General features: G+C 41.7%; 18 protein-coding genes and 1 non-coding gene across 29 annotated transcripts; 8 read left to right on the top strand and 11 right to left on the bottom strand.

Annotated features, from left to right (window-relative positions):
- The first annotated feature begins 22718 nt into the window (after positions 1 to 22718).
- On the top strand, positions 22719 to 25196 carry glulb (glutamate-ammonia ligase (glutamine synthase) b). Its single transcript, XM_070908338.1, has 7 exons — positions 22719 to 22810; positions 23219 to 23402; positions 23511 to 23672; positions 23757 to 23903; positions 24011 to 24138; positions 24243 to 24442; positions 24550 to 25196. Exons 2-7 carry the CDS (start codon positions 23237 to 23239, stop codon positions 24866 to 24868), a joined length of 1122 nt encoding a protein of 373 aa, XP_070764439.1. The 5' UTR covers positions 22719 to 22810; positions 23219 to 23236; the 3' UTR covers positions 24869 to 25196.
- An 11132-nt stretch (positions 25197 to 36328) lies between these two features.
- On the top strand, positions 36329 to 37219 carry znf648 (zinc finger protein 648). Its single transcript, XM_070908863.1, has one exon. It carries the CDS (start codon positions 36329 to 36331, stop codon positions 37217 to 37219), a length of 891 nt encoding a protein of 296 aa, XP_070764964.1.
- A 3347-nt stretch (positions 37220 to 40566) lies between these two features.
- Positions 40567 to 50947, bottom strand: sec16b (SEC16 homolog B, endoplasmic reticulum export factor). Its single transcript, XM_070908864.1, is given in 24 exon segments — positions 40567 to 40583; positions 41624 to 41738; positions 41830 to 41922; positions 42010 to 42107; positions 42228 to 42269; positions 42379 to 42539; positions 42668 to 42827; positions 42983 to 43067; positions 44043 to 44156; positions 44295 to 44432; positions 44568 to 44673; positions 45210 to 45321; positions 45404 to 45521; positions 45616 to 45697; positions 47505 to 47602; positions 47900 to 48130; positions 48259 to 48397; positions 48603 to 48664; positions 48772 to 48923; positions 49004 to 49218; positions 49491 to 49593; positions 49696 to 49793; positions 50162 to 50443; positions 50907 to 50947. Coding segments are annotated over 24 exon segments (2862 nt in total).
- Positions 50948 to 52573: 1626 nt separating this feature from the next.
- On the top strand, positions 52574 to 54741 carry gadd45ab (growth arrest and DNA-damage-inducible, alpha, b). 2 transcript variants are annotated; one of them, XM_070908348.1, is made up of 4 exons: positions 52574 to 52699; positions 53258 to 53359; positions 53469 to 53676; positions 53909 to 54741. In XM_070908348.1, exons 1-4 carry the CDS (start codon positions 52650 to 52652, stop codon positions 54020 to 54022), a joined length of 474 nt encoding a protein of 157 aa, XP_070764449.1. In that variant the 5' UTR covers positions 52574 to 52649; the 3' UTR covers positions 54023 to 54741. The 2 variants fall into 2 exon arrangements, with proteins under 2 accessions (XP_070764449.1, XP_070764450.1); XM_070908349.1 differs by lacking the exon at positions 53258 to 53359 and having other exon boundaries at positions 52586 to 52699.
- Positions 54742 to 57354: 2613 nt separating this feature from the next.
- On the bottom strand, positions 57355 to 81968 carry gng12b (guanine nucleotide binding protein (G protein), gamma 12b). Of its 3 annotated transcripts, XM_070908463.1 has the most exons (4): positions 81878 to 81945; positions 76790 to 76855; positions 59364 to 59483; positions 57355 to 59265 (listed from the first exon to the last, which is right to left on the bottom strand). In XM_070908463.1, exons 3-4 carry the CDS (start codon positions 59454 to 59456, stop codon positions 59140 to 59142), a joined length of 219 nt encoding a protein of 72 aa, XP_070764564.1. In that variant the 5' UTR covers positions 59457 to 59483; positions 76790 to 76855; positions 81878 to 81945; the 3' UTR covers positions 57355 to 59139. The 3 variants fall into 3 exon arrangements, with proteins under 3 accessions (XP_070764564.1, XP_070764566.1, XP_070764565.1); XM_070908465.1 differs by lacking the exon at positions 76790 to 76855 and having other exon boundaries at positions 81878 to 81968; XM_070908464.1 differs by lacking the exons at positions 76790 to 76855; positions 81878 to 81945 and adding an exon at positions 68025 to 68063.
- Positions 81969 to 83287: 1319 nt separating this feature from the next.
- Positions 83288 to 86904, bottom strand: LOC139288066 (protein wntless homolog). The gene is made up of 12 exons (XM_070909313.1): positions 86799 to 86904; positions 86357 to 86620; positions 86132 to 86256; positions 85884 to 86039; positions 85654 to 85790; positions 84565 to 84733; positions 84379 to 84476; positions 84227 to 84290; positions 83986 to 84129; positions 83817 to 83900; positions 83537 to 83702; positions 83288 to 83388 (listed from the first exon to the last, which is right to left on the bottom strand). The coding sequence occupies exons 1-12, from the start codon at positions 86902 to 86904 to the stop codon at positions 83288 to 83290; spliced, it is 1614 nt and encodes a 537-aa protein (XP_070765414.1).
- A 236-nt stretch (positions 86905 to 87140) lies between these two features.
- On the bottom strand, positions 87141 to 89866 carry dr1 (down-regulator of transcription 1). Its single transcript, XM_070909190.1, has 3 exons — positions 89387 to 89866; positions 89109 to 89272; positions 87141 to 88384 (listed from the first exon to the last, which is right to left on the bottom strand). Exons 1-3 carry the CDS (start codon positions 89604 to 89606, stop codon positions 88238 to 88240), a joined length of 531 nt encoding a protein of 176 aa, XP_070765291.1. The 5' UTR covers positions 89607 to 89866; the 3' UTR covers positions 87141 to 88237.
- Positions 89867 to 90904: 1038 nt separating this feature from the next.
- Positions 90905 to 93271, bottom strand: LOC139287638 (retinol dehydrogenase 8). The gene is made up of 6 exons (XM_070908782.1): positions 93172 to 93271; positions 92573 to 92734; positions 92261 to 92440; positions 92087 to 92180; positions 91399 to 91582; positions 90905 to 91294 (listed from the first exon to the last, which is right to left on the bottom strand). The coding sequence occupies exons 1-6, from the start codon at positions 93266 to 93268 to the stop codon at positions 91058 to 91060; spliced, it is 954 nt and encodes a 317-aa protein (XP_070764883.1). The 5' UTR covers positions 93269 to 93271; the 3' UTR covers positions 90905 to 91057.
- A 332-nt stretch (positions 93272 to 93603) lies between these two features.
- Positions 93604 to 100398, bottom strand: scinla (scinderin like a). The gene is made up of 17 exons (XM_070908232.1): positions 100327 to 100398; positions 98994 to 99186; positions 98710 to 98864; positions 97988 to 98149; positions 97708 to 97857; positions 97453 to 97542; positions 97208 to 97340; positions 97038 to 97126; positions 96715 to 96930; positions 96493 to 96626; positions 95680 to 95770; positions 94995 to 95165; positions 94723 to 94897; positions 94517 to 94632; positions 94345 to 94422; positions 94177 to 94237; positions 93604 to 94096 (listed from the first exon to the last, which is right to left on the bottom strand). Exons 2-17 carry the CDS (start codon positions 99172 to 99174, stop codon positions 93927 to 93929), a joined length of 2172 nt encoding a protein of 723 aa, XP_070764333.1. The 5' UTR covers positions 99175 to 99186; positions 100327 to 100398; the 3' UTR covers positions 93604 to 93926.
- A 14272-nt stretch (positions 100399 to 114670) lies between these two features.
- dipk1ab (divergent protein kinase domain 1Ab) lies at positions 114671 to 121936 on the top strand. Of its 3 annotated transcripts, XM_070909202.1 has the most exons (5): positions 114671 to 114727; positions 120422 to 120556; positions 120667 to 120774; positions 120862 to 121038; positions 121124 to 121936. In XM_070909202.1, the coding sequence occupies exons 1-5, from the start codon at positions 114671 to 114673 to the stop codon at positions 121934 to 121936; spliced, it is 1290 nt and encodes a 429-aa protein (XP_070765303.1). The 3 variants fall into 3 exon arrangements, with proteins under 3 accessions (XP_070765303.1, XP_070765305.1, XP_070765304.1); XM_070909204.1 differs by lacking the exon at positions 120862 to 121038; XM_070909203.1 differs by lacking the exon at positions 120422 to 120556.
- Positions 121937 to 122490: 554 nt separating this feature from the next.
- Positions 122491 to 127514, bottom strand: LOC139287538 (large ribosomal subunit protein uL18). Its single transcript, XM_070908604.1, has 8 exons — positions 127443 to 127514; positions 126874 to 126943; positions 126665 to 126780; positions 126196 to 126330; positions 125692 to 125894; positions 123730 to 123907; positions 122963 to 123051; positions 122491 to 122650 (listed from the first exon to the last, which is right to left on the bottom strand). Exons 1-8 carry the CDS (start codon positions 127443 to 127445, stop codon positions 122551 to 122553), a joined length of 894 nt encoding a protein of 297 aa, XP_070764705.1. The 5' UTR covers positions 127446 to 127514; the 3' UTR covers positions 122491 to 122550.
- A 682-nt stretch (positions 127515 to 128196) lies between these two features.
- trnan-guu (transfer RNA asparagine (anticodon GUU)) lies at positions 128197 to 128270 on the top strand. The gene has a single exon. It is a non-coding gene; the product is annotated as a tRNA-Asn (tRNA).
- A 9432-nt stretch (positions 128271 to 137702) lies between these two features.
- evi5b (ecotropic viral integration site 5b) lies at positions 137703 to 161289 on the top strand. 6 transcript variants are annotated; one of them, XM_070908477.1, is made up of 19 exons: positions 137721 to 137932; positions 142434 to 142623; positions 144603 to 144827; positions 144949 to 145023; positions 145153 to 145278; positions 145396 to 145539; positions 146020 to 146109; positions 146386 to 146483; positions 147296 to 147356; positions 147456 to 147509; positions 148552 to 148584; positions 148870 to 148872; positions 149987 to 150118; positions 150209 to 150349; positions 150503 to 150661; positions 151029 to 151175; positions 151640 to 151735; positions 156716 to 156811; positions 159496 to 161289. In XM_070908477.1, the coding sequence occupies exons 1-19, from the start codon at positions 137781 to 137783 to the stop codon at positions 159775 to 159777; spliced, it is 2304 nt and encodes a 767-aa protein (XP_070764578.1). In that variant the 5' UTR covers positions 137721 to 137780; the 3' UTR covers positions 159778 to 161289. The 6 variants fall into 6 exon arrangements, with proteins under 6 accessions (XP_070764579.1, XP_070764578.1, XP_070764573.1 ...); XM_070908472.1 differs by lacking the exon at positions 148870 to 148872 and adding an exon at positions 148991 to 149143; XM_070908474.1 differs by lacking the exon at positions 148870 to 148872 and adding an exon at positions 148991 to 149140.
- A 3323-nt stretch (positions 161290 to 164612) lies between these two features.
- On the top strand, positions 164613 to 167263 carry gfi1ab (growth factor independent 1A transcription repressor b). Its single transcript, XM_070908479.1, has 6 exons — positions 164613 to 164757; positions 165300 to 165485; positions 165969 to 166345; positions 166464 to 166601; positions 166760 to 166925; positions 167085 to 167263. Exons 1-6 carry the CDS (start codon positions 164646 to 164648, stop codon positions 167261 to 167263), a joined length of 1158 nt encoding a protein of 385 aa, XP_070764580.1. The 5' UTR covers positions 164613 to 164645.
- A 15797-nt stretch (positions 167264 to 183060) lies between these two features.
- Positions 183061 to 188947, top strand: LOC139288114 (glomulin-like). Its single transcript, XM_070909373.1, has 18 exons — positions 183061 to 183102; positions 183463 to 183588; positions 184441 to 184551; positions 184628 to 184736; positions 184973 to 185222; positions 185509 to 185599; positions 185688 to 185854; positions 185968 to 186021; positions 186111 to 186141; positions 186246 to 186335; positions 186739 to 186780; positions 186878 to 186951; positions 187448 to 187532; positions 187699 to 187808; positions 188291 to 188333; positions 188426 to 188561; positions 188675 to 188769; positions 188852 to 188947. The coding sequence occupies exons 1-18, from the start codon at positions 183061 to 183063 to the stop codon at positions 188945 to 188947; spliced, it is 1752 nt and encodes a 583-aa protein (XP_070765474.1).
- Positions 188948 to 189209: 262 nt separating this feature from the next.
- Positions 189210 to 190605, bottom strand: LOC139288287 (protein SPO16 homolog). The gene is made up of 5 exons (XM_070909567.1): positions 190515 to 190605; positions 190201 to 190294; positions 189731 to 189902; positions 189463 to 189541; positions 189210 to 189349 (listed from the first exon to the last, which is right to left on the bottom strand). Exons 1-5 carry the CDS (start codon positions 190578 to 190580, stop codon positions 189242 to 189244), a joined length of 519 nt encoding a protein of 172 aa, XP_070765668.1. The 5' UTR covers positions 190581 to 190605; the 3' UTR covers positions 189210 to 189241.
- A 531-nt stretch (positions 190606 to 191136) lies between these two features.
- Positions 191137 to 213427, bottom strand: btbd8 (BTB domain containing 8). The gene is made up of 18 exons (XM_070909362.1): positions 213324 to 213427; positions 211467 to 211652; positions 209362 to 209486; positions 208876 to 208990; positions 207284 to 207373; positions 206525 to 206605; positions 206340 to 206436; positions 205118 to 205206; positions 203965 to 204067; positions 203307 to 203489; positions 203037 to 203207; positions 201159 to 201288; positions 200120 to 200181; positions 198991 to 199534; positions 198216 to 198303; positions 196464 to 196588; positions 194453 to 196378; positions 191137 to 192061 (listed from the first exon to the last, which is right to left on the bottom strand). The coding sequence occupies exons 1-18, from the start codon at positions 213425 to 213427 to the stop codon at positions 191562 to 191564; spliced, it is 4719 nt and encodes a 1572-aa protein (XP_070765463.1). The 3' UTR covers positions 191137 to 191561.
- A 3233-nt stretch (positions 213428 to 216660) lies between these two features.
- Positions 216661 to 225688, bottom strand: ephx4 (epoxide hydrolase 4). Its single transcript, XM_070909508.1, has 7 exons — positions 225446 to 225688; positions 223958 to 224043; positions 222409 to 222566; positions 220394 to 220522; positions 219929 to 220032; positions 218784 to 218932; positions 216661 to 216901 (listed from the first exon to the last, which is right to left on the bottom strand). Exons 1-7 carry the CDS (start codon positions 225686 to 225688, stop codon positions 216661 to 216663), a joined length of 1110 nt encoding a protein of 369 aa, XP_070765609.1.
- A 3021-nt stretch (positions 225689 to 228709) lies between these two features.
- On the bottom strand, positions 228710 to 237610 carry brdt (bromodomain, testis-specific). The gene is made up of 18 exons (XM_070908367.1): positions 237485 to 237610; positions 237060 to 237198; positions 236748 to 236869; positions 236031 to 236381; positions 235821 to 235949; positions 234515 to 234700; positions 234231 to 234412; positions 233821 to 234110; positions 233614 to 233727; positions 233381 to 233524; positions 231816 to 231871; positions 231532 to 231712; positions 230849 to 230919; positions 230316 to 230379; positions 230116 to 230222; positions 229296 to 229486; positions 228911 to 229142; positions 228710 to 228811 (listed from the first exon to the last, which is right to left on the bottom strand). Exons 1-18 carry the CDS (start codon positions 237593 to 237595, stop codon positions 228746 to 228748), a joined length of 2736 nt encoding a protein of 911 aa, XP_070764468.1. The 5' UTR covers positions 237596 to 237610; the 3' UTR covers positions 228710 to 228745.
- Between the last annotated feature and the right edge of the window lie 10456 nt (positions 237611 to 248066).

Here is a 248066-nt window from a genome sequence, read left to right on the forward strand (position 1 = left end):
GGTGCAGTGAGAAAATATGTGTTTTTGGAACATGGGTGAACCAACCTTTTAATTATTTAATTATGGAATTACTCCATATTGGATGATTCATGATTTACGTCAAATTCCAATGTTCAGTGACAAAGCAATAGTGCACCCTTTATTTCACGAGGTAGAAAGTTAGTTGTAGACCAGTGTGTAATGTGTCTAACTATTCTACAGGGGATTGGAGCGTGCGTCCCGTCACAGACCTTTAACTAACATTTTCCTTTTTACTAACCATAACCACAATCTTTTCCCTCAACTTTACCAAGTGCTTAAGTTTAGTTTAACCATAACCATATTATAGTTGCCATGTGCAGATATTATAGAGTGTGAATATTAAAAACGTTTTTAAAAAATCGAACAAAAAAACATTGTCATTGAATATATATATATATATATGTATATATATATATATAGGGTTTCAAAAAATTGCGTGCATGGTTTGAATAGCATTAAGGGTGTAGTTACCCAAACAAATGACTCTGGCTAAGTCAAGTTAGGTATATTGAAACTTTCAGAAATCATATTTACAAATTGTAAAATTGTAATCAAGGCTCTGTACAGACAGATTCTGATAACTTCAGGTCTTCTGACTCCAGAGATCTTAAAATCTGTTTCTCTATAGGAACAAAAGGCACTAGTCCACCAACTGCCCTAAAAATCAAAACATAATAATCATATTTATTCTAAAACTAACAAGAAACCAATGAAGGTACTTTGTAACAGGAGTAATGCAGTGAGTCTTCTCTTTCTTGTCTTGGTTGCCAAATAAGCTGCTGCATTTTTGGCTGATCTGCAGGTTATTCAAGGCTTTCTTGGGTAAACCAGAGCCTTGAAGTAATCAAGCCTGCCACTGGCACAAACATGCATTATCTGTTTGGGTGAAAGACAGGCTTGGGGCCTGATGTTGTCTGAGATTTGTGTGCAGATTGTCTTTCTGGATCTGCACGCCAATAAGTAAAATTCTCTGCAGACATTTTGGGAGCTGAGATTGTCAGCGCTGTTTATCAAGAGAGATGACATTGAAGAAGACATCTGAGTTCTGTGAAATATTTACCATAGTTTGAAACAAAAACGCCATATAATCAGTGACGATATGTGCGCATGGTGATAATAATTAACAAAGATTCAGTAATGCCTTCTGAGTGACTGTAGGTAGGAGGCTTGGCTGCTAGGCGCCTGTTGGCAACAAGAGAAACTTCCACACAACTTGGCACAGCTCCTTCAAGACCTCTGAAAACCCCTGGCAGTGCATGAGTCACACACACACGCACACACTTCATAAGGATAACTTCCACTTCAGCTGGTTAGGTGGACTGCCTGGTCTCTCTCTTTCTCTCTCACACTCTTATTTTCCCCCCATTTCACTCTTTCTTTTTTCTCACTGCCTATCTCACGGACATCCCCGGGGCACCAGTAGTTGTTAGTGTCTCGTAGAGGAGGTGGCGGTGGGGGCCGAGGAGCACCATGGTCTCATTACCTCCACACACTCACCCCGCAGCCCGCAGTGGGGGCCTGGGATGAGGGGTGGCGGCCGGAGCCTGATTCGTTTTGATGTTGCGCACATAACGAGGCTCCCTAGTGTTACTCCCCGTCCCCGGGCGGAGCCCCGAGGAGCCTGACACGTGTACGACGCCGTGGCTGCATGGACGCCTTGCCGCGGCGTCCCCAGCAAACCTCACAAAGGTCAGGGAGTAATGTCTGCTGAATTTTCTGTGTCCTTGGGGCTTTTCTCATTAGCAACCCGGAGTGGGTGGATCTCCAGCGTCAATCAAGCAACACTCTAAGGATCTCCCAGTAGGATGAAGAGAACAAAACCATGCTGCACTGTGTCTGTAACAGAGCAGACATAATACAGTTGGGACTCTTCTGCAACCAAACCTCAGGAAGTTGCAACTAACCCACATTCACATACACTTCCTCCCACCCCAATTCCCGACCACATGCATCGCACCGTCACACATATCCCACACTTAATCTCCACGGCTCGGCCTCAAGCCTGACAGTTGAGCTTGATAAGGTATCTGGTTTTCCATTATTGTGTCTGGGTTGATGGCTGAGAGTATGTACACATATACGGCTAACACTGAGCTGTGTCTGCCTCACTGGTGCTTCTAACTGGTAGAGCCTAATACCACCTGATTGCCAGCGCTCAGAGAGGCTTTGCTCCCAGTCTGCCACCCTCTCCTCTGCCTCCTCTCCCAGCTCTGCTGTTTGGTCTCTGGAATAATCTAATAGGCACATCACGCCTGAGATGTTTCGGCCTAATATTTCCTCTCAGAGGCAGCGCGGATGCGGCTGGGAGCCAACGGCGGCTGACTGTCTGTTAAAGTATTCAGTCATGACTCTGTGCTGGAAATTCAGATAGATTTTTTTTTTTAACATGTTTGAATTATGATCTGAAAATCTTACAGCAGCATCCAAAAAATAAATAAAATGACAGCACCACCATTTCTATAGTGCATATAGTAACCTACTGTTATCATTACTAATGCTACAGTGACTGTAACCACTGCTAATAATAAAAAAATTAATCAGAATATGTGATGATTAAAGGATCAGTTGCAAATTACAAAAAAACACTTTCTCACTTACCTCTAGTGGTATCTCGCCATGCAAGTAGTTATAGTTTTATTTACCACGGTTTTGATATATTAGTTATGACATGACCGAATACAGTGGAGGTCAATGTGATTTCATCTGTGGTGCTCACAGTACTGAAACTAAATATTTACAAAACTAAACTAAACTATGAATAATACAAAGAAAAAACACTGTTTTCAAAGAGACTATTTCTGCATGGCCGAGTACTTCAAGGGGTAATTTCATAATTTGGGTGAAGCGACATTACACAACTTTAATTATATAACATATATACTACAAAGCAACATAATACTCTTTCTTTCTTGAGGAAAGGCTTTTGCTACTGGTTGCATTAAAGGATAAGTCTGGTATTTTTCTTTCTCTTATTGACAACAAATCCTGTGAAAAGACAAAAACCAACAATGGACTGATCCTTCTAACAAGTGTCGTCTGTGTATCCAAAGCTTGGTATTCCTCTGTGCCACTGAGCTACATTATCGTCCGAACACTACTAAAAAACACATCAGTGAGTGACCTCTGTTGTGAAGAACATGTGGGCGCTAGTTAGAGTTACAAAGTGGCCCGTCTAATTTCTCTGTTTCTCACCTTTACTTCCTTTCGCCTGCTGTAATGCATGTGTCTCCAATATACCGACTTCAGCAGAACCATGATTGGCTCCTTTGTGCCCGTCCTATCAGATGAGAGTTTAAAAGGAGAAGTCTCCCTCAGCCTTCAAGACATTCATTCAGTCCTGCTCCTCTCCTCTCTGCTCTGCCAGGCCAACAGAATGAGAGGCTGCGGACGGACAGACGGACAGCGATGGGCAGGTGGAGGCGGGATGAAGCGCACTGAAGAGTTTCTTGCTGACCACTATCTGACACACACATGCAGCCTGGGGAAAGCAATCAGCACAGCAACCAATTCTTACTTTTCTCCTGCACCAGCATTTCACCACAGCAAATTTTATCTGCAGCTGATGCAGAGATATCCAAAGAGCAGAGGACACGGGAAGAGATTAGCAAAAATCTACAGCCGGGATCAAATCAGATTCTACCTTCACATTATGCACCGTATGAAAAACAACTGTACACTGCATACTGTAGGCTGTTTATTCCCCAGAGTCCAATTTCAACACACACAGCTCATTTTTAAAGTCAAACTGAGATTAGTTTTATTTATTTTTCTGCTGTGCAACGCCGCCTACATTAGTGCTCTCCAGCTGGCATGAGTTCTTGGCTTTGCGAGTAGAAACTAGTTAGCCCAGCTTGCTAATAGAGTTGGGACCGATCCAATCCAATATCGATATCAGATGTCGGACTGACATCACAGATTCCACAGTCTGATCTTTTGAATGAGTGAATTATAAATATATAATAATGCAATTTTAAGCCCATAGACAAAACGTTGTAGCACAAATTAATTAATTAAGTAGTAATTAAACAGTTCAACAAAGATATCCAGTAGTCCCCATATTTTTTTGACGCACAGGCAGAGCTTGTGCTGGACCATGAACCCGATCGTTGGTTGGTTCAGTATCAGTATTGGCAGATGAGAACGCTATGTGGGCTTGTTAAAAAACGGGGAACACATCTTGTATCTTGGGCTATGACGTTCTCCACTCAGTGGCACACCACGGTAGTCGACCGTGTGTCCCCTAGCAACGCTGGCTCTCAAATGTCAATCACCGCTGTGGGACCCAGACGCTTGGATTTTAGACACAGTTTCCACAAATGCGTTCAAAAAAACGGGCTTTGTCTTATTTTGAAAGATGGAAAAATATGCACAATAGCTGCAGTGTTACTACAGTGCTTATTTCTTTCCACAAAAAGAGAGGAGAATTTTGTTTCTTTAAAACAAGAACAAATCCAAAACCACTATTGTCTAATAAGCTTACTTAACGTTTCAGCCCTCTTTGCCCTGCTTGTGAATGAGAATATTTCTCTGTGTTTGCCTGTCCAGGCTGTACAGTACGTGTTGGCCTGCGTTTCCAGGCATTTCTGCAGCATTCTTAAACTGGCTTGCAATGTGCTCTGGGAGTGCTGGTCTGTTTTCTCTTACTCCAAAGCAGGAGATGGGGATCAGAGGGTGAAAAGTCAGAGGGAGGACAGCTTGACAGATAGAGCCGGGGTGGTGGAAGGGTCAGCGCTGGGAGGGCCATTTCCTTGCTGATTTTTATCCGTCTATTAACACAATACACCACCTGGCAGCTATAAACACACATGTATAAGAACATAGCGCATACACGCATGTTGTGCAAAATACATTGTAGGAAAAAAAAACAGGAATAGTTGAAAATAGAAAAAAGTCACGAACAGCCATGCCTGCAAAAATATGTTCCAGTATGGTCCTCACACAGCTCCATTCGAGGAACCGAGTCCCACATTAATCAAAATAACTTTGATGACAAACTTTGAAGGTAACTCTTTGTCCCAAGCAACCGTCTCTTTGATTGCATTTTCCTTTTTATTCTTCAGTTTAATCAGAGGAGCCTTTTCAATAGAGAATTCAATTACTCCACACACCTGAACACACAATGCTTTGGACCTCATTCAACACGGGTCATTGTTGGTTTAAGCATCAGCGTCTCTAATAGGAAATATTGATTCAAACTTCCTTGCCTTCTTTCTGTCCAGGCGCCGGCATGTATTCTGTGCTGAGGCTGAACAGATTCGAATCAAAAGTGAACGGGTGTTTATTTCATTTGGGCGTATTTCCCTGTAGACAAGCAACGCCTCTTTGCAGTTTATTGCTCTGATTATCATCCTGAAAAAGCAATTAGTATGAAATGATCCCTTCAATTCATTACTATTGGGAGAGAGATGAGGAATCTGGGCTGGAACACGCTAACCTTTCTATGCGGCTTGAATACCATTTGTAATAAAAACTGAAGCACCGAGAGCTGCTTCATGTTACACAGTTAATACTCTTGACAAAGGTAACCATGTTGTAGCAGCAGAGACTGTAAAAGAATCATAATGGCAAAAAAAAAATACTTAAAGGAATGAGTGCCCTTTGCAAGAGTGGTGGCACATTTCGCTAAAGGTCAACACGGTAGAGCAGAGGCCGAGAATAAACAGGAGCGCTCCATCCAGCTCTGGAAACAAGCAGCGTTCTCTGGACAGCACCTATTTCAGATTCAGCAGTCCAGCCAGAGCCAAGTGGAGTATATTCATCATGTCCAGGTCTAAAGCGAACAGCGTCTACAAACGACTCCTGCACGGATCACTTCATAAATCTACTAAAGCGCACTTAATGAAGGTCTACGATCCCGGCCACAGAGATTTACATACAAGTTATGACACTGCGGAAGGCTCCGAGTCGATGCCGTTATCTACTTTCATTTGGTTTTAGCTGGCGCGGAGGGCACTTTTTATCCAAGTCTCCACATGCCAAGTATATCAATTTCATATTACAGGCACGAGACACTCGCTGCAGGGCCACACCATAAAAACATTTCAATAGGCACTTACCTTTGTTGGATGTACTTCTATTTTACTCGCGCTTAAACATTACACTTCTTACGTTAACATATTCTGCGCACCCATTAATGTGCTGTAGGTTCAATTCTTGATGTAATATTCACGGAATGATATGTGACATCTATGTATTATCATATTATATCAAGTCTGCTTTAGGTTTCCATCAGTTCCTGTGTTTGTGTAAGAGCTGTTAGACTTCTCAGAAATATGAAACTATTAATTACTGGGGCTATTAATGGTCTAGGCTTGCAAGACGCAATTAACACTGCAAGGGCCTGATCCAGTCTCGGACCAGGAGGGCTGCGGAGTCTGAATCTGCACCAAAACCTTCATCAATAGATCATTTTTCGTCTCATTCCCCAGTCGTGAAGTGTCTCCAGAGTTTAAGTTCTCGCAGAACGTGAGTCACAGGTAGAATCAATACACAATCTAATCTCTGGCTACACTTACATGTGTAAGTGTGACAAAATGAAAGATGTGAACATTTTGTTCATTTGAACAGCACGGCATTACAGAGGTTATTTTATTTTGAATTCTGTGCTATTTCCTTCCACATTTGGAGTTCATGTTTTCTCCAGATGTTTGCGGTGTTTGATTAGTTGTACATGTGTACATTGGCTCGGTTGGAGATACTGATTCTTCATGCTTTAAGAATTGTTTTCAATCCACAATTTCATTTAATTTTAATTAAGCTAACAAAATCTCCATTCATCTGGTTGGTTAAATGAGCAAATGGCTGATGAAGCATTCTCACCTCGAGGTCCATTTAGTGGCAGTTCTGGAGGCTTTTATCACATCACGTGATCTTTATGAGCAGGTGTCGTCATAGAAATTACAGATGTTAAATCTTGTATTTGCAAAATTTAAGTTGACAACTGGGCAAACATGAACATCTGAAGAGCTGATGAAGATCATGTTATATGGACAAAAGCCCCAGAACAGCTACTAAATGGACGTTGAGTTGATTGAATAATGTTATGATGGTTGAGAATGAGTTTTGAAGCTCAATAGTATTCTACCTTTTCATTTTCTTTTCAAGTACAGTCTATTGGTACGTGCTGGTGTGTTCATTAGACTGTTACAAGGGTTACTATCACAGGCGCTCAGGATGAAAACATTTCAGCAAAGAAATCCCCACAGTTATTACTGAAGGTCTAGAGGGATCGAGATCAGTTGAAGATGATGCACAAACTGGTGTCCATAAAAAAAAAAAGGTATAGCTGAAGTAAAATCCAGGCAAAGAAATGAAAGTCATATATTTAGTATAAAACCTCCAGTATAGTGCTGAACATGAAACATAAAGTGCCTTTTGAATATGTAAGAGCCGATACTGAAAACATAGTCCTCATGGTGTGCCAAAACAAAAATATAAGTCCTGCATTTTTACCTGCGAGATTATCCCTTTTAGCACAGAGAGAATTACAGTGTCATGTTGGAGCCTCGCTCAGTGTTTTCCATCCAGGAATGGAGGTGCTCTGCAGAGCATGTATGCTTCACTGTGTCTGTGTGTGTCTTTGTGTGTGTGTGTGTGTGTGTGTGTGTGTGTCTACCTGCCTCCACCACTGAACCCATTGCAATGGGAGGGAGGAATCCGTGATCTCCCATCAAGCGCTCAGGAGAGCGCAGCCACGCAAGATTGATGACACCCTCCGGAAGAAACAAAAGATCTGCCGCCTGCGAGAACTGGCTTATGAGACCTGATAGACTCGTCTCTTAATAAACATCACTGATATGTCAGCCACGGCATGTTTCACCCGCAGCTGCGTCGTGGAGGGGTGCAGTGAGCGACTACACCCCTACTGTCACTCCACTCCGGCGCATGGCGGTTACATCCAGGCCAGACAGGGTGAAATACTAAACCCATTAATGTGAAGGTGGAGCTTTTTTCCTGGGAATTTCATGGGGATTTTGTCTTTACTTGCTACATCAATGGCAAAATATTTATTGTTTTTTTGCCCGCCTTAGCATGATCAACCGTTTTAATGGCGTATACAATGTAAAATACCCTGAATTGTGTCAGTGTTGCATGTGTACACACCAGTTCTCAATATCTTTGTGTTCACAGCAGATGGACTGCATTTTGAGAGGAAATAAAAAATACTGCATGTCATAGAGTATTTGCTGGTGAAATTGCCTATATGCGATAGTTTATGTTTTTCCAATAACACCTAAATGGCACACAGTCAATGCACAGTAATCAGTGACCTCTGTAGTATAATGTTTGCATTTTAATAAATGAGGCTTGAACAACGGCTGCTGCTTATAAACCCTGAATGAATGGAGTATTGACGGTGGACATCATTTCCACGGGGAAGAAGAGACTGAATGACATCTATACATACGTGAGCCGCTTTCCTCTCTGAACTCTGCCACATTTATACACCCTGCTGTTTACAATATTCTGTCTTTTCGCCATAAAAAAATGTTGTATCTGTCACAATTCTATCTCCCAGACCTTCCCTCAGCGCTGTATAATGCCTTGTTAAAGTCAGCCGTGTGTGAAATGGCGTTTTAAAATAAATGAAACCGAGCAGGAAAGTGAGGAGAGGGGGAATATTGCGATGTCAAGCTGACAGACAGGCAGTGAAAATGTAACAAGAGCTATCATCTTAAAGAAAACCGGATTAAATAAGAAACCTAGGGCCGTCGGTGCATCTCCAGGCCTGATATTGACATGTCGCCCGGCTAGGGCCATTTTTCATTGTCTCATCAAGACAAAGCATTATGGGAGATCAATCTCCCCCCTCTTTGCATCAGATAGGCACATCCAGTTTAAAGTGCTGGGTGTTGCTTTTATTATTCCTGGTAATCCACTGAATGTTTTAGGCACTGTAGCGAGAGCATCACTGTCACACTCTGGCACGCCAAGTGCAGGAAGCTTAATTTGAACCTGGAGGGATGTATAGAATCTGTTGTCACCGCGCAGCACCAAGGCCCAGTGTGATCTTAATCAATAAAACACTGCTGAAATCACTCTGTGTTCATTTTAGCCGTCACTTAATTCCAAAGAATTTAGTCCATTTAGGTAACACTTGCGGGAATCAAAGGCAAAAAGCAAGCTGATGCACACAAACCCTGCAAAAACAAATTTAAAAAATGACATTTTTCTCTCTGGCTTTGAGACTAGATTGGAAATTGTAGCCAACAGTAATGACGACATGAAATTATACATCGTGCCTTCAACCTCAGGAGCTTGTATATCTGTAGGGGTCGTTAATTTTAAAAGTCAACCGTTAACCTCCAGTGTAATGTGGAGTGAGCTAGGTATAAAAACAAACAGACAGAGACGCTCTCCATGCTACGCAGCAGCGGTAGAAGATAGAAATATCACAATAAAAATATGCTCAATTACAAGTGAAAGTCCTGCGATCCAAGCACTCATTATGAGGGACCCCTTTAAATGTATTTGGCTGGGCAGCTTAATGTCTAACAATGCATCATCATACGCTGATCACAGACTTTGTGAATCTGAAAAGTAACTCGTAACTACAGCCAGTGGACGGACGTAACTAATTACATTTACTCAACCTACTGTATTTGAGGTATTTGTCCATGTGCTTAATACTTCAACTCCACTACATTTTAGAGAGAAATACTGCACTTTTTACAGCTTTATTAACTAGTTTCTTTCCACATCAACATTACAAAACAGATGATGAGCTCATAAGATATGATGCACTTCAACTACACAACAGCATGTCAAATATTTACTACAACAGTAAAATGCTATGTACGCATTAATGCATCAGTAGTATTAAACCAATGATATAATATAGGGGCCATTTTTCTGCATTATGAGTACTTTTACTTTTGATTTTACTGATGATACTTACAGACTTGTGAGTGCCATTTTCACTTGTAATAGAGTATTCTTATAAGGCAGTATTGCTATTTTTACTTGAGTAAAGGATCTGATGACTTCCTCTGCTATCAAATACATGCAAGGGAGTGAAAAGCACAATATTTCTCTCTTAATTTTAGTAGAAGTAAAAAGTATATTATAATGTGAGCTTATATTATAAAATGGAAATACTCTTGTCAAGTAACTCATGGTAGTTAAGTACAATATTGAGTGAATACTCAGTTACTTACCACCCCTGACAGAGAGACAAACTAGACCCTGATGCATTATCCTATGTCTGGTTGGTTTATTACATGAGATTTACTTCTTTTTTTAAATTAGTATAAAGGCCAACACGCTGTGCAGTGAGTGTTCATAACCATAAAGTCTTCTTTTCTTGTTTCACTGAATAGTTTCATGTATAATTATAAAGGCTCTTTCCTCCATCTGAACACAAAACTAACTAAAACTAAAACTAACACCCCCCACCCCACCCCCTCTAGTGAGTTTGGACCTGATGGTTTTACCTCTACGGCCCCGCAGGGAGTTAGGTATGAAGCTCTGGCCTCGCCTGTTGATTGCACTTTGACCGATCATTTCCTTTAAGTGCTCCAGAATGTCACATACAAAAAGCATTCTTCATTCAGCGCCCAGCACCCAACATCCACCGTGATCAAAGAGACATGAGTGTGTTTGGCACTCTCCCACTCTCCCACAGAAACATAAGTCCTGAGTGTTTAGACTCCACTGTCTCCGGCTATATTCGGCCGCGTCAGAGCAAAACACACAAGGTCTCTCCACACAAATCAGAATATTAAATACAGACAATTTCCTTTTCTATGATATTAAAACCAAGAATATAGTACTGATGTTGTGAACCTTTGTACTCTGGCTCAGAGAGAACTTGATGTGTCCTTTTCGAGGAGAAAGTCAGACCCAGAGCTGTGTTTGTGAGGATTAAGATGTTTGACGACCGGGGCCCCCCTGACCGAGGCGGTTTCTGACCACAAATAAACATCAGCCTCAGCGGGTCCCTGTGCTCTGGCCTCTGCACGGTCAGCAACAGGAGCGCATCAATCACAGCTGGAGTGGGGGGCTCCCCAAGGCGGGCGCGCTGAAAAAAAGCCTCGGCCAGCTGCCGCCCCAACCCTTCACTCACACACACACACACACACACACACACATGCGCACAGGAGTACATAAACACACACACAGCTTAATCTCCCTCCACAACTTAACTCTGATAGACACCCCGTGGCCTGGCTGAGACATGGATGCTTCAGAGGCTGAACAAAGAAGGAACAATGAAATACACACTTAGAGTAAAAATGGGAATTTGCTGAGAGATCTCACTAGATTTCACCATTTTTAAACACGTTATCCATGTCAGTAGTCCTTAATGTTATTCACATATGTATTTAGCACAAGAAAGAAATACACAGATCAAGAGTATTATCAGCAAAATATACTCAAGGTATCACAACTACAAGTACTCTGATGTCTTTCAGAGGATTATATTATATTATATGTGATCATTAATACACGAATATGTACTGTATGTAAGTGACATTTTAATTTTGTAGCTGGTCAAGCTGGAGCTAATATTAACCAGTCAATATTGAACTAGGAAGCTCCATAAAGATGCATCATATTTCACAGATGATGACATGTTTTGCATGAACATTTTAATCCTTAAAGTAAGCAGTAAGTGTGGCTCTCAGGTAAATGTCGTGGGATAAAAAAAGTACGATTATTCCCCCTGACATGTAAAAGTAAAGAAAGTCACCAGTGTTACCAGCCTGCATCCTCTCTTGTCACAGGTAACGTTTTGGATTTCTCACTCTGTTTTTGGTAATAATTGCATGATGCTTTCGCTACACCTACCAAGGTGAAACTATATTAATGCAGTGATAATAATCCGCTGCTCGTGTGGCAGTCTCAGTCCTCTTTGCCGCAGGAAGCGCTATGAAATTATGCTGCTTGTAGTATTACACTGTGTGTGTGTGTGTGTGTGTGTGTGTGTGTCTTTCAAACAACACACATTTTCATGTTGGGGATTTGAGACTAAATGTGTAATAAAGTTAAGTTTGTGTGCAGCATCAGTCAGTTTATCTGGTATCAAAGCGCCTCTCGCCTGTGAAGCAGGTGTTTGTTTACTTTGTGCGTTTCACAGAGAGGATCTGATCATTGAAAGCGCTCCTCACTCCGCAGCCGCAGTTTGAGGTGGGTCCTCAACATTAAGGGACAGTTTATTGCATCCTGTGTATCATTGTTGCATGTTGTAATCAGGGTTGTTTACACTTGCAGGCTATTTGTCACATCATAGTTTATCTCTTTCTGAGTTTAATTGATATCATTCCACTGTTTTGGTTTGTTGTAACAAATCTTCTCCCTAATTCCTCGATTCTCCTCCCTCCCTGGTTAATATTGCCCCCTGCTGGAAAACAACTGGTGTTGCCATCTTTTGGCTCTGAACCTACAATACTGTGGTTGCGTCTCCACCGAGGGAGCAGGGTGAAGGTGGAGCTGCAAGTTCAAGTAACTTGTTTTGTCCAGCCGACAGTCCCAAAACCCACAATTTATAATCACATGACACGTCAGAAGCTGTAACGAGGGGATTGTTGAGAATTTAGCTTCAAAAATAACACAAACAAAACCTGATAGTTGCCAATTAATTTTCAACTAATCCATAAATCATCTGATCATTTCAGCTGTTGGTGAAAGCAAGTAATGTCACAATAGAGCACATTATTGTTTATTAACTTCTCAACTTCATATAACTAAAGATTTAGTTGAGGGGACACAAAGGACAACGAGAGACAAGCTTCTGATCAAATTCTTGTATTTTCCTTGTAATGAATTATTTCATGACATCAGTGCACAGTTGACATCCTGTTGCCTTGAAGCAAAACCTGCTAATCTCTCTCTTATGTCACATCTACCAACTCGGTCGTCTTTAACAAGCCTGTTTTCTCGTGGCAGTGGAGGAAGATCGTTTACTTAAGTCAAAATACCACACTGTAAAAAATACTCCATTACAAGTAAAACTCCTGCAAAATCTACTACTAAAAATCAAAAGTTGAAGTACTTATGCAGAAAAATGGCCGTAGCTGCCACTGAGAACACTGAGGTCATGATGTCCTCTGTATTTCTTCTGTACACTGTTGGAGGTTTTAGTGACCTACAGGGAGAATTTACACTTTACAATTATAATCTTACACATGGTGAGTATGTTACTGGCTGATTCAGTATATTTGATTATTTTTACATGAATAGATAAATAAAAATAAAAACATTTTGAAATCGGCATTTAGACCTTATTGTTGCGAAATTGTTATCTATTTCCAAAAGAGAATGAGAAAGTCAAACTGAGCATTGCTGGAAAAAGAGCATATTTTCTGCTTTTTAAAGATGTTCTGAGCTGAACTTTGCCTGTACAGTATGCTGTTGTAAATGTACTGGGGGGGAATAATGGTGCCAGCAAATGAATGTCTTCAGCAAACAGCAAAGCTTTATCATCAAAGTGCTGAATATTCATTTCCCGGGACGCAGCGTGAGCAAATTAAAACAGCTGACCTCATCTGTTGGATTGATTGATATCTGTCAAAAGTGTACAAGCAGCCAGACGGAGCAAAGATTCACCTGACGATGTGTTTAAAGCACCACTGACTGAGCAACCTCTGAAAAGTGCACATGCAGTATCATAACCCTTAAGAACATGTTGTGTTATGATGTTTGTATTTCCAAATCTCAGCCTGAGTTTGAAAGAGGCAAGTTTTCATGTGAGAAAACTCCACGTCGAACAAAGGCTGAGAATCCTGACCTAGATGTGTGTTAGTGCATGATTTGTGTTATAATTGAAAGCTGGTTAGGGATGCATTAATTAGTCAAGGGTTCTTTCCTCCTCTGCCATTTGCAGCCATTATGAACATTGCCTACACAAAGCTCTCCATGTAATTGATATTGTGAACAAAGATCATAAAATCTACCTAAATCAAATAAAAAATAGTTAATTGGCCGACTTATTACATTCCAGAGTCCATTATGAAGAATTACATTATATTCCTTTTCTGTGGGAGGTAATTGAATTTCTAATAGAACATTTCGTTTTTGAAATGACCTTTTTCAATTAAAGCTCTTTAATTGAAACTATATCTTTTTCAATCACTGGATGTCATTTAATTAAACTATATGAGATATATATAGGACACTCTGCTTCTCAAATTGTATTCATTTTTTGACATTTAGCACTTTTTCGGAATATTTGTGCCTTTGGCAAACTGACATCTGACAAAATAATATTCACATCAAACACGTCATTAAATTATTAACTGCAGGGATGTTACAGTAAATCTTCAGCTACATTATGATATATTTTAAAAAACTAATACTATTGTTGGTTTGTCACGAATTTAGACTTTATCAAAAAAATTTAAGTGAGGCTTTCCAATAAAAGTGAGTTTTAAAAAGTAAATATATAAGATGCCACAGATTTGGCTGGGCTAACATGCTAAGGCGTCCAAACCAGAGGGGTGTGGACCAAACAGTCCCTGTCACACACGGTGAGTGGTTGGGCATTGTTTCTGTTGTCCTCAGCTGAAAGAAGCATGTTTGCACCACCCAGAATACTTAGTTGTAAAATAAAACTCCTTTTATATCGGACGACAGACGGCCATGTTGAGATTGTAGAGGAGCTGTCGAGGAAATCGTACAGTTGAGCATCATCAGCATACACATGAAATATAATGTCGTGTTTGTGAAAAGGGACAAAAACCCAGATTAGAACATTTCACAAATACAATCGTTGCTCCAAAAAAGAATCGAAATGTTTTTTTATCTGAAATCTTATATCTGTTTAATCACCTAATACTTCATCAACAAGCTGCTATCTGGTTTTCAATATCAAACAATGAGCAGCCATCTTTCCAGGTTATTGTGTCTGTGTTGGCTGCCCGGTGTGTACGGATGAAATGTGATTTTATGGGAGAAAAACAAGAAGGCGCGGCGAGAAATCCATCAACCACAATAACATCTGACAAACAAAGCGCACACTTTGCCCAAATGTTGCGGCCCTGAAATGTTTTTTGTGTTGTTGCCTCACCTTTCGGCATTACGCTCCATCCCTGTCTGCTCTCTTTCTTGCAGCAGCTGCTGTTGCCCCCCCCTCCGTCCTCCCTCTTCTTCCCCCACCCCCTCAAAATCACCTTTTCTTTTCGAATCAAGTTCAACATCTGGAGGAGGAGGAAGTCCCCGAAACTGCTTTTGTTCTCTGCGTCAGAACAGATTTCAGACGGGCTGAGGCACGACTCCGGGCAGCTGCAGTGATTCGTCCTAAATAGGGTGAATTTCGACCGACTGAGGAGGACTTTTACACTCTCCATTTACAGAATTAGGATTTCTGCATCCGTATTTCCTCTAAACCGGAGCACATCCACATCCTGTTCCATGTTTTGGAATAGGTCACACTCATCCTACACAAAGCCTCTTTGTCATCTCATTAAAACATTCTCGTCCACACTCCCCTGACAAATACAGAAGTACAGAAAACTGAAAAGAGAAGATTTGACAGCAGAGAATCTTTAATGATATCAGCATAGGTACTGTAATCCAGTGGCATATTCAGACTCTATTCAATAAAAAGAAGCCAACAGTAGGGCCCACATTGGATTATGTCAACTTGAGACCTAAACTCAACTGTAAGCAGTGCAGATCTGTGACAGTATCTGACCAAAAGGGACTAATAACCAGGGGGATGAAAAACAAACAAACATGAGGGTTGCACAGTCGAGCACGATTGTTTGTTTCCAGTGTGTATCACCCCTCAGAACGCAGGGTGCCTTTACATGCAATGTGACAAGACTTCCTCTATTCTTAACTTCTGCCTCTGTGGCTGCTGGGGGTGGAGGGGAGAGGGGTCGGGGCATGGGGGTTGGAGGGGGATCGGCAGGGCTCCTGGCAGTGGCCTGACGGAGGAACGTCTGACACAGCCTCAGCCTCGCCGCTCCATGACTGTGTGCCTGCAAGACAGCATGCAGCCATCTGCTGGATCCCCCCCACCCCCCCTCTACCACCATCACCAACACACCCCAGACCCTCCTCCTCCACCCACCACCCCATCCGGATGCTGCTACAACCACTGACAACGCAACAAGCTAATTAGGAGATTTACTGTCCTAATTACACATGCACAGACGTGTTGCTGGAGATTTCTATTTGGGGCTCTGCTCTGCACACGATTTCCCCTCGATTAAAGGCAAATGTAGCATGTAAAACTGTGCGATTGTCTTTTACACCCCTGCGTGACGCTGATTCACAGTGACACTCGACAGACAGCTGGAATGGCTGAGGGCCACCTGACTTCTGAGGGCTGCGAGAAAGAGACGCGCCTCCAAGCCCCTGCAACCAAAGTGAGAAATGAGTTGTGCGCTGTGCTGAGGGGACGCTAGACTGGAGATAACACCCACAATCTATAGCATTCTGGTCTACTTTCCCTGTCAATTAAGAGACAGGCAGCAACACGACTACAAAGGCAACAACAAGCCTACAGTGTAGAACGCCCGCCCCAACACAAGCAGCCGTTTTCTTTGATCAAAGTCAGGTTTACTGAGGAGCTTTTTCAAAAGTTGCATTGAGCCCCAAAGCAGGAATAAAACGGGCATCAAGTTTATTCTCAAGAAACTGAAATGGCAGTGTTATTTTGAGAAACCTTCCCCTGAATCTTGTGCTATTAGATACTTTAGAATCTAAAGCTAATAGCTAATATTTGTGTTCACCTGAATTATCTAAAGTTTAGATAATTCAGGTGAACACAAAAATTAGCTATTATATTGCTTAACTCTGTGAAACAGCTTCCAAATGCAAATACATATACTGTACCTGCAAACCTATCTCAACTGCACATTTTGTGCCTTAAATTGCTGTAAATTGACATTTTATCATCTTACGTGGCAAACTTGCTTGTTAGCAGACAGCTGCCTATTTACAGCAACATTAGCATTAATTTGGGGTCACGCTCTCCTTTTAGCTCTGTTTTGATCTCCACCAACTCCTGAGAAAAATATCCGTCTCTTCAGCTGCTGAATGCTCCACTATGATCCCCAGCTGGTTGCTGACTTTGTCTGGTGGCTGTTTGTGCGGGGCAGGTAGTGTACGGTGGGTTTGTCAGAGCTTATTGCTGAAAACAGCTACCTGCTGCAGCTGGACACGATGAGCTAATGCTGAGGAAACTGAGATGAGTGAAAATCTTCTGTGGGTCTGTCACCATCATTGACATCTTTCACATTACACGCAGTTATTTGATCCACTGCTGATACGTACATACTCATTAGAGCAGCTGTAAATGCATGTTCTCTTGTAACTTTAGTGTCACACACAGTATTCTGTGAATCTGTACTCAGATGTTCACAAAAGATAGTTTTTCCTTTGTGGAAATTCTCTGTTGACATAATTAGTGCATTAATTTTATTCAGCTGCAGCCTCAGATTCTTTTCTACAGCAGCAAATCTTCTCTGCACATTTTTGCACCCCTTTTCACAGGCTTGCAAGGTTGATATACAACCACGGGCTTTGAGATTATCTCTGAACATAATTTCAACATTTCTATGACCTTTATATGAGCCCATACAAGATTAATGGTTCAGAACCAATCTAGAAAGCTAAAAAACCTTCAAACATTAAAGATTAAATTAGATTAGAAGATCGACATTAATGCCACTCTCATATCTGTCCGTTAAATCTTTTGTTTAGGGTAAAACAAAATATTAGTAAAGTATTGGTACAAGTATTTTTCACCTTTTCTCTCTTCATGCTAAGCTACACTAACCAGCTCCTGGCCGCAGCTTTAACAGACAGATAAGAGAGTGGTATTCATTTTCCTTTCTAAATGGAGGCAAAAACAACATTCAGTTGTGCCAAGTGCAGTCGGGATGACCCAGGGTATCTTCATCATGTGTGCAGTAATTCTACCTCTAACCAGAGCTAAGTGCACAGTCACTTAAACTCTGCAGTACCAGCACGCTGCCTGTAGCCTACCTTGCCGGCCTTATTGCTGGCAAAGGCCGAGCAGAGCGGCAGGAAAAAATGCCTGGAAGCCCGCAGGGCCTCTGAATATTAATGAACTTCTCCTCACGCGGGAATAGCAAGAGCATCTCCCTTTCCCTTTTTTTCCCCTTTATTATGCTCGTTTGTTTAATTAAAGCAGTGTGTTTTAGGGAAATTAGCCGCAGTCGACAGCCTCTGGGGTGGTTCCTCAGCAGAACGTGGTGGAGAAGCTTGGTGACATTGTTCAGACATTGCGTTGTTTTTAGCCTCAGTAGCTTATAATTTGATAATCTGATCATTTAGATATGTAGGAGACAATATAGGTAGTTACATGAAAGAAAACGACACTACATATTTTTTCTTTTACAATACATCTCGCATCTTGCAAGACACAATGCTGTAAAACAGTCGTGGAGCAAGCGGAGGATGTGTGGAGGAGAAATATAGTCCAGCTGCATAAAAACATGGCCTGAGGCGGCTTTTAAATTCAAGCGGCACAGTCCCTCATCATTAATAAGAGCGAGGTATCAGATAAGCTCATCTCTTCTGTAACAATAACAAGAGTAAACAGGACTTCCTTTGGCAAGAATCATCCGCGCGACTCTCTCTGTTAGGGCCTCCAATTTCTCCATACTTTATCCTTCCAGAATCCAATTCACTTCAAGGCTCGGCATAACGGAGACTGAGCTTCAGTTTGAACAGATAGCAGACATAGAGCTTTTTTTTTTTATTTCGAGCAATATAACACTGACAGGTTTGTGAAGAAGGCGACCATACTCGAATCCCTGTTTTAATTGCTTTTCAACAGCGGTAACAAAGGAGTCATTTAGACCACATACAATAGCATTCTCAGCTGGCCTGCCCCAGTTATTCCAGAAAGAAACTTTTAATTCAAAGTGCTGTGTAGATTAATTTTCTGATATGTTAAACATTGTTCCGCATACTAATTGACACCATTTTTTTTTTATTGTGCAAAGCAAAGTCTTTTCACGGAGGCATAATTAAAAGGGTTGGCGAGGCTTTTATGGCACACGTTAGAACGGAAATTAGCCAATTAGCATTTCTGTTTGAGGGGTGAAATGACCATCACTGCGCCTGGCTCTCTTTTATGTGTCCCACTTAATGGTCTTTTAAATCCCCTCCAAATATTTAGTATTCCAAGTCCAAAAAGAGAGAGACAGAAAGCAAATTACCAGGCCAATATATCTGTCCTCAAACATGAATCACCGTGAAACACAAGAAACAGAGAGGCAGTTTGTTTCTCCGTATTTGTCGATATGTTTAGGAAAAATGACCTTTTTGAATTCTTCTACAAATGACTAACTTATTCATCTTATTTCATCATTGCACATGTCACTGTAACACAAAAAGCATCCTGCTTGTTAAAAACAAATGTTCACCTTTTAGATCTACATTTAAACACCCATTGCCCTTTGAGGTAAGATTTATTATTATACGCAATCAAACAAGAAACCTTTGTAGCTGATGTTTTTGGCTTTCATCAGTCTTCAGAAGAGTAAGAATCCTGTTTGGATTATAGGTGGAGTTGTTGCGCCACCCTGTGGTGGAAATGAATAAATGAATGAACGCAAAGAAGGAAACCTTATTGAGCCTCATGCAGAAACTGAATACGGCTAAAATCATCAGTAAACAGACGATCTTAAAGCCCCACTCGACTCAAAACTGGATTTTTCTTCTTGTTACTTCACTTGTTTGATTGTCCAGCAGTTGAACTTTTGAAATGAAACTTATTCACAGATTATTCACTGAGGGAGAAGCAAATGTAATTTCAAGATTTTTCATCAAAGCAACTGAACTTTTTTTGGGGGGGGGGGGGGGGGGGGCATGTCCGAGCAAACTAATTATTGTTAATTAAAGCAGATTATTGTTACATCTTTAAAGTCAGACATCGTGTCAGTTTCTCTAAAGCGCTTCGCTTCATTATAGACTGATCTGGTGTCAAAGTCAGATGTGCTGCATGTGTGGGTGACAGATTCATGGAAAAACTTGAATGAATAAATTCAGACACACTTGGAGAATCAATGACAGAGTGCTGAAGCTATGCTGGGCCACTTTATGTCGGGTTTTTTTCTTTACTTTGTTGTGCCAAACATGTCAGTGCAGCCCTGTACAGGACCAGATTTATTGCACCTAATAATGATGCATAATGATGAAACTGTAATTATCTACATTCTAATGTTCTGATCGTATCAGCAACAACAAATATTACACATATTTGCATATTATCACTTTCTTCTCTATAGAAAGTGAATGTAGGAGGGACAAATATCTGTTGTGTGAAGAACGGTCTCCATTGACAGTCACTCATGAACATTACAATACGGCCTCAGTTTCGTCACCACATTCACAGAGGAAAAAACAAAATAGTATTTATTTGATATCAAATGAGCTGTGCAATTTAATTTGACGAGACTGAAAAGCAGAACTAAAACACATGCTAAAAACTAAACTATGGTCCGATATTTGTGCATTAACTACCATTATTGCAAACTCCTATAAATGGCTCAACAGCACACAAGGCAATGGAGCAATTTTCTGCTCTTCTACATTTTAGCCACTAGATGTCACTGTCTGACTACATCTCTGTTGTTGTTATGGATAACAATACTGACTTTCTGGTATAAGGACATGGAAAGGTTTTATAGTTTTAGTTGATTATTTAATTGATCATGTACCTTTGATTTGATTATGCATTTGGTGCATAATTAACAGCATGTGGCAATGTGATAAAATAGTTCTGGTGGTGAAATAACACTGGCCAGAGCTGAGTGATGGTCTCATCTTGTAGGAAGACTTGACTCTCTGTGACTTTACGCTGTAGGTCTGCATGGACCTGCAGCTCGTGTTAGACAAAATATAAAGACATGAACCCCTGTGAAATGCTCCGGAGGCTCCTGTCAAAGGGCCGGCAGCTGCAGTGAGGCCTCTGATCAACAAAAAGATCAACAGAAAGCGTAGGACACCCACCAAATATATATATGACTTAGTGGAGTTTAAGTAAGTGGCCTTTCTTTGCTTCCATAGCCTCGTGTCCTCAGCCTGTATCTGTGTCAACCTTGTCGTTCTCAGGTCGAGAACTACCGCTGAGCGCACCAGCTCTGTGATTTCAACACAACTGAGCTCAAACCAGCATTCTTGAGCTATAGATTAATCCCCACCGTTGCTGCGCAGGCAGACAAGTGAAGACACATTTTCATAAAGGCTCAGTGTTGATCGCTCAGATAGATGCCAGGCCTACTTGTGTTCACCAGCTTCAACATGGTCTAAGAGGACAAACTTGTTTTGGAGGAGCCAGTTTTCTGCTTACTGGCAGAAATGCCTTGATCTCAGCTACTCTTCACTAATCCTATTTGTAAACGTTTTTGTACAACTGCCAAATATAATGACAAGTTCATGACAACTAGAACTACCTGCTCAGGACTGGTACGTGTGGAACATGTGGTAAACATTCAGTGACCCACTGTGCCCTGAATAGATGAACCTGCACTGATGGTTCTCCCCTTATTTGTTCTGCGTTTCCCTTTCATTTGTTACTTATCTATATTCTATAGTACTATTTTTTACTTTTTGAGGTAGATATACTTTGTTAATTTATATTTCCACTTCCAAATGAAATTGTGTACTTTTTTCTTCACTGCATTTATTTGACAGTTGGTAGATACTTTGATTATAATTTAAAAATATGATACAAAATATATGATCAGCTTATAAAATAAGATGCGTTATTACTGAGCAACAGTATATAAAGAAGTTAAAATGAGCTCAACACAGCCACGACGTTAAAATGCTTCTTAGATGTTAATGAATCAGTAATAATCATCCAATTTTATAATATATATATCAATAATATGACACTGGTAGGGGCCAATTTGCATAATGATAACTTTTACTTTTGATGCTTTATGTACTTTTTGCAGAAAATACTTTTACTCAATGGTGGAAATGTACTCAAGTATTGTACTTTAGTACAATTTTCATTCATTCAATCTTCATTTCCCTTTTCTGCTACTTTATACTTCAACTCCACTAAGTCAGAGGCAAATATTGCACTTTGTACTATATCTTATAAAACATGATGCATTGTTGTAGATTAACATTATATATTATTGACATTACAGCTCAAACAGCTACAAAATGAAAATGCTGCTTACATTAATGAACCATAATCATACTATACCTTTTGCTTCTGTACTTTTATTTGAGATTTAAGATGTACTAATATTGACTTTTACTTGTAAAGAAGTATTTTCAGTTGTGGTATCACTCTTACCTAAGTGAATGATCTGAACACTGGCATAAAATGCAGTACAACATATACAATAGCATAGTACAGCAAGGGCATATCAAATATTGAATATTGCTTATTACTGAGTATCTGAACTTCTGAGAACAAACTGTACTGTTTATTATATTTAAGGGTGGGGTGTGGCGCCACTAGGGGGCGCACCGCTTGTTTACGTGTCACATTTTTAAATCCTGTTCGATTTGCTCTCCTTGTTCGTGTGTGTGTGTGTGTGTTTGTGTTTTCTGTTTTCATGCATCACACATGTTGGTGAAAGTTGAAAGTCTCTCCGAGGAGCTACTCTTATTTCTTTGTAATTCACCACAGCGACTAGTACCCCCCCCACCCCCTGCATCACGGACTGGTGGTCACGTGTTTTTGTTCGGCCAATCAGAGGCGGCGGAGATTCCTCAGCAGCGCTATAAATCCACCGTGGGAGCAGAGAGGGAAGCAGGAATGAAAAACAATAGAAGCCTCCACACTGACCACACATCTAGAGACTCTTTTAATCTCTTGATATTTTTCTACACTTAACAAACGGTAAGGGCTCTCAGACGGTTGCATGTTCAGGGACATCTGGGAAACTGAAGTTCTTTTTGGTTTTAACCTTGTTATTTGCATGATTAAATATTGACTTTACTCTAATGTAAATGTTGTGTATTGTAACTATGTGTTCATGTTATTTTGAACTGCTCCTGAGCTTTTATTCAGCAGCCATGTGAGCCAGAGCAACAGCTGATCAGACAGAATCACTGATGGTGCTGTTGTATAATTGCTCATAAAGTAGTTATTGTTATATTTAGCTTGACCTTTTTTTGTGTGCCAACTCTGTGTGACATCCTCTCAGGTTGTGTGTGTGTGTGTGTGTGTGTGTGCCGTTTCTCATGTGTGTTCAGATGTAGTGGCTCCACCGTGTGAAGCTTAACATCTGTCCTCTCCACTCTGTAGGTCCAGGGGGTCAAGAAAATGGCCACCTCAGCAAGTTCAAAACTGAACAAGGCTGTTAAACAGCAGTACATGGATCTCCCCCAGGGGGACATGGTCCAAGCCATGTACATCTGGATAGATGGGTCTGGCGAGGGAGTGCGCTGCAAGACCAGAACTTTGGATTTTGAACCCAAGACGATTGAGGGTAAGATCGGGCTCCTATATGATCAATACAAACATCCACAACTGCGTGGTTGAAGACATTTTTAAGACTTTGAAGTAGATTGATTTCAGTTGTTTTTTTCTGTGTCAGATCTTCCTGAGTGGAACTTTGATGGCTCCAGCACCTACCAGTCAGAGGGATCCAACAGCGACATGTTCCTGATCCCCGCCGCCATGTTCCGGGACCCGTTCAGAAAAGACCCCAACAAGCTGGTGCTCTGTGAGGTGCTCAAGTACAACCGCAAGCCAGCGGGTGAGCAGACAAGAACAAGCCGGAAAGTAGTCGCATTTATAAGCCGTCTCGTATTTCAGCTAATCCCCTTCGTTGTTCCAACAGAGACCAATCTGCGCAACACCTGTAAAAAGGTCATGGGCATGGTGGAGAATAACCACCCGTGGTTTGGCATGGAGCAGGAGTACACTCTCCTGGGCACGGACGGACATCCCTTCGGCTGGCCCTCCAACGGCTTCCCAGGTCCACAAGGTGATTATCGGGTTTTTAGCTTGTCTCATTGTTTATTGAAATCTAACATATTAGCAATCCTAAAGGACACCCGAGTGTTAACATTTAGTTTCTCTCCACCTGATTAGGGCCCTATTACTGCGGAGTGGGAGCAGACAAGGCGTATGGGCGAGACATAGTGGAGGCACACTACAGAGCCTGTCTGTACGCTGGGGTTCAGATCTGTGGAACCAATGCTGAAGTCATGCCAGCTCAGGTATTGTCCTGTTGTCTTTGTCCCACTTTCATGGCATTCTTAGGTAGTCAAATTGTGTAATACCCGATAATAATGTTAATAATGCTGTCTCTGTTGTGTTTCAGTGGGAGTTCCAGGTTGGGCCTTGTGAAGGAATCAACATGGGGGACCATCTGTGGGCTGCTCGCTTCATCCTTCACAGGGTGTGTGAGGATTTCGGAGTGGTGGTGTCCTTTGACCCCAAACCAATCCCTGGGAACTGGAACGGTGCCGGCTGCCACACCAACTTCAGCACAAAGGAAATGCGAGAGGACGGTGGACTGAAGTAAGAACGGGTTTTCATTGTTTCAGCGTATTGAATAATGGTCTGTGGTGTGAGTTTGAATTTTGCTTGGTTTTGAGCGTGTTCCTAATTCCCTCTTTTCTTCACAGAGTCATTGAGGAGTCGATCGAAAGGCTGGCGAAGAGACACAGGTATCACATCCGGGCCTACGATCCCAAAGGCGGGCTCGACAACGCCAGGCGCCTCACCGGTCGCCACGAAACTTCAAGCATCGACGAGTTCTCCGCCGGCGTGGCCAATCGTGGCGCCAGCATCCGCATCCCCCGCTCGGTCGGGCAGGACAAGAAGGGCTACTTCGAGGACCGCCGTCCGTCCGCCAACTGCGACCCTTACATCGTCACAGAGGCTCTGGTGCGCACGTGTTTACTCAAAGAAGAGGGAGAGGAGCCCACCGATTACAGCAAATGAACAGTCTAAGACCGAGTGTCATTACCAGTACTGTATATAGCCGTGTCTGTTTCAAGACTTAGTGGATTGATCTTTACCTTATTGAATTTTTTTACTTGACTGATGAAAGATTTAGGTACTTCTGTATTCTAAGCGCAGCAGGGGTTTTGCTGTAGATTTTGTAACTCTGACCCAAAGGATCCCAAAGGCATTTGAATGTTTTTAACAGTTTTGGCCTCTGTCACAGTGGTGTTTTTTATCATGTTGTGGATAGATAAGGTCATTATGTAAGCCAATCTACTTTTGTATGTTTTTTTTTAATAATGCATGTCTGTTTTGTGTGTTTTGTAATTGTCATTGCTAAATCTTTAATAAACAGCTAACATTTTTACTTCTGACTTGTGACCCCAGTTTAATCCCACACATATCCTGTTTTGACACAAACCGGTTTGTCAAATCCAGACTATCAGCTGACACAAATATCTGAAATGTGAACACTATTAAGGGAAAATCCACTGTAATCTTTATCAAATGGCGGTTAATTAGGACAAAGAGAACATCTACATCCTCCTACTTATTCAAACAGCTCAACAGACCGAGTGTCTGGCTTTGCTAGAAAATCAACATAATGTCATACCTTTCAAAGAGTTTCAACAGATTTATCATTTTCCTCATGAAGGCAGTGACTACACTCACGTGAGCACACTGACTTTGCTCATGTGTGCCGCAGGCCAAACCGAACATAGCGTGTGTAACTGTCTTTCTGGCATGTTGTTTTGACACGAGGCTCGATAACCTATGGGCTGGTTCTTAAAGTTTTCCAGGAAAGCAAAGACAGGATGGGGAGTTCCTTCCAAAATCTGTCAGGAGACCTGAGAACCCGCAGAGAGCGATGGCAGTTCATTTTGAGCAGTGTGCTGTATAACTCACCATAACTCACCACATCGCATTAGCTACTTTACGCAACTAATACAATTTAGTAATTAGAGTAAACATTTGTCCCAGTTACTTAAGAACAACTTAAAGTGATTTTTAAAAATTAATGCTGATTATTAACCACCATCACCACATTAAAAGGCACATGCAAAATGTACTGCCCACCCCTTTAAAACTCCTCACCATGTTGTTTTAATTGTAATGTACAGTCTGATTCAGTGTCGTCACTGCCTCCAGTTACATTCGATGATTTGAAAACAGGTTGACTGGAATAAAAACACAGTATGTTCTGAACTGATGAGGGTGAGTCAACCCTCAAATTCAGGCCAAACGTGTCTTCTTGCCAAAATCAGGGATCATTTGCTCCCTGAGAATCTAACAACAAGCGAACCCAACAATCATAAAGGGGTATAAGTTTTCTTTCCGTTGAATAAAAAAAAAGTTCCTCCACTTTAACAACATTTCTTTTCAACAACAGTTCATAAGTAATCATTTCTCAAATCATGCTGTAGTGTTTTAGTTGTTTGAATGTATTTTTCCAACCTTCCCTGCAGCCATCGGTGTCCATTTAGTTCACTCTAGCATGAAGAGTGAATTTGGTAATTCATCACAGGGAACATCTTGTCTGCTTTCATTATTCATAAGGCTGCATTCTTGTTGTAGGTTAACAGTAGTTATAGTTTTAAAAGCAGATTTTTTGAGACAAAAATAATGCAATTGACAGAGATGAAATCAGTTGTTCAAATTACTGCTAAAAACGAGTCATTGTCTTTGAGTGGCTTATCCTTTTCATTTAGGCATTTAGCCTAAATTTAACATGAGCAACCGTGTGTGTGTTTGAGAGTTTATTTTAGTCTAAGGGCCATGAACTGGGCTCACTGGTGTCAGTAAGGTGACAGTGACACTGTAGAGGCTCTCTTGTGTCTCACATTCTATCTTTTCAATAGCCACGTCTTTTCTGTGTCCTTGAGTGAGACATTGAACCTCTACTTTTATGCAAGAAGTCGGTGAAGGAAAGAGTTGTGATCTCAACAGGAAACAAGTATATATATATCATGTATATAGAGACGAACAGGAGCCAATGAGTAGAAAACAGACGCATAGGGAACAAAAGACAGGAGGATCCTTACATCTAAAAAGTATTTAGTGCTCTTTGGGAAAACGCTGTAATCTTGGGCGACATCAGTGTTAGTCTCATGCCATGCTTTACTCGTTGATCTGTACAGAGACCTTACGGTGATATGCTTTATTAAGCCTGGTGTAAAACATACCGAGACTGAGGTTTAGGAGGTAAACACCTTGGGTATAAAAGGAACCATGAATCTCAAGCCAGTCATCTAATCAATTTAGCGAGGATGTCGATGTGTTTGTTGCCTGAGGACAAATTTAGGGACTGCACACCAGTGGGTTGGGGACAGTTTGCCTTATAGGGACAAAATTGGTGACCCCAATTTGGTTTCACTGCTGGACTGGGGTGTGATTATGGTAGGTAGAGTAGTAGAGTAGTAATGCATGTAGATAGATGATGCTTTGTCATATGAATTCTAATAACTGGTCTGTGTTGTCAAATGACTTAAATGATTCCCACAAGCTAAGCTCAGACCACTCACAAGCAGACATATCAGACAGAATCACAGATATTTAGTCAGTGTAATATTTTGTCACTTTTTTAGCACCATGAGACAAAATAAGACGACATTTTTACTTTTACTACAAATAAACTCTATTATTGAGGCTGCCTGAAGAGGTGGACCTCCAATCAAAATGCCTTTTTTACGTGTATTATCCTGCATATTTACTGTTGCACAACGTATTTAAATGTCCCTATTCTAGTGAGGGAGCCCCTCCTCAGTTTCTCCTATGTTATCTGATCCCATTGTACTGTATGTACAGACGGGTGTAAAAGTGCGTGAATGGGCCACTTTGGCAACAATATGAGGATAAACGTTGATATTTCAGATAAGATAACATGGGCAGATAAACTGGACAAAGAGTACGTCTCATGAGGCAAGACATTACGCCTAGAGCCTCGTTTCCATGGCATCCGGAGTCTAAGCTCAGTCAATCTGGTGTGTGGAAGAGAGGCGGGGGCGAGGCCCCATACCAGGCTATTACATAACACCAGGCAGGTCAGGAATATGTATAGTGCACAGAACAAAGAACATAGTTTACAAACTGCATCTGTGGCTCCAGAAAAGTCAGTGTGGTATCACATATCAAGACACGCAACATAATCTCATTTTCCTCTTTACATCACGCAACACAAACTATTCATCATAACTAAAGAGGCATCTGAACTGCAGTTCAATCAGAGGCTCTTGACTTAATCAGATATCTTGAATCCAAACAGCAAATGAAGCACCATTCTTTCCTGCGTTAGCTCTAATCTCATCATATGACTTTTGCTTTGGAGGCCCTATAGCCGCAGCTAACACCGCTACCACTGGTGACAACAGACTGGCTGTGTTTTCTGTCCCACCCCTCCCCCCAGAGCCTCTTCTCCTGCGGTGGTGGGTTTGGGGACGTAGTGAAAACTGTCGCAGCCTGGCTGGCCTGATGGTTGGAAACTTGAGCAGCTGTGAAAGCAGAGCCGCACAGTGAGACGGAGAGGTTAGAGGACCCCGGATGGAGGAGCATGGAGATCAGACCACCACAAATTGTGATTAACGTCATCAGCATTTCAAACAAACACACGGCTGTCGCATGATTAGAGCTGTCCTCGCTGTCGTGATTAACTCTGACCTTACAGCTCGGATCTTATCTATGACTAGTAGAATGAATATAGTTACTTAAAATTCAATTCAGGTTACAACCACATTCTGCACAAAAAACTCAGTAATGTTTGGACAAGGAGATTCCTTGTGTGCTTGTGTGCGTGTCCTATTAACTTTGGCCGTCCTGCTGCACGTGCACCACAGCTGACCTGTTGATAAGAAACATGAGAGAGCCAGCATGCAAGTGACAGGCTCTCTCATGACTGAGAATAAGCTCAATGCATGTTAACATACAAAACATCATGTAAACAGGCAGAAATCTCCATTCATAGGATTTATGGGATAAATAAATGATCAGGTTTACATTTTAAATTGTCACAATATAAACCTGGGGATAGAAAAAATAACTCTTAAAAGAATAGTTCGTATATTTAACGAATACCCTTATTCACTAACACTCTCATGTCTGTAGGATAAACATAAAGCTACAGCCAAGAGGTGGTTAGCTTAGCTCAGCACAAAGGCTGGAAGCAAGGGGAAACAGCTGCTGGTTGCCCAGCAACCAAAGGTAACAAAACCTGCCAACAAGCACCCCTGTTATATCTCATTTGTTTAATCTGTACAAAAACCAAAGCGTAAAAATTACAATTTGCCGTTTTTGATGGGGGGGGGGGGGGGGGTTGTATGCATGACAATGAGGTATAAACACACCACACACCACATTGTCATTTTTACACCAACAAACGAGACACAACATGTTAATTACTGAGCTTTAGAAAGGCTGGTAAGTGGCTTTTGCTGCTTTTGGACAGGCTAGCTGTTTCGACCTATTTCCAAACTCTATGCTAAGCTATGCTAACTGGCTGCTGGCTGTAGCTCCATATTTAGCAGACAGACACGTGGTCTCAATCTTCTCATCCAACTCTCAATAAGGAATGTATTTGCAGCGTAAGATTAAGAGTCTAGTTCACTATGGGTAATCCAAAACGTTGCTATACCGCGTGGATTTCTATTTAATTAAGTCCCATGTGGTCATTACAATCACTACACTGTTTCATTCATTTTGCGTAAAGTGTATGTGATGGTTTCTACAAGAATGGGTTAGGGTTAGTTTCTGAATTTTTCTATATCATCTCTTTGCAAAAATACTGACTCTGGTGTAAACATTTCTGTTAATACCCACAGAGGAGCCGCTCTAAAGACGGGTGGTAGGTTTGGTGTATACAGTAATCTACACTGAAAGTCATTATAAACACAAGGAGTTGTAAACATGCGTCAAAAGCTTCACCTGTTTTTCTCCTCTGTGTTTGGCTGACAAGACCAGGCTAGACACTTCTTCCCCGAAAGTTGTTTTTTCTTACCCTGTTTTGCTGAGGTCGCTGGTGTCAAGTTGCTAATACACAGCTGGGACAAAAAGTTCTCTCTCTTTTTTTTTTCTATGAGCGTACACGTGCATGCTACATTATGTCCTTCAGAAAAATGTAAGACCTGCAACAAAATACTGAAAGACTTTGCCTCTGTGTTCTGCCTGCTTTTCATGAGCCTTTTGTAATGACCTCATATGACAAACAAGTATTTCCCTGCAAGACAAACTAATCAAGTTAACTATCTTTGTTTTTCTCACAGTTTATCTGAATATAATGAAACATATAGATTTGAGAAGTAACCCAGAAGCGAGATGTTTTCGTAATTGATTTGTTTACTTGGACTTTCTTTCCAGGCTGCTTCTTTCGTCGGTCTTCACGTTTTTTTTCACCTCCCCCACTGTCAAATCCCATCCTGCAGTTTTACAATCCCCCATCCTAAGACCTTCAGGAACCGTGAAGGCAACACCACCCCCATCCTCCAGCCACAAAGATAATGGAATTTCACAAAGGTCACAAAGTAAGCACAGGGGTGAGCAAAAAGCAGACAGAGCCGTGCCTCGTGGGCCTGACATAAATAGGATAACACAAAAACTCCCCAATCAGCAGTTCTGGGAAAATGTACCGTCGCCGCTGTAGGAATTACAAAAAACCCCAACATATTTTATAATATATGATGGATTTTGTTGAAAAAAAAAAAAAGTCTTAATCATGCTAATGTTTGTGCCATGCTCTGAGCTTCACTGGACCGCATGCTAACCTCAGCTAAGAGAAAACTAGCCTGGGACAAATGTAGGATGTTCCTGCCTTAAAGCATGAGGTCAGCTGAAGACAGCATGATTTAACGCTTCCAACTGGTCTAAATAAACAAAAAGATTAAAAATGTGATTTAAGCATCAACACGGTGGCGTAGCACGGTGCAGCATGTCCTCCTAGCTCACAATGTTTTGAAACTCAGCTGTGAACTATATTGAGTGTCAAAACACTGACAGTCAGCTGGGTGGAAATTGCGAAATACAGGGGGCAGTATTGGCCACTATATCAGGGAGTGCAGTACAGTTTGTGATGTAAACAAAATGGCTACCACATCACCAAAAATAGGTTGATACATACATATGGACTAACACTACACAACAGCTAAATCTAAGTTTCAGTATGGGCAGTTAACCAACAATCAAACTCTACCATAAAACATGGAGATGTTCCCACTAAATGGATTAGTTATAAGTGCTCTTGCAATTTACTGTAAGCCTTTAATGAAACTAAATCTGATGCCTTTGGACTATAACCCCGTCACATTTAAGTACTTGTCAAATTCAATTGCTGATGGCAGATAGAAATAACAAACAAAGGTGAATTTAATTCGTGCAAGTTCATTCTTGCCCTTAATAGGCTCAAATTTAGATTTGCTAAAAAGAAAGGTTGGGCAGTCATGAAGAGCGCAAAGAATGACAATACATGTAAACTGAGAGCCTACAGGTGTTATTGTAGCTGTAGGTATAACTGCCTTTTTAAAAGAATGAGGACAAAGAGTGCAGGGTTTATACTGGCAGCTTGGAACACACAGTTTTTAAGTCTCCTAATGCACTAAATTATGAACTGGTACCCTGGTGATGCGTGTTAGTGGCTTCATAAGATCAGAGTCCCATCAATTCTTTCACTCACTTCCACAGTTGTTGTAATTTATGACAAAAACAGCGAGAGAGAGCAGCAGGTGGCGCTTTGCCCATCAAGTAGGATCCCCCAGTTCAACATCCTGTGTTAGCAGACGCTTTCCACTACACTGAACCACTACACTCTACTACACAACCAGCACTCTGATCTCCTTGCAAAGACAACAACACTCACATTTCCTTCAAGGAAACAACGTCAATAATCTGATACAACTCCTTACTGGCATGTTCCTCTGCAGTGCTTTGGTACAACTGTTCCTTCCTACTATATTTAGATGGCACATTAGAGTTGTCAGTTCTGCGTGCCATTGACAGTTGTTAAGCTTGTCAGCCTTCTTCTTGACATTAACATACCGAACAAGTCATTATGGACATCAGGACACAAAAAGTTGACAATGTACCTAACTGTCTCTTTTTACAGTGTCTGATAAGACAACGTGGCAGAGAAAGTGGCTTGAGGCCTGATGCTTGTTGTCTGAGTAGATTAAGATAAACAGTGATTACCTGTGATTGCATCTGATAATCAAGACAACATCGACATTTAAATTCAGTTTGTCCCCCTCACCTCCCACTGTATCGGTCTGTCTTGTGTGTCATAAAGATGCTAAATCAACCCTGTGATCATTTTTGATCACAGTCAGTCAGTGTTTCTGTCACTTTGTCCACCTTGTGTGCTTCTTCTGGCCACAATGTGTTGCTATGAAGACATCAAGCAAATCATCCCATGTACACTTAAATGTGTGCAATAACACAAAGCAAACAAAATGTAATGTTGCTTTGAAATTAGGCTACAAAACCACAAGAAACATTTGGCAAAAAAGCCAAATCTACATAGGAAGAACATACTGTTATAGTGTAATGAAGTCGGTGGCCGGTAGGTTACAACTTATGCAACTGGATGCATAGTGAAGCAAATCCAACAATTTCCACAGCCGGAGAACAGAGGTCTGTGGAAAATTCCAAGACCGGTATGTTCTCAATTAAGGCGGGCTACTCCACCGTGAAATTCAAGACCCACTTCCAGAATGACTCTGCACTTTTTCTGCGCAGTGTGCCCATGTGTTGCGTATATATATCAATGAAATGTTCATTCGTGTCCAGCTTTCTAGCAAAGCATATTTAATTTCTTTATCCTTTCAGATCACATGTAAATCACACACATACTTCAGTTTGGATGAACAGACATACTGTAATAATGTAAAGCAACATGTTAAATGAATGGACAGCATTTGATTGAAGCTTGGACTTCTCAAATTCAAGCATGCATTTGTCTTCTCCTTTATTTTACTTTGAAGCGGTCATGAGGGGGAAAACACGTTCCTGGCCGGGGGTCTGGAAGAAACACAAACACCCAGTAAACTAACAAACCGCAATCTTTTTAATCCCCACAGGGATTTCCTGGGTGATGCTCCTTAAACTGGTTGTTAGTACAGCTTCAGTATCTGGGTTCATTTTTTACGTCACTACAAAAGACACTTACGTAACACCCACTGCAGCTTTGTTGTGACAGCTTCCAGTTGACAAACACAAAGACTCAGAGTCATGGACATTTGATGATTTTTTGTCACTTTAAATTATTAATGGACAAAGAGGTTTGCTTTCGGCAGCTTAAAGTAAGGTACAAAGTTTGAACTTGATGTGTCCTTTTGGAAACAACTTAATTCTTTGATTTTCACAAGTCATGACTTCAAATGGAGATGAAACTCCTTGAAAACTGGCAAACTGTGTTGTATAACACATAGCCCACATATGCACAAGGACACAGTTATATAACTATAACAAGATCTAATCAGAAAGGCTGGAGTTGCCAGTCATAATGTTGGCCTACAATTATTCCAGAGGTCATTGGCAATTTCGGCAACTCTCAACTGTGCTTTTTTTTGTTGTTATTCATAATATGCATTGTTTATTTGCATGGCATACTCCTAAATTAGGGTAGGGCATCTTCCAGGTACAGCCATTAGTTAACACAGCAGACATTGTTCAAAAAGCTTGCATTAGGAAATTTACCAGGATGTATGTGGTGTTGTTGTGTGGGAAACTGTACGCAGGAGAAACTCCACAGAGACTCAAACTTGATATGTGTAGACAACAAGGGGCATCTGAGTTTAAAACACAGCTTCGTAAAGGTGATTTGTAAAGTGTCCAATTTCAATCTGTTCTCCTGGGAAAATGCTCTTAGTGCAGACGAGCACAGTCCATTTAATTACGACATTAGCCTCACGAGAACCTCTCAGTTACTTAACACATGCAGGCTGCTCAAACCCTGTCTGTCTCTGCAGTGTACAAGAGAGGGCCTCTGTCTTGTCTGAAGAGAAACAGCTCGCTCTCTGCCTCTAGGCCAGTGATCACCACGCCAAGGAGTCTGTCCAACTAGTGACTCTCATTTCAGGAGAGAAGAAACATTATAGGAAATCCACGATTACCCAAAACTGCTGGCCTGTTCTTGACAATACAGGTAGTAGTACTAATGATTAAATATACCGCTTCCAACATAATTTTGACTGGTTCCCAAATCATCAATAGGAAAGGGATAGGAGGTCACCTACTGACAAAAAACTGAATTGCAACTTATTTATCATCTAAGAACAAGAGCTGCACACAGTCACACAAAATTGAAGCCATTCCCCATTTTGTTTTTTTTTTGTTTTTAAGCATAGGCCTATGGATACATACAATTAGCCTTCTTCAAAAAGTAGGGTACTTCCAAACAAAGAGCCTCTGTTTCCATGAAAAGAGGGGGGAAAAAGGGAGCTGGCACACATCCTTTTCTACTCTCTTTTCCAAAGGTTCAATTGAGAACATTCTGGTATTGTTTAGCCACACACATGTCCACAATGAGACATATTCTAAGATAAGATTTCCTCGGAGAATTTATTTTTTTCTTCTTTTATTTCTTTTTGTGGAGCCGGGGATTTTCCACAGTCTGCGGTTCATATGTTCGTGAAAACAACCGAGTAAACAGCGACATCTTGAAGTCATGACGAGAAAATACACATGAACTTAAAATAAAGGTGAAAGCTCCTGCATCTTTGCGGGGATCTGGAATGCATCATTAATGTGATACTGAATTTCATAACTGCTGTTGAATGTGCTGCGTTCACAAAGAGAGAGTAGTTCAACGGAAATGACGATTAAAGCCTGAATACGTGGGCATTTATTTAGTATTATAGGTTCCATACAGGATAAATCTGACGTTTGTTTCACTTAACTAAGCTCACTAACGAACGTGTGACCGCATAACCCTAATAGTTCATTAAAATATCAATACGCGGCCAACATGGCGGAAGAACAAACGTTTACATATTCTCAAAAACATGACAACAACGGCTTTCATCTTTAGTGTTTTAAACGTCGGTGACATCCGTTTTTATAAGCCTGCCGTCAGGAATACAAGAAACTCACACGGCTAACGTTAAGTATAAGTGACCTAAAAGTTAGCATAAAGGTTTGTCTGTCTTACTTTTGCTAACAAACGGTTAAAAATGTCTGTCTCTGGGCATCATAACGGGAATTTGAAGTTGTCCGCCTCTGATACTGACCGTGTAATTCACTCACTCAACAGGCTGTGTACTAACGGCTGGTAAATTAAGTAAATGAAAGGTAAGCCGAGCCAGGCCGTTAAGATGTCGTTGCTGTTGCTGACTAGCAGGATAGATGCTGACCCAGAGACGCCTGCTGCCAAACTCCGCCCGTTAACACCACTGGACATCTCCCATAGAGTTATACTAGACCCGGGGCTAGCATATCTCTGTGGCATCTCCTGGACCTGACCTGCTCGGAGGGGGAGACCGCAGGGTAAGCAGCTCAGTAAAACTTTTTAAAAGTTTTGAGGTTAAGATCCATGAGGTCGACTGAGTGCGGTTTATTTTATGGGGAGATAAGCAAAAGCTCTCGGGGGAACATGTGTTGAAGTTTGGGAGTTATGACTGCAAGGTGCAAGTTTATGTTAAGGCTATACCAAAGATATTCGGCTGTAAAGTAGGCCTGCATTGTGATAGTTATGCTATGAATTACATCAAGGTGAAGAATTTTATATGATGTTTTATATTCAGAAGGAAATGGAAGTTGTGTTAAAGACCCATTAGGCTTAGGCGAGGATGGTCATAGTATGTTCTGTGTGTTTTACTTTTCAGGTCTTTTTAAGGAGGCATTGCATCAGGAGTACCTTGAACAGCTTAAAACCCATGCAGATGATTTGTGACCATGGCTGATGAAATCTCCCCAAGGAGGTCTGACAAGCGAAGTAGAAGGACACATCATGAAAGGCTTTGTGTCGCTCCGTCTGTCTCAGACGGACAGATCATAACTAACACTCGCAATGTGAAGACCGACTCTGTACTCGGTGGTATTTGTGCAGGTGTGAACTCACTTTCAGAGAGCAGTGACGACGGAATCCTTTATCTGAACCCTCAAACACCAAACTGGTCTCTTGTGGAAAAGTTTGCTGAGCTTTTACCAGGTGAAGAAACAGGACTTAATGATGACCAAGACCACAGCAGTGGAGAATTGTTACAATGCACAAAATATGTTGAGAACAGCAAAATGTATGGATCTAATGAAGCGCTCTTGGATACTGTGCAAAAGAAGGAAAGGAACTGCTCTAAATACCTCAAAAGCCATAAGGTACAAAGTGATGCCTCAGTCAAACAGAGGGCGTCTAAGCTCAAAGAGCTAAATGTTGAGGAATATTCTCCAGGAGGAGGGGGGAATAAGATCAAAAAGAACTCAAAAAGAGTTAAGAAATCTCTTAAAAAGTGTGCAGACGACAAGATCCCTCGACTCCTGGTAGCGATGAAAAAACGCAATGGAGTTGACGCAGAACAGCGTCCTTTCAAGTGCACACACTGCCACTGGTCTTTTAAGAAGCTCTGCAACCTACAGAGTCACTTACAGACACACACTGGCCTCAAGCCTCATGTGTGTGATATATGTGGCAAGGCGTATTCTCATCAGGGCACGTTACAGCAGCACAAGCGTCTGCACACTGGTGAAAGGCCATACCACTGCCCCTTCTGTGTCAAGACCTATATCTGGTCCTCAGATTACCGCAAACACATCCGCACACACACTGGTGAAAAGCCCTACGTCTGTGACACTTGCAGCAAGGATTTCATTCGCTCCTCTGACCTGCGAAAGCATGAGCGGAGCATGCACACCAATGACAAGCCCTTCCCATGCACGCACTGTGGCAGGACCTTCAATAAACCCCTCTCCCTGAAGCGTCATGAGCGTAAGCACCTGGGGGAGAGGCCTTTCTCCTGCCCCGACTGTGGAAAAGCCTTTGCTCTGGCCAGTCGTATGGCAGAGCACCAGAAGATCCACACAGGGGTGCGCCCGTACGTCTGCTCCGTGTGCTCCAAGTGTTTCACAAAGTCCTCCAACTTGACCGAGCACGAGGCCATTCACAGCAGAGTGCGGCCCCACAAGTGTGCAGAGTGCGGCGTGGCGTTTGCCATGGCTTCCCGCCTCGTTCGTCACCAGTACATCCACAATAAAGAGAAACCCCACAGCTGCACAGGATGCAGCAAGAACTTTAGCCACCTAGCCACGTTGAAGCTTCACCAGGAGCAAACCTGTGGCGGGAGGATCTTTGTTTGTGTGGAGTGTGACAAATCTTTCCAGTGTGCCGCAAAGCTTGCTCAGCATATGCTGAACCACGAGGACAAGAATGAATCTGTTTAAAGACAGGTACTGCACTCAAATTGAAGTTAATTGTCATTTAGTCACTGCCCTGTTTTGTGAAGGACTCGTTGGAAATCAGTGCAACAAGAACGTGCGTAATATGGCCCAATTCCAACTGCCAGCTCCTGTTCACGCACGCTTTGAATTGCACTTTACAGGTTTATTGTTTTGTTGAATTTTGGAGGAGGCAAACCATTAAAATATGCCCAACCCCAGTAGTGGGACAACAATTGCCACCAGCACAGAATCGACACCGGAGCTGACAGCTTAATGTTGCGATGTTAAAGTGGCCACAGATGAATGGCTACCAATGATGTAGTAGCATGGGTCATTTTGAATCAGGAAGAAAATCAGGAAAAATCAAATCAAGAAGGGATGGCACTGAGCATGGCATTTCAGAAAGCCCATCACTTCCTCACCCTGAATTTATAGATCCACAGAGGTTTACATACCCAACTGTAGCATCAGTGACATTACCCAAACACACATGATGACAGCTTTGATAACCAGAAGCTGGAAACTTTATATTGTCCTGACAGACAACTTTCGGCCCATCAAATGCTTACCATACAAAAAAAAAGGTACGGCAACATCAATAATTACTTATTCTCAGGTGCTGGCTGTTGTACTGACTGGTGTTGCAGGCTGTTTTGAATGCTGCACTTTTTGACGCGCAAGCAGCAATAGCTGCAAAAAAAATGCTCTAACATGGTCAGTCATAACTTGGGAGGCAACTCCTGTGACACATTACTGTGACCACATTAATAGACCAGAAGAGTTTCTGGGTGTTTTGTGGACACTTCTCTGTGAAGTTAGTACACCTTTATCTTGTACTCATGGTGCTTTCTATTCATTATTGTGTTTGGCAGTACAGCTATTTCCATGCTGGCTGTTTTGTTTGACGTGTGGTTTTACAGTTTAGGTTCTGTAGTTTATTTTAATTTTAATCCTGAACATATCCGTTTCACATGACATTTTTAAGCAATGTGATAGCGGTGCAGAGGCAAGACTAGAAGCTGTGACTGCATAGGTGAGTGTTACTACAGCAGCTCCTGCTGTGTAATTAACTGAGATGAAAATCTATTAATACAGTATGTACACAGCATTACCCTGATATAAAGTGGGGCATTACCCCATATCCTTATACGTACATATAGAACTGTACGAACACTCAAAGAATTTGTAAGTCAAGTCTTTAAATGTCTGAATTTCAGTGTCCATGTAATGTCAGTTGTAAATCTATGGTTCTTTTTAATCATATTGCACAACAAGCATGTTTGGTTTGCAAGAGGGTCTGTCAAACTTGAGTATGTAGGTGCTCAAGCTCTAGTGGATAAAAGGGAAGCAACATTGCAAACCAGTAGTGTTAAAAATATATATATGTTTAAAGATTAATCTCAATAAAAGTTTGTTTTTTTTACCAAATGGTAATTTCAAAATGACATCTGCCCTTTTTATTTGAACAATAATGTTTGCTCTCTGATGAATCTTTTAAAACGCACATCAAATTTATGCCAAGTAGAAAGACATATTTGCCAAAAGAGGAACAGGCCTGTATCTTTAGTCAAGAATGTTTGTAGAGATGTTTTGGATGCCATTTGAAAGTACTTTTCATAAAGCGATCCATTCTGCACGTGTCTATGGTTTGACACGTTATTGGCAGCAGTGCCTCACATTCAGGCTGTCTGTGTGTGCTGAATTCCCGGCCAGTGTGTCCCACTCACACTTGGCAACTGCAGAGTAATGGTAAAAGGAGACAGCACCTGCCGTGTTGTCACTTGCTCTTAAGTGAGAGAGGGCTGTTTGGAATCACAGCTATTTCTTGGCAAGATTTATTCGTACTTTTATTTATTTATTTATACTTTAATTTTACTATTATCAGAGTGGTATGTCATAAAAAACAACCATATAAAGACTATGGATACACATTTTTAACATTTTATAACACAGAAATTACTCTGAGGCAGAATTGCACTGATAAACTGGTAATTAATACATTTCATGTGACGATACAGAGGTACAAAACAGCACTGACATGATACATAAAGCACAAAGCTATATGACAGAAGTAAAAAAAATCTAAATTACATCAAAACCAAAGGTGACAATTATAAAATGTGTTCCAAGAGTATATATTACTGTGATTTATACACATTTTAAGTAGCCTACACTAGCTTTGTCGTCACACACACACACATTTATATAATTGGGCTATTAATAAAGCCCTTCTCAGATGCAGCCATTGCAAATATCAGCACATAAACAGTTTGATCCTACAAGTGCCTTCTGGCTGGGGCTGTAGGGCGTGTTGGCCATTTGCCTGGCAGAGGTCTTTCCCAAACCCCCCTCCCCCTCCCACCACGTGGTATCAGCCATCTTGGCAGCAATGCAACATGAGAACACACTCTTCCTTTTTTTTTCCCCCCTGTATATGTCTTATATATAATTAAAACTAAAAGTATTCCACTTTACAGAAGTGAAAATAATCAAGATATTGTTCACATTGTGCCATAAGTTACTAGCCTGTCAAAGTCAGGCTGCAAACTCTGCTTACTCAGCTTGGAAGATTAAAGACGACATCTGTGAGGCTAATAATTGACCACAGCATTGGATTACATTTGGATCTCACTTATGGTTAAATGTATTTTTAATTATTTGTTAATTGTGTATAGACATGTTATCATAAAAAGATGACGCAGCGGGATTGATATTTAAATTTAGCTGATTCTCTTGCAGCATAGATAATCACTTATGGGTGATCTGAGGTGTGAGAGTCACGACATACTCAGTGGGCAGTTACGTAGACGGTCAAAGTTGCAGTTCCAAACTTTTTCCCCCATGCTAAAGCTCCAGGTCATATTCCTCATACATATACATAAATGGTTATTGGGGTCAATTAACATATCCCTTTCCCCAAATATGTTCTGCATCCACTGGTAATTTCCCTGCTGTCAGCTTTTAGGAAGCACACCTCAGCTGTTTTAGTCACTGCAATATGAGTTACTATGCCAGTTCATCCAGAGTATTTCTGTATCTAATGTGCAACATGATGGTGGGTGAGCTGTGGGGGTTTGAAAGGGCATTCTTAAAAAAGACGCGTGGGCGGTGGGGAGGGTATAGATCATATTGGTGTTCATCCCAGCTCAGGTGAAGCTCTCATTAGACATGAAGGCACTGTTAATGGTAGGTGGTGTGACATCGCCACTTTGGTTTTAGTGGTGATCCTACAAATACAAAAGATTTAAAAGTAATTACTGTGAATCCTTTAAAAAATCTTTAATATGTTACGTATATATACATGTATATGTTAAGTTACTTGATTTACCTGTGATACAGGCTAGTGGTTTCTACCCCAGCTGCTGGCCTATGAAGAAGACACGGATATTTAAAAAAGCTATCACATTTGAATAGTTTAATGAAGGTAAAATGTCATTAGAGCCAGCCAATGTTTTAAATTTCAGTACAAAAAAATGCAAGCTGCATATCATGACTGTGTTTCAGCCAGAATATGAAATTGGACACGCTGGCCAGCAAATGTGTTAATGGCAGCGACACAGAAGTGGCACAGCTCCTCTAGAAGGGTCAGTGTCCTCAGAAATCCCACATAAAATAAGAAGAATGTGGAACACGGCAACATATATGTGATAGTTGGATAGTTTAAATATCTAAACAGACTCCAGATTAATTATAATTTATGTAGTGAATACTTGGAAGGAATTGAATAATTATGTTGTTTGCAGTCGTGTGATTCAGATGACGCTTGAAATTCAGAATGAGGCAGGAAGTGAAAGGCAGAATGGACGAGATGGAGGAAAGCCTGTACCGTGCTAGTTGTCTCGTCCCAGTCAACGTGTGTGAAATCTGGAATCGCCAAATTCATTCTTAAATGATGGCTATGATGGTCCCAATGACCTTTGACCTTTGAGTCAAAAGTGTCACCAATTCAGAGTCAGACCAACTGTGAAATATGGTAACAATCTGCCCGTCTGTTGCCCAGTTATGGTGTTAAATAACGGCCAGTGTTTTTCAAGGACATTGTGATGTCACAGTGAAGTTAACCTTTGACCTTTTGGGTAAAAAAATGTCATCACTTCATTTCATCCCATTAAATATCGTCATGAAATATGGTCATCAATTATTGTATCTGTTATGGGCATAAACACGTTTGGTGAGGTCACAGTGGCCTTGACCTTCCAGGCGTTCCGGATATATCGCCTTCACGAGAATGGGGTCACCGTGACCTTGACCTTTGACCACCAAATTCTAATGAGTTCATCCATAATGAGTCCAAGGGGACATTTGTGCCAAATTTGAAGAAATTCCTTCTAGGCTTTCCTGAGATATCGCGTTCGGGACGGACGGACGAACCCAAAAAACATAATGTAAATAAAAATAATAATTCACCTGCTTTCCTTGAAAAAGGATTGATCCCAGTGGAGGACGGCTGGAATGGAATCATGCCTGGAGAGACAATTGCAGGCGGGGGAGGAGGACAGAAGCCAGTAGTAGGTGGTAGCTCCTAAGAAAACATGCAAAAACATATCTTACATCACCAAATGGAAAACTTGATTGTAACTGAACAGCACAATGTATGTATACTTGACTCTTACTGTCTGAGCTTCGCTTCCCTGCTTTGAACTCTCCTTCGGAACATCTTTGGGTTTTGATTTGAACCAACCACTAAACCATCCCGCCTTCGTGCTCTGCATAAAACACAGAGAAAATGACGCAAATGTCAAATGACAGTAATGTGGTTTAACGGGTGTCAATATGACAGGGGCTCCACCCACCTGCTCAGGAGGCTCGTTGGTCTGCTCGGAGGCCTCTAAACCTTGCGGGATGCTCTGCTGGCTTTGCCCCTACAGACAACAACAAACATCCAGGGGAACTTTTTGGAAAATAATTCAATTTTGGCAATGTATATCCAGAAAAAGATAAATGTGATGACATCAAACCAGGAGGTTGCCATCTTTGTGTTCCTTGGTTTTTTATCACAACAGAATATTACAAGCATTACTCACTGTGCCTGCTTCAGAGGACGACCAAGTCCCTGTAGGAGAAATGAAATCAAAATATTGCACACAAAGTAACTCCCCATAGCCGATAGTAAATATCTGAATAGAGAAAGGAATGAATGCTGCCTGACATAAGATTCTCACCCTCTGCGGCTGATGCCAGATTACTCAGAGGACAATGTGGCGAGACAGTTCTGACTTCAGCACTATCTGTGTTATGATAACTTAGGTCCTGGCTCATGGCCATGCTGGGCACTGGGGGAGCATAAACCATCATTACTGGCATTGGAGAATTGGCATGTGGCCTAGACAGAGCAACAGGGAGAGGACGATGACATAACGGGGTCTTTTAGGATTGGATATCACATGTGCAGTAAGAGTTTTCATCTTAACAGACGTGGACAAGGCATGTTGCTTGCTGCACATTTCGTACCAGTCCGGAGCTCCGCTAACGTCCCATGGCAACGCGGCCATTTCCTCCGTGTTTCCTTCAACTTGATGCTCACGGCTTTCTTGATCCTCAGTGCCTCTGTAATAAAGGAGTTCAGGCTCTGGGCTCTGGATGTCACGGCTCAGGTCATCCAAGTCAGAATCTGTAGAAATATAAAAATGAAAGCAACATTCTTAAGTATTCTTAAGAGTCTTCATTAGAAGGTGTACAAGAAAGCAGAGGCGGAAGACACTGCACTCTAGTGGAAAGCAGGCCACACAATGCATGTTTTGAAGTGAAGAGAGGACTAAAAATTACCTGAGCACACTTTGCTATCCTCGTAGGCCAAAACACTTCCCTCGGGAGGTGGCTGGTATGTTTCAGTACCGTCGTAACTCCCCATCTGAGTAAAATAGCAAATGAAGACATCAGTTACATAGATTTAGTATCTAAAAAAGACAAACTACTGCTGTTCTTAAGCACAGCACAACTTTGAGCAAAATGCTAATGTCAGCATGCTAATATGCTCACAAGGACAGTGTTAACATGGTGATGTTTGGCAGGTATAATGTTTACCATGCTCACCAATTTCGTTTAGTTTAGTATAGCTGAGGCTCATGGGAATGTCATTCGTTTGGCAGATTTTTTGGCCATAAACCCAAGTATTGAACAAATTAAAGCATTGGCCTGATGGTGGCGCTAGTTGAATGAATCTGTACAAAATGTCATGGCCATCCAACAGTTGTGGAAACATTTAACTCAAACCCCACAAATTTCAACTTCATGGTGGTGCTAGAGGAAAAGTCGAGGGATCACCAAAGTCATTAGGATATATAAAGTGAAAAATTAATGGCAATCAATCCAGTTGTTGTTGAGATATTTGGGTCGGTGCCAATGTGGAGGACCAACAGTCCAATGGTCCAAAAGACAGCATTGCCATCTCTAATGCCACTCAGCTAGCATGGATTGAAAAAAACAAGGTTTTTCTACGTATAAGAAAGCCATTTGAAAGTAAAATACATTTTCAAACAGACACTGAACGATAACATAACCTCCACTATTGCTTATTTTGAATGTGTATACAAAAACTACGCCATGAGTGCCTACATTTATTTCAAAGTAATACTGCCTATTAAGTAATGTTACCGAGTTGGGCAGAAATCTAACATGCCCTTACTACATACCAGACCAATATTGGCCCAATTCACGCGCTGTTGTGTGGGGGAAAAAAAGCAGCTTTGCTCCATCCAACTGGTTAAGATTATTGTCAAAATTGAATTTCTGATCAGCTTAAACAAAAAAAATGATGATATTTTTCCTTAATATTAGACATTCTTCTGAAATGAAAGCCTTGGAGAAGATGGTCTGGAGCACTCACCTGTAAACTGTGGTGCCTAGCACGGAGCTGTTTCAGCCAGTCGGGTTCCTGCCCGGCTCCGCTAACCCCTGCTTCACTGAACTGACCCTCAGAGTGTCTCAGCCTGTCTGACAGCTGCGGGAGAAAGGACACATACGTACAGTACATCTACTCAATTGATACCCACTCAATCAATTTGATTACTGCACTCAAATGTATAAGACATAATATTTATGTATAATAGGTATGTGTGTGTGGAGGATGTGTGAATACCTTAATAACCTCCCCAGTCAGCACAAAGAAAGGCCCCCTCTGTCTGAGGATCGCCTGTCCTACCACCTCACAGTAATGAAAGGCCTGAGATGCAAGCCCGCAGTCCAGCAGTCGGCTGGCATACAGGAGCTTGTACACCTGACCACAACGCAGCAATATTCAGCACCAAATGCCTCTTTGTCAGTTGTATTTAAACATGACTGCAAATGAGAATTGCATAGTTTATAAAACTGTTTGCAGAAAGCAGTGGTATCTGGCGTAAAGGGAAGCTACCTGAAAGGACGGTATTGAAAAGCTCTTGCCCCCAAGTGTCTGGCAGTACTCGTACAACTCAGTGCGCTGGATGGCAGGGTTTGTGGCAAAGTATTCAAAGGGCTGCCTAAAGGAGAGGAGAGGATAGCACACAGGTAATCTCAGCAAACACTACTCAGTAGCTAAAACAAACAAGAACGTTATAGATTAAAATGAATGGCATTGAAAGACATTTACCTCCTTGCCTATAGTGGTAATGGCAGATAATGATGCTTGCTGGCCCTGTTCCAGGCTTTTCACACTGCATATTCTTAGCGCTGGGCTAATTTAGCCCCGTTTCACACTGGCACCTGCCTGTTTAGTCGATTCTCAGGTGATAACCCTGCAAACTTGGGGCTAACTGCTAACTGGTTGGAATGTTTCAGGATCGTGTCAGTGTGAAAGCTTTCTTAGCCTGGGGCTAAGTGTAGTGTGAAAAGCCTGCCCAGAGTTAGCCCCAACTTTGCAGGGTTATCGCCTGAGAGTCAACTAAACAGGCAGGTGCCAGTGGGAAACAGGGCTAAGGATATGCAGTGTGAAAAGCCTATACATCTCCATCAAAATCATGACCACATAGGTGGCAATAAAACTCACGAATGGCATTAACGAGCAAGCACAGCTCACCTGTGGCTGCTGCCTAGAAGCACCAGTCTCTCTGCCTTCTGTGTGAACACACCAAAGGGAACACTGGCTGTCAGGTAGCACACATGGGCGGCATGTATGAGGCCTTTGGAGGCTGCACGGGGAAGAAACAACACAATCAGCTTGTATATCTGAGCAGAAACAACATTACAATCTGTCAGTCAACATGTCCATACCAAGAGTGTCTCCCATGGTGACGATAGCCTTCTGTTGGACGGCAGGATCTCCTGTCTCGTTGGCGAGCATAACAGCCAGATGGGGCCTCCAGTCTCCCCATTTTTCATTTCCACAGCACTGGGCAGAGAACATCACTATCAGAACTCTTATAAGATACAGACTGACATTTTTAGAATACAATAATGAAGACTTAACGTTCTGGATGTTTTACCATGGATACAGCAGGGATTCTCCCAGACAGCAGCTGAAAGAGAGTCTGGAGGGGGTCGCTGGCCGTTAGCTGGCCTGTAAACCTGCCAAAAGAGCCAGTTTTGTGTCATTTGCACGTCTTAACTGAGGATTTACTGCACACTAGCAGCCGAGCTACTGTGCTAAAGCAGAAGCCGTCACATTTAAAGAGCATCCCAGCTGCCACACTAACAAAATACAAATCAAAATCAGCCTGACTTTCAGTCAACCATCCCCCAGACATTCCTCTAGTGTCACTAGAGGACATATCTTGCTGTGGGACATACTGGTGATGCCAAAATAGTCTGTGAAAAAATGACTGGGTCACATGATAAATAGACCACAGAAACTGTAGTTAAGTCATATGGTACCAACATTTCTCCTTATTAAAGACAGAGCCCTCCCTCAGCACAGTTCTTCTGTTGACTCCTCTGTGACTGATGCAGAGAATAATAGGCATTAATTAAGTGTATTATATGCCAAACTATTTACACTCTCCAGGAAACTGTTAATGGTCTGTAAAGTACTGTCATAAGACTCCCCTCTGCAAATTATAAACAACTCAGGAGCCAAGGTAAACTCTGAAAAACAATGTAGGATGTAATGAGTTTTTGTGAGTTCACAGAAATAATTCATCTTTATTGCTTTTTTAATAATGAGTTTCCGTCTTTGACTAATTGACAAAGACATGTTAGAAATTGCACCAATAAACAAACTATATCATATCTATTGCCTCATGCATTTTTATTTTTTTGTATTTTGAAAATGGTTACAAACAGGAAGCCATGTTAAAGTGTTTCAGAGGTCTAACTTCTTGTTATCATAACTGTAATCACCTTCCACAAACTAACTAAATAAAGGACACAGAAATGTGGGAAAGCCACTGGACTTGTTGAATAGATTAGATGTCCTGTCATGTTCCTTGCCATATGCTACACAAGTCACAAGTATAAGCATCTACAGGTTTTCTTCCCTCAGTTATGTCTGCAGACAAATGCTATAGGAGTTCATAACTTCATTACTGAATTGTGTTAACATCTGTTCAGTGCGGGGAAATATTGATTGAAGGTGCAGTTATTCCCATAAAAATGTCAAATACAGATTTCCAACACATTTTGTAATTAACAGCCAAGTCTGCAAATCTGCGAGTCTACAGCCATGCTAACAGCTCTGAGGCTGTACTTAGGCACAGTGGAGCTTTGGGGTGATTGCTAACATGAGCATGCTAATATGCTCACAAGGACAGTGTTAACATGCTGATGATGTTCACCATTTTAGTTTAGCATGTTAGCATGCTAGCATTTGCCAATTAGCAAATGTCATTTGTTTTGCAGATATTTGGTAAAATTTTGATCTCACGATGGCGCTAAAAGAAAAGTCAGAGGATCACCAAATAGATTACAATTCATCCTGAGGGGAACATTAATGTCTGTACGAAATTTCATGGCGATCCATCCAACAGTTATCATGACATTTCATTCAAAACCACAAATGTCAACCTCGTGGCTCGAGAGGAAAAGTCAGCAGGTCACCAAATTTCATGGCAATCCATCCAATAGTTTAGTTCAGTCTGGACCAAAAGGGTGGACCAACAGACCAACTGACAGACTGGCATTGCCATCCACACAGCCGTACCACTAGCATGGCTACAGCAGCCTTCCTGGGGGGTTGACTGAAACTCTCACACACAGGACACTAAGGATAGACTCAAATTACAAGTGACAGAAATACTGGCAGCATTTCCTTGTAGCTGTAACATAAGTTTAAAGGCAGACCATAAGTATCTATGTTTAGTCAGAGCATTTCTTCACAAATTACCACTCGTGTGTAGTTGTATACTGCAGCTGTCTCAGATGACTTTGCCTTTCTCACCTGTTCAGCACAGTGGTATAGGACCTGTTGTCCATTTTGCTGGCCAGAAAAAGTGCGTGCCCCCACAGGCCGTTGCTCATAGCTAGCTCCAAGGCCTCCTGGAAACCACATGGAAAAGTGTGAGACAAACACTCCAGCACAGTATGACCTCCATGGCAACTAGTATGAAGATGAGAGGGGCACTGGACTAACCTTCCTTAGTGTACATAAAGTAGTTTTAACTGGCAATTAGCTGATAATACTTCTGTACTTTTTTACCCTTCTGGGTTTGAAATGCAGGACTTTTACTTGTAATGGAATATCTTTACATTGTGGTATCAGTACCTTCACTTAAATAAAGGAACTAAATAAATAATAAATCAGATGACTAGAGAGTTGGGAGAAAAGGTAGAAACCTTCTTTCTTCCAGCCAGCAGCAGTTGAGTGTAGCTCTGCAGGGCCTTCACAGAGGCCTCAGAGCTGAAGCTGCTCCAGTTTCCTGTGAGCAGGTCATCTCCTTTGCACGGTGGAGCTTCGGCAGTCGTGCCCTCGCCGAAGTCGATGAGCGTGGGAGCATCCGACTCCCAGCTTCCATCTGAATGGGAGCCCTGCATCAGCAGCTCTGCGATGTCTGAGCCAACTATTTGCTGAAACAATGGAGATTTAGTGATAACTGTATCAGGAAAAAAACCACGATCATTACTCAGATGGTCGTTTGATGCTACGCGAAACATATACTGTTTCCACATGTAATAAATAGACATGATCCACTTACTCCATTCTGTCTGCAGAGGAGTATCAGTAGATTCCACAAGAGGGCGGCAGAACTCTTGTCATGCAGCTTGTCACCTCTGATGCAGGCGCCTGCCCTCTGGTGGGCAAACTCTATAGCATCTACTTTGTGCAAATCCTCCCTTCAAAAACCATTGAAAATACAAATAACATATAAACATTGAATTTTTAATATAATCTTAATGGGGCTCACAAGACTAATTCCAGATTAACATTCAGCAGAATATATTCTGATGGTTGGGATAATGGTATCAATCCTTTTGTTAAGATGATTTAGTGGTGAGCATGTTCAGTTTCAGAATTGCACAACATATGACAAAGCAATACCTGGTTAAGGGCCCTGGGAAGTTCCTCATCTCCTGTTGTTCCTTTGTCTCACTCAGAATGACCTGTGCAGACGTAAAGACAAGTACAATCTTGCACTCAAATACAGTACTAGTGGCTAAAAAAAAGAAAATATAATAATGTTATCAACACAGGCGAGTGTTGAACCCACTTCCAGGCTGTGGATTTCCAGCTGATTGACTTTCTCCTGTGCGGACAAGCCTGGACTGACGCGTATCAGCTGGCCTGAGGGCCCAAAGCTGACGACCGCGTGAGGGATTGAGTACTTCAGAGGAGCGGACATCTGATGCACAGGTCCATGCTCTGAGGAGATGTTGAGCACAAAAGAACATGTGATGTGATGATGAGGACCTGAGAGGAAGCTGCTTGAGCTGTACACTCACCAGCATCAGAAGTGTGAACAGACTGCGGGACAGGCTCGCCGTGTTCAGCTCCGTTGATGTACTGACTCAGTTCGTAGCTGCTGGAGGATAAGCCAGAGTTTTTGGAACTTTCTAATGTCCCCAGGTAATAAGAGGAAACCTCTTCGTTGTCCCTGGAGGGATTATCCTCATAGTCATTGAGGTAATACTGGGAGTGGTCTCTCCCTCGGTCGTGCCTGAAAGAATTTAAACGATATATTGCACTTTCATAGAAACACATAACCTGTTTGCTGCTTTCTATTGCTGCTCCAACACATAATGTTCAGCTTCATCAGTATGTTAACTGTTTTTATTCTATAAAAAGCTTTTGTGAATACTTGACTTGTTTCTTCATGTTTTACCATTGCACCGCTGCCATTCTGCAAATCAAAATGCATCCGCTTTCTACACTCAGTTACAAATCAATAAAAGGGGTGGACTTTCATAGAAGTGGAATCTCACGGCTCACCTGTACTCCTCAGCGTAGGAGTTCCCCGAATATTCCTGCTTGTGTGTTCTGTCATGGTAATGGTCTGTTCTCCAGGAGTCTTGGGGACCCCACTGGCCAGCGTCTTAATGATCAGAGTAACATACAGGTGACATCTGATTTTGTTTTTACCGAGACATAGAGCGTAGTGCACTGCTAATAAGAGCGTTGTTCTGTATCACTGTACCTTGTCGTCCATGCTGTCCTCTATAGTAGTCATGGTCATGATAACCGTAGCTGTCTCTATAGTCCCAGTGGCTGTGCTGTGGATAGTCATACCCATGCCTGGAAATAAAGGACCTCTGGTTTCATCAATGCATTCATTCGTTTTCTTCACCTGTTATATATAATCTATCTATCTATAGCAATAAAATCTTTAAAAATTATTTTAAAATATGCACTGAACTGCAGGAAGGCAATGGGTGACCCACTTGATCCTGGGCTTTTGCACCACCATGCTGCCCCCAAATCAGGACACCAGACTATGAAGTGTCATAACTTTTGTGTTTGTCTTGCACTGCATGATTACATAAATTAAAATTAGTATTAATTCTTCTTAATATTTAGTTGCAGTCACTCCGGCACAATGTGTGTGAGATCATTCCGGATAACAACAAAGATCATTTATACAAAACTCCGATTATTGTACACACCTGGACTGGGGTCGTGGGTGTTCAAAACGAGCATGGCCATAAGGATACTGCTGAGTGTTGTAAGGATATGGCTCCGGTCTGGCAGGAGGACTCGTGAAATGAGCCCCAAAGCGGGCATCAGGATGAGCCCAGTGCCTGTCCCTCTCTCTGGGGTTTTGTGGTGGGTAGCTCTGGTCCCTGTCCTGGTGAGAATACCTGTAGTTGCCCGGCCTCTCTTTTGTTCTGTGGGGGTGATGGCCGGAGTCGGGCTGGGGGTGACCCCTGTGATCCATGATGATCCCTCTCCCGCAGGATCAGCCCACCTTAACACCTGAGGTATCCTTATTAATCCTTATTTCAAAGTAAAATCCACACAAAAAGAAATGTTTTGTTTGGGTTCTTATAGCTCACACATGCCAGACTCAGTCAAAGTGCACCCACGACTGCCACATCATTCCACAGGAAAGTCACAACATGAGCTGATAACAAGTCAGCATGATAACAAGAGGATAAAGTTCACAGAATATAGTGTTGTCACTGCACAGGATCCAGAGCCACAAAACGAGTGTAAATCATCCAGATGAGAGAAGAAAAACCTTTCAAAAGGATATTAAAGAAACATTAAATTGATACCAGTGAAGATATAAATGTGCATAATCCTTCATCTCCGCTGTGTTTGCATGATGTATCCCAGCCCGTGTCTTCTCAGGGAGCTGAGAGTAAACAGTGGAGCACGCCCTGAGGAGTTTGACAGCTGCAGTCCAACAAGGCTGGAAAAGAGGAAATCACGTCCATCTTCAGGTTCATTCCCGCGAAAAATAAGCAAACACTGTCAACATTTCCTGTGTCGTTTCGACATGACTAACCGTGTCCTCGGATTGTAACTTACATGTGTGGGGGGGGAGTACAAATTTGAAGTGTTGAGTCTTGCCACGTTGCCGGTGTAGGGAAGATGCAGAGGACCGTCACAGCCGGTTGTTTTAGAGCTGGCTGAGCTGGTCTCCGGTCGGTTTTAAGTGATGTTTCGGGCAGAAGCGGGTCATGGAAACTGATTCCTAGTCAGCGGTGACAACTTCGAGGCTGAACGTTTCTTGTAGTAAAAAAGCGTTTACGTTACATTCCCACTAGAGGCGCTCTTACTCAGTATACACTGTGGGATGAAGACTCAAGACCTTTCTTTCTAACAGTCTGTCTGTAGCTACACTTTTGTTCCTGTCAGATGTAAATTTATTGAACGTGTCTGAACTTCCATTTAGACCACTGTGACTGTAGTGTAGACAAAGCCTTTTTTTTTCTAATTCAAATGATGGTCTATTTGATGTACAGTGCACTATACGCTTATTCTCTATACATACTGTACATACATAACTCTCAGAGCTACTTTACATTACATTTATCCTGAACAATGTGGGTGTTCCAATTTATATATATTTAGTTCTGGATTGTCATGTGCCATAGAGGTCTTTCTGTCATAGTAGGAAAAGCTTAGGTGTTATTAATAACATTAATGATGGCTCAGTTCTATTCAAGTGTCCATGGCTGTGTGACCATGAAACTGAAGCAGCTAAATGGAATTTAGCTGTCTATGTATTTCATAAGTCATGTTCCACATCCACTTTTTAACTACTTACTTATGTTCTACAACTGAATGTATCGTGAATATTGTTTTGCTCTTTGTTTTCTTTTGCCTAAATTTGCTCTTTAAATGTTCCTTTTAAAAAATCTTTGTATTTTTTCTCTATTTTATTATGCACAGTCGAAGCATAGTGTCTATAGAGATGATAAATGTACTATATAATATATGTCTTTTAATCTTTGGATCTACATGCCACGATAATACATTTGGTGGAGTTAGAGACGTTAACTAATTCAAATCCTTTTTAATTTGTCTTTCTCCTAGTCCAAAGGAGTAATTATTTACATATGCATACACTTTGTCATAAGAGTTTGAAGAGAGAAGGATGCACAAAATAATTAATAACAATTTTATTTGATATGGAACTGCAAATATGTAGCAGACCTCTGATGTTGTTGACAATTACCTCCACTTTTAATATTTTGTACCTTTAATACTTGCACCATATTTAATATTCCATATTTCAGTTTCATATTGTTTGCAACCATTATCCTATCCTTTGTTGAATATATATTGTATTTTGAATATTTGATATTTTGCTTTGTCAAAGTAAACATTTCACTGCACCATGTAGTATAATATGAAATAAAACATTATTTTGTGATGGACTTACTGTGAGAAGCTGGTCCCCTGCGTCTTCCCAGCAGTAATTGCGTCTCACGGCCACAGGGTGTCGCTGTATCCACAAAGACAGGCTGAACATGAAATCTGTGTTTCCACGTGACCAATGGGACCGGTTTATGCAAATCAGTTGTGGTCGCAGAGGTTGTTACTACTGGAAGCGTTGGACTCACCGGGGCACACAGAGAGACTCTCAGCGCACAGAAGGAGCCAGATTCCGCTCTGGATATTATTGAACACCAAACCGCTCGGATGTGCAATATGACTTTTGAAGAAACAAGTGGAGATAATTCATCAGAAAGGTTAGCCTGCGTTGTTTTGCTAGCTTTGTGCACGTTTTGCATTCCTCTTGTCTTTAGTTGAAACTTTTATTTATAGCTACTTAGCGACTGGCACCAGAACCACTGCAAATGCCCAAACCCTGGGCTGTTTTACTTGTTTTACTTGTTTTACTTTGTATGTCAAGTGAGGTTTTCTCTCTCATACTGTCAGTTCTGACATCTGTCATTTAGCGATATGTGGTCTCATGTAACGCTACTGTAACGTCAGCTAACGTCAAGTCGGTCCGCTAACTAAAGCTTTAGCCTCAACGTTAGTTAAGCTAGTTGTTTTAGCTAGCTTTAGCGCTACGTGTTCGTCATTCAAAATGTTCATATTGTTATGTGTTGGTACACGTTGCAGTGTGTAAATATCAGACATGCAACGTTACATCATTAACGCTATCGTCCACCTCCATGTAAATAACATCACACTGGATAACTTGCGCACTAACAGTCAGCTAAGTTATCGCGTTGACTGTGTCCTTGTGTGTTTAGCTGGCTGATATTTTAATAAGTGTGTCAAATGTTGTGTCTCCTCAGGATGGAATCGGTGGCTAAAGCGTTAGAGGAGGTCCTGAGCTCGGCGTTGCCTCAGGGTTGCATCACTGTTGGAGTCTATGAGGCAGCAAAGTCACTAAATGCGTGAGTTAATAATAGTAATAATAATAATAATAAACTACTCTAATAAATGCACTGAGAGATGAATTTCCTTTGCCCTTTCCTCACAACTCTCTCTTGTTGCTTCTTTTAGGGATCCAGACAATGTGGTGTTGTGTCTGCTGGCCACAGATGATGAGGAGGACGTGGCTCTCCAGATTCACTTCACCTTGATCCAGGCTTTCTGCTGCGAGAACGACATCAACATCCTGCGCGTGAGCAACATGAGGCGTCTGGCAGAAATACTCGGAGGGGTGAAACCTGGAGGGGAACCCACGGACCTGCACTGCGTTCTAGTTACTGTAAGTGTCATCATTACTCTGTTTGCTGTAGTACTGCTGTGTACTTTGCTCGCCTCCCTTCAGGCTGTAAAGAGGGTTCTTTGGCTACTCACTGAGGCAGTGTACCAAGGCCATTGTCAGTACTTGCAAAGGAACTGTTGCTAGCAGCGGGTTGTGCAATCGGAGTAATTTCAGTCTGTTTGCACATTTCATAAATCAGCAGATGGTAACTGCTTTGCCCTCTCTCCTGCAGAATCCTCAGTCGTCGCTGTGGAAGGACCCCGCGCTGAGCAAAGTGAACAGATTCTGCAGAGACAGTCGCTGTTTGGATCAGTGGGTGCCTGTCATCAACCTGCCCGACCGATGATACTTCCTGGATTATTAATGTATTGTGTGCATTGGGGGAAAAAGTAACTGCACAAGGCCTGTGTTAATGTCTGTGTTGGACTCCTTTTTTGGAAAGTGCCCCGCAGAGAGAGACGGAGAGAGACGGGAGGGGCAGGAAGGAAAAAAAAAAAAAAACGAAGAGCGCAAGGAAGCGAAACGTTCCAACAAATTTACCAGGTCAGGGTGAACTCGTGTGCCAAGGAATGGTGACTCAGCAGTCTGCGTTCCAGGATTTCCAGCGTATGACTGCGCTTTTCTCTGCTGAGAAAGAAGCCCTTACAGGAAACTGAATCATGTGAGAGGACAAGCACACGTGGTTGGTGAGCACCAAACGCAGGACTCGGGAGAGGCAGACAGAGAGAGCCTCAGTTGACCAGACTCCAAGAACTGGACCACGCTGGGGCAGACCAGTCAGCAGAGCTCTCAGCTTGAAGGATTTCTCGTGAAAGTTCAACTAAATCTGAACATTTTCAACACATTTATTTAATAGCATTTAAGACTTTACACTTTGATAAATCAAAAGGGAAAGTTTTCACAGTTTATTATTATTATTATTATTATTAAGGGCAATGAAATGTTGAGACTTGTCCACTAACTGATGTTTTTATGTGTTTATTAATTTAATGAATGATATTTATTGTGCATAGTTCATGGAATTTTGCCTTGTTACGTTGAATGAAATAAATAACCAACAGTTCACAGGGTGGTTTGGCCTCCATGATTTCCAGCTACTGCAGGTTTAGCGCACTTGTAGGAAGTCACACGGTGACCTGAGGAACAGGACATGCCTCCCGTGTCAAGCTCAGCATGTCGCTTGAGTTTGGTACCGGCATGTCACTGAGCAGGTTTTAACCTTTTCTGCAGCTTGCCTCATGTTTTGTTTTTCTGTCAAAATGATCACCACCTTCTTACTTGAGCATGGAGTCCAAAACATTTGTTATTTACAACTTAAAATGGAAACCTGTTCTGGGCTAACGGGCATGAGATTCCCTGAAATCGGCTTTACTCCTACATGGGAACTCTAGCAAAATTTGACCTTCTGCACATTTTGAGGATTGAGTTGCATGGAGGGGAGGAGAATTCCCATTGTAGTATGAATCCATGAGTGGGATGGGGCTCGTCCTGACAGCTCATCCCTCGTCTGCATCTACGCAATCAGAGCTAAATTTACTGCTGAGTGGATTTAAAAATAGACGGGCAAGAAGGAAAAAAAACATGCGGAAGACCCATTTCAGAGAAGAGAAAACCAGAAATTATTGGTGCTTGCGCAGAGTGGGGAGGGACAAAGCCTTCTACACAGAGGGTCACAAGACAATGGATGTGTGAGTCAGGGCTATTCAGGTCTCCATTGCTAGAGCTGTACAGTACTTTAGCTTCATGGCAAAAAATAGCCCTGTGAATAGAGGCGTTCCCCCCTGAGCGCTGACAATAGTAGCACTTGTAATTAACGGGCAGCGTACGCACAGAGGCTGACCTGCTGCAGAGATGCTGGTGTGCAGCTGGGGTTAACTGTCCTCTCTGGTGGTCCTATCAGATGGTGGGTAGCAGATGGGGAGGAAAAAAAACTGGGTCAAAATGCAGGACTGACTGGAAGACTTGGAGAGGAGCGCGGGGGTGTGACAGAGCGGCCGGAGGGTTTGCGGTCGTGTTAAGTTGAACTGAAGTCAAAGGGTGCAGTTTGCAAATGTGACAAAATGTGCACAGAGGCCAAAACACGCAGATCTCCACTGATGTTAGAGTCGCTTCAGTTCCACCGTCAGTATCAGAACACTCTAGTTGCACTTTAACAATGACATTGAGGTTTTGCTGCCGTCTCTTCTTTAGGGAAGTTGGTAATCAGCAGAACTGAAACATTTTTAGTACCAAGTGCACATTGTGCTTCTAAATGAGACACAAAATATGACAAAAGTAAAGGTCTGACATTACATTTTTTCCATGTGGAACAATAATACCAGAAATACCTGAGCAGGATGAGCATAAAATGACACAACCTGCCTCGACCTCGACCAGAGCCACACAGGGAGCGGGCCACTAAAAGTAGGTGAGATATTGGAGATAGTGGATTATTGGCTTATCCTGGAGCTTCTCCACCGCACTGACAGGTAATACAATCACTGCAAACAACGCTGCGACAAAGCCCGTGCTATCCATCATCTGACTGGACTGAGGGTTACGTTGATGTGGGCCAACAAATATGGCCTGACCTGATTGTGGATGTAACATCACACCTGAGGTGACTGAGAGAGGAGTGGAGAGGGCTGCTCAGAAGAAGCAGGGATTATTGCATAACGTGGCCCAGGGGCACAGAAGAGCTTTCACTGAGAGCAAACAAGAATGTTTATGTGCTCCTGACCTGATAATAAAAAAAACCCATCCGGTTGTTTGAACACAACGACCTGTGCTTCCAACAAAGAAATTAAATTGGTTAATAGCAAGCCTCGTTAATGACTAATGGCACCAACGAGTGCAAATTAGGTCAGAGCAGTTTTGGCTGCTCTTTCTCAGTTTGGGCCATGAAGTGTCACCACCCTCAAAGTACTGACTCATGAATACCAGCAGAAAGCAAGCTGTGTGTAACAGCTTCATATAAACTATAATAGTATCTAGTTTCCCCCGTGCGAACACTTAAAGGAAGTTAAGCAACAGGGACTCTGAACACAACAGGGACTCTGAACACATCAGTGACGCTTAATGTAGCCGAGAACAAGACGAAACGGTGCTAACCTCTGGCCATGTGGGATTATCTGTCGTCATTGCATTTCACATTGGTCAAAAGCAATAATCTGCTAAATGCCTATGAGTTGCATTTATTAGAAGGATTATTTGATTTTGCTGGCCACATGGCAGCAGAACAAGCTGTAAACACATGGCTAACATGTTAGCAAAGACTTGCATAATCATCCGGCAGACGCGGAACAACGTATTCATTTGGGATAGTGTTTCTGTCCACCCGACGAATAAAAGTCAAATTCTCCTTTTTGCTCTGGTTTTGGTCTTCACAAATGTCTGAGATAGCTTGTTAGCTGTAAAATGTTCTATGTCCACCAGCTAGTTGCCAACTTTGTCTGGTATTTGACATTAAAGCAGGTCGTGTACAGTCAGTTTTCGGAGCTGTTCTTAATGAAAAGTGCTGTGGCTGATGAGAGCAGCAGGAATGAACCAAAACAGTAAAGTTGAGTGCCGTAAAAACCAAAACAATGAGCTGCGAGATGCTAACTGCTCCATAGAGCTGAGGGGAACGGCATAGTTGTGATTATACTCAATAGGTTTGTCACACAAATTCATAAAAAAAACTCAAAAATACCAAATACATCATTAACCAAAACAACACATTCAGTTTTAATTCAAAAAGTTGAATTAATGTTGCAAAACATAAATTCAAAGCCGAGGTTTGACTGAATCAGTACAATCCTATAAAGTACATTTAACAGTTAAAAGCAAGCACATACTGTGGTTCATGGAAATACATACTGTGCTACACTATTAATGGACATGTGAGATATATCTTAATGCAATGCATTATTGAATATGAGCCATTTTGAAATATGATGTCGTACACAGAGTATACTAAGATGTACTCCCTTCACCCAAGGGCCGTTCTTATTCACAGTAATAGACAACAGCACTTATGTGACTAAAAGGTAGTTCAGAGGTTGAAGCCGGATCACTTCATTATTAAGGCCCTGGTAAAATTGCAAAGTGAGTTTTGTACGAGCACGCAACACAAATGACATGACGTCACAGCTACACACTGCCAGCCATATGTTCTCACAATAAAATCAAAGTAAGTTTTAGAGCAGCTGTAAACATGGAATGTTTCAAACTCAAGAGTATAACAGTCATCTGGTGTTTACAGGTTTCAAAGTGCCTCAATAGTACAGTAATAAGCCTTGGCTCCGCAGACAGTAAACAGAAAACTGCTAGCAAAAGATACATATTTTGGGACATGGAAAGTCTAATAGTGACATGATATGATGGCACAGATTGGTCTCAAATCTTTTTTCAGCACCTAATGAATATTTGTGTACATAAGTGAAGGAATACCTCATGCAATACTATACATATCTATACAAGTTTCATTTTTTAGAGATACTTGGACCAAATAAATTTTTAAGGCAAATGCTAACGAAATGAGCAAAAAAGAGAGACCTCTAGACTGTTGTGTCAATAGAATTCACCTCCTCCCCTGGTATTATTTACATCTCATTCATCATATTTAATAGCTTTGCGTTGGATTTAAAAGAAGTAGGTGTGGAAAGTCGTATAACAGGAATGCAACTAGCTCGAAGGAAAGAAAATCCAGTCTACACTGTATGTGAACTATTTCAAATTCTAACGCTGGCAAAATAAATTCTCGATATCTTAAAAGTAAAAATCCAATCAACATTTAACTGAATAGTTTGTCTCTGGAAAGGCTGAATTATACATGTCAGGACAATGTGTCTGTGCTAAGAGAGTTGGGAACAATATGATCGCCATTGCTATTATTTCTGACTGTGACTAGAGGACTAAATATCAAGCAGGAGCGGTCCATCAGTTGCAACGGACCCCAACTGTTGCCATTTGCCTTCGTGTGATGGACAGCACAGTTTGCTCAACAGGATATCATTATCTTGGGTGCTCATTATCAGTAGCACGCAAACTACAACAACTGTTTCCTGAAGCAAGCTGGATGAAAGTAAGAGGTGAATCCTGAAACCCTAAATCTGATTGGAGCAACGATTGAGGGGGCTTGTTTATGCACACTGTGATAATTAGTCAGGAACTCTCCCGTCCTCCTAGTGGCTCCTTCTACATATTGTCAGATAACAGTGCAGAGATACAAAAGTCACCACTGAGCCTTCGTAACAAACTTTTTATCGTCTTTGTCAGAGCTAAAGTTTTGATCCGAGGCCACAGCTTCAGACTTATGCCTGTTCTTTGGTGTAACTGCTGTCTGACTGCAAGGCAGAGAGGCGTACATTCCTTGAACTGCAGCAGGCATGTGAAAAGGTTGAGGGGATACACTGGTCTTAAGATATGTTTTTAAGTGAACAGTATTACGAACAGCCTTTTTTCCACATAAGAATCAAAAGGTGGAAAAGTTCAGGTTTTGCCCTATAAAACAGTGCAAGGCTTTTTGTCCTTGAAAGGGTTCTCTGAAGCGGGGACGCCCATGAGCAGCGGGTCATTCTTGGCATGTTCTCCGCAGTAGCGCATCAGGTCTGATGAAGCCTTGGACACCTGCAAAGAGACCAGTCCACACACTGATCTACCTTGGCATACATAGCAGAAGTAGGACACTCAAGAGTGGCGGGAATGACAATGAATATAAAAGGCACCTTTATCCTCTCAATGCTGGCCTCTATCCTCAGCTGCTGCACCGTCCGCCTGGCCTGAGCTATGCTACTGGAGCTCTGCATTTTTGATGACATGGCAGTCTTTGGCAGCTGTGCTCAAACCTGAAAAAAAGAAATACACTTACTGTACTTACATTAATTAGAGACGCAGTTGGTATTTGCACAAAGGAAACCGACAAAGCCACAGTGTAATACATCTACTCAAGTTATTCCTGGCATCAAGATGTTCTGTGGAATGAAAGAAGCACAAAGGTCAGGCTGCGGCTAAACATACTGCTATCACTGTCTTTATTCAAAGTCAACAATAATTTTTATCCCATCAGCAAGTAAGTTAGTTTACTTAGAATGTATGTTGTCATTGGTAACTAGTACCTTTATTTAGATATCACAGTCTCTGTTTTTATCTAGTTTGAAAGCTGTTTGCAATTCATCCCAGTACCAGTTCTGCCAAGGTTAGTGGTAAATATAGGATATCTAAGGTTGAGTTATTATTGGAACAGTTACAAGATCGTTATGAGAGAAGACGTGAAGTAGTTTGGAAGCTTCACAGATGAATATCATGAGAAGATTAATTATTCTTTTGATAAGTTTAACTGCTTAAGTCCTAGGTTGGAGTAGAACCAGGGGCGTACAAAATTGTGTCATCAGCATAAAAAATGATGTTGAAGTACTGGTATCTATGTATAATAAAATAAATAAGTAAATAAATAGTTATGGTTCCCAGGGATAGACCTCTGAGGCGCACGATAATTGATAGCACGGAAGTTTGATTTGACACCAGCCACAACAGTCTCCCTGAATGTGACATCATGTAAAACCTATTAGACTGTAGCTTGTTGTGGAGGATTTTATGATTGACAGTATCACATGCGTTTGAGAGGTAAATACAGAGTAAAGCACAATATTACTTTTAGTCCAGTGTGGAAATCGCTGACACTGCTATTTCTGCAGCTGCAGGTGAAAACCAAATTGCTATGGTTGTAGTACATTCAGTGAGTCGTTAAGGGCACGTAGTTGTGAGTTAACCAAAGATTCTTTGGATTTTTGCCACAAGGGAAAGCTTAAAAATGGTAGACGCACGGCACTTTTACGTGTAACTTTTCCATGTATATTTCCAATTTAAAACTTTAACAAGACTAAGAATCTACAGCTGTGCTAGCAGCTCAGTGAGACACATTGCCACGGCGATGCTTTGAGCTAAATGCTATCAGCATGCTAACATGCTCACAATGACCATGCTAACATGCTGATGTTAAGCAGATACTGTTTACCATTGTTACCACCTTAGTTTGCCGTGTTAGCATGCAAATATTAGTTAATTAGCACTAAAGACAAAGTGCAAATGAATGTCACTAGTTTAGCAGGTATTTTGTCACAAACCACAGAATTGTAGTAGTATTGGTCAAAGTATTGGACAAATTTGACTTTGTGAAATTTGACTTTTTGAATCATCCTGTGGGGGACATGAACGTCTGTACCAAATTTTCAATCTAGTAGATTAAATTTTCACAGGATAAGTGAAAACTATGACCAGCTGGTGACACTAGAAAGTCAGGGGATCACTTAAGTCAGACAGATTCATCCTCTGAGTACCATGAATATGGTGACAACCTTTCACGGCAATCCATCCTATATTTGTTAGATATTTCAGTCTGGATCAAAATGATGGACAGACCGACAGCCTGACATTTCCATCCCTGGAACCATGCCAGTAGCATGGCTAATAAAAATGTAGATAATTAAAAAAGCAGCACTTAGTTTAATGAATGAGCAGCTTTGCACAAAATTGCAGACATAAGAATTGAAGTTACTGCACAAATGATGTCTGATGTCTACATGCAATTTCCCAGAAGTGACAGTTGACATAATCTGGAAATGACTCAATGTGCGTAAAAGCTGTGGCCCAACCTAACTGACTCTTGTTTCGCAATTCCCACTTCCAGGATATATTTGTTTGATTTTGACAGCTCATTACGTCATTCCCTGAACTACTTGTAGGACCGGCTGTACAGTTGCAGCTTGTGTTCTACACAAAGACAATTTCTTAAAGGAATCAGGAAAGAGGAACCGCCTCTAATGCAAGAAGAACACCGTGTACACGCCTTTGAGAATTTCTTTGTGTACAATTTTCTGGCACTGATAAATTGCAGCTCTCTTGTTCCTTGAACAAATAAAGAAAAACACACCAGAAAGTAGCTCTGTGGGACGGACAAAAATAATCTTTGACATGTGGCATGGTTAATGTTTGCTCTGTGCTTTGGTGCAGGATATTACAGAGGAGGGGGGACACGCTGTAACGGAAGTATGGACTACACAACCGACTAAAGGAGACAAGACCATGCATCCCTTTAATCCCCCCACCCACTCCCTTCCGCTTCCTCCGCAGGAAGCAGCATCACCAGTTACCCTCTAAAGTATAAATGATAAAATATGGGGTGGAGGTTTTAAAAATAGAAGCCAGTAACCAAGGAAACAGACGCATAGCTGCTGAGGGACTATTGAAGCTTTCCTAAAGAAAACAAGACATTAAAATCGCAATTGCAAATTTTTTTTTTTACTATCAGATGAAGCTATAGCTGCTTTCGTAGTTTTTGCTTTCTTGACCTATGCACTCATTGTTTCAGGGAACTTAACACTCAACACTCGTGCCTCTCCTGTCAACACAGCTTTAGTTTTTAAGCCCTCAGCTGCACCGGCCAGGCATGAGAGGACACAGGAAAACGGAGAGCTGCGTCACAGCGGGGCTGGTCCTCACCTCTCGACGTCTGCAGGAACGCCGTGTGACGCCAGCGGCTACTATAGGGCTACTATATAAGTTTGGAGGGAGGCACCAGAGGCGTAATTAACTGTAAAAGAGGTTTACAAGGCTAAGTGTTTTCTGTTTTACTGCTCCCATTGTTGAGTCTGGTTTTCACTCTTCATCTCCATCTCGTCACTTTGTTTGCTTATACGCTATTGCTACATTGCATTGAGCCCAAGAAACATGTAATCACACTGCAGCAGTCATAGAATTGGGGACTGCGGAGACTCTTCCCCTCAAGCCAGAAGTGCCAGATGTGGCACACCCTCCGCAGTAGTCAGTCTGGCAGAGGTGAACCAGTTTAGAACACAAACTTGCATCAGGATTGGTCCATCCCCCCGGTGTGGGCACACACAGACTCTGCTGTGCAGCTCTTCTCAAGGAGCCGTCTGATCCAGTGCTGAATTTCAAATAATCCTCTGTTTCTGAGCAGCATGGCGGCCAGCTTTACTGTAACCCTGCTGGTTCTGAGGGATTATAACATGCTTACAGACAATATCTGCTTTTCATGGGCCTCATCATCGTGAATAGTTCAATATTTTGGGAAATAGGCTTTCTTTATTCTTTATTTGGGTCCCCATTAGCTTCCACAAAGTGGTCACTAGTCTTGCTGAAGTCCACACAAAAACTACTAGATATGAAGAAACTGACAATCATAGCCTACAATGAAAAAAATAAACAAAATTGTCACAAATACGCAGCAACAAAAAATAAATAAATAAAAAGAATCAAAAAATTTTCAAAACTGCACCAACAGATGACCAGTGCACACAAGTATATACTAGTTTTTCAAAAAAGAAGTTATTCCAAATGACATTTAGCATGAATAACAGAAGACAACATTTTAATTTAACCTCCGCAGCTAGTCATGAAAATCGTTTCTGCATCTCACATCCACGAGTACGGAAAGGACTTATCTGACTGCTCTGTTCTGTGCAAGTTCTTTTTTAGATGTTTCTCAGCATCACTTGACCAAATGACAGTACTCCAGGTGTCACAGAACAAGTGACCTAAGCAACGTCAAAACACTTCCTTGAAATTGCCATGCCCTTTCCCATCATGGAGACAATGTAATCAGTCTAATCAGACCAGGAGAGTAAATTATCACCCGGTAATTTGGTTTTAATGACCTGTTTGTTCAACTGATATCCCATCTGCAGACAAACTGGGTGCAGTGGCATAAGCAAAAACTATCCTACTACTACCAAATACAACACATTTAGTACTAATTTGTCCGTTCTGTAGATTCTCTCTCAGCTCCACTAATGTTGGTGGAGCCCAGAACAAAGTTGAGTCATCAGCATACATAGCTTGCTGAGAATAAGATTCAATTCAATTCAATTCAATTTTATCTATATAGCGCCAAATCACAACAAAAGTCATCTCATAGATGAGGAGATTGATACCACTCTCATGTCTGTACACTAAACTTCAAACTACAGCCAGCAGCCGATTAGCTTATCTTAGCATAAAGACTGGCAGCAGGGGAAAATAGCTGGCCTGGCTCTGTCCAAAAGGTTAAAAAAAAAAACCTGCCTACCAGCAGCTCTGAAGCTCACTAATTCACACAAACACAAACAAACAAGTTGTAGTTTTACAGAGGGTTCTGAGCCAGGCTAGCTGTTTTCCCCTATTTCCAGTCTGCGAAGCTGAGCTAACGTCTTCAGGAGTGGAATCAATCTTCTCATCTAACTGCAAGAAAGCAAATAAGCACATTTCAAAAGATTTTGATTTATTGGTGTTTAATAAGTGAAAGCCGCTACTACAATATATGTGACCAACTCTTTCTACAGTGAACACCAATTAGATGCAAAATTGGAAGTTGCATAAGGACACAAGTTATCATTTTGGAATCAAAACCTCAGTCAAACAAATGCATGAGTGAAAAGAGTCATTCCAGTAAAACAAACACAAACAAGCAGGGAAATGTGTCACTGCAGGGTGTGTAATTCTTTGTATGGACTGAGCCTTTAAAGTACTTCTAGCCAGAAGAATGTCTGCAATGCCTGCAGCTGTGGTGTGCCTGTCTGCAACCAGCATGTGTACTTATGTGTGGTGAATGTAAACCTGTGGCACACTAAGAGCATTGATAAAAATGTATTTGAAGTCCTACAGTAGAGGGATGTCTTTGATGTGGCGGTGGGTGCTTTACACAGGTGGGCTCCCACAGTGCCAACAGAGAGGTTCTGCAGAGTTTATGTCAGCAGGTTGTTGCTGGTGAGTAACTCTACACAGTGCTGAGATCTGCTGCCTGAATAAATACACTAATAACTTAGTAACAGCGTGACAGGACTAAATGTGTAGTGAACAGTGGGACAATACTCATCCAGCTGGCACATGCATCTCTGTCATCTCTCATCCACAGATGGCTGACAGCTGTATTTTCTTAAATGACTAATCAATGAATCAACGCAATTTCTGGAGCTGAAACAATTAGTTGATTAATTAAAACGACAGAAAATGTATCAAGAACAATTTTGACTCATTTATTAAGCAAAAATAAAACGCGTTGACTGCTTCTAGGTTCTGCTTTTCTCTGTTTTATACAATTTTAAATGTCATATTTTCAGCTTTGGACTGTTTGTTGGACAAAACAAACAATGTGAAGACCTTCAGCTCTAGTAACTACTTCCTGATATTTTATAGACTAATTGATTCATCGATTAATTGAAAAAAATTACCGATTAAAGAACAGGTTCACATTTTTTCAAGTCTTTTAATTCTTCAAACAATACTCACGTGCCCACATGCATGTTGAACACTCCTTCTAAACTTCAGCCAAAGCTTGTTGACTTGGTTGGCTGAACATTAGACTGCATTTTTGCACAGAACAGGGACTGACCAGGAACAAATACAACACACAAAAACTATTTCAATGTAATGTTTAAAGAAATAAATGTTAGACCCTATAAATGCACTGAACGGAGCTCCACTATAATACATTATATCTGATATATCTCCTCACCAATGAACACATATTGGATTTATTACATTTATAGCGTAATAAAAGACCACACAAACAACCCAAGGTGCATTTTGCTCCCTGATTACAGAGGTGTTAGCCAGTGTCTGATAAACAGAAGGCAGGCTGAGAGCTCCAGCCTAACTGATTAGTTATCAGCTCTTCGGTTCCAAGAATGTTGGGCCATGGGACACTGAGCAGCTCCACTATCTGTCCGTTACACTGCTAAACTGCCTGGCAACAACACAGCCACAGGCTCTCGCTCCTGGACCAGGATCCATGGCCGCCTCCACAATAAGCTCCGAGGCTTTAGGGACATTTGAGAGGCACGGCGACAATGCAGACAGGCTATCAGCATTGTGCCACGCTCACGACCGCTATTGGGCATTGTGTAGAACAGAGGCACCGGGGCAGGAGTCCGGAGCTTTTACAAGTTTAACTGCGCCCTCATGAGCGCTAATCTCAGGCAGCCTGATGCTATCTGGGGGCCAGGCAGTCTAGTCAGGCGTGCAGAGGAAAGAGACAGAGGCCTCCCAGAGAGAGAAACAAACACACAGTTCTGAGTTAGGTGGAGACAAACTGTATGACTAGTGCTACAACAATCCAATCTGTGCATGAACATCATCGATTACAAGCTTTGATGGTGACAGATTCTTACAGGCGGCGTGGGTGCTGCCCAAAAAGCTTTTGAAGACCTAATGTGTGAAGTCAGCCGACATGAAAAGAAGCGCAGAGGACGTTTGGTGCTTGCGCCGCAGACCAAACCCGGAGATGAGGGTTCCATGCTGCTGAGTCATGCAGGCTGCGAGTTTCACCTGCCACACAGAGCTCTGCTGCAGCATGCAACACCTTAGCCTAGGGTGAGGTCAGCTGTGGGACAACAGATTCTCACTCCAGTTTCTGTCATCCTGTCCTTTTTCTTCCCACCTGGGCCCCATGTGCAGAAAAACAGGTTTCTTTGAGTGTGTGTGTGTGTGTGTCTGGTAACACAGCCTGCAGACTGTCGTGCCAGGCACTGGTCTTGTCAGGCCGTTTAAAAAGTTCAAAGCTTTGAGCACTGTGCTTCTTCTGATTCTGAAGTTCATATTCGTGCACACCCAGCAGAGAGGTACAGTGAATAACATCGTGGATTAGGGCTCTTCTTTGAAGTTTTGGCAACTTCTCTTTCATGCAGTTAGAAGTCAATGGGAGACAAGCAGCTAAAGAAAAAGCCTTGAACCAGGTGCCACTCTCCTCCACAACACATTATCGTGCATGGTAGATATGGCTTTGGGGAGATATTGCTTTGGTTTGATCACACAGAGAGGAGAAAAAAAAGCTGACACAAAAGGAAATGTCTGGAGCTAAATCTGGAAGGCCAGATGCCTCTATTAATAAAGAAATGCTGCCATGCAGATGAACGTGGGCGGAGGTTATCATGCTAACCTGTTGCATGCAGAGCACTCACTTTGAACAAGTGTAATAAAAAGAGGGTGTGGAAGGCGGCTCTCTAACCAGACCCTTTTCTTTATGTCATCATTTTTTAAAATTGTTTTTGTTATTTTAAAACAAAACAGACACTATAGCTCAATGACAACATGATAGTGTTGGTCGACCACTTTGGTCCAGACTGAAATGTCAAAATGGGATGGATTGCCATGAAATTTTGAACAGACCTTCATGGTCCCCAGCAGATGAATCCTAAAGTCTTTGATGGTCCTCTGACTGTTGTTCTAGCGCCACCAGCAGGTCACGGTTTTAAATTTCTCAACATCTCCCATGGACTGGCACAAACAGTCATGGTTCCACTGTATCCTAATTTTGTTACACAGGTTCATGTCCCCCCTCTGGATGAATTGTAATAACCTTGGTGATCTCACCACTTATGACTCATGACTAGCCATCGTCAGATAAAAAAAAAAAAAAGCCATTGCACAGCTATGCACAAGAAGGCTTAAAAAATATTGGAGCATCTTCGTGCCATTTACTGTCAATTTTAACTTCCTGGTATACAAACCGCCATAAGGGGCCCAAACTAAACTTTGGCTAAATGTATGGATGTTGGCATACACAACATTGTGCATCCTATATGGGTGAACAATTTGGCTCCTTCCAGATCCTTATTGAAAATATAAAAACTAGCGTGCAAAACTTTGGAACAGGGGGTTTGCAGTGTCTTTTTCCAGACTACATTATCTTCACTTAGATACTGGAAACACCTATTAACTCTGCGGTCATCACTACAAACTCTGTCTCAGCTCCGGTCTAAACGGCGCACACGGCTCCAAGAAGGAGCCCTCAGGGCACAGCTGAGTGCAACAGTTAATGAGCCCTTAGTCAGCCCTGTCTGCTCCCCGATCCGACGCCGTGGGAGCCGTCACGCCGCCTGTCTCTGCCTTATCTTGCTGTACACAGTCACTCAAAGACAATAGAGCCACACAGAGTGGCTCCACGAACAGAGAGAGCTTGAGAACCGCTTTTGTGGTTGGGTGTCAGGTAAAAAGTCGCAAATTTGATGGACACTGCATTGTATCCTATGCAAGTGAGTGAGTGTGTGTGTTGCAGTGTGTGCATGCCCTGTGTGCAAGGTGGGCCAGGCTGCTATTTCCTGCTGAGTGGGAGACATGAAAGATTTTCATGCTGCTGATATCTCTACACAAACGCACCAAGCTGTCTCCACCCTATCATGGGAGAAAAACTCCCACCAACTCCAACAAAAAAACAAAACAAAACCCGCTCTCAGCAGTTGACTGTATTCGTTGAAATCCCCCAAGGAGGGAAAAGTGAGCAGTGAGCCCACTCTCTCCCACCAATACTTCCTGGAGCCCGGGGCAGTCCTGGATCTGCATGGGTCTCCACGACAACTGAGCTTTGTCTAGACAGAAACCAATGCTCTACTCACCGGATAGGAATTCAGTAAACCCACAGTCCCTCATTCTCACACCACCTTTAGCCTGCCGCTCTCACAGGGCGCCAAACAACCAAGTGACGGCTCTCATTGTTACAATAACCCAGCATTTACACTCCGACCAAATGCACCACCCCGTCATTCATGAAAATAAAAAGAAATTGGTGCAAGAAACAAGGTGCATGAAAATCAGCCCTTTTGTACTTCTACTTCCTATGTGGGAATGTAAAACAGGGTGCAGAAAATTCCTCTCATTCCACCATCAACTGTAACACACGCCGATCACGTTCTGCTGGCTTCACATAAAGCATCAAAACCTGTAATATGGGATGCAGAGGGTGCAGCGTGAAGGGCATGGAGAACTGAATGACATGTTGATCTAAGAGGACGTTTTTTTCCCGACATGGTCCGTTGCTTAAGGATAAACATCAGCAGCTCTTCCTCGCCAGCCTTACAGTTACACATAAAGCTGACATTTTCATGCCATTCCTCCAAGGTTGCTCACACAGAGTCCTCTCACCTTTTCCCCACTTCCCCATACTCACGTGCCTAACTAACAGACACACACACACACACAGTCATTCACACATTCAGGCATCATTTTACATGCATGTTAAGGTTTCTCAGCATGGTACTGACTGCTGGGTGTAAAGTTTTCCTACAAATTCTAGTACTTTTACATGCGCCATTGCAGAAAAGCTGCAGAATAATAGATACTTTTTCATGCAGGGTTGGCTTTAAGCACCACAAACAAAATTTCATTCATCTGCATTGTATTAGGGTGGAGGCAGAAATCTCAAAAAACCTGGGCACAAAAAAAAAATTGATACTACAGATTTACACGATCCTCCTCAGCAGATTTAGTTTGCTCAGTTGTTGTGGAATTGGGATACAATTGAAAACACCAGGAGCTACTAAATGGACCCTCTGGTTCTGTCAACTGTTGCTTCTAAGGTCAAGAATGAACTTTCAGTCTCAATGTTTTATGTTATATTATTTATTTAATTCACACAGTATTGAACCCCTGAAAAAACACTAGAAGAAACTGAATAGAAAATGTTTGGCATGATTCAATTCAATTTAGGACACTCTGACATGCAATTTAAGTTGCATAGACTACACTGGTCTGCATCAAAATGGACCAAACCTCAACCAAATATTGATGATAGATTTGGTCAGCTACCCTCTCACATATGTTACGGTTGTGCAGCCGTCAACTCATTTCTGGCAAATAATATTTCATATTCAAATTTGAATTTTTAAAGGTTCTTGAAACATATGTTGAATGTTACACACTTTAAGCAAAGTTCAAAGTAACTTGCAGGATCTTCGGCTAAATCTGACTGGTTTTTGCCTTTTCTACCCTTATTGCTTTAAGAGTACTTCAATGGAAAACTATAAACTTTCTTGGTTTTGTGGATAAAAGACAAAAGAATTAACAAATTTCTTGACAGTTGAGAAAATCAGATATATCACAAGGGGCAATGCATGCCAGTTTCACACAACTAGCAACTGGTTATATTTAGATAAGATGGATGCAAACAAGACTAAAAAAACCACCTCTTACTGAATGGATCAGGACAGCTGTAAAAGGTTGCATGACAGATCACTTGAAGCATGCAAATACTGCATCAACAGAAAAAGAGACTGAATAAATAGAAAATGAAAGTGGTCTTGTGGTCTACGTAGTTGAGGGGAGGCTGATCTAATCAGCGCATGTCCAGCACTGAGGGGAGGTGGTGGCCGGTGATAGGGAGGCTTCTTCACTGCTGCCACCTGACCGCTTATCATGACCAACAAAAGACAGAGAGAGAGACAGAATAAGGGGAGGGCTGGGAAAGAAAACACAGCCCTCTGACCTCAGTAACAAGAATGACTACCCCCCCCCCCACACCCGTCTTCTCCTTCCTGTGAACTTTGGAGCACCCCAGAGCTGAGTGAGCACTAAACTTCACATAATGAGCAACCATGGGGGAGGTAGAGAAGAGGGCTGTGGAGTTAGACACCATGTCCAAAGTGTCCTTTTAGGAAGGCTCCACAAGTAGCTGTAGCTTTTGTCTCATGACATCTCCTGTCTAGAAGCCACCTGATTGCGAGCCTGCAGTCTTGACGCATTAGTAATCTGCCCTTCGGCCCAACACAAGTTTGCATACGTGGTGAGCTGAGCGATTCAGTGCAATGAAACAGGTATTATTAACTGAGAAAGAATCCCAAACATCCACCTCGCCCAGCTCTGCACAAGAGTTCCTGCAGACAAAGTGCACACTTTTAGAGGCAGCACACAGGGAATGTGATCTCCTGCTGAATGCAATCACTTGTTTCAGGATGATTTTTGGAAAAATGCATGACAATGTCACAATTGCCGGTACATATTTTTAATGGACACAACTGTGGATTTAGTTGTTTCTGCATTTTGCTGGAAGTTCAAGTTAAGCTGGTCTGAATAACAGCTGTAACCTCAGGTCACGTCACATCCAGCGAGATTGTATCACAAGGCTAAGATAACACTTAAGACAGAAATATTTTACCTCTTGAATGTATATCACAGCTACACCCATTCACACATTCAGTGCCTTGCTCAAGGATACTTCAACATGTGGACAGGGGGGAGCTGGTGATCAAACCCCCAACCTGCTCTACCTCCCGTGCAACAGTTCTAACCACTGCACCACCATGCTGCTCAAACCATGCCACATTATTGTTATATTCATATAACAATTAATATCATATATATACATTAATCATATCATGTTTTTTACTTGTTATGCTTTTACTTAAACCTGCAGTAACTGATTTTTGGCCACTTGGGGGCAGCAGAAACGTCTTAAACGCCTTTTAAGTTGATATCGCGAACTTTGTGAAATTTAACTTTGTGTTTCTGGCCACCTGATGAGTCCAAGTCCAATATTCACTGTCTTTTAGCTCTGTTTTTGGTCTCTACCAACTCCTGATGGAAATATCTGGCTCTTAGTAGCTACAGAATCATGCACAGCAGCTAGCCACTAACTTTGTCTGCCTTCATGGTGCTGAGCAGGTAGAGCACAGTGGCTTTTTAGAGCTTTTTTCGCTGAAAACTACTGCCTGCTAGGACTGAAATGATGCTAAGAGAGCAGTGAGAGTGAACCAGAGCAGTAAAGTTGCTGCCAGACAGCTAAACAATGAGCTGAAACTCACTATGCATCTCCACAAAGTCGAGGGGAGCTGCAAGGTCGGGTGATAATTCTCAGTAGGTTCATCACTACGCTACGAGTGACGCCTCTCATGTTGTCACATTGTCATTTGATACATTGTCATTATAAAAATCAATCATCAATTATCAGTTATAGCTGCTTTAAGTAAAATGAGTACTTCTTCTACCACTGGGGATCTATAAAGTTCCAGTTTTAGGAAATGGAAAATAAGAGTTTCTCATGCAGGGTGGGGAGCTTTCATCTTGTGACAAGGCAAAGTTGGGAGGACCCATCAGACTCTACATAACAACACAGTTCCTACTTAAGGTCAACGCATCATGGTGCAGCTCTGCAAAATGAGTATGTGTGTACGTTCAGTCTAGACTACTGTCCACCGTTAACAGGGTGTGACATTGTGGTGCAAGCGGGTATGTCCTCTCTAAAGTGCAGCCACTCGTGCACATCGGCACATTTTGCTCATGCATGCAGGATGCTCAGTAGCAGATGAGTGCCAACACGTGACGCTGACAGTTGTTATGACATGAAAAAAAAGAGGAAACAAATATACATTTGCAAAGCAGGAATGCTGCAAGTTAGAATCAAAAGGCCTGCAAGCATACCAAGTACCGCAATCCATGAAATCCCATCCCAGGATTTCTTGCAGGACTTCTTGAACTTGAATGTCAACCGCCACGTCTTCTGGCCGCCCCTGTCATTGTCTGGAGGTAAACCTCAACAGCTTTTCTCACGACAAAGCTGCCAGAACAGGGTTTGCCAGTGGAAAGTAAAGTGAAAGTAAACACGACACTTTTTAATGCACATTATCACGTTGCAGTAAATCATTTACAGTGAGAACATTTGTGCCGTCATGAGGTCACAAAGACCTATACAAGTCTGCTCCTTAATAAGGCATGCACGCACAGTTTAATAGCAATGTTAACCTGCTTATTACCTAAAAAGAGGAACTAATTTCTCTGCATTACCTCAGTCAACAATGACCAACATTATATGATATCCAAACCTAGTCTGGTGCAGAGAGTTCAAATGATGACTGAGCCTTTTTCAGTCATGCATTTTGGAGCATTATAATGCTGTATTCATTCAAAGCACCGACCAGGATCTCACAGGGAAAGTATGTGCGGGCCGGTTGCAGCGGTTTGTTTTCAGAACAGTGTAACTCCAATGGAACGCGGCTGCAAATGCCGAGCAGCATACCACCCTGTTTCGCCTCTAATGAACATCAATCAAAAGGCGCATTCTTACAGCGGCACAGACCACTGAGTGTATGCTCGCGAGGCAATGCAATTAAAAGAAACTTATTTCTGGACAGGAAAATATTTCCTTTGCCACTGTCTGGTGGAGGAAAATGTTTTAAAGAAAAAAAAATCAAAGCAGGAAAGAGCAGCTTGTAGAAAAGAATCCCAGGCATGTAACCAGTGGCTGGGCAGATTTTCTGGGCAGGGTGACATCCCGGCTGCCGCTTGGTGTTCCTCTCTTAACTGCCAGACCCTTATGTTTGTTAACTGGAGGCCGGCAGCAAAGATCAGGGTGGAATTCTTGTCTGGCAGACACGTGGCACAGGAGCGTCTCAAAGTGGACACAGATAAAGCAAGCTGTGCAGACTGTTTATTGTCAAGACCCTGTAGCCATGATCATGAGGGTTTTTTTTTAACAGCAGACATACGGTTGCTATGCAGAAGCATTTTCTTTGCATCAGTATGTAGAATGACGAATAAGAACTGGAGCAAGATTGTCTGAAGTCTGCAGCCATGCTAGCGCCTCTGTAACACTGTACTTTGGGGTAATTGCTAATTGTTCCCACTGTCAGCATGCTAACATGCCCACAAGGACAATGTTAACATGCTGAAAGTTTACAATGTTTTGTAAACCATTTTAGTTTAGTGTGTTAGCGTGCTAACATTTTCTAATTTATGCTAAATACAAAGCACAGCTGAGGTTGACGGGAATGTCTTTAGTTTTGCAGGTAATTGGTCAAAACCAAAGTATTAGACAAATTCAAACTTTGACCTGATGGTGGTGCTAGAGGAAAAGTCAGAGGATCACCAAAGTCATTAGGATCCACGGTTTGGGCCACATGAATATCTGCACAAAAATTACATCTTAATCCATCCAATAGTTGTTGAGATATTTCAGTCTGGATCAAAGTAGTGGTAGTGGACAGCGGAGACATGGTGCTAGCATGGCTAAAGACAACGTATATACATGAAATCCTCCGTGCAATTCCCTCCACAGACAGGGGGGAAGTCAGCACCTGGCAGGCAGTTGTGTGAAAATCCTGTCCATGGAAACGGGATCTGCAGTGACCTAGTTGTTGAGTGGGCTGATAATATGTCACAAGGAGGCAACAAGGAAGGGGGGGGGGGGGCATGGTGACTATACATCTGAAACTGCAGTAATAATTTGTACACACCAATGGTTTTGCGTAGGCACAATGTTGGCGGACATTCTGCTTTCGTCCCCCACAAAGCGCCACACAGGAAACTTTCCTGCGCTAATGAGCTACATAATACTACATTTTTTTGCGCTAATCTAAAGCATATGGTTTACATAGCAAATATCTTTCAAGGTGAACAAGAAAAAAAGTAGAATTCAGAGGCTGAGGGAGCCCCAGCTGCACACTAGTGATACTTTCTGTGCCCTGTGGCAAAAATGATGAGGCTGCTTGTCCTACTTCAAAGCCAACATGTGTCCACATTATAGCTGTGCAGATAGGACAGCTAATCTCAAGAGGTATCTGCGTGCATCCAGGGCACTTGGAGGCCACCCAGTGCACACCGATCCTGGTTTGGATTCCCAGAGTTAGAGGTGCACGCACATGAACGTAAATCTCTAGAAGTCTAAAGTTTATTTTCACAAGCAACACAGACTACATCGTGGCTCCTGAGAACAGAAGAAAGCTGCCAAGGACATCGAACATGAGAACCAAAAAGTCTTGAATGCATTCAGTTCTGTCTCTTACAGATCAAACAGGTTTTTTTCCTCTGCTTCCATGGAAAAATTGAAGCATGACATGTGTGGCGTGAGGGAAGCATACAGATTCACGTGCAGACATATGAGCTATTTCCATCAGTCTTAACATATGGTCACAGACGGAACCTGCACCCACCAAAAACATGGTCGTAGATGCAAGTCATCAGGGCCGATGATCAAATGAGTATTAACCACATTACTTCCTGCACAGGGAAGAGACACTCCTGCCTCTGCCTGTAGCTAACCAACATGAGTAGGAGTGTGTATGTGTGTGATGAGGTGGAAAGGGGGGGGGGTTGTTCAGGAAACGGACGTAGTGCAACCGAGCAGAAGGAAGGAAGCTGCCCATATATGAGCAGATGCTTATGAAACAGGATGGAGTACATGCCTGCAGAGGCCTGGGATCTCCCTTGGGGGCGACAATAATGCAGTAAATGTGTAAACCTCACACACATACACACACCCCGGCACACAAAAGCTCAAGTTGCACGGAGTCTTTCATTTTTCATTGAACTTTCATTCAACCTGACACTTCAGTTAGCATCCTACCTGAAGCTGTTATGTAATGATGACAATTAGGTGTCGGGAAGATTCTTTTTTTTTTTTTGCCACCAAACGCAAGCTACTGACCTGTGGTATCAGAGAGCAGGTTTCTGTTTCTGCCAGCTGTGCAGAATAATCCTGCAGCCGCTTAGCAACATGCAGTGTGCATGTCGACTGGGTCGCTCTTTCACTCTCACTTTCACATTCACAATTACAGGTGATGTCCACGCGATCAACCGTACCTTGTTGTCTCTGGGTAAACTACACCTTTAAAAATTGTCCCTTCCTCTGACCTAAAATTGATTGGATGAATTATTTTTTCTGTTCCTGCCATGTTAAGGGACTGACCGACTATTATTGACACTATATTTTACTCTGTTCAAACTATCTAATATTGATATGAGGTGTGATTCTTCTTGCCCTCATAAATCCCCACCCAATCTCCTTCATTACTTCCCCCCACAGAAAGAACATCATTGTGTTGTACTCAAGTATGTGCAGGATATCGCCTGCATGACTACAATGCAGCAACTGGCCTTTGTACTTTCAGCAACATGTACCGCCACAGTTTTTACACGTGAAATTCAGACAAAACGGCCAAAAGAAGCAGACATACATGATAAAGTAGCGTTGCTGGACTCTGCTCAAGAAATACATGACTCCCTTATTCACAGTTCTGCTGAGACCACAGAGAGACAAAGAAAGAGGTTTCTGGATACTATACCAAAGTCAGTGATTTGACCAACCAGATAGAATAGTAAGCAATGCACTACAGGGTTATCTTAAACCTGGGGGAATACAGATAATAGACTGCCCAACACTGCCATCATGTGGAGGAAACGTGTTAGAGCAGAACACGGCATCATCTGTTGAACACACTGACACTACAACAATACTTACATGTCAATATGCCTGCTGTACTGGTCATGCAGAGATCGATTAGAAAAGCGTCTTTGAAGTAAGTGACGGGGTGGAGATAGTCGTTCTGTGTCGAGGTTTCCCTACACAGTGTTTCCGTGCAGAGATGCAGTGGAGGTACAGTGACACAAAGAAAGAACTTTGGATACACTTGATTTGCGAGACTCACACTGCTGAGAATTAAGTTTTGCGTAGAACAAGATTGTTTTTGCCTCTCATCACTTACACTGAAATTATGTTAGTCAGGGATCTCTCCAGTCACCAATAACTCTTTCAGTCTACATAACGAGCATGTGGGTATTGAGAAAATGTGAATCCATCCTTTAAGGGGGAAAGGTACAAATTTTTTAATGAGTGGGTAATGTTCTAACCTTTAATGGAGATATCTGGCCAGCAGGTTTTTGCAGTGAAATATCTCTTTCATGCCTGATGAACACCAGTTAATCAAGCGTAAAAGCATTTCAAAGATAATTAAAAGAATGGAACATCCAGACTTTGGCCATGATCGGCATCCAGAGCATGAAAATAAATAAATAAATAAAAACAAGTAATATCTGATAACTACCCAATAGTCAGTTATGAAGCATCCACGTCATCACCAAGTAAAATATAGCATTGCACTTCCAAATAGTTGGAGGAAAGACGAATGGTCAATATCTGCGAAATTCAAAATTAGACTCCCTAATATAACGAGTCAGGAGTATACAGTTCCCATAATGCTACCAATAGCATATATTTATCAGACCCTCGCAGCCTAATAAATGCCCACATCTTTCAAACTCCACAGCTGACTAGTACTCCTCATGATTAGTAAACTACTACACAGATTAGAGTAGAAACATCCGCAGTTTATTGGCGGGTTATTTAGCCAGTATGATTTAATGTAATAGCCCTCTTGCTGCCATTTGAAAAAGCACTGTAAAGTCTGTTTGTATCACTAGAGGGCAGCACCTTAAAGGCAGTTAATAACATCTGACTGGCGATATGAAAGACTTCTGGGGTCTCTGATTAATTATGGATGGACTGGTGAAGCAATGCTTGTAACCTGATCCTTCTCTCAATTACAGTAAAGGCCGGGGACGCTGGCAGGCGAATGTTGACTCCAATGGGAGCCGGTCTACTGACAGAGACACTGACCTGTGTGTGGGAAAAGATCTCAAGGAGCATGTATTGGGTGTTCCCGTCTGCGTGAGCAGCATAAATCTGGAAAGAAAAGCACAGGAAATGTTGAAATTACTAACTAGCCGTGACGGCAAAGCAAACAGTCAAACTTGAATGGGTATTCAACACCAGAGACTTTTAGCTGGGGAGTGTCGGGGAAACAGAGGTGATCCGTCAGTGTTGAAGACGGTCATTTTTTAACCTCTTCAGAAACGCTGACAGATTTGTGTGACTATAGAAAATTGTTTATTTACTGGTTCTCTCAGCAGAGGGCAAAAAAAAAAACCCGTGAGAGCGTGAGCCCCCACAGCGTGATGAATGTCAGCCCACTGATCATTAAGGGAAAATGTTGAGTACTGGCATGCCAAATCTGTTGTGGGTGAAAATACTCCAGCCTCTGCTCCAATTGCATTCATTACAACATTCCAGTGAAACCAGTTAGATGGCCAGTCTGAGAATTCTCTGTGTCGCCATACACTTTCTGTAACAAGTGGAGGAGGGGTTTGGTGGTGTGAACAAGAGAGCAGACCGTCCAAAACACTGTTTACTTTCTTTTTACTGTTTACTTTCTTTCAGCAGTCACATACCTCCCTGATTTAAAGGCCTCACCATGCACTCTTATACATACAGTATATATAAATATATATATGTATTTAAATGAGAGTTTGTACAGGGCACTTCCCTGCAAAGATGAGTAATTAAAAACAAAAATCATTGAATTTAAAAAGCAGACTTTCTTGACCTCAGGAAGCCACGAGAGGTTGCTTGATATGCCAACTGGTAATTCTTTATACTGGATCTTCGATAGCAATGGTTGATCTGTTAAACGAACACTCTGTCAGTCTGTTATTGTACAATGCTGAAACCAAAGATGTTTTATTACCTGCTGTTTTCCAGTTGCTAAGCAACCTCTTACTTCCTCGTTTATGATTTACCGCACTGTCCAGTCTCAGTGCAGAGTGATGGCGGCAGCTAACGGGAACTAAACACCATAGAATAAAGACAATAAAATGTAGATGCTGCAGATACAACAACACATACAACCTGCAGTGTCGTCATGGTAACAACACCTCTCCTCTCCTCACACGGTGACAATATGAGTGTCATCAACAATTTCTGTTTTGCTTATTCACTAGCTTTTGAACTACAGCCTTATAGTTAGTATTCACTCCTTCATTCACTGCATTTATTTATTTAAATTTCATTCATTTAGAGGGACCTTTTGGAATCAAAAAACACGCTGAACCAATCAGTTGCCAGGAGGAGGGCCTGAAGAGAAAGATAATTAAATTTAATGACAATGGCTTTATTAGGAGGCTCATTCCCCTGATGCTGCACCAGGTGCACCACAGAGACCTGAAGGTGCTTTGTGTAATTGTGTCAGTTGAGCTGCATACCATGTGGGACTGAACGCAGCATGTGTCTATAAATATCTGGCTGCAGCAACATGACAGGTCACTAGCCGGTGACCTGGCTACTGTCAACGACATCCTGCCACGGGGACAGGAAGAGCAACAGAGAGGCAGTCACACTGTCTGATCAAATGAGACCAACTAGTGTCAGTCAATTCTCTGCCAAACCCACGTGGGAATATATACAGCAAAATCCTGTATGTGGCGTATACTTGTTGCCTCTCAACAGACTTTCAATCAGAGATGCATGACAAGAATAAAGGATCAACTTGCAGTCAGTGTGATTTCACCCATAGCTACAGCCAGGTTGCCTAGGCAGCACTGGGCTATTTGACATCAGTATCCCACCACCTCCATATTCTAGTTACTCGTGTCACACAGTCCTACTGTATGCACATTTACATGAACACTAACATTCTTGTTATGATCAGGTTTTTGGAGAATTCTGGCGCACAAACACAACATGCAAATTGAGTTAATTCTAAAGAAACCAGGATAACCAATCAAATAAACGGAGGCAAATAAGGCTTCTTACTTTTGAAGTGATGGATTTTTTACTTCCTCTAAAGACACACTCCTCAGCTTGGTTACCGTAGCAATAAAGCATTGCACTTGAGCTGAAAAGACAGGACACTAGCATAAAGCTGAAACTAGAGGTTATTTTCATTATCAGGTATTCTGTGGATCTTTTTTCCCCCAAATCATTGATTCATTTTTTAATGGAGAAAATGTCAAAAGAAAAAAAATGCCAGAAATTCCCACAATCTAAAGTGACATAAACAAAGCAACAGTTCATATTTCAGAAGCTGGAATCAGGTCAGTTAAAGCTTTTTGGTTTGATTAATGACTTAATGAAACCTACTGTTGATTACTTTTCTGTACATTGACTAATCACTTAACTGATGAATCTTTTGAGGACTACACTGGTTTAACGGTCTTAAAAAAACTCTCAAAAATCAAAAAGGAGCTGCTCTGCTCCAGCGACCTTTGAATGCTTGGTCATTGCCTGCTGGTCACCACACAAAATGTAGCTGGTTGTTCCATCCTGAATATGATTAAAGACATAACTGGGATACTAGTGTGCATGTAAACACACTAAACAAACAGAAACTGGAAAGCAGAATCTGTGAGGAAAAGCCAACATAACTCACGGGGTCCATTGTGAGAGCCTTCATCACTTGTTGATAAGCAGTTAACGCTTTGTGCTCTCAGCAGCCTCGTGTCTTTGTGCTCTCAGCAGCCCCCACCCGTACTCAGTGGCTTCATAATGCCTTCATCACTGTGATACGCTCCAGTGAGGAGGCCGAGAGAGCTCTGACGTGTGTCAAAGCAGCAGAAGCATATTTCACGCATTACTGAGGGCTAACGGGGCTCGAGGCCGACGTCGCTGCTGTGTTGACTAGCAGCATTCTCTGAAGGTCTTTGTGACGAGAGCTGTGACGCACAGGCCAGCTCCCCGGAGGCCGAGCGTGGAATTCGAGTTGAGGGATGGGGAGGGAGGGAGTGGGGGGGGGGGGACGCTCTCTCGAGATTAAACTGCACTAAGGTCTCTGCACCAGTGGCTGTGGTGTAACCAGGCAACGGCGGCCCACAACCCACGTCACCACCCAAAAGCCCACTCAGGTAGACTCACACTCGACTGCCAGAAGCCACGTTACTGAAGAGATGCATCTCCCAAAAACAGAAGAAATTAGAAATATTCTACTATGCCTTTAAAAACACTGATTCCTTTCTCTTTCAGGTCTGTTGGGCAGTTTAACAAGATTCACATTACAAGCCCTCATCATCAAATATCATTCTTGCTTGGTGCCACGATCATGATTTATACCTACTGGCAAGAGCAGATATTCAAGTAACCAAAGACTACAAGACTATAAATATAAGCATTTGCTGCACATAGCACAACAGTACTGACTAACTCGTAGCAACTCAACAGCACAGACTTGCTGCAGATGTGAGATAAAGCTAAAGTGTATTTTCCACGTTATGCAAAAAAAAAAAGTAGTAGTCTTCAAAAAGAAGTTAATTCACTGATTAAAAGTCTCTCTCAAGAAACATAACATTTTAATTCACATGGAGAGGGTACATGAGCTTCACTCCTTATTTATTTTGGTTTGTGCACGTGAACGAGGGATGGCTCGATACCACTTGTTCATGTCCAAATACTGCAACCTTTAGTGTCTGCCGATGCAGTCTTTTTCCCCTCTCTTAAAACACTAACTGACAACATCTAACAACTAACAACTCTACGTTATGAACGGAACACACAAGCAAGCTGCATTGGAAACAATATAAATACATATCCAAGTTCAAGCTGTAAAGTTTCTTTCACATATAACCTCTGGGGTTGATCAGTGTCTCATCAGTGTCCAGCGCTGCTGCCACACTTTAACATGATGATCTGATGAAGACGCTGCAGAGGCCTCACTCACAGTATCGGATCGGCACCTCCCAAACATAAACACAGGCTAACATCATTAAAGCATCATTATTATGATAATGTCATGGGTATGAAGTACAACCAGTTACCAACAACTACCTCAGAGGCTTTTCTTGGACGCCTCCAGTGAAAAAGCAGCACAAAACAGCACCGCAGTCAAAGCGAAGATAAAATGCTTGAATGAACAGAAGGTCAGCAGCTCAGGCTGAGAATCAGGTGGAAAGATGACTCTAATATTTAAACAATGAGCGGCATATTCCGCCAAAGTCCACATTGTAAAAATGTTTTTTTAAACATTAGTATTCGCCAGATATACAAGACTGCAGACACGACCAACCTGACCTTTCAACATTTTCCCTTTCTGGTTTCTGGACACCTGGATGGACGCCTACGTGCTTCATGTAGATGATAAAAACACCGCTGATGTCTTCCCCCTCATAGAAATGTTGGATGTACATCAGTGTCACAATGACAACAGGTAATAATCTGACAAATGGTGTCTCAACAAATCCAACAGTCATTTGGCCTATGAAATGTCCAACCAGTAGACCAAAAACCGCCCAATAACCAACTGATTTTCACATAAAACAAAGAGTCGTAGCAGTGACTTCTTGCATTTGGAGAGAAAACAGACCCAAAGAATGAATGAAAAATGACTTTATCGATCAAAATAGTTGCAAAAGTTGCAGTCAATTAGTCGTTTGAGCTCTGCATGTTTCCCAAGCCAACACCACCCACTTCGGGTGATTTTGTACTCCAGTAGACCAAACTACCAACTTAAATAAAGGAAATACTGAGGCCCTGACGTCCCGCTGTGTTCTCTAATATCCCATGTCTGACCTAAACTTTTGATTCCTTCCTGATTTATTGGGACATTGAGAATAATATCATTTATCTAGTATCGTATCTGTGAATATTGATCCTTGAGCTTCTCAGAAACACACTATCATGATATTACTGATATATATTCCTTCTTTATTCAAGACCACCTGCCACTCATGCTGCTTTGAAACACCTGTCTACCAACCAGCGCTAATGTACAGGATATAATCTGCCCATCACTTAAAGCTGACATATTGAAACTCTTCCAAATGAAACAAACACATTACATTCATTACACTTGCTTCCTGCGCATTACTGTCCACACACCGCTGCCATGTCATGTTACAGTCGCTGGAAGATTATTCATGTAATCTCTGTGCTGATACTCACCTGGCCTCTCGGATCCGACAGAGTTTTTGTTTTTTTTTATCATTCAAAGTCGAGCCATGAAATAACGCGGGCGGAGGTCGTTTAATTAAATAATTTTGAAAAAAAGTAGTCTATCTTTGTCGAATGAAAAGTTTCACGACACAGAAAATAAACACTGAGTCCTGTTGACGTGAAGTACAGACACAGAAGACAAGGAGGGCTGAGCTGAGCTGAGGGGCTGGGGCTCTCACTTCCCTGCTGTTTGGAGGATAACAGCGCCCTCTGTCGGTGTCATGGCATTTTACCATTGTATATACACTGACCACCACCACCCCCCAAAGGAAAAATGCCTACTTCTTTTGAAATGTCTGTATGTATATTTCATTATATTTGTGTAAAATTCTGAATAGACTATATCCTGTGGATATTGCAATGTATCAGACGATTTTTCCTCATATTTTAAGAACACAATTCTATGTCCTTATCATGATTTTCTTTTAATTTCATTATCATACATATATTTAATAGTCCAAGCAGCCTGGCTTAAATAAATAAATAAATACAACAAATACACAAGATAAGATTAGTTGTCTTCTTCACAGAAATGAATTAAATGCATGTATATTATATTTTATATATATATATATAAATATTCTTACACCCTTAAAATCAAGAGGGTTTCAGGCCCGACCCCACTTATGTTTAGGCCTAGATACAAAGCAAAGGCTTGTAGCCGGCATTTGACATCATATAAGATTCAAAAGATTTAGGGCTGCAGCTGACGCTCATTTCATTATCACTTCATCTGATGATGATGATGCAGTGGTGGGTGAAGTGTTCAGATCCTTTACTTAAGTACAACAAGGTAAAAAACAATCCAGCTCAAGTACAAATCCTGCATTCAAAATCCTGCGTAAGTAAAAGTAAGTATTATCAGCTCCAGTTAGTAAGTAGCCTGGTGGTTGTGCAGTAGGTCCCCTGTGACTGTTACTATAAATTAAATAATTAGATTGTTCATAGTATGTATCAGTGCATATATAAGATTTTACTGTTGCAGGTAGTCGAGGTGGAGCTAGTTTTACTCAGATTTAGGGGTCAAATCTGCATTATGAATCTGTAGGACGGTGTGTTAGCATACTCAGATTTAGGGGGCCCCAGGGCATTCAGTTGGTGCGCCCTACTTGTCACACAGCCCTGTGTAGTGCAGCTTCAGATTTTCTCACATGACATCTTCCTATAACTTTCATTTTCTCTATCATCTATGTTTCAAGCCATTTTCATTTCACGGCGATTTCGAAGTTACATTATTCTATCTTGACAGTCTACATTGTACAGAGTTAAAATGTGGTTAGAAAGTTTCAGAAACAACGACGACAGTATAATGAAATAACACAACAAAACAGGTTTTCTGAAGTACATCGAGCCTGGCAGTTACTCCTCAGCCACCTTCCCGCTGATCCTGTAGGCCTCTGTCGGCCCCTGCTCTCCACACGTCAGCTGGCACTCTTGGCTTTCCGGCTTCTCCAGCATATCTGTCCACAGTGAACATAATCGCAGACAAACAGCTGTTGCCACGGAACATGTCTGACGTGTTTACCAAGTAAATGTCTCTTTTCATTTGTTTGTTTTTTCCATTAGACAGAACTGGATTCTAACTACGGCAGTCGAAATGTCACAGACCTGCTTGCTGACTGTCTCCTGACTTGCTTCCGTTGTGCTTGTGGGAGGGGGCGTAGAGGAAGATAATGGTGAAAACATACAGGTTCCACATGCCGTATACCCCTGTGAGAAAAGCACTGTGGACTTGTAGGGTGTAGTCTCCCCAGTGCCAGTGGCCTTCACTGACCTGGTGGAAAATAAGGACATTTGGGATCATTTTTAAGAGCCCGTGCATGTCACAATAATAAATAATAACAGTAGTTACGACTTAGATGTTGGTCGTTAGAGGGGCGACACTCACTTGATTTAAGATGAAGAAGATGACAGTCATGGCTGCACATGCTAGAGTTACCAGCATCAGAAACTTGAACCTGAAGATTATACCCTGCAAGAAAAGTGGAGAATCTATTGTATAAACGTTTTAAACGTTTTTTATTTGTGATTCAGATATCAAATTAAACAAACGACACCTTATAACGCAGTCGCCTAGCCTGTGGCATTGCAGGAAGTTGCTGTATTTTCCCACCGATGTTCCTGAACACACAACGCACCATGCCGCACAGGGAGAGGAAGAACAGACAGACAGAAATACCTGCCACAATAATGAAGGTGACCTGTGATGACAGTCAAGGAAAAGGCCTGGATGACACAGAGAGACCCACATTCAATATCAGACTGTTTATAACACAGCATAAATATCTGAAAGGATACTGCCACCTTTCTCCCAGTGTCTGATGCCCAAACACTGTAGAAAGGGTTGGTCAAATGAACCCCCCTTTATAAGAAATATATTAAACCTTAATATTCAAAGAAAGATATAACCATAACACAATAGACCTCATCAAAAGCAGCCAAATCATTACCTTTCACTCAGGTCAAATATGAGGAGAATAGATGAGCCGAACACCACCAGCCCGACCTGCCACCAGTACGCTGAGAGACGATTCCTCTGACTTTGGTCCTAAAGGATTTTAATGTTGAAAGAAATTGCACAACTGGCGCAAAAGTACGGCGAACAGTACAGTCGAGGACAAGTAAAAGGCGCTGACCATGAGGTGTTCGCCACAGAAGATGATCCAGAAACAGAAGAGCGTGGAGTAGAAGATGCCCTGTTGAACATCTTCAAACAGCAGCACCCACGTCCACCCAAAGCCCAGGGAGAGCCACTCCATCGGCACGTTCAGGAACGTCATGGAGATACCCAGAGCCAAAATCACTCTGTGCAAGGCAAAGGCATACTATAATGACATCCATATGCTCTTAAAAGACAGGTAGCTTTCTGCTGCAGGCAGAGTATTGACCTGGTTCTATCCAGGCCAATCATGCACTTAAGACCAAGCACCTTTCATTTCCCCTGCTCTCCACGAGTCACCCTGAAGCCACTGTAAACCACTATATACCTCTCAAAGTATGACTGAAGGTTTACCTGTGGCTTTAAGTTCACACTGAGTGACCAAAAAGCCTGGGTTGCACTCAGTGTTTCAACTTAAAAGCAACAGAGCTGTGTTTTATAACTGAACTTAATGGAAGCCTAAAGTGTTCAAATAAATAAAAAACATAAGGGCAAAACATAACTAATAAATTGTGAACCAACTAATAATACAATAATTTAAGAATTTACTAAAACGTTTTATGGAGTTTTAAGTATGTTTTGATTTCATAATGGCATTTTTTCCAGTGACTTTTTTATTTAATTTCCATAATGTCACTTTTCATGGTTGTCACCAATCCCCGCCCCCTCAACTGTCAGCCAATCACATGGCCCCAGCCGCTCAGAAGGTAAAAAACTAGCTTTATAAAATACATTATGAAATAGACTACAAAGGACTTTTTACAAGGCAATTTGGATTTTTTTCTTTTTTTGGTAATTCCTTATTTACTTATTATAAATTTATCATCATCCTTATCCTGAGACAGACAAACCATTCATGCGCACAATCACACCTACAGGAAATTAAGAGTTATTTATCATAATGTGTAACTTATTTATTTAATATTGAACACTTTAGGGTTCCATATGTTTGTAATGCTAAAATATAGCATATACATCTTGATGTGGCTACACATTACTCGTGTTACTAAGGCAAAGCAGTTGGTTTGATATATACATTTAGCCATTCTTCCTTATTGGCTCATACTTTTCCAAAAGGACTGGAGGTCTTGCCATGAGGCCGATCCTGTGCCAGTACCAAACTGTTGCCACGATGATCCAGGGACTGAACACAGTCTTCATGCTGATCCACACTTTAGTGAAGCCTCCATTCTGGTGGATGCCCTGTTAAGGGGAGGGACAAAAATGAATACATTTTTTTGATTAATTGAATCAAAACATACAACGGAAGTTAAAAAGTATAACAATAAAACTCACCACTACATGGATGTCTTTTATTTCTCCGATGCCAACGTTCACCGTGTCATTCACCGGCAAGCGCAGGTTGATCAAAAAATATTTGTGGGCCACACTTCCCAGCTCCATGAATGGTATGGGGTCGCAGTGATAAAAGCGGCCTTCATTTTCATATGTCTGCAAAAGCATGTACTGTTACAGGTTACCAAGAAGAGACGCATTTGATCAGAATCGATTTGCACCTATTAAATGCAGTTACGCTGGTTTACCTTTGGGACAGCAAATATGCACCTGAGTGGCCTTTGCTCCACTGAGTGAGACGTTGTGGTCCACTCAGATGCCAAGTCGTCCCTGTATGCCAGGCCCGCATCAATAGTGATGATAACATCATCTTCTACACAGACAGGGACACGATTCAGTTTATTACATACCAACCACAATAACTAGAGTAGCTTGGACCTATATTGTTTAAAGTTCTGACAAAGACCCTTTACCAATCTGATTGATCATTTTGAATGCAATGTCCAGCTGCAGAACAGCCAGCATATACTGAAACCAGGGGCTCATCTCCTTGTCGGGAAGAGGTACGTGCACGGCAAAAACGATGTCGTTGGCGTCCAGCGTTTTAGCCAGTGGCTCATCGAAACTGTGGATCTGCTGGCACCGGTTTGACCCCCACGGGACGAGCCAGCCATATGCCCTGTGGCGATTGATGCATTTGGTGGCCAAGTAGCGAATGGCCCTGGTAGGACTAGGAGCTACGGCAAAGGGGAATAATCTGTCAGAGACGTGCGCTTTGAGTTATGTTCTTATCTTATGTATCTAGATGTTCTGGGAGAAGCTGGTTCAAAGAAACACAAACCATATGTAGGTTACACTTTCTAGAAATACTCTTACAACAATTAAATAAAGAAGTAATACAATCTAAATACTTACCGATTAATGCTCCAACCATGATGGAAAGGACTTGTAAAACAAGAATAAAGAAACCCAAGAAAACCAACTTCTTAGTGCTCATGTTCTCTATGATTGCTCCTGCCATTTTTTTTTTTTAAAAATTAGGAAAAGTGACACTCGAGACTACAAGCCTGTGCTCCCGATAGTCTAAGTGCTCCACTGCTGCTCGCACGCATCCGACTCTCCCAGGAGTCAGAAACCATCGTCAGAGTGAGTGCAGGGGGGGGGTGGGGGGAGGGTGCAACCATCACGTGTTTAGATTCAGCACAATAAAACAGTAATTTGGTGGTGTACGATTTAAAAAGAAAACCTAAAAAACAATTGTGTATAAAACATGATTCCTTTATTGCTTAAAGAATACAACTTTGTAGCATAGGCGAGTGAATGTGTCACAACTAGGTTACTTGTCTTTACACTGAGGATTTACCACAGTCACAATGCAAATGTTGGATACTGCACCCGAGGAAAAAGGGGAAATAACAAATTTAGCCTGGATATCAAAGCATCTTACAAAGTCAGAGGTTAATAATCCATAACATTGTTTACACTGACCTGGCGTCAGCAACGAGAATCACAGTAGCACCTACACCTTTAAAAAAAAAACACTTACTCTGGGCTGTTAGTATGCATGTCTGCTATCTTTGGTTCTAAGAGACAAAAATATTCAGTTTCTGAAAGGTGTGGCTAATTAGCAATACTGTGGGTGTTTCAAGGTAGACAGAAAAGGCAACATAAAGTATCCCAATGAGCTAAAATTTAACAAAATGTCCATTTCTGTACTTAGGAAAAAAAAAAAATCCAATATTCACAACCCCTCAAATGATCCTCTGTTGAACCAATATACCAAGGGGGGGGCCCTCTCTGTAAAAATGACCATCAATCCACAAGAAAGGAGAAATTGACTGCTCTGAAATTATTCTAGAGCAGTTCTCCTAAACCACCAAAACGTGATCTTGTACAACGGATAACATGAGGAAGCTATCTGGTGCAGTACCTGAAGGAGCGAACACTTGCAGCATTATCACCAAAATTCACTGACATATCCCAGGCAGCGTCTGCCTTCAGTGTGTCCACAACACATCCAGAAATCTACAAATTACTCACAACATAAGGTCAAGATGTAATTAAACAGAAGCAACTTGAAAAAAAAAAGGGGGGGAATTCATTAAAAACTTCATTAACAGCCTCTCAATCCAAAATCATTTTCAGGTACTGGTATCTGAACGTGTGGCTATCTTGAAATCCCTCCTTCATCTTTCTCTTCACTGTCCGTTCCAATGTGCATCATCCACGTTACACTGATGTATACCAGCGGTCAAACACGTCTCATGTCTCTGCCGACGACAGTACCGGGCGAGATTTTGTGTGCCAACGCCGTCCCAGGAGGGGATTCTGACAAGTTGAGCGGCGTCCTGGGATCACATGTCATCCTCTTCGTCTTCATCCTGAGAGGAGCCGGCCTGCTGGGCGGCGCTGGCAGACGCTGCCGCCATCTGTGCCTGCTGGGCGGCCTGCTGCATCTGTAGCCACTCCTGCTGGGCGAGCTCTGCCTGCTGCTGCCGCGCCTGCAGAAACACAGTCAAGCCAAAACAAGAGACATGAGGCAAGGGAAGGAGAACGAAGAGCTTGTTATGCAATTACAAAAGGACCGTGGTGGTGACATCTGATGTCAAATTGTTTAAAATCACAGCAAGACTCAAGGTTCAAGGATTTATGTGTCACATACTAATATTTCTCAAATATGTGTAGTGAATGGGGGGGTGGCGTGTAGTGTCCAATAATAACAATAATTATAATAACTTTAGAGTCATCTTCGTAACTTTAACCAAGTTTTCATGCTGCTGCTGTTTGTACACAAGGCTGTCATGTGTAACCTACAATGTTAACTTTTTTTGAAAGTTGTGTACAAGGGGTGACCATGCCTCTCACAGGGGGGGGAAAAAATCCCACAGCTTGAGAGATATTTTCTTTTATTCATCAGTAACACACACCAAGATTGCCTGGAGCGCAATCCCAATGTTATTGTGTGGCCACTGAATCATATTGCATTAAACAATACAGCATGCACAGTAAAATGGGGGTGCGCATTCACAACATCGACTGCTTGCTATTCATCTTATTCTTATACCTTTATATTTTTACATGCTTGCTGTCTGTCAGATTATATGTTATATGTTAAAAACAATGAAAATTCCTTGTAATGTATGTTACTTGGCAATAAACAGCTTCTGATTCTGAACACATTGAGAACTGTAGATTTGTAAGTAACTTGTATTTTTCAGATCATACCTTGGCGAACAATTCCTGTTGTTGCCTGAGGAGCTCTTCCTCCGGGATACCCAGGTTCTCCAGTCGCGAGCTGGCTTTCCTCCTCTTCAGAGCGACAGTTTTACACTCCTGCAGGACGTCTTTCACCTCAGTGATGTACGATGCGAAACCAAGGCTCTCAAGGGCTGCGGCGTGAAAACGAGAGGCGAAAGCGAAATAATTACTCTCTGTTGTTTAAAAATGCATGGCGTATTCCGGTGCACAAAACCAAAACAGAGCGAACGTGGACCGGGACTCACCGTTGATGACATGCTCAGGAGATATGGTCTTCTTGTCGGACTTGTTGCATATTTCATTGGCTTCTGAGGATATGAGGTGTATGAACTCTGTGCAGCAGTTTACCACGAGCTCCCTGGCGTCGTTAGCCACTCGTACGTTAGGGAGAGTTTCTTTAATCATCTTGTTGATAGCTGCTCTGGGGATGGTGAGGTCGTCGTCGTTTCCAGAGGAAGAAGCCATCGTGGCAGGCAAAAGACCACAAAAATAAGGAAAGAAAGCTCCGGTTCTTGACTTGAGTGGTGGGGGAAAAAAACGTAAGCAGACGGCGATAGGCGTTCTTGAGTCGATGGAGTTAACGTATACTGCCCGGGTCAAGACAACGTCAACATCAATTTAAATGTCATCAAGAAAAAAAAGACGTTTCCTCAAAGTTAGCCAGCTGGCTAGCTTGCTAACTAAGCTAATAGCGAATGTTACGTTTTAAAACAAACGAGGTGGAGTTTCTGCTGACCGCTGCTGTTACACGGGACGCAACAGGAAATGAAAGGTCCAACAAACGCTTAAGCACATATAAGATAAAACAAAAACGTTGATAATGAAGAAAAGATGCTTAGCTGGCTAGCTACCAAGCTAGCTAGTAGCCGCAGTCCCTGTCGCAAGCAAGCCGCAACCCAGAAGACAGGTGAAAGCGGAGTCTGAGAGCATGGCTAAAGCTAGGCTAACAATGAACTGCCCCTGCCATATGTAACTATATAGTTGGCTGGGTGGAGACGACGAGTAGAATAAAGTCGCCACAACACCGCAGGTTATTTTTCCTTGCATCGACCAAATGAGCTAAACATGCCAAACAATCTTAAACCTGCCGGCAGTTCATTTTCAATTTTTTGTATTCTGTGCAACATTAGCTTAAATCTGTCCGGATGCAACGTCAGACCGGATATGGTGTCAGAAAGAGGTGTCGGCAGTCGCCTAGCTAGTGTTTACCGCCATCTACTGTTCACATTGGGGAATGACATATATTTCTATTCTGTTCTATCCTATTTTATTCTATTGTTTTCTGTTCTCTGCCTACATGAATATAATAAATATAAATAAATGTATTTTATGGAAAAGTTTCTCAGTAAAACTATATGTGGTGTGAGGCTCAGAGCAAACAGCTGAATCCTAGATTAGGTAAATAGCCTACATAATCCAGTGTCCCAAACACAATATGTCACTAACACAAGTGGTTCACAGAGTAATACATATCTTTAAAGGATGGCTTCTACATGTTTAGAATGTCTTAAAAACAACAAGGCAGTATAACTATCTGAACTGTAAGAACGCTTCATCTGTTGCCTTGACTTTGTCGCTGCCCTTCGTAGTTTTGCTTACTACTTACATATTGTGTCATAGAGGGCTTGGAGGCTTAACGAGTTAAGGGAGTTATGGTAGTCCGTTGAATGTACCAGGGTGTGGTTTAAAACCTGCAGCAGGAGCTCACAGACACATGTCACAATTATTTATGGCTTTAATGTTTTTATTTTTTCACCGTAATCATTGTTTCAGCATTTTGTGAGAAAGAAGTCCTACAGCTAAAAATACAATTCAAATTAAATACAGGAAAATTACCGGAAACCTATACATGGATGAATGTATCTCCCCCAAAATAGTATAATACTAATAATAATAAAGATGAGACATGGACTCTATTAGTTGCTCTTGTCCTTTTCCAAGGTGAAGCTCTTCCGACTTCTCCAGCGCAGAAGTTTAAGGAAGTTCAGGCTGGCGTTGAAGACCTTGTCGTGTTCAAACACCATTTTGTAAAATGTGTCAATTGGGAGGTCACCGCTGGGGTCGGCATATTTGAGCGTGGTCATTGGGGTGTAAAGAGTGTTTGTCTGATGACGGAAAGGGGGGTTGTCCATGGTGATGATCTTGAGAGTATGCTAGGAGGACAAACACAGAACAAACGTAAACCATATGTGCGATAATGTATCTCAGCAGCAGTGCTTTAATGTCAGAACAATGTACGACGAGGTGACAAATGTACCTCTGCTACATCCTCAGCAGTCTGCCCGAAGGTCTCAAAGATTTGTTTGTAGTTCTTCAAGTAGATGTTCGTGAACATGTCAGCAGTCACTTTGTCAGCCTTGCTGAGGTCAGTCTTCAAGCCCTCATCGTAGACTTTACGCTCAAACTCTGTTATCACTGGGCCCGGCTCTATCAGGCTGATACTGAGGAAAGGAAAGAAGAGAAGGACAGTACAAACATAATCAAATCCCTCCCAATAGGAAACTGAAGAGCAGCATGCTAAAAGTTAAAAGGTAACTGAATGCTGCAGAGCCAATGTCACTTTTTAACATACTGTGATAGAAAATTTTGTGTTAAGTACATACCCCTACAACCCTGCAGAGCTATTCCCTTTAATACTTGGTGACTTAACAATGCTGTATTAGGAGTTGCCCCAGACCAAGGTGTGCTGTGGTTGTTTTTGCCATGACATATCTTGCATGGCATGTGGGTCTGTTGTGCAATATTGTGAGTTTGCAGATGTTTCAGACATAGACAAGTGCTGGTTTGCAGGCACTTTCATGTTAGCTCTGAAGGGGAATGTTGTTTCCCTTACTGATCCCAGCTTTGTTGAATCTTCCTGAGAAACCAGTGCAAAATGAAATGACTGAAAATGTTAAGGAGTCTGTGTGTTTTACAGATTCAGCATGAAATAATCAGTATCTTACTTGAGATTAAACCTCAGGGCTTGTACAGCTAAGCTTTCACAAAAGCCTTCCACTGCAAACTTGGATGCTGCGTAGACATCATTGAATAAAATCCCTGAAAAACACAGTGAGACACTTTTAAGACGGTCGCCATAAACCAATGCTCTCGCGATGAACAGATGCAACCGTCCTCACCCTGAATGCCCATGACACTGCTAATCACCACAATATGGCCTTTTTTCCTCCTCTTCATGTCAGGTAGGATTTCTTTCAGCAACCGCACAAGCCCAAAGAAGTTGGTGTCCATGACGGTCTTCATCTCGTCGATAGACTGACACTCGATGGGTCCAATCAGACCCATCCCTGCATTACTTACTGTGAGAGGAAGTCAAGCATGGCAACACATGTTATTAAGGCATGTACAGTACAATGTTATCAATTGGAAAAATATGCATGGATGCAGAACCAATACTTGCAGAATTGCAGAACCAAATGGCATGGGCTTACTAAGAATGTCCACCCTGCGCTCAGGCAGACTGTCCACGCAGGCTTTGATGGAGTCCTCGTCACATACGTCCAACTGTTTGATCTCCAAAGTCCTGCCCAAAGTCCGACCCGCTTCCTCGACCAGCGCCTCACCCTTACTTAGGTTCCTCATGGTGGCATAGACTGCAACAAACAAAAATGATTTAAAGCGGTGATTTTGTTTACTACTTGGATGCAGGTAAAGTTAAAGTCTACCAAGAGACATCAGACGCTTTCTCCTTATTTTGTGTTGAACATTTGTCCTGCCATTCTTAAAGGGCTAGCGCACTTATACCATCACAAATGAATAACTTACCCCCAGTGGCATCTGGCATTGCAGATAGTTTTGATTTTACAGATAACTTTGAATGTTGAGTCCCAAAAAGCATGATGTTCACTAATACTCCTAAAGTGCTTCTATCACTTTTTTGCAGCCACATAACCACTAATCAATAGTATTATTAAGTCACTTGTATTGCCACAATCACCATTATTATTCACCATTGCCAAAGTTTAGATTGTTTCAGTTTCAGAAATACGTGGAAATTTTAGACAAGCTCTTTAAAAGGTGGCAAATTTACCCATGAACCTTTTCTTCTCATCTTTTGCGATGCGTGCAGCCAAGGCGAGGCCAATCCCAGAGGAGCAGCCTGTGATGAGTACCACCTTCTGGGCCATTGTGCCTGGTTAGTGTTTGTCTTGCAGCTCGGGCAGCAGAGAATGAAGGAGAACAATAGAGGGGAGGCAATAGCCTGTACGTGGAGGCACTTTTAAAGCCCGCTCCTTAATCCACAGGTCTGCAACTCAGCAGAAGCCTTGTGCACATGGGCTGAAGATTACCAACAAACATGGCCTACACATGGTGCTCAGGCAGAGTGAGGATTTAGGATAATGATAACAAGTCTATTGTTGCAGTGAAGCATGAGATGTGAAAAAATATGGTCAAAGACTGGGCAGAGAAAGCACGTGTTCTTGTTAGAATAAAGAAAAGCAATCAGAAAAGATGATTTTCAAAAAAGGTCATACTTTTATTAAAATGCTGAATTTCACAATCTAAATTTGTCTTTGCAAACTGGGCTGTAAAAAGGTCATAAACAGAAATAAATGTGTGACGTTTAAAATGCCGGTATCTCATCTATGATATATACGTGAATTTTAAACATTTCCTTAATCTTACTTTAGACTTTGTCGTGTTATTTAAAAAAAAAAAAGCATGCTCAATGCATCTCCAAGCTGCTCTTCACACACACAGAACTTTGAACTTCACAATACAATACATGATAAGTAACGGATCTTTGCAGGTGTCTTGCAGAGGCTACTGCTGTCAGTTTTTCTACTAATGCTTTTTGATGCGGGCTTGCATGCACTGCAAAAGATCTTTGTCCCACATCGTGGGGTCCCAGGCATGGAACCAGCCGGTGAAGGAGGGTGGCTCCTCTCCCTGCTTAATGGTGCTGATGGGGATACCACGACGGCCAGAGGGGTCCGAATTCACATAGTCTTCGGCTGAAAGGAAAACAAGGATACATTTGTGACTTTGTTCTATGCGATTTCTCCTCATCTCTTAATATCTTTGTTCGTCGTACCAATCTTTTGTGATCCGGTTTTCTCCACCTCATTGGCATCCTTTCCGACCCAAACAAAGATCTGGTGGGAGAAGTAACCAAAAGGGATTTAGGGATGGGGCAGCAATAAAGAATTAGCTCTACAAGAACTGAGACTGAATCGTTTAATCAAAAGTGAAGGCAGCATACCTGATCCCCGGTGTCCAGAATCATGACATCGTCGGTTGCCAGATCCATCTGTGTGACCTCACCAGGCACCTCCTCCGCCTAAATATTGGGCAGTACACGTTTAGAAAGTGGCTATATACATAAAAAAAAAAAACTACATCCCCTTAGTGAATTAAAATAGATGAAAACTTACTATCAGCCTGCCAATCTTGTTTGAACAGCTGAACAGTCGTGGAGGCCTGACCATCTTTTGGAGAGTCTTGGAGGTCTGGTATTCCTTCTTCCCGCCCAGGGCTGACCAGAAACCAGCTGACGACAAGGAGAAAACCACAGTTTTCCACAGGAAATATTTTCCTCTGTTATCGTGCAGAGATCAAAGCTCTTTTTTCCGGCGCTCACCTGGCTCCTTGGTCTCCTCCACCACAGTGGCAGTTCCTCCAAGCAGGCCAGCAACGTACTTGGCTGCAGCCATCTCCTCGGGGGTTGCTCCCTTTCCCTTCCACAGGAACAGGGACTCAGGTGACTTCAGCACAAACACGTCGTTGGTGTTCAGAGAGGAGGCAGTGGGCTCCACCTGGGTCACAGAGACACAAGGAGAGGGAAGATTGTTGTGAATCGCTTCTTATAAAGCGTCAGTTTTATGCACATTCAATGCAATAAACGAGGCTGACCTCAACAGCCCGCGTGGCTTTGTTGGAGCTCTGGCGGATGTGGAAGAGCCGTGTGCTGCCGGGCTTGCTCTCGCCAGACTCACGGGATGTCCCACCCAGGTGGATGACCAAAGACTTCTCCTTAAACACACTCACAAGATGAGGGTGTTCTTGGCCCTGACTGACACGAACCTGCCGAGACACAGCAACAACAATTATGATGAACAACAAGTATGAGTACTGCACCCTATGCTTGAATGGAAGGAGTAAGTCACTAAAGGAATAGTTCAACATTTTGAGAAACACATTGATTTGCTGTCTTGCTGAGACTTAAATAAGAAGATTGGTATCACTCTCATGTCTGTCCGTTCAATATGAAGCTACGGCCAGCAGCCGATTATCTTAGCTTAGCATAAAGACTGGAAACAGGGGAAACGACTAACCTCGTTCTGTCCGAAGGTGACAAAATCCACCCACCAGCCACTCGCTACCAGCAAAGCTCACTAATTAACACCAGGTTAGCCGCCCCCCCGTTTCCAGTCTTTATGCAAAGCTAACCGGCTGCTGGCCGTAGCTTCGCACAGATTTGAGAGTGGTATCGATCCTCTCATCAACTCTCGTGAAGTAAACATATTTCCCAAGGTGTCAAACTATTCTATAACAGAAAGACCTGAATAATAGCATAGATTCACAGTAAATATCTTACCTGGGTAGCTACTCCACCCATGGAGTCGTCCAGGTTGACGGTGAGATAGGCTGAAGCAGCCAGTTCATCCTGAGTGCACTTCTGCCCCTGCCTAAAGACAGCAAAGCCGTCATGTATTCATAACTCATTCAAGCGTGAAGTAAGTCTGAAAAGCAACGCTGGTTTAATAATCAGGTTAAGTGATCAACCGCCCCAGACCCCCAGGGGCCCACAAAGCCCCAGGCTCACTGCATGTCAATTGGTTGTACATAATTTCTGTTTTGGTCAAAATGTTTCTGTCTGTCCAACACTTTGGTTTATGACTAAATACCTGCAAAACTAATGACATGCTAATGTTAGCATTTAGCTCAAAGCACTGCTGTGCTTAATTACAGCCTTACAGAGTCGCTAGCATAGCTGTAGACTAGCCTCTTTGGTGTCAACAAACCAATATATCATCAAGTGTTATTGGGGTTCAAGTCACTTCTTAATCCATCAAGATTTGTCTTGCTTGACTACAACTAAAACATTCTTATTGTGAAATAGTCACCCTTGCATTGTCTATAAATAGTGGGTCTCCTCTTTTCACAGTCCTTTAGTGTGAGTGTGTCGATTGCATTATAATTATCTTAATGATGCTTCTAGACAGCAAATTGATTTAGTTAAATGTAATATATAGACAGACTCAAGTTTTTTATGTTTATGTTTCTATTTATTGTGCTAACATGGTGCATATTCCTAAATAAAGGGGGGTCACTAGAGGCCCAACAACAACTTTATGCCCAGGGCCGGCCTAACAGGTAAATCCAGCCATGCTGAAAAGGTTGCACTCACCAGGTGTAGATGATATGCTTCTCTCTGCCTCCTGCGTTGTAGGAGTACAGCACCAGGTAACAGTCACCTCCAAAGAACTGTCCATAGGTGGATGGGTCCACAGAAACTTTTTCACCTCCTTCCACACGCCAAATCTACACACACCGACCATTGTTACATCTACACGTTGCTATTTGAAGAAATCAATATACAGCGCGAGCGTAGTTAGGCTAATGACCATACCTTGACTTTCCCAGAGCCATCATCCACCATGCCGTGCTGGGCAGCCATGGAGTTGTTGCTGTGGAGCATGGAGGCGTCGAAGGGAATCTGCTCCACCTGAGCGATGCGACCAATTGTGTAGGCCTTACTTGGGCCTGTGGTCTCATCCTTGTCCAACCAGTTGAAGAAGAACTGTTTGAACAGGGTGGTCTCACCCCCAGCTGGCATTACCTGGACCTGTTCATGTCAGAAATAGACAGAAGAGCAAGCATATTCATAAATAGGAAGACAAGATAGGAAGGATGAAGTTCTGGTAACAAACTTTCACTACATGGCCACAATACCTGAGTGTTTTCAGAGTAATTCTTGTCTTTGATGAACTTCTGTGCAGCAAAAGAAGCTGCTTTGCGCTCATCTGCATTTGCATTCTTCCCTGCAGTTTGGGGTGTGGCACAGTGGTTAGATAAGATGTTAATAGGATGTATAGAAAAGGATAGATGTCATGGTCTAATACCTTTCCAGATAAATATCTTATTGTCTCCTCCATTGTCCAAGATGTAACATTCACTCTGGGAAAGCATGTCTTGTTGGAATGGGTTTTTATCAGCCACCTTAGTTGCCTTCATGGAGCCAGTAGCATCAGAAATCTAGAAAGAAAACGAGAGGGTCAAAACACCTCCATTTACCACCTAAATCTCTGAAACTCCAACATTTATTCACAGGAATTCATTCAAAAGCTGAACATTTGTGCGTATTCACCAAATAGAGAGATGCCTGATTCTTGTTCGTCTTATCAGTGGATACATCATCACTGCTTTCCAATGGGAGTTCAGGCAGGGGTCCAAGCACCTATAAATAAACACGTGTACACAGATTGCAACATTACACGTATGTCCTTTCCAGCAGCCACATGAGCCAGATCAATCCTTTATCACAGCAACAGTCGCAAATGTTCCCAGATGTTTCCTGAATAAAACTGTTCAAATGTAAGTAAAAAACAAAACAAGTGCTCACTTTGATGACAGCTTCTGGCTCAGAGCCTTCATCGATCATTTCTATTTCAGCACGGCCCCTTCGCTCATTGTCGCGGATGTCATTGGCCAGCTCAGTGGTTTTCAGCCGCTCAAAGCGATTGCTTTTACTGCCAGACCAGTGGTAGATCATCTAGCATATCACAGAGAGGAGCAGGAGAAAAGAAGATGAAAACAAAGTCTTGATGAAACACTGCAACACTTGAGGCCTGTACTATTTCAGTCCATCATATTTTCAACATCTAGTCCCTCTTCCAGATCACCTTTCCCAAGTCAATGATGAAGCAGTCTCCTTTGTTGAAGCTGGCCCAGGACATGTCCACCTCCCTGGCTCTGATCCTATGACGACCTTTAACGTGCAGCAGGCGTTGGACATTTGTGTCATTGGTCACCACATGCTGGAAGCCTGAGGCTACTCCACCTTTCTTTGATAAGTAAAGTCAAGAAGAATGAAGCATTAGAACTGCTACATTAAACTACAACTGTATGCTATGTAGATTTCAAAGGATATCATCTCTATTCCTTCAAAGATGTCTTCTGACTTAAGAATATTAGTATTTCAGCTCCAAATGTAGGATACTAAAATGATAGTTTTATAGTCTGTTTTCCTGTGGCCCACTTCGTCTCATGAAATCTGCAGCCCTTTGATGTTTTGACATTAGAGAGCATGTTTCTGCTCGGCTTGTTTGCCGGTTCAAACTCTCCATGGAAACCTTCAGCGGAAAACCTGAGGGAGCGACCAACCACGACTCCAAACAGTTCCCAAAATAGCACTGTGACGAGTTCTACTTCCCATATAAACATACAACACTCAAACAACCCTTTTAGCTTAGGTCATTCCATTGGTTTCACTTGGAAGCTCAAGACTTGCTTTTGTTGTCTCGTACAAAGAGACAAATTCATCTCTCTTGGCTCCTGAAGGCAGAGGTGAAAAGATGTTTTAAATGATTTACCATGAAAACAACGTGCAGATATCATGTTTCACCTTGTATCTGATGCCAGACTTGAAATAGCCTAGAAAGTTGACTGACTCTCGGTTTTGAAACTCAACAAACTGTGTTGGAGTTCCACCCAGGAAGTCATCCATCTGCGTCATGAAGATGGCAGCAGCTCCCCTCTCATCAGTGGAAGCTTCTTCACCTGTGGTACAACAGATAATGGTAAAAAAAAAAAAAAAAAAGACTGAAAAAAGAATGACTGTTAACTAAAAGAGAGTATAGTCAGACAAATGAGAGGAATTTAATTCTACAATAAGCCAGAGTCCCATACCAAGCCACGAGTGAAGGAAATAAGAAGGAGGAGAGGTGGTGTAGAGCAGTATGTAAGAGTCTCCGGTGTAGAAGTTTCCATGGAGTGCTTTAGGGACAGGTTTCAAATCCATTTTCTCCACCCGCCACACCTGCAGGCCGGGGTTCTTCCCTGCAGTCTCGAACTCTTTGTGGTACACCATAGTGCTCAGATCCTGAGGGGAGATACATCTTCATTAACAAGTAACCCAACAGGTCACAACAAGAACAATAACTAACCTTAAAACACATCGGTTCATGGATTGTAAGAGTTTCGTACAGGGTTGAAAAGATGAGTTGATTAATCAATTTGATGACATCACCTTGGGCTTTAGTAAATTGCAACAGGTTTTTTTCTTTCTGATATTTTATAGACCAAACAATTACTCGATTATGACAATAATGGATTTTTGCAGCCCTAGTTTTGTACAGATTTGAATTCTGCCACTGAGACTCCACTGAGTCAGGTAACTGCTCTCGTCATGTTTGGATTAGATTGAAGAAAAACAGCCATAACTGAGTAAAAATAATAACTCTTCTTCTTTAGCTTTGATTTTGAGAATCTGAGGGAAATTAATGGTGCATATCACTAAAGCAGTTATACCATTTCATCAAAAGTGCATTTATGTTGCTTTATTCCATTTCCATGAAAAAAAGAACACAATATCCACCCTGTATTCACTCTGCAGTATTTGTTGCTTAACCTGTAAGACAGGTACCATGGGATTAATAGAAAAGCGGTGATATAAAGTGGTTATAAAACACCTGATGTACCAGGGAGTGTCCTCTGCATTTACTGACAAACAGCAATGCAAAGTGTTGATGTGGTATTTTGGGGCAGGAAAAGCCACTCCCCATTTCCAAAGACAAAAACCCTTGTGTCTTATTCTATACACTATGTAATTATTGCCCAGCGCAGTGTTGGGTGGAACATTGGGAAGAATAACACTGACACTGACAGACAATGTGAGTGTATACAGTATACCATGTACCAGAGGAAACAATTGTTTTACCGTGTTGTCATATTGATTTTAAAATGAATCATTCCCAGAGGAAAATAAAAAAAGTTTACTCATGCATTCTGTTTGTTTCCTGAATATGACTCATATTATACATTCAACATGCATTGTTAAAATGTCTCCGTGTAATGCATTGGCTGTTTTGCTTCCTTAGATTCAGGAATAATTATGACGAACAACTTTCTCAAAAGGTAAAATAAGCAATTGGTCTATAATTTCATAAATGCAATCTGAATAGCTACAGAGAGTTTTTTGATAGCATTCTATAGCATTTTGTAAAAAACAATTTTCTATTACCTGGTGAGGACAGAAGACAGAGGATGGGTGTGAAGAAGCTGAAACTGCTGCACTACTGCTCTTTCAGGTTTCCACCCAGGCTGTCTGCGCTCAGGTCTGCTATATAGCCTGGAGGAACATCCGCGTTCTGACAAAGAGGTGTGCCCAGCCTCCTCTTGACCCCACCCAGTCTGTTGGAGGACTGCACATCCTCCATGCAGCGACGAATCCTGGGCAAAATAACACGTAACTTTATGTTACAATGCTGGATTCAAAATAGAATTTCACAATTGATATGGTCCTTGTCTGAAAAAGAAAACTTTATTTCCATTGAAAAAGCCATGCCGCCTCACAAAAATTCAAACACATGCAAACTCTCTTTGGGCTTTTTATGCATTACAGACCTGACTGTCAGTGTAGGAAGTGGATGGGGCAACTTTTAAAGGAGATCAGAGCTAAATTATTAATGCAACTAAATCTGACTTGCACATGATATATCACACTGAAGATCAGTTAGAGTTATGTGTCAGCCTTAAAAGTCATTATCACATTTACTTGTCAGCTTTCCTGGCAACACTGAAGGGAGCTCACAGAGTTACAAAACAGCCAGAAAGGCCCACTTAAGTTGGTGGCCTAATTGCAGGCACAGAAGGAAGAAAAACTGCAGAAATATTTAGTGCGACAAGGAAAGCCATCTTCGATATCATTAGAACATGCAGTTATTTAATATACGGACAAAGTGCAAGACACTGGTCTTATCTGGTTGCATAGTTGATTTGGCAATTACACTGCTGTTGTTTTAGCATGTGAGTCCGTGGTGGGATTGTCAGGCACTGATCTATCAGCAGCTGGAGTTTGTGACCACTCCGACTCCCATATGGCAGCTTTACAGAAAGGGAAGGCACAAAAATCTCTCCTTTGAGCTCCGGCAGTCGCCTCAAGTTAGGGCTGGGTCCATCACACCTACTGTCAGAGCTGCATCAGCACATTCTGCCTCGTTGTGTAGTGTACTCACACGGCCATTTTCTGGGACATACCACAGTGCCTCCACAAGACTAAACACATTCACAAGTGCACGCACGCAGACACACACACAATCCTAACGTGGTGGCCAAACACAAAGGCTGCCAACTACAGGCTACTTGTTCTAACTTGAGTGGCACCAAAACACTCCTGTACTGTGCTGCTTTCATAACCAACAGGGCTGCAAGATTTCACACGAAGACATAAGCAGCCCTAAGCGTATGTGAAGCACATGGCACAATTACAAGTCTGATAACAGGGCTTCTTCCTGGTTGAACAGGGGATACATGCCGATACATGAACCACTGAGTCAAAATTACCTGCAGATGTGTCTCCTGAGTTTTAATTTCCTGCAGCAGCGCTTGTTCCAAAGCTCATGAAGAAGATCTTTTGCAGCCTTCAAAGGGATTTCGTGATTCATTGCTAATTTATCAGTTTAAGAGTTAGATAGGCATCTTCTAAATATGATTAAAGGAATAGTTTGACGTTTTGGCAAATGTGCTAATTTGCTTTCTCGCCATGAGTTAGATCAAGATTGGAAGATTGATACCACTTTCATGTCAAATATGAAGCTACAGCCTGCAGCCGGTTAGCTTATCTTGGCATAAAGACTGGCAAACAAGGCTATCTTGCTAATATGAGAGTTCAAGTCAAACAAATGATAAAAGTGTTAGAGGTGCTGGCAGGCTGATTTTTTTTTTTTCACCTTTGGACATAGCCAAGCTAGCAGTTTCCTCCTGCTTCTAGTCTAACTCAAGCTAAGATAACTATCCTGGCTGTAGTTTCATTGATAACATACAAATGTAAGAGTGGTATCAATCTTGTCATTTTTGGCAAGAAACCAAAAAAGGGTTTTCCCAAAATACTGAACTGTTGCTCTCAAGCAAAAATGTTTTCTCTATCACATTCATTTGTAGGTGGAAAAAACACCAGAGCTAGAGCTAGTAACTGCTCATGAAACCACTGGACTACACGTTCAGGTTTATTTGAAAGAGAAACAAAACAGCAAAAGGCAGCAAGTCTGCTTTTTATTATGTATTTAGATGAATTTTGTTAAGCAATATTCCTGGATTATCTGCAATCCCCCAATAGAGTCCCTGAATAACACCCTGCCCTTCATTTAACAAGGTTTACTTTTAATGTATATGGGATTTATCCAGGATACAAGGAAGGAGAGCAATAAACTGGAATACTGTGTAATGCTGCAAGGGCAAAGGTATTTGAGTTTCACCTGAAGAGTTCAGCTGAACTGCAGGTCAGGAGTGGGGGTCTCTCATGTGTAGGTGAGTGTGATGGACTTGCTCGGTATATTGAGGCATTTGCTGGTCCTGAGTGGATTTGTGATGCACAGTATTTGTGAAAGTATTTTTGACTAAGACAAAGACATTTGGCAAACATCACAAAGGGAATTGAGATATAAACATGCAGTACAGTGATAATAAATCCATTGCACGTTAAAGTATCAACTGTAAATGACTGACTGAGAAAGAGCAAGTGTGAGAAAATGACCCCTGAGGAGGTCATAGTGATGTCATCTCGGTTTGGGCCTGTAAACTACACATTTTCTACAAACTATTTGGATGGGAAATGGGCATTTACCAGGATTACCTGTAGGATTACCAGCAGGATCCAGCGTTGACCTACAGGAGCCAAAGGGCAACACACACCAGCAACGGATGATATGATGCATCATTGCAGGTCAATGAACCTCATTGCCAGACAAGAATGTCAGTATTGGCAGTGTTTACTTTTTTTTTTAGTTTTTTGATTTAAACATTATAACAAATCAATTATGATTACGGTCTGGTTTGGTAACTACAGACTAAACCACCATGCTAAGGTTGGGGACAGATTGTGGTTACCGTTAAACAGAAGGCGAATGTTAATTGCAGGTTGGATGCAAACTCCAGTCTTCTGAATGAAAATCTACAAGCCCATCCACCACCCCAGCATTCACACTCTTTACTTTCCACCTTGCTAAATAAAGAGCATTGGCATTGGTTGTAATTGTGAGTACTTCCTGTACTGGGTGGGGGTCAACGCAATACGATAGCCCACTGTCTTATTTCCTTGTGTTGACACGTGTTAAAGCTCCAAAAAAGCAGCAATTTTAGATTGGTCAGAGCCACATGTCTTTCGATTTTTGCAAATATAAATAGTGCTGTGAGTGCCAATGAAATTCCATTCACCTCCATTGTATTGAGGAAGCAGCAGATGTCAACTAAACAAAACAAGATGCAATATGTTTCTGTCCTGTCATATCAACTGTTAGAAACTTTAATGGAACTGTTTGATATAAGTATTTAAGCAATAACAAGGCTGTCATCACATCACATCATTTATTATCACGATGCCTGTCTCTGGACGTTTTGGTTTCAGTGAACATGGCAAAACTGTCACAACAAGCACATCTGTCATAGCTCTGGTAGACAATATGTTTATCTTGTGCTTACACAAACAATTCCAAACTGCTTATTGCACAACCTTACAGTGGGTTCATTATGTAACACAAACAAACACACAACAGTTCAGTTCAGTTCATAATGTTTGTAGCTATAACGTAGCTTGAATTTGCCACAATACCTAAAGGCAACCCTTCAAAAGTCTTCAACAGAGAACATTGTTATCAGTTCAAGAATTTTAAGATAGCAGATAGTTAGCTTAGCTTCACACAAAAGACTGGAAACAGGCAGACGTAGCAAGCCTGGCTCTGTCCAAAGGGGAAAAAAAGATTCACCTACCAGCACCTCTAAAGTGCATTAATCAACACTTTTTATCTTGTTTGTTTAATCCTTACAACATTGCTGTTTTATGGGGAGTTATGTGCTGGACTACTTCTTGGTCGGATGCAGTTACTTCCTGCAGTCTTTGCTGGGTGCCTGGCAACCTCATTGTGACGACAAGACACCAGGAAGTCAAGTAAGGAAGGTACCTTACCTTAGTTTGGATGGAGCCATGTTAGCTGTTTCCCCCTCTTTCCGGTCTGTACGCTACACTAAGCTAACATCTCTGGATGTAGCTTCAGTATTTACCGTACAGACATACCAGTAAGAGTGAAAACGATCTTTTCATCTAACTCTGCAAGAAAGCAATTAAGAATATTTCCCAAAATGTCAAACTTTTGCTTTAAGTGTGCTCTAGAGCAATCTCTCTACAACTACATAATAAAAACTTAATAAGTGGGAACAAACAATGATGCCTATGGGGAACCCTGAAATAGCTTGTGAAATGATGTGAGCAGTGACTGAATGCAAGCTGTTCATCAATGGACGTGACTCCTCCACAAAGATATGAAGCAAACTGCTGGAAACACTGATACAATACATCTAGTAAAAGCAACCATTGGATATTATTTTTGTCTCTTTGGCTTGGTGGTGGGTCCTTGATAAATTGATATATATAACTTACTGCATGACAAGTTCTTTATGTCTGTCACTATACAGAGTTACATTTTCCACTCCAAGTGTTCTCACTAATATAGTGTCTTTAGCCATTCTCAGTCAGAAATGTTGCAGATGAAGGCTCTTCAGGTCCTGATAGCTTCGTATTTAAAGGTGCATACACCATGTGTGACCACATGTGTAAAATGTTCTGGATTGCCAGCCTGGAGGTCAGGACCCTCTAAGGGGTCGCAAGATAAAACTAAGGGGTTGTGAGGTGATTATCATGACAGAAAATAAGAACATAAAACATGTCGCACAAATTATGTTTAGTTTTTCTGAAATTTTCTCTAATATTTTCTGAAAAACAGGATAGTTTCACCTTCAAATGAAACTATGAGGGAAAATCCTTGTTTGGTTGAAACTCATGAGCTCACAGACATGCACAACCAATATTATAAAGAGTACGGTCTAGACCTGCTCTATATGTAAAGCGTCATGAGATTACTTTTGTTGTGCTTTGTCGCCAGAGGTTGTGAATAGACACTGGTATACATTCTATAAAGTTGCACAATGTTTGTATGTCTGTGGGTATCTACATATGTATACTTGGGTATATATATACTGGGAAAAAAAACATTCAGTCTCTTGCTCAAGGACACTTCAATATGTGAACAGGGTGATGTGGGTATTGAACCGACAACGCTGTGATGAATGGATAGCCTTCTACTCCTGAGCCACATATGTTGTTGTGCCATATAAATACAGTTTGTTATTAGTGGTAAATTATTATTATCTCCCAAAAGCCATTAAATAATTGTTTTAAAAAAATGTAATGACAAAAGAGTTCCAAATAATACACATCTGCTTAAGGGGGGAAAAAAATTTATTGATGCCTGATATGTGGTTGTTTCATTTCCTGACTGCTCTCTGAGAAGTCTCTAGTGCCCCCTGCTGGTTCATTTGTTCCTCTATCTGTCTCAAAAACCATTTGACGATGAGAGCTAAACACAAAAAAAAAGCTATTTTAAGATGAGGATAAGATAACAGTGAGGATGTTCATGAATCTATCTGGATCATGGTGTGATTATAAATATTTGTGGCTCTTTCATCATCTTGTTTCTTCCCCAAATTATCACAAATCAGCTTCAGTTCACTTTTTGTCCCTCAGCGAAATACACAGACACATGAACGTTCATAATATAATATCCATAATATAATAATCAATAATAATGATACACATGAGAAGATATATGACTGCATCATTCAAAATCCAGATCCAGAAAAGTAAATCCAAGAACGCAGCTGCACATAATGAGCAGTCTTTGCCCTGTAATGGGGTTATAATAACAGTTACATGTCTAGGCAAGGGTCAGCGAATGAAATACCCCCCACCCCCCACCCCCGCAGCCTCACAGCATGTGACACCATGTGTAACAAGCCGTGCTAAATTAGGTGTGATCACATCTCAGCCACAGGGAAGTCACAAAATACAGCTTTCAGATGAGTCGCCACAGGGAAGTCACAAAATACAGCTTTCAGATGAGTCACCACAGGGAGCAGACAACAGGCTATTGATCCAAGAGGGCGTCGAAGAACACCGAAAGACACTTTTCTGTCATCTGGGAAAAGAGCATGAAACTGCGTTTTTCAGTTCTTCTTCAGATCTTCCTGTAACACACCATTTAATGTTCACATTCTTCTGACGATAAATGATCAAACAGTCCATTTAAAAGACAAGTTGGTACAGCTGTTTTTTCCTTACAAAGATATTAAAGTAAAATGATCTCTGTGCTGCATATATCACGCATATATTCTGTTGAGATATTGTAGATGTACATAAAAATTTAGCTGTTATTGAAACAGATACAACATGAGGCTAATTAGTTTGTAAGAATTTAATAACATCACGATGACTAATTAGTTGCAGGTCATAAAAGATAACATGTTATTATTGGCAGGGTTCATTTCATTAAAATTGGGTTCATGAAGCAATAACATGGAGATCCCCGGGGCTGCGGAGGGATATTGTCGTCTATGTCATCAATCATAGGGATATTTTCTTTTTGTGAATGAAAGAGCACACAGCAAACCAGAAAACAACATTTATGAGGGCTGCTCAGGATATATACTGCCTCTGAGACGAGCAATCTCCATGTTCCAGACTTGAAAAAGTCAAAGAACATCACAGAAATATGGAATACTGTATTAATTGTACAATTTAATGTAGTTTCAAAATATCTCTGTGGCTTTCCCAGTTGCAGGTGCTGGGCAAAAAAACTGACAAATTCAAAGTATGTCAACATTAAACCTTCAAAATTGTTTAATAAGAGCAGGACAACAATGGCCTCACTGCAGAGAAAGAGGGGAACAGAGTGAGGGCCAACACAGCAGCTCAGGTCTCTTTCTTCTACCATTTAACCAGTGCATGGGTGCATTCTTCTTGCACAGCTTCATTTGGCAGGATGCTGGACGTCATGTCAAGTATTCAGTCAGTATTTTGGAGCCTGAAAGGGTCAAAACCTTGTTTCAAATCAAAAGCAGCTCTGCAGAGCAGACGGTTCACCTGAGCCCCGCTGCCAGCTTCTCCATGGCAGCTTTGCGCTCTTCTGCCTTCTGCTGGGAGCGGCGCAAGACGTTCCTCAGCTCCTGAAGGTGGTCCAGCGTGCCCACCAGCTCCCCCTTCACTGTTTTCATCTGGCTCTCCAGCATCTGCGTGTGATGGAGGGAGTTCCTCCTGTGTCGCCGGCTGGAGCGCACTTTTTCCTCCAAGTCCTCCACTGCAACAAGCAACCAGAAAACACAAGTCGCACACTACAGCCACCAACAAGAGATTCAGGTGCACTTAAAATATGAAGTTAGAGTTTCGTTTGTGATACAGACCCATGTTCTCCTGGTAGCCCATTCTCTCTGGTCCAGACTCTGTCTTCTTGTCCATCAGGTTCTTGGTCTGCTGCAGCATCTTCTCCATCTTGACAAGTTCAGCAGCCTTAGTGTCGCTGTCTCTGCGCATTTTCAGCAACTCCTTCTCCCTCTGAGTGAGCTCGCTCATGTCGAGTGTTAAAAATCGAAACAGCACTACCTGCAACTTAACAACCCAACACTGAGGGACCTGCTGGGCAACAGCCAACACCCTCAATAAGCATAAGACACAAGGATGATGCCCCTAGACCTGATTTCAACATCCAATCATGTTCCACTCTGAAGCACAGACTTCTCTTCCTGCTGCTGCACCCCCATGAAACGCCGCGTTTGTTTGCAAATGAACTGTACTGCTGGTGATATTTGGCTTTTTATAGGCCATAATCTCAGCACATGTCTGGAAGTCATCTGAAAACAGTCGACTCTCAGTGCACACCATCACAATTGGCGAGTCATAAGACCTCACTGGCTTCACAAAGCCCTTGAGCAAACTTGGCGATTTCTTTGCTTACTCACGGGTGACGAAGCTCTCAGCAGAAGAGCAGAAGTTAGCCGGCTTGTCCCTTTGGAGGATTTTAAACAAATAAAATAAACTGTCTTTATTCAACATGAGCTAAACAACATGAAACCATATTAGCGACAACTGTTGCCGATTCATGACATTATATTGGTATGAGCGTGATACTTCGAGCACCTAAAAGAAAAATGTTATCTGGCAAACACAGGACAGTTCTCTGGTATGATAAATTTAAAAAACGCTAGGCTTGCTCTATCATTCATCTCGTACCAAGTAACAATAACAATGGCAGCTACAGAGCAGTGTCTCAACAACTGTTAAATACCAGTCAGTCAGGTGACACGTCAGAGACCTACTTGAAATGAAATGGAGACCTATTCAGCTCCATGTGAATGATCTTCGCGATAGTCATGTTTACTCCCCCCATGCCATGCAAACATTCATTTTCATTCATTTCTGCTGTGAGAAAAAGGAGGAAATGTATTCCTGGCTGTCCCAGGATCAGCACCTTGGACAGCAGTCGTGACACATAAAGGTGATCCACCTGAGCTGCAGAGGAGGCTGAAGCATGTTATAGGCTGTGCTCTGATCTATAGACAATCTTCAACCTTTAGCTGAACATTTTGGATGAGTAAAGTTTTGACTTCAGCGTAACCTGACTGTGATCCAGAGCCTCCAGATAAATAAAGTCACATCACCTGTGAAGGTAGTGTAGTTTTACCTCATCCCACTGACCAGCAAAATAGTTCATTGGTATATTAAAGCAAATGGACAGGATGTAGCCAGGAGAGCCAATAACTCCAGCCAGCACCCCTCGTCCAGATTCCTCATTCAGACCTTAAAGTTATAAGTGAACTGTAGTCTGCTGCACATTTAATGGCATTAGATAATAACCAATGAGCTGAATTATTGTAATGGCAGCACCCTTTATTAATGACTCAATGAGTTTCTAATGAGCCATTTAACTCTCATTTAAAGGTATAAAATGTAAAACGGCCTATGTTATGTATTTTGTTGAGTCGTATACTTTCATTATCCCAAATGTTTCCACTCAGCAGAGAGCACAATCTCCCCCATGAAACTGATTAGAAAACGTAGCACTCTGTAACTGGACATTGGACGTCCTCACAAACAGACCCCAGACAGTTCACACCTCCTCCACTCTAGTGCTCAACACCGGAGCCCCCCAGGACTGTGTGCTCAGCCTCCTCCTGTTCACGCTGTACACCCCCGACTGCAATCCCCGACATGGAGACAACTCTGTTGTGAAGTTTGCTGACGACACCACCATCATCGGCCGGATTACAAACAACAATGATGCTTCATATGGGGAGGTGATGCACAGAGAACAACCTACTGCTCAATGTCAGCAAAAATTGCTGTTTTGGTGGCTGGTTGTGTGCTGCAGTGGGAGGACAGGAGCAGCGGGGGGGGGGGGGGGGGGGGGGGGGGCATCACTAGCTGTGTGCTGCAATTATTAAGATTTACTGCACAAATACCAACAAAGAGCCATCACATACTGTGCAAGCTGGACACTTGAATCAGCTGCACCTAATGAAAAACCATGTTGCCGGTGCCCATCTGCTGTTTTCTCTTTCTTCAGCTCCTCCTCTCGTATGCACTGATATACACATCTCTCTGGTGTCAAGCAGAGCTAATCAGTAGCTACTGATTGCAGTGATTAGTCATACATGTAGGCTGATCCATGATAAATTACTTTCTAGTTTAATGAGTGATTCAAGTTGCAGGGCCATCCTCTTCGTTTTCAACTTCCTGTGCTATTATTACTTTGCCACATGTCCCTTCATGAAGGTCACTCACCTCCTGGGCTTTCTGTGGCTTCTTTCCTTGTTCCTGCAGCGTGACTAGCACTTTCTGTCTCTACCTCCTTCCTCCAGGCTGGCCACATGCAGAAACACAAACAAAATCACTTTTACGTTTAAAAAAACCTAAACCCACACCTTATGAAGCTGTGGATGCTATAATGTACAGCCAGCATCTGAGAATCAGGATCAGACAAGCAACAGTATCTTTACTGAGTAAAGCCACGTGTGATATGAACAGATTGGAGGCATCACAAGAAACATTATAACCTTCAGTTCCTAATCTGACACTTGAGACTGAAAGTGAACTGAACAACAATAAGATATTATTTTATCGACTATGTCATGAATGCAACAGTCACATTTCCACTTATTTTGAACAAGAACGTGTAATTTTAAAACAGAAAAGAAGAAAAAGTGTACTCAATGATATATTCTATTTCAGGACAGAAACACCTCTTCCTTCGGGGCATTCCAGTTTGAGGACCGACCCATAAAAGGCTGCTGTGTTAAAATGTGAGTGAATACATTTGATACACTTATCTACAATGAAGCGATTGTGTTTTGGAAATCCAAGGGCATGCACATGACAAAAAGAGAAAAACAAACGCATATAGCATTGTTGATCACATTTTGACCCTGATCCAGCAGCTCTGTGTCCACATGCCTGGTCGTGTTGCTGCCTCAGTGAGTCCTGCTGTGTTGTGGTGTGTTTGGGATTCTTCAGGCTCTCCGGAGCTTCAGTTTAGGTCTGTGGTTTCTCACCTCTGCTCTGCAGTACATCCACCTGGCCACCAGTCGAAGACTAGGACCAAAATCTCAGCTGGTCACATATTATACAAGTTATTTATCCCCCAAAAAAGAAGAATTATCTCAGATTTGCTGTTTAAGGTTATAGAACTATATCACAAGAATTCAGGTCAGGAGCAGATGGCAGAATTAATTATTAGCGTTTACCTAATCATGCCATGCTTTGCTGCCTAAATCTGCTCACAACAGTTCAATTCCTCACAATAGAGGAAAGAGAGTGGGACATATAAGGGTCACTCTAAATAGTATTTCGCTATCTCATTCTAGAGGCTCATCATGAAAACATTAGTCATCACATTTACATAAAACACACTCAAAGCGAAGCACACCATCTGTTTAGTGAGGACAGCATATTTCCTGCAATGCTGCTCCATAAATAAATGTGCCTTTCCATATGTGGCGTATAAAATATTTTGAGCGAACTCTCAACTTTTAAATCCTCAAGTCGGACTGGAAAACACTGAATGACTTTACACAAGTTTTAGAAACATGTCTGTCTCTGAGGAAGGATATCCTGCATGCTGAGTGAACCTGTATGACTTGTGTTAGACTGAGCGAGTGGACGGTGGTTTCATTGGAATAATTCAGGTTTAAATGCAACCGTATCATATTTACTGGTGAGCATTGTGTCGGTGCAATAGTAGAAGGTGCTTTCTCCATATAATTCACAGAAAGCAAGAGCATGATTTCATGGCATTAACTACATTTAACCAAGGCAGCACTCTTACACAATGTGAGTGTCTGATAGCATCAGAAAAAGATGGTTCACAAGAAGCAGGCTATGCTACAATAATCAGTCATGCCATTTGAAAAGATAAGGCAGGCAATATTCTAGATGTTTGTTGTTTTCAACAAATCCTGTCAAAAGACCAAAACCGACAACATGTTAGTCCATCCTGCAATACTTTGATTTTCCTACTCGGTCTGTAGCCCTTAGTCCAAACCCATTTGAAGGAGATGCAAATCATTAAAAATTTTAATTGTTTTAATTATATAACAGCTGGCCACTGTAGTTTTTAGCATACGTTACTCAAACAGGAGGGAGTAGTGCATTTGTAGGGGACTACTTTCAGCTGAACGGTGTATGTAGGATTACATTGTCTAATTTTCCCCTGGGGATCAATAAGGTATTTCTGATTCTGATTAACTCAAAATAAACCACAATATATGATGTTCATGGTAATGAAGGAACATGTCACGCAGTGACACAGTGTGGCTCATTCATGTGAACAACGGAGCTCTATGGCACAGACAAATGAGATATATTTGGCTTTGGATACACAAACTTGTTATTAGGATACATTCATTGTTGGTTTAATGGGATTTGTTGACAATACAGAATGTACTACACTGAACCTCTTCCCTCCTCTCTTGCGGTTAGAAGTCTCTCTCAGTCTGAAAAACCCTGATCCGACTAAATAGACAGGAATCACTGAACCACTGAAAAAGATTTGCCACTTCAGAACAGCCTTGGTGCGATGTCTCTTGCATCCTTAGTTCTTGACATTTTTCAGCGTGAACCCACTCACTCCCACACACTCTGACTATTCATGTATTTGTTACCCAGAGTGACTGAAGAAAGATGGATATGGCTGTCCATACATTGTAATACATGAGTGCCACCATGAGGGGGGAGGCTAACAACAGTTGTTTCTGTGCGAGTCTGTCTGCTCTCTCTCTCAACAAAGCAGGTTTAATAAAGCCATATTTCTCTTTTGGTTAATCATTCTCAGTTTTAGCATCAACCTCAAACATCAGCTGTCATAAACACCTGCCTCAGGACTGTCCTTACGATCCCTGCACAACAGGTACAAATTGTTCCAAATCAGGAATGTTGAAATGATTTCTGGTGGGCTGTGTGACAGACACATCCTGTCATTTGTTGCCTAGGCTACTCATTGGGTTTTGATGGATGCTAATGGAGCTACAAGCTAATGAGCAGGTGTGGGCTGCGAGGCTAAACAGGGATTATTGCTGTTAATGAAAGGTAAACTGAATTCAGGCATGGACATTTGAAATCTCTGCAGATGGTTTCCTGTGTTAATTAATCTGAAAGGCCATGTTTGTGGAGACGGCCCTCATTACATTAGATGTTGTGCGTAATTATCTATACTTATGCACCCAAAGAGGACTATGGGTGGACTATTCTCTGTGTACTCCAGTGGTGCCACTGCCTTCGTCTCTGCATCAGCAATGTTGCTGTTTGTTTGTTCTTATTTGGAAATAGATTTTTTTTTCTCTCTGCCCACTCAAAGTGCCTCAAGGTAATCAGCATTACATAATCGCAGGAAATACCTTATCTGCATCCAGTTTCTGTCCTCTAGGCTCCCACAAGTCCCCTCCAAACTCCTAAGCTCCTCTCCCGGCAAATCCAATATTCCAGCTTTGTTTCTGTCTTTTCTAATGTTCTCTCTAGAAACTATTTAGCGATGCAGCTATCACAGCTCTGTTATGCGGCATGAATTTTTCATTCTTTTGTAACTAAATTTGTCGTTTCTAACAGTGAAGATAAATTACGCTCGTGTTTTCACGCTTGGCAATACTTTTACTTGAAATACAATCACAGAAATTTAGACTGTCTGTTTCAATGGATGATAATGTGCATGCTGCAACATGCTCATGTGCTGCATTACTGAGTGCCCATTACCTTTTGTTGGTGCATTCCCTTGAGATGCAGCCTTACAGTGTTGTATCTCTTCATTTATAAGATGCAAGCAAGAGGTCTCACATCCCACAGCAGAGTCAAGAACAGAAGCCTTTTCAAATATAATAGAGTGAGAGTTTTAGAAATCTTACAAACTTTAGGTAGCGTTAGTCCTAAATTATAGACAGAGCTGTGAGACTTGTCCCTAAAGAACGCCTCAAAAGATCCATCTCATCTCCCACTTAGACTGCCTGAAATTACGTACTGTGAGTGACCCCTGTCACATTACATGTAGTCATTTGAGCCATTGTTCTGAAAATAATATGTCTTGGTGCAGCTTTAAGGAAGTGTTATGAAAAGTGTTTTGCTGTAAAGACTTTGGTTTTCAAACACGTTGACATGTAAAATGGTAAATGATTTAATGATTTAGGCCGGTGGTTCCCAACCTGGGGGTTCCGATCCCCATCAGGGGTCACCAAAGCTCTACACGGGGGGTCGTGAAGTCCTCTTGATTTTAAGGGTGTAAGAGTTTTTTTGTATATAAAATATAATATACATGCATTTAATTAATATCTGTGAAAAAGAAAACTACATTTAATTTTTTTAAAAGTATATCTTTATTTATATAAAGCCAGGCTGCTTGGACTATTAAAACGTGCGTATGATAGTGAAATTAAAAGAAAATCTTAATCCAGACATAGAATTGTGTTCCTATCGTCTGATACATTGCAATATTCACAGGAAATAGTCTATTTTTATTTCATACAAATTGCTAGTAATGGTAAAATAGGGGTCCCTTTGGGAGCCACTGATTTGTTTATTTATTTATTCATTTTTTTTGTTAACACGTGACAATTTGTCGTTTTCATACAGAGGCTAAAATTGAAAAAAAAAAAAAAATAACCTTAAAACATTAGCTTTTTTTTTTTAATTTCAAATGAACCTCAGAAGGTTGCAAACTGTCACCCATCCTCCTCCTGTAATTGGTCAAAACGCCCCAGAAGTGATCACCGTCGATATGAGCCTCACTTCGCTGCAGTCGGCGGCGGCGCAGCGTTCAGCCCGCCGCCTCGCTGCACCCAGACACGCTGCACGCATCCACGCTGCGTGCCGACAGGAATTGGTGATGTTTTACATTTGGAAAATTTCCAAGGGTTATCCCAATAGGCGTTGCCTGAATACCGTATGAAGTGTGCGCCGAATCTCTTCTCCTTCGGCAGCTTGTGTGAGATGTTCTGCATTTGCCATGGCGAGAGGTCTGTTTCCATGGGGGGGGTTCTTCAAAAAGCCTCTGTACATCCAGGTAAGCTTCTGGGAAATCCCTCTTCACTCTGGTGTAGCCTACAGTCCAATTGGGACTCTACCCCGGCTCTGTGTGTATGTATATCTGTGTAGATATAAGCGACGATGCGAGTGATTACTGTTACAGCCTACTTTATCGTTTGACCTTCATATTGCATGTGGATTGGCGGTAATTTGCAGGTATTACTGTATAGCTTTTTTTTCCAGACTGAATCATAAAGTCACTTGATGCTCGACAGGAATCAACCATCCTCCTGATCCCCGTTGCTGTGGCAACCACGTCCATGATACATCCAGCTGGCACAGTCATACATTCAAAAGAGGCTGTTTCTGAGGCTGCAAAAGTTTATTATCGCCTCACATTACACAAGTCATGTACTGCTTCCATAGTTCTTCCACGTTCAACATGCAAGCCATCGCAGAATAAGAAAGGCTCGTGCCTTGTGGACTGCTTTACCATCATCCACTTGGATTAAACATTGCCAGACGTTTCATGTCATGTAAAATCATATTAAATCATAGACCTGCATGTGATATTGTGCTTCCCTGGTTGTCATCTGGGAATATGCTGAAGAACATTATGTAACAGTCTGATGTGAGTGGAATTAGGTGAAGTCCACAGTGGCATTCCTCATAAGTAATATTAAACTCTGGCAGGGAAGCCCCTCAAGGACATGTGGAGGTCTCAAGAACCCACATTTATGATCCACTGCATTTAATCATGAACAGAAATTTGAGCACGCTCCCTGGCTGACTGAAGTGGTAAAAAAAAAAAAAAAAAATGTCTCCCTACATCATCAGACTATTCTAGCAGAATATTTTGCTAATTTTGGTTGAACATAGTCTCATCCTGGCTGCTGCAGCGTGCTCCATGCCCGTGCCCTTGCATGTTGGAGACGAAAACTGTCAAGTGCAGTGAATGGAGGGAGAAACAGCCAGTCTCAAGGGACAGCCACCAGCATCGTGCAGTTTTCTAGGCCACCTCAGCCTGCCAGTGACAACTTAAGAAGTGTCATTCAGCGTTCCTTGGAGAGAAGCTATTTCACTGAAATACAGAAACTGACAAGTCCTGTAAGTCGGAACTGTTGGTCTTGTTCATATGCAGATTATGTTTTGGGTTTGTTTTTCCTTTATATTTTTTACAATCAATTACAGACGTAGAAACGTTTTCCTGCACATGCTCATTTCCCTTAACAAGTGATAAAAAAAGATTTTGTCTCTTATGTCTTCATATCGTACCGCAGAGATGCTTCACACACACGGTTTAAAGGTAAAGTGTATAAAAGCATGCATTTGAAAACTTTAGTTTCCATCAGTCAAGCCGACATGGTGAGACTGATTTCATTACATCTGAAAATACAGTTATCAAAACAGTTTCTAATTTCCATTTAAAGTCTCATTGTTGTAATTTTTCACAGATGTATTCATACCATAGATTACATTCATTTTTTTTTTAGAAAAAGCCATCAGCAATGGTGGCAAAAGGAAGGATGCTAGTTAAACATTTCTCCTCAATGGAGCATTTTATTGTGGGCTAATTCAGAAACTATGATGATGTCAAGTATGATTCTCTGTAGACTCCTGGTCGTAAATGAGTTGCACACAGTTGCTACAGAAACACTGGCATGCACTCCACATCAGGGACACAGCAGCACAAGACATAGAGAGAGAGAGAGAGACAGCACTGTAGCTGCAGCTGTGTGTAAAGCAATCAATGACTTGTGTATGAAAATTAAATTAAAATTTGGTCTGCATCCAATTTGACTGATTTCCGTAGTGATTTAATGAGCTTAATAAATATAAGCTATCACCTATAAACTCAGCTGATGTTGTTGTTGTTGTTGTTGACCTAATTTGTGTTGGAGATAAATCTTCAGCTGCCCCACAAGGATACTTCGCACATTACAGCTCATGACTTGGTTGGTTCAGATATTGGGGGGGGGGGGGGGGGGGGCGGTTTCCCCTGACAGGCAGCTGCAGGAATAACACGTGCCTGCCATTTATTGTGTGTGTGTGTGTGTGTATTGTTCGTGCCATGTTCTTGGTGGTAGATTGTCAGATTCACAACATCATGACAGAGAGAGCAACTGCTGATAAAGTAATATTCAAGTGTGTTAATGGCGCAGTATTGAGTCAGCATGGAAATGTGTGCTTTGTGTGTGTGTTTGGTGGGGGGGGGGGTTGCCTGCTGTCTGGACTGTGATGAGTCAGATCTTTGTGGTGTCTGTGCAGACAGTGTGGCATCCTTTTTTCCTGCAGATAGTCTGTGACAAGTGGAGAGGCATGCTGGGACTGTTACAGGCGCGTAGCCCTCTAAGGTGGTCCTTTCTTTCAACATTGAATCAGGATCGCTCTTTATGCACATTCTGAATGGCTGTTTTTCTTACATTTGTCAGGGACATGAGGTAAACGCTTCATAAATATGTCCTGCCGTTCGACCCTCCAGCCCTCTCCATCTTTTGTTTCTGTTTTCATGTCTTTTCCCCACTCTGCACAGCAGCCCATTAACCGGCAACCTCTGAGGGATAGCTTTATAACCATACATAATGGATGACTGGTGTGCAGGCTGCGAAGTGTCAGAACAGCATTGTGATCAGCTTTAATCTCCTCTCCGCCTCAGTAGTTCTGCATCAGGTCCCACTTTGTAGCCGACTGATTCTGTGTATGACATTTCACAGGACTTTCAGGGTTACTAACATGGCTTGTGGGTGGCTGTAGAGGAAAGTTAAACCAGATAAAGACGGACCGTTTCTCTTTTCCGCCCACCTCAGCATATGGCCACAGTTCCCAGTCAGTCTCTAATTAATAGCTGTCACAGCAGCCACAATCAATATCGCCTCATTAGCCATGTTTGTGTAACTCTCTCCCTTCACAAAGGGTCAATACACAATCCCGGAGATAGAAATGTACCGGCCAGAGTTGAAATGAAAGCCACAAACTATCGATTAGAAAAAGGCCAACCATACATTTGTTTCCCCCCGTAGAGTGTTATTTCCATAATGCTTTTGCTGTTGATGCATTTCACCTACGGAAAGATCGATGGGAGGTACACCCAGCACTTACTTGTGTGGTCACTGCTGTTAAATGTGCTGTCGGCCCGCATGGTCAGATTTGTAAATAAACCTATCGATAATTAAAGCAGCAGAAATCATATTTAAATAGCACAGGTTAAATAGCTTGTCATTGATAATTGGATCATTGTCTGTTTCTGTGGGGTGTTTGTAAGATGATTTGTGAGTACACAACACAGGCATCTGTCAATGGGACTTTAACAGCAAAATCAGCAGTCAGAAAGTCATTATTGAGGAGACTGTAACACAACATGTTTGGTTTTTGTAGATGTGCAATTAAGACCGTAAACCAGAAAACACACAGGAGATACTGAGATCATGAGTCCCCCCCAGTGCAACTCAAATAAAATTCTTCCTTAATTTAACTGTTAAATCATATTTTCTGTGAATTATATTCTCTTTAAATTCTGTTTCCAAGCCTTCTCCACACTGCCAGAACATAATTGCAGAGGAGAAATACAAAATCCCTTTACTTTACTTTACATTTCAATTCATATAATTTTATTGCCCTGAACAGTTCAATTTAAAGCTGCACTAATCAATATTTTTACATTAACAATGGATCGTATCACTATGTGAAATGTGAAGGGAGTCGCTCGTAGTGATGAACCTACAGAGAATTATTTCATGACTGCAGTTCCTCTCAGCTCTATGGAACGTTTTAGCGTCTCTCAGCTCGTTGTTTTGGTTTTATGGCCCCCAAATTCACTGTTTTGATTGAGTCTTACCGCTCTCATCAGTGTTGTTTCAGCCACAGCATGCTGAAAACAGCTGCCAGCTGCCCAGCACCTTGTCTGACTCACTGGATGTAGGTTGTTGGGATAAGTCTGACTATTTCAGTAGGAATTCTCCTCCCCTTACGCTATCTGCGTCTTACCTTTTTGCAAGGGCACCGTCACTGTATCCTGGGCTTACCGCCACACAACTCCGAATGTTGCTCCATATCTGCTGGATGTGTCAAATTCTTAGAAGTAAAAAACAACATGACCTCTGTGTCTTCACTGGTAGCTTCTGTCCTGGTAGAGACTGTATACTATACTGCTCAAAACAAGATCATATAGACTGACATGAGATTAAAGGCCACTGCATGGAGAGAAATTGGATTAGAGTGACACATAGAGGCTGTCTGAAAGCTTGATTTCTGCATTATCTGTGGTGTCAAAAGCAAGAAAATGGATGGAAGATCCATTTAGAAACAGATACAAATACAAATGTAATCCCTTTTTCAATTCTGAAAAATAAACCTCACGTCTTGTGCTTCTAAATTGGCTTTTTTGATTAGGTTGAGTGTATGGGGAAAGAGCAGAGTGGAGCTATTTTCTGTTCGACTGTAAAGTTGGGTCAAAAAGATCCCAGAGGAAGACGGAGCGCAGAGTGTTACAGAGAGAAGGGGGAGGGAGATCGGGAGACTTATGCCAGTAAAGAAAATTGGAACTGAAAGGGGCAGAGGGGGGAAGCAGGGGGAGTCCATCACTGTCAAGCACTGAGTGCAAAAAGCACTAATAGACGGGAAAATAGGACTGCTAAAAAGTCTGTTATGTTTTCACTAATGTTCTGCAATTGGAGGAATACCATTATGGCTCCGAGCAGACTGTATTTATCAGCTGGGGAATTAGAAAGAAAGTCCAAAGACAAGGTAATGAGTCTGGAGTCGCCCTAAATGTCCCACTGTTGTGGTGCCAGAGCGCAAACAGCATTTACTGTTAATTACGGAGCACCTATTTAGAAGCAATTGCATTAGTTGTGATACAACTCAGTTTGGAGCAAATTTGTAGTCTACTTTCAGGCCTATTCCCTTACTCACAGGCCAAATGACTTTATTATGAACATAAATGAAACGACTATCTCCTTTGATGCCACATTGGCATTGAGATATCAGCAAATATAGAGAATTCACTGTGTTAGTATCGGTTACAGCTACACAGAGCTGAATGTTAGCATTTTCAGATCCATTATTTTCCCATGCTTTTCTTTTCAGCTTGGCCTTTACAGCTGCACTTACTAATGTTTTTATATTATATAACAATGGGTCAAATGAGTGTGTATGACTCAGTGACGAACCCACAAAGAATTATCACCTGACTCTGCAGTTCTCCTCAGCTCTATGGAGCATTTTAGCTTCTTTCGGCTCGTTGTTTTGGTTTTTACAGCCCTGCAACTTCACTGTTGTAGTGCAGTTTCACTCCTCTCATCAGTGTTGTTTCAGGCAGCTGTTTTCTCTGATAAAAATCGACTGCACAGCACCAAACAGCAGGCGGACACAGTTAGCGACTAGCTGGTGAACACAGTGGAGGATTTAGCAGCTTAAGTTCCAGATATTTTTTTCTCAGGAGTTGGTGGAGTGCCAAACAGAGCAATAAGGAGTCAGAACGTTATACTGGACTTACTTTTGTTGGGTGGCCAGAGACAAGACTCGTGCCTGCTGGATGTATAAATAGGCAGTTCGCCATAGCTACTTAATACGTCAACATTAGTATTACTGCAGTGATTCTATCTAAAAAGTGTGTGGGACCACAAATGTGGTACTTTATCGCTTCTAATAGAATAGTCAGGTTAATGCAAAGGTCAGTGCTTTGCTAGAAAAAGTAAAATACAATTTTCACTGTAATTAATGTTTCCAACAGGCCAGATTTTCCTACCTACACATGAAGTACCTGTTCTTCTCCTGGCTGGCAGTGTTCGTGGGGAGCTGGATCGTGTATGTCGAGTATTCGTCCTACACAGAGCTGTGTCGTGGGCACGACTGCAAAAACTCAATAGTGAGTATTTTATTTCTCATATTATATACATCAGACGTTGTCCTATATTCTTAACCCCCTGATAATGTGTTCATATTCCAGATCACCAGTATTTCTGTTGTATTTTTCAGTGTGACAAATACAGAAAAGGGGTCATCGACGGCTCGGCCTGCAGCAGCCTGTGTGAGAAAGACACACTTTACCTGAGCAAGTGCTTCACTGCCAAACCCAACAGCCAGGTCAGTCTTTTTGTTTTAATAAATCCAACACTCTCCTCCAGTCAGCTGCACCTCAGGCCTTTCTCCTTCTCCTCCTATTTATTTTAGGTGTACTCTGGGAGCTGGGGAGACCTGGAGGGGATCATTAAGTGTCAGATGGAGGAGGCTCCTCACTATGATTTGGGAAGTGAGATGGAACACAGGAAGGAGGCTGCGGCCTTCAACAAGCCCACCAAGGGGACCTCTGTGGAAAAGTTCAGAGAGATGATCCAAAACCACCTGAAGGTCAGGAAGCCCTCATTAAACACCAGATAAACTCCAATCCAACATCGAGTCTAACTAAAGCTTTGTCTTAAAACTCTCTTTCCAGGCTAAAGTGGGGGATCAGGCCAACCTGGCAGACCTGGCAACCCAAGTATTATCTATAACAGATGCCAATAAGGACGGTCATATCTCACTGCCTGAGGCTCGCTCCACGTGGGCTCTGCTACAGCTCAATGAATTCCTGTTGGCATTAGTCCTGCAAGACAAGGGGCACACACCTAAGCTACTGGGCTTCTGTGGAGACCTGTATGTGATGGAGAAGGTGCCACATTCTCCCCTGTACGGCATCAGTCTACCCTGGATCATCGAGGTGTGGATTCCCGCTGGTCTGCGCCGTAGCATGGACCAGTGGTTCACCCCCTCCTGGCCACACAAGGCCAAGATCTCCATCGGACTGCTGGAACTGGTCGAGGACATTTTCCACGGCACTTTCGGCAGCTTCCTCATGTGCGACGCAAGCGCCACCAGTTTTGGCTACAACGACCGCCATGACCTGAAGGTGATGGACGCGAGGTACATTGTCCCAGAAGCCATCTTCCAAGAAGACATTAGACAGCAGCGCTGCGATGTGGACGAGGATTGTCTCTATGGTGCGGACTGCCTCACTTCCTGCGACCTCACCAAGCACCGCTGCACTCCCGAGGTCACCAGGCCAAACTTGGCCAAAGCCTGTGAGGCCCTCAAGGACTATATTCTGAGAGGTGCCCCATCCGACGTGAGCGAGGAGCTCGAGAAGCAGCTGTACGCTTGCATTGCACTGAAAGGTTCAGCGGAACAGATGGAGATTGAGCACTCTCTCATTCTGAACAATCTCAAGACTTTGCTATGGAAGAAAATCTCGCACACAAAAGACTCCTAATAAATAAGCAAGCATTGCACAGAGGCACAAAGACCAATTCCTGTCCCTTTTTAAATAAGATACTGGTCTTTTCACTGTGGATAAACAATTCCCCTTGTATGTATGACTGATGCATTTTATCCCGAAGCAGTTGTCATGGAATGTCACTTTCATATTAAATCATGTAATAAGTAAACTTCATTAATATACTTGAGAAAAATGAGCAAGTTTAATTTTTTTTTTTTAAACCGTGACAAGTAACTGTTTAAGCCTGAATAGTGAGTGCTGGGTTAACCCTTTGCAGTGCACCTTGTTGATGAGCTCTTCAAGTTTAAGTCACCTTTATTCCTGACAAAGGACCAGGAACCGTTACCACACTCAAAAGACAACTTATGTAAAGTTAGCAGTGAATAGTTTTTTTATGACTAGCAAATGAGCCTTTAAGCCAGGGTGGTGAAGTTACATCAAACTACCCTTTAGAAAATACAAATCCCCAAATAAAAGAGGGGATCAAGAGGCTGACATTGCTAATAAAAGGATATGTTTAGTGAAATATGACAAAGTAAACAAGAGGATTTGACTTTTCCATAGATTTATTTGAACAAAATCCTTTTGGTCTGGAGCAGACCAACACCTCAATCTGAAGCCTCCTGTTCCTGAGCCCGGAGGAAGCTGGCCTTCTTCTGGGCAACACGGTCTTTCCTCTGGGCCAGAGAGAGCTTGGCACGGTTCCACCTAGGTCACAAAAACAAGCACAATTGGCATTTGTAGTTTTTCTATATATGTAGAGTTGCTGTGTAAGACTAGGTCAAAGAGACAGGTGGTCATTTTTTGTCTTTTTTTTTTTTTTTTTAACCCTTCAGTTGTGTCAACTGGCCTAACTGGCTTTCCAAATGGTACTACACTATGTCCACATACATCACCATATTCCCTCTGAACAGTCAGAGCTCACAGACTGCATGAATATAACCTAAACCTCCAGTGAATATTTTACTCCAACTTTTAACAAACTTAGAATAAAAATTAAACAAAAAAAAAAAGTCTCACCTCTTCTTCTTGACTTCTTTGGGGGGCTTCTTTTCATGGACTGGGTTCTCCCGAATGGTGGCATGAGCCTTTTTGTACATTTCCTCAATCTGAAAGAAAGAGTACCGGTCAAACTCCAGGGTACAATTTATTATTCACTCACATTAAAACAGTGTTTAGCACAGCGAAGACATTAGATGTTTTTGCAGATAAGCTTTTCAATGTCATCTTAGCCTATAGTCATGTTTCTCCTCACACCATTCCTTTTATCAATTCCATTAAATCATCATACATGTGAAGATGCTGTTCCTCATGTTGGACAGTTAACGCAAATTTGAACACATGAAATCCCATCTGACTGGAAAATGTTGGGTAAATGTTCTGCCTTTTAAGTAGTGATTAATAAGACGTGACTTACTGTGATTAATCAGTAGATTCGTGAACCATCTAGTCTACAAGTTATTAGCAATCTGTAAGAGGCTACTCTGATCCTGACAACAGCCACAGTTGTGCAAGGCAAGATGCAGCATCTATGACTGGACCAAATTCAGATAAATGATTAGGGGCTTGAGTGAAAGGATGTGATCAATGCACCATGACCCTGAGATCTCATGAGGAAATACTAATGGCCTTGTGTGAAATTTGCCACTAATGATAGTTAGAAGCTCTTAGCTCATACATTCACACAAGGGCAAATCTAAAAACATGACAAATATCAAGGGGTCCTGGCTGCCACAAAGTAATACCAAGTAGAAAAGGCAATTTAACAATGCACAAAGAGGACTTGCCGAATCAGGGGTGACTCCATTCTTGATGAAACGAGAGAACTGCTTCTTGTAAGCGTCCTCATCCTCCTCCATCAGGTAGCTCATATACTCAGACACGTTGATGCCCATGATGTGCTTCCTGTGGACCTCAGCGTTGAACTCCTTGCTCTCTGGGTCGTACCCAGGGAAGCGCTTGGTGCTGGGAAAGAAAAAAAAAAAGTGTACAATGTCAATCCCCAGCAGGTCCAGTGAAACAGGACAATATTCAAAATCATTAAAAAGAATCTCCTGACATTATGTCAAGGCATAATGAACACAGCACTGCATTGCATTATGGCATGTACAATTCATCTTATAAATTATTAAAACAGTTTTACATTAGGTTCTACACAAGTCTCATTCACACCTGTATTACTAAAACATCTCATGCTCTTTGCGTTCTCATTGGTATTGTCATCTGTATTGCATCCACACTGACTGAATGTCAGTATATGAAAATATAGGTCAGCAGTCAAACAGTACAGACTGCATTTAAGACTATAAACTCAATATCCAGACTACCTGCATATGTGGCCAAGCAGAGCCACTACATGGCAACTGAAATGCATACTGTTTTCAGGTACAGATTGTATTTTAAGGCTAGGTGGAAACAGGATGTTCCAACTACTGAAAACTGAGATGACTATATGGAAAAAAAAAAAACAAGTATCCAGAAATACAATTATAAGAGTTTTGTTTCATGTTTTTGTATCATTTCTTGCCATTTTATGTCACACATCCTCAACAGATTTGCTCTTTGATCTGTAAACTGCCAGTATACAAAATCAGATCTGTGTTTAAGTGCTACACCAGACATTTACTTCATTGTAAATGGCACATATAGGTAGGTATAGGTCTGCATTTTTTAAAAATCCAACTAAACTTGTCTCCCAACAGCCACCGCTAGAAGACACATCGGACAGGATGCAGCAGCTGATGAATCCAGAATTTACCGCCCTCTTAATGTGACAAGCAATTCAACAGGTGACTTTCAGCCCGAGCTCTCAACCTGCTGTGGACCCATTCATGAAGCCCTCCCTCTTCAGTCCGTCTCTGCAGACAGGACTTTATCGTCAATATTGTTAAATTACTCCCATCCCTAATAGCAATGCTCAGGTGGGGGGAGGGGGGGGGGGGGGGGTTGTAGAGGAGGGTTGTTCGACATGATAGACCATCGTCGTGGTTTTGACCCCGTTGCTGTGTCTGTATGAATGAGGTATAAGCTAATGAACTGATTTCAGGCATTTACCGCAATTTCTTGATGGAAGATATTCAATGCAAAAAGAAAAAGTGTTTTTAAAAAAAATGAAACCAACCATAACTCAATATCTGACTATGCAGTCTCAGCACATGCCCTGAATTACATTCACATCACCTTTGGTAGATAACACAAACTTAAGTTTCATTCGCCCACACTACAATTCTAAAAACAAACCATACTGTCTCAGCATCATATCCACGAGTTCAGTAATGACAGGTTGTCTGCACACTCAAACAAGCTTATTAAACAATAGTCTGCATGGAGACACCTTTTTCACGAATGACATTTTGACTTATTTGGAAAAGCACAGGTGTTACTAACATTAGCGATGGCGTTGTTTCATTCAAGAGTCTAAATGGAATCCAGCCATCATTAATGTTATTGTTAACGCCTGTTTTTTCCTGTTGTGGCATGCCTCACCAGAAGAACAACGCACCCAGAAACACTCGATTTCTATCATGCAAGATGTAAACACTTGTGTGTATTTATCATTTACAGACTTGAATTCAGGCAAGTTCTAGACATTTTAGGTGTCACTTTAAAAAAAAAAAAGACGTGCATCATTTCTTCACCACATGAAGCAAAACTCATTCTGGAACAATATTTTTCTTCACATATCCCACATTGCCAAGCACACCATTTCATCAAGTCTAACACGTGTGAAAGGAAGTGGGACAGGTTACCTGTGTGGGATGGACAGGCCTCCGTCCACAGCCCCCTTCAGGGCACCGAACACCTTGTTGCCTGTGGTGGTTCTAGCAAGCCCAGCATCCAGGTAGCAGGTGAAAGCGCCTGGCTGACCATCAATGCTCTCAACGTTGAACTCATCGCCCGTCACCTCCACCTGGCCTTCGTACACTTTATCCAGGCCAAACTTGTTCAGCAGCTGAGGACAGAAAGAGAAGCAACGTTTATCAGATTCAAGAACATCTGCTTCAGCAGCCAACAACTTTCATTTAGTTTCTAAAGTTTATCCATGAAAACCACATTTTCTTGTTCGTGTGGCCAATTATTTGATTTCACAACAACCCAATTAGAGCAGAGAACGCATCTCATCTTGAAAAAGTTACCCTGGATTGAACAAAGGGCATTCGCCATAAACTGATTTTTTTTCATGAGCAGGAAATAAACTGTTGGGGTCCAACATGAGGTTGAGGACCACTATGTACAAGCAAGTCAATACGTACTCTGCGAGCCAGCAGCAGACCAGTGCAGTAGGCTGCTGCGTAGTTCGTCAAGCCCACGGAGATTCCGTATTTTGGCAGCTCGTGTGAGTAGGCCGCACACACGATCATATCGCCCTCAATCTTGGCATAGGCGATCTGCGACACAATCACAAAAATAGCATGAAATCCCAACACGTTCATATCACCGACTATAGACGTGGTCTGGAAAAATCTTGACATGTTCTTTACAATGAAATACCGTCTTGTGTAGAAGTCCAGAGTGGTGTCGGCATGATATGACCAACACATCCTGATTCGACGATGTTTAAGTTAGTCAGAAAAGGCTATTTACGCTTGTTATCATAGATTTATGGAGGTTACAATCAAAGTGGAGTATCACCGTCCATATATACGTAATTCAAAGATGGTGACAGGTAAACTGAGCCCCGTCTCGTTGGCTATAACCAGGGCAATCTCAGTGTACGCTCACCTGGCAGACGATGTCCCTGTTGGAGAAGCGGACAATCATCCGGTACTTGGGGGTGTTGTACTTGTTCTTATCTTGTACAACCAGGCGCTTGCGAGCAAAGAAGTCAGTCTTTCCCTCTGGAAGGGAACACACACGCTTCAGTTACTTTCAAATGACACTCAAAACAACCCAAATAATAATAATAAGATAACTGTCACAGGGTGCCTTACCTCTCCTCCTCCTGAACTTAACCTGGTACCTCTTGAAGTAGGCCTTGTTCTTCACCACTTTAACAAAACCCTGCAAGATGACACGCACCAGTTCAGAATCACAGACTGAACATTTAAAGCAACAACATCCCACTCAAACTTAAGTTTCCTGTGTCCATAGTAGTTGGGCTGTCACTGTCATCGGGTAACGTTGGCCCCGGCTAACATTAGCAAGCCGAACCAATGGAAATGAACCAGGAGTTAGCACATTGGCTACGCAGTGTTGACGATAAGCAAACAGGCTAATGGATAGCTGTATAAAATAGAAATTCAGGAGATGTGAACTTACAGACTCACTGGTCACATACTAATAAAAATAAATCAGTAACGTAGTTTACGGACAACAGGAAGCAGTGGGCTTGTGAAGGTGGCCATTAGGCCACGTTTAGGCAGACCCGGGTAGGCATTAACAGGACTTCATCTAACTTCATCTGAACATCAGCAGCATGTTTTTAAACATCTGACTCCACACAGCACAAGATGCATGTCTTAGGTATGCATGTAGGCACATATTGGGACGAATTACCAACCATTTTGCAGTCTTTTTGTCTCCTTATGAAGGAGCCCGGAGCCAAAGACTGGGGCTTGACTCCGCTGCACTGGAAAAAGGAAGATTGCGATGCGCATGCTCTGTAAATACCGTGTCACAGGATGAGCCGCAGAGCCGCCATGCTGCAGAGGATTTACCACTCTGCCCCCTACCGAGCTGGGGCGGCCATTTACCCAAACACCAGCCATCTGTCATCTTTCTTCTAACGAGGAGAAAATGATTCAGATCTGGCCATGGTGTCTCTTTATTCTTCTTCTCATTTTTCATTCTTCAGCACATTTAGAACATGTATTCAGCGTTTGTATTCCGTCCTATTGTTATAAAATCTCCTTTTATTAACTTTTTCATACATAAATAATAGGGGCAGAATGTGTGGGGAGTTCCCAACCCCTCATCTTCCACGTGCTTATTCATAACTTAAATCAACTTTAAACTGGTCACTACCGTCCTGAACATTTATTTCAGCTTTTTCAATACCTTTTTGCATAAATTATTCTTTCAAGTGTTTTTTGTTCTGAGTTATGAGATTAATTGATACGTATATAACCCTGCCACTCACATTGAAAGGAATTCAGTGATCGATGTTATACTCTTTATAAGTATGAGAGTTATGAGTAGTAGGCCCTTTTTATGAGAGATATCACAGTAAAAAACAAAAAAGAGTAATTAATCAAAATGAATGATGGCTGGATTCTATTTAGCTGTTTCAGGGTCCTGGTATTGCTTTGCAACATGTCTCTGTGGCGCAATCGGCCAGCGCGCTCGGCTGTTAACCGAGAGGATGGTGGTTCGAGCCCACCCAGGGACGAGCCATTGTTATTTGTCTAATTTCCCCCTGGGCATCAATAAAGCATTTCTGAATGTGTATTATACTGGCACTAGTAGGCACTGTTGCACGGTGTCCTTGAGCAAGACACTGAACCGTAAGTTGTTTCCAATGGAGACCAGCACCTTGCACTGTCAGTGTGTGAGACTTGGGAACCGTGCAGGTTGAGAAGTGCTATGTAAGTGATCAAGTTATATGTAAATTAAACTTATTTCTCACAGAGCTGCATTTATTACACCTTCCCAGACATTTTTATTTGTCAGATCAGGAAAAGCACATGTGGAACTAATGATCCGCTCAAATGGAGCTTGTGCGGTTGTATTTTCAACATGGGAGGTCAAGTACACAATATGCGTTGCGTTCAAGTGGTCTAAGTCGTGAGAATGCTGTTTTTGATGGTTAATAATTTTGTGTTTTTCTACATTTCAGTGTCACAATATGGAACAATAGAATTTGTTGCAATGATGTGGATACAATCCTCCACCATGGTACACTAATCCAGCAAGTTAAATACCTGACATTGTTACAAAAATCATGTGAAAATTCAATATCGCCATTAAACAATCCCAGTCATTGATTTGCTATATTGCCTACAAATAGCCTAATATACAGGGATATTAAAGGGATGGTAACCATGGTATAAATGGTATGACAAAATCTCTGACAGTTGACAAATGTATATTCTCTCACAGTATATATCGTCATATCACCCAACTGTGTTTTCTTTTCTTTTCTTCCAACTGTTCATGGTCCTTCTGCTGCTGCTCCTTCTTTTGCAGCTTTTTCACACACTAACTTTCAGCTCCTAGCACATCTTCAGCAGAAAATGCACTCTCTGGAATTGATTATAAATGCATCGAGTTTGGTATCCAGACATCTCTTTGATCGGTCCCTTCATTTGAAAAACAGAATTCCTAGTCAGAATTGAATGCACAAAGCCTTTAGGTCAATACCTAAATGAGTTGCAGATTAATTCATTTCAGTAAGTTATGATGCACTTCGTTGTTACATTCTGCAATCTTTCTTGTTTTACGTATATAGACGGCTTCAATATAAACCTTGTATCTCATACTTAAGTGTTGTGTTTTTCCCATCAAGAGTAAAGATCAGTTCACACAGTCACAAAAACATATACTACTAATAGTGGTATCTGGCAGATAGTTTCATTGGTGATTTTAAAAGATAGTATCTACCACTAAGTCTTCTGACGTCACCGCTGATGTCTGAGGATAACATGTAGTAAATTGTCAACAGCAGGGTCTGTGGATTGTGGATACAGTTTTTCCAAATGTAATTTTTCAATGCTGCGAGCACCACAAAGAGATTCTATTCACCTCCATTGTAACGGGTGGTGGCGGGTCTCAGTGTGCGATCTCCCTTTGCAAATAAACTAGCTGCACGGCAACATATTAATAATGATAAATGGGAAAATGTGTTGGGTTTTTTTGTCATTTAGGTGAACCCACCCTTTTAAATCAGGTTATGGAACATATTTCAAATGAGATGAATTTAGAAAATTATGCTTTTCCCATATAAAAATCAGTCAGGTATTACCAATCCAGAAATCATCCAGAAAATGTGTTATTAATCAGCAGGGATTAAAAGGTGCATACAGTCGAATATTATCTGAGGATACGGGTGTGACTGAAAACACCTCCAGCATAATCATTATTAACTGTCAAGTTTAAACCTGATGCACCTGCCACATAATGGTTTTGGCCTTTGCTAGATACTCTAACACGGATCATCAAGCTAACTTGTTCCTTTCTAGTGATAATATTTTGCTGCATTTATATTCTTTTAGGGATTTCTTCTCAAACTACCTCCTTACTGAGAATTACTATTTCACTGTGTGTTCATAGCTGTCTAATGATCATTTATGGCGTAGTGACAGTGTATCACATTCAGTGGCCTACAGTATCCATGGTTTGCCTAGCCTACAACGTCAGCTGCTTTCCAGCTACTTCTATAAGCAGAGGAGTGTCCAACAACCAACAAAAGACATGCGTCACTGCTGCTCTCATGTAAAACCTGAAAAGTAGCATTTATGACTGTTTGGTATGTGAATCGAGGCAGTCTGCTTTGTCACATTTTCATCGAAGCACTTTTGCTCTGATGCGGTTACTTCATCATGAGTTTCTATTGACTCTGAGCTCTGTGAACCTATCAAACGTTAGCGAAGCTGCTTCTAGTTGGTTTCTAGTTCATTATAGGTAATTTACCCTTATTTTTTGTCTTATATTTCTTTAGTTTTATTGTTTTATTTTGTGAGGACTATCCACAAAGTAAAAACAGAGTTTTCATGAATGGATTAATGGTATTTTTCTGATTCTACTATGATGACGACATGCCTTAACTGAGAGAGCACTGAAACAGTGTTCGAACCTCCAGTCTGGTCAAACAGCGGTGTTCATTTCTCTCAGCAATGAACTTCAGGTAAGTTACAGAGGATCAGATATTGATCAGATAAGAACTACGAAGTTAGAGCTACAGGAGGCTTGAGACTCTTTCCTTTGACTTAAGCACACATAACGTGCTGAGCCAAAACACAACGAGATGGTGCATTGTAAGAACTTCTGTAAAAATGTCTGAATAGGTAAAGCTGTACTTTTGAATACCCACATCTCTATAGCATAGAATAAATATACGTATCCATCTAATCAACATACCATCCATTCATTCCACAAAATGTAAAACTGTACCACGGTGAAAAGCCTGCAGGTTAAGAGGTCACTTTAGTTTTGTTTGTACGACTTAAGTTCTGAGCTGCTGAAAGGTCCATTTCATGCCAATAGGTTAAGCAGGGCAGTGTAGGTAAATATTGTTCCAGTTAGTGTTAAGAACTGGTGGGAGCTTGAGCTGTCAAGATGTGCTGTGGCCATGACTGAAATAATGTAATGTAACGGGACATGCTGATATGCCCCCTTGACAGCCCCAATGACATAATGCCAATCAGTCCTCTCCAAGGATGGAAAGTGTTTGTAAAGTGTGCTTCACTGCCAATAAATCTGTTTTGACTGAACTGGGGTTTTGAGGTCGGTAGGCTACTAGTTTTTGAAAGGGAAGTATTACAGAGTAGCCTACAGTGACGCTCTTATGGTCCAACCATGACTCACATTAGATCGCTAACTTTTTCATCACAAGACAAATTGTGTGATATAATCAATACCACATTTACATACACACACATTTATTGAGTGTTAGAAAAGTTTTCAGGACTTCAGCTATTGAGAAGTTAGTTTGCAACAACAGTAATTTGAGATAACTAATACACACCTTCTACTTCTCCACTTTTTTGTTGTTTATTTATTTTGAGAATTTTCCTTTTTTCTGAATGAATTATAAGAAATAGTAAAACGTGTTTGCAGTGGAGTTTCTCACCGCGAACACTAGGTGGTAGTGTTGTCTCAGGTTTGAGCTGAGGGCGCATGCTCTGTGCGATGTAAACATTTGGTAGGCCGCCGCCGTCTGTCTGAGCTCCGCAGACATTTGTGTACACGTATTATACGGCTGCAAGGGCTGGACCGGGGAGTCTATGGGAACTAGCTAACTTAACGCTGGCTAGCTTTCAAGTGGAGACCTAGCTATGCTAACTTGGAGAATATAGCTAATGTACTCTGGTAAAGTTGTCGAAAAGCAGTCTTTTTCTTGTAATAGTAGGACTACACTTTCGTGCATGGGAAGCAGACGACGTTTGCTGCGGCTGGTTAAAAACGCTTCAAGGTAAAGGATGTCCTTCTGTTTTTTTCGGGCTCTGTCTAATTACTGGAGTGGATACTAAGTCATAAAACGGGTGCTAATTATCGCTGTGTCTGTCCAAATGAGTGGTATGACATTGGATTTAGGAAATACACGGTGTCAGTGTTGAACTTTTGCATTTGGCTAATCGCAATATTAGCTTTTTAATCACTTTTTTGTCAGTTCTGTCACTGAATGTTCAGTGTTGGAAAAAGTAGTTATTTGACTCGCCAAGGACACCAGCTATCGCCTGGAGACAACATATTTATTATGCAAAATATTTATTATATTTATTGGTGGATGAGATTATTTTTTTCCCTCTTGTAATTAACTTATGGATGTAACTATTTAACCCTACTGTAGCCTCATCGAGCTGCCTGGAAGAAAACACTGTTGCATTTGATGCTACATCTCCATTTCAGCTCACAACACCAGCGAGCCATAAAAGGAATAGAGACTTCTCCTGTGTCTGTTGGACCGGGTCCTCTGTTCGCTGCCTGTAAAGCAAAATGTTTTTGATAAGTGAGAGAGAGCATGATGTGCAGCCGAGCCAGTGTGGCTGTGGATATCTTCAACTCAAACTGCGGAGAAGTGACTTATAAGTTGCAACAACAGCGCAGCTCTGTGCCCAGAGATGCAGTGGACCATAAACCCACCAGTTTAACACCTCTTTAAAAACAGCGCGTTGATGTTGATACTGGGAAAATTGGATGTGGACCATTAAGGCGTACCACCACCAACCACGATTGATTCAATTCAGTCTTTGCGAGGAATGGGACTTTTCATAGGCTAACATTATTGTTGCTCCTGTAGAAGCAACATAGTGTTCTCGCTGATCTAAATCCTCTTTATATTACTAGATTGCTCCCCTAAAACAAAGCCTCATATGTTAGGAGCTCAGAAGTGTAAAACCTTATTGTGCTGTGACTTATAACTAGAGTCAATGGATATAGGTGATGGAGTAGAAAATGTCACAAATTCACAAGTAAAATATTAGTGCTTCTAAATGTGTTTAGCTCATCATTTGACTGAATGTATTCAGTTTCAGTACACATCTGCCAAGTCATAATGTTAATTATTTTACACTCTAAGTGTAAAGTGTGTTTCCTTGGTGGTCATGGCCAGATGCTCCTGAACAGCTCTTCCCCTTTTTTTTTTTCTTTTCTTGCATCTGTGAGACTAGAGAAAGCCAAGTCAGAGGATCTGCTTGTCAGTACTTGTTGCAGTTGCGACAGAAAAGCTTCAGAAGCTTTACTCTGAGCCCCTGCCTCAGTATAGACACCGAGGAGCATACAGTACATTAGGGAGTTCACTTATAATACATCTTTTGGGACTAAGAAGGGAGCAGAGGATATGCATGCATTTATTTTATGCTTTGTATTTGCGTTTCAGTTGTATTATTTTTCGAATTACAAGCGTAAAAAGTTTCAGTGAGAATGAATGAACAGAAAATAGCGAAGAAACTTTTCAGGTAATACCACACATGTATGTAGACAGTGGAGTAGTTGGTGTTTTAGATTAACTAAAGCACAGTCACTCCCACAGAATCGACTAGCCAAGGCCAAGATGTATGTGATGGCGTTAAAGATTGAAACATTTAGTTTCCTACACTGCTATATTGCAGCGCAGGTTTTGCGGGGCCAAGTGTAAACTATTAGCCAGTAGTCGAAGTTCTCATTATGTGGCTGCATAATAGCCTTCAGCGAGACCTGTTGAAATGCTGATTGTACACTGGGAAAGTCTGAGCTTCACTCTGTGTGTGTGTGTGTGTGTGTGTGTGTGTGTGTGTGTGTGTGTGAGAAGTGAAAGGCCTTTCTATCTCAGTGTGAGTGTGTTTTTGTAAGCCAGGCCTGTGTTTTAATACCCTCACACACACACACGGGACAGCATTTCCCCCAAGATAGCCATGCGGTCTCCTGCTGGGCCAGACAATTTTGTTCTTATTCACTGCCTAGAATTGGCATGTGATGAAAGACAAGTAAAACAGAGAAAGGCAAGATAAGTTAGTCTTAATTTTCCCACCTCAGATGATGACTGTAAAAACCTTATAGACTGAATCTTGTAGTTTTGCATTTATTCTAGCTTAAGACTTTGTGCCAGTCTTTTTGCCTGGTACAGCTCTGAGAGGTGTCTGATTGGTGTTGTGTGCATTTTGAATTAAGAGAAAGGACATGCCTCTCTATTCTGCCTTTGGTTTTTCTCAGTTCCCCAATCGTCTTGAAGTTGTTTCACTGAGGCTTTCTTCTTTGCCTTGCTGTGGGTTTCATTAGCTATGCGCATTGCATCACAGGGCCCCTTTGAGTTCTCTGGCAAACAAAAGCAGAAACAATCTGTGTATCCAGGATTTATAGGGAAGCCTTGCTTCAGTTGGCTGGGCTTGCTGTAAGGAATGTCTTCCAAGGCCACCTGGACGTTGGCATCTCTCAAAGCGTGGCCTTTCCCTGTCCTGACTGAGTTGATCAAATTTTAGGTCTGCTCATATTTTGCTCCCTGAATGCAGCATTCAGGTTGTTTTTAGTCTGCTGCATTAAGGCGCACGGGGATTTGTTTTTTTCAGGGTTTTATAAATCAGGATATCAATTAGTGAGGTTAATCCTTAATCAGACCTAATAAATAGCACACATAAACAAGGCAGGGTCCATGCCGAACTTCCCTTGCGTCCACGTGGTGTTTAGTGTACATGGTCATCTTCTCTCTCCTCGGTTAGTTCTGCATGGCGTCCCACATTGGGAGTCGGTCTGTGAAGAAAGCTCTTGCCCTCCTTACATACTCTTCTTTGCTTTCAAAGAGAAACAGTACAGACACAATGCTATCCTGGCTGGGTGGTGTAAAAGGAAACACTCATGTAAGATACAAATTGGGGAGTGCAATTTTTCAGCATCAGCATTTTTTGTGAATTTTCCTATATTTGTAATATTGCTGATTCTTTTCACACAATATATTCATTCATTTTTGATATCCTTTTAATAAGGGTTGTAGTCGTTGATGAGTAAGACCGTCACCTGCGATTTTTCTTTTTTTCTTTTCAAAAATATGCAGTAAAATACAATACACAATACAATTACAGTGTTCTAATGGTAAACAATTGTTATTCTGCCCAGCCAAAAGCTCACTGCTTTGGCTTCTTTTGAAGTCTTGTGTTGAACAAGAAAATAGTTTTAGTAGATTAATAGTAGATTAGCAAAACTTTTTTTAAATTTTAAATCGACTGTACACACCGCGTTGGTGACGTGTCATTGTATCCATGCTGATTTAATGTAGGATCTACATGATGAGGAACTGTTGTTTCAGCTGTGTCATATTGTGGATCAAGGTCAGTGAATATGCCCCCCCCCCCCCCCCACACACACACACAGTGACAGCTCAGGAACAGGGCGTTGTTAGGAAAACAGTAAAAGTTTGGTGACCAACTTCCTGTTTCTCACCATTTCAAAATAGACTTGGCACAGGCAGCAAAACCTAGAGACCCCTGAGGTAGACTGTGTAATGTAATATATAGCCTAATATATATCTTCTAATATGTGTCATAACCACTGGGCCACCATGATGCCCTGTAGACTGTAACTGTACATTTTGAAAAGCATAGACCATTTATTTTTTTCTGTTGACTTTTCATACACACATTTGTCGAAACAAAATTTAAAGGAAATTGAAACATAAAAATAAAAAAACCATCATCATCCAAAACACGACTTCCTGGCCTTTTGGCTTGAGGAGGGTCTCAAACATACAGGATTTCTTGCAAATGTGTGTCAAGTTTTAATGCTTTGAACGTAAAGCTAAATGTAATGAGAAGAAAATATGGATCAAGACTACAGAGGATTATATATCTGCCTGTATGGGGGGAAAAAAGCCATTGTTAAAGTATTGAACTTGATGATAATATAAGCTATAATAAAACAGTTCTCTTGTGTTTTTTCAGATCTACTAGTTGAGATTTTAGCCAGCATTTGCTTTCAATCATTAGTGTTCAAAACACAATAACCTCACATTATTTCATAATCATTATTCATTGCATTTAAAGATAATCAGCATTGGCAATGTTGAAGTCTATCTCTGTGTTGTAACAGTAAAGTCGCTCAGTGTTTCCTTCTGTGTGCAGGCGGGTGAAATAAAGCTTAGCTAGCATATCTTCAGTCTGTACTGTAGCACATTCCTGTCACCACATTTACCACAATCTTTTCCTCCACCTCCTTTGTTTTTCTCTCCTTCTCCTTTATGTCTCTGTCCGTCTGTAGACCTGATACTCGCAGAGAAATGACTCACCGTTTCATGCAGAGTAAGATTTGTGAAATGATTGGTTTCCTGCCGAGTGGCAGTATCCAGACTTCCTGCTGGGGTGAAACCAAAGGCCAGAATAATTCTTTTTTTTTTTTCTCAGGTGTGAGGTGAATTTCAGAGTGCAGCGTCCCACTTCCTGTTGTGCACTGACTTCAGCAGGAGACTCAAAGGATTCCTATCTCTCATGGAGCACTTTGACCCCTCCTGACAGTGTGATCAGCATATGACTACAAGGCAGTGTGTCATTAAATCGGTCGAAGGTTCAGAAGAGTGGATTACCCTCAGGATAGAACGTGTTACTGACATTTATATTTGATAGATTTTTGCCTTTTGTTTGCTTAATGAATACAAACTGGATTTCCTTATGGAGTATGTTAGCTGCTGAAAACCAATGATTCTGGATTGTTTGGAATAGCAGGTAGGAATGTGTAAAAGATTCTCTGCATTCAGTTTTTAGGCTGTTAGTAGGTGGGGTTGTTTTTGACTTGGCCTTATTTAGAAACAAAAAAATCCATCATTATTATGCAACAGGTACTCACATCCTCTCTGTAGTCCCTCTTCTGGATGATAGTGGATTGGCCATTGTTGAGCACTGAGCCCAGTACTTACAAGTAGTCATTTTTCATGTTTTGGTCAGTAGTATACAATGATATGTAAAACTTACATGACTGCGTGTGTCAATTATCAAGTGTAGGTTATTGTAACATTGTGACACAGTGCTCTGTGATTGATTGTGGTGTCTGGTAGTGTTGTGGCCTGTTGTGCACAACAAGCTCTTCCTCAATAAAACTGAAATATTACACGTGATAGAAAACACTGCACTGCACTTCTGCAGAGCATTGGTTAAAGTCACAGCTAAAGAAGTGTGTCGATCAAATAGGATAAAAATCTGCTTTACTTTATTTAAATGAAGTGAATTGACAGAATAAAAAGTTCATGACTGTTGATTGTCATTCAATCCCTAATCAAAACACTTTTACTGGAAAACGAGTGAGCCATTTAAAGGATTGATTGTGGTATTAGAAATGGACACATTCGTTAGCCAATGCTGAGATTGAAAACGAAGCAGCCGTATTGATCCAGCCAATATAGACTGCAGGATCTATGCTCCTGGTGCAGCTCTAACAAAACTGATAATGTGGCACTAAAAGGTGTTGGCATGTATGTGTTCAGCAGCTGCAAGATAAAAATGGTGGAAGTTCAGTCAGGAATTAGATGCTTAAATAAATATTGAATTAATTGTAAACCTAATTTGACGGGGAAAGAGGTTAAGAAGTTGTCTAATTCATGTCAGACTGTGCCATGTGAAGAGGGTGGTGCCAAACGTCAAGAATCAAGTTTTATTACTGAGATGTTGTTACCTAATTAAGAGGTATTCTCCATCCTCCGCAGGTGGCGACAGACAAAGTTGCTGGTAAGCTGAGTTCTACTCTCTCATGGGTGAAGAACTCGGTGTCCCACACGGTCAGTCAGATGGCTAGCCAGGTGGCCACGCCCACGTCCCTGCAGACCACTGCCACCTCCTCCTCTACGTCTCTGTCCTCGCCTGCCCTCTCACCGTCCTCACCGGCGCAGCTCAGTCCTGACGATGTGGAGCTGCTTGCCAAGCTAGAGGAGCAGAACAGGTAAGCAGTCTGCCTCTTAAGCTTCTCCTGCCCATCAACTAAACAGTTTTGGGTTTGAGGTTGAGGTGTGGTAGAGGGGAGACTTTCTCCAAGAGCCAGTTGGATACCATGTGTACTGTAGTTACACAAGGATGGAGAATACGCTTATCCACTTTTAACTTAAGAAGGTAATGTTATGCGCGCTCCTGAGTGCCGAGCCTCTCTTCAGCTCCATGTTCAGCTTCCCTACAGCGCAAACAGTGCGCTTCGAAATGGAGTCCGCTAACATCAACAAACGACCGGCACCCACCAAAATCCAACACAAAGTCCACGTAGCTTGCTTGCTAACACTGACGAATTACTTGCTAGCTAACAAAGCAAAATACTCCCAGGCACACATGTGCAGCCCCATAGGGTGGTGTTCACAAGCGTTAATCATTTAAAGGAAATGTTTTTTATTTTTCTAAGTAGACTGCACACCCTGCAGCTTATAGAAAGGGAGTGGAAGAGAAAGGATAAAATAATCACATCTCTAATAGGATTTACAGGAACCTCATACTGATTCTTAAGGTGCCAATTTGATATGCATTGTGATTTTGAGTAATTTGTTGTATTGATTTCGGGTCACTTTTGATATAATGAACTATGCAGAGTGGAGGGTTACTGATATTTGGAAAGGATATCCTATAGAATTTAACCCAGCTTAGTCTGTACTGTGTCTCTTGGCCATCCATGACAGGGTTTACAAAGCTGCTGTAGTTTTACTCCAGGATCCTGTTCCAAGAAGAGGGTTTACTGAGTTATCTGAAGTTTGAGGTGTTTTCTGGTTTTCCTTATGCAGCCTGCCTCTCAGAACCGGAACCAGAACTTGTTGGAGTTCAGTTGTATCAGAGTCTTGTCCAAAAATCTAAAGCATGCTTAGTTGTAGAGCTCCTTTTATTTTTGCGGTTGTCATGCAACTCTGTGCTATATATATCTTACTACTACTAATAGAAGGATGATTATTGGTCAACAATAGCCACACATTGAACAGTAAAAGTTTTTGTAAGTTAAGATGGCTCCTGTGTGCTGTCCCTGAGGTGCTTATTGTTCACTTTAGATTAAAGTAGTTAGAGGGTGACGCAACACCCCTCTTTTGCCAACTCTGTGAATTCTTCACCCGTTGTGACTCTCACCCATGGCTAGTGCACTCGGCGTCTGCATGGAAACCAAGTGTGCAGTTCAGAGTTCGGGATTGTGTCACAGTTAACTCCAGTGAAGAAGACGGCAAAGCTCTGTTGAATGCAGAGGCCGGTGACTCATCAGTACGCCCACAACAGCTACTGCCGCAGAATGCCAAGTGACACTTGTTGTGATACATTTCCTCATTAGAGGAGATCAAAACGAACCACGGAAATGTTTTCTTTTTCTCCCTGATGTCCTCTATGGAGCTCTGAGCAGACGCCCATCTGGTGAACAGAAGTCATAGTGTCAAGGGGCTCATAGTTCATCTGCCCTTTGACCCCTGCATCCACCCCGATGCACAGCTGGGCCCTTTCATAAGACACATGTCTCTGCTGCCACGCTTTGCTTCCGACTGACAATGCAGTCTTCTTTCTACACGACCCTGTAGCAACATACAGATATACCTACCAAACAAGCAAATCTTATCATTTTGTTATCAAGGTGTTTACAAGACAGGTGCAGCAACAGGTATTCGTGCGTAATGTTCGAGACACTGTGATGCATCCCGCACTTGCTTACCAAGTGTTTGTGTGTTTGGTGAGGCCTTTGTACCCTACAGAGCAGATAAAAGGCATGAGCGTTGGTTCAGTAGCGTCACACAGACGAGGAAGCCCCATGCTGACTGCTACAATCTGTAAATCAGACATGCTATTGCTCCAGAATAAGAAGAAACCAGAGACACGAGGAGTACATCATGAGTTTATCTTGGTAAGGTGTACAGTATTTTAGGCTTGTTTTCCTGCTATAATGAACTGCATATTGAAGTCATGACGTTGTATCACTCACACACATTTTTTCAAGAATCTACATCTGATTGTTTGGCTTTTTGTCCTAATAATGTTGTTAAAAATGTTCTTTTAATCACTACAAATATTTCTTGACCAAAGTGATTTTTATTTTGTAGTTTTTTCTTGTATTTGTAAAGCTTCAGACTTGAGTTGTGTTGTATTTGACTACTGGTGAATTATTAGCAGAGGTGCAAGCACGTTCAGGTTCATGTGTAACACAGCCTACCACTGCGGTGTGTATAACAGTTTGTGGGCTAGCTGAAAAGCTTGAAAAACTGGTAATTCCTGCCAAATTCTAGCTGTAAGATGTTCCTTTTTATCCACTTTTTTAGCTCCACATCAGAGCCGAATACAAGTGAAGAAGCTCTTTTGCAGGCTGGTCTTTCTGGCCCTCCGCCTCGCTCCCTCCCACACGACCCAAATGTGGCTGTAACCCTAGCCGTTCTCGGAACACCCTCGGTGACGTCGCAGGCTCCAGCGGAGAGGCCCAGGCCTTTTTCCGAGATCAGGTGTCTGAGCCTTTTGTGTGTCTGTCATGAGCTCCTGGGTGCCGCGCAGGTCGGGAGTCGCGGCGTCTTTACTCTGGACGCTGATCCTTGATCAGGTCACTCTGTCAGTAACTCCAAACTGAAAAGAATGACACAGTGCAAGATTAACCTAACCCAGCAATGCGCTTCAAATGCTGACCATGGATGAAATACACATAATGAGTCAGGAAATATTTTTCTGACCTCCAGTGGATTCATTGTTGCTTTTATAACAGACCTGGTAAATCTTTTTCTGCCACTTAAAGCTGTTGCCAGTAGAATTTAAACGAGTGCCAACCGTCTTCCATTTAGTGTTTTACATCCCTTTTATACAGTCATTCAATGTGAGTGTGTAAGAGAGTTGTTTGTTAACCTGAGAGTTATTGTGAGAGCATTTTTGGGGCTTACATTAATTGAGAATGAACTTAAATTCGCTGGATAATTAGGCCAGCTCTTTCATAGTTTTACCAGTGATGGTGTCTGGGCAATTCATGAATCCGTGATCAGGCTGTGATAGTCATTCACTGTGATGCAGTGGGTTATTTTACATAAAGCTGTAACACATCAGTGCAAAGTGGCTCTTTGAATAAGCTCTCCATTTTTAGCACTGCCCTAGAAATGTGGGCAGCTTTGGTTTTAACACTGGTGTTAATGTGGTTTGCCTGAATCACAGCTTACACATTATCTGGCACTGATTGTGGATTTAGCAGAATTTGAGGACTCGTATTCGCACCCCTCCAATCTTCCAGCACATCCATGTATGTCTGGTGGTGTATATGTAGTATACTTTTGCATTTTTTCTTTTTCAAATGATTTGGCTAAATATCTTCAGTAGGGTTAAGGTCTGGAGATTGGAGAGGGGAAAGCAATGCAATCTGTACTACTTGCTCTTGTTTGGATATCAACCAGACTTGGCACAACCTTGGTGTGTAATTGTTTTCTGGGAAAATAACTTTTTTTACTTAAAAGATTAAACCATGTGGATTGTCCTTACTTACTGTGTAGCTGATTCGGTACCAACTCCAAGATAAGAGAAAAACTGCTGCACCTGAATATTTCCACTTGCATGTTTTGACTGTAATTCTTTTCAAGTTTTGCATTACATGTTAGCTTACTGCAACCGTAAAGTTCAGAATTTGATTTGTCTGTAAACATTACTGTCTTTTTGGCACTTGGAACTTGTTTTGTCATTGAAAGTTTCTTGGAAAAAGCTGCTTTGCTACTAAGGCTTTTTTTGTATTTTATGCTAATTTTGCTGTTGTTGGACAATTGACAATATAGAGACGGGCAGGAAACATGGGGAAAGAAGGGGATAGGACACGCAACAACGATCCCCTGCCAAAATCAAACCAGGGATAGTTATATGGTCACCTGGACGCCTCAACTAGGACTCTATTTTTTTAAGATAAATATCCTTTATTGGATAGTGATAGCTTGAAGAGTGACAGGTGGGAGAGAGAGAGGATGACATGCAGCAAAGCAGGACTCTTTTTGCTGAGATGGCTTTGCATCTGAGAGTCACATGCTTGTTTCATAAAGATGTTAGTTTGACATACGTTTCTTCAGAATGTGCGGTCTGCCTGCTCTTGCATTTGTTGAATATGACATATTTATACTCGTACTGACATTTCCAAGCACCAACAGGGACAATAATACAACAATATATTAATTTAGTCAGTATCTTGTAGTTGGTGAAAGCCTACAACACTTGGCACTTTGGAGCATACACGTGTTACTCAAGCAAAAGCTAAAAAAAAGACGTTCAGATCAATTTTACTACATTTTTGCAAGGGATCTAAATATTTTTGTCAGTTCTTAACAATGTATTTTTGAATAGTGTCAGTTGAGAAGAGACATTTGAATTTGGTTTTTGATAAGTGATTCAAGCAAACATTTCTTGGTAGTGGACTTAACTGTAAAACTATGTTGTTGTGTCAGTACTACACAGTGTTAACAGTACTCTCACTTTTATCTTCACGACAGGCTGCTGGAGACAGACAGCAAGTCGCTGCGCTCAATGAATGGCTCTAGGCGAAACAGTGGCTCCTCCCTGGTGTCCAGCTCCTCCGCCTCCTCCAACCTCTCCCACCTGGAGGAGGACTCGTGGATTCTGTGGGGGCGAATCGTCAATGAGTGGGAAGAGGTGCGCAAGAAGAAGGAGAAGCAGCTTAAGGTGAGACTAGTGCACACGACTACCTGTGTAGAGACCGCAGAGTCTCGTGCCGACCTGCTTAACAGCTTACTGGAACACGACTGCATTAAGAGCTTACTGAGACACATTTAACCCATCTGTTGAAGACCAGGTTAAGGCAATCGTGCCTCTGGGATTTTATAAATGTACTCTTTAGACATTCATTTCTGTCTGCATTGAATGATCCAGCTCCCAAAGAAAGAGACAGGAGCTCCAATAGTACTGTTTCTGGATGGAAGTGGCTTGATAAGAAAGTTTAAATATAGGCTACACAGTCTCTTTCGGAGTACACAGGCATTTGTACCAAGCTCTGGCCTGAATGCTACAACAGCCCTGTATCTGTTTGAATGTTTACTTGCTCCAGAAATCACTTCTAAGGCTATCTTTGTCCTTGTTGACCCTGCGGTGTTGTCCTTGAACTTGTTATTTTAGTTCTTGACATCTGAAGCTAATTTTAGGTTCCTTGTTTCTACGGTAACCCTATGCCCAGTCACTGTCAATGGCAGTTTGTTTTAAACTGGAAATTTGTGTCAATGCAGTGAATCAGCGAGGGGACCTGTAGTTTCCTAATGTTCAACTGAATGGTGCAACTGCAAAAGTTTGAAGGTGTGATTGATTGTGGAACGCCCCTCAAACCATACCTTGATGATTCATGCGCTATAACAGGGAGCATGCTGTTGGTCATTGTTGAGCTCAGCACCCATAATCATGCCTCTCTCATAGTCAGTCTCACTTAAAGCCCATTTTCTGTAATCCGTTCACATGCGAAAACAAGTTTGTGCATGGAGTTGCTGTTGCATGAACCTGTTGATGAAGCCACACACATGCAGATGGGACAGCTTCTGCAGGGTTTCTGGGGTTTTTTTTGTTTTTGTTTTTTTGCCTCTGCGTGTGTAAATGGGGAAGTGTTGCGAAGGACCTGTGAACATGCATGGGTGTTGTTATGTAATTTAACAGAAGTAGTAATGACCAGATGGTTGCAGCTACCCTGGGATATTAATCATAACTGCTGAGGCCTCCACAAAATTGATGTTTTCTTCCCCTTCCTCTGTTGCATGAAGGAAGGAACCTTGACTTTTCTGTCCTTGTCAGCAAAACCCCTGATGTGCCCATGTTTTTAATACTATACAGTTCATCTAGACCCACTACTGCTGAAGAGAATTTTATTTTTTTTTTAGTGGAAATCAAGTTAAATGTAAATGCTATGCTAAAATGTTGAAATCTTTCCTGCACATCCATACCAAATAAGGACAAAAGCACTTTGAAATCATGACATCTATGTTGGAGCCTGTCACCCAGCAGTAGTGGGAAAAGAAAAGGCTGGTTAGTGCCTCAGAAAGCAGCGTCAGACTCAGTCAAGATATGAGACGCCGCATTGTTCCTGTACAAAGCTTGGTTTGTCTTGTCTAACCTCTGAGAGGGGAGAGGGATCCCCTACTGAAAGCCTGTGTGGGTGGACCTCTGCTCCAGATGCACCCTGGACTGACCAGATGCGCGCACACACACACACACACACACACACACACAGACACACACAGACACACACAGACACACACAGACACACACACACACACACACACACACACACACACACACTCACACACACACACACAGCAGTCCAGTGTTCTCTGTCAGCACAGGAAATTGCTTAAATCAAATTGTATCAGAAGTAATATATGGAAACAAATCACCCCTCAAAGTGCATCTCTGACAAGATTATATTTGGCAGTGAAAATCATATTATTTCAAAAATAGATAGTAGAGCACAAAGTATGCCTGTGGCTGTCTGTATCCTGTTGTAAGAAATGCAAGTGTCGGTTATTTTCCTCCATAGAAAGCCAATGTTTTTTCTTACACAAAAATGAACAAACAACAGTCCCCAATTGCCCTTTTAAATCCCTCATTAATGTCTTCAGCTAGATCAATTTCACACAGTATCTGCTCTTTTCTTTTCCCCCCAGGATCTTGTCAGAAAAGGGATTCCCCACCACTTCCGGGCAATAGTGTGGCAGCTGTTGTGCAGCGCCCAGAATATGCCCATCAAGGATCAGTACTCGGAGCTCCTGAAGATGACGTCGCCCTGCGAGAAGCTGATTCGTAGGGACATCGCCCGCACTTACCCTGAACACGAGTTCTTCAAAGAGAAAGACAGCTTGGGCCAGGAAGTGCTCTTCAATGTCATGAAGGTAAGTCTCTGTTTGAGTAACGCAGATAAACTGATGATTCTGTGTACAGATTACAACAAATCCACAATGAAAAGTGTGTGTGTGTGTGACCATCACTGAAAACTAATCACTGTTACCTCAGGCATATTCTCTGGTTGACCGTGAAGTTGGCTATTGTCAAGGGAGTGCGTTCATTGTAGGACTGCTACTCATGCAGGTAAGCATCGCATCTTCACCACTCATGCACACAAACACACCGATTCACCAGCTTCCAGCAAATAGTTTGATGTGTTTTACTGAACAACAGACAGATACGAGGTCTGATTTCCTGCTGTTCTTTCTCCAGATGCCAGAAGAGGAGGCTTTTTGTGTGTTTGTGAAGTTGATGCAAGACTACAGATTGCGAGAGCTCTTCAAACCCAGTATGGCTGAGCTGGGGCTCTGCATGTACCAGTTTGAGTTTATGATCCAGGTAGACGCTCCATACTTGGTAGTAAGACTGCGACGAGGGGTGATGACAGTCATGTCAAAATGTAGTCCTCTACAGTGGTTATGGTGTGAATCCATATGATTTTTTTCCGCCTCGCAGGAGCAACTCCCAGAGCTGCACATGCATTTCCAGGCTCAGAGCTTTCACACCTCCATGTACGCCTCCTCCTGGTTTCTGACCATCTTCCTCACCTCCTTCCCTCTGCCCGTCGCCACAAGGATCTTTGACATCTTCATGTGTGAGGTCAGTTAAAAGGAGCTGTTTTAATGATATCCTCTTACTTTCACTTGATTCTAATGTTTTTGATCTAATTGTTGAGCATTATCCTGTCACTGAGGCTAATGGCTTCAGACGCGCTGTCTTAAATGCTGATGTGAAAGCTAAAAACAACTAACAACTAAGAACAGTAAACCCTTTCATTAATGCCAAGTATGTTCACAGAAAAGATGTTAGGTTAACTTCTCTTCTGGCGCTTTAAGAATGACTACATATAAAATACAAATTCAGTGACGTTAACTGTCATGGAAAGGTTATCCATTGGCGCCACCTGTTGGAGAAAACAGGAACACTACAGCCCACATTAAATAGTTGCTCTGAGTTGTTTCATCATTCCCTTGAGACACCTTTTTTATTCTCAGTCCTCTGAAAAACCCACTGATCATATTTGTTTTTTGCCTTTTAAAACATGACTCCTCAGTGATTTCTGGTGATCTCTGTCTTCAGGGTCTGGAGATAGTTTTCCGCGTGGGACTGGCCATCCTTCAGATGAACCAGACTGAGCTCATCCAGCTCGACATGGAGGGAATGTTACAGGTACATCAACATAACCTCCACATAACTCGTCATTCAAGCAGCTTCGATTTCTGGTGCAAAAATGTGCAGCACCCTCAGGGGAGGAACCTCCACCACACCCAGATAATTGATACACGTGTCCTCCCGACTTAAACCTGCCGTTTGATGTAGAGCTCTGAGGTCAAAGAAACACCTGACTAAGACATCAGGGTGCATAGTTGTTTGAAAGTAGCTGGTTTTTGGGTGCGTGTGGCACTTATCCTGCCTCTGTTTCCTTGCTGTCCTTACTCCATCCAGCACTTTCAGAAGGTCATCCCACACCAGCTCGACAGTGGACCAGATAAGGTCATCCAGGCTGCTTATCAAGTTAAATACAACGCCAAGAAGATGAAAAAGTAAGCAGCTCAGTTCATCAACACACACCGACCACTCCTTTTGTTGATTGCATGCGTTTTTACACAAGACCCCGTAAATGTACACATGCTGGAAGGCCCATCTCGCTGCAGCTCATGAATCTTTATCGTTCAATTCAACGAATTGTTCTGCAGCCTCTGCTGATTTTGTGATGTCGAAAATTTGTATTTGAGACTCATAAGATTTTAGCCTACTTGGCTTTGTGGTATTTTTCAGACACTGTAATTCTTAAGTAAGGCTACAAAACCAAAAAACATTGTGTTTGTTATCTTATTATTATTTCTAATTTTCAATGTTTAGAATATTTTTTGTTAGGTAACATTTTATTTTATAGATCTGTAATTTCCTAATAATTTTCTAGGTAGTTTACCAGAAATTTGATACTGATTTATATGGAAAATAATTCCTATTTTGAATCTGATTCTTCATATGTGTTGATTTCTTTTTTTTTTATTATCTTTTTATTGGAATATACAGAGGTCCGTACAAACAATGTGATCAAGAATAATAACACTGAGTAACAATATAGGATACAGAAGCAAATAAGGACCAATGAAATAAATATAATTACTTAAAACTTTTTCTGTTTGCCTGAAGACATATTTCACATTTCGGTAAGCCTCTCTGGGTTTAATTAAATAATCAATTGAACATTGAATATCTCAAACATATTGACAGGCGTGGAAAACAAGTTTGCAGATTTTAACTTTTTCTTTGGTCCTGCTTACCCCAGCCTACACAAGACAAGCTTTATTATGTGTTACGTTATATTCTTCTGTGACATTTCTTTCAGGTTAGAGAAAGATTACACTACAATCAAAACTAAAGAGATGGAGGAGCAGGTGGAGATAAAGGTGCGTGGAGATTGTCGAGTGTTGTGAACGTCCTGAAGGCTCCACCATGTGTATTTTGTTTCATGTGTTTGGTTTTTTTTGTCACGTCTTGCTCTGCAGAGGCTGCGGACAGAGAACAGGCTCCTGAAGCAGAGGATAGACACGCTGGAGAAAGTGAGTGCATCAGTGTTTGTCGCAGGTGCTCCGCCACCAGGCAAACCAATCAGACTCCACTTCCTGCTTATCAACATTACATTAACCCATTCAGCTGTGTATGCTCATACATCATGCATCCCCTGCTAATGATGGAGTCTCGCCTTTCACTAACTGGGGCTGTGTTAGTGGAAAGTCCAACCATCACTGGTTGACTGGTACAGCGTGGTGAATTGTCTGATTGTAGATAAAGATATTATCAGAAACAGAAGCCAGATTTGGACCTTGAGTTGTCTTGTTGTCATGGGGACAACATTTGTAAAATTTCACCAGACACCACGAACTGAAGCAGAGGCCGTAACAAGCCTGTTTGGAAGGTGAAAGTTGCTGCTTGATGCTGTTCAAGTCGATACGGAGCACTGCATGCCGAGTTGCACTGTTTGTATCACTCTGCACCTTTTTTGTGTCTCCTTTGAATGGGCACTACTGCTGCCAGGTAAAGGCACCATGCATGAGGTCTGCCACGGATAGCGAGGGGGTCCGCTACGCCGCGTTTGCCCGCGGGGAGGAACACTGCGGTCTAAATCGAGTCCGTTATTTAAAACCAGCTCGAGGCTGCTTCTCCGTCACGTAACTCCCCGGGACCTTTTTTAACTCACTAACTCAAACTGTTCAAAAGCTCGGCTGAACCACATCAAAACCCAGACCTTCTGTTCTCTTAACGCCGTTATTGTGCTGAACTATACTTCACTCTCTCCTATAGCTAGAGCTGTCCTGTGCTTCTTCCTGTCTGAAACCTGTCACCGTGTTATCAGCACCGCCTCATTTTTCACTTTGTTGCCAGCTTATTTGCACCTTTTTTTCACCACACCTGCATGCAATGTTCCTTTTCTGCCCCTGAATGTGAACACTATTCCACATCAGTCTGTAAACAAATATTTCTGGAGGGGAAATGAACATTGCATTTCTTCTCTAAAACAATCAATTGTTCTTTTGTGTGCTTTTAAACTGTCCTCTGGATTGTCTCTCTCTGCTGTCTCTTGTTGATATTTCTGTTTTGTAGGAAAGTGCTTCCTTGGCAGATAGATTGATCCAGGTATACTCCTTATTTTCTCTTTACCCTCAATACTTACGTTGCACCTTCCTTCTTCCATCTCTCTCTTTTAGCATTGCATGCTTATGATTAGCACAGTGAAGGACAGTAATGCTGCAGAATCTAATAACTCTTGATGATTCTCTGAATTAAGAACTAAACCAGATTATGATCACTGATTACAGTGTTAAATACGTGCATGAAATACCACATTGTGAGAGAATCACAAATCATGCTGAAGAAAGCTAAATTAATATCTAAATCACACGTTGCTAGAGCTAAAACAAGCATGTCCTTAGAAAACCCCAATCCCTCATCTTCACTTCTGATTTGCCCATCCCATTCCGCCCTCTCGTTTCACTTCTTGCCGTGCTCACCTCCACCCCTCCTCGGTTGGTTATGTCCCAAGGGACAAGTGACTCGAGCTCAGGAGGCAGAGGAGAACTACCTGGTCAAGCGGGAACTGGCCACGGTCAAACAGCAGAGCGACGAGGCCAGTGCTCAGCTGGAGCAGGCCAAGAAAACCATCAGGCAGCTCCAGCGGCAGCAGCAGCCACACGCGGTAAGGAGGGCCACAGAGTCCCCAGCGGACTCCCATCCTGCCCAGTCTGTGACACGAGCCGTGACATTGAGACTGGGATGTTTGCCAGATCAGTTTGTGTTGTGCAATACTGAAACCTCGGGCTGACCATTTCATAGATTATGCGGTGTGCTAGAAGTGACCTGGGCCAGTAAAAATGTGTTTCACTAGAGTTCAGATGTGACAAGGTTATCTGCCCCCGCCCAGTTGGCACATATTGCCTAGCAACAAAATCCAAGCAGTGGCAGAGCAAAGCTTTTCTCACTTTGCACATCGGCTTCGGGTAATGATCTGTTTTGGCATGCATGAATTCAAATTGGGACACGGAGTACTACACAGCTCAGCCACCATTTACAGTCTTCTGCATTCTCAGAAATGCATTCCTGAATGTGTAAGCAGCTGCCTCACAGGTTGGTGGATTCCACACGTGGCACCCCGTTCACAGAATCCTCTCGTCGCATATCTATTCACCTAACGTCCTTAATTATTGATGGTTGGATTCCAGATGATAATGTGCCGGCATTACAGTGTTTTACATAATTTGCTTCACAATGAGCAGGCGTGAATGATTTATGTGAAAGTGAAACTGGTTGATGTCGGCTGAAATTAAGGTTGAATTCTTTGCAGTGGAGTGTGAAGAGGAAAAAAAAAAATCTAATATTAGCTGATCCTATTTAATGGACTAGAATTATTTTCTGACCCTGGTTTACATTACTGGAGGTTGAATATTTTAATCTTCATTAAATGCCAACATTGAGGACACGCAGGCATCGACGTTTGCAGCTCTGCTTTGCTGCCTGTGTTCACTCACATGTCCTGTTGTAGAAGGGAGCCCCTCGGTACTCTGAGGAGTCCGTCCTGCAGCTGGAGAGGGAGCTTGTGCAGGCCCGACTGAAGGAGGCAGAGTCACAGTGTGCTCTCAAGGAGATGCAAGACAAGATCCTGGATATGGAAAAGGTGCCTCAGGCAACATACAGTATTATTAGATGACTATGTCCCTGTGCCACCTATTTTTACAGTTTTAAAATTCTTACACACCTTCCTTAGAGGAACACGTCGCTGCCAGATGACACCAACGTGGCGCGTCTTCAAGAGGAGCTGATAGGGGTGAAGCTGAGAGAGGCGGAGGCTCTGACCGGCCTGAAGGAGCTGAGGCAGCAAGTCAGAGACCTGGAAGAGCACTGGCAGGTGAGCACCAACATTTCAGCACACAGGACAATTTGATCAGTGCTTTAGCTTTGTTTTTTCATAGTGCAAAATGCCAGTGTGTGTCTGTCTGAAATGGAAAAGGAAAACAGGAAAGTTTTAATGTCAGACACTGACTGTATCACCTCTCCTCAGCGTCACTTGGCACGTACCGCCGGTCGCTGGAAGGACAGCCCCAGAAAGAACACCCTGAGTGAGCTGCAGGACGAGCTGATGAGCGTGAGGCTGCGCGAGGCCGAGGCCCAGGCCGAGCTGCGAGAGACAAGGCAGAGGATGCTGGAGCTGGAGACACAGGTCCGAGATCACATCAGCTTCCTGACCACGTTAACCAGATCGAGCTGATTTACTCTTTTGAGAAATGTTCTGTCACGTGTTTTCAGATTCTTAGCTTTTCTGTCCTTCTAATGCCATAAATCACAGGAAATTAAATGTATTCAGTAATATGGACACTTCAGAAGTAATGTGGATCTACAGTTTGTCTAGAAGTTCATTCTGTACCTGTATTGTCACATAATATCCTTCAGAGGGCAGCAGTCATCTGTTCTAAACAACTCAGGAACTTAAGTGTGAAGTAGTGCAGGTCTGGATTGATCATTTATCAAAGTAAAAATAATAAATAGATATATATTTTTCATTTTATGTACCTTCTGCGCTCACACAGAATCAGATTCACAGTAACCACCTGCGACGGGCGGAGCAGGAGAGTCGCTGTCTCCAGGAGTGTGTGCAAACACTGACGGTGCAAAACAGAGACCTGCATGTGCAAGTGCAAGAGATCAAGCGGAGACAAGCTGAGATTGAATGCAAGGTACAACTCTGCTACTGATCTGCAACACACAGCTACAGCTCTGTTGTGGCATGATCTAAATACATTTGAAGATGTAAAATTGTACTCATAGGAAATATGGAATATGTTAAAGTTGTGCTTAGTCTTTTCTCTTGAGCTTGAAAATCAGTTTTATCTGTTGCTTCCTGATGCAGTCAGTATCCAGGTGTTGTCAGTGACAGTATTTCATCTTGATGGTTCCTCTGATGCTGCTTGTTTTCTTTTAACTGTTTAAGACCGGATGCAACATTTGCGTGTATTTTCTGCTCTCAGTAGCTCAGTAACACTCCCCATCTCTCAGGAATTTCCCCCCCTGCATGATTCACACATACACAAATAGAGAAGTGTACAAGACTTGTTTTTATACTGGCCATTCAGCATCACACCTCCCCGAGGCTTTGGTGTAACTGATGTTGAAATAACGTCTTTATTTTGCTTTTCTGCAGAGTAAAGAAGAGGTGATGGCAGTGAGGCTGCGGGAAGCTGACAACATTGCTGCTATGGCTGAACTCCAGCAACAGATCTCAGAGCTTGAGATTCAGGTAAAGTCCTAACACACACACACACACACACACACCTTGCTATGTTTGTCTGTAACATCACACTCCTGCCCCCCGCGTCAAGCTTTCAACTCCTCCACAAAACCACATTTAATATATTTAAACTTCCTTCAGACATAGAGATGTCCCACACATGGGGTACATAGACATTATTTGCCAAAGTTGGAACTTCAGCTCTTCTCGCTGGTTTGAAATAGGCAGGGCTCTGAAGGGAAAAAGAGATGATGTCACAAATTGTCATCCACCAATCAGTTTCACAATTTAAGAATCAGAATCTGACAGCAGTTTATGTGTTGTTTTGTTTATGTTGCCAAGGCGACACCAGTATCAATCAAATCTGATCAAACCACACCCACGCAGTCCTGATGATGCAGATTAGCTGAGTTTTAGTTGAGATATGAAATCAAAAGTTTTCAGGTGCTTTTAAGGCACAGACGGTACATTAGACATGTAAGGGGAGATTTGAGTGTCGGGTAGAGAGTACAGTACAGATTTGTGGGTCTTATATTAAGTCATGTGTATTACAAATGATGTAATATGCAATATCATATCATCATATCAAGTCTGGAGCTGCTCTCTTAAAACTGAGATTATGTACTGTATATATTTTTTGTTTCAGTTCATTGTTTTCCAGAGAAAATGATTTATCTCCATTTCGTTTTTATGCAAATTCAAGATGTAAATGCAGCGGAACTGTGGTTGAAGCACAGAAAATCATGACATTTAATGAAGTTGAGAAAAACCTAGCGTATAAACGTACTCCCTGTATGTGAACCAGTCTCAACAAGCAACCAGTATTTATCCCCAAACAAATGTAACGCCACACACAACAAGGGTGACCAAAACAAATACAGGCCTGTTCTTAGCACTTCAGATTGATAACAGATAAAATGATCTAGTTTTAGACGTGTTTGTGGGCTCAACACTTGGACCACCACACTTTTCATACAAGTAAAGATATGTTAATGGACAGTGAGCGTGGCAACAGGCAGATAATGTTAATGTGCGTAAACAGGCTATAGGGGATGAATGTGAGTCTTTCGCACACTTTAAATTGCTCTGGAATATGTGTTTTGCGTTTAAGATGATAATCAGGATTAAACTCTGTATTTCAAAGATCCAATGTGGTTGCTTGAAGTTCTGGACTTGGTTGTAAATTGTGGTGACTTCACTAGAGGCTGGACATGAGACATATCATTGATTTTTATTGAGTTACATTTTTCCAGGTCTATGAATATGTTGTCAGAAATATAATTTTCCGTGTTGCCTTTTCTGGAATTCTGTCAGTGTTGCCTGAAACTTGAGCAGGCTGGATAAATAAATGTTTTTAGATGAGTCAACAGACTTTTTTTTGTTTCGTCACAAATGAGAAAGTGTCTGACAGTCTTTCTTGGTATTGAACCCACATAAGGGCATACTGTATGTGCTGTGGAAAAAAAATCTCAACGACTTGATGCAATCTGCAGCAATTGTATTAATCGCATCTTCCTTCCTGTCAGCACTTAACCAAAAGCATGTTTAGCAGCTGTTCCGTCTTTGTATAGCTTTGCACTGCAGTTTCCCCCAAATCTTTGTAAAACGGTTCTGTAAAATTCAATGAGCACTTTTTAAGTCCTTCCACATCTGGACTGGATTGATGTCTCAGCCATGTTCACTTCTGGACTCTGGATTCCTAAAAAGCCAAGCGGGCCGCCATGTTTTCCCTCCTATAGGTCTGATCCCGATCACCACTGAGGTGTTACAAGCTACATTCAGACAATAAAATCTAATGCATCTGCCTCACAGTGCTGCCAATGTATTGATTGAGCAACTTGTGCTTGAGTTTTGACTGCCCAAACTGCCCATTTACTTTTGGCTGTCTTTTGTGGTTTTACATGTATGTCCTGGCTCCATGAAAGCTGTTGGAAATCAACTGTGCAGATGGGAAAACCAAACAATGAGCTGAGAGAGTCCAAAAGCTGAACAATAAACAGCAGTGTGTTGATTCTCAGTTGGCAGCAGTACTAGGAACCCTGTCACACTGATATAGTATTAATATCAACATTACTGCTAAAATTGATTAATATAATGTGACTAGTATTTATTGCTTATATTGATAGCATTTATAAGCAGAACATAAACATGTAATACATGGTTAATTACACACTATAAATGTTTATTAACAGGTTGTCAACATCTATAACTCTTCATGTTAGCACCCATAAGTGCAGGCTGGTATATAAAGATAATGAATGACAATATAGTAAAACACAGTTGTAATTATATTAAATATGTCTTCACAGGAGAAGTTATAACTATTGACAAATACTGTACTTAAATAAACACTTAAAATGTCATATCTGCATACCACATTATAGTGTGTTTATAAACCACTTATTACATGTTTATAGAGTGTTTATAAATGCTAAATAGGGAGTGTTGAAGTAAAGTTTTATGGGTAAATATCAGTTGCTTGAATTGAGAGTCAATCTAAAAGCTCTGGTCATCTTTGACTTGAACTCTGTTGGAAACACTTGTGGTCTTTGGGCCAGTGGAGTAGGCTTTGTAAAGTACCGTTGTAAATTTATTCCTGAGTTTAAGGTGTTTCAGATAGTCTAAGCTGGAGGCCAGGACTATTTATAAGTATGACACCTACGAAAAAACCTCCCCCCCTTCCTCTACACAGGCGCACACAATCACACAGTGTGGTCTGAGGTTTTGTTACTAAGTGATAGAGCAAAAAACATGCAACACCAGAAATTTACCACTACCGCCCTCATACTTTTCAGAATCTGCATAATGAACTATCAGTTGAGCGTGTCAATAACATGCAGAAGCCTTACACTTTATGTACTCCTTTTTTTATTTCATGATCAGCATCTACAAAATGAGCGTGCTTCCACTTTCAGATTGCCCCCCCCCCCCCCCCCCCCACCCACGGTACGGAACAGGGTATTAAATCTAACTTCTGTCGGAGCTGAAATCACTGTGCTAGTGTTGGCTTCTTGGTCTGTGGTTTGGTTACTTGCTCTATAAGTTGTGGGTGAAAACTGCTTGAATTACAAGAAAATGTAAAAAAAAAAAAAAAAGAAATCAGTTTCTTGCCTTCCTCTTCAGAGATGCTGTGACGCATGTTACTGGCGACAGTCTTCAGCTCGCGTTATGGTGTGAGAGGTCGCCGTGTGATCAGATTAGCTTAGTCTTGAGTCTAAATACTGAGTGTAGAAGACAGAGCAGCGGCAGATATCAGTAAACATTGCTTTATCGTAATTTATCGCCCGTCAATAACAACACACATAATTACTGCAGAGATTTAATGAACAGATACAAGATGATGACTAAGTAATGGTGGAAAACGTTGTCACTGAAACTAAGATGTCTAGAAAGGTTTCTGTGTAGGACTCTTTCACTACTACAGCCATGGCCTCTGTTTAACGCCACAGCTCCACCGTCTTTGGGCTGATAGGAAGTGGTTTCTCAGCTTGAAGCAGAGTCTCTACCAAAGGTGACATGCATGGTTTATTTTGAGGTTTCTATGACATACTCAGAGATTTATACTAATTGCTTTAGCCTGTAAAGGACCTTCTCGTGTTTACTCTGTATTTGTCAGTTAATTGGGGAAAATGTATCTTTATCATTAATCTCACCTTAAATTTCCAGATTTCTTAGAAAACAGCAAACTAATGACACACATCTGTACTAGTTGAAAATGTCAAGATGGCACTTGGAAATCAGTTAAAAATGTGACTTGAATCATATATTTTCACACGTCCTTCGCAGATGACTTTGCAAATTCAACTATTCAACGTTGCCACAACAATGGAGATACACAGAAAGTGTGAAAACATGTTGCAGCTGACTGAAACAACGCACGCTGTCAAATGAAATTCTAGTGCATTTCATGGGAATTCCTTTTTTATGATTATGATTTTGCTCGCCCCAAGATGTGATGATAATGATGATGATAATGATGTTTGTGATGATCAAAGGCTGATTATCAGATGATCAGCTGCTCAGTTCACTGCTGTCGGCAAAGTAAACAAATTTAACTTGCCGTACTTTTCTACGTCATTTGTAAGTAGTTGCCTTTTTTTTTGTCCCCCTTCTTCTATTCCTCTTCAGTTTGAACCAAACAAAGTTCAACAGACTTTTGAGGGTGCAGGAACGTGAGGAAGACACTTACGTTAGACGTTTGACGTCCCCCCCCGGCCACAGCCTCACACCTGTTGATTCACGCAGCTGAACACTGAGGAAGTGTCATTAACTGTCTGCCCCCTTATCGTTGCCATGTTTTCGAGTGGCGAAACCTCAAAAACAACAGATTCTTGGAATAATCTTCCTTGTTTAGACTCCTCCTTGTGAAAACAACCCCATAACACCACATCACAAAAATAACATGATATACTATACTAACATTATATCTGTATTTCGGGGCGAGGACCCAGTCTCACCTCTCTACCTCGACACCCAGCCCCTGCTGTATGGGGGTCCCTTATCTGTGTTGCAGCTTGTGGTTTGAAATCCTCTTTGTGGTCTCACTGTCAAACTTGGCAGCTTCAAGTGTGTGATTGAGAAATACAGAGCTTGTTTGTCTCCAATGCTTGCAGATGTCTTCGCCAAGGAAGATAAACATCACATGGGCTGTTTTAACTGTTAAAGCTAACAACCAGCCTCATCCCTTGGGCCCCAGGAGGAAATCAAGCACAAATGACACTGTTTTGTGTTTCCCCTGACATCTGTCACTTTGGTCGCCCGCCATGCAAGGAGGGCTCTTTGTGATGCTGCTTTGCTAGCAGCGGGGCTCGAGTGTCTGCCAGTGTTTGTACAGTAGTTCACAACGGTTAATATCCCTGGGTATTCACGTGTTTTTACATGCACATATTATTTAGCTCCACTTCACTCTGCAGGTGCTAAAATATTTCAGTATTTCGGAAAAAGCCACCTGTAGCTTACTTTTACACTCATGATCTCTTCCACCAACAGAAAGAAGAAGGAAAGGTCCAAGGCCAGCTGAACCACACAGACTCGAGCCAGTACATCCACGACCTCAAAGACCAGATATCAGAGCTAAAACACGAGGTGAGACTTGTAAAACACGCATCAGGGCCATCTGATGGCTTTACCTTTACCTTTTTTTGCAACTTTTCTTTTTTTTCCTCGTAGAGATTCAGATTTTGTTGTTGCCATTTCTTTGATGTAGCATTTCAAAAGGTTTCACAACATTCTCTCAGATATGATTAGTGGAAGTGTTAACTACACCCTGAGACTTCCTGTGCGGAGTTAACGCTGCGCACTTGTTGCAGATACCTTCAACCTGCGGTTGTTTCAACTAGAAGGTTTTACCAAGCTTATCACAGAGTGGAGACAAGATAGATAACACAGATGGATGTATGTTTAGAGCTTAGAAATTAGAACTGAAGATTTGATCCTGAATAATAAGTCAAATGTGATGAATTAGAATCTCTCCTTGAATGATAAGTTTCTTCTTATAAGTGATAAAGAACTTCATCCATTCTTAAGATGTTTTTTGTTTTTTTTTAAAAACCTTGTTGTCTTCCAGCAGATCAGTTATTTACAGAAAGAATATATCTTGACATCTGTGGCCTTCACTGAATCCAAACAAGCCCGAACAGAAGACTTGACCAATAGAGTTGTTGACGTGTGGTTAAATTGAGCTGCACGCATTAGCCTCTTCCGACTCTCACAGAGCCATTTCCCCTCTCTCTTGGTTTTACCTGCTGGTCATCTGGGCCTGCTATGAATCATGCTAACTCAAGTGTCTGCAGTGAGCAAACCTGAAAGCAGAGAGCGGCTCAACAACAAGTCCCACCGTCTTCCTCCCTCACAGTTGCTGAGTTAAAACCTGCATCAGAATGCTGGAAATTTTGACTGCAGTCAGTCAGATGTTGATTTCCTTTTTTTTTTTCTTTTTTTTTGCAAGAACAGGAAGACAGAGTACCAAGTTTAGACATGTGCAGGTGAACGTAGGCTTGTTTTTTGTTGTTTAGTTATTGTGTATTGTGCTCTGAACTGGCCTCTGAATGCGTCTCTTCCTACATGTCTCTCTGTTGCATGGCAGGCCGACTCAGGTGAGTTGGCGCAGATGTGCCATGTAACCTCCAGTGGTTTAAACCCGACCGTCGTGTAGCCCCCACCCTAGCCCCATTTGGGTTTTGTGTAATTCACAGCTTGGAAGGTGGTCCTGGATGCTTCCATAGAGAAGCGACGGTGTGCGGCTCTGAATTGAAAGTGCGGAAGTTGACCTCACGTACATAAGTCAAACCAACCAGTTAGTCCTCGTCCTCCTTGTCTTTTCACTTGTAAACCACATCTTTTGTATGGTTTGTCAAAAGTAGTTTTTTGAGTGCAGCCAGTGCAGAAAGAAGCGAAGTAGATGATGTATGTAAAAACTTACTTGCCACAGAAAGGTGATTTATGCTGCATCAAAGGTGTTTTGGTTTTACAAGAGAAAATACTGCCCGGATGAGGACTGGCTCGGTGGTTTGGCAAATATTTATGTTGGGTGACAGCAGAGCACAGCCACTGCCCTTAAGTTTTTCAACAGGACACATTCAGGACCGTCTCCCACGCATTCCCAAATGGAGCTAGCTCTCACCCATGAAGAAATTATACATTAGCTTTGTCCCAAATCCACCCCACATACTGATTCATCTTCGTTGTGAGTATCTTGGCTAGGGCTGGGCAATATAGCTGAAAAACAATAATCATGAGCACGATAAAATGTTTTGTTTCAGTTGATATCGATAATTATTGACCTATGTTTTTAAAGACCAGGTGAAAAAAGGTTGTATTTAATCACTTTATTTCAAATTGAACCATTTAACTTACTTTGAATTAGCCATACTCGTGAGCTAGTCTCGCATAGCCAGACCTTACTCATCTCCACACTTTGTTTTTTAGCACTGGAGAAAGTATCCTCGCGGGCTGACCCGTCCTTTCTTATTAACAATTTCCTCACCATCTGCACTCACGCCATGCTGTTTCGGGCATTGTGTCACACACCTGGTCAATGATTGAGCATTTAAGCTTTTCTTATTACTATTGATGAAGCGTCTATCACCGGCACATATCACCATAGTTTTATCGCCCAGGCTTAATGTAGAGCATTCACACTGGAAGAGGGACAAAATGAAGTATACTCTCCAAAGATGTCAGCATGCAGTCAGCGTGCAGTTGATGGACACTGTTGTCCCACCATGTAATGTACAAAGGAAATGGCAGAGCTACAAATAGCTGGTGGTGAAAAAGCTCCAGAAATATCTCAGAAAACAAAAATGTAAAGTATTGAATCTTTGCAAAACCATTTTGTTTTCTCAAAGTTTAATCATTATTACACAGTTGCAGTTTGTTTGTTGTTCACGTATAATTTCCTGTTAGTACAGAGCGGTGAATGATATTGATTCTTGTATAACTGCAAAAACAGTATACTGTTGGCGTGTAGTATGGAATTGGGACACAGTTCTTATGTTATTACATGGTTTCCTTGTGGTTTCTGGTGGAATTGCTGCCTGCATGTTAGATTTGTGAAAGACATCTCATTCTGTTTGTGCCAGTGATGCTGTTTAAATATCACTGACTGCCAGAGATTTGACCATATTGTGTTGAACAGTTTGTACATGTTCATGTCTGTGAGTCTTTGTGTTTCTCCCTCAGAAGTTACATTATGTGTTTGGCTCATTTTTGCATGCAGGATTAAACAGTCTTTGCGTTGCTCCTAACACTCATCGCGCTTACTCTCCCAGATTTGCTGCTTAAAAGGACAGAGGGGCCTGTCCAATCCGCCCGCTTTTGATGGGATCCACATCGTCAATCACTATGTGGGGGATGGCGGGTCTTACCAGTCTTCAGATGAAGATGGAGTCAAGGACCCCACCTTCCAGGACACCCGGCAGATGAGCGGGGGCCGCATCCGACTGCGCCCTAACCTCAGGGACACCGACAGCGAGGAGGAGGAGGACGAGGAGGAGGACGAGGAGGCCCTGCGACTCTCTGTGCCTCAGAGCCACAAGTCCACCACCGTGTGACGTTTGGGACGGAGGCAGTCGGCACTCACTGAGGAAGAGGAGGCGTTTCCAGCAGCTATTTCAGAGGAGAAGTCTGGAGTTCTGAATTTCAGAAAGGAAACGCATCATCATTTCATATCAAGAGAATCACACTTATGGATTTAGTTTATATTGTTTGCTTGTAGTTTTTGTTTTCCTTCCTGAGGGCAGCAAACAAACAACTGACAGAAACAGATCATCAGTTTGGACCCCGGCAGAGAATTCAATAACGTGGAGCTGATCAAACTCTACTGGGCCACACTGGCCAGAGGAGGAGGGGAGGGTCCTCTGCCCCCCTACCCCCACCCCCACAGGTACAACACAGAGAAAGAGACTGTGCAATAAAACCTTTTATGCTATATTACATCCAATTCATCCAATGTGGGGTTTTTTTTATATATATTTTTAAAGCATTTTATAAATGAACATTAAAAATGTATTGATGCCGTTACTACTAAGTGTCCATCATGCAGAGGCAGAACTGTATAAGTGCAGTGTGTGTGTGTGTGTGTGTGTATATATATCTATTGTCTTGATGAGCATGATCAGACGCTGGTATCAAAGTGTCAGCCAGCGCTGACTTGACTTTTTGGCCTTAGCACATGCCGCATGCCTCCACAAGGTCAATGTGACATCTGCATACTTGTAGATATGTAAATGTGTATCATGTTTTGTTTTTCCTTTTGAACTTGAAAATATGTATCTATTGCATATCTGATATTTAGAATATATTGTACAATTCAGAGAAAAAAAAAAGGGACATATAACTTGGTTTAATACGGTGACACAAACGACAGATCCTGTTTTTGAGAGAGAAAGACTTCAGCGACGCGAAGAATTAGTGCAGAAAAATGGGGCAGATTTATTTTTGAACTACTGTTGTACTGAGTTCTCTGAAAGCATCTCGACTTTACTTTCAAAATGAGCCTGCAGTAAGTCAATCCATCACATAGCACACTTGCTGATGAGTCCGACATGAATAATGCCCATCATGTTTTGTGTATCTCCAATTTGCACGGAAATGGATGACCGTCGTAGGGAACTTTAAAGCGGAGACAACACCACAGAGTACACTTTAGGGGTCAGGTGTTACCAAAGTAAGCACTATGTTCTGTGTGGTGCTCATCCACAGGTTCAGTTCCAACTCCATTTCATGCAGAGAGGATCTGGATGTGAAAGAATTTCTCTGATTTCTGTATTGAACACTAACTCCTGTATTCAGTGAATGATGGGGTGGAAGTGAATGCAGCAGCAGCAGTCCGGGCCGTGATGTCCAGGAAACAGAAAAGATTCAGAGTTGATAATGTCCCTCTGATGGACAAGATATACCCTGTGCTGTTTAACAGGAGAGGAACGCGGAATGGCACTTTTTGAGTCTGCAGTGCAGGAAGGACACAAGGCAACACTATGGAGCAGTCCACACACTCTGGAGACTACATGAGATTGTTGTGTGTGTGTGTGTGATGAGTTCACAATAAAAGGTTTGATAAACTCCTTGACTGACTTTTTTTTTAGCTCCAACCTGAGCTGAGATGTGTTGAGATGACTGCGAGCACATGAGGGATGTTTTGTCTCAGCGCTGCCTTCCTCTATGAAGATTCTCGCTTAGATTGACATGCTTTCAGGAAGTGATTTCTCGCGGTTTCTGAGAGCTGAGCCTCAACTAATCATTTCATGCAGAAAACCACATTTTAACAGAGCTTTACTCTCCCGGGCACTCTGAAAGATTTACCAGGTTTGTGTTATTGCCAAATGCTGATGAAGATTATTTATTTTATTAGACGTACAGTCTAATTGTGATGCTGACAGTCCTGAGAGCTCTGTGTAAGATAAGTTTATACATGTTTTTATTGCAGTGATTGATAATGCTTGCGGGTGTTTTGAAGGTGCATTTCATGGCGCAGTGAGGGGCAGTTAAAGTTTATTCAAATTTAAACAGGCTGCTTGTAAAACCAAAACAACTTTAGTTCACCTCCTTTACAGCCATGTAATCAGGCGACTTGCTGCCATATAAGTCTTAAATCATTTCGGCCTTAGGCCTAATCGGCAACTTTGGATTTACAATTAACATTAGACGATAAATTCAAGATAAAATCCCTTTCCTTTAAACAGATATGACGCAGTGCAGGACACGTGTTACTACTACAGTTTTTTTTTTTTTTTAATTGCCTACATATTTTTACTAACCTTATATTTGTCCAAATTGTACGGAGTCTCCTGAAATGTTCACCACAGTGAGAGAGCATTCAAATCTGAGGCTGTGGTGCGGTGTGGGCGGCATGAATCATTTGGTGTTTTCACTCGTAGAGGCGTTTTCAAGTTGAATTTCAATAGAGAGCAAGTCGATTTTGAATAAATTATGCAGTGACAATAAAGAACTTAATTTAATCTGTGTAGTGCTAAAACAGCCCATACATGAACAAAAATCAACCATTTTCTGATGAAATCTGGATTCTGCAGAACATCAGGTAATAAAAACCTTTAATTTATTATTCGAGCATTAGGTGAGCTGCATGTCACGGCAGGATGCTTCGCTTACGAAAGTGGTCTGTGTCGGGCTATCGGCTCCCTCCTGGCAGCGGGGCCCGCCAGCTTCTACTTTTATCGGTTCGGGCTTCATATCTTCACCAACAGTGTGTCCGGATGCCTCGGCCGCGGTGTGTCTAATCGAGCCGGAGCATGTGGCGCTTTGATTTCCTGCCCCTTCATTTACTGATAGGCTGGTTTGCCTGCAGACATCTGTAGCTATTACAGAACTAGCCCCACATGGCTGTGTCCCAGGTTGAAACCGTCCCTGAATCAGTTCTGGTCTTCAATATTGTGTTTTAGAGGAGAAATCTTTAATAATTTATTGATTGCTCAGTAAACGTGGGTGCAGCTCTGTGATCTGCATTTGAACACTCACTGGTTAAAACTCTTATATCTAAAAACTGACATGAAGACTGCTATTCACAGACAGCCAGATGTGTCGAGCTATTTAAGTACCGGAACACCTCTGACTCAAGTTAAATGCATCAATCTGATGCACTTTGAAAGCAACATGAAGAGACTAGGTCTTTGCAGAACGTTGTGTTCTTGTTAACAATTTCATAATTTAAATTATAAACACATTGGTTGTATAGATGTGAAAAGTATAGCACTGAAAAAACTTCAGTCCACTCCGACCTGTTGTGTGGGGTCTCAACGGACAATCGGCTCCCTAAAACAGCTTTTTCTTCAGCTATTTAAGGAACCAGTGAGGCCCAGAGCTCAGAGGGCTGCGTCTAAACTCATGCAACCCGGAGTTACAGCATTCTAAGGTTGTCGCTAGTGGGATAAGGGTGAAGCAGAATATAGTCTATATGCCTCACTGGGTCCGTCCCGTATAACAAACAAACACACACACACACTTCAGGAGATGAAACAATAAGGGCTCCATGCAGCCACTGCGCCATGCGTCAAAGCGCATTGAACCCAATATGCGTCCCAGTGAGGGGATGAAGGCTGGGAACAAAATAAAGCCTACTGCTGTGAGGAAGAGGAAGGTTACGCACTGTAACAGTCCAGCGAGGAGCAGAGGAGCAGCTCTCCATGCGCCGACCGGCAGCACTGCACCGATGCAGACGACACACAGTTCCAATCAAACATTAATTGATTGCACCTGCAGTGGATCGAAGGCACCAGGACGCGCGGCTCTGTCCTATTGTTCGGTGCTTAACAGGCTTCTTTCTTTGAGCAGAAAGCCCTGGGTAACGTGAAACTGTCACCGCGGGCGTGAGGACGGCGAGTGTCTGTCACATAATAACAGTCTAGGGCCCAAACGACCACCAGACCGGGACACAGCTCCATCAAACGTTGTCATGTGTGGGCCCCTGGAGCCCGAGGTTTAACCAAAATGAAGGTGCATTTTATGTGAGGATTTATATTGAATCACTGACAATCAATGCATATGCTAATTGGCTAATATTTACAGGCATGTATTTCTAAGTGAACCTGATCTATATTGAGTATGTCGGCTCAGAGTCCCCCCCCCCCCCGCCCTTTTCATTTTACCACTACATGACACATGCAGGCCCTGAGCGAGTGACACCCTGGGGTGCGCCTCCGCGTTTCCTCCCCCTCCACCCTCTGTCAGATTGAGTAAGGCGCTGATAAGACCTGTATCACTTCTCCTGATTGCCACGGGCTCCTCTGGAGACACGAGCTGCAGTCTGATCCGAGAGGGGGGACCAGCAGCTCCAGGCGGTGGACTCAACACTGCAAAAAAAATAAAAAATTAAACTATTATTACTACTATTTATATAGCGCCAAACCCCAACAAAAGTAATTTCATGACCCCTTACAAATAAAGCAGGTCTATAGACTGTTTATAATATTATCACAGAGACCCAACAGCACTGTGGCAAAGAAAAAGAGTCCAGAATCAAAAGTCACTCAAATTCTGACTTATTGTCTGATTTTCAAATACAGGCTAATACATAAAATCAACTGCTGATAACTCCACGGGTGTTTCTTGAAACAAAGGCACAACACGTCACATGTCATCAAGTGAAGTCCTGAAATGAGTGAATTAGTGGAGGGGTGACAAGAAGTCGCCCCCGCAGACTACTTTCCTACCTGTAACCTCTCAGTGCTGACTAAAGCGGATATTTTTGCAGTGCAGTGAGCGGAGGAGCCGCTGAGGTGACACCTGTCCGCGCAACACCTGGCAGACGGGACGGACGCTGTGCGCATGCTCCGTCGTTCAGGTTGGAAGCCTCTTTACGCGCTTGGAGCCGCGTCTCCCCACCAGTGGAGATCAAATCTTTGCAGGGCTCAGAGCGAGGACTCCTCTCTACAGCTGGGTTATCATCACTGCTCTCAGATCAGAGATGCCTCGCTCCTTCATGGTGAAGAGCAAGAAGGCGCACAGTTACCACCAGCCGAGGAGTTTAGAGGACGACTACAGGAGACTGGACACTATACTGGCGCACATATGTTCAGGTAATGGCAGTCTTTACTGCGCCAAATGTGTCTTTGAATGTGAACATTGTCATCCCGTTGGAGTAAAAAACACATTTTGCAGGAGAAATATTGTGTAAAGTCATATTCAATCATGAGACACAAAGGAAAGCTCATCTCCGATTTTACAGTTTAAAGAAAGCTGCTGCAGTTTATTAAAACAGGCCTTCATTTTTTTTTAAATGTTGAAATTAAAAACGAAAGTGGAATTTCTGATGTTTACTTCTGTACTGAGATTTCACGCCGATTCTTTGATACTCTCTTGTTTTTCTATTATATTACATTATATGTTGTTGCTAGAAGTGAGGAAATATTACAGTTATCCTTTTGTAATTTCGCACACCTAATAATCCTGTTTTATTTCGACAATTCTGCTGTAGTGCCATAAATGTAACCTGCATTATAACTGGTGGTGGCAGCCTGGCATAGAGGAGACAACAGCTGTGCGGTGACATTTAAAAACAACATCGTTTTCTGTCTTCCGTTTCGTTAAGATGCCGACTGTCCTCCGTATGTCCTGTCAGAAGCGGATAAGCTCCCGGATGACACCGAGCTGTCGGTGGACAGGTACGGCCTCTCTCCGGACTCCCACCTGGCTGACGCCGCCGATTTCTCGCCGAAGTCCCCGCTGAGCTGCACCGACAGTCTGTGCGGTCGCTCCACGGACTACGAGGACTTCTGGAGGCCTCCGTCCCCCTCTGCATCACCGGGTACACACACTTAAGATCCTGTACCGTAATACTATGGCCTAATACTTGTTTGGTGAATTAAGGTGATCACACGTGGATAAGTTCCCTAACAAAATAATATTGGGCCTTTGTGGTAGACTTCTCTTTACGTGTTCTGTTTCATCAACATGTCACATTGCATATTATCCTTTTACAACGAATTATGTTACTTTTAATCTACTTTTTGTCATACTTGTTTATATATGCTATAAAAGTATAAATACAAAAGTGTGTTGTGCTTTAAAGTAAATCCAAATCATCCCAATCCTCGTGGATTTATCAGTGTACACTCCCTCTTTTTCATCTGATATTCCGGGTTTTCCAACATATCGTCATCTGGGAATTCTCTGAAAGAACATTGCATGACTCCTCGAGCCCCTGCGGGCCCTGCGGGGCCCTGGACACGCCCCGCTTCGACCATGTCACTGCTTTCATTAAAATTTCATCTCTGTTCCCCCTTTCCAGTTGATTCCGAGAAATCCCTGTCCCCTCTCGTGGATGAGACTCAGCCCTTCACGGTTCCCTTCCGGCCGTATGCCTGGAGCAGCTACCCGGGGTCGGGGCTGAGGCCCCTCGTGCAGCACAGCCTCCATCCCAGCATGGAGGTGGAAAGGGGCCCGGCTGCGATGGCCTTCTACGGGGACAGGAGCACCCACTCAGCTCTGTACGCAGACCGGACTCTGGGCGAGGAAGCTTACGGTGACTACAGGAGACGCGCCGCTGCCCTGCTGTTTCCTGAGGGAGGCCTGCACGGAAAGACCCATAACGTGAAGGCCCAGTCTGAGCTGCTGTGCTCCAGTCTGATCCTCAACGGTGCTTACAAGTGCGTCAAGTGCAGTAAGGTGAGGATGGAGGTGCACACACTCCCTCTGCTTTGTGGGGATCAATAAAACACGCCATTATTATTAATTATTTACAAAACCTCCATAAGTTAAGCCCATTTTTTTTTCTTTCCACCAGGTGTTTTCTACTCCGCACGGTTTGGAAGTCCACGTCCGCAGATCGCACAGTGGCACCCGGCCATTTGCGTGTGAAATCTGCGGCAAAACCTTCGGACACGCAGTCAGTCTGGAACAACATAAAGCTGTGCACTCTCAGGTAGCCACACACACACACACACACACACACACACACACACACACACACACACACGCACACACCTCTGGATCTGCATCTTGTTGTCAACCTGTTTTTCTCTGTGTTGTGTGTGTGCTGACTTGAAATCATGGCTAAATCCGCCTCTGCGCACGTTTCAGGAAAGAAGTTTCGACTGCAAAATATGCGGTAAAAGCTTCAAGAGGTCGTCCACTCTGTCGACGCACCTGCTCATCCACTCCGACACTCGGCCGTACCCGTGCCAGTACTGCGGGAAGAGGTTCCACCAGAAGTCAGACATGAAGAAACACACTTTCATCCACACAGGCAAGTGGAGAAAAGACCGATAATATTGTAACAAAGAATCTGTGCGTAATTTGTGCGCAAACGTCCGAAATCTCACTGATCTATAGAACATATAATTTAATTAATGTTCAACAAAAAAAAAAAACAACAACTAAAATGTTTTCTAAATGTGTTTTTCAGGTGAGAAGCCACACAAATGCCAGGTGTGTGGGAAAGCGTTCAGCCAGAGCTCCAACCTCATCACGCACAGCCGGAAACACACCGGTTACAAACCTTTCGGCTGCGACCTCTGCGGGAAAGGCTTCCAGAGGAAAGTGGACCTGCGGAGACACAAAGAGACGCAGCACGGACTGAAATGAGGCGGAATGACTGCACACATCATGTCGTATAATCTGACTTTTTGAGTCTTTAAATTATTATTCTTGAAACGAGGACACCTGAAAAAGACATTTTTCCAACAGCTTGAGGACATTTCTTGGATTTGATCCACGTTTAGCTTTGTAAAAAAAAACCGCAATGTGAAAGTGCATTGGAAATATAAATATATATAATGACTTTTTTATTATTTTATTTTCTTATTTTAATAAGGAAAGAGACTTTAGGCTTAAACAAACGTCATGTTGATCCTGTGTGCGAAGACACCGACTACACTAATTCTTTCCCCAAAACCAGAGATAAGCTGTGAACTGTAAGAAACGCAAATGATGAAGCATGAGAAAATAAATTCATCGTGTTTGTATGCCGGCTGATACGAATCAGCTTCAGTGGGCATTTAAAAAAAAAAATTATACTCACATTTAAATAACCGGATGGACCATAAAACCACCAGAGTCTCCAAAACCCCCCAAAGAACAGAGGCATTTTGTTGTCAGTGTGGAGACATGCTGGCAAAGCAGCCTCCTCAGACTGTGTGATTTAATAAACAGGAGGGCTGCTGCTTTACTCACGACGCTGTTACCTTCCACTTGTCCATTTTGCACATTTTAGTGTCAGAATGAACGTTTTGTCGTTTACAAATAAATATAACTCCCTCCGCCCTCAGGCTATTTTTTATTTCATTTTGATGGTTGGTTTTTATTGAAATTAGAAGAAATGCAATAAAATGTAAAAGTGGAATGATCTCAGGCGACTTCTTTTCCAAACGAGGGGTGTGGGTGTCCGACAGTCAGTTCAAAGTTAAAGCCGTTTACTGCTCATTTAACTCCGGCTTCATCACCAGAATTACAGCAAAAGTCCCCAGAATTTGTCTTGTTTGACATCTTGCAAAAAAAGTAATTTATTATGTACTATTTTACATAATAACCACGTTATTATTATTATTATTATTATTATTGTTTGTAGTAGTGGAACATTTCGCTTGGACAGCAACTACTTTGTCTACCTACAAAACGACACTTAGCTGATGACATGTTTGGTTAATTAAAACAAAGGGCCAGGGCTTCCGAGCATCTCGCTGCTGTGATTGTGGTTGCCCTGGGGGGTGGGGGGGGTCCTGTTTGTTTTGCCACTGCAGCCATGTGTTTGTACCTTAAACAGTCTGAGCAGATTTAACCGTTAACCAGATGCTTTTTTACCCTCATGCCTGTTATTCAAAAATAAGAAGAACAGGAAGCTGGTAGAGCATGCGGCAGCTGTGGTCCTCTGAGGGGTTGGTGCTGGGATGAAGTTTGAAATAGTTTATTAGAATTATTTTATTAGTGATAATATAATCTGAGGCCTCTGGGTGGATGTACAGTTTGAAATCAGGCAATAATAAATCCCACAAAGACAGTAAAGTTAAACAAACTACAGGAAATGAAAGAAAGTGGCAGCATTCAGTCATCATCAGAAAGTATAAAGCATTTAAAAACAAATCACTTTGGTGCTGTTTTGCATTATACTTTATACTGAAGTCATATATATAACTTCTGGATAGGTGAGTTTACACACTACATCCTCAGCCTGAACAGCCAGTCTTAATAATTGGTCAACATTTGATTGTTTCAGTGTCTCAACAAGGCAAAAGAAAAAGAAAGAAAAAAAGACGAGGAACAATCAGTTAGTCGTCTTATCTCAACATTGATTGAAATCACTGACTCACAAGGATTTTCTACGCCTCACTTCCCCCCCCCTCATAAATCGTACAACATCCAGGCCTGCGAAAATACTGAATATTTTAAACCCCAAGATGAACAGACTGAGGGAGGAACAGGAAAAAGGCGAGCTCATTTAAAGCAAGACTTCGCTGGAGCTGTGCACCTTGGTGCTAACCTGACATTCCCAATCTTTAGTTTAAAAATACATGTTCAAACAGAGTGGTAACAGGAAATGTGCAGTTTATAGAGGAAAATTAGGAGACAAATGCTGCCATCTGAAGCGGGCACACTCTGTTCAGACTGAGTGATGTTGGTCTCAGGGGAAGTCCCTCTTGTTGGAATGAAGTTCGCCATTAAGTGCCTTTAACACTCGGAGGCCGCCTCGAGCCACCAGCCTGACCTCAACCCCTTCAAGGAGCGGGTCATCTCAGGTGTGACGTGAACAGGTAGACTCCAACTCAACTTTTCACATCAGACTCCCTTCATAACTTTGTTTTGTTTTTTTTAAGCAGCTGAAAGTTGCTTGTTATTTAAATGCCAAATCATTTGCGACTGATGTTTCATTTTGTGAAGGTATTGCATGATTTCCTCTGAGAGACGCTCCTCAAGCACAATCTCAGAGAAGAGAGAGAAGCTTTTCAAGCAAAATAAATCTCCAAACGAGCCATTAGGATGACCAGATTTCCTCCAAGGGCACCGGTGGATCTTTAAAGCATTACCCCACTGCCCCGAGGCATATCAAATATGAATAGAATACGGCTCAATCGATTCGAGTGGGCGAGTAATCAGAGCACTGCAGTCTAAGGCTCAAATCTTGTGCCAACCTGCAACTTGGCCTGTAAGTGCACACACACACACACATACACATCTGTGCACACGGCCACACATGCTTACACCCAGAGAGGTACGACTGGGCTAATTTCTCTTGACAGACACAGTTGTGCAATTAGAAAGTTCAGAGTCTGGTTTTTGTGGTTTCGGATGATATCCATTATTAATCTAAAATTAAACATGAATAATAAAAGAGAGATTTTGGAGACACACTTTGGTGTTTGATTTTGATTTTCCACTGTTTAAACAAGCTGCATAGATCCCCAATCTGGACGTAAACCAGAATATCTATTATGGGTTTTGCTGTCAGATAGACTGTGGAAAAAGACTTCTATATAACTCTACACTAGTTTTCCATGTAAAAGAACAAACACTTTTGAAAGAGACTTAAAACTTGGAGGGGAGGTGTTACAACAGGCCATCAGCTCTTGAAACCAGACCCCATCTCCTGATTTACACCCGTGCTACTACATCTGGTGAATGGTCAGGTTAATATGTTGTACTTTTCACAAGAGAGGCGACGGGGAATGAAGAGAGAACAAATGTGATTATTTCCCTGAGGGTGAGCAGACCTGTTGTGTATGTTGTAATAATAATGTGGTATTTGCTCTCACGCTCTGTTCAGCAGATTTCACACTGGTTTGACGAGTTGCAAAAGAGAGATAACCTGAGAGAGAGATACAGGATTTGTAACGGCAAGCTTTGGAGAAAAAGCACTGATTAATGTGCTCGGCTGCAGGAAACGACGGCGAGAAGTTCTTAGAAGGTGAAAAGATATGAAATAAAATTCATACGTTCTGTATGCACATGAAACTTTCTGCTGCTCACCTGTCTCACCCCCCCCCCCCCCCCCAGCCAGTGGCTGACACGCCAACTAAGCTGGGACAGATGAAGAGAGGCAGGGCTCATATAGGACACGGCTCTTTTGTTGCAGAGGCTTATTCATTATTCACCTGATCTGAAAAACAGACTGCAAACCAACTGCACAGCTGTCATCAAGCAACAAGGCGTAGACACAAATTATTAATGACTCGGCAAAGAAAAGGCAAGCAGAATGAGGGGAAAATAATAACAAGAGACATCAGCAGAGGCAGCTGACAGGCTGAACACGTGTGGGGAGAGCCGGCCTCTTTTGGGGCTGACAAGCTTCCTCCTGGAGTGCCAGTCGCGGTTACGCCACACTTCCCCTGGACCGCTTTCACACACCGTATAGACTTCTGCACTGCAGCATGGAGGGGATGCATGTTTGCTCTTGACTTTTGACTTTCACACCGTAAACCAATTAAAGTTTAAGTTTCAAAGTTTAGTATCTCATGAGGTCATAGCAGCCCTGTCTATTGTTATTATTATTATTGTATTATTAATACAATGTTCACCTGCATTAAAGAGCCTTAGAGAGGCTACAGAAAACTCTGCTGCAAGGCCTTAAACTAGAACCAAGAACTGGGATTATATCACGCCTGTTTCAGCTTCTCTACGCTGTCTGTTCATTTAGTCAGTTATTCTAAAATTCGATTGCTGATTTTTAAAGCATTGCATGGTCAGGAAGCTAGCTACATCATTGAACTACACAAACCTCTTACATTTTCTTGCTCTCAAATCACACTTTTATCATATAGTTTTCCCTGATTTGAGTTAATTTAACTTCCTCTTATTTTGTCCATTTTATCTAGTCATTGTTGTCCACTGGGTTTTAAGCATGTATTGTCTTGTTTTGTTGTTTTATTTAGTATTTTATTGTTGTGGTTGTCTGTTTTGGCTTTATGTTGTAAAGCATTTTGATACTGGTAAAAGACCCATTGAAATTTGATTATACTTATAATGTTACTTACTTATACTACATACTTATAAATGGATTCCAAAAGGGATGAAATACGTGGGAATCAAACTAACCTGGGATGTGGAGGAAATGCCTACATTACAGTTTGAACCCGCACTACAAAAAATTAAAACTAATTTATATAAATGGAGGAAAATTAAGCTCACATCATGGGGGAAGGTTAATGTAATAAAAATGATAAAATAATATAATTATGATGTTACCAGTTGCTAAATCTCCTCATATCTTAAAACAGTATGATACAATAATTAAATACTTTTTATGGGAGGGGGAAAAAACCCAGGACTAAACTTAATAAAATGTGTTCTCCTGGGGACAAAGGAGGCATAAGGATACCAGATTCAAGATTATATATTTCCCCTGCAATGGCCAAAATAGCCAAACACTGGAATAAAGATAACCAGTTAGAGTGGGTTACTTTTGAAAATAAGCTGTTATTTATATTGATAGATTATCTCTGTATACACATAATGTATTTAACCCCATCATGTCTCACTCCAAAGAGATCTGGACCAGAATACATAAGATGTATAAATGATCACCAGTCTATTGGAAGTAAGTGGGACCTTAACGGGATATGTACTATTGCTGATTTATATGAAGTGGGTGTGTTTATGTCATACTTTGACATAATAAGAAAATATATTCTGAAGGGAAAAGAACATTTTCATATCTACAAATCAGGAACTGTATTACCTCCAGGAACAACAACTGAGGGAGAAAGATTTGGGATGTGTAATGGAGGAAGAGAAATGGCTGAAAATGATATTCAACAATGCAATGAAATACGTAAGGGAAATTCACCCAATACAAAATAATACTCAGATATTCTTGGACACCACTAGGACTGGAAAAGTCAGAAAGATACTTTGATACGCTGCATTTGGGAATTCCCAATTATCAAACCTTTCTGGAGAACAATTGTGGAATCTTTGAGCAATTGGTTGGGAAGGAAAGATTATGTTTATTAGGGGACAGAACCCAAATACACAACATATCAAGTGGAGAATTTCTTTTTTAGTAATCATGACGGGCATCGCAGTGGCTGCCAGGACAATACTTAAACACGGCAAAACACCCAAATCTCCAGACTTCACATGAGTTTATGCTTAACAGGATGAATAACCGAAACAAGATTGAGGCACAAGTTTGGGATCCTTTTTGGACTTATATCACACTGACTGATGCGCCGGAAGTACGAGTGTTGTCTCCTGATCGTAATCAATATCATCACATGTTATCTTATACTACTGATTTTATTTTTATTTTTTTTTTCGTTTTTATTTCTTATGCCACTGGTGTTACAGGTATTGCAAGAAATGTGCTGTCATGTACAAAAGAAAGAAGCAATACAATATTTGAATTATTAAAATAATAATAATAAAGTAATAACCTTTTTATACAGTATTTTTTACAAAATGATTTTAGCCCATACTTTAAGTCCAACATATTATGACATATGCATGCAGGCTGTTGCAGGTGTGTGTGTGTGTGTGTTGTTGTTGTTATTTTCAGTTTTCAGACCTGTTTATAATGGCGTGTCCCAAGGTGTTTGTACACCAGTGACATTAGAAAATGGTGGAGGCCAAATGACAGCCGACATTTTTCTCCGGCCGCCTTGAAAGCTTTCCATTAGCCGGGCTCTGTTCTGAGGGTCTGGGGCCCTGAACAGCATGAGTCCATGGAGGGCTGGTGGTGTGTGTGTGTGTGTGTGTGTGTGTGTGTGTGTGTGTGTGTGTGTGGGAGGGGGGTGGCTGGGATGGGGACCCACAGGTTTGATGAAAGAGGGGGGGTTGGCAAAGGCTGTCTGATCATTTAAAGACATGTTTATCCGGTTCATTTAGCATTACATATCACTAGACGGTTTGGATGTGAGCCGTCACTCAGGAACAAAAAAGACTGCCTGTGTCGGAGTCACAGTGCCCTGCTCTCTGGCTGGTTTTACATATATCATTTTATATTCTCTAACTGTACAAAAACAACCTGTGTTGGCCTGGTTTCATCTTTTATCTGAAGTCATGTCTAATAACATATGAATCCTGAAGGTGACGTTAAAAGGATCCACTCCGGCTAAAAGGCTTGATAACAAAAGATCCTCTTCTCTTCAGGGGAAAGAAAACACAAGAAAAGGAAATCTTTGGAACACGTGACAAGAAAGAGAGCTGTGTAGCCTTTTAGTGTGTAGTTGATATTCTTGTTCACTCGTGAAAGGTTTTACATGGCTGAGAATTTGATGTGTGGAACATAAAGCTGTGAGATTCATTAACAAATCCTTGCATGCTACACAGTTAATACGATAATAACACTGTGCTGTTAATTGTGCAGTAAAATACTAGAAGCAACATTCATAAGGCTGGAGATCCTCCATACTTAACGATGGAAATATATATATATATAAAAAAACATTACGTATTAAGGTTGGCACAAAATTTCTGCTCAGATTTTCCCTTTTGTTTACTTATTCTTTTGATTTAATCATATTCATAATTTAGCCAATGGCTCTTAAGCAAAGTACTAATACAACTTCTATTAAATGGAAAAGAGGTTTTATTTATATATCTCAAAGTAAGGTACTGAAAAAGCATTAAAATCATGTTAATATGAGGAGTGAGGTATTGTATCTTCACTTTTAATGTCCTTATGCTCTTTGTGTGAAATTCTACTTCAGAAGTTTTCATATTTTATTGTTTTACAATATTGAATCAAAGTAGATTAATGTGGCTTCTTTGACGCAGATCAACATAAAAAAAAAACCATAGTGTCAAATTGAAAACAGATCTCTACAAAGTCAGTTATATGGAGATCACCTGCGTGTAGCCAAGAGGGGTTTAAATTGATTGTAGTTTACATACACCTGTATCTGGAAAGTCCAACATTTGATGAGTCAGTATTGTGGTTATGAAGACAAAGGAACACTCCAAGCGAATCCAGACGTCAGGGTATACATATAAGAACTTTCCAAGTCACTGAACATCACTTGGAGTCCAGTTAAATAAATTATTAAGAGTATGGCACAGCTATAAATCTGCCTAGAGCAGGCTTACCTCAAAAACTACACAGGAACAGCTTAAAAACAACAATGTTAACGTAAAGTGGACTTGAAAAGGCTGTCCACCCACGATCCCCCTGTACCCTGACAGAGCTTGAGCAGTTTTGCACAGAAGAATGGGGAAACTAGGGATTATTTTCATTATCAATCGATGAATTGTTTAATCTATAAAATGTCAAAAACATTGTGAAAAATGCTCATTACAATTTCCAAACGCCCAAAGTGACGTCTTCAAATTGTTTCTTTTGTCCAACCAACAGTCCAAAACCCAAAGACTCTTCATTTACTGTCAATGACAAAGAAAGCAGCAAATCCCCACATTTAAGAAGCTGGAATAACCAAACATGTTTTGTTTTTTTTGCTTGAAAAATGATCAAAATAGTTGCCAATTTTCTTTCACCCTACAAATCGATTAATCGACTAATTGTTGCAGCTCTAGTCCAGATGTGCAAACATGTATTTTGCATTTGTAATTAATCTAAATCACTTTGAAGAGATCTGTTTTCACCCAATTGATTCAGTGCTGTAAAACAATAAAACTTCCAAATGAATGAGATTACCTTTATAGAGACTTTATGCATAAATAAACAAACCGTGTCCAGTACAGCCCACTGTTGTGTAGCCAAAATGTTAATTGAGTAGTAAGAGGCGTTAGAACAGAGGAATGTTTTGTATCTCTGTCAAATAAACACACAAAACCCCTTTCAGCCCATATTATCTATGCAAACAGCATATGATTTGTGAGCGAGCATGGCAGCACAAGATGTTACTTTGTGATACAGTCGTCCCTCTAACCAGGCCTGATTGCGGCTATGAATCTTCCTAAAAAATTCATAAGATCCATTTCACAAATGACCAAGCCAAGCATGTGCCTGTATCCAAATAGCAAAGAGAGAGCAAGGCGAGGAAGATCTATAAGAGGAGCCCGCAGCCGGAGGAAGGAGAACAAAATGACAAAGATTTATTCTCAGCCATGATCAAATATTTATGCTGAGGCATTCAAGTAAAGTTACTTTTTGTGTTCTGATTTAATGAATGATTTGAGCAGTGGCAGTGCTGGGAGGCACAGATGTTGGGTTTGCTGAAGCCTGCGCTAATGCCCATTCAGGGGTCTGTGTGGTCATGTGTCAGACTGCAGCAGGATCAAAGCAAAGTAATGCCATTGTGGGGATCCCAGCATAGAGGAGTGGGATGGTAAGTACTTCCACAGCCCCAGAGGTCTACACGGGGCCCGTGGCTGGGGAAGCTGAAGCAAGAAAGGGGGGAAAATAATTACTATATAAATATGTTGTCTTTGTTGAAAAATCCTGCAGGAGAAAAGATGTTTTTAACACTAATTTTTAGTTGATTACCTCCTATTTTTTCCCAGAAGTTAAAGGTTAATTTATCAAAATGAAAGGTGACTCTGAATCATTAGCCCACCCGTCTTTAAAGCATAACATTAAGCCGATATCTTATTTTTATCACGTGCCAATATGTTGCCAATCACTCTATTAGAGACGAGCCGCTCTACAATAGGCCTGCACACGGTGGGACTGATCCAAAATGACAAAGCCACAGTCAAAGGAAATGGATCCTGGCAGTGCAGAGACTCTCCCATTCTCCCTCTGGCATCCTCTGAAACATTAATGACCCCAAGCTGAATCTGATCTGGCCTTCTTTACTCAGTGTTTTATCTTTACTCGGGACCATCTACCCACTGATAACATCCACTTAACACTATCTGAAAGAAATATGAAGGAACTATTGATTAGTTGCGTCAAAACAAGTGCTATAATTTTCTAAGTAAATTAACTGAAATTGAAATGGCAATAGGTTAAGTCGTCTCAAAATAAACTAATAAGAAAACGAACAAATAAAACAGTATGTTAAAAAAACCTGACCTTCATAACTTGTAGTGACAGAAAAGATTCCATATAAAGTTGTAAAGTCTGTAAATTCAAAGAAGGGTCTGGATCAGATGACCTGAAAGCAAGCCATGAGTGGGCAGGAGGTGCCAGGAGACATCTTTGGCAGGTGAAATAGAAATTCTAACACTCGAGTGAACACTTAAACGGATAAAGGGAGTTAAAAAAAAAAAAAAAAAAAAAGGCTAAAAGCCTCCATCACTTCCAACAAGACATTGGTACCCCAAACACAGTGTGTCAGCATCTTTAAACACCGGAGAGAAGGGGAGATGACAAAATCGTTTTGACAGCCAGTTCACATGTAACATCTCCGATTCATCCACCTTGAGTTGCCGGGGGAAACCAAGCCCCGTGTGTGATAGCAGAGTGGGCAGGGCCCGGCTTGTGCGCCGCACCGCGCGCCACTTATTGATCAGAGTCAGACAGGGTGTCAGTCTCCACAGCCCAGAGATACAGCAGGCAAGCAGCAGTTATCTGTGTCTATTAAGGCGTCCGCTCTGTGTGTATTGATTGGGAACAACTCGACACTGGGAATTGTCATCAAAATGCCGATTTACAAAAGGTTGAGCAGGCGGTGGTGAAGTCTGCATGGTCCAGGCAGTATGGATCTGTTGATGCAGTTTCCCCCAGCGGCGCTCGAAGCCAGACAGATGCTGCGGCTCAGGAAAGACTGAGGTGTCCGGCCTGGGCCTTTGTCTCACCTAGGGAGCTTTCACCTCATAGTACACTGGTAGATAAAGCAGCTTCACGCCATGTTGAAAGATGTGACAAAAAAGGCTTTGCCAGAGTACAAACAAATGTTCACTATACACACTCAGACTCAGACTGCACAGCCCCTCCCTGCAATTGTTTGCTACAGGGGCAAAGCTTTTACAAAAAGGGGCTAAGGTCAAGATTTTCCCTTGTGAGACCACCATCTCCATTAGCTCTCAGTTCACTGAGGTATCTCTTTCCCAATTAAAGATATTCCACCTCTAGACTGGTGAGAGAAGAAGAAAAAGAAGACAATGTAAATTCACTTCTACGTCACTAGGACACAGAATTTCCCACTTGGCGGTATATCACCATGCAGATAGTTTGAGTTTTATCTGCTGTCTGTCTCTGAGATTACTGCTTCCAGCCCAATACAATACTTTTACGTGGAAGACATTCTGACATGTCACAGTAGGAAAAACAGTTGTGAATAATAAAATGTATGCTGGATGACAATTTAGATGCTTCAAGTTTCAGGTTCCTGGTATTGTGTATGCTGGCTCACTGTCATGATTTTCTGGGACGCTTGAATAGAACAAAACCACCATTAAGGTTATAAGTAACGTTTGGTGCTTTTCCTAAAAGTCAAAATGCCTATCGAGGTGAATAAAACTTCATTTGTGGCAACTTCCCTATCCAGAAAACACATACCATTTTCACTGGAACTAATTTATTTCAAAAAATGAAAAATGTCCACAAGTCGGTGGATTATCCAGAGTAACCTGGGCATTGTTTATAGAACAACTGAGTCATTTTGAAATGCTTTTAAGCTAATGTTGACTTGAGAGCAGTTTCAGGAAGTCACCTTGTTTATAGAGGAAGACAACAAAACACGCATCCATCCGTGTCACAACTATCTTGCAGCACAGGTGAACCCAGTTAAGGTAACTTGCACTTAGCGGGACGATCAGATATTTGCATAGCAACATATTTATATCTACTGTCTGAACTAAGATTGAAGGTTTAGACTGGCACACCAACGAGTGCACAGTCGACCAAATCTACTCATCCATGAAAACACATCATACAGTACGTGGGATATACAGACGATGTTTCCTCATCCACAGATCAGACAATAAGTCATGGAGATATAAAGAAAAAAGGACTTATACAGAACATACAAAAATATTACATCTGTGGACATCAGGAGAATAAGACAAGTGAATGCCTCTACACAGTGGTGGAAAGTACATTTACATACAGTACTTGAGGTACTTGTGGTTTAAGTATTTCCATGTATTTCTACTACTACACGTAAACGCCACTGCCAGGCAGAGAGAAATATTACAACTAGTAAACAAGTAAACATTTAGTACACAAAACATCAGCTTATAAAATATGATGCAATGACATAAATCAAATTACCCAACAGCATACAAAGTACATAATATATAATAATGCAACGCTCTGAATGGGGCCAATCTGCATAAGGAATACTTTTACTTGCATAATGATACTTCAAGAACGTTTTTCTGACAATATTTGTGCTTTACCACTGCTTTTGAATATATACACTATTTAACACCCTGATGGCTTGAATGGCAAAATACAAGACCAGTGTTTTTTGTGTAATTTCTTCCGTCAGATTCAAGTTTTCAGTGTTTAATGAACAGCTCTTCGCCTGTGGCTTGATATCACATTGTTGGGTTAACTGACCCTTTAAATTCAGACTATGAAACATTTAAATTCATTTGAGATCCTTTTGACCAAAGAGCAATCACAAAAGCAAATCTGGATCGTATAAAAAATATCTTCAAATCAAATTCATGTGCCCGGCTCAGAAAGCAGCAGTGAAGCGGCAGCAGCACCCGTGGGAGAGGCCCTAAACACGGCAGCTTTTCTCGACAAGCACGACGGGGCCTGGGGAGGGTTTGGGCAGACAGGAGAGCTTGCAGCTTCCAGTCTTGGAGGCCTCCGGGGGGGGGGGGAACTGGATAAATAGTTCACTTAGAACCTCTTGCTCTCTAAGAGGTCACCAAGGAAATATGGGATGGAAAGGCTTTATCTCGTTCTCATAGGATTGCTGCCTGTTTGTATACTCGACTGCTCCATAAATACTGCACTACTGCTGCTGCACAACCGAAACGATAGTCAATCTAGTTCATTCCTGTTTTTTCTTTCATTCAAAGAACAAACGTGTTCTATTGGGACATATCAACACGTTATAAACCTGAGCTACAAAAAATACACGCTGTACCTTCCCATTTCATTACAAAAAAAGAATAATAAAACTTAATCTATGACCCTGAACTCATCTACTGGAGCTGAAGCTTATACAGGACCATCCTCTACAAACCTTGTACACAAGCGTGTTGTTGCAGTCCAGCAAATTAAATATAAATGGATATGTGATATCAGTGACCTGAGATACATGTATGCCTCTGAACGCTGCAGACCGCTCCCCACATGCCTAGACAGTCATACAGTATCTTCACCTGACCTGAAGACTGCTCAGGATAGTCCTTTATGGAAATGGATACTTTAGTAAGGGGCTTCCAAATTAATGCTGCTCTAAGATAAATTGCAGGTGTAAAGCTGCAGATTGTGTGTCAAATTTCACACTGGAGCGTTTTATCTCCTGACGCAGGGATACAGGTTGTAATGGCCACATTGAATGGCATTTAATTATCAAACCAAACCAAATCTAAGAGAAAGTTCTGACAAAACATTTAAGCCAAGCCAACACGACAAAATAATACAGACATTTCAAACTAAGTTATCTAATTTTGTTGCATCCGTTTGTTTAAGCAGTGCTAGAACGTAAGTACTTGTACTTGAAGTATTTCCATTTTATTATACTTTATACTTGTACCACTACATTTCTGAGGAAAATATTGTACGGTTTAATCCACTATAGTCACAGAGATTAGGATTTCACATATTAGTCATTAAAGCATCAGTAATAGTAATACAACAGTATGTATGAAAATCTTGAAATCTAATACTTTTACTTTTTATAATTCAGGAGGACCTGAAAACTTATTTTCTCAATAAGCTTCTTGCTATGACTGATACACAAACACACAGTCTTCTGCCAAAGTTAGATCAGTTTGGGTTATTGAGAGATTTCTGTATTTATTCTTTGGTTTGAAGTGGGCGGGGCTTAGATGGGAAAAGGTGATATAACAGACTTCACACCAAATCAGGATTTAGCAACATTTGAATCAGAATCTGACGACAGTTTGTGGTTTGTTCGGTCAATCAAACCTGATCAAACTACACCCACACAGTCCTGTTGAAGCAGATTAATTGAGTTTTCAAACACTTGTTTTGAGATTTGAGGCCACATTTTCAGTAGATTATACTGATAATACGTCTGTGGTTTTACTTAGGTATAATTTTGATGGCAGGACTTATAATGGAGTATGTTTACATTGTGGTAAAAAATCTGAACACCACTTTCACCACTGTCTATGTACCATAAGGTGTTGAATCCATAGATTCATTCTACAGTCAGGGATATGGCCCTCCAGGCAAACAGTGCCCTCCTCAGTTGGAAAGTGATCACTGCTTTTACTCACTCATCAGGGCATTCGGATACTTTGCACTAGAAAAATATAACTCAAAACCTTTACTAATACAGAGCAGTGATTTTTCATGTAAAGCTGAACAAAATTTCACGTTTTTTCTGGCATGTTTTCAGTACTTTGTACCCATGACTATTAAAGGAATTCCATTCCAATGAAATAATTCATTTTTAGGCTGCAAAAGTCATTTAGATTTAAGTCAATACTGAGGGTTACTCTCTACTAACATGCCATGAACTCCTAGATGTTATATACTTTTGTTTTTCCTGCACCCAGGAACCACTGTCAAAACAAAATCATCAGCCAGCAATTACGACTGACAAAATCAGTGACAAACACGGCGTGAGCAGCAGTCTGTACCGTGTTTGCTTTGTGGCTTTTGTCTGAGGCTTTCATCACACAGCAATACAGAGAGCAAACCTGAGCGGGCAGATGTCGGCTAAATCCGACCGTTCAAACACGCTTCTCTCCCTATTCATCGAAAATCAGGACTCGAGCTGCTCCTTTACTGAAGCTGCTCTGGCTGCGGCAGGAAGTCAGTGATTGCACTTCTATTATATTACACACACACACACACACACGCCAACGCTGAGGGGAAAAGATGATCCGAGCCTTTGAAGCCTTTGTGTTTACACAGAGGAGCAATATGTTGTCATTAAGCAATCATGGAAAGGCATTCTTAATCCTTGTGCTTCTCTTCCATTTAATTATAGAGAAAAGTCTGGAGCACCCAGCATGCATCACAGGTGGATTTATTTGTCTAATATACTGACAGATCACAATGAGGCTCAGACAAGTGAAGCTCATGTTATAGATCCTAAACAAATGTTTCATCTGTCGTAAAATCTAACTCAGAGGAACATAGTCAAGTCAATAACTACAAATCATGTATACATCAAATCATGCCATTGTAATTTATGCCAGTGTATTAGGGAGCCCTGCTTTCTGGTCATTCAGCCTCTCTACCCTCATTAATAAAAATGGCGCATTAATGGACAAAATATTAGAAACACCTCTCAGGATAGCTCAATACAATTTAACAGCACCACAAACTAAGTTTAACTGAACACTATAACCTTCATGAAGGCAGGATTTATTTCAGTTTTAGCTTGTAAACTAGCAACTGAGTGTTTAGCTTCAGACGTTTCTCATTGCTTTCAGGCAGTCATTGTTTTCCTTTAATTTCTACACTGTATAAAAATAAACCTCTGGAGACATGAAGATTGCTTGAGATACTATGACGCCATATTAGGGCTACTGTAGGTAAAAAAATTATCAATTACAGAGCCGGGGAAAGGGGGTAATATTCCGAGAAAAATGGTCAGAATTTCCGAGATTAAAGTGGTACATTTACAAGAAAAAAACTCACAAATTTCACAAAGACTTTGACAACTTTCAGGTCTATACAGTTTGATTTAAATACCTCCGTAAAATGAATGGAAACCAATAGCTGCTGGAAAGGTGGGGAAAACACAACATAACATTCCTCTGCATGCTTTGAAGAATGCTTAGCAGTCATGTAAAGTTTACTTGATTTGTGCTAAAACATAAAAAAAATTAAATCAAAAATGGTATTTTCCTTTAAGGCAAAGACAGGGGAAGCAGGGGGCTCTCAGCAAAATGATCACCATGTCACAGCAATATGAAAATGCATATGAATTGCTATTTCGATAACAGACTGTGTGCAGTGGCATATCCCCACCTACAGTGCAGGAAATAAGGCAAATATCTCGAGCGAGTGGAAGTGTGAGTGGGTCACAGAGCGTGACAGACACATTCAGTGGACTTTCACTATGGTCCCTGGTGTAATATATTAGGGGTCCTTCCCAAGCTTGACCACCTCCGCACTATTTATTTTACACAACTGAAAGTGTTATTCGACTAGATCCTTCCAGACAGCTCCATGTTTTCTGTGACCACACAGAAGCGCTCTGGTTTAATCCTATTACACGTTCAGCACAAAGGGAGATAAGAGGTTTATGTCTGAGGTCCTTACAGACTGAATCTCTCTCTCTCGCTCTCTCTCTCCCTGGAGACACCAAGACAACTACACATTTGGTCATTTTGATAGTGGTGCTGACACTGGTCCTTATAGCCGCCACAGCATCTATTGTGGTGTGTTGAAAATAAAGACATACTGGTAATAGGATTGCCTGCGAGGGCCGAGGAGACTGATGATGAATGAAGACCAGGTGAATGATGTAATCCAGAGATGGGTAAGTCAGCAATATTCTATCACTGTAATATAATTTAGCTGAGGCAACCATACTCATTATCACCTATCATAATGATGCCGTGGGGTGTGACCTTTTAGTGAGGGGAGCTTTGAAAGTGTGCACTTTTAATAACTCAATCAAATAACACACCTACTTTGATAAATGAGTTGCTGGCGTCAAAGTGAACAAGAACTGGTGGCTCCGGGGTGCTCGGTCCTCCTCATTCACTCATGTGACCTATCAAAATAAAAAAGAAAACATGTCAGCAACAAAGTCGATTTCATGAAATATTTGTTTCTTATGCTTTGTGCTGACATCTGGTAATAACTAGCAGGTGTTCTGCCCTCATCCTGTATTTAGCGACATACTCCAGAAGATGATTTGAAGCCAGAGGACTACCAGCAGTTCCAGAATTTGGGATCTGCCTGTCTCATCGAGGGGGACAGCGCCCAACTACTGAAATTCCTCCAGGATGAGAAAAACCAGGTACCTTGCCTCCACCAGCAACACAGCTGACAGAGACTCTCCATCCTGACTAGTAGTAGTCACACCTCACAGATATGAAGTGACAGTAGATTGACACTGTTAATCTGTCATACAGCACTAAAACAGCCACATAGCTACTGAAGCGAACAGCAGCAGCCACTTCACTGCTGCCCAGCTATGCTGAACATCAACATGGCCTCTTGATCTGGAGGTGTTGGGAGGAAACAAGCAGATATTAAGTCAGATTTCTCGCTCCACTGATAACCCTCTTTCAATACGGCGCTCCTCTAAGTGCCCTTGGTTGTCCCATCTCTCCACGGTTCATGCCGTTGTGTGTGTGCTGTACTTTTTAGAAGCACGTGTCGTTCCTTACTCCTTCTTCTTTCCGAGGCCAAAAGAAAGGGGTTCACATGATTGATTAGCAAATGAGAAATCCTGGACATAGAGAATAAAACTTTGACATGGAGGGAGATAAAGGCAGTGCAGAGCAACACCATTTCTTTATCATGCATTAACAGTATCCCCAAAACAATTCTTGAAATTGTGTTGAAAAAGAATCTTTTTAAAGCCAGAGCCGTTTGGCATCGTAAAAACCACACCAATAAAAACTGCAGTCCATGATGTAGTATGACAAACTATTACAGTTCAGTTTGGTTTTAGAGCCTCTTACCAACTGCTCGCCTCTGACCCTTTCAGTCAGTTAGATCACACTTTATCACACTTGCTCAAATGTGAAACTGCTGTTGTTGTCGCATGCACCTGCGAATGTAGCAACACATGCGAATGGAAAGGAAGGGTCTCTGTTTTTCTGGCTACTCACGAAGTACAATGATTGTGTTCTCTTGCACTCAGGGGATTGTGAAGTCTATGGGTTGTGTTCTCATGGCACCTCTTGTAAACCAAGTAGTTCGAAACGAGAGGAGTCTGGATCACTGCCAGGCTGCCATCACACATCTGACCATGGTAGGTACAAACAACCCATCTATATAATGAGACATGCTTCTTATACATTAGGTTTAATGTTTGCTCTGTTGTCTAGACTTGCAGCCCAAATGAACTCCTGCAAAGCTTGCTCGAACTAATTGAAGACATCGCTCCAGGTGCCATTTCTGAGACCATCTTAGCTCTTGTTCCACATCTTCAAACAGGTAACGCAGCTCTTGATGCGATGCTATTATCTACTCTTACATCCAAGTAACACAACTATAACTCGTGCATAATGTATTAAAAGAGCAGATACGCCTTCATAATGCTTACAACTTCTAGATGAATTCATGGATGGTTTACTGTTGATCGAGCAAATTCAGTTGTTTAACAGAAATGGTGTTTGGCTCCCCCTGCTGTACGATAATGTTAACTGTCAACAACCTTGTGTCTTGCTAAGTGCTGCTCCAGCTGGATGGGAGGAAGGCAGCCTGCGTGGGCTTGACTCTGTCCGCCCTGCAGAAGCAGTTGTCCCGGCTGCCGGTCCCTTACACCCAGCAGCAGGAGGAGGCCGATGAGCACGGTCTGTGCCGCTGCTGCAACGCCGTGGCAGCGTTTACAAAGCCATTCGTAGAGGAGGTGAAGAGGAAACATGGGAACGACGTCACCACCCCTGAGGATGAGGAGCTCAGGACTGAGCTTCTCAAGTTGTAGGTTTCTGTCTCTATGTTAGGTCGGGTTAAAGGCCATTAAAGTAATGGGTTATTAAATTGTTATTTTAGATATTTCACTTGTAGTTCTTCAGTGTTTTTCTATGTACTTTATCTTTATTATTTGTGCCTATCCTTGTTCAATTTTACCCATGTTTTAGAGTCGTTTTTATAAAACTTATTTTAGTTTTTTAAGACAAGACACTGAGATAGTTTGCAATTAGTGTTAATTATTGCAGTTGATGACAAAGTGTATTGTAAACGGCTTAGTTCTGATTATCTGCAGCTGCATGTGGAGCTTGAGGGAGCCTTTGCTCGAGGCTGAACTGAACCGAGACAGAGAATCGCCACTGTGGCTCTTTGCAGCAGAGATAATGGTAAGAGCACGTTTTTCTTCCTTTTCTATCAGTGGGAAAGCAGTCGATGCTGCTTCAACGATGTCACTGTGCCACACTGATCCTACAGGTCACGCTACCTGCAATCCAAGAGTCTCTCCCTGAGCTCCTGTTCTTCAGCTCTCTGAAGAAAAGCACCCAGATGGACAACAGTCAGTCCAAGGAGTCAAGAGCTTGTCTGGCTTATCTGCTGTTTGTCCAGCTCATCACCATAGACAGCTTTCCAGCAGTATTCAGGTGAAATGAGAAGCCGTAAATCTGGTCAGACTGATGATGCACATTCACACAGCGCTTATTTTTACTGTCCTGTGACAAACACTTTACATTGTACTATTTTCCTGCTCTTCCAGTCCTGTATTTGTTCTTCAGTGCAACATGGAATACATCAATCAACTACTCAGCAGGTATGGTAAATATGATACAAACTAAATACAATTCTTGTTTTAAAATGATTGATTTGTTTGTGTAATCTGCAGTATTGTTTCTTCGACAGCAAAATGGAATCACACTTGCTCAAAGGACTGGTATGGCTAATATCAATATGCAGAAACTTAGAGATGAGACAACGTATGAGAGTACAACATTAGGTCATTTTTCTTGGGCATAATTGTGGTTTTTTTTTACTCAGGCACTGTGCACAAAAAGCTTGGAGAGTGTGCAGGACAACAGCCTTCCAGCGAGTCTACTGGAATTGAAGGGCTTCTATAGTGTACCACAGGTAAGACAAGCATGTCATCAGCCTTAAAAGCTGTATTAAGGACTTTACTGTCACATCACAAAATGAGCAGTTTATCTGCAGGAGTCTGGTAGGGAGTTCATCAGTACAACTGAATCACTTAATATACTACTTTTCAAGGTGATGAGACTTCTGACTTGAGCGTAGCCAAACAGTAGATTGGTTGTAGGATTAGGCTTCAACATTTTGAAAATAGGATAATATTTTAATGAAACAACAACTCTCTACTGGTAATGCTACTATGTCGGCAATTATTTTCACCAAAATATAAGTAAGCACTGTGGGCCAGCTGGCATTGTGATCTACAGATGTAGTTTATTCAAATAAATGAACGATATGAGTACTTTCGACCAATCAGTGACTTGTGGTGCACTGAAATTCACAGAACCTGCGGCAAGTGCTTACTGACTGCCCAATGCAACACTTGGTGAGTACACAGTTCTGCTTGATGACAGGAACGTATTCTACGTCTGCGACACTGTGAATTTGTTTAATTTTCTTTTTCGTGACCATTGCTTCCCCAGAGAGAGTCGGGACTGCAGGTTTTCCAGCTCTTCATCGATAAATTAGATGCTGAAGCAAAACACAAGTTCTTCAGGTGAGAGGGTCATTCGAAAATTAGGAAAAAAACACAAAAGTTTATGTGTGTCAATAGCACAAATACATACAGTATATGCTTTTATAAACTTGTTAGGCTGCGTGCCCTCTGTGGACTAGATTGTGTGAATATGCACTTTTATACGATTTTCTGTATATTTGCTTTAAATTCACGTGATATTAAAAACTTATTCCACTGTAAAATGTATTTAATATCTACTATATATTGATTTATGGGTTATCTACTTTTTGTATTCTGAACACATTCTTCCTAGTTTAAACAGCAGCTGTTGTTTTCCACTCAATTATGCTCTAATCCAATTTTCCTATTTTTCATCAATATATCACAGTTATATGTATAACTCCATTTGAGTTTTAACTATATCTCAATTTATATTCTATTTTTCTTTGCTGTATTCGTTTAGTATTTTCTGCAGCTACATCATATCTTATGCTCATCTGAATTTCATTAATAAAAGTTATATTTTCTGTTGCAGGTGCATGTTAAAAACCAGCAACCATGCAGGAGTAGAGAGTTACATCGTAAAGAACATCAAGAATCAAGTAGAATTTTCTCTGGAGGTGAGATAAAATACGACACATTTGGGCCTACAAACGTCACATTACTATGTTTTATAAGAATGTAGAAGATCGTGCCTTTGTATTTGATTTGGTCTTGATGGCTCAGGTGGTATTTGATCTGATGATTTTATTTGAAGGCGTTAAATCTATGATAACTCTCCTCCAGCCGGGTCATACCAATAAATGGTTCTTGGGAGAGGAGTTTCTCTTGCTGTTGGGGCTGGTCTTCTGTTTACCACAAGGTGCTGAGACTGATTTGCTTAGCAGTATGGACAGGTAAGTAACGTACAGACAAGCCCGCTCATTTGTTGCTTTTGAGTTCACACTAGGCATAATCCATTATATTACAGATAATATATAACATATATCTAATATTATCCAAAGCGTGCCACAAGTTTTTGTCAGCTTATCTGAGACACTATTTTTATTTGGTCAAATCACAAACCACATATATACAGGAGATGCAAGCTCTAGATATGCATCTCTGGTATGTTTAGGCCTATGTCAGATATATGGATATCTACAACTAAAACTGCATTTCATTAAATACGGAGCTAAATTAATGCAGATTCAAATGATTTAGATGCAACATAATCAACTTCAGATCTAATTAAAGTTAGACCAATCCAATCTCAACCTTCTCACAATTTGGCTTTCCTGCAGAGATTCAAAGACATAAAAAAGGTCTGTAAATGTGAGAACTGGGACACTTCATCCAGACTGAGCAATTAAACAACACTCTGTCTTTCTTTATCCAGGATAATGGAGAGTCTGAATCTTCTACGCTATCTCCTCATCAGAGTAAGTCAGTCTAATTCAACACTTTTGCCTACTCTTCTGTCAGCCAGCCCAGTTAATGCGGAAAGCTGATGATTTACTCCTCCTACCTTCAGACAGATGTGTGGAAAGAGCTGTGCGGGATCAAAGACAGATACCTAGAAATGCTGCGTGTGTGTATCAGCATATCAAGAGCGTATTATTCCGCTGAACTGAAGGCACTGAGGGAGGATCAAAAGCTAAAAGCAAAAGGTAGGCATTAGCTGCTAATCTGTGCAACAAAATGACAGTGAAACACCCTTGCACCAACGGCAGTACAATAGTCTGTTTTCATACTGTGAACCATCTCTATTTTCCTTCCCCAGAAGCCAGAGATGCTGCTAGATCCACCAGATTAGTCAAAAGCATAACAGTGAAACACAAGAAAGTGTCTAATATGTCCCCAGAGGTCCAGCAGCAGGTACAGAAACTCTTTCCTATTAATTATCATTTTGATTTTGTCCTCTGTAGGACCAGCAAGCTCACTATTGTATGTGTCTCAGGTGTTGCAGAGTGCTTTGGTGACATTTGACCTGATGGAGAGTCTTATCGTCCGTATCGAAGAGATCACAGAGGAAAAGCTGAAGATCCCAAACTAGACAGAAGCCACTTGTGCTCAAGTTGTCACTTCAGACCACTGGGTTATTTTTCTAAACAATGTTTTATTTTATTTGCTCTGTTTGACTGGTAAAAAAACAAACATGCATTGGATAAAGTGTGAACTTTTCTATGTCAAAGTTGTCAAAACTGTAAAAACAGAATAAACTGTGCTAATATATTGAAACACATCTTTTACTTTTGCTTTTGTACATTCACCAAGTAAAGCTTGGACTGGTTATCATCAAATAAAACAACACAAGAGTCTCTGAAAATGCTGGATCACCTGTTGAGCTTTACAGAATGTCTCTTAGCATCTCCCACACAGGACTGCTTTCAACGATGTGGGCCCGAGCCAGAGACATCCGGTCACGGATACTGTCTACATGGGGCTTACTGGTAGCCTGCAAACAAATGAGCCTCGGCTTACTTCAACAGGATCCCAAGGGAACAACAGCTTGTCAAATTTATTATCAAGAATTACCAAATAACTTTCGTGCACTGCCTCCATCTTTACCTTGGCAATAGTCAACATTCCTTTGACAATCTCAGCGTTGTTCCGCACAGGCAGGATCCTGAGATTGCTGCCAAAGAATCTGAAAGAGAAAAACAACTCTTCAATTATTAGAAGTATCACTGGACAAATAATATAAATCTTATATGCCTATATGTCAATCCTTGTTAAATTGGTGTCAGTCAAGCAAAATGAGAGGATAATCCCCTTCCAGATTACAATTTGGGGGAGTGAATGAATTCGTTAAGACACAACACAGGCATTTATCTACCTGCGTTGAATCACAGACAAGATTTCCAGTTCCTTTTTCCCATTAAAGGGGGCATGTAGAAGCAGAAAGCTGTTCCGGTGCACTTGCACAAACGTCTTTATCCTCTCAATGAGTCCAGATTCCTCATACCGCTCCGAAAGGTCTTGAGGGTCAACCAACAGAAATGCAGTACCTGGGCAAGTAAAGTGTAAATGTCACCATTTATTAATGCCAGCCTTATATTCAACTAAACACAAAATGGCATTATTTGTTTACTGAGGCCTACTTTGACCACAACCCATTACGGTTTATAAAGAACATCTGTGCTAAGTTTTTTTAAATTCAGTAAAGGAACCAATGGCAGATTATGAAAGAACTACTGTGTGTGTGGAAAGTTAATGTTGCATACTAGGTTTAAAAATATATATATAATGCACATGCATTGGAGAACTACTTCTCCAGAGGGCTCTATGTAGTGTGTCTATGTTTACCTGACAGAGGGAAAATAAAGGCTCCGGACTCAACGCTGTCTGAATATCTGATTCTGTGCTGCCGCGCGCTCAGCATCCTGTTTGTTTCGTGGTTCTGGTAAAAAAAAATAAAAAAATAAACACAACTAAATGAACGTAATTAATGTAAACGGTCGAACGAGTAACTGTCATTATCTTAGCGCACATTTGGCGTTTTGTTTTTGGGTGGTAAATTACCGCGTTTGCTAGCTAACTTTGCTAGCAAAGCCGTCTTCTTCACTTCACGTATTTAACCGCCACCTGAAACTCGAATGACAACAAGAGTTCACGCCTACCTCGAGCGATGTGCTCACTATGACCGTTGTTTTCCACTGAGGAGTCGTTTCTCTGTACGTCGCCATGACCTGCTGCTTGCTGAAAGGCAGATTAACATCGCACTTCTCATATTGAGCCCCCCCCCCCCGTCCCAAAAAAAGCTGAGGTAGTTGTGTCTCGCTTGGACCAACGTCGTATTCGCACGAGACGGCTGTCCCTCTGTATCCTGAACGCAGCACGAGCTGTCAGGAAGCCACGAGAGGCCGCTGCGGTGTCACTTTCCGGCTGTTGAAAATAACAAAACCAATGATAAGATAGATTTTTTTTTTTTTTGTGGACACACACTTGTTCTGCACCTTCTACATGGCAGATATTTTAACTTGTAGCAGGAGAAGCACAGGTGTAACAACATTAATGAGTGAGCAAATGTTAATTTAGTGTTATTATTCACACCTGTGCTTAACCTGCTGACATATCAAACAGTCTGACAAATAAAATGTATATTATGTGCTGTATAAAAAAAAAAAATCCATATTACAAACATGTTATAAATGACAAATCCAAATCAGTGTACAATGTGTCTGCATCCCCCAAGCAAATAATCCCTCTATGACTTGACAGTGAGGAAGGCTTTTAATTTTTTCCAGAAACACAAACCTTTATTTTCAATATGACATTAAATGCAAGCCAGTAGGCCAATATTATTTTTCCTTAAGAAACTTCAGTCAACCATATTATCAGCGGACTGCCATGAGAAAGAAATGGGTTTCTTTTTCTTACTCTATTCTTTTCTAGAGCTTCGAAGCAACATCAATTCAACAGTCACACATACAAAAATATCAGCATGCATAACAGCCCATTTGTGTCAACAAACAGTCCGGAGGGCATCATGGGGAATGCAAATAAGCTGCTGCAAAGTCCAGAGTTCTGCAGATTCCAGAAAAAGACATGTCAAAAAGAGAATAATAATAATTATAAATTATAATAAATTAAGACAAAGTTGATGTAAAGACGTTCATAGTTCATAGAGAAGGCGTCAAGTGTCCGGCAGGCTGTCCTCTGTGTTGTCAGTGATGCGTTTCTAGTTCGACGATGGTCCACTCCCCCTGTGGAGATGCAGCGTCTTCTGGGGAGAAGCTGGTCACTGTGATGCTGGTGGAGGAGTCCTCCATGGGCGAGATGAGCTCCGCCCAGCGTTTGAAGGTCTCCTTCTCCGGGGACAGGAAGGCCTGCGAGTCCAGGCAGTCGCGTGAAAGGGACAGTGTCTGCTTGATAAGGTACTGGGCCAGGTTGAGCTCCTCAGGCACTGGGTTTATGATGCCCAGGTTGGACTCGTGGTCCGAGAGGAGCTGCCTGAGCAGGCTCCAGTCCCGCTCCGCAAACTCGCTGCTTTTGTCATCGCCCCCTCTTTGCGTTTCTTCCTCTGCCTTCAGTTTAACATTCCTGTCCTTGTCCGAGCAGTGCTCAAAGGCTTCCCCCACATCCATCTCGTAAATGGGAGAGAGGGCTTTGGATGGTCGGCGGTCATGTGTGCAGGTTTGATCCAATCTGTCACAACCATTCTCCCCTAAAAACAATTGACAATACTGCAAAATGACAAACGGATTCACTCCTCCACAGTTTGTTCTATTCATTTCAGAGACTATCCACCGCCTACTACAATAAAACACTGATTACTGAAAGTTTACCCTTAATGCAACTGTGTCCTTTAAAAGATATTCCATAGTGAAGTTGGGTGAGGACAGCACAGTGGGGAAGCGGTGACATTTATGGTCAGTTAAATGGCAAAACCATTAACAATACCAATTTTAAATTCATTAGTTTGAAACTCAGCAATCACTTCAAATATGGATATCAAGGGTATACAGTTGCCTTAAAGGTAATGCACAGAGGAGTGCTTTTCTGAATGCATCTCTTTATCCACCTGTTCAGACAAAGTAAGCCATGCATTGCCAGCACCAGTGAACGTTGCATTTGTCAGTAAGTAACAGTGATATGTTTTGAGATTTACGTGCAGTGTCTTAGAACGGGCAGACCTAATGAACAGACTTAAACACTGTCACAAAAAACCTAAACTGCAGGCAACAATGTTTTACTCAGTAGCACAAAAGATGGCCCACCACCAAGTTTCTTTTGACATTCTTTGAGTTTTCTATTTTTAACAATTTCAAAAAGGCAAAGGATGAAGTGACTGGTCCATGTTTGATATTGAAAACAAAAATAATTTACATGTTTGCATCGAGACAGACCCTCAGTGATGGTGCAGTGGGATTTCTTTTTCTGGATATGATAGTGAAAAAAGAGAGACATGGCAGAACCATAACGGCAGCTCTAGAGACACATCACATACTTTACAGAGGAGGCTACTGACACTACATGAACCTACTGAACAAAAGCTTATAGACAACACAATTTTCTTAAAAAGTGGACGCCTACGTATCTAGACACAAGTCTACTGGGTATGACAAAAGGTAATGTATAATGGAGGAAAAAAAAAACATACACAAATATGATGGATGGTATAGAGGGACGACAAATTAATTTGAATAGTAGCATGCATGTGTGCAGTGCATAAATAAAAAATAAAAACAAACTCAGGTACATTCTCAAATAGAAATAAAAGAGTAGCAAGGAGATGCAAGGGAAAAGTTTCCCAGTATAACACACTTTTCTGAGAAGCAGTGGCAGTTTTTGTGTCATATATTTTGTAGAAACATTCTATATTTGACTGTAATGTCAGGTAGTCACGCTACAGAAATTTGAAAGAAGAAAAAAAGCGCATTACTTGCTTGTAATTTACCTGAACACAAATTTTAAAAGGTGCTACATACAGCATTTTAACATCATTTTGAGATGTTTGTATAATTACTGTAAACAAAAAGACCATCACTGAGATGCCAGGCAGCGTCTAGTGACGCTACACTGCAGCTGACATCGTGTATCAAAAGGTCCGGATTTGTTTGTGCTTTACGGCACAAAAGAAGAAGAGCTTATGGAGCCAGAAGTTTGTGTTTCTCAAAATGGCAACGGTGTAATGAATGAAAAGCCAAAGGTATTTATCCTTTACAATAAGGCAAAAGAAAAAGCAACACTCATGGACCGAAAAAACAAAGAGACATACTTTAGCAACATTTTCTGTAGACAAGAAGCCATGGGGTTTATGGGATATGTAGTCTAAATTTTAAGAAACACAAGCTTTCAATATCACTATCTCAACAATGGTTTAACTGTAATAGTAATTATACCAACAAACCACAATTAATTTGGCATTGATACACTGACGTTAAAATGATAAATATAGCACCTTCAACTATGTCAAATTATCTATGGCTTAAAAAAGGCCAAAGACTGTTCCACTGCATAAAAGAAATGACAAAAATAATCAAATCTTATTTTTTTATGTACATAAAAGTGCATTTGTATAACTATGTCACAGGCCTTGTCACAAGGCAGATTCTTTTTGACGAATACAATTCTATGATCAGAAGAGTTCACTGCTTTCCCCTTTTTTTTTTTTGTGTAAACTGAGTTACCGAGGCCTAGATGCCTCTGACTAAAGGTAGTTCAGTTGTTTAAAATGTACAGTCTAGGTTATTTGTTATGATGAGACCAATCTCCATCTTTAAAAGGATATTGATGTTGCAAATTCAAATTTACAACAGCTACACAATCAATGGGTTGAAATGAGAGGAAGCTTTTAGCTTTGAAAATATGATGACCGCTGATTTCATTTGAATTTGAACTTGTATTTTTGACTAGTTGCTAAACTAGTACGCTCAATGATATCCTTTTTCTGAAAGAGGGATAGGTATATGTTGGATGTAGGTAAGGTCTAGGAATCAGAGCAGAGGAGAATGAATCTTGCAGGGATAAAATATACCGTCACTGATGGACTTTAGGAATAAGAGGTTTGGGTTCAGATTTGGGGTCTAGGAAGGGTCCGTAGATTATACATTACCTGCTGGAGATTGTGCAGCATGTACAGGAGAGTCCCCTGTCAGCTGAGGCTCATTTAAGTCTAGATGTAAATCAGCTTTCTTGCTTTCGGAGGGATTGGTGTGATTTTTGCGTGGCCCTCCATTGTATTGTTCAGTGTGCCGCAGATCCAGGTGGCATGGGCGCTCCTGGGGAGGGAGGTCCCTTGTGTCAGAGTCCAGGAGAGGGCCACTGGACTTCACTCCATCGACCTGGATGTGATTACTATCCTCCTGCACGGGCTCCTGGATCTCAGTAAGGAACACGGAGGACTTTTCTTCCTGTTCCTCGTTGTGTTTTTTGTGCTTCATACCTGCATTTTCAAGGTGGCACGGCAGGTGGTTCTGTTGGTCGCTGGAAGGGGCGCAATTGGACTGAGGAGCTGCAGGGTCGGACTCGAAAACATCACAGGGAGTCGCAGCGTCATCGGGCTGTTGAGGTGGAGTTTGGACGCCACCCTCTTCTGAGCCCAACTCCTCACACTCGTCAACAGAGAGCAACACTGACCGACGGAAGTTAGAGGACGACTGGTAGTCGGGCTGGTCGTTCTCCTGGTCCACACCGTCGTCGTCAAAAGCTAGGTTGACGATCCCCTGAAAATGTGGTGAGGGTTCAGTTGGCGGCAGCGAAGCCTGACCTGGAATCACCTCAACTTCAGACCTCTCATCTTCTGTCGCTTCTTCATCTTCGTCTTCCTCTTCCTCCTCAGAGGAGAAGAGCTGGTGGTCAGGGACGCTTTTTACAGTCACAATGGTCTCGACCTCTGAGTGCTCCTCCTCTACAGCAACCTCATCTCTTTGCAACCAGGAACGAGGACGCTGTCTTACTCCCTCCTCCTCGCTGGTGGTCTCTGCTTCTCGCCCACGCAGCCGCACCTCCACTCTCAACCCCGCGCCACCTTCGTACATCTTTAACTCCTCCGGGGTGCTTGTGTCACTACTACTGCGACCCAGGAAGTCATGACAGCGCATGGTGCCACACTTGGAGACACCTCTGTCGTTGGAGCAGTCATCATCTTGTGATCCTCCTGCGTCGTAGTCCTCTGAGCGGGGCTTGATGTCGTCAGAGGAAGTGGTGTGTGTGCTGCCAGTCTCGGACTCTGGGCTGACCTGGTGGTGGATGCCGCTCCAAGAGTCCTCTAAGGGAGTGTCAGTGCTTCCCATGCTGCATGGGGTGTCTATGGGGTGTTCAGTGTCTCTTGGAGAATTCAGGGAGCTGACTTGCCCTCCGCTGATATGAGTGGAAATGACGACGCTTGCAGACTGTTTGCAAGTTCCTGCACTGGCAGATTTGACATGGGGGATGTTGTTAGCTGTCGGTTTAACACTGGTCTCATCACCTGCACCATTAGTGTTTTCTGACCGTATTTCAGTCTTCCGGAGGCTCTGCTTCGGGCTTGATTCTAGTTGAAGACTAAGTGAATCCCCTTCGCCCTGGTTTGTTGGCTGTGTGCGGTATGCTGCAGGCTGGTCAGAAAGTGCTACCTCTGTGCTACCTTTATCTTCCCCAGTGTTTTCAGTTGGAGCAAGCTCAGTTTTACAGTCCACATTTTTCCCATTTGCTGCCTCTTTTCCTTTAGTTCCTGATTTCTTGGAGGCAGAAGCAGCTGAGGTTTTGGAAGGTCCTCCAGATTTTGGAGAAGCTTTCTCCATAGATGATTCAGTAGTACTTTTGGGCTTTGGTCCAGACTTGGCAGCTACTACAGAAGATTGCTTGGAGGGGGCAGAAGAGGCTTTTGCTGGTTTAGCACTGGATTTGGTTGAGGCTCCAGTCGCTGAAACAGGTTTTGTGGTCTTCTTTTTAGGAGCTTCACCGGCTGCTTTGTCTGGTGCAGAGGATTTCGACCCATCCTTGCTGTCTTCTTTCCTGGGAGAAGCTGGCTTTTTCATGGAGGATCCATGCTTGGAGACTAAACCAAAGACAGAACAGAACATTAACACATTGCCACAGGATACTGACAGACATTCGAACCCATCAGACTTTGAACATCTCACCATGGTGCTCTGGTGTGCCTCTTCCTTTGGTGTCTGCTCTTGCTGCTGTCGCTCCAGTAGACGCTTTCTCTGTTGCACCAGTCTTGACTTTGCCACTTTCTCTCACGCTCGACTTATTGGTAGGACTGTCATGGGTGAAACAGACAACAATCCATAAAACAACAAAGTGACCACAAATGTTTTTACCACAATACAAAGTAATGCCCGGGGCTCACATCATCATTAAAAAGTATTTAGGAGAAGAGCTGCGGGGAAAGTAAATCATGAATTAATATTTAACACCAGCAGGGGGCAGCAAAGTGTTTTCTACCATTCAGTCAAGGTCAAGCCTCTGAGACATGAGCTGATTATCAATGCAAAGAATTTCAAGTTGTTACTTGTGTCCTTCAGGGTGTTCTTCCCTGTTTTTTTAACAGAATCTAACTATAGGAAAAAGAGAGCACATTTTTGCAGTTTGAGATTTGCTATGTGCCCAAGATTGATGGACTTTCATTTTCGGACATCACAGTGAGTTTACCGAGTGCAGTTTTATAGAATGTACCTTAGATTGTCATGATAGTTGATAATATTACAGGTCAGACTTTTCGTGATTAGTTTCGGCCCCTAAATTTAGGTTAGGCTCTAAAATTTGGATACTACATAGATGAACTGTTACATGTACCATCAGTTTCTTCACAAAAGAAGCCAATCCCAACATGCAACCAAGATATATTTATCAGCTATTTATTGGATAACTCACATGGTTGCTTTCAAGAGAGATTATTAAATAATAATGTGCTCCCAGGACAGATGGAGTTTGGATGATGCTGATTGTAAAATGGTTATTTTTAACATCTTTGAAGGACAGATAAGAGGCTTGTCAGAAAACACACAGCTGCTTTTATCCTCCTGACAGTCACATGTGGCCTAAAAAACAACAACCAGGTGATACTGTGCTGCAACACGCATCTTATTTGCCCTACATTTACATTACTGAACGTGCAGTCCAAGGTAAGTTTGTTTTGTTTCCTAGGCCCTGAATGCTTTAAGCTAATGGGGTTGGATATATTGGCTTTGAGCTCATATTGCAACTTCGTCTGGTCGTGTTAAAAATGCAGTGAGGATGCACTTCACTGAAACACAGACTAAATTCAAGCCCGAACCTAATACAAACAGTAAAAATAGTCAGTTCAGTTCATTTTTTTCTTGTTTGAATGTTTTAACTGATTTGCTTATTTCAGTACAGGTGACAGATATGGACCAAAGTCAAAAACATTTGACAATATGTTCGGATAACAGAAATGTATATTTCAGGATTTGGATTCTCATGATCTGTCTTGGGTTACTCAATGGTATTTGTCCGTCTGATTATCTTCAGTATTTTGCAAGTCTCGTTCCAGGCCCCTTATCCATCCTATGAGTTCTTACAGGCCACATTTGGCTATTTTGGTTCCATGGTACTTGGAGTTAGCAGGACTGAGATATATAATGAGAAATATCTCAAATGGGTCATTTATTTTCTGAGTATTGTTTATTTACAGTTCCATAATGCTCCTTCATAAATTTCGGCTTGTGTACAGGAAAGTATGGACAACCAAAATGCTTGATGGATTGTTGACATGCTCTCTGAACCCTTAAAGAGAATCTCCCAAAACTTCACTTGGATTAATATTTTGACAAGGATATCATTTAGAGCCTTTAAATGTTACACCTAGCATTTCATTGAATACACAAGACACTGATGAGCACCATAATGCTGGGTGTAAAGCTCACCTGCTGGTCTTTGTTGCATCTGATTTCTGAGGAAGTTTTGTCAGTGGGGATTTGTTCACCGTCTTAGCCTGGTGTTTGGGCTTTGCACCTAAAACACAGAAAATTAACCACATGCACAACTGTTGTAAATATAACTTTGTCAGGGCAGCTAGTTTTGAGAACAATCAACCACGACTACACATAGGTCCTACACATGTGACCCTCGATTTACACAAGAATAAACCAAATAATCTTCAGGGTAGCAGGGATAAATTGTGGGGTAGGGTAATGTGTTGTTAGTGTGTGAGCTCACATCACAGACATTTAGACACAGTCACTTTCAGGGTGGGGTACAGGGACACATGCTGCGCTTGTGCCAGCAGGACAGACAGCTGAGGCCCACTTTAGCTAAAAACCATACTCACCCACAAAAGCTCAAAGTGATCAGTCACACCCCCCCTGTGTGACAGCTGTGTAGGGCTCTGACCTCTGCTGTTCTGCTGTGAGTTTGTACACTGACACCAGCAGTCTGCCAAGGACAGCCTCATGTGCTTTGTTTCCTGATAAATCAACATTCATACATGACACTGCCCTTGTCTTCCAAAAATCCCTCCTGGCCATAGAACAACATTCATCATACTAATTAGCCCGCAGGCCCTTTCATACTTCAGCTACAGTATTACGCCTGAAGCTGACTTCCCGACACCTCAGCTTGGCTACAGTGATGTCCTACAATGTAATTGATGTCAGTCACAATGATGAAATGTAAAGAAGTCAATAAAAAAAGAGTGTAAACCTGGGACAGAGTGGGTGTCGTTGCGAGGGCTGCTGGCACCGTTCTCTGGCGAGGCACTGCCTGATGTGGATGAAGCGCTGGGCTGAGTTTGGGTGGTGCCAGCAGTGCCGTCAGCCTTTCCTGCTGAGCTCTTCTGAGCCTTCATTACCGCTGTCTGGCTTGTAGATGTGCAGCTCGGGGGAGATGTTTTAGGCCGTGCACCGGGGTTTGGCCTCTTTTCTTGCTCTTTAGCCCCATGAGAGCTTCTGGGGCCATTGGCGCTGGCTACATCCCGCCTGGCCCCTGCAGCTCCTGTGCCATTGACGACTGGTGTGCCAGCTGATGCTGTCTTTGCTTTTGCTGCTACACTCCGGTCTCCTGGTTTCTTCACAGTCTTTGCCTTGGATGTGTGACCATCTCCTGGTTTGTTAGCTGTCCCCAGTCCATCAGACTTCATGGCTGATGCAGCACTACGGGAGGAAGTAGTTGTGTTTTCAGACACCCTCTGGGTCCTGCGCACAGGAGGACTCTCAGGTGCAGATGAAGGGCATTTTACAGCCCTTGACTGCAGGAAAACAAATAACCACATTAGTCGTGTAACTGTAAGACTGGATTAATCAGCAAATAACCAGAGCAGCATTCATATGAAACTGAGTAATATGAGTGCAGTCCACTTTATGTGTCACATTGTGAACTTCAAATCAACTGAACAAACTAACTCATAATTGCCTTTTAGTGTCAGTGGAACAATTATATCAATGGATTTCTTGTCTTACAGGTTCAGAGGATCAGTACAAAAAGCCTAAAGACAGGCAAAGTTCCTGTTTTTAATCTGTAGGAGCTCCACTGCTCTTAACCACTCATGCCCTAACATCTTGGCAATCCCTCTCTGGATCACCTCAGCCAGGCTTATCTTAGCTATACATCTGTTTAGAGAGGCCCTGCTGCTCATTTCATACTGTATCTCTTTGCTATGAGGGTGGGGCGTTCATGACATATGGCATCTGATGGATGTAATCACTGTCAGGGATTACACAAACTTACATGGATTTCTCAGCTAAGTCAAAGTCAGAGTTCTGATAAAACTTCCATGGCTTCTTGTCTCAAACAAAAAAATAAATGTTAATGCATCGTTGGATGATGATATTACCTGTGAGCTAGTGAATACAGGCTTTTTACCGAGTCTTCGATTGTCCCCTTTATCAATAGCATCTGTCAAAACAAGGAAGACAAAATCATCAATTAGCCAGCTAGTATTTTGCCTGCAAAACAGATCATTCAAATCCAGGCATAACACAGATAAAAAGGGCTGCACCATTTTTTTTCAAGACACTGCCTAGGTCCTTAATTATATGAGCTAGAGGAGCCATTTTCATTCACAAATTCTCATTTCCACACCCTGTGTTTACCCTATGACCATCAGGAAACAAACATCAAATCAATGGATTGATCGGTCGCTCCAAACAAAGCACCGCCATTTCTATACTTCATATAAAAGCTATCTCAGAAGCTAATGATTTTGAATCATCTCAAAAGCAAATTAGGTGAAATTTACTGTATTCACTAAAGTACATTTGTAATGTTTGCATGTGAAACCTGGAATCCGATTACACTGGCGAGAAATGTACCAGTAATAGGCACGCACTGATACCAGCCAAATCAATTATTCATGCGGTTCATTTCACCACATTACGAGCTCAGCAGTGAAGAAACAGCATATTATTTGTATTTGTGGAAGCTTCTAATGTCACAAAGACAGGAATCCAGCCTTGCACTCCCACCCATTAAACCAAGCATGGTGCGTCTGGTGCATTTACCATGTTAGCGTACACTCAACTGCCCAAGACAGTTAAAAAGGTAGCTCCCATGACGCAAATATGTATAAGAACAGCACTGGCCAAACAATAAATGGGTTAGTAGTGGCCAGGAAACTGTGTAGAAAGAAGCCATTAAGTGTTGAATCAGCCAACAGCATATGCTCCAAGGGCTTCGGTTCATCTTTAATGATGCAGAGCCACTGCTTCAGCGCTAGGCTGGGTTTGGGAGGAAAAAAAAAACACATACATCCACACACACACACACACACACACACACACACACACACACACACACACACACACACACTGCAGCATGAATATCCTCTGTGTGACTAGAAAAAGACAGCTCATAGAAAGGATATCCTCCCTTACCTGCCAGTATCCTCTCTCTGTGCTTGGAAGACAGGGTCTCCCATCCCTGCGTGTGGCGGACTGCGTAAAAGGTCTGAAGCAGGAAGGTCCACAGCCGGCCGCGCAGCGTACAAATCTCCTGCCTGAACGGCTGGCGGTAACACAGAGGAGGAGAGAGAGGGAGAGGAGAAGAATGGAAAGGGGTGAGCTACAGCACAAGCGAATCAGCAGCTGCTTGAAGAACCTTTCGCCATGGCAACAAATACCCCTCCCTTCCTCCCTCCCTCCCTTTCTCTGTCCCTCCCTCCCCCTCTGTCTCTGTTGCAGAATCCACTTGAGCTCCCTTGAGCGAAATCAGTGATGTCAGCGGCTGATGCCCATACTCCTGTTTCCACGCCTGATTATAAAAACAGGGCTGGAAGGCGGGGAGGAGCTATCTCTACCTCCTCCGCTGTACTAGCCACACACACTCACCCAACACGGACACACAGCCAGATTAGTGAAGGCCGCTGGCACATGTCACTCTCTCCCTCAGCCTAATCCATCCTGCCATACTGTACGGTATTTACAGGGGTTATGCGCTTTAACTTGTGCAGCCAGGTCACTTTCCCCTGGAAGTCATCTCACAAGCTTAGCCTGCCTGCTCACACAATAGATCTTTTAACTGTTTGTTTTACAGAAAATTGACTGATTAGATTTACCAATACTGAACATAGTTTACAGTTTAGGACTTCAACTGTACCATTTAAAAGTTATACTTGACAACCATATGCCAACACTTCAATATTTGTTGATGCATCAACTCATAAATCTCAATACAGTCACTTTACATCAATATTTAAAAGACATCCAAAGTGGAGAATGGATAAATAAACATGCTGTAATCAAAGGCCAACATTTCTAGTTCTGAATAACCATAACTGCTACAGGTCAGATTCTGATGAAACTTGGGATGGGAGGCATGATGTTCTTGTTACTCACTGGCTACGAGGGTGTCTTGTGTTTGTGTCATGTGTTGTTAAAGGTAACCTATGGAGTTTTTGACCTCAAGCAGCACTATGGAGCAGTTTTTGTGAAACTGCACATGGCAGACAGTGCAGTGTAACCGTAGGCTGTAGCTCACCTTATGAAACATTAATGCAACAACTCACAGTATACAAAGATGTTCCAAGCATATTTGTGATAGAGAACATGTGAGTGTAAGCGCAAGAAGTCACCGCCGCTGACTATTACAGTGTTATATGTCAATATGTTACAGTAACTCAATAGTCATTATAGAAACCCTTGTCCACCCTTTCATACCACCTGGTTAGGGTTGCAAAGCCACATTGGACAGCTCATGCTGACCCGTTCGGACCAACCCTAAACACATATTTACCCCGAGGTCCTTCTGAAAAGCCATGTAAATGTGGAGTTTGCTCTTCCAAAGCTGTGTGCTACCCTGCATCCAGAATGAAGTAAAAGCACATGGTGATTAAGAGCATGAAAGAACATGAAGGTTGTTAGTAAAGATTTTACAGAAGCTCTAGTTCAAGGAGAGAGACACACTGACAGAGAGCAGACAAGTAAAAGCTGTGTTCACACCTGTAGGTCGGTTCAGACAAAAAGATAAAACATTATAGCCTTTTAATACTAGTGTGTTTCGGGGTCAAACTGACTTATTACAAACGAAGGTTACATGGACTGACAGGTAACTTATTAGTGACTGAAAGCAGTTACACCTTTTCAGGCAGTCTTAGTAGGGTTGCTTGGTTCACGTTCAAGTTTTTATTGGCATCGCTTTCACTGGCCTTAATGAACAGGACTAAATGGGAAACCACGCAAAATAGATTAGGTGTGAGCACAGCCTAATGGTCAAGACAAAAGGGTTCAGTACAGAGAAGGCCTGCTTAATTTCACCTCCTCGTGTTTTTGCCCTCGCTGGTCCAGGAGAGAGTCCACTTCCATGTCATCTCCACACAGATGGTACACAGCAGTGAAGAGATCACAGCAGTTGTCCACAGTCACACCTTCCCTGATGGCTGAACACAGCTTCTTCAACAACGTGGGTTCTCGGGTAAACTCTTCCCTCTGTAATGGCATGTAACAGACACTGAGCAGACCACAGAAACCCAAGGTCATCATTACAGCAAAGGAGAGCGCATTAGCATAGCTACACCGCCGCCTTACCCTGCGAAGGTCCTGGAAGGCCTGGGTGCGGATGACTTTGGGGAGATGCTGGACAACGACACGCAGGCTCTCCTCCTGTAGCTCTGTGGCGAGACTCCTCACCTGCTGCGCCCACTTGACTTCTGGGAGACTGCCAATCAACTGCTCAGTGCCACAGAGCATGGTTACTGCGTTCTGCACAGTCTGAATGGAAACATCTATCAGCTACAGAAACTCTCTCTAGGTGAGAACACAAAAATAAAGTTGAATGAACACGATCCTACATAGAAGCACTCTTTTATTCCTGCCCTGGACCTATTGATCAGGGGAGGGAGTCCCTGGGTTGTGTAATGGTTCTTGGCCAGCTCTGAATCTCAAGCCTTGCCAAGAGTGAACCAACAGTTCATTCGTCTTGCTTTGCTCACAGAACGCACACCACCTCCTTCGTAGTGACGAAAGACAGACTCGAGATTAAATTATGAATTACAAGGCTGGATCACTCCCCATCGGTCTACCTCCACATCATATACCTAAATTAGTCCGTCATTAATACCTGATAATCTAATAAAGGTCATCTTTGATTAGATTATGTTTGAATTTCCTTCCTGTGGAAAAATACTGGAGAATGGGTTGATGACATGAACACAGTACAGCTGATGACACTGGGAGGGGAACTCACCATGGTTTCAGTTACAGACGTTAGACAGGCTCTGTGGAGCTCAGGGGACAAGAGGGAAAAGTTTCTCTCGCACCAGGTCTTCACAAAATAATCAGCGACCCACCTGAAAATACACATCGCAGAGTATCTGTAGATAACTTGCTTTTGGTCCTTTAAACAAAACAGTTTCGTTTCTGGGCAATTTCTTCCCCCAATCAGTCAAACAAAGTGATAGAGGCCTTTTCTATGTTTCTGCAGTGTAACCCCTGAGCACTGGACGGCAGAGCTTTGCTGGAGGGAACAACAGTGTGAGTGAGGATGAGCGAGTCAGCAACGCGCCGCTGCACGGAGCACCGACACACTCGCGTGACTCATCAGACTCAGCCGAGACAGCATGGCGAGGCCACATCCCCAAACGCACAAATTCAAATCAGAACCAGCTCAACACATCCTATCCCCCTGACCTACATTCACACACTTCTTGCCCGCTCACGACAGCACAGCTAGCTTTCAGACGAATCGGCCACAGGAGAAGACAAAGCGAAATATTATATACGTGATAGGTTTCCAGTTAAATCTGATCCAAGTGCACAATGCAATGCAATATACGAGTGTCTATGAGGTGTCTTTTACTAAACAACAATCCTTAGAAATGTGTTAACCTTGAAGAATTACATCTTCATTTAAATGAAACTTTAAGCAAAAAAAACTAAAATCAATAAAGAAATGTGGAAAATAGGGTCTTCGGATTTTTTTCCTGCATTAAGAGTCATTCATTTAAAAGGATATCAAATATTGATTACATTTTACTCAACAGAGTGGTGTTTTGAATGACATTTAAGCAAATTGCATTATACAACTGACCCTAACCTCATGCTACTTAATGGCACATAAGTATGAACCCACATGCTGGTTACCTAGCAACAAGATGCAAATGTAACTTGCAGTGGCAAGAACGACGACACCATGAATGCTTTGCACTTTTTTTTTTTCTTTTTCAACTGACACATGCCATTTTTAAGGGCAAATTGGCCAACTCGAATTTTAGTACTATTAAATTGAAATATTGTGACTTTTCTAATAGTTTATGTACATAATTTATTTAAAATTTCCAAGCTGTAACACTTTTATAGAAAAGCAACTTGCTCAATCAGTGTCGAGTGCCGACACTCACCTCTTGCACTGCATGTGGAGGGTTTGAAGGCCTAAGGCGTGTGTGAGGGACAGACACTCGAGGACTGTTCTCTGGACCCCATCGATTGGCTGCCAACACATGAGGGAAAAAGAAAAAGTGGCATTTATATTCAGACAGTAATGTTAGGAAGATGAAAAACGATATAGCAAGTAACTACCACATGGTACACTGGGAATGAAGAGGTGTTCAGAGAAGTGAAACAACATTATTATCATTGACACTGAGCATCGCGCCATACAAAACCAACAAGAGTAAAGCCAAAGGAATAAAAAGGGGATTTGTTCTGTTCAGTGTTCTCAGCTGTGATGCTCCACATACTGCTAAATCACTGTTGTTCTAGACTACAAGGGATCACTATTCTGAAGTGATCTGATATACTTTAACTACAAAATTATTACAATCATAATTTAGAATAAATAACATTTTATTTGGTGCAGTTATGTGGATAAAATCAGGCACTCTCTATTGACAGGTGACGAATCAGCCTGTCAAGTAAGGATGCACTGATCTAACTTTTTCCCTCTAGATACTGATTAAGGGACCTAAACTCAGGGCACCTTCCAATACCAGTGCTCTCTCTTACCAAGTTTAAAATCTGCATACCTCACTATGTGAATCTCATTGGCATCATTTTCATGTAAGGTAACTTGAGGACAGGGATCGCTGTGCTGCTAAGGACTGATTCTGCGGCCAGTCGGGACCGAATGAATGGAACTGAATTTTCTAATCACATTGACAAAAAAAAACTTAATGTGGATCGGTCACATCATTAATCTGCTTCACAAACTCAATTGCGAGTACAGGCAACAGATTTTCCAGTACACAGGAAACATGCAGGTACAATGCAACTGCATTGTTTATGTAGGTATTTGATCAGGTTACATGCCACGGTGCCATATCAAGTCTAATTTTATTTATGTTTGTGTTTATGAAAGCACACTTTCATAGAGAAATCCTTATTTTGATTTAAAAATGTGTATATTTGAAGGGAGTTTTATTCCTGTGTTTACAGAGAACAATATGAAGGCAAAAGTTTGTTTTTATTTGTTCTCAAAGATGGAAGAGTAATCTTGAATACGTGTGGATACTGAAAATAACATCTACCTGGCACATATGCACATACACGTATATATAGAACAGTAATAAACCTATGAAATCCATCCTTTAATATATTCTCAAGTTCTCCTTCTATGTAGCTGACCTTGGGGAAGAAGCGGCAGTAGTCTCGCATCAGAACCATCTCCACTACGTCTTTCAGCCCCTCCAAACCCAACATGTCTGCTGCCAACACCACCTGACTGTGGGAGACAGGAGACACCAAATACAGGTCAGTTTGTCTTCAGGGCATGCATTCTAATTTTGGTCAGTCCGTTAACATACACGTACCTGGCACTAGCTCCAGGCGGCAGATCCACAATGGCCCCATACATGAACTGGAGCAGGACCTCCATCTCATCTGGCCCTAAGCTGAAACAGTTAACAAAATAATCTTGTTGACAGGCCTGTTTCTCAAGTTGACATACAGAATTGTCGCCAATCACAGCCTAACATTCCCTACGCGAGACCTAGCACACAGTGTATTTGTATTCTTTCTGTTTATACTGAATATTTCTCCGTAAGGGATGCAAACACAACTGAGAATGTTATCAAAATCTATATATCATGCAGCGCTCGGTCCACGTGACGGCAGCCTGAGGGCCACTTCACAGGTTTCCCCCCCGCGCGTCAACGCAGCCGTTCTCCATTCTGACAGCCGTGTCTTCCCCCGTTACCCTCAGATCAGTAATGCTGAGGCGGGTGACACGTCTTTCTCTCCCTGGAGGAAAAGAAATGGGCTTCATTTGCCTGCGCTGCTCTGAAGAGAGACTGTGGGTGGTGGTGAGGGGGTGGGGGCAGTGGTGGTGGTGGGCCAGTGGATGAGAAGACATTTACGTGCTTCACAGTGGAAACATGTTAACCTCACTAGGTAGAAATCTGAGCGAGCTATTTGAGAGCCACCTCTGTTGCAAGGCATGAATAATTAATGGCAGCATATGCAGTAATTCTACTGTATTGTCCAGGAATTAAATGTAGAATTGTTAGGCCAGAAGTGGAGGTGTATTATTGATCCCTGTGACCTGCTGCTAGATCATGCACCGGTCTTACCCCTGCAGAGTGATGCACTGTCTGGAGCTCTCCATCCAACTCCCGCTCAGCATGGCTCGGAAGTACTGAGACCGCGCACACAGGATTGCCCTAGAAACCCAATAAAGCAGACAGTTGTATGTCAGATCCACCCACCACTTTAATATTTCACATGTCATCTGGCCGGGCCAGAGTGTATTTAAATTGCTTTTAAGAGACAAGCAGGACGACAAAAAATTATGGTGTGTGTTCTGTACTCTCTGGAGACAGTGTTTTTATTCTCCCTGGCCTCACAAGATTGTACTGTCACTGAAATGGAAATAAAACTGCTAGTGAGGCATTTATAGCACTTAATTATCTCCACTAAAGGATGAGGCAGGCGATATTCTAAATCTCATGAAAAGACCAAAACCAACAATGAATTGATCCCATTAACAAGTATTGTGTGTGTGTCCACAAGCCTGATCTTATTATTGTCCAAAAACGATTGAACACACATCAATGAGCCACGCTGTTGCACTGGGTGACATGAACATGACACTGTAGTTTATTCTGAGTCAGTCCCACATACACAGTGCAGCTGCCAGAAATACTTCCCAGCATGCCAAATGTGCATTATTCTGCAGCTGGTAAAAGTCCCCAGCAAATGCAATATTTCCTCCTGTTTGAATAATGTTTGCTTACATTACATACATTACCCAGAAATTACGTTTTTAAAAATTGAAACAATATATTTGTGACCCGTTTTGAGGCTTGAAGTACATTTAAGTACAGAGCCTTAGTGTAATGTAAGTCAGTCGTAATAATTCTGTAGTAACCCTTGAATTCTTCCAACATAACTGGTTAAGATGGACTAAAAATCAGTGATACAGTATGATATATGTTTTTTCGGAGCTCTGGGCCACTTTGAAATTTTGTTTGCTCTTTGAGAAAATTCAAAATACTCGTACAAATGTGACAAGCTGTATTAAATCAGTCTTTAAATATGTTTGTATGTCAAGTGGTTCTAACACTACGTCCAATGTTCATCTGGAAACACCAGACATTCAGACCCAACATTCAATTTTTCATTGAGAACGTGGCCGCGATCTCCACTTTATGCCTCTTAGGTCATATGTTATTGCGCTACGTTCTGTAAGCAAATGTTGGGCAATGGGTCCTTCTTGTGAAAAGGGATAATGTATCTCAAGAGACTTGAATTAACAGTGAAGTGGACGTATGGGCGTTTTCAGCCTCTGAGAGAACTGCAGCAGCTAACGCTGTGCTGTTCTACAGATCACTGCTGCAGAGCTGCCGACGAGCGCTCGCTGGCTGGCTGCTCCCCTGAGCACGAGCTGGGAGAAACCTGTCTCCATGGTTACCAAGCTGCTACTACTACCTCTGCATTGCTGAATGACCTCCCACCGCGGCTCCACACTGTCACGGGTCAATAGCAGATGTGCAACCGCTGTAGTGTTTTACATCTGCTGAATGTGGCTGGGATGTACTTTAAGTGAACATGCTCTCACCATGCATGCCATTTCTAAGAGATCTAAAAAAAAAAAAACAGACAGTGCTTTTGGATTCCAGGTGTATGACTGAGGGGACTGAGAGGCCACCATAAGAAGTTATACCTGTGGCAGGAGAAGACCTGCTCTGCTACTTGGATGGTGATGTCACACTGCTCTCCCCTCTGGTACAGATCCAGCAAGTCAGCCCCGAGGCCTGAGGCTGGCTCGAGAACAGCATCTGGAGTGAAGTTGAGATGGATAATGAGGAAGGATTAAGAGAAAGGCTGCAAGTGTGCTTTTATGCGTGTGAGACACATAACATGGGTACATTGTGTGTGTGAAAAGGCACAGGTAGCTATCATTAAACCACTTAACTAAAAGCTGTAAATAGTGAACAAAAAGTTTGTTAAAGCACAGCTCAATCTTGCATTATCTGTAGCACGACCATGCTGCAATTAGCAGTAACCACAATAGGGATCCAAACGCGATTAGCTCTTAAGTGGCTTACGGCTGAGATAACATGATGAAGAAAGGGGAGGAGGGGGGGCAGTTGAAGGGTCACATGACCTAGAATAAACCCTCCATGGAAAAGCGTGTTGATCTGTTTACCTGAGTCAGTGGAACTATGAAGGTCTGCCGGGTCGGGAACAGACAGAGCACTTTCTGGCACTGAGCCCTCCATGTCTGGGATTATTTCGGCCGAGCGCATGCTCTGGTCTGCCGTGTAGACTCGCCTGCAGGGGAGAGACTCCAAAGGTTAATTAAAACTAGGCCTTTCACACCTTTTTAAATTACAGTTTCATTTGACGCACTGTGACTTCAGTGGCCAGCCACAATCTGAACTACGTAGGATTTTCTGTTTTTGTTACGGAGTGAAGTTACTCCGTATCAGAGGCAACCTGTTATTGTACTTTTGCTATGATTACTTCTCTGTGTTCTACGGTGTTGTTGCTCACTGTCTATGCATCTATCCATCTTCTAGTTGCTTGTCCTGGTCATACAGTAGCAAAAAGCGTGAGCAGAGCAACCTAAACATCCGTTTTTTCCCCACCAGCTTCCTCCAGATCCTACAGCAAGCATCCCCAAGTGCTGCCAGGCCTGCAGAGGAATGTAATGCCCGCGGTGAGTCCGACCAATCGGTTGCGCCCAGAGCATCTGCCTGGAGAAGGACTGGGTATCAACCCTTTACTGTATACCTCTGGGTACCAACCGAATCGTGTGCGTGGAATAGAGTACTGAAAACTGTCAAGTATCAAAACTTGGCATCAAATGCTTGGTCAGATTCTTAGTCTAATTTACCTATTCCTCAGTTGGATAGTTCCCGATCTGGATCATAACTTTAACTTTTGTATTTAATGTTTCATTCATGCAAAGTTCTCCCCATCTTTCTCTCTCCTCTCATTTCCTGTCACCTCTCTATTACTACCTAATAAACAAAACATTCAACACCAGTGCAGTGAAAGGTTTATAAAACAGTGGGACTCTTGAATGACTGAACACCTCATTGGGACAGTAACTAAACATTATCATCATTGTCAGTTAATCTAGCATTTTTTTCCCCACAATTTACTGATTTATCATTTTGTCAATAATTATGTCAGAAATCTTGAAAAATGTCCGTCACAATTTCCCAGAGCACAAGATTGCCCTGACCAACAGTCCAAAAGCCAAAGACATTGACCTGACAATCATATAAAACAGAGAAAAGCAGAAATAATCTTTTAAGAAGCTGGTGCAAGCAAATGTTTGGCCATTTTTGCTTGAAAAGTTACTCAAACAAAATAGTTCATAAATTTGTTTTCTGTCGATTAATTAATTAATTCATCGACTCTTCAGTCGGCTCCACACCTCAATCTTTCGGTCACCATAACTGGTAAATTAGCAGCTTTGCTTTATAGCTGCTCTTCTTACAGTATATAACTAACCTCACTTATATTAAGCAGACTTGAGGTGTAGTTTCAATGTGTTGCTACCATGTTGAGTAGAAAAATCCTAAACAAAGCCTAACCTCTCTAAACTCCTCATGCTGTGTGGTAAAATACATGAATTAATCTTTAATAGGATACCTGTGAATGCTAATAACTTCTACCTCCGCTGGATACCTGATGCTATGATGCAGCTTCCATGTGTAAAAGGAGCTTTAAACAAACTTTTAGACTCCATGGTGGTGTAACCAAACACAAGGACGGCTCTTTCCTCTAGTCGTAATTATACAATGCTAATGAGATTCAGACATAAATCAGTGGATCAAAGACTTCTATTAGACCACACTGCATGATGAAAACTACACAACTGCCACATGAGCAACTTACAGCAGATGAGAATAAACAGTCATACAGTTTGAGATTTGTGTCTCAGCACTGACTTGAAAAGGTAAAATTATTATTTAATAGCTGCAGCTTCTGCAAAGCTCCTTGAGACAAACATACAAACGGCCGCAGATCCTGCAGATTAAAGATGGTGTGCTTGGCGCCCTCTGTCAGAGAGTCTGTGAAACTGTAACACTAAGAGAGAAGGATAAATAATGTCTCTTAGCATCCCCTACTACAAAGCAGCCGAAGAGAAAAGGCTTCATGTGAAACTACTGATTCAGAAAAGCTATTACAGCTTTCTTCTACAGGAGCAAATGGAAATAGTTTAAATCCCCAAACCAGAAAAAGAAACAGCAAATATATGCCGTAATAATTGAACTAGCACTTGAACCCACCGCCTACCTGAGGAAATCTTTCAGCCCGGACAGCTCATAGCCAGGCAGATGAATGCTGCTGGGATCTTGGTGCTTCTGTCCCTGAAGGACATGAGGAGCTCTGGCCAACAGTACGGCTCTGTGTGCTCGGAGCGAGCCCGAGCCCGAGCCCGCATACAGGGAAACATCGGCCTCCAGCTCCTCCTGCAGCAACCTGGGGAAATACGTTTAAACACTTCATCAGGGGCCGTTCCCTCAAATTTCACCTTTACTAACTTATTAAAGAAAGAATAAAACATGCATACGCACCATCAGTGTGAATGAATTACCACTGGATAGAAAAAACAACTCAAAACAAGCTATGGTTGGAGCAAAGCACGCAAAATGTTCAGATTAAATGTACATATAAAAGCCAACATAGAAAACAGACAACAAACAAAGGCCCTCTTAACCGACCTCTACAATCTGATTCAAAGATGAATCTGATGGCCTACTTTTCCACTTCAGAATAACACAGGCACAGTCCCGAGGCGGCCCATTTCTTCTTAGCCATCGCTATCTCTCGTCCCGCCCCGATGACTGATCTGGGTGACCCAGAAATCAGTGAGCTTGAGGCCAAATGGACGGTATGAGTTCAGATGCTGGTGCTATGTCCATTGCTGTAACCCTCTAATGAAAAGTTCCCAAATTGATGATCCATTCGTGCAGCAAGGACACTCGCATCCCTGATTTGTTAGCTTCCAGTCATCGGGGAAATTCACTCTAACTACAATTTTACTTTCCAGATCCACTGATCCTATTATCTGAGGAAAAACTAAAGCTTTGGCTAAATTCTAAACTGGGAAAAAAAGGCCATTGCTGAAATCATTTATCGCAAAAAAACGTTTCTGCTGGCAGGGCATGTGAATAATATAAGATAAGTTAGCGACGCAGTAGTAGCAGTAGTATGTTGAAGACGTACTAACAATCTCTACATTCTCCAAAACAAAATCAGTTTTGACTGATCAGTGTCAAAAGGTGGTGTGGTGTATCTATTTTTTACATTAGCACAGACACAACAGCTAAACTTGAGCAGATTAACTCAAGATCCAATTACAAGCTTGCTTTCAAAGTTTTCAACCAAATCTTGCAGGTTTTCTGGACAAGGGGTTTAAATTATAAAAGTAATATTAAAATGAATGAGGAGGAAGACCTTGAGATGTGGTTAAAGTGGTAATTTAGTATTGTATTTCCATAAATTTGGGGGACTCACAAGAGACAGATTAAAAAAGAACTGTCAAAATTGAAGCAGTTGAGTACAAAATATCCTGACTTTCTGTCCCTAATATGGATCACACTCTTAAAACACTGGACCCTGCAATTCCCATAATGCAACTAAATCATTAGACCCTCCCTGCCTCCTGAATGCCCCAGTTTCAAATGCAGGTTATCTTTTAAGAATTTGATGTCTCAAATTAAAGCTGAGATTACCCTGATGACATCGTCTGGGTTATTTTTTCAAACTTTGGGAAGCTCCTCCTCCAGAGCACCAGAGGACATTATAGAAATGTTTTACAAGCTCAGTACTTCTTGTTTAAACGTATAGAACTTGTTTTATATGACAGCAATAATCCTGATTAAACTGTATCTATCAGAACGTTCTTTATATGGTTTCAATGTTACTGTGATGGCAGACCATTCAAGCGCCTTTAAAAGAAGCTGCAGAAGCAGCAAGAAAAGGTCACCTGACTTCAACAAACATCACAAAATCTATAAGTTTCTCCATTTGACAGCCCTGTACTGCTTTGACTGCAGTGTGAAAACTTAAAGACACGGGTCTCTGTTCTTAATGATTAACATTTAACCCAGGCCTTTGCAGTTCAGCGCATACTGTCACATGCCTTACCCGTTAAGGTCTGCAGACAGAGCAGATGATAAACATCTCTTCAGCTGCTCTTTGTATTTGCGCTCTTTGGCCTGGAACTCTCTTGCAGCGTCAGTGGTGATCATGGTTTATTACGTTCTCTAGGACAGAGACAAGACAGAGGACTACATAAGACCCAGTGGCATGCAGTGGGAACATTTAGAGGAAGCCAAGTGAGACAGGTCTCTAAAAACTTGAAAATGGCACCAAATATGCCAGCTAGTAGCACTTAACAGTCAGGTCACCTCTTACATTTTTAGATGTTGTTACATAATGCTGGAATACAACAAGCCACATATGATTTTATTCTATGCTTTCATATTTCTTAATCATAAGATGCCAGCTTCACCTTGCTCCCCACGGTGACTTGACATGATTGCGTCTTCTGTCAGGAGTGCAATACCATCTTTCACCACACTAACGGTTTCACGTTTAACAGCACTGCAACACCAGAGAGGCGCTGTTTTACCAAATCAAATCAATTCAAATGGGAAGACATGGCCACGACAAATCGACACAAATTCAGTAAGTACTGCACGACCATGAAAATGATTTAACTGCATTATTAAAACGACAATAACAGCTTCAGTAATAGAAGACCTGCTTCCCTTAGCTTCCAGGGGAAAACACCACCGATAGCATCACCACGAATAACCAATTTCCCTCTATTTGAAGATAAGTTTCATTTATTTAAAAGCAGCCTACGTCCAAAAGAAAATACTCACTCATTCACACATACATACATACATACATACCTATGCTAACACATGTATTCCCTCTTTCTCTGTTGGACACGGTCTGCGCTGTAAGCTAAATAACACTACTCTCATTTTCCTCTCGCGGCTAGCATGCTAGCTCTAGCTAACGTGAGCTACCTTTAGTAGTTAGTTATCTTCTTGAACCTTAAAGCCTCCATGCCCGGTGATAAAAACGGACCGGTAAGAAAAGCATTGCAGCCGGTGAAAGTTTGTTAGTATGAGGGTCGGTAACAAGCATACGGTTCGGTATCAGTGGACTATCTTAATAAACGGGCTGACCCACTGACCGATGTTGTTGACATCACTGCTGCACGCTGTCCGCCACCCACTAGGAGACGGTTTGCACAACGGTGTAGGAGTGGACAAGTCGTCGTCACAGCCCGGAAGCTGCGGCACATGCGCATTGCAATTGGGGAAAAAGTGCCGTGCCCTCAAATGATGCCTTCAGGTGCTGCGCCTGGCCTCGAAACTCCTAATACAAGTTTAAAAACAAACGCCTGTCGGTGATAATGGGAAGGTTGTGTAATATAGGCGACCTCTAGTGGTGGTCTTCCTATCTCAGAGACATTTCTGACACATTATCACTCAGACTACATTGTTGTATCAGGGTAGTGATGCCATTCAGATCTGAATCTTCATGTAGGCCTATTTTTGCTTTGTTGTTAAAATCGGATTAACCTAGGTGCATTTAAATAAAAAGACATATATATGTATCTTTCTTGATGCATATACCCCCCAAAAGTCATTTGATGTTCACATAATTATGGTTTGCCATGGGTGACACACAAACTTATGTTTTATGCTCATTCATTTGTTTTTGAAAACAAATGAAAACAAAACAAAACCTCTCATTAAAAAAGCCAATAATAATAAAGGGAAGAATCATCTTTACACTCCAATTGGTATGCTATTCATTCAGTATTTATTTTGAAATAAAAAGTCATACTGACCTTAAAAATATTTGTCAGTTTCTACTGGAGTCACCCTCACCTGCTGTTCTTAATATTTCCGACCGCCCTTGAAGGCAGCAACAGGGCTCGCCGTCTGACAGGTGTTGATGTCATTGTCCTGTCCTGCATCATTACTCCTATCCTATGATGTCACCTCAAATGTAACTAACTGTTTGAATCAGCACTACAGCCAGAGACACAAAGGATGCCAAATGTGGCTGGATAGTGAGATCCGCTGCTGAGCGATTTGGTGCAATATCAGTACAAGTTTCCAATAAGGCATATTTCATAGGGTTAAGATGCAAGTGCTCGTGTGTTTCTTGAAGTAATTATTTATCAATGCTTTGAAAAATATAAACAATAAGAAATTAATAAGGATTTGGTTTTCCAGTGTCTGTGGGTCTGTGGGTATTTTGTCTGGGCTTGTATATAAATATTTTTAAAAACCCTCTAAACAGACACAATCATGCATTGCCTCAATTTTCTCTTCTTTAAATAGCTCAGCAGTAGATGTGTGTGTGCGAGCATGTGTGCTGTTTACGTAAGACTGATAAATACACACCTCAGTGTAATTCCACATCAACATTTCTGTTGGCATGTTAACCACATGGGGAAGGCAATAAACATGAACATGAAAAATATCAAAATGTTTGTTCTACACAGTAGACCCGAAATAACCAGCGTCAACTGCTGTGTCACTCTGTTCTGGGCTATATTTAACGGTGCATCCATTACTATTCCTGGTGTTTTTCATCTCTTCAGTGTAAAAGCTTGTGAGCGACTCTTCAGAGACAGCGCCAAACACATGGGGGCACGAGGAACACTGCATGGCTTCAAACACACCACTGTTACCTTTAAACAGGCGGGAAATTGTGAAAGACCAGCGTAGTCCAACAGATTGACACTTAAGTTTATTTATAAAATCAAATGGTGTAGACCTGGCTCAGTGAATTTCAAAATGCAGTGTGTAGGAATAGATACAAAATAGTACAATAGTCAACCGTCACTGACATTTCTATACATAAAGATCAAGATAACAACATTCTCTACATTTGAGCGAGTATCTCTGAGGAAAAAAATACAAAAAAAAAAAGAAAACTCCTTTCGACAACACTACCTGATAAAGGGAACGGGAGGGCTATGGCTCCCAGGGGACTGTGCCCAAAGAAGAGTGGAGCGACCCGGTGAAACACACAACTATAGCAGGGCGATGCCACGTCCCAGTCTCTCAGGACATCTTTACACCGCGACAACTCGAAAGTTAAAAAGGCACCACACAATACAAGTCACAAGGAGATTTTGTTGCCACACATTTGTAACGCTGTAACTGACAGACTTTAAGGCGGATGTCATGTGCAAAAAACATCTTGAATATGTGTCGCACGTAACTGCTCAGTGTCCTCTCCAGTGAAGTGTGCTTTGATTCTTCCCTTTACTGCTGACCTCTTTAAAAAATATTTGAAATGTGAAAGATTTAAAGAATGATTGCATTATCACTATGTTTGCTTGGTATCACAGGCATATTCCAGGCTTCCAGGTGTGGCAAGTGAGGGGGGAAAGGAGGGTGGGGATGGGGGGGGGGGGGGGGCTGGCGGAGGCCTCTCTATGGATTTAGTTCCTGTAGCTTTTGCGTCCCTCTCCCTCCTTGAGGAAAGTCCATATGAGGGTGTTCACAATGTCAGGCTGGTCCTGCTGCAGCCAGTGACTGGCTCCGGAGATGATGTTGAGACGGAAATGATTCCGGATGTAGAGGCGGCATGCCTCGGCCATCTCCTGCTCCAAGAAGGCGTCCCGCTCGCCCCACAGCAGCAGCACCGGGGACCTGACGTGGTTCTGGCTCAGGGGGAGGGAGCTTAAGGAGATGAAGGAAAAAACACCTGAGTGCTGAGGAGATTTTAAAGGGTAAATGTACCTTAAAACAGAAGTTACACTGTGAAGTTTCAGTAATTGCAGACAGTAAAGTCAATATCTGCAAGTTAGAAAACGAACTTGTGATGGCTGAATTCCATTTAGCCGCTTCAGTTTTAAGGTCCTGTTATTGTTCGTGCTGGCTCACTGTGACACTGTCATAGCTTACTGGGACACTTGAACAGAACTGATGTTGTTAGTATGTTGTTAGTACCACCCGTGCTTTTCCAAGTCAAAATGTCTGCAGCAAAACAGGCCAACAGAATGACTGCGCGCTCAGAGAGTTGTTATTTGAAGTATTCCACCCAAATGTTATATCTGACGGAAACTTGACAGAATTTGTCTGTAGTATGGTAAATAATCAGTGTGTGTTTCCATCGACTACCCTTATGTGAGTATATTCAAGAGGATTTGACAAAATTCGCTGACATGTGAGCACGGGTAACTCTCAAACATCCTGGCATTAACTGCTTTCTTCCTAAAATGCTAAAATGTTAGATCTCACCTCGTGGTTTTTTTTTCTTGTTTTTTAATTCATTTGTGACTTTTTCAAACCAGGGACACTCCAGTAACATATGCCCTTGATTTTTATTTTTTATTTTTGGCGGACTGGAGGCGTGTAACATTGTGTAGCAGCGTGACATGAATGTCTTGTGCACAGAGGCAGAAGCAGGCCTTTATCCAGTCATCAACTTTTCCACCTCAGACACTGAGGTATTTTCATGCGCAAATTGAAAATGTGTGTAAAAACAAACAAAAAAACGTTATCATTGATATCACATACAGTGTGAACAGTGAATCATATCTTCAGAATTCCCACTTTAACAGTATTTCACATTACGAATTTCATGTTGCTTTATGTCTCACCCCAATATATGCCGGCTGGACGGATGTAGGGACGGATGGATGTTGCTGTGTGTTGATGTATTTGTGTCCCCGGTGCTTAGGTACGGTACACGCTCGTGGAGAGACTAATTGGGTATGGGTCAGTGATGTTTCTTTTACGTAAGCACATAAAAGCTATTCTGAGATAAGTCATTGCTTGAGAAGGGAGCAGATGGCGCACTCAGCCATGCGTGCACAGTTCACATGTCAAAATTGAACGCACAGGCAACTTTCTTTGATCTGATTTGTGCCGATCACTCTCGGCCAGCGAGTCAGTCTTACACACAAGAATGAAGGTGTATGTAAATGTAAATATTTGACGGCCTTGTGGCCTAGTTTAGTCAGTCCAAAAGGCCAGTAGATGGCGCTACCAAGTTTCCATTAAATAACAGCTTCATGTATGGTCTCTATATGCACAACACTCAATATATAACATCAAGTTTTTGAAACGAAGACATCATATATACTTAAAGTGACTGTGTTATCACACTGTACAATAACCAACCATGACCAAACACCAATACTGACTAAAAAACATCTCAAAGTACTGCACTAACAGTGAAACGGTCTCCTATGGCAACAGCATACCTGCTCCAGTAGCTGCTGTATAATGCTCGTCTTATATGATGCACTGGTATGGATTAAACCGTATATATATATATATATAAACAGTATATAACATAGTTAAAATTAGCTCCAGCTACAACAGGGGGTCATTCATGATGAATACTTTAACTTTTGATACTTTACGTACATTTTGCTAAAAATATTTAGATGTTTGTACATTTTCAGTGCAGGACTTTTACTTGTGATGGAGTGTTTTTATATTGCAGCACTGCTACTTTTTACTTAATACCAGTGGTGGGAAGAGGAAATACCAATGGTATTTCTAAATCCCTGTATAAAAGTCTTAATCTTTTGGTGAGTGAACTGTTCCCCACCTGAAGACATTCCTGTAATAGTTGAGGGCTCCGGTCAGAGCTCCCGGCTGTGACAGCGCATACAGATAGGCCTCCAAGTCCTCTGCGGTGAGCCATCTGCCTTTCCTCCCGATACCTGTGCTGCGGCTGGTGAACAAGGCCTTCAGAGCCTACAGCAGAGACAGAAGCAAAACACGGGGTGAATTCATGCGACTGGCACAGTCTGATCCAGAAATCATTCACAGGAGGACGTCCATGTCACTGTAATACGAGTCAGAAAAGGAAACCAGCTCTCATGACCTTCGGTCACAGCTCTGGCACCCTGACTTACTGCTGGCTCGACAACATTACATGCTGTGCTTTTACTTCTGAAAACTCCAACTCAGGCATAAAGGAACATTATCCAATCGTACATTTAGTTATCGAAAATATGTGTGCACGTCCTTGCAAAGCTTAACCATTACAGGAAGAGGTCATTTAGATAGAAATTTAATGAGGTAGTGCAACATTTTGGGAAATATGCTCACTCGCTCTCTAATGAAACTATAAATATGAAACTACTGCCAGCAGTCAGTTAGCTTAGCTTAGCTTAGGTAAGCGTAAAAAAGTGTAAAACAACAAGTTGTATTGATTAAACAAATAAGATATTACGTGTTGATTAGCCATCTCCTCTTGCTTTCAGTCTTTATGCTAAGCTAAGCTAAGCTAACTGGCTGCTGACAGTAGCTTTATATTCAACGACGGATCTTCTCATCTAACTCTTGGCAAGAAAGCAAAAAAGCAGAATGCCAAAATATCGAACTATTCCAGACTATTAACTATTAACAGTTTGATTTGTACACAATACATCCTAAACTCTGCAATTTAAAACCAAAACTGGGCACTTTTGATAGTTGAGATAAAAAAATTCAACATTACCGCCTCATTTTTGTGCCCTAATCCATTTTAGCACATGATTTCCTACGGGATCAGTTGATCCGTTTGTTTACTGCATCTAACCTCTGTCACAGCAGGCTAGTTTTAGTTAGCATTGATGCAAACGCTAAAAATGGCCTGATACTGTAGTGCAACATACACCAATGCACATGCATACGCAACACACACACACACACACACACACAACCTTGACCTTGAAAGCGCTTAAGCCCACACACACAACAGACCACCTTGAAATCGTTGATGGAGAGCATGAGCTCGGGGAAGCGGGGCAGCTGGAAGAAAAAGAAATGGCTGGACTTCAGCAGCTGGCTCGGGTGACGCAGAGCGTAATCTGGAGGAGAGAGGGGGGAGAGAGGTTCAGTTGCTCAGTTGTAATTCAAGGCCAAGTTTGGGGGTCGTCGACTGCGATAACCCTCGATGACTTTGCCTCTCTGTTTGCACCAGTTAAACCAGCTGCCCCAGCTTCACATTAGCCTCCCGTAATTAGCTTCTCATCATCTTCCCCTTAAGACAGAAGGGGATTTGCCAGATGGACGCAAACATGGAAGTGAAGCAATAATACTTCCTAATTAATGATAATAATTACACCAAAACCAGAGCATCGCTAATTAGCATGAAGAAAATTGGCTTTCTTTCACAACATAAAGAACAATGCCTGAGGATGTGATCATTTACACATAGGGAAATCCTACCTGTGAACACAGAAGGGTGGGGACAGTTCAGGACGATGAGTTTTGTCACCATCTCTGGGTAGTGAATGGCGAACAGCCACGCTATGGTCCCACCCCAGTCGTGGCCAACAAGGCAACATCTGTTGTATCCTTGGAAGAAGAGCAAATGCATATAAGGCTTTGTTATTGTAACAGAAGAAGCTGGATGTTTGTGCTGTTTATTAAAGCCATGTCAGAGCCTGGAAATCAATACCGTTCTCGCTTCTTTATTGCTGGCTTCCTCCCTCAGAGGACATTTACACCCATCAAATGGATGTATTTCATGACATACAGCCAAATGCAGATCAAGGTCAGGGCATCCGTCTGAGGGATTCTGATCACATTACCGTTCCAATCCCTGCAGACTAATCCCCTTACCTGTGCTCGCACCATTTACACCCACTGGTATGAATCATGCCTGCAAGCCTCATCTCAACATTGATACCACTTGTGCTTCAAAAGGGGATTGTCATAGACCTGGGAGCCACTTTTGGAAAATGATGGAGGGCCTTGGCTGCTTCTGCTGTCTGTCTTTCAGCGTTTGCTGCAAGCACTGATAGTTGTTACCAAAATGAGAAGAGGGCAATGTCACTTGCCATGCGTGGTTAAAGGCCAAACCTCTGATTGGTGTAGCACCGTTAGCTGGCCGTGAATGTGGATTACAATGTGGGTCATGTGGGCTCCAACCGGTGTAAAAAAGGCTCTATAGTCCAATCACAGATCACAGCACAGCAGTTATTATATGGTCAATAAAGCCTCCCTCTTCCACTGAAATTACCATTAAGTGAATCGTTTGCACAGCATTATGCATTACTGAGTGCTTAGCTCCTGAAAGCCTGTTAAGAAATTAACGGTGACAGCTAGAGCTGAGCTAAATTATTTATAAGAAATATGTTGAAAAACTGCTTGAGAATATTTACCTCTGGGCTGCACTTTCACTGGGTTAAAATCGTGGAACATATACTTGTTGTGGCATTATTTAAAGCTAACTCAATATTTCTATAATAACAATAGACTAAATGACTACGTATAATGTGAAAGGTGTCGCTTTATAGTGACGAACCCACTGAGAATTATCACCTGACTCAGCATCTCTCAAGCATTTTAGCCTCTTTCAGCTCATTGCTTTGGTTTTGAAACAAAACAACAACTTTTGTTCCACTGCCCCCAAGTGGCCAACAAAAACAAATCCATTATGAAGAATGATTGAATTTTGCTATTAATGGATAATTATGTTTATTATAACAGGATTTAGGAGATTGTTTAAAACCTGCTTGATTATCTGACTATTTGTGTTTCTTGCCGAAATGACACTTCTTTTTGATCGCCGCAGTCCCAGAGTACGATGTTATTATTACTGATAGGAACGATGGCCAAACTATAACAATGAGACCCAAGTTGTAATAAACCAGAATTATACTTCCATAAATGATCCTGAACAAGTGAGGACAGTGTGTATGTGTAACAGAATCAAGATGTGACCATCTGAATTAGTTCAGTTTTCTCATAATTAGTTCTACAACAGTTGCTGTAACACACTTGAACACGAGGTGACAGGTGTGAAGGAGTGGACAAACATAGAGCTCCTTGGAGTCCTGAGAGAATTGTCACTGACATTTCAGACAGGTTACCTTGTACAGTGTGTAACAGTGAGGAAATAACTGGGATATGTTTGCCAGTAAAAGAGCAAAAAAAATGTAATTCTGGCCAGATAATCATTAGTGGATGCTGGTGCGTGCAGGCGGCCTCGGGCTAGCTCCCTGCTAGTGTTAGCATGCAGTCAGCAGGCTGCGGGGCTCTGTATCTGCACGATGTCCCGTGATCAGTAGGAATGAGTCACAGGAAGTTTGTCATGCCATGCTGCAGGCCTGAGGGCTGTCCGCAGATCAAGACTGATAAACAAGTTTATTTTGTGACTCGAGACGATGTCAAAACAGAGTCCGCTCCTCTGAGATATTCAAAGGTAACAGACTCTTGTTCTCTTGTGCCCCCCTCACCTAAGTACTCCACAATGTCCTTGACGTCGGTAACCAGGTAATCGAAGCGATAACTTTCGGCGGAGAGCGGCAAGTCGGACTCCCCGTAGCCCCGCATGTCGACGGCCACCACGCGGAATTCGCTCTTGAACTCGCGCAGCTGGTAGCGCCAGGAGAACCTGAGGCACACAAACAGATGCAAAGGTGACTGATTTCCTTCATTTCTTACTTAAAGAGACAGTCCTTTACAGCCTGTTTTCCATTTGAAGGGGCACTCCAGCGATTTAGCATTTCACCACCCATAAAGTTGGGGAATCGAGACAGCCTGACTTTTAGTCCCTAATATGGAGGTCAAACCCCGAAAACTCTGATTCTTATATACACAAAATTGATCACAAAATTCAACATTGTCTTTAATTTCTTCCTCCCTGCCACGCAAATCTGCATGTCTTACCAACTCCAACCCCCTGATTTGTAACACAGGCTGTCTGTTAAACATTTGGAGTCTCCAAGCCCAAACCCAGATAACCCTGATGCCATTATTAGGGGTACTTTTTCCAGACTTTAGAAATCTCCCTTTAGAGCCACACAACAGTGCCCCTTTAAATTCTTATACCGTACAAATGTGAGATAGTTATAAACTAACGTAAAGCTAGCACTCAGCTTTCTTCCCAGCTTAGCAAAGGTCACCTCAGTATAATAGAAGCTGTTTTAGATTGTAATCCGTCCACTGATCATGGAGACTTGGATGACTTCCTAATTGAAGATCTTGTCTGCTGTAGAGGCTCCTCATCAGGACTGAAATCCCCCTCCTCCTCTTCCTCCTCCTCCTCCTCCTCCTCCACTGAGCTAGATGCAGAGCCCTGACTGTGATTCTGATGAGTCAGTATAAGATCCCAGCACTCAGCCCTCAGATCTTAGAATATAGATGAGGTTTAGAGCAAAGTAAGCCCCTCGGACCCCTCCACCCTCCCTCTGACACACACACACACTCTCTCATTTCTAAGAGGGAATTAGCACACTTAAAGAAAGTGTAAAGACTTCTCTCCAGCCATCTCACTCTCAGCACAGTTCATCATTCCTGTGAAGAATACGGCAAGTGATGCAGAAAGCGCTCTCCTCGACCGTTAATTAATCCCCGTCCTGTCAGCAGCTTAGATAGTATGTTGGAGATATGGACAGGCTTACAGCTCTTGACAGCCTCTTTGGCCTCGATCCAGGAGCCGTTTTTTCATTTCATATCAGGGGGAAGAGATCTTGAATGCTTTGGACCCTTTTCTTCCCCCCGATGGCAAATCATGTCTGTGAATGAGGACTCCTTGCTGGCATAGATTTGTTTTTGCAGCCCAGGAGCCAGACTGCAGAGACTCGACAGTACAGCTGACACATTAGAGCCAACGATTTCTCACAGACGGGTTATTTTAGAGAGGTGACCGATGTAACAAACACCAAACAACCTGAACAAGCATAATCTTACAGTTGGTTTGTCTGCTGCTGCTGCTGCTTCTGGGTTCAATGGAGCTAATACTGTTACCACAACTGCCCACCCCCCACCCCTCTTTTGACCTACCAGAACTCAGGGAAGCCGTGTAAAAACAGCATGAGTGGCTTTCCTCTCTCTCCAGCGGCAACATAGTGAAACCTAAGGCCAGACTCCTGGGTGAAAAAGAGACACATAAACGTCAAGTCTTATCTACAGCCACTTAGCGGACACAATAGAACAAGTCAGCATTTGTAAATGAGTATTATTGTAAGTGTAGCCGCACGGAAATAAGTGGGAAATAATGTAATTATGTAAACAATACAGGAGTCGCTTATTTACTTCTGAATCAACGCATAAATGAGAATATGCATATTTAACGAGTCGCTCTCTTGCTACATTAGATTTTTTAAAATCCTGCGTTATCATTGATGCAGTGCCACTTCGACTGAGCCTGAAGACACTGTATTGTTAGCTGTGAATAGTGTGTGTGTGTGTGTGTTCACAGATAACACCAGGGCCAGTGTGAAAGCTCTTTTTTATACTGGTGCCTTCTATCATCATGAGTCCACGCTCATGTCAGTGTGCGGGCGATTTCAGCCTGCATGGACGTTTCCATTGAGGCAGGAGACACAGCTTCACCCTGACATGCGTGGACAAATGTTTGCTACTTTTCTTCATCTGACTGCGTGCTTATTCCTGTTTTACTTTACCTGCACTATCTTCAGACAAACACGAGTCTCTGAGTCAACTTCCTACAAGTCGTCTCCGTCTTAGTTTAATCTGCAGCACGTCACCAAAAGACGAGGCGGTTGAATGAAAACATGGGGTCGGTTCATTCAAATGACAGTAGTCACTGGTCGGATGTTGCCAAGTACATTTACTCAAGTACTGCACTCATGGGGTACTTATACATGACTTGAATATTTCCATGTTCTGCTACTTTGCTCTCCTACCTCACAATATTTAAAGTGAAATACTGTATTTTTGACTGCACTACACTTATAGTGCAGCAGTTATAGTAAGTAGCTACTTTGCAGATTAAGATTTTACATACAAAACATATATATACAGATATATATAATATCATCAGAGTATTTCAGATTTTAGATGCAGGACTTTTACTTGTAAATGTTTGTACTGTAGTATCTCTACTTTCAAATGATTACATGAATAATCCCTCCATCACTGACGCTCTAGGCTTTGGTTGAGGTAGGTTTTCGTGGCAGACATGCCTCTGTACAAAATTACATAATCTCAAACACACATCGGTTGTTAGTTAGAGGCTGGCAGCACGTCGAGACGTGTTGAGGCGGAGGAGCTGTTCTTTCAGCACCACCTGAGCGCAGCACCGACAAGAGACGTCTCAGGATAAATAAACAGCCTCATGATCTGCTCAAATATCAGGCCTGTTTGTCTTTTCACGACGCGACACTGCGAGCAAGGTGTTGTAGGGTTTTAAATATCCTTTTTTTCCCCCCCAGCTCACAGAGACCAGACACCTTTCATGTCCAAGTGCATGCGTGAGTGTGTGTGTGTGTGTGTGTGTGTGTGTGAGTGTGTGTGTGTGTGTCTTACCTTGATCCTAACATAACAGTGGGTTCCCAAGGACGTGTCATTCAGACATGCCGGGGGAGTTTCACGGATCACCCACTGGAAGGTTGTTGTCGGCCTTAAGATGATGTTCCACCAAAGTTTCAGCAGGGCTACGACGGCGCACACAGCACAATAACCGTATATCAACGACCAATACCCCAAAACTCTGATTTTCAGCGCAAGTCTGATCAGAAATAACAGCAAGTTGTGGAGCACTCTCGCCATCTTTACATTGCCGCGGGGAATCGATCCGGATCCAAGTTGCCTATTGATTGCGTTCCGCTAATCGGTGGCTCGTGTTTAAACGCTGCCCTGACAATGCCGTTGTTTCGTTACCAGCGCATGTACGCACGACTGTCTGAAGGGAGGATCCCGACAAAACGGCTGAATGGGACGGTGGCAAGAGCATCACGTCAGATTTCACGCTTGCGTGTGACAGCAGTGGGTTGTGTAGCAGGAGACGGGGTCTGTTGACTATACAAGGCAAGTCCGAAACCAAGCAAAGAGCCCGGCGATGCGGTGCTTTACGGGGGTTTCAGCGCATCCAAGAGGCGCTGTGAGGCGGGAAGGGGGGGGGGGGGTGAAAATCACTGCAAAGCACCGGGGCTTCGCGCCGCTGTTATGGCAACAGCACTGTATTTAAAAGGCAGTGTGCACGTGCTCAAAATGTTAATCAATGAAACAATTGAAATAGTCTCTCCAGCCAGTTCCTGGACAATAACTGGCTGTTAACACCACTTCATCTATGGCCGGCGTTTTTCAGGCAGCGGATTAATATTTTTAATGAGCTGTAATGCGGTCACAGGTGCACTTTACCCGCCACGCAGGTCACTTATCATGTTAAGAAAAGAAAAGAGAGAAGATAACACACACATAATAAACCAGTTAACCGACCTCCGGTTAGCCCAATCCCTCACGTGACTGGATTTGTAATAGATTAAGTCCTTCTACTCGTCAGAGCTCAAATATGGAGGCCTGAAGTTAACAAACCGAAGTACAAATATCACTGAATTCACGACTAAGTAATGCTGTTACTTAACGTTGTTACTGAACAAGCAAGCGCCGCCCTGCCTTGAAAATTGGCCTAATGGCTGGAAACAAATGTTGTGTTAAATATCTCCATGAAGAATGAAAATCCACCTTCCACTTCTCAGCAGTTCAAGAACACAGTCTCATATGAAAAAATACTGTTGAATTTCAAAAGAAATGAACAGTATCGGGGTGAGCTGTCTGTATTCAGCAGCATGAGACCACTATTCTGTGACAGCAGACAACAGCCTCGCGCTTGAGGTTGAGTATTCATTTTCCATTCATTTACATACATTTAGATTTTGCAAGGAAGGACATGGTACCACTTTCTAATAAGGCACTCTTTATAAAGGGTTTAGAAGTCGTAACTAATAGCTTTATTTATAATGAATAAATAATTACTAATGCTCTATAGAGCTTTATATAGGCAGAGGTATAAATTGCTTGAGGGCCACGGTGTCTTTCATGACACTGCCACTGGTGGGCGCCAAAGTCAATAATTCCAAATAATACGGACAGTGACTCTAACAGCACTTGGGGGAAAAAAGAAATACGTATACTTTCTATACACTGTCCATCCATTGACCCATTCTCTGACCCTTATCTGTGGCTGGGTTGCGGTGGCAGCAAGCTAAGCAAGGTGGTCCAGAAATCCCTCTCCCCAGCAATGTTTTCCAGCTCCTGAGATCCCTCCAGCGTGTTCTGGGTCTTCTACCAGTTGGATGTGCCTGATAAATCGAAAGCTTTACCTTCTGGCTCTGCTCTCTACTGCTGACGCCACACCAAACTGCCGGTCGATCTCGCGCTCCATTTTACTCTCACTTGTGAAAAAGACCCCAAGATATTTGACCTCCTTCACTGGGAGCAATCAGTTCAGTTTTTCAGCAGAGAATCACAGCCTCAGACCTTGGAGGTGCGGACTCTCACCCTGACCACTCCATATTCAACTGCAAACTGCCCCAGTGAGTGCTGAAGGTCACGGTCTGATGACGCCTACAGAACCACATCATCTGTAAAGAGCAGAGAAGCAATTCTGAGGTCCCCAAACCCCAGACACTTTGCTTCCCCCAGCTATGCCTTGAGATCCGATCCATGAAAATCACAAATTCGTTGAAAAGTGACAACCATGGAAAACTCCACTGATCCCTCTAGTGACCCTGCAAAGGTAAAGACCTGGTCCACTATTCCACAACCAGGATGGACCCTGCATTGCCTCCTGGATCTGACCAAGCCTGAAAGGTCTCCAAGCGGGTTCTCAGGTTGGCTCAACAACAGGCACCGATTGCTCCTTGCTGCCACGAGTAAGCGGCAGAAAATGGAGTGATATACACAAATACAGAATTAGTGAATTGTAGAACAAACATACTCATAGTGCCACAGTATACTGGTAATCAGATCTGGTCTGCACTACACAGCCATTATAACTGGATGAAGTGATGTAGATTGCTTAGTGAAAATAGCTTTATTACTTTGAGTAAAAAATAAAAAGAAAGAAAGAAATATCTTATTTATTTTAGCATATACAAACTGTAACATACAGAATATGTTGATAATCTCCAAAAACAACTTTGGAACATCCAGAACTGTATGAACAACAAAGTGCAGTGCGTATACAGTCAACACGGTGTATGGCATATTTAAGTAGTTGAGGAATTGAGATTGTTAAATTCAATTCCGCATGGGAAACTTTGGTGAGGACCTTCAAATCTTTTTTTCAAAACTTTAATTCACTTTTGTGCAAGAATGTTTTCTGAAGGAAGAAAGTCATGCGTGCCGGTAACATGTGTTTTTATATATATACATAAACCAATGTTTTGTCTACATTTAGTAGTTTAGTATATTTTTGAGTGAGGATAAACAAACATGAAGATAAGTGTTCATCAAATGAGATAACGCTACAGAAGAACCAAACAACACTGCACATTTCAGCAAACGAGACAACAAGGTGGCATTTTAACTTCAGTGTATGGAGGCATTAATCAGCTTGTCACACACAACTGTCAGCTCCAGGAGGACTTATCCAAAATGTGAAAAGAACAGAAAAACATGCATGAAAGGGTAGATTCAGGTTTGAATTTTGACAGTGCATCACCCCAATCGTCTCAAATTCAAGAGTGCATCAGTGCAGACATGTATCAACCGTTTCAAATACAAATTAAGACCCATTTATGTTTTATTTTTTATTTTTTTCCACAATTACCTTTTTATTTTTTAGTCTCAAGAACATACACAAGGTTGATGTGAAGTTGTCTTTTAGTCCAGGTTAAGCTCAAACGTAGTCATGATGTCCCGCTGCATAGTCATGTCAATACCAGACATCTAAAAAAAGAGAAAAATAAAACCGCACAACAGTTGTTAAAATGCCACTTTATCAATACCAGAACGATATAACACTAAAACATGGATGAAAGTACTCACAGCCTCTCGCCTGCGACGTTCTTGCTCCTTTTTGCGGGCCATCTCTCTTTCCCCGTCCACCAAGGACTGTGCAGTTGGTTGGGCAGGTTGTGTTTCTATGGGAGACTTTGGCTTTTGCTGCTCAAAGTCTCTAGGGGTGTCTAAGGTAGCCTCTGTGCAAATGCTCTCTGGTGAATCAGGGTCCTCTCTAATAGGTTGTGGATTTGTTTCGGCTTTACAGGGGCCTGGTAAGCTAGAAGGGGAATGTCCTTGTTAATTCAAGAAGTCGCTCTCCGAATTATACTGAACAATGTGGTCTTGGAATCTTTTAAACATAGTCTGAGGGCAGCAATTGTATCCTGTGAAATTAAAATTTAAAAGCAAATCTGATGCATTCGCCGAATACCTGCTTGATTCGGGAGCCTCCCTCTCCTTGTTTCCTTCCATCTGTTTCTTCTTCAGCGCCTTTTCTCGCTCCTCCTTTTCTATGGCAGCCTTACGAAACTGTTGGAAGCTCTCCTTTGAGGACTTGATTGCCGTAGTAACCGACTGCCTCGCCAGTCTCGCCCAGGACTCTGCATTTTTCAGAACAATATCCTAAAGAAGACAAATTTCCATGTTTATCTGCAATCCATTTCAAATGTGGTGGGAGGGGTTGGCAGCAACTAGGATCAACTTTAAAGTTGCATTTATTGATTTTTGGCCTCTAGAGGGCAGAAAAACATCTAAACTAAATTTAGTTGCTATGAATATTACTTTGATGCCCTCTGGTGATGAAAAGAAACTGTAAGATGTAAGTTTGAATTGATATGATGTATATATGGATTTCATTCAATTAATTATAGTTAATTCATATTTTTATTGTTTCGATATTTAGAATTTTAAAAGTTATATATTGTTCCTATAGTAAGTAGCTATAGGATACCATTTTTAAACAAATGCTATAATCTTTAATCAAATCAGTGGCTCTTACTAAAATAGAGTTTTGAATTATAAAAAAAAATTGAAAATGTGTGACAGTGCTGATTTAACAAAAACTAACTTCTCCTTAAACTGGGCTCAGACGACAGGAATTTTGGACTACTCCTGTAGTCTGAGCCGGCTTCAGTTTAGCATGAATCCTTGTTGGTGATACCCATCCTGATCTGCAAAATCATTATCAACAATTCAGGAAAAAAGGTCTTAAGTCGCTTTAATAATAGTAAACTCAGATAAACAATGCCAACCTTTTTAGGAATTTCAGGTTTTTCCTCTTCACCAGATTTGCTTGTTGTGTTGGCGTAAGGCACATCAGTCACCTGACTGTCAGGAAAATCCTCAGGGTATCTGAAATCTGGCAGAATTACTTTAAAAATAAGTGCTCTGCTTAAGTATTAGTAATTTGAAAAAATGGTGGTGTCAAAGTAAGGGTCTTCTAGTGACTTACTGGACCTCGTCTCATCTTTGGACAGCAGTGGGCTGTCTCTCAGAGGGGACAGCACTGGGCCCTGCTGAAAGGTGAGATTTAGTTCAACATTTAAAATTTTACGGTCCTTAACAGCATTTCAAAACATTGAAGTCCAAATATACAATAACACTATGATCATCATATATTACACATAAAAACATGATGTAAAATTGTGAAGATGACATGGTTTAGGGAAGTGCTACTAGAAGTCATGTTGCTTTTACATTTTCTTGTTGCTCTTTGAGTACAGCCAAGGAAGGCCTCTGAGAATGTAACTTATTGTGTGATAATGCTACCACAATGTATTGGTTTTAGGTTAATAACACAGCAAAACGATTCATTAGGTCAGCAGTGAGGCAGAAATTACACATAGAACCTTTACCTTTAAATAAACCGACCAGTATGATCTTACTAATACACAAAGAATAAAAATAAATAAATAAATAAATAAAAAAAGGTACAGTTCAGAGCTAAACCAAAAACCAAAGCCAATACGGTTCCATCAGAAGTACCTCAAATCTGGTGGCAGCCCAGTCCAGCAAAACTCCTGGAGATGCCATGGGGGATAAAAGGGCAGACAAATCTGTCAAACAGTAAATGACAAAGATTGATATTCAACACATTATAACTATAAGAGAGGCAAGGAGCTTTAATGCGTTTATACAAGCATACAGCAAGGGCTAGTGTACAGTAAAATCAACTGAAGGCAGGAAGAAGCAGCATGAGATGGAGATGAACACTGAGCATATGGGACAATTAAAAAGGGGAACAGGCAGCCTGAGGTTAACGGGCAGTGTTAGAGCAAGGCTGGATGTTAAAAGGCTGCATCAGTGGGGGAGGAATTGGTAATCTCAAAGAGGTGCATTTGTTAAAGAAGCTGACAAAGCTGATCTGTGAATACAGGAGGTATTGATGATGGTCTCGCACTACGTTTCAGAGGTTGCTGGATGGGACTGCTTCAAAATGCTGGGAAAGAATGAATGACACAATGTAGAAAAAATAATCAGTATATCCATCTGAACAGACATTAAGTTGAAGCATAGAGTGGCCCAGTTTTCCCACGCACAAGGCTTACTGACGTCCATTTTCTTAATGAAAATCACAGTTTTAACAGAAAGAGCCTGTAAATTGCTATAAGTGAAATTAATGTGCATTTTCCCCCCCCTCTTAGTTGAAGGACAAATGTAAGCAGTACCTGGAGGAGATAAAGTCAGCTCATCGCAGGTCTGGTCTGCACTGTGGTGTGTTGGGTGGCCTTTGGTTTCCTCTACCGAGGACTGCACAGCAAGAGGAGGCTGACAAGTCTGGACTGAGGCTTTTGTCAAATCTTTTGTTTCCGATATCTGCTTACTACAGGCAGCACGAGTCACCTTCGACTTAAGAAGAAATGACATTCTTACATTTCATTGTAATCATCAAGGGCTATCTTACCAGGAATCTCTTGATTTACAGTAAGCAAATACGTATGAATGTATTTACCTTCGTCTTAATCTTTTGGCAAGAGTCTTTGCTTTTCGGCCTCTTTGTTTTGGGCACTGAAAGACATGCACGTTAATAATTCACAGTCTACAGAGTCGGACATCAGACCTTTTTACCACCAAAACTGTTTTGATAAAATAAAAATGACATTTAAATCTTGTATATTGCAATACCCCTTGCCAAAATGGCTAGTCACACCACTTTCTAAAAACCAACAATTTCCAAACACCGAAGAACATAAATAGGTTAAATCAGAGAACTACTTAATATACAATTAAGATTTACTTTTGCATTCAATTTTGATTCTAAAATTATTACGTGAACCTCTTGATCTGTTAAACATTTAGTTTTCGGTACAGCACCACTCACCTGCTACACACACGCCCACGCCCCAACTCAACCAAAATTACCACGATCTCGTTTTTATGTAATTATGTAAATGTCATACAGCCTTACACAAAATGTTTAAAATGCATTTTCTTCCCTCTGTATTAGAACAGCACAACAGTTTCTGCAGAGCAATGACTGTATATGGAAAATATACACAGAAAAAAATAACACATTGGTGTCTCATACTGGTTTTTGTCAATAGGTCACAGTACCACAGTTGAATGCTTCTCCATGGTTTGATCATGGTTTGACTGCACAAACTTTCCATTCAAGGACAGAAGAATACTCAGTAAAACTGGTTTACAGAGAGCACGGTTGTGTGTGACGTAAAAAACGACTTTGGTAAACTGCAAGAAATGCCACTAGGAGGTATGTTGTTGTTCTAAGAGGACAAAATACTAAAGAATGCTTTAGTACTTGTCTGCTCGTCTATTTACGAGGAGCGCAGTGAGATCTCCCTGATCCGAGCGGGTACGCAAGCGGAGTGTTGCTCCCCCGTCTGAGAAGACCTTAACTCTCAAGGACTGGATCACTTACATTGGCAGTGCGTTGGGAGGGGACCTCTGCAGGCCGGTGCAAACAGAAGGAATGACTACAGCGAGCAGAAACTGTTTCAATGTACATGTGGCCATGTGAGTATTGTTTTATGACAGATTATGTCCTTTAATAGTAGCTAAAAATCTAGTTTGAGCTGATTTCCAGCGGGTTCACCTATCACTCTGCTGTAGAAGTGTTCTCTAGAAAGTGTCAGGACACCGTGACACCATTGTTGGTACTTCTGACCACACCCATCAGTGATGCTGAGGGAGACGAGTTTTTGCCTCGACTTACCAAATGTCCTTGACTTAATGCCCACTACAATAAAACAACCGCTCTATCAAAATATTTTACAACCATAGTGTAAGAGATCAGTGGGACAGACGCGTGCACCTCTTCAATGTAGACAGATTATTAAAAAGTGTGTGTGAAATAAACGAAGAGCAAACACCTGATGAATGTGCAAAAATATAAAACAATTTAATATTTGGTGTGCAACCAAGAGGAATAGGGTTTGAAACGTAGTTGAAAGGCACCCAGGTGAACCGTGCCCATAGCTTATCTCTTATTTAAAAAAGTGACGGGTGGGGTAAATCAAAGGTCAGTGAGGCCAGAGTGCTCAGGGGAGAGCAGCTAACCTGATTCAGAGTCACTGCTATCAGAAGTGCTAGAATGACTACCGCTGCTGCTGCTGCTGTCAGAGCTGGATGACGAACTGCTGCTGCTGCTGCTATCACTGAGGTGTGAAGGGTAACTGAGGTCAGGAGACGCCACAACTTTAGCTGTTAACAAAAAAAAATTGTCATTTTTACACTTACATGTGGAAGCGTAACTGTGATGATTACATTGTTAAATCATATTCAGTTCTTACTTTCTGGCCTTTTCTTCTTAATCAAGTGCTGCTCTTTACTGGCAACCTGCGATTTCCCAGCATCCTTTAGTTTGCCAGTCTGCTTTTCTCCTGTTGGCTTCACCAGCTTTTTTTCTGCGGGACAGAAGAGATAATAATCCTCCTGTTCTCATTGCAAAGAGAAGTTACAAAAGGGACTAAAGCAAAGCAGGACTGAGCTGTACTTACTGCTAATGTTCTTACTGCATTTCCTCAGACATGCCCCAACAAACCTCTGCAGGGCTCTCAGTGTGGAAGGTTTGAGAATTTCAAAATCAACCTCGATCTCTTCCAGGGTGGAATCTCGCAGACAGGACTCCCGGGCGTGAATGATGTTCACCAACTTGCCCAGTTTGTCACCAGGCAGCTTGTCGATGTCCAGTTTTAGCTGCTTCTTCTCCTGGTAAGTCACTGGTATTGATGGGACCTCATCCTCACATTTTAAAGGCACTCCATGAACATTGTGTCTTTTGCCATGCCTAGACATACATACAAACCATCTAAGATTAGCAGTAGCACATGTTGTGGAACGCTCGGTTCAACATTACTTGTCCTAGGTATAAAATATAAACCATGTTAAAAGATCAGGGTTCACTTACAAAGAAGAACTCTTGCTGTTGGCCATTTTTTCTACAAGAGACTTGTATTTCAAGGATTTGTGCTTTAGTCTAGCGATATCCTTTTCTCTGGATCTTTTTTCTTTTTTCAACTTGTCTTTCTTCTTTTGTTTCATCAGGGGCTCTTGGGTAAGTCTCTTCAGCTGATCGCTGACAGCTTTCAACTGAGAAAGCCAGCCATTAATGAGACGATTAGGTCAAATGCACCGAAGTGAATAACTTCTCAAAAGCCATTTGCACCGTTACTGGCATGTATATATACCAACCCGATCCTTTAGATTGGCCAGCTGCGTAGCCACCTCTTCTGATGGATTCTCTGCCTCTGAGGAGCTTTCACTTTCAGAACTTGCTGAGGTTGACAGGCTTCCAACTCTGTCTCCTTTTCCCTTGTGAGGTATGGAACAACTCTCTGCTTCTTGGGAAACCTTCAGATATCTGGCCTCAAAAACTTCCTGTTGACACAAACACAAATCTTTTTTTTAGCAGTAGTAACATAAATTATAAGACAGATACTGATGCTTCATCTTCGGGATGGCCTAGGTCAGTGGTTCCCTAACTGGGGGGCCCAAAATAATGCCCTAAATTCTACAGATTTTTGTAAGCAAATCTTGTGTCTGATAGCGTGTTTATGGGGGTGCATATTGGGGGAGGTTGAAATATTTCTACAAAAGGAGGGGTCCTGCAGAGGAAGTCTGGGAATCACTGGCATAGGTCAAGCTACACAATCGGTACAGGAGCATGTCAATGTATTTTGTAATTTACTAGTATTAGTTATATACTGTAGAGCCCAATCCATTTCTGACCCTTTGTTTATTGTAACCCTTTGTGTTCACATCTGCCAGCTGTGATATGACCCAACACTAGAACCAATCCATATTACACAGTGTTGCAAAGAATCGAACACATAAACAGTGACCATATTCACGTAATGATATCCATATTTACATACTGCACGCAGGGTTCGTAAAGCTTTTTAAGAGTAAAATTCAAGCACTTTCAAGGTACCTAAACCAAAAATGTCCAGCCTTTCTCATCACATCTAAATTGTTACTATAAATGCACTATAAAATTGAGTTTACATAATTCCTTTATAACCACTGCAATGTATATTGTCACTCCGTTGATTTAACAAGCTGATGCCATTAACTTTGATTGTATGTTTTGACCAAGAGTATTTAATTCTTGCTGAGATGCCAGGAGACAAACAAACAAATATGACGATGGGATTGTTTCATTTGAAATATGAAGATTTTTGGTTTACATGAGTGATAGTGTAGATGAAACACCAGATTATGTTTAAAATTAAGCATTTTTCAGTATATTCAAATGCAAGCACATTCCTAGACTTTGTACGAACCCTGTGCATGGGCGGCTAAAATAGTGAAAATGTTTGTGTCTTTTTTTCCTATTTCACAGGTGCACACATAGATGTAAAAAATGTAGGTTTTCAAATTCAAATTATTTTTGGCCTTAAGGATAGGCACAACGCCTGGTGGGAAACAGTAAATATAAACATAACACATGATACCTTTAAATATTTCCATACTGATTAGAAGAAAAAAAAATCTATACCTGCAGTTTTCTTGCCATGTAGACCACCTCATGCGAAGGTGGATTGTATTTGTAACAGTTGGAGAACATCAGTCGGACATCAGCAGCAAATTCCTTGGCATTTGCATACTCTCGTTGATCCATCTTTTTCTGGAGGAAATAACACTTTATGTCAGGAAAACTGGTCTGGCTTGTATTGAAAATAATAAAATTATACTCTGATTATCTTACCCTGATGGTGCTCAGGTCCATAGGCTGCTTGATGATGTCATGGTAGTCGTGTAAGCCCAAAGCAACCGCATCAACAGGGGTGTAAAAGGGCCATGCATGTGCGTAGTGTCTCTTTGAGAGCATCTCCTTCAGGATATCATTGCAGTACCTGAGCTGCTCAGGCAGTCTGACCTTCTTGCCCTCAAAGACAGGCAAGTCTTTCTTAGGAGGTTTAATGGGTCTCCCACTGCCTCTCCTGGAGAGTAATGTACAGGGTGCTGAATGATCCTCAGCAGGGGATACCTCACTGCTGGTGATCACTGAGGTACTGGAGGTTGGGGGGTCTGCTTTCCTCTTAAAACCTTTTTTAATCTGAATATTTAGAAAAAGGTTGCACATAAACAGTAAATCACTACATAACCTCAAGTTAGACAAAGCGGTGGGACAAAGAATCTATATGTCTTTTGCATTTTTCAAGGCACAAACACAGGGTATGGATGTTGCAATGTGATTTAACATTAGTATTTGGCCACAATGCCATGAATGATTCAAGTTTGTAGTTTGTTTTTAGTAGTGTGGTATGAATGCAGTGTTTGATGAAAACATTTATTTTTATAAAAATGGGAAAAAATAGATTTTCCTGTCAACACATCTTGATAGCCTCTTTGACAGTTGATTTCATGATCTAAAGTCAGTATGTATACTGTGCAAGTTGCTTTCAACCAAACGAATACTTACCGTTGCATCAATTTGTGCAGAGAGCTGGATGGGTGGGATGAACTGAGGCACATCAGGAGGAATGACTGTCACTGTCTGCTGGAGAACAACTTCTGACACAAGGGATCTCTGCTTTATTGCACCTGGATGGCAGGAGGTCAAGACAATACATGCACAAGAATCAGATACCTTTTTAAAACGGTGAAATTAGGCAGCACAATTACTGTTCAAAGGACGTTACTGTTAAGTTCTAACGTGGCAATATTTGTTGGTGTTATATACATATGCAATATTGGACCACACATCTTGAGGGGCTGTTGTTGTGCAAGATACCTGCATTCGACTGTCTCCCTTTCACTGGTTCCTTCGTAGTGATTGCTGTAACGTCACACTCTTCCTTAGGCATCTGGGACACTTTGTGCAAAAAAAGCTTCTCCAGGGTCTGTGCCATGAAAACAATGTCATCTCCAGGCTGTGGAAAGAATATGTATTATAGTAAAAGCACTCCTTTAAAGTGCAGAAACACTTCAAGAATCTTCAGCACTGCAATAGCCTACAAAACAAAATGCCAGGCTGAGTAGGTGAATGTGAACTACCTTGTTTGCATTACAGTACGATAAAACAGCAACAGGGCTCAGTGGACATTATATCAGTTCACAGACTTACTTTTGCAAGTCTAGCTAATTTCTGTGTGGGCAGTTTGAAATGCACATTGCAGTCGTACATGTTACACAGCACCACAAATGGTATTCTCTTACCCGATTGTACACATAGCAGTTGGTGAACATGGTGTTGAAGTCTTGTATACACTCAAGTGCTTCCCAGTAATATTTGTTCTGTAGTCGCTTCTTAATAGTATTCAGATCCATAGGATTTGTAATAATTGTATAATAATCCTGAAAGACAACAAAACACTTGCATGAATGCACCACGTATGCGCCACTACGTCTTTCCTTCCCACATTGCAGTCTAATAGAACTTATCCACCAAGACAAAGTCTGTTGGATGCACCTAATTTTAGGTTGAAATACTACAGTTTAACAACACATTTTAGAGGTGGGCTGTAATGCTACGATTGCAATTACTTACTGGGAGACGCAGGGCCACTGCATCAACTGGCTGGCGAAAGGGCCACGAAAAGTTATGCCTCCATATAGCTTTGATCACCACCTTCTCCAGATACTGCAGCTGGTTAGTTACACGTCCAGGCTTCTTGGGATTTATGACCTCCGGCGGAGGGGGATTTCCACTCACAGTGGGACAGACTTTCACGTCGGACATTGCGTTGTCCAAAGGCCATGAAGGAGGAAACTGTCTTTGGTATACTTTGCTGCAACTTAGTGCTCATCACACGTTTTCCTAAACAAGGAGTGAAGAGTAGTTTCCAGTGCTTCAGTAAAAAGGTAAATAAGGATGACATTTTGAAAAAAAACAAAGTAATTTGGTCACAGTCTCACCTTGACACCACATCAATGCTGAACACTATTCTGTCTGTATGTCTTACATCTGACACTCTTAAACCTGGTGCCTACACCATCCACAATGCAACTGACATTCGGTTAGGTAATGCTAGTAGCTGCTAATGTAGCCTTGAGCTGCTAGCCTCAAGCAGAGATGAGGCGCTGCAATTTATTAGATTTGGCACAGCTCCCTCTGGAGCCACAGAAGGCTTGATACAACTTTTTCCACATATGCAATGTTCCCCAAAACCTGTAAGGCCTTTGATGTGTAAAATCAGTAGAGCTTCCCTTTAAAATAGTGTCAGTGTGGCTGCTTTGGTAGGATCATATTCCTTCCACAACTTCTATCATTAAACACAAAATGTACTGAGAGTGTGAAACTTCCATGTTTGTCTTATTGTCAACAAATCCCTTGAAGAGACCAAAATCAACCATTAACTTATGTTCCAAGTATTTTCTGTGTGACATCAAATGTATACTAATCCACATATATATTTAAAATGCCAGTCAAAGGAAGATCAACCCTCTTAAGACAGGAATCTTTCCTGCTAACCATGGGTAACATTGCCACCTACAGCATATCTCAGAAATTGTTCCATTCAGTATTTTAGCTCAGCAAAAAAAAGAAAAGAAAAAAAGAATTAGACCATTATAGGTGCACGTTTCTAACACTCATTATTTCAAAAGGTCTTAAGTATTAAAACAGTAACAAAAGGATTCACATTGCCCTACTAACTGACAGAATGCCCCATAAACACTGTAATATAGAATTATGTCAAATAAGCAAAATTGGGTCAAAAAATGCCTGAAGGATGTTTTGTGTATACTCTTAAGTACAACTTGTTGCACAGTTGCAAGAGAAAAAATTTAACATTTTGGAAAGTTGAAGTTTGTTGTTCAACAAAGACCCTTAAAACTCATGAAATAGCCTGAGAGTTTGTTATAACTTAACTATATATTAAAAGGTTAATGATCCAAATAGCCAAGCAGATCATAATAATCTTTTCTAAAAGATATTTTGTCACACATACCCAATTTTCATTTGAAACCCAACCCAAATAAATTTACATTACAAGTTCGGTTTGTTTCCATTTTATTTTTTAAAAGACGACAAAGAAAATACTTCCATACATGAATAAAGCCAGTAAAATCCAGCGCATCATATTTTTGACGGGTGTATATACGTGCAAAGTTAATTTAAAGTAACATATGGCCCACATTTCCGCAACTAAAGGATGAGCTCCTCCGTCTCCTACATATTGCTATCACAATGACCTGGTAATGAGTTATTTAATTCAAGACTGGGGACATTCACAATTATTTCATACAGAAAGCATAGTCATATTTTTGGACATACTACAGCTGAATCAATTTATCATGTAATTTATATGATTTAATAAATCAGTTTCATCAAATAATATTGCAATGAATTCACTGGTCTGCTTTTATGCATTTCATATCACTGTAAGGAAAAATCTAATATAAATATCTGTTACCTGACTACTGGTCAGGAAAGCAATTTGCCATAATTTGGGGCGCCAATAATTGTAAAGGCATAGACAAAAAGATAAATAATTGAAAACATAATTGATAAATAATGAATAAGACAGTTTAAATAGTTGCAAACAAAACTATGTTAAGATGCAACACTACCCTACTGTAAAAGCATGGCATGCAAATGGTTGTTTGTTGTTTGACAAACAACCATCCAGATCAAACAAATGATCCTTAGATCACTGTGAATAACTTAATGTCCAATATTCAAAACATAATGAAACTTAGTAAATGGAAACGGTGTTCGACTCCACTTCCAGGCAAAGAATCAATATACCAACTGTTTCAACCATACAAAGTCAAGAAATTAATTGCAAAAATACACTTTCAAGGTCATCTATCTTGATACACATCCAGATGGCTGCCACAAAATATTTGTTGTAGTCAAGAGGTAGGCTTCGGCAGACTCTGAACAATGTAAAATATCCATTAGTAGACAAAGAAATTCATCAGGGATGCCGTAGTAACGTAGAAAGCTTCAGCACACTCAGATTGGTGACTTCATCCACAGAAAGGTCTGCATATCTGCCATTAAATATGATATCCATGCCAAAATTATGAACATTGCTGTGGCAGCTGTCTTGAAGACAACCAACTATTCCACAGTTGACATTTAATTATAAACAGCCCAGTTCTGTTGTTTGGCCGTTTGGAAACACAAGAGTGCAAACTGTTGCATTATATTATCAAAACCACAAACAGCCGACAAAACCGGGCCCTCTGTGTCAAAGCAAAGGTAATAATCTGGACAAACATTTAAATTTAAAACTAGGATAAAGGAGTCGTGTCAGAAGAAAAACAACTCCTCCTCGTGTCTTTAAAACCGTATCCAGCTTCCCATTTATAATAGCAGCCATTACTGCATACACACACTAAAGTATGTGACTGGTTACATTCAGATTTAAATCAATCCGTTTGTCCCCTAGTAACGTTACATGCTATAATGAAAATGTGCGATAACTTCACCTGCTTCCGAGTTTTAAATGCTGTACCGCACTATTTAAACAAAAAAAAAAACTCAATTTGATACCAATTTCTTAAACATTCAGCTGAGACTAACATAAAACATATCAACGTCTATTAAACACTGATGTGTTGAAAGCCTGGATGAATTCTCTTGAGGTCAACCTGACACCCAATTTAAGGCTTTACTTTGTGGCTTTTCAAATGTTGCGCATCGTTTTGAACAGAAAGCATGGGTGCACGCTGCACTGTTGACAGTGCTCGGGCCAACACGTGAAGCCACTACCACGCCCACCGGTTGGTTTAGCAACTCACATAAGCTAGCTTCCACATTGCCGAGAGCACGTTAACATGGTAAATGAGAAGGCTGTGAAGCGACATAACTTACTTGTCGGGGCTTCGCTTTTAAATTTCAGTAGCTTCAAAATTCGTCCGACGAATTATGTAAATGACGCAATGTTAACCTACGCAGTGACATTAGCAATTCTGAAAAATGCTGGAAAATGCTAACGTTGCCAGGCGACTATAGCCACTTTAGTCTGCTTGGTAGCTAGCTAGCTAGCAGGCAGCAAGTACAAGCTATTTTAACCTTTCCGTCATTTGTAACTCAGTTACATGTTACCGGAATAATGCAGCACGTTAATCAGGTACATTTTCACTTAAGATTGGCTTCACGCAAGCTTGTAGCATAGCTAACATCTAGCTAGCGTTAGCTGTTAAGATGTTGCGTTAACGCTAAGGGCTCCTTGCCAACTCATGTCCGCTTCCTCACACATGTCACTCATTAGCAGTATTACGTCGACTACCTTGACACAGGTTTACGTTTGGAAAACATAGTACTTAGTAAGCATTACCGTGCTAGCATTACCTTACGAGATATCACTGGCTCTTGCGTTCAACTCTTCAGTGGCAGACGTCTTTACGGCAACCGCCTCAAATTTATACCCCTCTGCTCGAGCCTCTAGAACTGATTGGTCAAAACTCTACTTACACGTGTTAGTTTGCTTTTCTGCAGAGAAAAGCCGCTCGAAACAATTTATTTCATGCAACCCTCCACTGTCTCCTGCAAATTGGTAGCTAGCTACCTGGGGTTTTAAAAAGCATTAACGCTAGGTAAAGAATTTAGCAAACAAAATGGCAACTCGGTGTCACGGGAGGATCCCGGAGGATTATCAATCGATAAGAATGCTGACTGATCAGTGCAAAGTCACCAAACCCTCTGTAAATAATGTCACTCGTTTGACTGCCTGTCTGCAAGGGACGGCGATGTTTCTGTGACCGCTATAGAGGGGATAATGTGTCGTACGGATCGACAGGAACGGAAAACTGGAATCTGGGCGGAGCGGTGATTTCGAGTGCTGATCCAGAAGCGGAAAACGTAGTTTCATTGAACAAATTAAAAACCACCAACACCTTTCTACAAGGAAAAACAAATGCTATATTAATTGTTGTGATTCCACGATTAGGTTTCCATTTTACAGATTATAGAAAAGTACACGTTGTAAGCAATAAAATACTTGTGTAACATCTCCCTGGCTCCAGAGATCACTGCTTTGCAGAGCAGATGTTTTTTTCCCCCGGGACTGTTAATCTGGGAATTACAAAAAGACTGAATTAATATGACCGACATGCAGAATCACAAATGTCTGAATGAGACTTTCTGTTAGTATAGAGCGGAGAGAGTTCAGAGTATTAAAGTGAGTGGGTCGAAGTTGGACTTTACCAGGGTCACTCGAAGTAGACATACGTTTACTTCCTGTGAACTGCAAATTCGGAAGAAATCCTGACCAGCTCAGCCAGGGTTTGGTGTCTGTAGCCCACCAATTCATTTAGATTACTTTTATTGTGCTCACGATGGAATACAACTTGAAGGCAACGTTTCAATGAAATAACTGTCTTATGAATCTTAATTAGCATGGACTGGCAATATTGATACTATGAAAATCATACTAAGATATTTATATGTGTATATGACCCAGCCCAAGCCCTGTAAGAAGACAAGGGATACTTAATGAGCTTTAATCATATACTAATGACTATAATTTAAACACATTTAGGCTAGTAGTTGTGGTCTCAACATAAATGAAGTGGTCTCTAAAATGCTAGATTCTGTACGTCTTATTCAAAACATTTTAGTGTTCATCAAAATGATTATCTTTAACTTCAAAGATCAGGGCAGAACATATTTCCAGCAGTAGGATAGGACGTTTTTCTGTAACCCCCCCCCCAAATAAAAACATTAATAAAACAAAATATTTTAACTCATAAATTACAGGCCTTTAAATTTATATGTTCTTCTTCACTACCATCATTTACAACTTTTGTCCACAAGATGGAGCCATGAGAATATATGTGGGGTTTAAACAATCCTCCAAAAGAGGGAGATTTGGTGGCAGAAGTGTTGAATGTTGTTGTGGTTTGTGTTTTTGATATCCAAAAGTGACTGATTGAAATATTAGCAGTTTTTTTTTTTATAAACAAGTGAAATTGTATTGTGATGTGACATAATGTTATTTCACTCCTGATAGCAAACACAGTAAGTTGTGTGGACTCTGTTATGAAGGGTTTAGACTGTTAAATCCAAGGACCAACTCTTCATCTTTGCATGTTCAAGGGAAATGATGGGATTAATTGTGATAGGCCCCATAACTAACCCACATAACTGATGAGATCTCTGTCCTCCCCTGTGTTGTAAATTGTTCTACACAGCATGCTACAGGTCATCCACAGTTCCTGCAATAACCCCTAATATTCCTACAGTAATATTTAGTGCTGTATTATAGTAAAGCACTTCAGTTTTTCATGCAATATCGGAGGTGAAGAGCAGTAAAGATACATTTAAGGAGATGAGGCCCAGATGCAACATGGGAGTCTACAGTACCAGCACAGTAACTAAAAGACAAAGTGCAGGGACATTTAGAAAGTGAAAGGAATGGGCGGTCACTCAGATGGTCAGAAGTCCTAAATGAGTTTTGAGTCAGACCATAAATACTGACACAGTGTCTGTTCCCCTGACAATGACAGGAAGCTTGTTCAGAAGGGAGGAGGTCATATAGGAAAAGGCTCAGCCCCCTGATGATTCAAATGTGAGGAGTATTTGTTTTTGAATGAATAAATATAAACTCAAACCAAGTGAGGGAACAAGCACAGTTTACACATACTACTACTACTACTCAGAGGTAGAATGTAAGTACATTTACTCAAGTATTGTATATATATATATTGCCGCATAATGAGTACTTTTACTTTTGGTACTTTAAGTATATTGTGCTTTTACTTGTAATGGAGTACTTTTATATTGTGATATTGCTGCTTTTATTTAAGTAAAGTATCACAATTCTCTCTACTACTAATACGTACATTTTTAGTTGTCTGAATCCTTCAGTAAATATTAGCTAATAACAAATATGCAGAGCGGGCCTCTCTGCCTGAGGATTACCTTGGTCTACATCATCCATAAGAGGGCAACAGAATCCGCATATTTGTGTTTACCAAATAATTACTTTACATTGCATGTTGGTTGTCTGTAATGGATATCTTACAATTGTATTATTCAGTTTATTTTAAGTGTAAAATGGTTTGTACAGTACATACAGTACATACATAGCAGGTGGGAGAGGTGCTGATTTATTGACAATTTTCATGGAAAAGTAAAATAAACAGGGGCAGCATGATTGATACACACAGGAATCTGTTACTAAACGGCTTTTCACCTACTAAGACTGTTCTTGATGTGCCCCATATGTTGTTGGTAAAAGATGGGGAGTCTGTTCAAATAACTAAAGATGTTTGGAGTGGTCCAGTAGCATGTGGTTTGGTTTTTAAATAAATTAAAAGGAAAGTCTGCATTTGAATGGAATTCAGATGTGTTTCTGCTTTGATTTATAAAACCCATTATTAAAAAAAGACAAGCGCGCTACGACAATGAAAATAATATCATCTTTCCTGCTACTGATAGGTATTTAAAATCAAAGTGAGACCATGTGAGACACTGTCCTGGTCCGTTCAAAGTCATAGCGTAGTAGCCTACCAAGAGCCAGCTGGAGTAAAGCTTTAGCGCTGGATTTGACTTTTTCTTGTGGCCGCTGTGTGATTGAGAAAGTATGAGACAGCAGATCCATGTTCACTCGGGCCATCTGATAACTCCCTGCAACTCAAGTCAGCAGCAGTCCAACAACAATCCCTGCCCAAATCAAATATTTAGAGCGTCCAAGAGGCGTAGCTGGAACCGAGACAAAGACAAGGGGATTCTTCTCACAGTGATGAGAAGTTATTCTATTCATTACAAAAGATCACTGCATGATTCAAAAGTAAAATAACGAGCAGAGCACGTGCAAAAGAAAAGCTGGTTGACACAATACCTGTACAGGTGATGTTTTTGACAGTTACTATCTGCCCATGTTTAATAGTCATGAATAAAAGGTGTGTTTAAACTCATTTTAATGTAGGTTTCTCAGAGAATCGATGAACAGCGGCACCCTCCCTTTATTTACAGCTTTAAACAGTTAATGTTCTGCCAGTCACTGTGGCTAAAAACAAACGTCATGAAGTCATGTTGTACATTCGTAGCATTGTTTATCAGTATCTGATCCCAATGTTGGCAGAATAGCATACAGAATACTCTACAGAAGAACCTGTAGTTAAGGATTACATCATTCAACAGTAAATGTTCTACAAAGTAAACGCACGTTCACACAATATTTAACTCACTCAACAAACTTCACTTAGTTATTCTATCTTAAAGTCATCAATGGCAGCCAGCAGTCTTTGGAGCAGCACGACACGATCACATCAGCTCACTGAGCCATAATGAAATTACAGAATCAAGACAGAGTATTGACTATTTACTACTAAAGTATTGACTGTGTAGCCAATGTCACGATGTCTTACACAAGATGAACGCTTAAAGATTGTATGGCTAAGTCTGTTTTCTTTATTAAGGTATAATTGCCTGATTGGGCTTTTTAAATTAAAAACTCTGCTCTGTAACTGTACTCTAACTTGTAGTCATTGTCAATTTTCTGTCTATTTTTTATTTTATTCTGCCTCTTTCTGTGTTTTAACTTATTTTCTATTGTTTTATCCCTCTAAAGCGTTTTTTAATGGCTTTTGCGTATGAGATTTTGTCCTACACTTAAAAACATGTTATCTTACTTTGATTTTATTCTTCCCTTCACTGCGGCTTGAATGCGGCTCTGCATTTGAAATGTGATACACAAATAAATATGAATCCAATATGAGTTAAGAATACAGAGTCATTGAACATCTTTGTGCTGTTTTCTTTTTGGAATTATCTGTGTTTCCGTTCTTATTCTGACTTAACCAGACTCCATTCAAATGTCTTACTACTTTCCATCATACATTCAGTATGAGAAGTAAATAGTTTAATGCATTATTGTTGTATTATGTTGATACGTTGATTAATAGACCTGTAGAATATTGTGTGATAATATATACTCACTATATAACTACATATATTCACTCACAGCATGAACAAATAACAACAAAGATGAACATGATACTCATATACCGCAGTACACTGCAGTGTCTTTATTACCCGTAATACAATTCAACCAAACACTGAGATCACTTGTTATTTCATGCAGTAATACTTGCACACTGAGTGCAGCGTGATGTCTCTGACAGAACATTGTTGGACTTGACAGCTAGTGCAATCAACTGGGTCAATACAGACTCAAGGACTCGAGTTGCATTAATAGAATGTGAACCTGCTTCAGACTGCACGTATCTTTGATGCACTGTTACGCTTTCTATTCCCCTTCCTCTCAGCTGTGTTCGCAACCCTAACACAGTGTAAATAAACAAAGTGGAACACTTTAACGGAGACATGCATATGTATGAGATGTAAAATTATTTGATCCCTTTGAGCGTTTTTTTCCCTTGTCAGCTCTCAAAAGCAGCACATGAGTGTTGTTGGGTTTTTTGTGTGTGTGTGTGTGTGTGTGTGTGTGTGTGTGTGTGTTTTCCACAACAAAAGTTTCCTTCCCTCTTGTCACAGGTGCCATCTCATTAGCGGTAAATCACTAAGCTGACATTTATGTTGTACCCAGTCACACGCCATCTCCTTTTCAGTGGAAGTCTGATATCACAGCAAAGCAATGCAGTGTTTGTTCAGGAGGGTACAAGAGACTTCGCACGCAGAAGTCTTCCCGTGTACAGTTTAGTGCTTGTGATTGGGGTTGCGGGGTGGTGAATAGAAAGTGTGTGACAAAAATGTCTTGTGAGAGCTGTGAAAAAAAATATATTTCACATCCCAATATCAGAAGCCACCCAAAATTTAATTGTGATTACATGCCTAATAATATCAGTCCTTGTGCTAATCTGATCACCATGAAAAGCAAGTTACTCTCAACTCCTCTTTGCATAAAATCAAAAGCAATATTGTACAAAAGGAAATGTATAGCATTTATATATCACATAGGTGGTAGAGGGGGGGTCACCATATCACTTTGGGGGGGGGGGGGGGGGGTCAGGACATGATTTATAGGATAGGAAAGAGGCATATGCCTCTTATGCAAATGCACTATAATGACAATTTCTTTATGGAAATCTATTGAAATACTGAACAGCAAAACTGCTCTTTACACCAACTTTTACAGTAGGTGTAAAGAGCACTTACAACGCTGTAAAAGTGTCACTGTTTCGAGTACAATAAATAACACCACAACATAAAAACACCCCACTTTTAGTAAAAGTTCTGCATTCCAAATCGTATTTAAGTGAAAGTACAGAAGTGTCAAGAAAATGTCCTCAAGCATCAAAAGTTAAAGTAGTCATTATTCCAATTGACCCCTTCCATAGTGTTATATTACCATGATTAGTATGTAATTGGACCATTATTACTGCTGCATGAGTGTGAAAGCAGCATTTTAATGTTTAAACCACAGCATCCCTTCATAGTAATTTTTATTGCCTTGGGCCCCTTAATATGGTGATTTTAATGTTTATTCTTCCATTTTCATGTTTGTCCTTGTCCTGACCTCAAGGCATCCCATTTGGAAATCACTGTAAAGCATCATATTTTATAAATATGTAAAATGAAAAGTAACATAGTTCCCCCTGAAATCTAGAGAAGAAAAAGTAAATACTCAAGTCAAGTAAAAGCACCACATAGTTGTACCATATGCAGTACTTAAAGGCTATTTGTTACTTAAACTCAAGCCCTCTTTCTGCAGCAATAGATGCGCAGATTGCTCAGCTGAGGCACGTGTGCAATGATTAGTAACAAGACTCTTGCCCTGCCAGACATTTCCATAATCTGGCATCAAGAACCCCCATGTAGATACAGATCAACCCAGGGCCCTCATGTGATAAGAGCGACCTATGGCGACCCTACAATAAC

This window comes from Enoplosus armatus, chromosome 7, assembly GCF_043641665.1.
Source record: "Enoplosus armatus isolate fEnoArm2 chromosome 7, fEnoArm2.hap1, whole genome shotgun sequence".
In the NCBI taxonomy this organism is placed as follows: Eukaryota; Metazoa; Chordata; class Actinopteri; order Centrarchiformes; family Enoplosidae; genus Enoplosus; species Enoplosus armatus.

Bases quoted from the DNA above. Each gene is read 5' to 3' on its own strand.
- glulb (XM_070908338.1), top strand. From the start codon at position 23,237: ATGGCCACCTCAGCAAGTTCAAAACTGAACAAGGCTGTTAAACAGCAG. The intron at 23,673-23,756 runs GTGAGCAGACAA...TTGTTCCAACAG, and splicing joins GTACAACCGCAAGCCAGCGG to AGACCAATCTGCGCAACACC. The intron at 23,904-24,010 runs GTGATTATCGGG...CCACCTGATTAG, and splicing joins CGGCTTCCCAGGTCCACAAG to GGCCCTATTACTGCGGAGTG.
- znf648 (XM_070908863.1), top strand. From the start codon at position 36,329: ATGAAAAAACGCAATGGAGTTGACGCAGAACAGCGTCCTTTCAAGTGC.
- gadd45ab (XM_070908348.1), top strand. From the start codon at position 52,650: ATGTGCAATATGACTTTTGAAGAAACAAGTGGAGATAATTCATCAGAA. The intron at 52,700-53,257 runs GTTAGCCTGCGT...GTGTCTCCTCAG, and splicing joins GGAGATAATTCATCAGAAAG to GATGGAATCGGTGGCTAAAG. The intron at 53,360-53,468 runs GTGAGTTAATAA...TGCTTCTTTTAG, and splicing joins GCAGCAAAGTCACTAAATGC to GGATCCAGACAATGTGGTGT.
- gng12b (XM_070908465.1), bottom strand. From the start codon at position 59,456: ATGTCATCAAAAATGCAGAGCTCCAGTAGCATAGCTCAGGCCAGGCGG. The intron at 59,266-59,363 runs GTGCCTTTTATA...GTCTCTTTGCAG, and splicing joins CCAGCATTGAGAGGATAAAG to GTGTCCAAGGCTTCATCAGA.
- LOC139288066 (XM_070909313.1), bottom strand. From the start codon at position 86,904: ATGGCAGGAGCAATCATAGAGAACATGAGCACTAAGAAGTTGGTTTTC. The intron at 86,257-86,356 runs GTAAAGGGTCTT...CTGTCTGTGTAG, and splicing joins CAAAATGATCAATCAGATTG to AAGATGATGTTATCATCACT. The intron at 86,040-86,131 runs GTAAACCAGCGT...ATGCTTTTGCAG, and splicing joins GCATATTTGCTGTCCCAAAG to ACATATGAAAATGAAGGCCG.
- dr1 (XM_070909190.1), bottom strand. From the start codon at position 89,606: ATGGCTTCTTCCTCTGGAAACGACGACGACCTCACCATCCCCAGAGCA. The intron at 89,273-89,386 runs GTGAGTCCCGGT...TTCACGCCGCAG, and splicing joins TCCTGAGCATGTCATCAACG to CCCTTGAGAGCCTTGGTTTC. The intron at 88,385-89,108 runs GTATGATCTGAA...GTGTTTCTGCAG, and splicing joins AACAGGAATTGTTCGCCAAG to GCGCGGCAGCAGCAGGCAGA.
- LOC139287638 (XM_070908782.1), bottom strand. From the start codon at position 93,268: ATGGCCCAGAAGGTGGTACTCATCACAGGCTGCTCCTCTGGGATTGGC. The intron at 92,735-93,171 runs GTAAATTTGCCA...TGTTTGTTGCAG, and splicing joins TGAGAAGAAAAGGTTCATGG to TCTATGCCACCATGAGGAAC. The intron at 91,295-91,398 runs GTACATTTGTCA...TTGTCCTCCTAG, and splicing joins CTGCTGAGGATGTAGCAGAG to CATACTCTCAAGATCATCAC.
- scinla (XM_070908232.1), bottom strand. From the start codon at position 99,174: ATGGTGTACCACAAAGAGTTCGAGACTGCAGGGAAGAACCCCGGCCTG. The intron at 98,865-98,993 runs GTATGGGACTCT...GTTGTACCACAG, and splicing joins TTTCCTTCACTCGTGGCTTG to GTGAAGAAGCTTCCACTGAT. The intron at 98,150-98,709 runs GTGAAACATGAT...TACTTATCAAAG, and splicing joins AGTCTGGCATCAGATACAAG to AAAGGTGGAGTAGCCTCAGG.
- dipk1ab (XM_070909202.1), top strand. From the start codon at position 114,671: ATGGCGAGAGGTCTGTTTCCATGGGGGGGGTTCTTCAAAAAGCCTCTG. The intron at 120,775-120,861 runs GTCAGTCTTTTT...TATTTATTTTAG, and splicing joins CTGCCAAACCCAACAGCCAG to GTGTACTCTGGGAGCTGGGG. The intron at 121,039-121,123 runs GTCAGGAAGCCC...CTCTCTTTCCAG, and splicing joins TGATCCAAAACCACCTGAAG to GCTAAAGTGGGGGATCAGGC.
- LOC139287538 (XM_070908604.1), bottom strand. The intron at 126,781-126,873 runs GTAAGGCACCCT...GTTCCCTTCCAG, and splicing joins TAAGTTCAGGAGGAGGAGAG to AGGGAAAGACTGACTTCTTT. The intron at 123,908-125,691 runs GTAACCTGTCCC...TTTCTTTCCCAG, and splicing joins GGCCTGTCCATCCCACACAG to CACCAAGCGCTTCCCTGGGT.
- evi5b (XM_070908472.1), top strand. From the start codon at position 137,781: ATGGCTAGCCAGGTGGCCACGCCCACGTCCCTGCAGACCACTGCCACC. The intron at 142,624-144,602 runs GTGAGACTAGTG...TTTTCCCCCCAG, and splicing joins AGAAGGAGAAGCAGCTTAAG to GATCTTGTCAGAAAAGGGAT. The intron at 151,736-156,715 runs GTAAAGTCCTAA...TTCCACCAACAG, and splicing joins TCTCAGAGCTTGAGATTCAG to AAAGAAGAAGGAAAGGTCCA.
- gfi1ab (XM_070908479.1), top strand. From the start codon at position 164,646: ATGCCTCGCTCCTTCATGGTGAAGAGCAAGAAGGCGCACAGTTACCAC. The intron at 165,486-165,968 runs GTACACACACTT...CCCCCTTTCCAG, and splicing joins GTCCCCCTCTGCATCACCGG to TTGATTCCGAGAAATCCCTG. The intron at 166,602-166,759 runs GTAGCCACACAC...CGCACGTTTCAG, and splicing joins ATAAAGCTGTGCACTCTCAG to GAAAGAAGTTTCGACTGCAA.
- LOC139288114 (XM_070909373.1), top strand. From the start codon at position 183,061: ATGATGAATGAAGACCAGGTGAATGATGTAATCCAGAGATGG. The intron at 183,589-184,440 runs GTACCTTGCCTC...TCTTGCACTCAG, and splicing joins TCCAGGATGAGAAAAACCAG to GGGATTGTGAAGTCTATGGG. The intron at 187,809-188,290 runs GTAAGTAACGTA...TTCTTTATCCAG, and splicing joins TTGCTTAGCAGTATGGACAG to GATAATGGAGAGTCTGAATC.
- LOC139288287 (XM_070909567.1), bottom strand. From the start codon at position 190,580: ATGGCGACGTACAGAGAAACGACTCCTCAGTGGAAAACAACGGTCATA. The intron at 190,295-190,514 runs GTAGGCGTGAAC...TTTTTTTACCAG, and splicing joins TAGTGAGCACATCGCTCGAG to AACCACGAAACAAACAGGAT. The intron at 189,542-189,730 runs GTAGATAAATGC...TTTCTCTTTCAG, and splicing joins TTGTCTGTGATTCAACGCAG to ATTCTTTGGCAGCAATCTCA.
- btbd8 (XM_070909362.1), bottom strand. From the start codon at position 213,427: ATGATCACCACTGACGCTGCAAGAGAGTTCCAGGCCAAAGAGCGCAAA. The intron at 196,379-196,463 runs GTGAGATGTTCA...TCTTTGGTTTAG, and splicing joins AGGCACACCAGAGCACCATG to TCTCCAAGCATGGATCCTCC. The intron at 192,062-194,452 runs GTAATGTATAAT...AATTGTTTTTAG, and splicing joins TGCTGCACAATCTCCAGCAG to GGGAGAATGGTTGTGACAGA.
- ephx4 (XM_070909508.1), bottom strand. From the start codon at position 225,688: ATGGCGAGAGTGCTCCACAACTTGCTGTTATTTCTGATCAGACTTGCG. The intron at 220,033-220,393 runs GTAGGATTTCCC...TCTCTCCTCCAG, and splicing joins CCACCCTTCTGTGTTCACAG to ATTACGCTCTGCGTCACCCG. The intron at 216,902-218,783 runs GTGGGGAACAGT...CATCTCCTTAAG, and splicing joins TATTACAGGAATGTCTTCAG to CTCCCTCCCCCTGAGCCAGA.
- brdt (XM_070908367.1), bottom strand. From the start codon at position 237,595: ATGGATCTGAATACTATTAAGAAGCGACTACAGAACAAATATTACTGG. The intron at 234,111-234,230 runs GTAAGTGAACCC...ATGTATGTCTAG, and splicing joins AACAGCAAGAGTTCTTCTTT to GCATGGCAAAAGACACAATG. The intron at 233,728-233,820 runs GTAAGTACAGCT...TCTGTCCCGCAG, and splicing joins ATGCAGTAAGAACATTAGCA to AAAAAAAGCTGGTGAAGCCA.